At 44.2% G+C, this 288,358-nt stretch overlaps 2 protein-coding genes, 1 non-coding gene and 1 pseudogene across 10 annotated transcripts; 1 reads left to right on the forward strand and 3 right to left on the reverse strand.

The window, feature by feature from the left end:
- Positions 1 to 7,526: 7,526 nt before the first annotated feature.
- On the reverse strand, positions 7,527 to 121,515 carry ARHGEF6 (Rac/Cdc42 guanine nucleotide exchange factor 6). Of its 7 annotated transcripts, XM_047765791.1 has the most exons (24): positions 121,413 to 121,515; positions 120,555 to 120,983; positions 119,316 to 119,399; positions 88,029 to 88,113; positions 85,716 to 85,840; positions 84,219 to 84,420; positions 72,158 to 72,228; positions 61,280 to 61,374; positions 57,275 to 57,370; positions 55,418 to 55,540; positions 32,179 to 32,317; positions 28,964 to 29,023; positions 26,909 to 27,055; positions 23,437 to 23,523; positions 22,559 to 22,637; positions 21,166 to 21,311; positions 19,954 to 20,091; positions 18,886 to 18,960; positions 18,394 to 18,414; positions 16,509 to 16,602; positions 15,333 to 15,422; positions 12,977 to 13,076; positions 11,428 to 11,482; positions 7,527 to 9,922 (listed from the first exon to the last, which is right to left on the reverse strand). In XM_047765791.1, the coding sequence occupies exons 2-24, from the start codon at positions 120,717 to 120,719 to the stop codon at positions 9,782 to 9,784; spliced, it is 2,418 nt and encodes an 805-aa protein (XP_047621747.1). In that variant the 5' UTR covers positions 120,720 to 120,983; positions 121,413 to 121,515; the 3' UTR covers positions 7,527 to 9,781. The 7 variants fall into 7 exon arrangements, with proteins under 7 accessions (XP_047621747.1, XP_047621749.1, XP_047621748.1 ...); XM_047765793.1 differs by lacking the exons at positions 18,886 to 18,960; positions 121,413 to 121,515 and having other exon boundaries at positions 19,966 to 20,091; positions 120,555 to 121,015; XM_047765792.1 differs by lacking the exons at positions 18,886 to 18,960; positions 121,413 to 121,515 and having other exon boundaries at positions 120,555 to 121,015.
- Positions 121,516 to 173,883: 52,368 nt separating this feature from the next.
- On the reverse strand, positions 173,884 to 179,372 carry RBMX (RNA binding motif protein X-linked). Of its 2 annotated transcripts, none has more exons than XM_047764506.1 (9): positions 179,206 to 179,372; positions 177,967 to 178,095; positions 177,660 to 177,766; positions 177,022 to 177,190; positions 176,368 to 176,520; positions 175,954 to 176,068; positions 175,733 to 175,858; positions 175,526 to 175,608; positions 173,884 to 174,897 (listed from the first exon to the last, which is right to left on the reverse strand). In XM_047764506.1, the coding sequence occupies exons 2-9, from the start codon at positions 178,073 to 178,075 to the stop codon at positions 174,587 to 174,589; spliced, it is 1,173 nt and encodes a 390-aa protein (XP_047620462.1). In that variant the 5' UTR covers positions 178,076 to 178,095; positions 179,206 to 179,372; the 3' UTR covers positions 173,884 to 174,586. The 2 variants fall into 2 exon arrangements, with proteins under 2 accessions (XP_047620462.1, XP_047620461.1); XM_047764505.1 differs by having other exon boundaries at positions 179,210 to 179,351.
- Positions 177,846 to 177,917, reverse strand: LOC125119005 (small nucleolar RNA SNORD61). Its single transcript, XR_007132969.1, has one exon. It is a non-coding gene; the product is annotated as a small nucleolar RNA SNORD61 (small nucleolar RNA).
- Positions 179,373 to 202,059: 22,687 nt separating the features above from the next.
- LOC125118128 (transmembrane 9 superfamily member 2-like) lies at positions 202,060 to 267,071 on the forward strand (annotated as a pseudogene).
- The last annotated feature ends 21,287 nt before the right edge of the window (positions 267,072 to 288,358 follow it).

Genomic DNA, 288,358 nt, shown 5'->3' on the forward strand with positions numbered 1-288,358 from the left:
GGTAAAAATAGCTAATCTCTTTTTTAAATGTATTTTGCAAAAGTGAACATGGAAGCTGGTTAGACAATCGATGATGCTGGTTCTATACTTCGCTGAAACATCTTCAGAGTTGTTCCAGTAAATGATGAGGATTGGGGGCCATGCCTGATCTACCTATAATATGCTGATCAGAAATGATCTAATTTCATTCCATTTTTATCAACTTGGCACTTTGCATTCCAGCTAAGGGGTAGCAGAGAGGAATGCTTAAAATAATCAGTGATTTTTACTTCCAGAAAATAAAGCATAAAACCTGACTGTCTCTGTGCCTTGATAGGAAGCAAATGTCCATGAGATGCGAACAGGGCGACCTGGCAAGCTGTCCGCACAGGGCGCCCTAGTCAAAGGGAAACAAGAGACTCCTGGGCTCCAGAAGGAACACATTTTGTGCTGAACCTGACTATGTCCACAGGGCCTGATCCCCTGTGTTAGAAGCTGCACTGCCTTAGGCCTTTAGACCGGCTTGAAGCACTTTGAGTGGCAAACATGGAGCATGATTTAAGATTTTTTTAATTAATCTTTAAAATTGAAGTATAGGTGATTTACAGTGTTGTGCCAGTTTGGGGTATACAGCCAAGGGATTCAGTTACATACATATATATATATATATAATTTTTTTCATCTTTTTTTTTCTTTTTCAGATTCTTGTCCATTATGGTTTATTACAGGATACTGAATGTAGCTCCCTATGGAACATTTTTATCATGTTCTTTTTCTCTGTGAAGCACATCTTCATTTAAAAAGAAACAAAACCAGAAATCATCGGGAGTACCTGTTGTGGCTCAGCAGGTTACGAACCTGACTCGTATCCATTAAGATGTGGGTTTGATCCCTGGCCCTGCTCAGGGGGTTAGGGATCCGGCGTTGCCGGGATCTGTGGTGTAGGTCGCAGATGTGGCTCAGATCTGGCGTTGCTGTGGCTGGGGCGTAGGCCGGCAGCTGCAGCCCCGATTTGACCCCTAGCCTTGCAACTTCCATATGCTGCGGGTGCGGCCCTAAAAAGCAAAAACCAAACCAAAACCAAACCAGAAATCCTCATTGTCATTCAGTGGTGAAGGCTGGAGTCAGACAGGGATGGTCTAATCTAGGCTCCACGGTTTTACCAGCTTCATAACCACAGGCGGGGCCTTTCATCTCCTCTGGGCCTCAGTGTCCTCATCTATAAAGTGGGGGTGCTGAGAATGCCTGCCTCGCAGCGTTTATGAGGATCTGATGAGCCCATTCACAGAAAGCCCCCAGCAGATCTGCTCTCGGAACCATCATCCTATAAAGAGCGTCAAGGCAGCTCTCCACGTGGCCCCCAGCACACCAGCCTGCGCCCAGGGGTGTGGGCTGATAGGATGGCATCTGAAAATGGCTGAAACCTCTGAGACCAAGGAGCATGCCTGGCAGCCCAGGGACACATGAAAGGCCTTGACCATGGAGTGGCCCAAAAATCACACCCAACTTGAAGCAAAGTGAAAGTAAAGAAAAAAAAATTGGCAAGATTAGAACATATACCGAACACTAGAGTAGATTCGTGTGTAGCAAAGACTCTCTGGCTCTTGCTCTCTCTTTTTCTTTTTTCTTTTTAGCCTCACCCAGGGCATGCACAAGTCCCCCGGGCCAGGGATGGAATCCTCACCACATCAGTGACAACGCCAGATCCTTAACCTACTGAGACACCAGGGAACTCCAAAGACTCTTTCTTATACTTTCTTCTTTTTTAAAAATTGAAGAATAGTTGATTTACAATGTTGTGTTAAGTATAGTTTCATTGTCAAAAACAATTAAACATTGGAGGCTGGGGGTTGCCAAATTTTTCAGTAGCTACTGAAAAGATAAAAAGCCAAAAAACAATAAAGGTTTCTTTCTTTTTTTCTTTTTTCTTTTCTTTTTTTTTTTTTTTCTTTTATGGCCACCTGCGGCATATGGAATTGGAGCTGAAGCTGCAGGCCTACACCACAGCCACAGCAACGCCACATCCAAGCCATGTCTGTGACCTACACCACAGCTCATGGCAATGCTGCATCCTTGACCCACTGAGCGAGGCCAGGGATCAAACCCCCATCCTCATGGATCCTAGTCGGGTTTGTTAACTGCTGGACCACGAAAGGAACTCCCAAGAAGGTTTCTTTAAAAAACAAACTAACCATGACCATTGATTCCCAATCTAAAGGGCCTCAGCATACAGACTAACCACTTCCATACCACGTGCCTCTGAGTAACCCCAACAGGCGATTCAGCATCTCTCAAGGAAAACTAGTTCAGGCATTCCCCTTGTGGCTAAGCAGATTAAGAATCTGACATAGTCTCCAGGAGGACACAGGTTCGATTCCCAGCCTCAGCGTTCCAGCGTTGCAGCATAGGTTGCAGATATGGCTCAGATCCGGCATTGCTGTGGCTATGGTGTAGCCTGGTGGCTGCAGCTCTGATTGGACCCTGGCCTGGGAACTTGCACATGCCACAGGTTTGGCCTTAAAAAGAAAAAAATGAATTAAATAAGATGCAGATTTTAAATTTTTTTAATAAAAAAATGTTTTAAAAAGAAAACCAGGAGTTCCTGTCATGGCGCAGTGGAAACAAATCCAACTAGAAACCATGAGGTGGCAGGTTCGATCCCTGGCCTCGCTCAGTGGGTTAAGGATCCAGGGTTGCCGTGAGCTGTGATGTAGGTTGCAGACGCGGCTCGGATCCGGCGTTGCTGTGGCTGTGGTGTAGGCCGGCGGCTACAGCTCCGATTCGACCCCTAGCCTGCGAACCTCCATATGCCGCAGGTGCGGCCCTGAAAAGATAAAAAGCCAAAAAACAATAAAGAAAACGAGTTCAAATATCATTGCTTTCCCTTCTCCATTCCTGGAGTTCCTTTGAGTCACCCACCACATTTTTCCTGCCAATGTTAACCCCACTTACAGTCCAATAATATTTGGCCACAAACGCTACTCTTATCTTCTGTACATCTCTGACTAAACCTCTGACATCCACCAGGAAACCTTTAACGTATCTTAGATCTGATTCACATTCCTTGTTACTAGGAGTTAAAGATTTGGGGTTTCTATCCATCCACCCATCCATGCGACAGTGATTGCGACAATAGGTTCGGTGTTATGCACGTGAGGCATGGGATCTGGTGCTGCCCTCAATCAGCTCACAGAATTCTGCGGAGCAGGTGTGCAAACATCTAAAGGCCAGTGTCAATGCAGCGGCGGCGGCAGTGAGGTTAAGGACCAGTGTTATCGGAAATACACAGGAAGGACATGGAACCCAGAGAAAGGGCCGAAGACAGGGGTCGGTAAAGGTGACACAGACGGAGTCTTCGGGGGTGTTAGGGGAGGAGGGGCCCCAGGAGGAAAGGAGAGGCAGAGGGGGAGGGCGGAACGCACAAAGGCACAGAGGCGTGAAGACTTATAAAGGTTCCGGGGCGGGCAAGAGGCCTTGCGGGAGAAGAAAATCTTGGTGTGCCAGCCAAATGGCACAGGCTGAAGCCCGGGCTAGGAAGAGCCTTTGTGCTCATCGGGCAGAGATAAACTGCCCGAATCTGCTTGCTCTCCAGCGTGGCTGAGGTGGCCCGCAGTGCCAGGAGGCGACGTCACAGACTGGACCCCACTGGGCTTCTCCTTACGGCACCGAGGCAAGTCTCCACCCAGGCAGCAGGGGCCTCAAATTATTTGGAACATTGGTTCATTTAACAAATATTGATAGAATGGGATGCGATGGGCTCGACCCCGCCCTGCACCACGTCTTGAACTGACCCCTGAATGAAAGGGGTCGATCCTGCCTTTTAACCTTTAGGGTGCAAAAAGCACAATCCAAGGGCCGCGTGATGACCAACCGTTCAGAAGGGGGCTGTTGGATTCCCCGAGGAGGCAATGCTCGAGCTTTTTTTTTTTTTTTTTTAATTTATTGAAAAATTATTTCCAACTTACAGAAAAGTTGCAAAAATAAGACTAGTACAAATAAAAAATGGTTTCTGAATCATTTGAGAGTAAGTCGTGTAGACCACGGCCTCCACCCCGAAATACTTGAGTGTGTACTTCCTACGAAGAAAGAGATTCTTGTTTAGAACCACCGGACAGTTATCAACTTCAGTAAACTGCACACTGATAATGATGTTGCATTTGGATTCCAACCCCCTTTACAGCATTGTCCCCGCCAGCACAGGATGCAGAGTCAAGGGTTGGTATTGCATTTAGTTGTCACATCTCTGTACCCGCCTTTAATCTGGAACATTTCCACACCCTTTCTTTGTCTTTAATGACGTTGACCTTTTAGACTAACATAGGAACCATCTTTCCCCATAAAAAAAAAAAAAAGTGTTCCTTCTTTTGATGTTTCCTCATGGTTAAACTCAGATTATGCCTTCCTAGATGGAAAATTACTTAAAGGGTGTCCTTCTCAGGGTGTCCTATCTGGAGGCACAGGATGACCACGGGCCTCTCGTGGTTGATGTGAATTTTGATCACCCAGTTCAAGTGCTGTCCGGTCTCTATAGCTACTGTTTTCCACCTGGCAACTAGTAAGCCCTCTTTGAGGAAACACTTTTAAGACTATGCAAGTAGCTTGCTGATCATCAGAGTTTCCCCTTACCTTGAGCATCCAACAATAATTTCTGCCTGAATCAGTCTTTACTATGATGGCTGCAAAATGCTGATTTTCCAACTCCAGAGTTCTCTCCACATTGACCAGTCAACACTCAGCATGGTACTGTCAACAAGAGCCTGCCTTTTCTCCCCACTTACTGATAATATTTATCAGTATGGACGCATCGATGTCTACTTTTTCCAATGTTTTCTAATCCATTACAGTCTTTCTTTTGGTGCTCAGATGTTCCCTTATTTGGCCGGTCAGAGCCTCTTCACGTTGGCACCTGTGTCTTTGTAACATGCCCCTATCGTATTTCCGAGCATTACTTTCTGGCAGAACAAGATGTTCTGGCTTCACCCTGTACTTTTCCTGCCTCGGCCACAGAGGCAACCCTTTCTCCAAGGAGCCCTGGTTCCTTTCAGTGCAGAGTATAGTGTTTAGAAGCCAAGTTCTAGGCACTAGCTGTGTTCATGGCTATTAGATGTACAAGCACAGACATACTAAAGCTGTCAGCGTTAGCAAATAAAAATGCAGGATACCCCGTTACACTTGGATTTCAGTTAAACACTGAAAAACTTAGTATAAATATATCCCATGCAGTATTTGGGGCATGACCCAGACCCAAAACATTTGACTGTAGAGCTGAAATTCCTATCTAACTGGGCGTCTTGGGTTTTATCTGGCCATCCTAATACATGCAAACATACATATTACATCCATATAATATACACATACACATGCATGGACCCACATGTATAGGCATTTGAGAAATCCTGAGTCCACATAGATATTTTAGCTGACTCTAAATGCAAAGGCAAGAATGCGCTTGGTGGACGGGGATGAGAAAGGGACACTAGGCAGGACAAATGGCATATTATGGGACTGAAGAGAAATTCAAGGAGCTCAAACTTTACCGAGTGTGGTAGGGAGTAGCAAGAGGTTAACTTTTGAAACCGGTGCATGGCATAGTCAGATCTTTTAGATAATTATTCTACCAGCCCCAAAGAGGCGAGACTCCAAAAGGCAAAGACAAGAATTAGTTTGAGGGAGCAACGACAAGAGCCGAAAATAGGCAATGGGGGATGGAGAGGAATTGGGGGCTACAACAGAGATAAAAATGGTAAGACTTGATGACTAGGTGTATAAAGGGCGAAGGGATACATTTATACAGGGTTGAAGGAGAGGAGCAAATGCAAGATAATGCCTGTTTTTCTGGCTGGGCTGCTGTGTGCTGGGCTAGGACACATGGGGAGAGCAGATCTGGCATGAGGAATGAGGAGACCAGCTCTGGACATGCTGAGTTTGAGGGGCAGTAGGACCTCCAAGCTGAGATGACCAGAAGGTAGCTGCGCCCATGGGTCTGGGGCTCAGGAGAAAGGTCAGGATGGGAAAATACGGACAAGGGCGTCATCGGCACTTTGATGAATGAAGTTACAGGCGCAGGCAAGGTTGTCCAGGAAGGGGCTATAGCGAAGAAGAGGAGAGGAGTGCAAGGACCAGCAAAATTCAGGGGGCAGGCAGGAGGCAGATCCAGCAAAGGAGACTGTGGGATGGTCAGAAAGGTTGAATGAAGGCCAGGGAAGTTGGGGTCATGAAAGCCAAGGAAGAGACTTATCAAGGGTCAGATACTGCAGAGAGGTCACCATAGTATAGGAAAGTGCTCCCTGGCTTTGGCGATAAGAGCTCATCAGTGATCTCAAGAGAGTAGATGGCCGAGGTAGAAGCCGACGTACCAAGTGCCAAGTCCAGGGGAGGAGATGCGGTAGAAAGAGCATGGATCCGACAGGCAGACACGTCGGGGTTTCAAATCCCCGCTCCACACCTATTAGCATATTATTTAATCACTATACCTCTGTCCACTGCAAGACGGGGATAACAATAGTGAATACCCCAAAGGGTTTCTGCAGGGGTGACAGGAGCTTAACCATGTAAAACAGTACAGAGCCTAGCGCATGGGAGGTGCCATGTTATCGCTATTGCTTCAGCGTGGGAAATATAAACCACTTAAGCCATCTCAAGCAGAAAGGTAATAGTAGGTGCCTACGAAATTGCTGGCTACAGAAGCAGAAGTCAGGGGCCCTCGGTTAGGCGAATGGTTTCAAGGTCATAGCACAGTAGCTGTGATCCAAATCTAGTTTCAGAAGATGCTGCTGCCACTAGAGTCCCTCACCCACCAAGCTGTGAGTGGATCCACTGGAATGCAGGGTACAGAAGCCACAGACATATCCTTGGAACTCCCTGCCAGCCACCAAGCCCCGGGAAGTTAGCCTCTGCCTAACTGAAGCCTTTCAAACATTGTGCAAAGGCATCACATGCACAGAACTGAAAATGTATCCGAACCTACATTGTATCCAGAATCCCAGCAGCAAGAGAGTCTGGGACAGGTTATTATTATTATTTTAGCCTTTGAAGGGATGGAGGGCAGAGGTAGATGCTGAGTAACAACAGATACTACCCAGTGCATCTACCTTGAGGGGAGCAAATGTTTTCACCCTGACCACTGACCCCAGCATTCTAACTGCAGTCCAAATACAGCACATCACCGAGTGACAAAATCCTCCAAAATGTAAAGAGAGATGGGAACAAGACCAAAGATCAAGGGCAAAGCTTGAACGGGGAAGTGAATCTCTCTCTCTCTAATATTGGAAGGAAAATGGTGAGAAGAGGTACAGACAGTGGGGGCGGGGGGAGAGAGATGGAGGAGTTGGCGGTCTGTCTCGTGGCATCTATTAGCTCTGTCAAGTGAGCAACAAATATCATCTGCTCTGAGTCAAAATAGGGAGAAGCTGGCTCAGGGGCCTGATGAGAGTGAATACTTGAGCAACAGGAGAGGCAGCAGACACAGCATGACGAATCTTTCTGCATATCAGCTAGCCAAAAAAAAAAAAGGAAAGAGAAAAAGAAGAAACACAGGACTTATTTTATAAAGCATTGTTATTCTTATTTATTGAAAATGTCGATTTTAAAAGTCTTCAAAATAAAAACAAGTTAGAAAATTCGAGCTCGTGTAAGAAGGGACACGACAGAAGAGGAACTGAAAGGCCTCGAAGGGCAGCAGTTTAGCTACAGGATAACAGGGACCCACGTGTAGAGTATTGTAAACAACACAACTATGGAGACACTGCTGTCAGGTTATCATGGCTTCACGTCCTTTATAGGATTGTGGCGTGTGAGCACGGACACAACCCCGCACAAGCGACATTACCCAGAGGGCCTCTCGTCCGAAGGGCCAAGTCCCCAGACATGCACAGGTACACGTCACTTGAAGATAAAGACCTTTCGATGTTGTAAGCAATCCTATATACCTTATCAACTACAGTGTAATCCTAAAAATGTTTCCTATGAATATAGTTTGCACATAATCGCAAGCCACTGACTAACCACAGGCAGGGCAGATGCTACCATCTATGTTGCTGTTATTGTCGTTTTTAATTTGGAGGCGAAGGATGACACCTCTAAACGGCTGGGCTTCAGAACAGAACGACAGCACCCCTCACAACCTTCTTCGGTCCTCAGCTTCCAAAGACGGCTGTGCGTGGTTGGCTCGTCTCGGGCTGCAGGACCAGTCCATTTCTCGTGGACACGGTGATTTCTGCCAGGCAGCAAGTGGTCCACAGCCCGTACCATGGAGCTATGGGAACTGAGGAGCCTTCCCGACCCCCGTACTAGAAAGGAAAAGGGCTTAGCGAGCTGGGGGTTTCAAGCTTCCAGTCTGGTCTCTAAACAACATTTGCCAAACCTACATTGATAGGCACCCATCAAATGTATCTGGGAGACAGGTCCGCTCAGTCCATTGTTCTTGGCCTCTCTTTCCAGTCATTTCTCCCACCTGGCCAAACTTCCACCTGTCTTCAGGAGAGACAGGTGTGGCTTGCACTGCTCTGTCTTAGAGCCCCAGGCCCGCTTTCAATCGTGCTGAATCTGGATGTGTGTTGTCCATCGTGACCCTCTTCTAAGCCCAGTTTATCACAGTTCTCGTTTCTGAGATACTTACAAAGGCGAGGGTTTGAGTCGCTGAGCACCTGGAGTAAACCGGTTCCGTATGATCAGCTTCACTAGTAACCGCTGCACAGCTACTAGCGAGGCCCTTTCTTTCCAGCTACACAAACTGGACCAACAGCACATGTCTGCCAATGACGCTTAGAGTCCGGCTCCAAGAGGCTGATGAATAGTACGGCTTCTCACAGCCCATCCAGGAGGGCCATCAAGTGAATTCATGCTGTCTGTTAGGGCACGGGCAGCTCCTCAGTGTAGACCGTTGTGAAGGATGAGAAGTCGCAATTTGCATATGCGATGTAGAGAAAAGTAACTGCTCACAGTCTATTTTTCAAAAGCAAAGCACACACAGACCAGTTTACACACCGCTTGGTGTGGATGGCTAAAAGCGCTGGGGAGATAGAAAACTTACACACAAGGCAGAAGGCTGGGGGCAAAAGCTATCATGCACCGGGAAGAGATGAGCTATTCAGCCACTGAAGGGGAGGACTGTCCAGAGAGCTGCTGCTAATGGATCTGGCGCCGACCTGGGCCACCAGAGCTTCTGCCCCACGGAGTTCAAATGTAAACCAACACGGAAGGAGGAAGGGCGCTATAGTTTTCTTGGTCTTACAGACAACACAGAATAGCCATTTTTTAAAAAAAGTGTGCATTAAAGGATGACATGGGATGCTCGGGGAAGGGCAGCTGGACCGCTGGGCAAATGGGTTAGTCTTTCAGCCTACCCTAGTTTCAGGAAGTGTTGCTCTCAGCCCATGAGGTACTGATGGGCTTCCAGGTACAGGAAAGCACGAGGGGAAAAGTCAGGTTCACGTTTAATAAGCCAGGGCCGGCCGCACTGGGATAGCAGCCAGCCCAACAAGAGCGACCCGGGGATGATGGCTGGAAAAGAGGCACTGTGAATGGAAGGCCATCTGAGGACCCTGGGAGTCATCTGCCTACGTCAGCCCTCCTTTTCTGACCGAGTGGGAAAGCCTCCGGGGAGACTTGGCTTTTACTCCTGTCGAAAAAAATAACCAACCAACCAACCAATAACCAAACAACAACACTCAACCAGAGAGAGAGAAAGAGAGAGAGACTAAGATACAAAATAAAAACCAAAGAAGTGAGCGAGCTGAGTCGGGTCACTCAGCTGGACATCTGCCGCCGCCGCCAAGGCACTCTGCCAGCCGCACGGTGATGGTTAGGGAAGAAGGGAGGCTTTGCTGCTGGACTCGGCCCGAATACACTCATCGGTTTGCTTCAGCAGCCTCCGGACCAGCTTTTCTAGGTCTCTTCTTGATTTCAACTCCTCTTCCAGGCATTGTTTCATTCTTTTATTCTCCTACAATGGGAAAAGGCTGGTTGGTTACCAGGCAAAGGGACCCCATCTCAGGGCTCCTCCGGCTCAGCCTCCTGCTCAGCCTTCACAAGCAACTACACGCTCCTTCCTCAAACTCCGCTCCCTCAGCTTCCAGGACAAGGCAGCCTCTGGATTCCCCTACTTCTCCGTGGCCAGTCCCTGAAACACAAGCATCATGTAGGGCTCTGGCCCTGGCCCTCTTCTAATTCAACACTCTCTTTACCTACTGTCTTCTCTCTTTCAACTCACGTATCTCCGAAGCAGCCTCTCTATCTTTCTGGTACGGACCTCCTCTCGGCTCATGTGCACTGGGTCCCCGGTCCCCAGTGCTGACCTGATATTTCCACCTACATGTGTTACGAGGACCTCAAACTCACTGTGTCCTAAAGCGAAGTCAGTATCTCCCCTCATCACCCAAACTTCTTTTCCTCCTGATTTCCGTGAAGGCCACTGTCATATCAAACTGGATACCCAGGAAAGAAGCTTCCTCTTCAATCCCTGGCCTTTTTTTTTTTTTTTTTTTTTTGCCACTCCCTCAGCGCGTGGAAGTTCTTGGGCTGGAGCTGGAACCCAAGCCACAGTAGCGACCTGAGCCACTGCAGTGATAATGCCAGATACTTAACCAGTTGAGCCAGAAATTCCCCCTGGCTCGCTCTTTTCCTTTCTCTCCTTTCTTTCCTTCTTTCCTTCTTTCTTTTTCTTTCTTCCTTCCTTCCTTCCTTCCTTCCTTCTTTCTTTCGTCTCTCTCTCTCTCTTTCTTTCCTTCTTTCTCCTGCTTTTTAGGGCAGCATGTGCCAAATATGTAAGTTTCCAGGCTAGGGGTCTAATCGGAGCTACAGCTGCCAGCCTAGGCCACAGCCACAGCAACGCCAGATCCGAGCCGCGTCTGTGACCTACACCACAGCTCACGGCAATGCCAGATCCTTAACCCACTGAGCGAGACCAGGGATTGAACCCGAACCCGCGTCCTCATGGATGCCAGTCGGGTTCGTTAATCACTGAGCCACAACGAGAACTCCTGACTTATCTTTTCTTATATTCTGTTTGCAAATGTCCAGGAACATGAAAGTTGTCATTAAGTTTGGGGCCCTACTGTAAACCCCTCAAAAAATATATGAGGAAGCCTCAGAAATTGAAACCCAGGGCCATGTGGTAAAATTCACAAAACCTGGATGACACAAGGGAACTACAAATCCCCACCTCGCCACCTTGTTCTGGTCCTTTCCTGAAGGTGTCGACCAGTGAGAAAAAAACTTTCGGGAGTTCCCGTCGTGGCGCAGTGGTTAACAAATCCTACTAGGAACCATGAGGTTACAGGTTCGATCCCTGGCCTCACTCAATGGGTTAAGGATCTGGCATTGCTGTGGCTGTGGTGTAGGCCGGTGGCTTCAGCTCCGATTAGACGCCTAACTTGGGAACCTCCAAATGCCATGGGTGCAGCCCTAGAAAAGACAAAAAAAAAAAAAAAGACTTTCGGATTTCATTACCTGTTTCAGCTCTTTGACCTCATCTTTCAAGGCATAAACAGTATCGACGAGGCTCCTAGAACACAAAGGCAAAGCTCAGAGAGAAACAGCCGGCACTACAGTATTGTTAAGTGATACTTCAGAAGAAAAGCAGCTTTATAGAAACACGGATCCTGCAAAGCGGTGGGCTTTCTGGCTGATGGGAGAGACGCTGCTGTGGATGCTCCCTAGGTTCCTCACTTGTGCCGCACACGCGTGTTCAAGCACTCTCCCCATCCTCACACCTTGTCTATGCCTCCCTCCTCCTCTGCGGCTCACTTCCCGGCTTGGGCGGGTACCAAAAAAGAGATTAGTATATTGCATACCCACAACTTGCAGAATATTGTACATCAACTCTACTTTAATAGAAAAAAAGAATTAAGGGGAAAAAATCAAGAAAAGAAAGGGAGTGGGGCTCCTTCTAAGATTTTGCTTTCTCTCTTGTGGGCAAGAAGGACCACCACCTGTAAGGAGAGGTGTCATCAGACCCTGCCTCTCGTGCAATGTCTGCGCTATGGCATTGCCTTTCTTGCCTATCTGACCCTACACCACCGTACAGGACACAAATTCAGGATGTTCTGGAACATTCCATATATTCAGAAAAAGGATAAAGTGCCTTGGCTGAGTTGTGGAAGAGTCCTTTCCTCTCTGGATCTCCCCCTGGAAGAGGACTTTGGAGATCTGGGTTCCAGTTCTGATCCCACAACTTCCTGGTTCTCTAGCTTTGGGCAACCAGTTCCCTTCGCATCCTCTCTTGGTCTTATTTTCTTCGCATACAAGTTGGTGGTAATGCTACAGTCCCTGAAAACCTCACAGAGTTGCTGTGGGGATTCATATAGCTATAATCGTAGTAATTACAACCACCATCCTATGTTAAGTGATTATCTTTGTACTTCTTACTCCATTTAAGCTCACAACCACCCTGAAAGTATTACTATCATACCCATCATATAGATGGGGAAACTGAGGCACAGAGGGGGCAGGAACTTGCCCCAGGTCACACCAACAAGGAGCAGAACCTGCAGTTGAACCAGTTGTTCTTCTCTTGAGCCCAAGTGCTTTACCATTTGGCCGTAGCACTTCAAACACCAGATGGAAAAATACATTGACGACGCCAAGCACCGTGAAATATGCTGTCCTAGGCAAATTTAGCCTTGACTTCAGAAATGAGTCAAGTTTAAACCAATGAATTGTTTGTCTACTTTGTGTTTATTTTATGAGCCATACGGTACTTAGCCTGATTTTTCCCCCACTGGGTCACCCTCACCACTGTGCAAAGGGAGGCCAGGGACACGATTTCCTTAAACGTCAGTTTCCTCATCTCTAAAAGGGGGGAAACTAATTGTTTATCTCACTAGCTTTCGGAAGGAGTTCAAATGAGTCAGGCATGTGGAAGTCCAGGGTCTGAGTTAATAAATGTGAGGGGCATCCCTGGGCTCCCAGTTGCACGATCAGCAAAGAGGGCCAGGCTCCCAGAACCTTCTTTCCAGCCCCCAGACCCATCAGGAACCGCTTCATCTGCTCTACTCACTTCTCTTCGATGATGGTCTGGCCGTTGCTTCTGGTTTCTTCGATGATGAGTTTCTCCTCCTCGGGCAGTAAGACTTGGGGAACGGAGTCTTTGCGAGAACCTACAGACAAGGTTGGCAGGAGGCAGGAGAGGGGAGAGTTACGAGGGGAGAGGACTTGTTGCTGTCAGGCCCTTTCTCCTATTGTTTTTGTGGGGTCTCCTGTGGCTGCCAGGCACCTGGCTCTTTCGGACGTGAGACCTGCAAAGCAGCCAAATCCCTGGAGTCAATCCTGGGGGCGGGGGGCACATTCTTGTTTAGAAACCTAACGTGAAAGGGCCACCAGGAGCCCCATCCTTGACCCAAGACTCTGTCCTTGCCTGGTTTGCCTGGGAATGAAGAAGGGACACAGCAGCTATGGGACCTGACCAGACAGCTCTCCTACACCTCCAACCTCTCCCTCCCTTCTGGTTCCTTCCTTTCAGAGCTGGAGACCCCAAGGCCCCAATCTTCTGTCTCCCTGGCCTCGCTCCCTTCTTCTTCTTCTTTTTTGTTTTTAATTGCAGGGTAGTTACTTTACAACACTGCATTAGTTTCAAGTGCACAGCAAAATGATCGGTTTCCTCTCTTCTAAGCCGGGTTCCCTCAAGGTATGACCCTTCAGTGCCTTCCCTCCATCACCTCCCCTTTCCCGAGGGGATGTGTCTGCCTCCCGCAGGGCCCAGTACTTCGTAGGTGCTTAATAAGTGGAGAGCGGCCCGGCTGACTGCCCCACCGACTGGAGGCAGCGAGAAACAACTGCGGTCAGTTCTAGGGAAGCAGGACTTCTGGCTGGACAGGGGTGACAGGGCTTGGTCACCACGACGCTACACACTTTCCACGCACAGGAGGGGCGCTGGGGTGGGGAGGGAGGGACAAATATGTGACTCTTGAGGCCAGAACACCCTGGCCACACCTCCGAGCAGATCTCCTGTTGAGCTTGGTGTAAAGAAAGGAGGCGGGGGGCAGGGGCGGGGGGGGGGGAATAGCTCAAATTTTGTATAAGGGCCATGGCTCCTGGTGTCTCTTTGCTCCCCCCCCACCCCACCCCCCGGTCCCAGTTTTCTTTTCTTTTTTCTTTTCTTTTTTTTTTTTTTTTTGGCATTTTAGGGTCGCAGGTGCGGCCTATGGAGGTTCCCAGGCTAGGGGTCCAATCGGAGCTACAGCCGCTGGTCCACACCACAGCCACAGCAGCGCCAGAACCCGAGCCGTGTCTGCGACCTACACCACAGCTCATGGCAACGCCGGATCCTTAACCCACTGAGCGAGGCCAGGGATCGAACCCGCAACCTCATGGTTCTTGGGTGGATTCATGAACCACTGAGCCACGATGGGAACTCCCCGTCCTAGTTTTCAAGATAAAATCTGCTCTCACTTTCCTTTCCTTTCCTGGCCCCTCAAATGCTGTCGTCAGAGCTGGGCCCAAAGCCGCAGCCAGGTGTGGTCTGAGAAGCAGGTGTGACGGTCCCCGCTTCAGAGGCCAGTGTGTCCAGCCTCACATGCAATGCTTTCCCCAGGACGGCCTTGGAGGCCTGCTCCTCTGACAGCACCGCTCAGGGCCGCCCACCCCAGGAAGCCTCCCGACGCTCAAGCCAGGGGCAAAACTCATTTCTCACCCAGATGCAAAGCCCTCACCCAGGGTGTCCGAATACCTACAGTAATGGAGGATAAGAATAATAAGAATACAAGCCATGCGACCTGGCTTTTACGACAGCACAAGGATGAATCAGAAACGATGACCTCGCTTTCGGTTTGTAGCCTGAAAGTTCTGGGGGGGAAATACCCTCACCCAATAGCTCCCTGATAAAGTGTATACACGCTCAACAGGCCCCGAGAAGCAGCCACTTTGCCAGATTTTCAGAGCCACTCTGAAACTTGAGTTTGGTGAAGCGCTGTGAGCTTAAATATGCAGCTGATCAAAGATAGTATTTTGACTTCCTTTCCAAATCTGCCCTATAAGACGAGATTAGCATCAGTTCACAGACACAGGAACTCTCTGGGCTCTTTAATTCCTGACTAGTGTTGCTGAAGGTATCTGCGTACTTCAAAGGAGAATGGCTTTAAAAAAAAATTTTTTTTTCATTGCTACCACCTCCAACTTTTTTACTCTTGCATCTCTTTCTCTCTGGGGCAAAAGAAGCAGTGGGTAAACAAACCGCCCGGCTGCTAAAAGCAGCTTATCTGAAAGATGCAGCCCTATACCGCTCCTCTGCTGCATGCAAGTCACCTGCTTTATACGCCCTGCGGCCCATCTGGGTGGCTTTTCTCTTTTTCTAAGAGGCAGCGAGCAGTAGAAAAGAGCCATTGCTCATTAGAGAAAGCGCGGCGGGGGGAACCTACTTGAGCCGTGGCCTGGTTGAAAGTTCGCGCTGGTACAATAGGCTTCGATCACTTTCAGAATCTGAGCGTCCTCCTCCAGGGCAGCCGTACCTGTGCAATGTAACGAATCGTGACTCTTCATAGACATATGTGTCTCTGGACCCTTAAAAGGATGCATGCACCCTGGTGTCGGGAAGCGGCTTCTCTGAACAACAGCGTTCATGGAAGGCTGGAGAAAAAGCTGTCCCGCTGGCATATGGAGCAAGACTAGCAGTATCCCCAAGGAGCTCTGGGGGCCAGCATCACTTAGGGCCCGGAAGCTGCCCAGGACTCTAAACTGGGGCATCCTGTCAATGACAGCACTAGGCTGGGCGCTGGCCTCCATGCTCATCCGATACACCACACCCTTCCTTTCCTTCAAGTGTCAGGGCTCACCTCCTCTCGGAAGCTTCCCACCGTTAACCCCACCCCAACCAGCCAGCAGAGGCACTCATTCTCCCTCCCCCCACCTGCCCCTCCAACTTGTTCTAGAAATGTCGGGATGGCAGAACCCTGCTAACATGCTGGCGTGCACACCCAGGAGTGGGGGTTGGGGCATGCAGAAGCTAGAGTCCAGCCAAGATGGATCCAGACTGTATTTCCGACTGATACAGCCCCAGCCGTGACCCGCCTACACTGACGCCTTCGAGTGTGTCCCAAAGCACGTTGTTCCCAACCACCGAGGCAAATCCGTGCGTATGGACTGGCTGGCCGCCCCTGCAGTCTGCCTCTCCAGCCAGCCCTGGTTCTGCATGCCACCAGGCTGATTCCTTGGCTCACTGAGGACATCGCTGACCATTAAACTCCCAGAAGGATCTCAGCCTTCAGGGCTAATGAGGCAATCTCAGTAAAGACAAATATCTCAGGCATCAGAAACTAAGAGGGGGAAAAAAATGTATCCATAGAAAATGGGTTGCTTCAGTGGTTCTAAACCCGGTAGGACCAAATATTCCACACAAAAACCATGCAGATGGTATCTACCTAAGGTGACATGAAATAGGGCAGGAGGCAGCTTATTCCAAAATCTTAGAGGTGGCCAACCCTTTCCATGCGTTTTTCTCTACGTAAAAGATGATGCTGAGAACAAACTGTGCCAACCCTCTGCTTTCAAAAAATTCCTCATCTGTAACCGATTTTCTACAAGCACAAAACACATACTTTTCCGGATGACATATTCCTCCTCCGATGGCTTTCTTTCGGTCTTTCTTTTATGAAGAAACTTCTTCATCGTTTTGGGGCTTTTACTAGACTCCTGCAAGGACAGAGGTTTCTTTATGAGTGAAAATTCCCCCCCCACCACCAAAAAAAAAAAAATTAAAAAGAGGAAATGAACTTAAATAGAATGGCTCTCTCTTATACTGACAGTCTCACTTAGGAGTGTATCAAAATTTAATACTATACCCATTAAAAATAGCTCAAAGAAACTCTAAAAGGTTAACTAAAACCCCGGGCAATGCCATCATCCCCCCAATTGCCGTAGAGATGGGAATAAGAATGGCGAGTGCAATGGAATACTACTCAGCCATAAAAAAGAATGAAATCATGCCATTTGCAGCAACATGGAGGCAACTAGAGATTCTCATACTAAGTGAAGTAAGTCAGAGAGGGAAAGGCAAATACCATATGATATCACTTATACATGGAATCTAAAATACGGCACAGATGAACCTACCTACAGGACAGAAACAGACTCACAGACGTGGAGAACAGACTTGTGGTTGCCAAGGGGGAGGGGGAGGGGGAGGGCATGGGATGGACGGGGAGTTTGGGTTTGGTCAATGTGAACTATGATATTTAGAATGGATAAGCAAGGAGGTCCTACTGTACGGCACAGGGAACTATAATCCAGTCTCTTGGGATAGACTATGATAGGAGATATCATGAGAAAAAGAATATACGTGTGTGTGTGTGTGTGTGTGTGTGTGTGTGTGTGTGTGTGTGTGTGTGAGACTGGGTCACTATGCTGTACAGCAGAAATGGGCACAACATTGTAAATCAACTATACACTGTACTTATTTAAAAACTTTAAAAAAAAAAAGATGAAGTAAAAAAAAAAGAAAAACCAAAGCAGATGTGGCAGCTCCTCCAGTTTCAAGGGAATTAAATAGCCATTGTAACTATTAATGAGGGATCCACCACTTTTCAAGCTTTTCAAAGTGCTTCAAAACTATTTAAATAAAATTTCCCTAGCAACAGTCCCACAAGGAAGAATATCAGTTTCCATTTGTAAGATAGGAAAATTAAGGCCCAGAGACTTAAGTAAATTCCCTGCAGTCAGAGAGAAGAGCCAAGTGAAGGATTTCCTCGTAAATAATTTGGGGTAAGGAGTAAGGTACCTATAGCCCAACTTAAATACACATTTATAAAGTCATATTTTTAATTAGTAGATAAAAGAGATATGAACCATTGGATTTGCCTTTGCCCTATGAATTGCCGGCAGGTCTAAAAAAGCACTCATTAAATATCCAAGCAAACGGTGACCATCTTTTTCCCAATCTCCACGCAATGAATATACAGGATGCATGGATAACAATTACTACCCCCACATTAAATGCAACAAAGAATTTAATTTCTTCCACTTAACCTCAGTGAGCCACGGAGACTTGAAAACAGAGACATGAAAAAGTCACACGTGACAAAAATGACAGGAAAAATAGAATTCGTTTTTTGGGTTTTTTTTGTTTTTTTGTTTTTTTTTTTGTTTTTTGGCCAAGTCCATGGCATGTGGAAGGAAGTTCCTGGGCCAGGGATTGAACCCATGCCACAGCTGCAGCAACACCGGATCCTTAACTCACTGTGCCACAAGGGAACTTCCAGAAATAGCATTAAAAAAAAAAAAGGGCATTTTAAAGGCATGATGACATTTTCATAGGTATTTCACAAAAGCCTGCTTTTTGAAGAAAATACTTACATGTCAGAATTGTGTCTTCATATTTTAGCCACCAATTACAACAAGGGACAAAACAAGCATAAAGAAAAGCTTCATTCATCAAAGGTTATAGCACAGCATTACTATATGCCAAAGATATCATTCTACCCTTACCTTCAAGATATAAGACATCCTCTAAAGTGAATATGTAAAGAAAGAGAAGATGAGCGTGAGAGGTCGATGGTTATAATGACCAAATCCACTTATCAATAATTCTAAAACAACATTTGAAATGTTAGTGTTATCATAAATTACACAGCGAGAACATCATCACGTTTCCCACATTAGTTTCAGATGCAATATCGTCATGCAGAAGCCCAAGGAAAACAGTCCTGCGCAGAATAACGAACACTGAAAATACCCGAAAAACACACTCCATCATAAGAATATATTAATAACTCTCTTTTCCCAGAGGAAACAAAGTGATCATGCCTTAGTTTTAATGGATTAGTTCTGTGAAGGATTAGGCCACCTTAACTCTTTAGAGCTCCCCTGAATCTGAATGTCGTAACTGACAGGGACTTAGATAACTGAATGACGTGATCCAGGAAGCAGAGATGAAAACTGGATGATTGCAGGCATCGTTGGTCAATTTCCAAAACGAACCTGCAGGGCTGTTTCTTGGTCAAAGTCTGAATAATACAGATTCAGCTCGAGGATCCTTTCTCCTCTCGTGTCGGGCTGAAAGGATCAAGAAATCCTCCAGTATCCAAATATTGTTCTACTTTTATTGCATCAAGAATTGGAGGCAACAATTCAGCAAAACAAGAGCATGGTGTTTTGAATTACATCACACACAAAACTGAGCTAAGTCGGTGTCACTTATCAAAACACACATTTGATACAAAAACATATGCTGCCTTCGCAACACAATTCTGAGATGGGTCTCGAAACTGTCATAAACGGAAATCTTCCCTCGGGAAGAGCGATTTAAAGAGCAGTCACTGGTAAATGTGAATTTGAAAGCTGAAACAATGAGAAATGTGCTAGGGGAAAAAAAAAAACCCCTCCATTTGGATGGAAAAGGTAGCACTCCACACAATTGTGTGACTGACATTTCCTGACTGCAACTTTGAGAGGGAAAAAAAAAAAAAAACCACCTTGAAAACCCATTCTACCCAAATATCAAATGCCCTCTCGGGCTGTCGCTGAGAAGCCTCTCTTTAAAAGACACTCCTTTCATTGAATTCTGTTTCCTTGCCAACTGCAGCAAATAGTTCAGGCTTTCATAGTTCAGACCCAGGGCTTGGTCCCATCTGATTGGTGCTGATTTGGTTTAATAGATCAAAAGGATTCACAAGGCAAAATTAGGTCTGCTTGGTTAGCAATTCAACTTTCATGAAGTGGCTTTTGTTAGAGATGGACGTACATCAGTCCCAATTTACAGAATTATCGTTATCATCACAAAGGCAAACCAGAGGCACTTCAGGAGGAGATGGAGGAAACGCAGGCAGGGCACATGAACCCTGTGGATATTCAAGAAATATTTGTAGATGGACAAGGGGGATGTGGAAAATGAAAGAAATAAAAAAAAAAATCCCTGAGTCGAGCCCGTCAAGATTGAGAGGCATGTATCACCTATCATCAGTTCTAGCACATTCCCACAGAACTATTTGCAATAATGGATGAAATCATCTTGTCAGAAGCATCTTATACCATATGTAGCAAAATTACCTCTTTATATACCTCTTTATAACCTAGTGCTGCTGACGGTCTAAGTGGGGGTGCAGGTCGTAGACAGCTTAAACTCCACGGTTTTATAATTTGAGGAGGCTCCAAGGGTCCCCGGGGCTGTCCAGTAGAGCTAAAAGACTGGGAAAACGGCTGATGAGATGGTGGCAATCTGCCAGCGGAACCCGACCCTTTGCCACACAGTGAGAGCACGACAGTTCCATGGGATCAGCAAAGCCAGCCGCGGAAAGGAAAAAGACGGGAGACCAAGTCTCCAGTTGGAAAACTGGCATTTTCCTCTCAAGATAACGGGGCCTCGGAGGCACAGCACCAAAGCGACACAACGCCCCATGACCCTGTCCTCCCTCTCTCCTGAAATTTCATTCAAGTCAGGTGTTTCTGTCCCGGTAAGGGGGGAAGTAGAGCAACAGTCAACATGTCATGCGTTTAGTCAAGTGTTTGGCACTCCATTGGTTGCTTACATAGGTTATTTCATCAGAAAAACCTAAGACAAACCTTAGCAAAGCAAAGCGACTAGCCAGCAACTGGCAAAGCCAAGATGTGAACCCAGATCTGATGCCCAAGATTCGAACCCTTGTTCTCCCTACAACACACAGCGCTCACAACTGGAATTTGGGCATCACAGGTTTGAGCTGTCACAGGCAACACGGCATTATCTTCGATCTCAGTCGGCAAGTACAGTCAAATCTCATCACCTCAAATCCCGTGAGTTCTAAGGACCTGATCAACAGGAAGACGACAGCCCTCAAAGTTGACCCTTAGGGGTTGCCGAGGGAACGTGAGAGCATAAGTGAGATTACGTGGAGACGTGCTTAGGCACTTACAACGGTAAGCTCTTTCTTTGGACTTAGCACCTTAGTAACCATAACGGTTGCTAATTCAAATGAATCTTTGTGTATCATTAGAACATCTTAGCAGGACGTCTGGTTAGAAGAACTTTGCCGGCAGTTAGCCGGAGTACCTTAGGACTGTCAAGCAAAACTGCACGGCTCTACGTCAAACTCTGTGTTCATGCGGATGGGCCTCTCTCCATAACAAGAAATCAGAAGTAATGAGATTTGACTGTAGTTCAAACCCTAGAAATACAGACTGTCCAGAGGCTAAGGGCATGCTCACCCCTTCCCGTACGTCCTCAGCGGGCAGGGCTGGACAAGAGACTCAATAATCCCCGGACAGGACAAACGGACTACTTACGGAATGGGCGCTACAAGACGATGACGATGTTTTAGACAACGAACTGCAAGAAGCAGGTCCCCTGATCAGCCTGTAGAGATGCTCCAGCCAATCCTGGAAGTCCTGGTTGTTGCCGCAGTGAACCACAATCCTCTCCACTACGTTACCTGCCGCACCCGATGAAGAGCATTTGGAAACAAAAGGCGAGGAGGACCTTAAGCTTGACTCACTCATAAACACACTTCATGCCAGCACAACTCGGTGGTTTATGTTCATACCTATGGGCTAACCCTGTTGGGACGTCTATATCAGGAACACATATGCTGCGCTAATAAAGAAATACTCGTATCTGATTTACAAAAGTCATCCTTGGGTGTTCCTGTCGTGGCTCAGTGGAAACGAACCTAACTAGTATCCATGAGGATGTGGGGTTGATTCCTGGCCCCGCTCAGTGGGTTAAGGATCCAGCATTGCCGTGAGCTGTGATGTGGCGGAGATCCCGCACTGCTGTGGCTGTGGTGTAGACCGGCACCTACAGCATCTGGGAACGTCCATATACCACATGTGTGGCCTAAAAAGCGAAAAAATAAAAAATGAAAGTCCTCGATTTCTACTGCTTACAGAGTCTCGGAAGGAGTATAAATCTTTGCTGTAAACAAACTTACGACCTCAAAATTTAAGCCCAGGGTCCATGTGGTTCATAGTCGAAGATGGGGACCTTGTACTGCTCTATCCCATATCAAGGTTGAAGCAAGATGCAACCGTAGTTGGTTGGAGTGGTCACAGTGCTTAGGCCAACACCCAATCTTGGGCTCCCTTTCGGGAAGAAGGAGCGAGGCCTGGGACCAGCATCTCAGCGTCAACCATCAGGCCGAATCAGTGCAAAAATCTCAACCGTTGCATGAATATCAACCAGGTTTGGCAAAAGGGACAAAAGGCCAAAATGTCAGGGAGCATCGTCGAGGTGCGGCATTGTGCTCATTTTATGAAGACAATTTTCGTGACTTTTCGCCACTTTTTAGAAACCCGATCAAATCTTGCTCATTCATAGGCTGATGATACAACTGCTGATAAAAGGCCATGTCTTCGGCTCCTCTACCACCAGGGGATCGAGGACAGAAGGGGGAGACAATTGTATTTACATCGGTCCATCCTGTTACTTCGTAGCTCTAACCAGTAGCTCTTTATGCCGGAGAAGACTGAAAGCAATGGCAAAGCCGAGGCTTCTGAATGACCAGGAGGGGTCCCTGCCAATCGCCGTAGCCTAATGATTCCAGGAAATGGAATGTACTTTGCCAGGCGCATGTAAACCTTGCTCCTGGACTACGTAACGGAAAATAATAGCGTTCATTTTTTTAAACCCCACTCCATTCCAAAAAGGATTCCAAGTAGCTACAGGGAGAAAATCACCCACCTGTGATTTCAAACGTGCAGTCATTGCCTTCCGTTTCATCTAACCTGGTCACCACCATGCCTGCGACTGGTATTTTTCCCTGCCGGCAAAAGAACATTCCCATTAATTCTGTGCTTAGACATGTCTCTGCTTGTTTCTGTCAGATTTTTCTCACCCTCCTAGGAATCACCGCTGAATTATGGCGCGACATATCGCTCTGGTCTGGCAACAGATAAGGTGTTGCCCTGCTTTAAATTTTAATCAGACAAAAGAGCAAGGGGGAAACGTGGGATGTGTTTGGCAAACACGCCCTAAACCATAAGGTCAGGATTTAATCACAGTTTCCTTTTCGAACACATTTGCGGGAGAATCAGTAAACAAAGCAGAAACTATGAAAATTGGTAATTGCTAGGCCAAGATCGGACAGACAACAGTAACTTAATAATAGCCCGTGTCTGGGGAGCAGACCGAAGGAAGCTGAATTTCCTAAGGACTTGAACGACTTGCCTCGCAGACACCTGAGTCACGTGACGTGACTGTAATCAGACCATCACGGGGCAGGTCCCAGCTTTCTATTTTCTCAGCAATAATGGTACATTATGGGCCTATAAAATGCCGCTGCTAACTTATCTAGTTGCGGGCTTAGATTTCTAGTTATACATTCATACCTGGCTCATAACCAGAGCAGTGGACATCCAGGATAAACTCATTGCGGTAACACAAAAGATCTCTGCTCGAAGGAACATCTGCTCTTCTAAACTGGTTAATTACGATGAGGGGTCAGAACATTCTGCCTCCTCTGGCTGGAGCTCTGAATGCCGCAGTGGAAATACTGCATCTGGATGGTAACCTGTTTTCATTACAGGTCTTGCTATTTGCTTTATATGAAATCTACTAACCTGATAGATAAAGCCACTCATCCGAGGACTTGCAGACAACATTATCAAGACACTTGAAAATAACATGAGGTACCGCTCCTCTTTTTCCTGAAGTGGAATGAAAAAGATTAAATGGAGAATAGAAACTGCACATTCTGTTTATTAAGAATTTCCGGAAGCATTTTTTATAATCTTATAGAAGGCAATGAAACACAAAGAGTGATTTCTTTTAAAAGATACTCTATTGCAAAGTACAAATTTAATTTTACTTTAAAAAGGATATAAATCTACAATTTATCTGTCTCCTTCCTATACCTAACAGTTAAATACAAATAACCATGCCTCTTTCCTAAACACGGAAGCCAACAAAGTCACACAGTTGATGCCTTCCTGCCCGAGCTGCAGCGAGAGCACAATGCAGGTCTTGAGGTTCCCAAAGTGGAAATGATTTTACTTTGAAAAGCAGCTAAATAAAGGGGTTTTTCAGGTGCTTGGAAGTTTATCATGTTCTGACATGTATGTTAAAGGCTTCATAAAATTACCGCTAGGCACTTCCATCGTGGCTCAGCAGAAACGAATCTGACTAGCATCCATGAGGACGCAGGTTTGATCCCTGGGCTTGTTCCGTGGGTTAAGGATCCGGCGTTGCCATGAGCCGTGGTGTAGGTCGCAGACAAGGCTCGGATCCCAGGGTGCTGTGGCTGTGGTGGCAGCTCTGATTCGACCCCTAGCTGGGGAACCTCCATATGCCGCGGGTGCGGACCTAAAAAGCTAAATAAATAAATAAACAAATAAATAAATAAATAAAATTACTGCGAATCAGTGACTACACAATAATTATTATACCCGTGTAAAACAAAGAAATAAATAATTTTGAAAATGCCACTAAAGGAAAGTTTGCACACAAGGGCTCCTCCGAATCTGTAAACAGATCTGCAAGTCCTGTGCTTGTGCCTCCAGCTTCCTCCGCTACAGGTGTCCTTGCCCCTCTCCATCCTCCCACCTGAGGACAGCAGCCTCTGCGGGCAGAGGCTGATTTTTCTAACAAGTATTCTGCGCTCTCTCACGTCTTTCTCTTGTTGGGTCTCCTACGGGCAGCTCATCTCCTCTCCCTGCTGCCAGCTGCCTCTCCTGTGGAACTCGCTTTCCCTGCTGCCTTTACCAAAGGCACAGCTCCTGTCTGTTACACAGGCTCTCACTTGCCCCGGTGGCTCCTTAGACATAACATCCCATATAACATCCCATTTCGTGACATTTTGTCGCCCAATTACTTGCTGCCTTCATTTTCTCCCCATTAACCCCTCCTTAACTGCACCCCTGCCGCTCTCGCCAAGTCATCCATCACTGCCTTCCAGTGAAATCCAATGGCTTCTTCCCCGTCTCCACACTCGCAGGCTGCCCACTTTGAAATGCTCCTCCCGGAATTTCTGGGACATCACAGCTCCCCTCGTTCTCCTCTATCTTCTGCTTTGGCTTCTTTTACTCCTGTGCACTGAGTCCCAAGAGGCTGCTTATCCCAAAGGTACGAAAGAATGTTAGACTCACCGCATTAACCTTCCCCAGGGTATCTACCTTTGAAATGACACGGTTCATGTTTTTCCCAATTTTTTAATCGAGGCATACTCGATTTACAACGTTGTGTCCCTTTCGGGTGTACAGCAAAGTGACTCAGTTATACATAAACACACACCCGTGCTTTTTCCAGACTCTTTTCCATCACAGGTTATTACAAGAGATTGAGGCTTTGCAGCGTCTCTGGGATGTACCCTGGTGCGTATCTGTTCATCTCAAACTCCTAATGGACCCCTTTCTCGCCCCTTTCCCCTTTGGTAACCGCATTAACCCGAAGTCATGAATCTCTGACAGAGACTTGTCAGGGAGCAGAGGAAGACATTTGGGGAGGGAGAAGGCAGTTGTAGTTACCCCATAAATCACCCCATAAATCACCCAGGTGATGTAATCAACCCTCTTCCCCTACCCCGCCCCCTTCCTCAAAGATATAATCCATCTTCAGGCCTCTGTGCTTCTCCCTGGATACGTCCTTCCCAGGAAGGGACAACTGTCAGGACCTCTGCACCTCGGTCTCTCACTCTGACCCACCCACATTTCTACGCTGCTTCAGCAGCTGCCCACAAAGGAGCTCCACCTGGATCCCTACTGTCACTCGAAAGTTACCAGGTCTAAAACGACATTCGGAGTTCCCATCATGGCTCAGCAGTTAATGAACCCGACTAGCATCCATGAGGTTGCGGGTTCGATCCCTGGCCTTGCTCAGTGGGTTAAGGATCTGGCATGGCCGTGAGCCATGGTGTAGGTCGCAGACGCGGCTCAGATCCCGCGTGGCTGTGGCTCTGGCGTAGGCTGGCAGCTGCAGCTCTGACTGGACCCCTAGCCTGGGAACCTGCATATGCCATGGGCGTGGCCCTAAAAAGACAAAAAACAAACAAACAAAAAACCCAGTAAATTATCTGGAGTTCCCGTCATGGTGCAGTGGAAACAAATCCAACTAGGAACCATGAGGTGGCGGGTTCGATCCCTGGCCTCGCTCAGTGGGTTAAGGATCCAGTGCTGCCATGATCTGTGGTGTAGGTCTCAGACATGGCTTGGATCCTGCATTGCTGTGGCTGTGCCATAGGCCGGCAGCTACAGCTCCAATTTGACCCCTAGCCTGGGAACCTCCTTTTTTCAGCTCTAATGGAAAAAAGAAATGTCATTATAAAAATAAAATAAAACGACATTCGTCATCTCCTCTAGGTTTCAGCTCACCCCCTCCCATACAGGCCTCAGATTTGCCCCTTACGCTTCATTGTCCCTACCACCACCTTCCTGGGGGGGACTGAGCACTTGCCAACCCAGTTGGCTGTCTCTAGCCCCATCCCCTCCAGCCCAAGTGTCAGAACCACCCCCTTCGTTGTGCTTCTCCACCACTCAGGCCTCGCATGGTCCCTATGCCTCCATCTGATCTACTCTCGTCGGACATCGAGGTTCTTCACAACCTGCCTGCATCTAAGCCAATCGGTTTGCTCTTGCACTCGGCCCAGGATGCTGCCTCTGCTCCTAATAAACTGGCTTCCTCGGTGCCTGCATTCCTGCCCTCTCCTGAGATAAGAATGAGCTCTACTCCCCAAACCACCCCCCTTTCTCTTCATCACCCTCCCCGTCCCCCTGCCCGCCAAGTCCTATCTTGCTCTCTCCCTTCTCTCAACTTCCATGGAATCTATTGTTGGGATCGCACCATCTGTCACTGACTATTTTGATTTGTTTTCTAGCGGCAGCTTGTGTTTTAACACATCTTTGAGTTCTTTGAAGGCGGAGATCATGGCTGGGTTTTCCTCCTGACTCCCGCCCATGGCACGGAGCAGAGGGTTGGGCAAACAACAGGTGCTCAGCTTCCGATATGAGAGTTTGAGCATTTGACCTTGACGGAGGAAGAAATAAAGGAAGACAACTATAAAAGCTGGAGGACATGGCGTTGAGATGTGAAGCATCTTACCTCACATGTTCCATACTGCACCATGACTTGTGACATAAAAATCACATTTCCCAAGGTTTTAATATCCTCTCCTTCCCAGGCCTGAATAGGTTCAGAAAGTATCTGCAACTCCAGCTGTTTTCTCTTTCTGAGATCTTGGCACTGCCCCTACAGAACCAAAGCGGAACACCATGGAATAAGGAATTGTTCTGAAACAGACCTAAAACAAGGCTAAAGTTAAGATGCAGCTTTGGACTCAGCTTTCTACTGGAGTCCCATCACCAGATCCATTCATGACAGTCAGATGGATCCACTACCTTAAATCTCCGGCCTTGGGCCCCCAAACATTTTGTAAGGAAGAGCTACCTCTAATTTTGTCAAAACATCAAGATAAAACGGTAGACGGGGATTGCCTCTCCCTGCCCGCAAGAGGAGCAGAATTCCATCAAACAGGACCCGGAGCTTCAGATCTGCTGCTTGGTGTCCTGCTCCGTCTGGTCTACTTTTGCATAAAGCGTGCTTTTAGTTACAAAGCAATTTTATTTTTCTAACACATATTCAGTTTCAAACCGAGTAACATCTTAATTTTAAAAATGACTCCAGGGGTTATCCGGAAAGAGAAAATTAAATTCCTTATTGATCTAATAATGAAACATAAGCACTGCCCTGTACTTTGTTTTGGGATCAGCAGTCAATTGCTATGAAAAAATTGTAAATTAATTTTTATCCCTAAAAGGACTGAGAACGGGATACAGCTGAATTTCACAAATACAAACTGAAAATACAAGCCAAGAAAAAAAAATACGTGTGGTATGAATACTCTATATATGTATGAAAATATGCACTGTATATATATATATATATATATCACTGCTTGAGTTTGAGAAAATGTGAAGTTATCCTAAAATAATTTAACAGTGTTCATGCCAAATTCAATATGAAAATAAGCATATGGTTAGTCATGTTACTGTTTCCAACTGACTGTCAGCGTGTTTGGCGGTGTGTTTACTATAAAATCCCTGCTGCCCCTTTCAGCTAAATGGAAACCTGAAGAAATACATTAATTGTACGCATATTTTTGAAGCACGAGAATAAGTACAACCAACAAAGCAAGTTTCACGACACTTAAAAGGATTAGAATAAAATATCATTTTTCAAGAGACATTTTATAGTCAGTTTACATAGGAAAAAAGAAACGGGACACGAAAAACAATGATAAATGCTATGGATTTCAGGGGGCTGTCCTCTTAGTTTGAACCACGTAAAACTGCCAATATTTCAACTATTGTTTACCTCCAACACCAATTTTAACCTGATACGTTACATTCTGATCTTCAGATTGCTGTTGAACGGTGGCCACATCAGGTACAGATCTTTCAACAGCAATAAAAGCAAGGTGATGATGAAGGTGGCATCAGAATCTTAGGGCCGGAATCAGTAAGTAACCACCCATCCCCGTCACTTGGAATGCTGCAGACACGTCTAGAAGGAACCTCCACTCAATCACCCACCTCAGATAACGTTTCCTTTCCTCCTAAAATGCCACCAAGCGGTTTTGCACCGGTGGGTTCCAGAGGACATTAGCCATCGTGTTCAAGATATAAGATTAAGGGATCTCTGATAGCAGTCTATATAAAGCAATTGTATTTTAGTAGGGTTTTTTCCTTTCAGATATGATAAAGGATTCCTTTTTCATTTGCAAAGAACAGACTCACACCTTCGGGCACAAGTAGATGAATCCAGTATTGATGCCAATCAGTGAAGGGCGAGTTGCACAGACATAGGGTGAGCAACACGGGGGTAAAGACAAAGAGACAAAAGGAAACCCCCCACCTACACAGCCATGCTTAATGTGGCAGACACTTCGAATGTGACTGCTTTATACCCTCAGCCTGGCAACCTTTCACAGGTGAGCATGATGTTTGGAAGACAACATTCAATGAAACCATCAGTCACTAGAGCTTATTATTTCCACTCTAAAGACCTTTGCAGAAGGAAAGAAACATTACACACAAGTCACTCTTTTAGGAACAAAGCATAAAAAATGGAGAATTATAATTTTAGAGCATCACCTACCATGAGCGTTTTGAATGCTATGATTGCTTTCAGAATATCCTGATGATCTGGATGCGTATCCTATTAAAGGAATACATTTTAAAACAATATTAAAGGAGAACAGATCAGCAGTTGCCAGGGGTTAGGGGTAGGAGGAGGGTGAGGCTGCAAAGAGATAGAAAGAGGACATTTTGAGGGACGATGTAACTGTTCTATATCGCAATGGTGGCAGTGGTAACTCGAATCTACACACTTGTTAAAAAGTCATAGAACTGTACCCCAAAAGGAAAAAAAGTCCATTTCATTATGTGCTCATTTCAAGATTAAAAAATAGAACAGAATTTGAGCATTTGGAATCGCAGCATCTATAATGATTAAGTGATGAAGAAATTAAGGCAGCTGGGAACACTTTTTTTTTCTTTTTCCTTTTTTTTTAATATAATGATTTTTTTTTCCGTTATAGCTAGTTTACAATGCTCTGTCAATTTTCTATCGTACGGCAAGGTGACCCAGTCTGGGAACCCTTTATATATTTGGTAATAACATCCTAGGTATAGTTATTAGGCAAGAGTTCCCATTTCCCTTTTTGCTGTTATACTGTAGATAATAAATAATAATTATTTGGGGGGCATCATTAGGTCCTCTTGTTAGTAAATGACAAGAGGTAGGGAATTGTAGAAACAGAGTGATGGGTAGAGAAAAATCAATCCACTCTCATTTCTTAAAATGCCTCCATTTTTTTTTTTTTTTAAAGCAGATTCCACACGGCAGATGGGAAAAAATTCCAAGCTTCATACCATGTGCCCCTTCTTCAGCAAGCTTATTATGTTTGGCCTGCAATTCCATGGTGCTCACAACCCCGACAAGCGAACAGGTTCAAAACCAGCTTTGAGGGATCCATAGCTCCATAACTGTTTATGAAGGGCCAGTCAAGCTTCCTGGGGGAGATGCAGAGCTAACCTTTGGCATTCAGCTGGAGTCAGGCGAAGACAGAGTCTGCTGTTCAACCAGCCTTGGGTGATAAAATACAGAGCTGAGTAGATTAGGGGTCTGACCCAAGCCAAGAACAGCATTGCTTAAGGAAAAGAAAGCTTGTGTTCCTCTGTAGTTAAATTGATCCTTCCTCAAATCAACCGATGATGGAGAAGTTCAAGTTCGCCCCCAGCAAGAGCCAGCAGCCATGCTCATTGGCCAGAAAGCTGGCTAAGGTGTGTCATCAGATGGCCAACTAAGGGTGTGTGTTATCTGAGGGAGGGAACCCGCCAGAGGCCCGAGGCTGGGGACCAGCCGCACGTGGCGGGGGGAGTGGAAAGGGGCTCGAAGGAGGACGGCCCAGGCCGGGGATCTGAGGAGTAGGAGCACCCCCCCCTACCCCCCCGCAAGCGAAGTGTATGCTCCTATTTCAGCCCCGAGCGGTTACAGAACCTGAGGCCCCTAGTTTCTGGATTTTTGTGATCACCAAAAAGGAGGGGCAAACCTCAAACGGTTGAGCGAACTGGTTTAGCTTTTGGAAAGCCATCCAGAGGGCAACGCCTTCCCGGGCCCTAACCGAAATTTCATTCCGACAGCGTTTACTCACGAGCCCCCACTGCCTCCAGCTTTCCGGCAGGTCAAATAACCTGAGAATGTGGTTTCACTCAGAGTACACGCCTTCGATCCTTACAAATGCTGACAAGACCGGCAGCGTGCAACCTTTTTCTTTAAAGATAATCAAACCCCTTGAAACCTCAAAACCTTTCCCCAGACACAGGAAGAACAAGTAGGGTAAAGGCGGCCTCACCCAGCGGGCCCTCCTTCCCCACCCACACCTCCACCCCCACCCCCCCAAGCTCCATTGCACAGGAACGGCTCCAGCAGCCACCCTCATTAATTGGCTTTTAATAAGACGGCCGGGCGCTCGATGCCAAAATGTTCGATTAGCAGGCCTCGGTGACCATCTGCATATTTAGAAAAGGTGACAGCTGGGTTCCTGGCTGTTGCAAGGAGACTATAAGCTCAGGAACAAAACGTCAGGGGGCTTTGACGCAGCTGTCTGGAGGCCTAAAGGGAGAAACAGTTGAAGCCGTTCATTCATTTTCAAGGAACTACTAGAATCTTCCATCATAATTCGGAGTCAGAAATCGGACGGAGCGCAGTGCTCTAGGGAGAAACACTCTTGTCTATGATGAAAATGTCCTTTACATTTGCTGATGCTCTTTTGCTCTGTTTTATCCCCCGCAAGAAAGCTGGTTCACGGAGCAAAGCAACAGAAGATGTTTCGGCGGAAGATCTCTCTGTAGAGCCACCATCTACAGGTGAGAGGGCCGAAGAAAACCTAGGCCAACAAGCCAGCAGAGACTGCAGAAAAGCAGCAGGACCGGGGCTGCGAGGAGACGGGGGCGGGGGGGAGAATGGACTGAATATTGATTTATTGATTTATTGATTTTTGTCTTTTGTCCTGTGTAGGGCCGCAACCTCGGCACATGGAGGTTCCCAGGCTAGGGGTCCAACTGGAGGTCCAACTGCCGGCCTCCACCACAGCCCAGCTACGCTAGACCTGAGCCTCATCTGCGACCTACAGCACAGCTCAGGGCAACGCCAGATGCTTAACCCACGGAGCGAGGCCAGGGATCGAACCCGCAACCTCATGGTTCCTCGTCAGATTCGTTTCCGCCGTACCACGACGGGAACTCCGTGAGCATGGTCTGACGATTTAACAGTAAAAGATGGCTGGCTTTCAGTTAGACGTGAAGTTCTGGCGGTGCAGCATGATTCTCATTCATACCGCTGTACTGTATACTCCAAAGTCGCTAAAAGCGTAGAAATGTTCTCACCGTAAAAACAAAGGGTAAGCACGTGAGCTGATGGATGTGCTAATTAATTAGCATGACTGACGCCATCATCTCACGATGGTACACATATGAAACCACTGCACTGTACACCTTAAAAAGAGTCACGTTGTCCGACCTAAGTGTATCTGATTTTTACTGGTCAATCATACCTCAAGAGAGCTGGAAAAAATAAAAGTAAAACAAAATCTCCAGAGGGAAAAAAGAAAAAGAATGCCCCCTTCTTATTTTGCCACATAAAGAGGAAAATGAAAAGCTCAGGAAGACAGCAGGCTGCGGCCAGTACAATTTGAAACCAAGGCCTGCTCTGAACTCCTCGCCAAGCTAGTCGGGAGGCGGACTGCTGTTTCCTGTAGAGTGGAGGCCCATCCTTCGTACGCAAGCTTTAAACAGCGCGCCTCCTCTTACCTCCATGTGCCGTTCCAGCTCTTGCAAGAGAGTAACATACTTTTCCAGGCGCATGAACGGTTTGCTGAGGCTCGTTGTTAGAATGAGGATACCTGGGCTGGATGCACCTTGATTTTCCATAAATCGTTCCAGATCATCACTAGCGGAAGAACAGATATCGTGTTGTTACTGCTTAGGATCCCATGTAAAGCGTTAGCCACTGAACATTATTTGTACTGCATTTCACAGAATATAAAAGCAAATAGGTCCTGTATCACCAGCCCACATGCTGTGCGATGCATTCCAACGCAGTTCAATCAGCCCTGCACGCAGCACTGGGCCATGGTGGTGTCTGGCACGTAGGGAGACACACACACCACACACCCCTGGCCTCATTTCTGCATCCAACGATTGTTTACAGAGCATGAACGAAGTGAGGAGCTGTGTTCTCTGCTGGAGATACCACCGTGAAGAAAACAAAAATCCCTGCCCTTAAGAGGCCTGCACCCAGAGGCATGGAGCGTCACATCTATCAGATGACCTCGATGTCAGGTTTGACAAAAATCTTTTCTTAGTCACTTCAAACATGGCCAGCGAGATGCCAAGAGTTACTACTCACCAACTGCTCCCTTCCCCCCGGACACCCCCTTATGATGCTCCAGAATCTAGTCCTATTCTGAGAGCAGCATGTTTGCGTGACTAACCACAAAGGCACTTCACCTGGGATCTGAAAACAGTGCCACCCGTGCGCCGCCCCCCCCCCCGAAAAAGACTGTATTCACATCTTAAGAGGCACGTCCTGCAAATGTCCAAGTCTAAGCTTGGGTTTTCTCTGCCCCTCAGAACCCTCTGGAATGTCTCCTTTCCACCAATGGGATAACGAGCCCTGGGGCTGCGAGATCATTTTCCTTTACGCTCATGCAAAGTGGAATTAAAGCGGTAAGGTTGCCTTATGACTTGACCCCTCTCCCTCCTTGCTTGCGCACGCACGTCTATCCAATCCGTCACAAGCCTTCTTGTTTCTGTTGCTTCCTCTCCGTTCCCACTACCACTGACTCAGTTCAGGTCTTCATCTCACCCCATCTGTAGCGCATCTATAGCTATATCCTTTCTGCATCTCATCCCACTGCAACGGCCCCACAGACCTCCTGGCTTCTGAACCACCACTTTAATCCTGTTGCTTTCCTACTCAAGAACTTCCAGTTGCCTGCAAGATCCAGTCTCTTTAGACTCTCACGGGCCCCACCAATCTTATCACCCTCCCATAGGAACCCTCGACCACCAAGCCACGTACATACGCTCCCCGGACTACATCTTACGCAACAGGTCCCAACTGTGGCCTGTGGCCGTAAATTGTGTTCATAGAAACTTGCTAGCAGTGGTAACATTCTAGGTGGGTTGGAGATGGGGTGGTGTGCAGGTTACCCCCACTAAAGACACTCTCCCTCTCCTTGGGCTTTTTTTTTTTTCCTTTGAGGGCCGCACCCGAAGCATGTGGAAGTTCCCAGGGTAGAGGGCAAGTCAGAGCTGCAGCTGCTGGCCTAGACCACAGCCACAGCAACACCAGAGTGAGCAGCGACTTCGACCTACGCTGCAGCTCACGGCAATGCCGGATCCTTAACCCACTGAGCATGGCCAGGGATCGAACCCACAACCTCAGGGATACTAGTCGGGTTCTTAACGCACTGAGCCACAAGGGGAACTCCCTCTCCTTGGGCTTTTGTGAGCAAGAGAGAAAAGGATGGCGTTTCGGCTATTGTACCGGAACTTGAGTCACGCAGAATCACAGGGATGCCAGAGGGAAAGGGGGCCAGGAATGGCCACCTTCTCGGAAGCTAGATCTCACCTGAGTGAGACGTGTAGCAATCAATGCTGACTGTTTTATCGGTTTCTGCAGTCTTGCTCCAGAAGCAGGTGAGGGGAGGGAAGTACCCTTGATTTGAAATCATCAAACACATTTGGTGACCCTGGCTCAGTTACCAACCTCAGCTGACTCATCTGTAAATCAGAGATAAAACCTACTTCCTACTCAAATTTCAAAGCTTAAATATTGGGAGAACTTCTATAAGAAATAGTGCTTTGGATCAAACTAGGTGAAGTAAGTCAGATGGAGAAAGACAAATACCGTATTATATCACGTATATTTGGAATCTAAAAAAAGGATACAAATGAACGTATGTACAAAACAGAAATAGGAGTTCCCATGTGGCTCAGCAGGTTAAGTTTCCAGCATTGTCACTGCAGTGACTCGGGTCACTGCTGTGGCTCGAGTTCAATCCCTGGTGTGGGAACTCTCAAATGCCAAGGGTGTGGCCAAAAAACAAACACACAAACAAGCAAACCAGTAATAGACTCACAAACTTGGTTACCAAGGGGGAAAGGGCTGGGAAGGGATAAATTAGGAGTTTGGGATTAACAGATGCAAACCACTACGTATAAAATAAACAAGGACCTACTGTATAGCACAGGGAACTACATTCAATATCTTGTAATAACCTATAATGGGGAAAAAAATCTAAAAAAGATGTACGCATAGTAAACCAACTGTAATGAAAAAATAAAAATCACTTTAAAAAGAGGTATATATAGATGTATGTATATTAGTTATCATGTAGACTTAATTCGCTTTTGCTGAATACTTGAAATTAACACAGTGTTGTAAGTCAACTATACTCCAATCAAAATTTTAAAAAAAGGAGTTCCCGTCGTGGCGCAGTGGTTAACGAATCTGACTAGGAACCATGAGGTTGCGGGTTCGGTCCCTGCCCTTGCTCAGTGGGTTAACGATCCGGCGTTGCCGTGAGCTGTGGTGTAGGTTGCAGACGCAGCTCGGATCCCGAGTTGCTGTGGCTCTGGCGTAGGCCGGTGGCTACAGCTCCGATTCAACCCCTAGCCTGGGAACCTCCGTATGCCGCGGGAGTGGCCCAAGAAATAGCAACAACAACAACAAAAATTTTTTAAAAAGAAAAAGAAAGAGTGGCTACCGTAAGTGACTAGGGGAACAGCTAGGTTAGTCTGCCTCAGGGTCAGATTTGGCTTAGACTTAAAAAAAAATCACCACATATAAAATATAATTAGGAAAATAACTTGAAGTTGGAGAGTGCATTTGAGTAGAAACGTAATTTTGAGAAAATCACTTTCCTAATTTCTTTTCAATTTGGTAAAACAAGTCTTATTTTTCCTTTCCATGACTAAATGACTGCCCGCATTTTCAATGCTCTACTCTAATTGACACAAGGGTGACAATTAAAAGCAAATGCTAATGTGCACTTTATTCCTTTCCCTGCAGCTCTCTACCTTCTAGGCTTGTTGGATGTTACAAAAGAAATTTTTAAATGTTTTCCATATAACACGAGATCACTGTCTCAGAAGAAAACCCTGGCTATTGGGGGAAAAAAATAACATTTTTTACTAGTGCAACCAAAAAAAAGAAATCTGTCTTACAAAGCCACTGCCCATTAGGATAAATAGATCCTAAAAGACACATTTTACTTAGCCGAATAAATTTAATGCGTACATTAACATTGTTATACACAAATATAATACACAAACGTGCATCATTATACCAAAACACAACCTGTCTTTAAAATGCAGCTTTTGTAAACCAGCTATAATGAAAAAAATAAAGAGCATTATAAAGCCAAAAAATTTAAAAAAATAAAATGCAGCTTTTAATTTTTCTACAGCCTGCTTAAAATGCCTTCCAAGCTTAAGGCGTTCTGTATGTGTGATGCGAGTGGAAAAGGAATCTGAAAGAGAACGGTTGTACGTACAAGTATAACTGAATGGCTTTGTCGTACAGCAGAAATGACCACAACCTTGTAAATCAACTCGACCTCAATAAAACCAAAAATAATAATAACCCTACGGGGCTGACCCATCTCACATAACACTGTTTCTGTAGCATCTCTGCACAGATTTCTATTCTAAACGATGAAAACTCTACCTAGAGCAGCTAGAAAAGGGTCAGCTGTTTCCCCCTTCTTTGCCTTACTCTCCCCACCAGCCTTTCGCGGGAATCACTGGGGTGGGGGGTGGGGGAGCCGGGTTGGGTGGGTCTCTATTATCCCTTTTTTCACTGAGCCAGTCCCAGAGACTCGGCTGCCTGCTTCTCTTGTGTCGCGACCACTTTTTGCTTGTGATCAGTCTCGCGTCTCTCCCTGGCTCCTCAAGGCCAGAGCAGAACCCAGTCTCAGAATTATTCCCGGGCTCTTTGTCCGGGAAGCAAGGCCACAGCTCTCGATTTTTCTCAGAGCCTTCATGGCGGACAACAATGGAGACCAGAGCGAGACTAAACCTACCAAGAGGCAAAGCACACGTGGTGTCTGCGGTGGCCACTGCGATCCAGCGGCAGCGAGGGCCTGCGCTAGACCTGTCTGGGGGCTCTCTCCTCCTCTCCCGGCTCTGTCTTTTCACTCCCGTCCCTCGCCCTGGTGAAAAGAAGGGATGCCACACCGAAGCACGGGACAGAAGTGGGTATTTCTGTACGGGTGAGGTTCCTCCCAGGAAGAAACAGCTACAGTAGTAGCAAAGCAGAAGGGGACAGAGAGGGGAAATCCCAAAAGACCTCGCCCCGGAGCGCGCAAAGGACTGGGGCACTCATTCAAATATATGTAAATGTGGGGAACATAGCAAGGTGGGGGGCTGCTTCTAGCTCCAAATTCAAATAATGTGTGACTGCATTTTTCACAAGGCACCAACGCGCACAATCATACGGTTTCAGGGCTGCGCGTGGTCTCATTGCCAAGCATCGCCGGCATGTCTGGTGCGATACTGCCACCTGCAGGCCGAAGTAGAAACGTTCACCTGACTGGCCCGCTCTGACTCTCAGTGGTTTTCCTGCTGCTAAGCATCTACAGCTTTAGCACAAGTCCACCGATGTCTCTATTTCAGCTGAAACCTTCATATAAAACAGAGTTGTAATCTGAACTTTATGCAAATGTCATTCACCTATGCTTTGCCTCTAAGATATGAGCATAAACTACCAAAAGATACATAGAAAATAGCTGAGATTATACCAGAAGCACCTCTGAGGATGACTCCAAGTATTTTAATTTAATTTCCATTCCTTGCATGCAAATAAACCACTAGGATAAAAAGTCAGTTCTATGGGACTCCGGTGAGTCTTCCATCCTTTCAAGGGATATTATAAAATTCTCAAAGAAAAATCACTAACTGTGCATGAAATAAATAAACAACAAGTCCCTACTGTATAGCATAGGGAACTATACTCAGTATTCTGCAATAACCTATATGGGAAAAGAATCTGAAAATAAAAATGTAAATATATATATTTATCCTTTTTCTATATAGGTAAATATTTATATAATTTATGTTGTGTATTTATATATAAATCTATATTTTATATATGAAAATGTATCTTACATATTTTAAATAGCGATTTAAAATATATAAAATAAATATTAAATATACAATATATATTACATAAAATAGTGATAATTGTATATAATAATAAATATGTAATAAATCTAAGTATTTATATATTATATATGTATATATAGTTATTTATAAATATATTTTTTTATATATTTGAATCATTTTGCTGAATCACTTTTCTGTACACTTGAGACACTGTAAATAACTACATTTCAATCTTAAAAAAAGCCTCTAAGGAGTTCCTGTCGTGGCTCAGCAGAAACGAATCAGACTAGCATTCATGAGGACACAGGTTCCATCCCTGGCCTCATTCAGTGAGTTAAGGGTCTAGCGTTGCTGTGAGCTGTGGTGTAGGTCACAGATGCAGCTCGGATCTGACATTGCTATGGCTGTGGCATAGGCTGGCAGCTACAGCTCCGATTGGAGCCCTATTCTGGGAACCTCCATATGCCGTGGATGTGGCCCTAAAAAGACAAAATAAATAAATAAATACGTTTTAAAAATCACTAGCCAAAATCAAGCCAACAGAGTATAGTAACTCCCCCCCAAGTTGAGAATCTTTCAATTAACTGTGTATCAAGCTTTTTTTCCTTTTTATGGCTGCACCTGCATATGGACGTTCCCAGCTAGGGGTAGAACTGGAGCTGCAGCTGCAGGCCTACACCACAGCCACGGCAACGTGGGATCCTTAACCCACTGAGCGAGGCCAGCGATTGAACCCACATCCTCAAGGAGACTAAGTTGGGTCCTTAACCCACTGAGTCACAATGGGAACTCCCCGTGTAACAAACTTTAAATCAAAATGTTTGAAGGAATCTCTACTGTTATTTATCAATGAAACTCCTAGCATGGGTAAATGCAGCGTCAGTAGCATCTTAAGCACGCAGAATTACCCCACTACAGAAGTCTGCCAGCCGAGGTACACTATCTTTCTGGTGTTTACCCAGAATCGCTGTCCTCAGCTCAGAAGAAAAAGAACGTGTGCTGGTATAAATGGCAAGCTAACATACGAGGGTCTCTTTTTACTGGTATGGAGAAATTTACCCGTCTCCACACAGGACGTTTATATGCCCATCACAGGAAAAACGGCCCTCACGCATTTTTTTTCTTTAGTGACGATAAGTGGTAAAGTATGAAAACATTCCTGGGGTACCAAAAACAAGTTCAGGGGCTCTGGTTCCCTCGGGGGAGGGAAACAGGAGCAGGAAACACTGGAAAGTATACACAGGACTCCGACGGCAGCTACAGTTCGTCTCTGAAGCTGAATGGTGGGTACGTGGGTGGACTTCATCTCTGTTCTTTGTGTGCTTGAAATATTGCATAATTTGTTCTTGTCTCACAAAGAGTGAGTAGCTGGTAGAAGATGAATAACGTAGAAACGGGAAGCAGCGGCAACTACCACTCGCTAGAGGCCGGGTACCTCGTACACATCATTTCACGGATTCCTCACAGCCATCCTGCAAGGTGGGTGGTCTCATCCTCATTTTACAAGTGAGGAAACGAAGGCTAAAATTTAAGCGAATCACCCTGGCTAACGTGGCTTCTACGTGGCGGAACTGTCCCCTGAGAAGATATAAAAGCTGTAAAACGTTTAGGCTGAGATGGAGGCGCGGCATGAGGGGGTGATGGCCTGAGCTGCTCTGTGGACCCGTTCCCCAGGGGAACGCGACCAGGACCTATACAACTACAGTTTAAAGTCTCTAGAAGGTGTCCCAGTGGCATCTGGTAAGTGAAGAAAACATTTATTTAAGAAAATATTCTAGGAGTTCCCCTTGTGGTGCAGTGGAAACGATCTGACTGGGAACCATGAGGCTGCGGGTTCGATCCCTGGCCTCGTTCAGTGGGTTAAGGATCCGGCGTTGCCGTGAGCCGGGGTGTAGGTCACAGACGCAGCTCGGATCTGGCGTGGCTGTGGCTGTGGCTGTGGTGTAGGCCGGTGACTGCAGCTCCAATTCGACGCCTAGCCTGGGCACCTCCGTATGCTACAGGTGCGGCCCTCAAGACAAAAGACAAAAAAAGAAAATACTCTAAAGCTCAGTAAGAACAGAGAGAGCTTGTGGTATCTGAGCCTGACCTGCTGTCTCCCTCCCTCCTTCTCTTCCCAGCTCAGCTCGACAGAAGCTCCACTCCAGGCTACTGTGGATGAGACGTGGGGTCTCCCCCTCCCCTCAGCTCCCAACGCAAGGACGCTGTGTCTCACCAGCACATCCAATGGAGGCTTCCTCCTCCTCCTCCACTCACTGTCCCCCCACAACTCCACACACACACAGACAAGGCCCTACCCTAGGAGTGGCCAGCTGAAACTTCTGGAGTCAAGTCACCCTCAGCCCAGCTCACCTGTAGGGCAGAGGTTCTGCGCTGGGAGAGGTAAACAGAAAGACCAGAAGCTCCTGCCCTGCGCAGACCCAGAGTAGTGGCTCAGAGATTTGGCCCAGGGGGAGAGAGAGGTAGAAGAGAGGAACCGAGAGCTCCGAAGCTTTCCTCAAAGGAATTGATTGGTTTTAGCTGACAAACAGCATGGGGACATTCAAGCCTAAGGGCTCTTGCCAGAACAGTGGAGGGTTTGGTGGTAAGCAATACGAGGAGACAGGTCCTCTTAATTCAGAACAAGCTACACCCCAGGCCAGCTAGGTGGCCAGAAAGAACCTGGGAAAGAGACAGCGAGGAAGTGCTGAGAAGGGCCAGAACACCCCTCAAAGACTGGTCTCAAAAAACTGCCCCTAGAATAGAGAGCCCAGGAATAAGCCCACACACTCACGGTCAATTCGCCTTTGACAAAGGAGGCAAGAATATACAAGGGCGCCAAGACAGTCTCTTCAGCCAGCGGTGCTGGGAAAGCTGGACGGCGGCACATAAATCAGTGAAGTGAGAACACTCACACCACACACGAAAATAAATTCAGAATGGCTTAAAGACTTAAAAAGACGACAAGACCTCATACAGCTCCTGGAAGAGAACATAGACAACACAGTCTCTGATATAAATCGTACCAAAGTTTTCCTTAGGTCCGTCTCCAAGGCAACAGAAACAAAAGCAAAAATAACAAAAGAGACCTAATCAAACTTAGAATTTTTGCGCAGCAAAATGAAGAGACAACCTACAGACTGGGGGAAAATACTTGCAAATGATGCGACCAACAAGGGCTCGATTTCTAAAATGCGTAAACGGCTTGTACAGCTCAAGATCAAAAAATGGGCAAAAGACTTAAACAGACATTTCTCCAAAGAAGACATACAGATGGCCAAATGGGCACATGAAAAGACACTCAACATTGGTACTTATTAGAGAAATGCAAATCAGAACCGCACTGAGATATAACATCACACCAGTCAGATTGACCATTGTTAAAAGGTGTACAAACAATAAGTGCTGGAGAGGGTGAGGAGAAAAGGGAACCCTCCTGCAGTGTCAGTGGGAAGGTAAGCCGATGCGGTCAACTATGGAAAAGAGTATAGGGGTTCCTTACAACGCTAAAAATAGAGTTACTATATAATCCAGCAATCCCACTCCTGGGCATATATCCAGAAAAGACAAAAAATCTAATTTGAAAAGATACATGCACCCCAATGTTCATAGCAGCACTATTCACAATAGCCAAGACATGGAAGCAATCTAAATGTCCATCGACAGGAGTTCCCGTTGTGGCGCAGCAGAAATGAATCAGACTAGCAACCATGAGCTTGCAGGTTCAATCCCTGGCCTCGATCGGTGGGTTAAGGATCTGGCGTTGGCGTGAGCTGTGGGGTAGGTCACAGATGTGGCTTGGATCTGGCATTGCTGTGGCCGTGGCATAGGCTGGAAGCTGTAGCTCTGATTAGACCCCTAGCCTGGGAACCTCCATATGCCGAGGGTGTAGCCCTAAGAAGAACAAAAAATTGTCCATCAACAGAAGAATGGATAAAGAAGATGTGGTACATATATGTGACAGAATACTACTCAGCGGCCATAAACAAGAATGAAATATTGCCATTTCCAGCAACATGGATGGACTTAGAGATTATTATACTGAGTGAATTAAGTCTGATGGAGAAGCATTATATGGTATCATTTACATGTGGAAACCAAAAAATAAAATAAATTAACTTATTTACAAAACAGAAACAGACTCCCAGACATAGGAAATAAACTTAGAGTTACCAAAGGGAAAAGGTAGGTGAATGGATAAATTAAGAGTTTGGGATTAACAGATATACACACCACTCTATATGAAATAGATAAACAACAATGATTTACTATAGAGCACAGGGAATTATATTCAATATCTTCTAATAAACTATGTTGGAAAATAACCTGAATATATATATATATACATATATATATATAATTGAACCACTTTGCTGTATACCTGTAACTAACACAATATTGAAAATCAACTATACAATAAAAAAACTATCCCTGCCTCAACTTAATTGGATCAGATGGCAGAGAAATTTATGCTCCAAGGAATTACCAAAAAAAAAAAAAGTGCAATCATCTGGAAATGAGTGGAGCCTAACTGCTGGGTATGATACTAAAGGGAGACAGACAGCTTCACAGAGAAATCAGGTAGAGACACAATCAAAAAGAGTCTTTCTAAAACCACTGTCATTTCATGGTGGCTGTGTGCACGACTGAGGCTGTGCCCTCTGAAGAGTGACTTTAGAGGTTGCCCAGTATGGAGGAAGTAGACTTGACTAAAATAGTCTCAAGCTACTGAACAAACAAATAAGCAAAGAACAACAAAAACAAAACCCAGAGAGAGAAAGGGAATCAGTATCCAGAGTTGCTAAACCTAAAATTGCATCAGTATCTAGTTTTCAATGAAAAATTATGTGATACACAAAGAAATGAGATGTGTGGCCCATACACCAGGGGAGGAAAGAGACAACAGAAATTGCCCATGAGTGTGACAAAATGTCAAAATTAACAAAAACTTCAAAGTCATCACTATAAATGTTTTCAAAGAACAAAAGGAAACCATGCCTAGTAAAGGAAGCTATGATGACAACGTCTCATCAAACACATAATATCAGTAAAAAGAGAATATGATAAAGGACCATATGGAAATTCTGGAGTTAAAAAGTCCAATTACTAAAATTTTTAAGTTCACTAGAGGTGCTCAATGGTAAATCTGAACTGGTAGAAGAATCAGTGAACTTAAGATAGATTGATGGACATAATGGAATCTGAGAAAACAAAGGGAAAAAACGAATAAAGAAAAGTAAACAGAGCCTCAGAGTAATGTGTGCTGAGAGTACCAAAAGGAGAGGAAAGACAGAATGAAGAAAAAATACATATTTGAAAAAATAATGGCTTCTGAAACTTGAATAAAACATTAATCTACACATCCAAGATGCTCAATGAATTCCAAGCTGGATCAGTTCAAGAGATCCATGTACAGACAAATTATACTAAAGATGATGAGAGACAAAGACAAAATCTTTTTTTTTCTTTCTTTTTTTTTTTTTGTCCTTTTAGGGCCACACCTGTGGCATATGGCTGTTCCCAGGCTAGGGGTCTTATTGGAGCTACAGCTGCTGGCCTACGCCACAGCCACAGCCACAGCAACACCAGATCTGAGCCTTGTCTGCGATCTATACCACAGCTCACCACAATTCGGAATCCTTAACCCACTGAGTGAGGCCAGGGATCGAACCCACAACCTCATGGTTCCTCGTCAGATTCGTTCCTGCTGCACCACGACGGAAACTCCCAAAGACAAAATCTTGAAAAGACCAAGAGAAAAGCAATTCACCACGGGCTAGGGAGCCTGGATAAGATTAACAGTTAATTTCTCATCAGAATTAATGGTGGCCAAAGGCAATGAGATAACACACTCAAAGTAATGAAAGTAAACTGCCAACCAAAAATTATATATACATATTCAAACTATCTTTCAAAAATGGAGGAATGAAAGAAAACATTCCAATAGAAACAAAAAACAGAGAATTCTTTGCCAGAAGACTCACCTTACAAGAAATACTAAAGCTCCAGGGTAATATCAAGTAAATCCAGATGTAAATTCAAAATCCACATATAAAAACATAGAGCACTGGTAAAGGTAATCATGTAACTATGAAAAACTGTAGCAGAGACCCAGAGTTCCTGTTTTAACTGAAATTAAAAATCGTATACAGCAATATTATGGAACTATACTGTTAGGCCTCTAACATATAGAAATATAATCAATTTTACGACAACAGCACAACACAGGTGGGTGGAAGCAAAGCTCTACTGAAATAAGTATATGATAGCAGAAAGTAACTCAAATTCAAAGGAAAAAATAAAGCTAAACAAGGGTAAATAAGAGTGTTAATATAGCAAATGCTATAAATGTATCCTCACTTTCCTTTCTTCCCTCAGCTTCATTAACAGTCCAAAAAGGATAGTAATAATAATTAAAGCAATGTATTATTGGGTTTTAAACATACAGCATGTATAACAACAGTAGCACAAAAAGGGCAGTGGAAATAGAGGTAGACTAGGACTAACATTTTTATATCTCACTAGAATTAAGCTACTGTAAATACATAGTAGATTCGGACAAGTTAAGATATATATGGAAAGTCTCAAAGCAAACACGAAAGAAAAAAAAATTTTTTTTAATCATTAAAGGACATCTGGTTTCAGCTCTAACATCCAAAGAGTTTAGAAGTCATCATTACCATCCTCAAAACACGAAAAACCACTGAACAAACTGAAAATCAATGACTTTTTTTAGGTCCACTAAGACTTGAGATCACTGGGAAAACGACCACCTCAAAATCTAGAAAGACAGTCAAAGACAAAGAATTAGAACTGAGATCAGCTTCCCTGAGGAGAAGCCACTGGAGTCAGTAACTGGTAGGACCACTCGAATGGTATTGCAAGAGTCTGAGAGTGGACTGGCTTAATGGTTAAAAACTCCCAGGACCCTAGTCTTGCCGAGCCCAACACTTGTGGGGTTTGCATCCAGGAACCCAAGCAGGTTCTCATGGAGAAGATCAAAGAAAAACTCCCTTGTGTTTGGGGGAAGTGGAGAGAAAAGTAACCATTTTGAAATGCTCCCAGAACATTCTAACAAAGGATTGCTCTCCAAGAGAAACTATGTTGCCAGAGCTTTATCTGACCTGGCAAAGGGGTGAGAGGCCAGTTCCAGCCCTTCCTCGCGCTCTCTCTCTTTTTTTTTTTGTCTCTTTTTACAGCCACACCTGCAGCATATGGAGGTTCCCAGGCTAGGGGTCGAATCCAAGCTGCAGCTACCGGCCTACACCACAGCCACAGTAACATAGGATCCAAGCCGCATCTGTGACCTACACCACAGCTCACAGCAACGCTGGATCCTTAACCCACTGAGTGAGCCCAGGGATTGAACCCACGTCCTCATGGACACTATGTCGAGTTCTAATCCCACTGAGCCACAATGGGAACCCCAGCCCTTGCTCATCTTCCTGTCATATGTGAGAGGAAGAAAAGAATTCTAAGAAACGCTTCTAAAGATTAAAGCTCAGGGACACTGGTCCACTACATAAGTGAAACTTATTCATAACATTATAGAATGCATCCCCCCCACTACACTTCACTCCCCATCACCATGGCTCCAGTATAATAACAGTAGATTACAGCTGAGCGAGCTGCAAGACACAGACTCTGTTTATGAAGGAATTCTTAGCAAACTCAAAGAGACAGAGAGAGGGAAAAAAAAAACAAAGGAGAGACTGAAGCCCCTAGTACTCACAAAATGCACAACCAACAAAGGAAAAAATAGACAACTGGGACTATATCAAACTACAAAGACTTTGCACACACAAAGGAAACCATCAATAAAATGCATGGCAGTCTATGGAATAGAAGGTATTCTCAAGTCATTTTATCTGATAAGGGGCTATATTCAAAGTATATAAAGAACTCATACAACTTAACCCCCCCCAAAAAGGCCAAACGATCTGATTAAAAATGGGCAGAAGAACTGAACAGCCATTTTCGCAAAGAAAACATACAAATGACCAACCGGAGAAAGCTGCTCAACATCACTAATCATCAGGGAAATGCAAACCAAAACCATAATGAGGGACCACCTCACACTGGTCAGAATACCCATCATCGAAAATCTACAAATGATACATGCTGGAGAGGGTGTGAAATACTACCTCACACCTGTTAGGATGGCTATTATCAAAAGGACAAGCGATGACAAGTGTTAGTGAGAATGTGGAGAAAAGAGAACTCTCCCACACTGTTGGTAGGAATGTAAATTGATGCAGCCACTATGAAAACCAGTATGGCAGTTCCTCAAAAATTAAAAATATGTCTACCATATGGCCCAGAAATTTCACTCCTCGGCATATATCCCCAAAACCTCAAAAACACTCATTAGAAAAGACACATCACTTCAATGTGCATGGGAGCACTATTTACAATAGCCAAGGGATGAAAACAACATAAGTGTCCATGGACAGATGAATGGATAAAGAAGCAGTGCTATACACACACACAAATATTAATCAGAGCCAGGAGAAAGAAAGAAATTCTACCACTTGCAATGGCATGGATGGACCTTGAGGGCATTATGCTAGGTGAAACAAACCAGAGAAAAATAAATACTGCATGGTACCACTTATATGTGGAATCTAAACAAAGTCAAACTCAGAGAGACGTCACAGATAAGAGAATCACCGTGAGACTATTAGGAGGTTTCTCAGTAGAATCTTTGCAGATTAGAAGGGAGTGGAATAATATGTTCAAAGTACTAAAAGAATAAAATTGCCAACCAAGAATATAATGTCTGGCAAAATTATCCATAAACAAAGTTCAGAAAACTAAATACAGAACTACCATATGATCCAGCAATTCCACTCCTGGGCATCTATCCAGACAAAACTTTCATTCAAAAAGATATGTGCACAACAAGATGATTGTTGTACACCTATAAATGTAATAAAATTCATTAAGTAATAAAAAATAAAAATAAGAAAAAAAGATACATGCACCTCTATGTTAATAGCAGCACTAATCACAATAGCCAAGACATGGAAACAACCTAAATGTCCATCGACAGATGAATGGATTAAGAAGATGGGGTACATATATACAATGGAATACTACTCAGCCATAAAAAGAACAAAAGAATGCCATTCACAGCAACATGGATGCAACGAGAGAGTCCCATACTGCATGAAGTAAGTCAGAAAGAGAAAGACAAATACCACATGATATTACATGTGGAATCTAAAATATGGCACAAATGAACCTATCTACAAAACAGAAACGGACCCACAGACATAGAGAACAGACATGTGGTTGCCAAGGGGGAGAGGGGAGGGAGTGGGATGGACTAGGAGTTTGGGTTTAGTAGATGCAGACTATTCCATTTAGAATGGATAAGCAATGAAGTCCTGCTGCATAGCACTGGGAACTATATCCATTCACTTGTGATAGAACACGATGGAAGATAATATGAGACAACAGTATATTATATATATAAATATATATATATGACTAGGTTTGCTGTATAACAGAAACTGACAGAACATTGTAAATCAATAATAAAAAATTAAATTGAAAATTAAAACTATTCAAAACAAGAAAACAAACAAGCTAGCTAAAAAAATGGGCAAAATATTTGAACATCTGCCTTACAATAGAAGCCATATAGATAGAAACTAAGAACACGAGAATATGCTCAGGTTCATTAATTATTAAGAAAATGCAAAGACATGAGAGAGATGCTTCGTAGAATGGCTAATGAGACTGACCACACCATAAGCAAGGAGGTCCTACTGTGCAGCACAAGGAACTATATCCAATCTCTTGGGATAGAACATGATGGAAGATAGCGTGAAAAAAAAGAATGTATATCCTATGTGTGACCAGGTCACTATGCCGTACAGCAGAAATTGGCACCACACTGTAAATCAAGTGTACCTTAATTTTAAAAATAAAATAAATTTTTTAAAAAGACTCCCAAATAAACCAAAGCGGGAGGAGTATATCACTGTGACCTGCCTTACAGGAACTTCTAAAGAGTCCTTCAAGTTGAAATAAAAGGACCCTAAACAGCAACACGATAGCATTCTTAAGAATAAAGCTCACTGGTAAAGTTACATATATAAACAAACACAGGATACTCTAATATTGCTGGCCATGCACATAAATTGCTTTCATTCTGGCCTAGAAATTAAGAGATGAAACTACGTATCACGTATCTTGTGACATTAATAACAAAGTAGAGGAGAAATGAAAGCGTAGAGCTGTGTTAACTGAAGTTTTCATCAGCTTAAAGAAGACTGTTGTAACTATTCACGTTTTATTTAAGCCCTATGGTAACCACAAAGAAAATACCTATAGAATATACATAAATGAAAACAAGAGGAGTTCCTGTCGTGGCTCAGTGGTTAGTGAACCTGACTAGCATCCATGAGGACGTGGGTTCAATCCCTGGCCTCCCTCAGTGGGTTAAGGATTAGGCCTTGCTGTGAGCTGTGGTGTAGGTCGCAGACGCAGCTCTAATTCGACCTCTGACCCAGGAACTTCCATATGCTGCAGGTGCAGCCATACAAAGGAAAAAAATGATACAAATGAATTCATTTACAAAACAGAAACAGACTCCCAGACTTCAAAAAACAAACCTATGGTTACCAAAGGAAAAAGGGGGGGGGGGCTAAATTAGGAGTTTGGAGTTAACACCTGCACACACATATAAAAAAGACAACTAGGAGTTCCCGTCGTGGCTCAGTGGAAACGAATCTGACTAGGAACCATGAGGTTTGATCCCTGGCTTCGCTCAGTGGGTTGAGGGTCCGACGCTGTCACGAGCTGTGGTGTAGGCAGACGCAGCTCGGATCTGGTGTTGCGGTGGCTGTGGTGTAGGCCGGCAGCTGTAGCTTCGACTAGATCCCCAGCCTGGGAACCTCCATATGCCGCAAGTGTGGCCCTAAAAAGCAAAATAAATAAATAAATAAATAAATAAATCACAAGGACCTACTGTATAGCACAGGGAACTCTATTCAGTATTCTGTGATAACTTATATGGGAAAAGAATCTAAAAAAGAATGAAAATATGTATCACAGATTCACTTTGCTGCACACCTGAAACTAATACAACTTTGTAAATCAACTAGCCTCCTGAGTTGATTACCTTAAAAATATGACACAAATGTACCTATCTAGATAGAGGGACAGACTTGTGGTTGCCTAGGGGGTGAGGGAGAGATGGACTGGAAGTTTGGGCTTAGTAGATTCAGAATATTACATATGGAAGGGATACACAACAAGGTCCTACTTTATAGCACAGGGAACTATATTCAGTATCCTGAGATAAATCATAATGGAAAAGAATGTAAAAAGAATACACACACACACACACACACATCTGATTCTCTTTGCTATACAGCAGAAATTAACACAATATTATAAATCAACTATATTTTAATTTTTAAAAAGGACCTAAATATATGCTGTCTACAAAAGTCTCATTTTATTTTTAAAGACACACACACAGGCTGAAAGTGAAGGGATGGGAAAAGACATTCTATAAAAATGGTAACCAAAAAAAGCACATGGGTGGCCCCACTTATACTAGACAAAATAAACTTTATATCAAAAACTGTCAAAAGAGACAAAAAAGGACAAAGAAGTATCATAATAAAAGGATCAACTCATCAAGAAGATATAACAATTAAAAAATATATATACACAACCAACATCAGAGCACCCAAATACATAAAGCGAATATTGACAGAACTGAAGGAAGAAATAGACAGCCACACAATAATAGTAGAGAATTTTAATACCACACTATCAATAATGCATAGAACTTACAGATGGAAGACAATGACTTGAAAAATGCTTATAGCTCAAATGGACCTAGCAAACATACACCTATCATTCCATCCAACAAAGCAAATGATGAATATAGATGCAAAATCCTCAACAAAATACTAGCAAACCAAATCCAATAGCACATTAAAAGGATCATGACCAAGTGGGCAACATCCCTAGGATGCAAGGATGGTTTGACACACAAAAATCAATTAATGTGATACATCACACAAAGGACAAAAGATAAAAAAATCACCTGATCTTCTCAACAGATACAGAAAAAACACTTGACAAAAATTCAACATCCTTTCATGATTAAAAAAAAAAAAACCGGAGTTCCCGTCGTGGCGCAGTGGTTAACGAATCCGACTAGGAACCATGAGGTTGCGGGTTCGGTCCCTGCCCTTGCTCAGTGGGTTAACGATCCGGCGTTGCCGTGAGCTGTGGTGTAGGTTGCAGATGTGGCTCAGATCCCGAGTTGCTGTGCCTGTGGTGTAGGCTGGTGGCTACAGCTCCGATTAGACCCCTAGCCTGGGAACCTCCACATGCCACAGGTGCGGCCCTGAAAAGACACAAGTAAAAAATAAAAGACAAAAAGTGGAGGTGAAATAAAACCTTCTCAGGAGTTCCCGTGGTGGCTCAGTGATAATGAACCTGACTAGTATCCATACGGATGCAGGTTTGATCCTTGGCCCCACTCAGTGGGTTAAGGATCTGGTGTTGCTGTGAGCTGTGGTGTATGTTGCAGATGCTGCTCAGATCCCGTGTTGCTGTTGCTGTGGTGCAGGCTGGCAGCTGCAGCTCCAATTCAACCCCTAGACTGGGAATTTCCATATGCTTCAGGTGCAGCCCTAAAAAGACCAAAAAAAAAAAAAAAAAAAAACCCACACAAGACTCAGTTACATACTGTCTATAAGACACAGATTATGAGTAAAGGGATGGAGGAGTTCCCTCATTGGGCATCAGGTTAAGGATCCAGCATTTTCACTGCTGTGGCTCCAGTTGCCACTGTGACACAGGTTCAGTTCCTTCCTGGCCCAGAAACTTCTGCATGCTGCAGGCACAGCCAAAATAATAATAATAATAAGTAAAGGGATGAAAAAAAGACATATTAACAGTAATCAAAAGATAGCTGGAGTAGCAATCTTAATTTCAGAAAAAGCTGACATCAGAACAAGGGAAATTAACAGAGATAAAGAGGGAAAATTATGTAGATAAAAGGACCAATTCTCCAACAAGACAAAGCAGTCCTTAAAGTGAATGCACCTAACAGCAGAACATCAAACTATATGAAGCAAAGAGTGATAAAAGTATAAGGAGAAATAGACAGATCCAGTATTGTGGCTAGAGACTTCAACATCCCTCTACAGTAATCAAAAAATCCAGCAGGTCATGGGAGTTCCCGCTTTGGCACAGTGGGTTAAGAAATCTGACTGCAGTGGCTCAGGTTGGTGCAGAGGTGCAGGTTCAATCCCGTGCCCCACACAGTGGGTTAAAGGATCTGGCATTGCTGAAGCTGTGGCATGTGTCACAGCTGCGGCTCAGATTCAATCCCTGGCCTGGGAACTTCCATGTGCTCTGAGTGTGGCCATAAAAACAAAATTAGTTAGGATGTAGTTGAACTAACAGCACCATCAGTCTAGTAGATCTAATTGACATTTATCAAATACTTCATTAAAAATCAGCAAAATATAAATTCTTCTCAAGTTCCATGGAACATTCACCAAGATAGATCCTGTTCTGGGACATAAAATAATGTAACAAATTTATAAGAATAAAAATCAACAAATGGTTCTGGGACAATTGGATATCCACATGCAAATGAATGAAGTTGGACCCCTACCTCACACCACATGTAAAAATTAACTCACAAAGGATTAGAGAGCTAAATTTAGGCCAGCCACTATAAAATTGCAAGAGAGGCTAAATGTTGATTAGGCAACATTTTTTAGATATAACACCAAAAATATAGGCAAAATAGGAAAAAATACATATACTGGACATCGTCAAAATTAAACCTAAAACTTTTGTGCTTCAAAAGACACCATCAGGCAAGTGAAAAGACAGCTCACAAAATAGACTTTTTTTGCAAATCTTACATCTGAGAAGAATATATAAGAATATATAAAGACACGTTGCCACTCACCAATGTAAAGACGAATAACCCACCCAAAAAATGGGCGAAGGATTTGAGTAGATATATTTCCAAAAAAGATAGAAAGCTAGCCAGCAAGCACAGGAAAAGATGTTCCGGATCATTAGCCCTTAGAGAAATAAAGAATGACTACTACTGGGTGAGGGGTTTCTTCTTAGGGTGATGAAAATGTTCTAGAACTAAATAGTGGTGATGGCTGCACAGCCTAATATATTAAGAACCACTGACTTGTACACTTTAAAATGATGAATTTCTGGCATATGAGTAATCTCTCAATAAGAAGACAAGTAAACCAATTTCACAAAGAATCTGGACAGACATTTCCCCAAATGAAGATACACCAATTGCCAATAAGCACATGAAGAGATGCTCGCCATCATTAGTCATTGAAGAAATGCGAATCAATAGCACAATGAGATACCACCTCATCTGTTCTAGATGGCTATAATCCAAAAAACTGAGGAAAAAAGCTTGGTGAGGATGTGGAGAAAACGGAGCCCTCATACGCTGCTGACAGGAATATAAGTTGGTGCAGCCACTTTGGAAAAGAGTCTCACAATTCCTCTAAAAGAATAAAACTGTTACCATATGACCCAGCAATTCCACTCTGAAGTATCTACCACAGAGAAATGAAAACACAAAGACTTGTACACGAATCTTCACGGCAGCACAGTTCACAGTCCACATGTCCACAAACCGGTGAATGGAAGAACAATATGAGGTGTCCATACAATGGAAGATTTTTCATTATATGGAAATTTTAAAAAACAATTAAAGAAAGCAATGTACTGATAAGTGTTACAACATGGATGAACCTTGAAAACATTATGCTAAGTGAAAGAAGCCAGACACAAAAGGCTGTATGTTGTGGGGCTCCATTTAAATGAAATGTTCAGATTAAGCAAAACCATAGTGACATAAAGTATTTTAGTGGTTGCCTTGGGCTGGCAATGGGGAGTGACTGCTAATGGTATGGGTTTGTTTAGGGAACGATGAAAATGTTCTAAAATTGATCATGGTGATGATGGCACAGCTCTGAATATACAAAAAAAAATTTAACTGTGCACTTTGAACAGGTGAATTGTATGGTATGTGAATTATATCTCAATAAAGCTGCTATATAAGAAAGAAAATGGTGGCATTCCCTGGTGGCTCAGTGGGTTAAGCATCTAGCGTTGTCCCTGCTGTGGCTCTGGTTACAGGTGTTGCTTGGGTCGATCCTGGCCTGGGAACTTCTGTATGCCTCCAGCATAGCAGGAAAGACAGAAATAAAGAGAAGAGAAGAGAAGAGAAGAGAAGAGAAGAGAAGAGAAGAGAAGAGAAGAGAAGGAAGGAAGGAAGGAGAAAGAGAGAGAGAAAGAAAGAAAGAAAGAAAGAAAGAAAGAAAGAAAGAAAGAAAGAAAGAAAGAAAGAAAGAAAGAAAGAAAGAAAGAAAGAAAGAAAGAAAGAAAAAGAAAAAGAAAGAAAGAAAGAAAGAAAGAAAGAAAGAAAGAAAGAAAGAAAGAAAGAAAGAAAGAAAGAAAGAAAGAAAGAAAGAAGGAAGGAAAGAGGAAGCAAGGAAGGGGGGAAATGGTAATATTTTGTTTCTTAAGCTTAGATTATTCTCTTTGTAGGTGAAATATATATCTTAATAAAAACATGTTTTAGAAGTCTGACAGACCTGGATTCTAATCCTGGCTCAACCACTCAAGAGTTTATGAGTACTTGGGCAGAATACTTAACTTTCCAATGTCTTATCTGAAAGCAGAGACAGTAATAATAGTAAGCCCCTCATAGGCTTTTTACAGCATGTGCCTGGCACATTGTCAGTGCTATTATTAGCTACTGTGAGCTCTAGGCAGCTGAGCCACTGGCCTAAATAATCCACAATCACGGCTTCTCTTTCTTTCAACTCCAACTTCCATACTTGCTCTTACACAAGAGTTCATGGCCTTAATCAGGGAAATAAAAATGACCTTCAAGTAGGACCCACTGAATTCTATCTTCAAAATGCCCTTACATATCAGCTCTATAAAGCCAAGGAAGTGCCTAACAAACCAGGACAAAACCAAAGTTCCCATCCCTTCTGAGGGTTGGTGTCAACTAGTGTTCCAGCCTGATTCAGGGAGTTCAAGTCTGAGCCATATTAAGAAAAGAGTAATCTTTTCAGTCCTGAGCCAAGCTCCGAACCCATGTGTGCTCTGGATCTAGTCTCCAAGTTCCGTCGTAAGAGTCCCTGTGTTGTTCTTCTACTGTCCCGACTCAGATTTCTAGCGCACGGCGTCGAAGTCAAAACTATGTCTTTAAGCCTATGCTACTGTATTCCGGCACCTGTGAATGTCAAGGATGAATCACCAGAGGGTCGAGGAAGGGTTAGGGTTCCGTAAGAGAGATGTGAACTTATCTGGGTCCTGTCCTCCATGAATCCGAAACAATTTATATCCTTGTATAGTTACCACCAGAGACTTTGTTTCAAGTACCTGACACAGTTCACAGGGTGAGCTTCCTTCTGTCTTTCCCTGTTGATACCCACCTTCGAGCCACATTACTGCTGGAGACCTTCTCTCCCAGACAAAGAAGAGTGAAAAAGGAAAGAACCCAGGCAGTTTAGCTCTGGCAGCCACTCAGACAAAACATTTACTGGGTCAGGGGAAGCCTAAACCATTGGCTCTAAAGAGAATTTTACTGCAAGAAAGCTTGCCCTGACGCTTCCCTCAGCCACACTAAGTTGATACCAGTTCAAAGTCCCACAATATCCTTTTAATTACCCTTTTCTAGGAGTTCCCATTGTGGATCATTGGTAACAAGCCCTGCCAGTATCCATGAGGATGTGGGTTCGATCCCTGGCCTCGCTCAGGGGGTTAAGGATCTGGTGTTGCCATGAGCTGTGGTGTAGGTCGCAGATGCGGCTCGGATCTGGCGTTGCTGCGGCTGTGGTGTAGGCCAGTGGCTACAGCTCCAATTCAACTCCTAGCCCAGGAACCTCCATACACCAAGGGTGGGCCCTAAAAGGACTAAATAAATAAATAATAAAAATTAATTTGAGACGTATCATAGGCCTAAGTACAAAAGCTCAATCAGTAGAAAAAAATAGGTATATAGCTTCACAACTTTGAAATAGATAAAATTCTTTAACAAAAGTACAAAAAGCAGTAAAGAAAGCATCAATGGAAAAAACCAACAGGTTAAAAGTCACTGAAAATTATAAACATCTATTCTTCAAAGCACATGGTCGAGAAAATAAACTGTCCCAGAGTGAGTGAAAATATTCTCAATACATACAACTAACAAAGGACTGGCAAGAGGATTCCAACAAATCAATAATAAAAAGACAAACAACCAAAAAGACAAAAAAAAATTTACCCTTTTCTAATACAACATGTTAACGATGTTTGATTTCACATCTATTTCCCTATACCCCATGAGGAGAGGGACCTTCTCTTCCTCGTTCACTATTGTATCCTCATCAACTTCTACAGGACTTTGCACATAGTAGGCGCTCAATAAATTATTTGTGGCACTGATGGATGATGACTCCATATAACAACGAATCAATTCCTGGGATGAACGGGGATAATCAAGAGTTCAGCTAGAGGAGTTCACATCGTGGCTCAGTGGTTAACCGATCCGACTAGGAACCATGAGGTTGCGGGTTCGATCCCTGGCCTCGCTCCGTGGGTTAAGGACCTGGCGTTGCCATGAGCCCTGGTGTAGGTCACAGATGCGGCTCGGATCCCACATTGCTGTGGCTCTGGCGTAGGCCGGCGGCTACAGCTCCGATCAGACCCCTAGCCTGGGAACCTCCATATGCCGTGGGTATGGCCCTAGAAAAGGCAAAAAGACAAAAAGACAAAAAAAAAAGAGTTCGGCTAGAGACCTTGGATTTCCCAATGAGGTGGTCCTAGGAAAGGACAGCATAGCGAAACAACTTTGGGGGAAATAATAATTTACCTGTGCTGGGTGAGTACATTTACAGCTGAAGGATGATTTGCACAGTAGGCCAGATACATAGATTTAAAATGAGGCATGAGGTTCAGGAGACAACCACCTACTTTGTGTTGGTTTTCTGGAAATCTGTAAGCAAAACAGGTGAAACACAGAATGCAAAATAAGAAAGAGGATAAAGGAAGATGATTCCAATCATACCTGGCAAAATGCAAACCTTTTGAATTCTTTTTCCAAAGTAAAAAAGAAACTTCTATATTACAACCATTTTATCTATAAAATGCAAGTTCTTGACCACCGCTTTATTTATTTTTTTAGGATTCTTTATTTTTTTCTATTATCATGGATTCACAATGGTCTGTCATTTTGACCACTGCTTTAAATTCTAGCCACCAAACATAGCTCCAAAATATAGGGTCAAATACTTATTTGGAATTAGTAGGAGTTTTTTAAGATGCTTATTCAAATCACAAAACTCAAATTTAGCTGGGCACACTAAAAATACTCTTGGTTAATTCGAATGAAGTTTGAGTACAGAGAAAACTAATTGAATCCGAAGTAGTATTCAGTAGTCTCGGTGGCCTGGTGGTCACTAAGCAAGGTGGTATCCAGGAGTTCCCGTTGTGGCTCAGTAGTGAACGAATCCAACTAGGAACCATGAGGTTGAGGGTTCGATCCCTGGCCTTGCTCAGTGGGTTAAGGATCCAGCGTTGCCGTGAGCTGTGGTGTAGGTCACAGACGCGGCTCGGATCTGGCGTGGCTGTGGCTATGGTGTAGGCCAGCAACTACAGCTCCAATTTGACCCCTAGCCTGGGAACCTCCACATGCCGCGGGTGCGGCCATAAAAAGACCCAAAAAAAAGAGCAAGGTGGCATCCAGATGCTTGAAATGATAAGCCACCCATTTTCATTTGCAGAGAAAAAAACAACATCAACAAAACAAAAATCAGAAAAGCACGAGGAAGGAAAAGAAATTACTTGGAATTCCACCATTGAGGTATATCTATTATCACAATGTTGACAATATGCCTTGGACTCTCTTCTACATGTTTCTCTAAAAAATGGGAAGCAAAGATCACATATCTCCATAGTAATCTGCTCTTCTCACTTAGTGACCATCTTCCCATTCCCATGATCTGGACTTGGAGTGGCTCCTCAAGTCTCTTTAGCGGGACCCCTGACCATCTTCCTCCCAGGACAACCACCTGTGCCTCCTAAAGCTCAAGAAACAGGCCATCGCCCCGATTTCCCTACAGATGGTGAAAGTCACCAACTGCTCCCGGACCCACTGCTTGGAAAATCAGTCTTGCTCCCGAAATGTATCTGCCTAATGATCATGACAGTTCATTCCGCAGCATGAAGTTGAACACTTGCAGCAATCCAGCCACCCGTCGATGACGTGCCAGCTCACCTAAGCACATACGCTTCCCTTCCCCACTTTCTATGTGTTTCAACTGCTAACAGCCATGATACCGGGCATGATTAAAAGAGAAGCAGCAGCTTGTGAAACTGAATGATTAATCCGAATGACTCTTCCAAGGCATTTGCAATGTATGAAAGAAAAACATCAAATCGATGAGAAAGGCATCATCCATCGTCAATTTAGACCTTATTTGTCGATAGGATTTTTAAAATAAATTCAGAAATAATTTGCTTGCTGTAGAGCCTTGATATTCGACTCGTGGTGTGACAGTGTGAATACCACCTCCTAGGACATTTTCTCTGTACTGGGACAGTTTATCAAAGTTGTAATCAATGCATCAACGACTATAAAGTGCCCCTATCTAAGAGAACAGTTAAAAGGAAAACAAAACACAAAAAACACAACGTCGCTGGCTCGCCTAATGGGCTCTGAGACACTTACTTCGAACATTCCTCCAAGGCTTGGCAGAGTGTCTGTTGGAAGGTGCATATTTCCTCGAAGTTTCCCAATAAAGACGTAAACTCCACGCTACTCAGGCTGAAAAATATACACATGCAGGTTCAGCGAATAAACCTTGAGGGGGGCTCTAGTTATCTATCTCTGGTTAGTTAGTTGATAGTTTGCCAGTAACTGGCAAATGGAACCAGGGAAGCAAACCCTGTATTTTCACTTTTGCTTTTAAATATATACCAACTCTGTGGCCTTAAGCAGCAGAGCTTCTTTCCTCGATTTCCATTTTTCCGTAACCAGAGTAATGATCCTAGAGAGAATGGGTGTTTAAAAGGGACATTTAGGTATATTACAAAGCAACGAGTAAATGAAGAGCAAGTGCTTAACCTCTAAGTATCGACAGAGAACAGACTGGGGGTTGCCAGAGGTGGGGGAGCGGAGGGTGGGATGGGGGAAAGGGGTCAAAGGGTTCAAACTCCCAGTTACAAAATAAGCCAGTCATGGGCAGGTAACATCCAGCACGGTGACCCCAGTTAATCGCACGGAACTGTATCTTTGAAAATTGCTGGAGTTCCCGTCGTGGCTCAGTGGTTAACAAATCCGACTCGGAACCATGAGGTTGCGGGTTCGATCCCTGGCCTAGATCAGTGGGTTAAGGATCTGGCGTTGCCGTGAGCTAAGGTATAGGTGGCAGACATGGCTCGGATCCTGCGTTGCTGTGGCTGTGGTGTAGGCAGCCAGCTGCAGCTCTGATTTGACTCCTAGCCTGGGAACCTCCATATGCCATGGAAGTGGCCCCAAAAATGGCAAAAAGACAAAAAAAAAAAAAGACAATTGCTAAGAGAGTAGATTTTGAGTTCTCATCACAAGAAAAAAAAAACTGTAACTATGTTTGCTGATAATATTAACTAGACTTATTATCGTGACCATTTCACAATATATACAAATTCGGAATCCTTACCCTGTACCCTGGAAACTAATATGTCCATTATAACATAATAAAAAAATCTCAAGATCTAAATGGCTAAAATACATCATAGCTGGGAATAAGTATAAAAACCTTTTGAGTACGCTCCTCTAGAGGCTGGGAAAGTAATTGAAAGCTATTACATGTGCCATAAAATGCAGAGAGAAAAACAGCAAAATCCAGCTTCTCTTCAAATGCACATAAATCAGAGTTCCCTGATGGCTCAGTGGGTTAAGGATTCAACGTTGTCACTGCTGTGGCTCAGGTTTGTCCCCTGGCCCAGGAATTTCTGCATGCTGTGGATGTGGCGGGGGAAAAAAATACTATAAATCAACTAACAGAAATCTTGAGAGGAAGTAGGAGGGAAGCTTCTTTGTCTTTGGACTGGAATGGCTAACTGAGTAATTTTACCCAAGGCCCCTATATTAAGAATTTTCTCATCCTTTCTTCGCCTACTAACGAGAGCCCACACTAATTCAGCACCTAACACTTAGGTAAGCACTGTAAGAATAACACTTCATTTTATTTATTTTTTTAAGGAGTTTCACCTCCAATTTTATTTAGGTGACAATTACCTAGCGGTAAATTGGATTTTCCACAACTCGTTTTAACCTCATGACAACCTCATGAGGCAAGTCCTACTGTTTCCATTTTACCTCAAGGGAAACCCGGGCACAGAGAGGTTAAGCAAATTAGCCAAAGTCACAAAACCAGTGAACGGTGAAGCCAGAATTTGAACCAAAACATTCTCGCTCCAGAGTCCATGCTCTTAACCGTGTTTTGAGGAAACCCTTTTCTGGAGATGTCTGCCACGTGTGCTTTCTCCTTCACATAATCCCCGGGGACGCTTGCTGACCAAGAAAAGGACACTGCCCGTCACCCCTAGAGCATGAAAAGCTCCCAGTTCCTCTGCTCCGAAGCCTCCTGAGCCACGAGCTGGAAACCCCTCTCTCCGGGTGTCCAAAGCCAAACCTTTAGCCGGCTTTCCTGGCTGCTGCTGTCCCTTCGGAATCAAGCAATAAACAGTCTGGTTTGCTTACATCACTTGGGTCCACGAGACAGAGCCAGCGGAAACTGCCTAAACCTGCCTCTTGAATTTCTTTGGGATCAGGCCAGTTCTAACCCACGTCTCTCACCTCCTCTGCCTTGGCTCTTTCCCTTTCTTTTGACTCTTTCTTTTTTCTTTTTCTTTTCTTTCTTTTTTTTTTTTTTTTGCGCTTTTTAGGGCGGCACCTGCAGCATATGGAGATTCCCAGGCTAGGGGTCTAATTGGAGCTGTAGCCACCGGCCTACGCCACAGCCACAGCCACGCGGGATCCGACAGTTCACGGCAATGCCAGATCCTTAACCCACTGAGCGAGGCCAGGGATCGAACCCGCGTCCTCTTGGTTACTACTCGGGTGGGTTACCGCTGAGCCACAACGGGGACTCCTCCTTTGACTATTTCATGATCGCTCATCAGTCGCTCTTTCATTTGGAATGCGACCGTCTCCCCTCCCAGGGTGACCACTTCAGTTCCCTCTCCTCCTCTGCCTGTCACCTCCAGAAGGCGAAACTATATTTCACTCGGTGGCGGGAGACACAGTGGGTTCAGCCTGGCCACTTTCTGGCCGTGTGATGGGTAGGGCCGCAAACCTCTCTAGACTTCAGTTTTCTTATTTATTCAGTGGGGATCGTCATTTCTTCCAGGGCACTAGACCCAGTGATTCAGCGAAGGTCCATTCAGCACTAAGAACTGTGACTCACAGATCGCTCCAGGTTTTACATAATAAAAACAAAAGTCACTTTGTTGTGCATCATGTAAACTCAAAACATAAGAATACAAAACCCTTTCATACTGAAGATTCCCATAGTGCCATGAAAATAACCGAGTGGGAAATTTAGCAAGACGTTACGCCTAAGCAAGCAGGATTTAGAAAAAGGGAGAAGGGAGTTCCCGTCGTGGCGCAGTGGTTAACGAATCCGACCAAGAACCATGAGGTTTCGGGTTCGGTCCCTGCCCTCGCTCAGTGGGTTAAGGATCCGGCGTTGCCGTGAGCTGTGGTGTAGGTTGCAGACGCGGCTCGGATCCCGCGTTGCTGTGGCCCTGGCGTAGGCCGGTGGCTACAGCTTCGATTCAACCCCTAGCCTGGGAACCTCCATATGCCGCGGGAGCGGCCCAAGAAATAGCAACAACAACAACAACAACAACAACAACAACAACAAGACAAAAAAAAAGAAAAAAAGAAAAAGGGAGAAAAGAGTGAAATACATCAAACTTGTTTGGGCCTGAAGCCAACAGTTTAGGCCACTGTTCAGCAAAAGTAAGCTCTTACGAAGGTAAAAGAGGAGGCTTCTGTCTTTCATTGTATGCACTGACTGCTAAATTTTCCATCTGACTTATAGATCAGTGTCTCCAATAAAGTTTAATCCATTAAAATAAGAACACGAACAAGAGCAATTAGCCGTTAGTTGTTAAATACGCCAGGCCCCTGAGCACACACAGAGAAATGAATGGTCAATAGTTTTCCTTTGTGAAAACTAAGTTTTCAATTCAGGCCTTGAGATTTCTAAGACCAGAATAAGGTTTGAACATTTTATGTTGTCGTCCTTGTTTGTGTTTCGTTCTTGCTTGTTTTTGAAAGCCACACCCGCAGCCCGGGGGAACTTCCAGATGCTGCAGGTGTGGCCCCAAAAAGAAAAAATACATTTAAAAAACACCCAAACAGACCAAAAAACCCCCCAAACACCAGCAAGTCCTTTTTCTGGATGGTAAAACCAGATGCATCACTTTAAAAACACACAAAAAAATTGTGACAAACAGAAATGCAGACCGTCTCATTCCCTCCACGTCCCGGAGAGAAAGCCAAGCTCTCCAAAAGCAACGTCTTGCATTATTTCTGTTGCCTTGACCATACTCTTGGCAACCTGTGATCTGCGGAAATTCTTCTAAAAGGCAAAATCAATTATTCAGCAACATAAGAGTAATGACTTCATATGCGGACATTATCTTGCTTCACTTGGCGAGGGGTTTAAAATATAAATCTTACTTGTTATTGGACTGCAGGGGTCTTAGGTAAGTAACAAGGAGAGACTGAAGTTCTTTAGCATAATCTTTTTCAGTGTCCAAGATATTCTGTAACACCTATGGAGAAACAAAAGTCAAGGTATTGTAATTGTCAGAAAAGTCCAAGGTAAAATAGACTTTTAGATCTTTTAACCAAATTATTAGAAAAAAAGAAAAGAAAAGAAATCCTAGCTACTCAGGCTAGCACTGTAAGCAAGGAGGGGACAAAAATCTAAATGCAGCTTGTTCCATTCTGGCAGACTCGTAATTGTATGACGGAGTTCCTGCTGTGGTGCAGTGGGTTAAGAAGCTGACTGCAGTGGCTTGGGTTGCTACAAAGGCACTGGCTCAATCCCCAGCCCAGCACGGTGGGGTAAAGGATCCCAGCTGTGGTGTAAGTCACAGCTGCAGCTCGGATTCAATCCCTGTCCTAGGAACTTCCATATGCCATAGGTGTTGCCATAAAAATAAAAATAATAATAATAATAGTAACTATATTACAACTGGTTATATTGCATAATTCACATAACACATTTTGCCGATTTACCCATAACTGGAGGGGTCCTGCCATTTACGCAGTACCGCGCAGAATGCTTTCATGTGCTTCACATCATTTTATCCTCAGGCAAGTTCTCAGCTAACAAAAGATCATCGTTCCCATTTTATGGATGAGAAAATTGAGGCCAGCTACCTCAAGACACAGGGATTCAATATCTGGATAATTTCACAATAACTGAGGTCAAACATCAAAAAAGATTTTTTTTTAAGTTACATTTTTCAGAAGACCACTAGGTGACAAAATCTGAGGACACTGAATTTTTAAGCAGGGTTAAATGTGATTTTTTAAATCAAGGTACAAGGTGCTACTATGAACGTTTCAAAGAGAAAAGGGAGCTGAAATGCAAGAAATATAACAAGAGAAATGATGCTTGCCAATATCATTCGTCACAGTCACATGAAAATCCTACAGGCAAAACGACCTACGCACAGGTCCACAGTTCCTCTTGCCCCACCAGGCCCATTTCCCAACCTGTTCCGGAGGCAGCTGCAACCTTCATCGCAAGCTCCTAGAGATCAGCGAGCTAACATTTGGGTGTATTTTCTCTCCTATCTCCTTATCCATCCGACACAAATGGACTGACTGCCTCCACTGTGCCAAGGGGCCTCGTGCTCTGTCTGCCGATGGAGACATTAAACCCGGGCTCACGAGACGATGCCAGGCACTCTTAGCCACAAGAAGGCCCTTGGCGACCAGCGCACCAGGCAGATACTCACGAGGCAGTGCATGCTGAGCTGCTTTGGGAAGGTGGCGTGGGTGGACGGGGCAAGCGGAGGCCCCGGCAGCCGTGGGCTTTGGGGGACACAGCCAGAGGGTGGTGGTCCGGGCTCTGCTACCGACGGACAGGTGGCTTCAGTTTTCAAGGCTTCGCTTGCCTCATCTCAGATTGTGACATTTCACCTACCTCAGGGACCATTGTGAAGAGGGAGTGAGACAGTGTACAGGTAGGCGCTGGGCGAGTCCCACCAATTTAAGGGGTGAGAAGTTTTCTCAACGGCGGCACGACTGACATTTCAGAGCAGGTAACGCTGCTGGGGGAGGGGTGCCCTGGGCACTGCAGGACCCCTGGCAGCATCCCCCGCCTCCGCCCGCCAGATGTCTGTGGCATGCCACACCCCTCAGCCCAGGGTGACAGCCAAAAATGTGTCCAGCCATTGTTAAAGGTCACCTGAAGGGCAGTGTCACCTCTAGGGGACAAGGGCACAGGCCACAAGGTGGCTTTAAAAGCCAGGGCTTAGGTCGGAGCCCCGCCTCCCAGCCACCTGTGCAGACTTGCAGTTTCTCTACTCCTCTCTAAAGGTCTAGTGGAAATCTAGGGGCCCAGAAGAACCAGGGCTCTGTGACACAATCCAGTGATGGGATAGAAATGTTCCCCCCAGAGAAAGTCCAAGCACAACAGAGGAAATTATAAACCATCTTGAGATAAATAAAAAAGAAATCACGGGAGTTCCTACTGTGGCTCAGTGGGTTACGAACCCGACCAGTATCCATGAGGACAAGGGTTCAATCCCTGGCCTCGTTCGGTGGGTTGGGGATCCGGCGTTGCCGTGAGCTGTGGTGTAGATCACAGACGTGGCTCAGGTCCCACGTTGCTGTGGCTGTGGTGTAGGCCAGCAGCTGTGGCTCCAATTCGACCCCTAACCTGGGAACCTCCATATGTCACAGGTGTGGCCTTAAAAAGACAAAAAAAAGAAAACACAACATAAAACACTTAGGAGATGAGATACGGTTAAAGCAGTGTTTGGAGCTATAAATGCCTGTATCAAAAAAAGAAGAAAGGACTTCTGGTTTCCAGTCCAGCATTTAAGGCATTTGGAAGCCATTAATTCCATCTTAACAAGTAAATAACTGATCACGCCGGCGGGGGGGGGGGGGATACTTTTTTAGATGTGGCAGGGAATTGAGGTCACAGGGGAAAGTACTACACCCCAAACTGGACACAGGCAGGCAGACAGAGAATCAAAACTTGCTGGACCAGAAAACCCTGAACAGAAGCCTCCCCAGAAATCAGGAGCAGGGTAGGAAAACCTGAACTGCCATCAGTGAATCTCTGTGTGTACTTTCTAATTCCAAAACTCATGAAACAGCTTCAGTAACAGGATAGTTCAGTACGGGGGTGAGGTGGATATATAGACCAATGGAACAGAATCGAGAGTCCAGAAATGGACCCATGGTGAACTGATTTTTGACAAGAGTGCCAAAAACTTCCAATAAAGAAGAGTCTTTTCAAAAAACGGTGCTGGGACCACTGGATAACCACATGCAAGAAAGAATTCACACTCCTACCTCACACGTGTGCAAAAGTTACCTCAAAATGGATACAAAAGGGAAAACTACAAAAACCTTAGAGGAAAACATAGGTGGACATCTTCATGACCTTGGATTTGGCGATGGATTCTTGGATGGCAGCAAAGGCACAAGCAACAAGAGGAAAAACAGATAAACCAAAATCCATGAAAATTGAAAACTTTTGTGTGTTAAAGGACATTATCAAGAAAGTGAAGAGAGGAGTTCCCTTGTGGCACAGTGGGTTAAGGATCCTGTGTTGTCACTGCAGTGGCTCAGGTTGCTGCTGTGGCATGGGTTCAATTCCTGGCCCAGGAATGTTCAATTCCACATTCTACAGGTGCAGCCAAAAAAAAAAAAAAAAAGAGAGAGAAAGAGAGAAAAAAAACAACCCACAGAATGGGGAAAATATTTACAAATCATGTAACTGATAAGGGTCTACTATCTGGAATATATACAACTTACAACTCAATAATAGAATAATCAACTCAACAATAAAAATAATCAATTGAAAGTTGGTAGTGAGGTTCCCTGGTGGTCTAGTGGTTAGGATTCAGTGCTTTCACCACTGTGGCTTGGGTTCGATCCCTGGTCTGGGAATTGAGATCCCACATCTAGCTGCTGCACACCGTAGCCAAAAAAAAAAAAAAGTTGGCAAAGGATTTGAACAGACATTTCTCCAAAGAAGACGGGAATTCTCACTATGGTACAGCAGGTCAAGGATCTGGCATTGTCACAGCTTTGGCCTAGATCCCTGACCAGGGAACTTCCATATGCCATGGGTGTGGCCATCAGAAAAAAACACACAGGGAGTTCCCATTGTGGCACAGCAGAAACAAACCTGACTAGTATCCATGAGGATATGGGTTTCGATCCCTGGCCTCGCTCAGTGGGTTAAGGACCCATCATTGCCATGAGCCGTGGTGTAGGTCACAGGCATGGCTCTGATCCTGCATTGCTGTGGCTGTGGTGTAGGCCGGCAGCTGTAGCTCCTATTAGACCCCTAGCCTGGGGACTTGCATGTGCCGTGGGTGTGGCCCTAAAAGGAAAAAAAAACCAAAAACCCACAAATGGCCAATAAGCACATAGAAAGACATTCAACATAATTAACCACTAGGGAAGTGCTAATCAAAGTCGCACTACTTCTTCACTTTCTGGAAGGTGACTATAACCAAAAGAAAAAAACAGTAACGAGTGTTGGTGACGATATGGAGAAACTGGACCCCTCATATACTGTTGGTGGGAATGCCAAAAATTGTAGCTGCTGTGGCAAACAGTTTGGCAGCGCCTCAAAAAGTTAAACATAGACTTACCATATGACCCAGTAATTCCACTCTTAGAAAAATGAAAACATATGTCCCTGCAAAAAATTTGCACGCCTTTTCACGGCAGCATTATCAATAACAAACAAGCGGAAATAAATCAAAGGTCCACCAACTGATGGATGGATAAGCAAAACCTGGTATAGTTAAAACTATGAAGACTCTTTGGTCATAAAAAGGAATGAAGTTCTGATACGGTCTTCAACATGGGTGAAAATAGTATGCTAAGAAAGAAACCAGACACCAAGGAACAAATATTGTATGACTCAGTTTACATGAAATGTCCAGAAGAGGGAAAACCCGTAGAGGCAGAAAGCAGATTCGTGGTTTTCAAGGGCTGGAGGGAACGACTCCCGGTGGGTACGGGGTTTCTGCGGGGCCGATGACAAATGTTATAAACCAAGATGGCAGTGACCCTCGCACAACTCTGTTCCTTTACTAAAAATCTGTGGATTGTACCCTTTAAAATGGTGAATTTTGTGCTGAGTTCTATGCCAAGATAGCTGTTACTTTTTAAAAGTCAAAGCACAAATTTCTCACCTGTTAATAGCCTTTTTTCTGTCTTTCCTCTGACACCCAGTCCTTATCCAGCAGGGTGTCCCTCCAAACTCAAATTTTTCCATCATTTTAGCTTTCTGCCCAGCTGGGCTGTTGATCACGATTGTGCATTAAGTAATCACTTCCACTCACGCTCAGCACTGGGCTTCATTTTTTTTTTTTTTTTTTTTTTAGTTCTTAGAAATGGAGAGAGCAGCCCTTAGAATTCTACAAAGAGGTAAAAGTCACAGGCAGATTTCTTTTTGAGCAATATTTATTCGTCTGCCTATAGTATTTGTACTGGAGGAAAAAGAGGATGGTGGCGTGCCTTCCCACTTCTGTTCAGGAGAGAATGAAGTCATCTCATCCTCTCCTTTGTTCACATTTTTCAAACAAGCCCATCGCACACCCTCGCCCTCCTTTCAGGCCCTGCTGTCTAGAACGGCCATCCTACCCAAATCATAATGGCCATTGGAAAAAGAAAAGAAAAAGAAAGTGAAAACAGAAAACCAAACAAAAACCAGTCATGGCCCGAGGGAACTTTTAAATTAGAAAATGCACAGATATTATTTACATCATCAACTGTGATTCTGAAGACCAATGAAACATCATTGCCTTAATTCCATGGTTTGCTACCATTCCCCCTCCTCCTCCCGCATCGAAACAGTCTTAGCATTTATTTCGTCTTCCCCTAAAATGCTATCATCTGGACTTCCTCTCAGAGAAATCACTAAGATTTTCCAAGAAAGGTGCCAACTGCCTCACCCCAGCGGGTTCACTCGCTAGACAAAGCCACACACTTTCTACGGGTTCCATCGTTAGAAACCACTGGCATGGGACAGACAGAGGCAGCAGGCGTGTCAGCTTTGCGTGAGGTCTGGAGAGCTAAACTCATATTGCTGCAACTTTTGAGGGTACAGCTGAATGCTGACCTGACAAGCTAAACTGACAGAGGTGATGAATGAGTCCTTCATTAAAGGATGCAAAATTTGTCTGAATGATACTCGACTAACTGGCACTGCCCTTGCCGTGGTCTGATTGGTAGAAACGGCGCCCAGGGTGGATGCCTGGGATTCTTTCCCAAATTCACTTGCCCTTTTATTGCTTCCCTCCAATCTCGGAAGACCAACGGATGAACTTCTGAGACTGGTTCTTTCTTTTTCAGGCCACAGGGCATCTACTGTAAAGGGGTGAAAAAGGGAAGCAGACAGAGAAGGCTATGTGTTCCCAAACAGAAGGCCTCAGTGGTGAGTCAGAAGGCAAGGAGCTTGGCAGGCCAATCAACTTCAGAGCAGTACAGTTTGATCGAGATGAAATCCACTCAAACTTACTAAAATAGACCGTGTCCAGACTGCCGCCCTGACGCCTTCACAAGGACAGCCGAGGACCCTTTCCCTTAATTAACCTTTGACTAAATGCGGAATAAAACAGATGGTGAGAGGCCCTAGAAAAAGAGGCGGAGGCCTTTTGTGCCTCCATCCTGGGCTATCGATTTTCCAATAAAAGGTAGTTCTTACACTTCCTGGAAAGGCTTTAGAGTGAGTTCAAATTTCTAACGCCATTTTCCAAAGGGAACAAGTCACAGAAGTAGGAAGAACTTATTTCATGAGGCTAAAATGCATCAACAAAGGCTGCAGATGGAGAGAGATCTGACCCATGATAAAGGAGGGCGACAACGGCCTCCGGAAACCCACAATCTAAACAAAAACATTATAGGAATCCTGAGATAATCATGACACCTGCACAAATGAGTTCACGCTGCCTAACTCCTGTGCGGTGGGAAAAGGCAGTGTTACTGGATGTATGTCAGGTTTGACTCAGCTGCCGGTAGAGCCGCCTGTTTGTTTACATTCAAGTGCACAGATCGATTTTGCTCCTCCAGGTCCTTGACTTTTACAAAACAAGCAGCTCGGTGCCCTGTTATCCAGAGTCCGCAAAACAACAGATTGGCTCTGAAAACTCTCGTCCCCTCCCTTACCTCAGATGGAAGATATGCATGGATAAGGCAGACCAGGAAATGGATAGGTCGAAAGAATAAATGGATAGAGGTGGAAGGTAGTTCGGGCTGGTGCTTTAAAAAACGGAGGGTGCACAGAAGTTTTTTAGGGCAGTGCAATTACTCCGGATACCATAATGGCAGAAACATGTCACTGTGCATTTGTCCAAACCCACAGAATGAACCACACCGAGAGTGAATGGTAATGCAAACCCTGGACTTTGGGTGATGTGTCGATGCAGGTTCATCAGTTGTCACAAACAGTCCACTCTGGTGGGAGATGCTGATAGTGGGGGAGGCTATGCATGAGTGTAAATCAATGACACGTTAATAAAAAATGTTTCTGAAATGCTGTTTCCTGGGACCTATGGCCGAAGATCCTGATGTAACAAAGTCAGGTGCGGGGTCCAGACCTCTTGCGGCCCCAGGGGCTTCAGATGTCCCCAGACACATTTGGAGCAACTCATCTTCAGACACTTTATCACGTGACATCACTGTCTGCTGTGTGGCTCACGGTACCATGTCTGTCCCATCTTCCCAATGAAAGTGCTGCATGCAAATGAAGCCTGACAACTGAACCTCATAGATTCTTCTTTCTTTGCTTCTTTTTTTTTTTCAGTTTTATTGAGGTCTTACTGATAAATAAAAATTGTATATATTCGAGGTATACAACCTGACATTGTGATATATGTATACATTGTGAAATGATCACAATCGGGCTTTTTTTTAAAAAAAAAAAAAAGCTGTATATTCATAGGCTAAATACACACAGACACACACACACTACACATCTACCTGAAAGAAAGTTTGGCATGAGACTCACCAAGACATTAGTCATGCTTATCCCCAGGTGGTGAAATTACAGCTGATATTTTCTTCTCTATACTTTTCCTATATTGTGTGATTTTTTTAAATAGTCATTTATATAATCTCATGTAATGAGCAAAAATTTATTTCCATTTTAAAAAATGAAGTAAAAATCAGTCGCTAATGCTCTCATAGAACTAGCACCAGAAAATGTCTACAATTAATGACTCTTAGAGGGAAGAGAAGTTAACAGAAGATGAGATGAAGACACCTTATATGTGGGTGAACTGATTTTCCAGGTCTCCAAATACCATTGGTGAGCTAGAATTGTTTTGATTTGTCTAAGGTATTCAACAGAGGTGGGGAGGGCAAGCAGATCACGCGAAACATGTTCTGAGTTAGTTGCTGCTAAAAATTTGCCTAAAAAGGAGTTCCCGTCGTGGCTCATCAGAAACGAATCTGACTAGTATCCATGAGGGCTCATCAGAAACGAATCTGACTAGTATCCATGAGGACGCAGGTTCGATCCCTGGCCTCGATCAGTGGATTAAGGATCCAGCATTGCCCTGAGCTGTGGTGTAGGTCGCAGACACGTGGCTCGGATCCCGCGTTTGCTGTGGCTGTGGTGTAGGCCGGCAGCTGCAGCTTTGATTCAACCCCTCACCTGGGAACTTTCATATGCCGCAGGTATGGCCCTAAAAAGACAAAAATAAAATAAAATAAAAATAAATAAAGATAAAAATTTGCCTAAATACTCAAGAGAAATGTAGATTTTAAAAAAAAACCAACAACCAATCCAGATCCCTTCACATGCATATCTAGTTATAAAGCCGTGTCCAGCTGGTCTCAGTAGTTCAGCAACAGTCACACCACAGCTCTGCGGCTCCTTCATAGGCCATCACGGGTTCCCCAAGACCTTCTATTTTCTGATTAAGTTTGAGGTTCAAGACAAAAATCTATCAAAATGTAAATATATATATATATATATATATATATATATATATATGTATAAACCATCTCGTGTGTGTGTGTGTGTGTGTGTGTGTGTGTGTGTGTGTGTGTGTGTGTGTATGAGAGAGAGAGAGAGAGTCAGGTATGTATTTGACCCAACAATGTAACTTCTAGGAATCCGCCTTACTCATCTTTACATACTCTGCCAAAGTTACACATATAGGACGTTCAAGGCAGCATCAGAATCATTTACAATAGTGAGGAACTGGAAATAATGTACATGAACTGCATCAGGAGGAAAGTGGTGGGATCAGCAGAGGGTAGCATCAGCATCAGCAGAGAGAGAGCCAAAGCCGAGCAATGGTTTGCTCCAGATCCACAGAGAGAAGCAGCTACAGTAACATTTTCTTTTTTTTTTTTAGGGCCACACCTGAGGCATATGGAGGTTCCCGGGCTAGGGGTCCAATCGGAGCTGCAGCTGCCGGCCTACAACACGGCCACAGCAACGTGGGATCCGAGCTGCCTCTGTGACCTACACCACAGCTCATGGTAATGCCGGATCCTTAACCCACTGAGTGAGGCCAGGGATCGAACGTACGTCCTCATGGATGCGAGTCAGATTTGATAACCACTGAGCCCCAACGGGAACTCCTACAGTAACATTTTCATCCACCATTTGCCTGCACCCTTCCTCTTTCGCTAAATATTAAGCCACCTGGGGGTCACCGGGAAGCCAAAAGAAGTGGTCAGGACCAGAGGTGGGGGTGGGCGAAAGGGGACTCGGATGACAGCAGCCAGAAGGTACAAACGTGCGGTTATAAATAAATAAGCACTAGGGATGGAATGTACAACATCACAGAGATAACTGACACCGCTGTATGTTCTTTATGACAGCTATTAAGAGAGTAAATCTAAGGAGTTCTTCTCACAAGGAACGTTTTTCACTTCTTTAATTTTGTATCTATATGAGATGATGGTCATTAAACTTGTGGTCATCTTTTCCTGATGTATGTACACCCTATACAGTGCTATATGTCAGCTATATCTCCATAAAACTGTAAGGAATAAAAAGGGAAAAGAAGGTAAATAAACAATTAAAAATGATAAAACATGGGAGTTCCCTTGTGGCAACACAGGTTAAGGATCCAGCATTGTCACTGCAGTGGCTTGGGTCGCTACCGTGGTGCAGGTTCCATCCCTGGCCCTGGAACGACCACACACCGTAGATACGGCCAAAAAAAAAAGATAAAACACTAAGTGAAAACTCAGGACACAAACTGTGTATATAATATGATTGCAACTATGTAAAGATATATAGTTATATATGTGTAGGCGGGGAAAAATGCATCAAAAAGTTAGCAGTAAAAAAAGGAAAGTGGCCAGGGACGAACGGAGAAGGGGCCCTGACTCTGTTGGGTGCCATAGTTTAAACCCGGAAATGTAAGAGGAAAAAATGGTGACAAAATTGTCCTGTATGATCATTGCCCATGTGTTACCTATGAAGCTCCTACTTGATTTTTCATACAAACCCCAGATCATATCATCTCTATGGAGCACATTCGCTGAAGAATGAAATTCACTTTTTTGAAACAAATGCACAGAGAGATCTTGAAACTGTTTATCCATGCACACGATGAAAGGAGCACACAGCACGAATGCAAGGAGAACAGTGGGTGAAAAGTGAAGCTGAATTCTAGCCGTGATGGGGGGAAGACGACAAGGCTACCAGACGGGGGGACTTCTAGGTGATGATGACTTGACCTTTTCATTAGCGACTGGGCCAAGCCTAGAAAGGAGGCATGAAGGAAAGCAGAGAGGAGATGAGGAAAAGGATATGATCTCTTTTTCAAACGGGAACTTATCTTGAGTATTGCACATGCCCTATTTATAGCTAATGTATTTTGACATATCTGTGTGCAAGCCAGAGCCGTTTCATTCCTCGCTCTGGGCCAAAGGGCGGTCTTCCCTTTGGGCTCTCCTCAAGAACAAGGCTGATAACATTTCAGAGGATATCCTAACGGGTTGATTGATTCTGAAATAAAACCACAGTATGCAGTCACTTAAAACTTACTGCAGTAGAGGAACTTGGGAATTCACCTCCTAACTATTTGCTCGGGCTGTATCTGACTGCTGAATTTCCCCATCCTGTCTACACATTAGCCAATTTCTCTTTTGCTGCGGTTTAGTAAGCCTTGGCTCTGAATCTCTGTGCTACCCTTGAATTTTTCAGTACAGTGGACGTCGGTAAGAAGCCTACAAGTAGAAGAGGCCCGGTGTGAGACAGCTGCCATTAGACCCTTGCAATGCAACTTTATCCATTCTCCTACGGGTGTCACCTCAACGCATCAGGGGTTCTCCATATAGAGAGTCAAGAAAATGTCTGTTCATCAGCTGAACACTCACCACGGTATAATAATTCTTGGTAAGAGGAGCAGTTTCAAATCCTTTGACAGCCTTGGGGGAGAGAGGTCTCTCTGTGAAAAAGACATTTAAATTATGTTAATATCACACACGTCTAAGATGAACATTTTATAACGTAGGTCAATGAACATCCTATAAATATTGTCAAGTGGAAGGATCAATGGAAATGAACATTTCTAAGCAAGTAAAACTATAATCTTACTAAACTATAGATGGTCAAGCTAGAGTTTCTTGTCCAGGGGCCTCGATTTCTGCAGGGGAGAATAAGCCAAGGAGTTAATGTCTAGCCTCTTAATGACAGGGTCAAGACAAGAACTCCAGTTCCTGGGGGTTTGTTTGTTTGTTTGTTTGTTTGTTTGTTTGTTTGTTTGTTTGTTTTTGCTTTTTTAGGGCCGCACTCGAGGCACGTGGAGGTTCTCAGGCAAGGAGTCTAATCAGAGCTATAGCTGCCGGCCTACACCACAGCCACAGCAACGCAGGATCCGAGGCATGTCTGCGACCTACACCACAGCTCACGGCGACGCCGGATCCTTAACCCACTGAGCGAGGCAGGGGATCGAACCTGCAGCCTCATGGTTCCTAGTCGGATTTGTTAACCACTGAGCCATGACAGGAACTCCCAGTTCCTGCTTCTTGACTCCAATCTGCCTCTACACTCAATGTATTCAAAACAGATGAGCAAAGCCAACACTGATCAAATATATATATATATATGTGTATGTATAACTTGAAACATATATTTATATATAAAAAAATATATATACACATTTGTAACTTGCAACGTACTATACAAGTATAATATAATATAGATAATAGCAGCCATTGTTTCTTGGGGTTGTCTACTGTGCCAAAAACAAAATAATAAGAATCTTTAATACACCTTAACAGAAAATTCCTTCATTTTAATATCATTACCTTGTGCTGTAAAATACTGCCTTTCTTCTACCAAGTTAGTGTTATCTATTAAACTCATGACTAAGAGACATTCTAAGACATTTTTCTTTAATAAAGAAATCACCCGATCTAAAATATGGCTCAAATGAACCTATCTATGAAACAGAAACTGACTCACAAACAAGAACAGACTTGTGTTTGCCAGGGGTGGGGTGTGGGGGGGTGGACCTAGAGTTTGGGGTTAGCAGATGCGCGTTATTACATATAGAATGGATAAACACCAAGCTTCTATGCACAGCCCAGGGAACTATATCCAATCCCCTGGGATAGACCATGATGGAAAATAATATTTAAAAAAAAAAAAAAAAAGAATGGGGGAATTCCCGTTGCGGCACAGTGGAAACAACCCAACTAGCAACCACGAGGATTCCGGTTCGATCCTTGGCCTCACTCAGTGGGTTAAGGATCTAGCGTCGCCACAAGCTGTGGCATAAGGTGTAGGTTGAGGATGCAGCTCAGATTTGATGTTGCTGTGGTTGTGGCACAGTCCAGCAGCTGCAGCTCAGATTCTACCCCTAGCCTGGGGAACTTCCATATGCTGCAGGTGTGGCTCTAAAAAAAAAAACAAAAAAAAAGAGTATGTGTGTATATATAAATTTATATAATATATATTATATAATATATATGCCACTTTGCTATACAACAGAAATTAACACATTATAAACCAACACAAATTTTTTAAAAAGAAACCACTTAATACAAATACAAGACAGTGATCATAAATGTTTAACAGTGTCACTACATACTACCGTCCCTACCCTCATTTTCTCCTTCATTTTGTTTTATATTCCATTTTTACCTGCTTTATTGTATCCTGCTTTAAACTCTTTCTTTAACCTCTTTTCCAGTATGGTGGAGTATAAATAACCAAATAATATCATCAGGCCTTGATTTTTTTCTTTTTTAAAATAATACTTTCTAGTTTTATTTTTATTTATGTATTGTCTTTTTAGGGCCGCACCTGTGGCATGTGGAGGTTCCCAGGCTAGGGGTCGAATCGGAGCTGTGGCTGACACCACAGCCACAGTAACACAGGATCCAAGCCTCGTATGCAACCTACACCATAGCTCACGGCAACGCCAGATCCTTAACCCACTGACCAAGGCCAGGGATTAAACCCTAGTCCTCGCGGATACTAGTCGGGTTTGTTAACCACTAAACCACGATGGGAACTCCTCTAGTTTTAAGTTTATTACATTTTTACCCTAAAAAAATGAAAATATAGGAAAGTAAAACCAACCATTAGCCCATCACCCAGACCTAAGCATCATCCAGAGTAACATTCTGAAGTGTGTCTTCCCATTCCCTTCCTACATGTGTTTATGGACACACAGAGATCTTTCTACTGCAACTACAGTTTTGGAATTCTCCTATTCCAACATTACTTCATGAATGTTTTCCCATGTAACCTTTATTTCTAATTATTATAATATTTAAAAGATCCCTTATGTGTATTTGGCATTTAACAGCTTTTTTTTTTCTTTTTTTGCTTTTGTTTTTGCTGTTTTTGTTTTGTTTTTGTTTTGGGTATTTATTTTAATATATTTTTAATTGAAGCACAGTTGATTTACCATGTTGCGTTAGTTTCAGGTGTACGGCAAAGTGATTTGGTTATACATACATATAGATCCATTCTTTTTCAGAGTCTTTTCCCTAATAGATTATAAAATATTAAATATAGTTTCCTGTGCTGTACAGTCGGTCCTTGTTGGTTATATCTTTTATACGTAGTAGTTAACAGCTTTTAAGACATTCTATCTGATCTTTACAACAAACTCTGTGAGGTAGGGATGATCTCATTTTGCAAAGATGATCACTATGGATCAAGAAAGTAGGAGTTCCCGTCGTGGCTCAGTGGTGAACGAATCCGACGAGGAACCATGAGGGTGCGGATTCGATCCCTGGCCTTGCTCAGTGGGCTAAGGATCCAGCGTTGCCGTGAGCTGTGGTGTAGGTTGCAGACGCGGCTCGGATCCCGTGTGGCTGTGGCTGTGGTGCAGGCCGGTGGCTACAGCTCCGATTCGACCCCTAGCCTGGGAACCTCCATATGCCGTGGGAGCGGCCCTAGGAAAGGGCAAAAAGACAAAAAAAAAAAGCAAAATCAGCTGCCTAAGGGCTTGAATTTGGGAAATGGCAGAGCCAAGACCGAAGCCCAGTTGTGCCTTGACAAGAGCCTGTGCTCCTAACCAGCAGGACATCCAGAGGTGAAGGTACCGAAGGGCCCAGTCAATGTCATGAGCAGTGGTTCTCACCAGGGTTCAGAGGGGCCATCAGTTTGATCTGAGAAGGTCAGAGAAGACTTGTTGGGCAGGGGGTACTGGATCTGTCCGTGAGGGGCGGGGCTGGAATTCAAACAGGCTGAAAAGGGAGTTCCCGTGTGGCTCAGTGGGTTAAGGATCCAGCGTGGTCACTGCAGTGGCTCGAGTCGCTGCTGTGGTGTGGGTTTAATCCCTGGCCCAGGAACTTCTACATGCCATGGGCACAGTCAAAAAAGAAAAACCAAAACAGGATGAAAAGACAGTAGAGCATTTTTCTAGGCAAAGAAGGTCCCAACAGCATAGATGTAGAAATGGCAACGCTCAAGGCAGGACTGTTCCTGTGAGAGTGAACTGCCCAGCTGGGCCCGGCTGGGTAAAGTGGAAATAAAACACATAGGCAGCAATGAGGGTCAATTATGTCACTTGTCAATGACCAAAAAAAAAAAAAAAAAAAGTGGAGCATGACCAGTTTGGAGAAACTTCATGCCACTTCAAGATCTGCCTGGATCCACCAGGCTTTCCTGGGTAAACCTGAAAAATGCAGAGACACCCAGCCTACCACGTGAGGTTGTAAGGGGCAGAGCCAGTCTATCATGGTCTTGCGCTCGTAGGCATATTCAAAATGGACAGTTACCAAATCCTTTTCGTTTTTGTTAGGCAAGTCTTCTACAATGTAGCCATAATGCTTCTATGTAGAACTCAGTTGTTTTGTGCAATTATGATGTGAACCATCTTGATAAAAATGAAACTTTCTAGAGAAAGCAGAAAGATGTGGCCAGCTTTCCAAAGCAAGGCCAAAAGGAAGGGTAAAACAGTAAGGGAGAGCCTGCCAAAGCACAGAAGAGGAGAGGCCACAGGAATCAGTGGCCGTAACCGAAAACACAAATTTAGAAAAAGGCGGCTGCTGTGATGATTCCTGGGTGGCTGAACATGATGCAAAAAGGAGTGGGGGCTTTGATAAGACCAATAAAATTGTTAACAACAAGGATTTACTGCATCGCATCAGGAACTATATTCGGTATCTTGTAATAAACTATAATTGAAAAGAATCAAAACAGAACATACATATATACATATGTATGTATGACTGAATCACTTTGCCGTACGCTTGAGACAAATACGATGAGGTCAATCAATTACACTTTACTAAATAAGTCTTACAGTGAAAAAAATTTTTAAATAAAATAAAATCGTCAACCCTCTAGCAAGACTGACGGAGGAAAAAAGAAGACAGGTATTACCAATAACAGAAGTGAAATTGGGGACATCATTACAGACTTCAGGGACAGCAGCAAGATTAATAAAGAAATACTACAGGAGTTCCCATCGTGGCTCAGTGGTTAACGAATCCGACTAGGAACCATGAGGTTGTGGGTTCGATCCCTGGCCTTGCTCGGTGGGTTACGGATCCAGCATTGCCGGGAGCTGTGGCGTGGGCTGCAGACACGGCTCGGATCCCGAGTTGCTGCGGCTCTAGTGTAGGCCTGCTGCTGCAGCTCCGATTGGACCCCTGGCCTGGGAACCTCCATATGCCGCAGGTGCGGCCCTAGAAAGGACAAAAAAAAGAAAGAAAGAAAGAAAGAAATACTATGAACAACTCAGAAACACAGAAATTTGATAACTAGGTGTGAAATGACGCAATTCTTCAGAAAGCCAAAACTGCCACCATTCACCAGGATATGAAATACACCATTTGAAGAGCCTATTATAACTAGTCCAGAAACTGAATTTATAAATTCAAAACTCTGGCAAAAGCAATCTCCAGGCCCACATGGCTTCAACGGAGAGGTCTACCAAATGTTTAAGGAAGAAGCCACACCAATTCTTCCCAATCTCTCATAGAAAACGAAAGACAAGGGATGGCTTTCCAATTCCCTTTATAAAGTTGCCATTACACTGACACCAAAACCAAAGACAGGAGAAAAAAGAGAACTGCAGACCCATAACCCTCATGAATTTCCAAGCCCAAAAACCTTAACCAAGTATTCAGCAAATAGAATTCTGCAATATTTTAAAATAATTGTATTTGATGGAATTCATCCCAGGGATGCAGGTTTGGTTAAACATTCCAAAATCAATCAACGAAACCCACGACCGTCGCAGTCGAAAAGAAAAATCACACGATAAAATGTCAATCGCTGCAGAAAAAGGACATGACAAAATTGGCCACCCATTCAAGAAACAAAATGCCCAGAAAAGATAGAAATAAAGAACTTCCGCAATTCAATAAAGAGCATCTACAAAAAACCCTCCAGTATCTTACCTCACGGTGGAAAACCTAAGGCTGAACGCTTTCCCGCAAGACCACGAACAAGGCAAGATGCCTGCGCTCGCCACTCACAGCAGCCAGCGGAGTGCGAGAAGGTCTAGCAATCACGGCCCCAAAGACAGGAAATCTTTCTTTTCACCTCCCCCTTCGCTACCTAGAGAATGTAGATCCAGGGCCTGTTCCCGGAATAGGGCGACCAGCAAAGACACCTGCAAAGAACCCGGGCTGGGTGCGGTGGGGGGAGCGGGGCCCGGAGAGCAGAGTCCACTCTGTTTTCCATTGTGTCTGCAGGGCCCAGCAAACATTCATTTAGCAAACATTTGCTTTTCCATCTCTGTGTCAATGGCCCTCCTCCCCTGTGAGGTCCCAAACCACGACCCCCAACATCCTCTTTTATCTTTAGCGGAGGATGGAACTTAAGGTGAAGGTTTTGTCCATTTTGTTGCGTGACTCAGTTCGGGGTTTCTTCCCTGTACACACTTACTAAACTTGGGTATGATTTTGCTCCTGTTAACCTCTCTCCTGTCAATTTAATTCTTAGACCAGCCAGAAGAATCTAGAAGGCTACGTCCTTCCCGACCTGACCTGATTGGAACTACCATGAAAACGTAAACCTTTTAGGTGGTGTTTCTAAGGCGATGAAAAACAATTGATGGATTCGGTTCAATCCGTGAAAAATGAATCAGTCAAGGTAGGGAAGAATTCAAATGGGTCCTTTAGCATAATCGAACTCATAATCGAACTCATAATCTGCGAGAACAAGCATCTCGCAGGTGGAGCCATAAGAAGTCTCCTAATTCTGCTATAAATATCCCTTTCCAGGTAACTCCTGATTCTTTCCCCTCCCTGGATGAGGTACCGATCCCTATGCCCGTTGGCGGTGATAGGTCAAAAAGAAGTCTAGTGACAACTCGTTTCCTCTGGACAGGAAGCATCTATGGGAGACAGCCAGGGGATTAAAACAGGAAGTCTAAATATAAAGCCCAATCCTAGTTTTGGATGATAATGAGCAGGAAGAGTCATTTCTTAATCTGCCTTAATACAAATTGAATTAGCCATCTAACTAATCCCCTCATTTGACATCTATATTTGCCTGCTAATAAGAAGTTTTAGAAGGATTTAATGACCCCTTAACTAAATCAGTTGCAGAAAACAGAACTTGCTTAAAATATCTGCTCAATCATACTAGCCTCAATATTTTCTTGGCATGGAAATTTTGCCAGGAAAATTTTAATGCAGAGTCCTGACAAAACCCTTAGCCTTTCTGGGCAATAGAGACAAAAATAAAAAAAGAGATGTAATTTACTATGTTACCGACGTAGTTGACAGAAATGATTGTGATGGATAAATAACATGTTAATTGACACAAGTGACCACGGATTTCTAAGAAAAGGACTGCAAATTATAAACGGCTAACTTTCTTATTTACAAGGTCTCTGACTAAAATGAAATAAAGGAGGAAGGGCCCTTAATATAGCTCCTGCGGTATATATAATGACTAAGTTGTTCCATACGTGTATTTTTGTGAAGTAAGATCTTTGAAAAAAGAATGTTTTTGCTGCAAATAGGGTTTATTTTTCTCACGTAACAAGAAATTGAGAAGTGGCCGGCAAGACCGATAACAAGGGCTTCCAAATGCCAGTAGTGGCCAGGTTCCATTATCCTTGGCCAGAGGCTTTTATAAGATCCCGGTCACAAAAACCTATGCTAACGTCTGCCTTAAGCTCCTGTCGAGGCGAGGGGTGTGTGCGCGTGCGTGCGTGTGTAAAACATACTCCAATACTGGAGTTCTTCCCTTTCTACACTATTAGAGGGGGGGTCCTGTAAGTCCTCGGAAATCAGCCTCCTCCTCTAGTCTGGAGGAAGCTGTCCCCAGGGCTTTGGCCGGAATTATCAAAGCTACGGTGGAATCGGAAACTTCAGAGGCCACGCCCCCAGGGCAAGCTTTCCAGAGCAGGACGGGGCTCCTGTCCGTGACAGGCTCCGGAGAAGAAAACGGCACAGGTCCCCAGAGGCACAGCCATCCTCGGGGTGAGGGCTGGATGGGGCTGGGGTTGCTGCATTTTATTGCTAAGACAATCCTTAAGAATCTGGAGGAGGAGCCCGAAGGGCACCCCAGGCTATGGTGAAAGAGTCGGTCAGAATTACTGACTGTTCCAGTGACCTCAGAGTTCCCCATTAGTTCCCAACGGTAAGCAGATGGAGATCAGAGAAGTGCTTTAGTCCCACGCCTGATGCAATCTCATAAAGGAACCAGATGTTGTATCGCAGAGGGGTTTAAAACTCCAAATGGAAGGTTTCGTTTCTCTGAGATAAGAATGTAATCTCTAAGTCTTTTTCTTTTCTTTCTTTCTTTTTTTTTTTTTTTTTGGTTGCGCCTGCAGCATACAGAAGTTCCCAGGCCAGGGATGGAAACCCACGGCACAGCAGTGACTCGAGCCACGGCAGGGACAACACTGGATCCTTAACCCACTGAGCCACAAGAGTACTATTATAAGTCATTGTTTAAAATTCTTAAAGATAAATTTTCTTGTCTAAGCTTACACATCCCTATGGGACTTCATGGAAAGAAATTCAGAAATTGAGATGCATTTTCTAGATCAAACGTAAGAGAGCACAACATTGAATGTATAACGTCCCGAAGCATCCTAGTAGGTTTTTTGGTTTGTTTGTCTTTTCTAGGGCCGCACCCAGCATGTGGAGGTTCCCAGGCTAGGGGTCTAATTGGAGCTGTAGCCACCGGTCTACACCAGAGCCATAGCAATGCAGGATCCGGGCCGCATCTGTGACCTACACCACAGCTCATGGCCATGCCGGATCCTGAACCCACTGAGCAAGGCCAGGGATTGAACCTGCAACCTCATGGTTCCCAGTCGGATTCCTTAACCACTGAGCCATGACAGGAACCCCTCTTTTCTTTTCTTTTTTTTTTTTTTTTTTTTTCATCCTATTAGGTTTGGCCTGCTCTCTGTTTCATGGAGGTGGCAAGACTGGGGGTGAGAAAGCACTGAAGCCAGCAAAGACTTGATACCTACCTTCCCACCAAGACCTTGGCATTACACCAAGGTAATCTCTTCCTTGTTCCCTAACTCACTCTGCTCGATCCTACCACAGATCCGTCGTGGTTTTCCCTCTCCCTAGCCAGTCACTCCGACTTAGACTGTCTCTGCTCTCTTCTGGGCCTATCCACACAGCCTCCGTGTCTTTGCAGGTTCAGCTCCAGCCCTGTCTCCTCCATGAAACCTCTGCCAACCTCTCCAGCCAGAGTGGCCTCTCTACCCATTGAGGTTCTGCCATCTATTCTACGTTTCATCATGTAGAATATGATGTGTGACATGTGTCGCACTGTCCCTTGTCAGTTTCGGCTCCAGCTCTTATCTGTTTCCTGCTCCAAATCGGTACCGCCAACCTGCTAGAAATCTTCAGAACGATGACTCGCTGGCGCCTCCACTCAGCAAGTGCAAAAGAACACATCATCTTCTGTACCAGTCACCCCCCCAACACACACACACACACACACACACACACACACAATCTCCTCTCCATCCCTTCTCCATTAATGGCAGTCAGCATGTACCCAACACTTCCTGCATCTAAGGCACTAGGGAGACAGAAAGGTATACCAAGATGAATCATTTCCCTTTGCCCGCCCTGTCAGGCTGAGTTGGGTACCCCCCTTCTTCTCACCACGCTCCAGAGCACCCTGTATTTAGAATGGATCCTACTGTACGCTAACGAGGTCTTCCCCTCACTAGACTATGAACACCGGGAGGGCAAGAGGCACGCCTTGGGTTTCTCTGCCTCATCCGTGCCCAGGTCTGAGACTGACAGCCTCGTCCTGGCAAATAACCCTTGGCTGCCTGGCTGGGTGGATGACAGACACCCCATGCCCACATGTAGCTCACCCACGCGCTGGGCCCCAAGACGGCGGTACCCCCACATCTTCCTTCTTCCCCATCCCTGATCGTCAGCGAGGCTTCCAGATTCTATTTTCCCCGTATCCGCTGCATCTGTCCACCCTCTCTTCCTCGCCACCATCACCAAAGTGGCCCACACCACTATCCCGAGTGCGGGGACCTCGGCAGCGGTCGCGACAGGTGTCCCCGCATCCTCATTCGTTCCCCCCACCACTTCCCTGCCATCCAGCCCCAGCACCGCCACTCAAAAGATCTCTCTAAATCCCATGCCATGCCCAGCTTCAAGCTTGTCTTTGGCACCCTTCTTGAGTAGCTCCGGCCCAAGGCCCCGTCCCTTCTCTCAGTCACCTGACCCTCAACCCAATCCACCTCCCGCCCACCCCATGCTTTCCTACTTCCCGGCCCTAACTTCGTAACTCCTAACCTTCTTCTCCTTTCAGAAGCTTCTTTTCATCATTCAAGACCCAATTCAAGTGCGTTTTTTTCCTCTTAGGTTATTGTTAATCAAATCTTTTTCTTTACTCCTCCGACAGCATCCTATATTGAGCTTTGTCTATGTCACCTGTCCTGTCTGCCAAGGATTCTTTAACCCACTGTGCCAGCCCGGGATCAAATCCACGCCTCCACAACGACTCAAGACACTGCATCACGGTGAGAATTACTCGTTACATTTTGAAAGGATCACTCTGGCTACTGAGTTTCAATTCGATTATAGGAGGAAGTTCCCATGTGGTGCAGAGGGTTAAGGATCCGGCATTGCTGCAGCTGTGGCACAGGTTGCAACTGCAGCGCAGGTTTGATCTCTGGCCTGGGAACTTCTGCATGCTGTGGGCACAGCCAATTAAAAAAAAAAAAATGAGGGTGTGCTGTTTGTCCACTTCCACCCACCACTCAACAATGCTTGGGATTTCCAGGCCAGGAAGCAAGCTCTGTTCCTTTTAGTTTTGCAGATGAAGGCACTGAATCAGGGAACAGTGTTAGAGTGAATCTGGAAAATCATCTAAAGATCCTAACAAGCAGATTACACCAAATAAAAGATGTAGCAAGTGGTAAAAAAAATCAGCTGTGAAAATCATCAAACCCAAGGAAATTTCAGGCCAGGCCTATGAAAACACTTCAAGGCTCAACAGAAATTTCTCAATTCCCAGGAATAAAAAATAATAAGAAATCCACATATACAGATATAACTAAACCCTTATTCCTTTGAAGGAGATGCCCCACCTTCGCCCAACACACAATACAGAAAAGCATGCAACTAAATTTCATCTCAAATGCTTTAGGGAAAAGCTCCCAACAGTGATTATCTTAGAGGAGGGGGCAAAGGAGAGAGGAGTTTTCTTATCTACATTATCTAGTGCACGAAGTGTTACCTAATTTACAGTGAGCCTGCAATTTTGTTAAGTAATGGCATTAATGTTGAGGCACTAAAAAAGGAATAAAGACATTGACCAAAGAAAACAATACACTGGAGTTCCCGTCGTGGCTCAGCGGTTAATGAATCCGACTACGGACCCTGAGATTGTGGGTTCGATCCCTGGCCTCGCTCCGTGGGTTTAAGGATCCGGTGAGGAAAAAAAAGGAAAGAAAACAATACACTGAGGAGCTAACTCCGAAAAGGGATGAAGAGGGATGAAGGGGGGTGGGGATTGGGACTGGCATGTGCACCCTGAGGCCTATGGAATGACTGACCAACGGGCACCTGCTGTAGAGCACAGAGAACTCTACCCAACGTTCTGTGATCATCTATATGGGAAAAGAATCTGATAAAGAATGGAACCACCTTGTTGTACAGCAGAAATGAGCACAAGCTTGTCAACAACTATACTTCAATAAAACTTCACAAAATGAAGAGAATTTTCTAAAAAAGAAAGAATAAATATAAGGAGCGCTTGGGGAAATAGCTTTGAAGACTGAAGAGATGTCATAATGCGAATAACTGAATACTATTTTATCTGTATTGCGACATATTTTTATACTGCCAGGGTTTGGGTTCTGGTTTTGGTTTTTGGTAGCAGAGGGAGGACCTACTTTCTTAAATAATAAAAGGCAAGTACACAACCGAAGACACTTCTAGAAAGATTATTACGAGTGAGGAGATTTCTTTCTCTGGGTATCATTATGCAAAAGAGTACACAGCTAGCAGTACGCAACGGGTTAAGGGCAATCTTATTCACAATCAAAGCAGCCAGACAGCTTCCTGCAGTTCTATGATTGTTATTTCTCCAACACATTTAGACTTAGGTCTGCTTGAAGAGCTTAGGGCTAAAAAAGGAAGTTAGCACATGGCCTCGCTTATTGTTGTGTTCTGCCACGGCGATTCTTAGAGGAGCAGGAAGGGCTATGTGCTACGTTACATGAGCTAGAATTAGTAGACAGAAGGGGACACAGTTAAGGTGGGGCAGTTGTCTGAGCTTTGAATTCTTTCGCTTTTTTAGCTTTTGGCTGCTTTGATGTAATCTAAATACAACTTCGTTTCAAAATATCTAATCACAGATTTTCCCCAGTTCTGTTCTAGTCTTATTTTTGACATACACATACAAGGACCAACAATTTCTGTTGACCAATTAAAGCTACAAGATTTGCAGGCAGAATTCCAAGAAAGGACAAGAGTCCCAGGCAAGAAAGCTCTGAAAAGACTGACTTACCACTGGATTTAATTTCTCGGACATAATTACTAGGGAACCAGCCTGTTCTCCCATTTAAAGTGCCTTCCCACCAGCCTCCTTCTTCGACTCTAGTAACATAAATGATGTCCCCTTTACAGACGGACAGTTCGTCTTCATTCGTCTGCTTAAAGTTGAATCTCGCCTTTACTATCAACTGGTGACTTCCATTTTCCGTCATCTCCTAGAGAAACCAAAGCCGTAGCAGGTTAGGCGCTCATCTCAATGAGGAGGGGGCAGACATTCCATGCATTTAGGCAAATAAAGTAGGGTGACCGAGGATCAGACCCAGGTCCATTTCGGTCTTGAGTTTTTACCTTTCATGGATAGGCCTTGCGGGGGCCTTTATTATTTATTAATAATAAAGCCCTCAAAACCATGTGCAAAGTTGCACTCGTGAGAACGTGTGTTTTTTTGGGGGGGAGGTTCATAGCTTTTATTTCCTTCTCCCCATCCATTATCTAAAGATACTTATTTAAATGAGTCCAGGAAAGAAAGTAGAATAATAAACGAGCCCACCTTGCCTCTACCCAACACCCAGACATAGTCTTACATAATTATATGACCAAGATTAGATACTAACCTACTCTCATAAAATCTGCCTCCCACCTCCCAATTACTAAGAATACCTTAAATCGGCTAAGACTTAGTCACAGGCAAAGATCAAATATCCCATGGTTACCTAAATCGAGAGTTCTTAAGCTGTCACGGGGCAGGGGGCTTTGAGAAGCTGAGAGCACCAAGATGCTTTACCCCAAACACGGACCCCCATAAATTCACAGACAGGAGGTTCTGCATAAAAAGCGAGAGGGCCCGAGGGGTATGCAACCCTTCTGAAAGGAATCTGTGATCTCAAAAGGTTAAGTGCTTTCGAAGTAATTAAAGTACTTTGGAAGTAACAGCTCATGATGGCTGAAAGCAAGTGGGTGGCTTTTGACAAGGAAAAAAGGTCTCAAAAGAGCAGGAGACAGGGCGCTTCCTCCCAAATGCGAGCTCCCATTAAGACCAAACGCAGAGAGGACTGAGCCCTCCCCAGACAGGGGCTCAGCAGGGGCGCCAAAGGAACGGGGCGGCGGGAGACAAAACGAAAATGACAGCAGGGATGATGAGAGCGGGTGCTCTCCGGTGACTGCCTGCTAGGTGCCAGGAGCGCCTCGGTTCCCCTGAGAAACCCAGGGAGAGGGGAATTAGCAGCCAAGCTCCCTCAGGAAGTGGTCCTAATGACGGGTATTCGCATGGCATTCTCGGGTGCTCAGTTCCAGAAGGGCCGGGACCTTGGGGCTTCAGCTTAGATTTTCTGACTGTGCCCAACACGCCATCGCCATCGATCTGTCCCGGTGGGTACGAGGTTTCAAATTCGTTTTCTCACAGCGCCCCCAAATAAGCAGAACGGCTATCTGCCCACCTCTGCGGCCGTAACCGAGACCGCCGGCTGATGGGTTTCCAAGCAGGCAGGGAAGATCTGGGGACTACACTTACCACGGGCTTTGACTGCCTTTGCAGCCCTGGAGCTGCGCTAGACACTGCTCCCTGTGGGCTTGTCTGGGAACTATTAGCAGCGCTAAGAGCAGAGGAGCGTCCGCATGGTCTTTCTGAGAGCTGATCTGTGAAAAGAGGAAAAGGCACCGTGAAGAGAACCACGCGTGTCAGAAAAAAAAAACAAACCAAAAAAAACAAAAAGCCCCACATCTCCAGCAGAACGTGATCTTTCAGGGGACCTTATCAGAGGCCATCTGACCAGAATTCTGTTATCATCTCGAACATGCCCGCCGGCTTATTTCACCCCCTCCCCCAGGAAGGAGGCCAACTTCTTTTTCTTGTCTTAACCTTACTGGCCATTGCTCTCCAGTAGAATGAAAAACAGCGACAGAACCACATTTTCTCTTAACCCATTTCCCTACAACTCTTCCCTCTTGCACCAGTTGCAACAGTATATGCCGTTAGCCCGGGTAAGACTATATTGGGTACCAAACAGCTGTTTGTGGCTCTTATTACTTTGAAATATTTCAAATTTCTCGCTTTGTTTTTTGGCCCATAACTGAGGGGTTCTTTTCTTCCTTGCATGGAACAGTATGTGCGGCACATAGAAGGTAAAATCCCCCTTGTGCCTGGGGCGGCGGGGAGGGGGACGTGGGGGGGGGGGCGGAGAATGAGAGAGAATGTGTGTCTGGGAAAGATGCAATCCTGATACCAGAATTATTTTTTCTTAATTAAAAAAAAAAATCAAACTCAAGAGTCTCCTCTTCCTTGAAACCTTGTGAAATTGGATCAGACCCGCACTGCGCCGGGTGTTTTCAGAATGCTGAGAGCCTGCTAAAGGGAGGAGCTGGCTTGCTGACAAATTCAAATGAGGGTTCTTTTCCTCTCCATTTATTTTTAAAAGACATAAACTGCAAAAGTCTAAAGCCCAAACATTCCCTAGGCGACAAGCTCAGTATCCAAGTAAGTTCCTTGGTGCTGTGGGTTTTAACTTTCACCTCCTTGTATTTTATAAATATCTGTGGCAAAGGAAGAGACTGTAAAACTTGCGAGGAGAGTTTGGCAAAGGAACGTATAATTTGTACGGCATAATGTTAGAATTATACGCTCCTCCCTGCTCAGAACTGGAGAGTTGTCATGTGTGTTAAATATAGTCACTTGAATTAGCTGTACTTTCTGCTATACGCCTTGCAATAACTCAAAAGCATTTTCTTCCAAATAGCAAAAGAACAACTTCGGAGAAGTATTTTTACATGTATTGCTATTATATACAGCTCTTTTGACTAAAAACTATAATTACTTGATAGCTTCCTAGATGCTCCAGCCTATTTGGCACTTGGTTATATTGTCTGCTCTTGTTCTCTAATTGTTTCACGTGGGTAAGTCGAGTCTCCCTAAATAGACGGTAATTTTCTCAAGGGCGGGCACCACGTCTCAAGCTTCCTTTGCAGCACCTGGCAATGCTGGGAACACAGCCTGTTGACTCTCCAAGGGTTTGAGTGGCAAGACCCGTGTCGGCACCGTCTAGGGCTCCGGTGTCAAGCAGATCTGGGTCTGAATCCCAGGTCTGGAGCTTAGGCAACCGTGGGCCTGCCTTTCTTCATCTGGAAAAGGGATCTAATAATAATACCTATTCCCGGGGTTGTTTCAAAGCCTGAATAAGACCATCGACGGCTCTTAGGACAGCCTAGCCCATGGTGAAGGGCGCGACGCATTTTAACTGTGGGTATTACCGCACAGGTGCATGTAAGTCACTATATATCACAGAAGGAATCAAGTTATACTTTGTTATCATTTTCTTCGCATTTGCTAGGATTTATATTTAATTCCGCCAGCGTGATGGGTCAAAACATTTAAATAAATGAGGTCCTTTTCACTCACTATGAAGCCGAGCTTTCATTTCCAGGGCAAGGTTACTGCGGGTTCCTTCACATGGACAAAAACATGCAGAAAATGATGAGAAAAAATTTGTCTCTGGTGGGGAAAGGGAAGTAACGGCTACATTTTGTAAACTTTATGAAAAAGGGAACTGGCCTTTTTCCTTTTTATTTTCTGTCTTGTTATATTCAGCTGCCTACTCAATAGCTTCGAATGAAATCGTTTCCCAGTGCTTAGAGGGAGGGCATTCGAATAACACCTAGGAAAGTTGTGTTTAAATCCTAAACTAGGATGAATCAAAGCACTTGGCACCCACTGGGGTTCATTTCGGGGGAGGAGATAGATGTGCAGCAATGAGACAATCCTGGCCAGAGCTGGCCCCCAGGGTAATGGGAAACCCGGGAACCCAAACATGTCACCCGGAGCCCTGCTTACCTTCTGTGGCTTTGTTGACAGCTAAAAGAGTGCTCAGAACCTTGGAGAAATTGACCCCTGCATAAAGGTCATCCGGATCAAAGGCCTATGAGAAAGGAAATTGAAACTGTAAGACAACTCAGCAAACCCAGCCATAAGAAGGCCACTTCCTCCAGCTCTCAGGAGAAAAAAATGTAAAAGCCCAGACCCTAAACCTCTGTACACCTTTGGGAGAAATGAAAGCAGCAGCTGAGCTGCCTGATGACATGTGGCAGGCCATCAGTGAGTCAGAGAGAAGCAGTAATGGGAAATGAGAGCCGCGCTGAGTGTAGGGCCCACCAGGAAATGCAGAGACCCACTCTTGTGACCTGAACACATCAATACGCTCAGCCCCATTACCGGAAACTCTATGCATGGGTTACGGTCACTGCCCAGCACCTACACGAAGTCCTTAACAGCAAGGTCCACGAGCAAGGAGGGGGAGCCTTCTGGCCCGTCTGCCCCTCAACAGTTTACTTCTCTCTGCTGCCCATTCTCCCCATGGCCACCGCCGTCTCCCAGCTCCCTGGCATCCCAACCCTGCACCACCCATACTTTCAGCCCAGGCCTGCCTCTTGCTCCCAGGCTCAGAGCCCAGCTTCTGCGGCTTGACCTTGCCCCCTCAGCTCATCTCCGTGGATCTGAACCTTGGCCTGCCTGAGCCTATAGGTTCTCCCTAGCCTTGGGTGATTTTTCCAAATATGACCTCTGGCCTTCGGTATTACTCAACTGCCAGCAACAGAACATTAAAGAAATACAATATTTCACTGTGCCCGTCCTTGTCGAAACCATCATTCTGATATCCCACTGTCCCTGAGGAAGATATCAATCAGTTGTTGTTTTAAAGACAATTTAGGAGATCCCGTGATGGCCCAGCAGAAATGAATCTGGCTAGTATCCATGAGGATGCAGGTTCAATCCCTGACCTCCCTCAGTGGGTTAGGGATCCTGCATTGCTGTGAGCTGTGGTGTAGGTCGCAGACGCGGCTCAGATCCCACATTGCTGTGGCTGTGGCGTAGGCCAGCGGCTGCAGCTCCAATTCAGCCCCTAGCCTGGGAACCTCCATATGCCTCGGGTGTGGCTCTAAAACAACAAAACATAAATAAATGAAGACAATTTAATTGTTACTTTAAAAATGTATTCAGGGAGTTTCCATTGTGGCTCAGCAGGTTATGAACCCAATTAGTGTCTGTGAGGATGCGGGTTCGATCCCTGGCCTCGCTCAGTGGGTTAAGGATCCGGCATTGCCGTGAGCTGTGGTGTAGGTCACAGACAGGGCTCGGATCCTGCGTTGCTGTGGCTGTGGTGTAGGCCGGCAGCTCTGATTCCACCTCTTGCCTGGGAACTTGCATACGGCTCAGGTGCAGGCCTAAAAAAAAAAAATGTATTCAATATCTTGTAATAACCTGTAATGGAAACAAATCTGAAAAAGTATAGTGATATGTAAAACTGAATCACTATGCCGTACACCTTAAATATTGTACATCAGCTATACTTCAATAAAAAAATAAAAATAGGAGTTCCCGTCGTGGCGCAGTGGTTAACGAATCCGACTAGGAACCATGAGGCTGCGGGTTCGGTCCCTGCCCCTGCTCAGTGGGTTAACGATCCGGCGTTGCCGTGAGCTGTGGTGTAGGTTGCAGACGCGGCTCGGATCCCGCGTTGCTGTGGCTCTGGCGTAGGCCGGTGGCTACAGCTCCGATTCAACCCCTAGCCTGGGAACCTCCATATGCCGCGGGAGCGGCCCAAGAAATAGCAGCAACAACAACAACAACAAAAAGACAAAAAAAAGACAAAAAAAAATAAAAATAAAAATAGTCAATGTATTAAAAGGTATGGCGACTTCTTCTAGTCCCATATATGTATGTTTAAAACTGGACGTATTCTCAAGCATAAGCACAAACTATTAATCTGGAGCCACTGATGCAGATACATAATCATAAGCCCACCTTCTAGACAGAAATACGCCTTCTAGAAGCATTTTGTTCCAGGATGTTTAGAGGTTTGCATCTTTTATTCTCAAATGTGGCGACGGGAATAAAATGCTCATGGGGGGCATGGTTGGTAATGAGCCTGAGACTGCGAAGGATCTGCCTTCCCATTAGGTAGAGACATTTGCCACATTTCTAATCTGCATGTTTTCTGGGAGCCACGTCAAGACCCAATTTTATCTTCTGTGTGTACATATTCTTCAAGACCTACAATCTGTCTCTAAAATGAAAATACATAGCATCCATTTTTTTTTCAAATTTGGGGGGGGCCATGAATATAAACAATATATGCAAATGTGAGCTTACGGTAGTCCGCCTCTTCCAAGATTCACAATTCTGATTCATTTAATCAATGAATGTTTTGCATTCAAACTTAAAACGACTGAAGAACCAAATCACATTTAATGAGACACTAATGTACTTTTAGCAAAGGGGGAAATGCCAGTATTACTGAAGAGTTAAATGACACTACAATCCAAATATGTTTCTGATGCTACAAGACAAAATGTCTCCAGGAATAAATTGATAGGCATTCTGATTCAGTTTGCCAAAGCCTGGCTCTACAAGACGCAACAGACCCTAGAGAAAGCATCCAGTATTCCAGTGCTTCCAGACTTACTGAAGCTCCCTCAGACCTGATCAATGGGAAAGCATTAATGACATATATGTCAGCAAAAAACTCATTTGTTTTTGGCCCATAATTCCTAATGGGACTATGAGCATGCATATGCATGTGGATATGTGTGTTGGGTAGGTGTGGTGGAGATGAGTAGAGTCTCAAATAATAAACAGGAGTTCCCTGGTGGCTCAGTGGGTTAAGGATCTGGTGTGGTCCCTGCTGTGGCTTAGGTCGCTGCTGCGGCGGGTTCCATCCCTGACCCGGGAACTTTTGCATGTTGCAGACATGGCCAAATAATAAAAATAATAATAAAAGAAAATAATAAACAGACAAATATTAGCAGAATATTAATATATTTTGAGAGCAAAAGCTGTGATTAAACCCCCCCCCTTCTTTTGATGTTGCCCCTTATCCAGGCTCAGTGACTGCCTGTATGTGCCGATGCTGGCAGTATTCCCTTGTATTGGTACTGGACTGAATTTGAGAACAAATCAACTGATCAGAAAACGAAACAGGCATCAACAAGAGGCACTGCGTCTGCTTGAGGGAAGTTGCCTGTGCTACACACGGTTCTGTTTTTAGAAAACCTCAATACACTAGAATTTACCCACAGATGCTGTTCTGAAGCACTCGGAACTACATAGGAAGAAGTTGGAAGACGCCTCTAGGGACCAGTAGGGAAGGCAGCACCTGAGGGTGATGTTTTCAGAGCAGAAGGAAGATTAGTTACAACCATGAACACCCGCCACTGCACCACACCCCCAGAAGCCTCACACGGGCACTTGAGATGGGTCACCTACTAAGAGGGAAATGTTACTTGGAGGGAGGGCAGTACTCATCAAGTACTGATGAGTCTTTTACACCCCAGTGGAACTGAGAGCCGTGAGACCACGTTTAGAGAGGATGCCGTGGAGAAAAACGAAGGGCACTGGATTCCAACTGGGAAAAACAAGAGAGACAGCCCCAGCGTGGAGAGGCTGGGAGCCAAGAGAAGTAGAGTCCAAGGCAAGCCACCTGCCTAGGACTAATCCCAATCACCTGCATGTACTAAATGCAGACCCAAGTCCCCTTTGCTACCTGCAAAGCACTGGGATGGTTGAAGGTAATGCAAATATGTACTTTAGTGCTGTGTGTTGGTTTCTCAATACAAAGTGCCGACGGCACTCATCTCCTAGTACGCTGTGCAAGCCTCACTCGCCTGTCGAGTGTCTCTGGTATGAAACTGAGTTCCAGATTAGCTGAACTTTCTTTATAACCGATTCCGGGGCAGAAATTGGCTGGTGAGTCCCACCCAGTTGTATCCATGAAGGTCAGATGAACAGCAGGATTCCCCTCCCTCCATTTACCCCGACTGTGAGGCACACAGGACAGGAAGGACTGCTTCTTAGACTACTGCCCGTGGTGTCAAGGTCCCACACCTGCCATGGGATGAGGCAAGGTTCAAACATAACAACAACGACAAAGAAACACATTTACTCTATTCTAGGTAAGCAAGAGGAGAGACAGGGACTAAAGCTCCTCAAGGGTTGTTGGGGTTTTTTTTAAGTATTTACATATAGCCAGGAGTTCCCGTCGTGGCGCAGTGGTTAACGAATCCGACTAGGAACCATGAGGTTGCGGGTTCGGTCCCTGCCCTCGCTCAGTGGGTTAACGATCCGGCGTTGCCGTGAGCTGTGGGGTAGGTTGCAGACGCGGCTCGGATCCCGCGTTGCTGTGGCTCTGGTGTAGGCCGGAGCCTACAGCTCCGATTGGACCCCTAGCCTGGGAACCTCCATATGCCGCGGGAGCGGCCCAAGAAATAGCAAAAAAGACAAAAAAAAAAGTATTTACATATAGCCAGCCTAAGGGCCAATCGTAGGTGAACAGCTGAAATCAGACAAGGCATTTCATTTTCAAATGTTTCCCCACAATTTTTCCACTTTGGAGATTCACAAAGACTGCAAAACCTCTTTTCCATCCACTAAACACCAGGTGTTAACTCTGAATTGTTGGGGATCTGCCAGTATAAGCCGCACAGAAGTTAATATTTATATGGCTTTACAAATAGATCCTTTTGGAGTAGTTTTCAGTTTCAACATGGATGCTATTTTACGACATTTTCTCTAAACTGACAAAAGCAAGGAAGCACAGAAGAAATCCCCCCCCAGCCACTCGATAATCTTACAGCTACAATTTCCTGATTTACCGAGCCCTTGATAGTGCTCAGTGCAGACACCGTGCTTGGCGTCATCCAAACCACCCCATTCATTGCCCTTGACTCTCCCAGCAAGCCTGTAAGGTGGGCACAATTATTTCCCCCGTTTTAAACATAAGTAAACTGTGGCTCAAGAGTAGTTAAGTCCCCAAGCAAGAAAGTGACGGAGCCAATAAGAATACACAAGAAAGTGCTCTGAGGGGCACTCTAGCCCTGTATGCACACTTGATATATCTCCATGAGACATTAAAAAAAAATGAGAATGAAATCTGCGAGTTTGTACACAGAAAGAAATCCCTTGCTGCTCAACAGGAGCAGTATCTGTACCATCTGCCGCAAGTTTGTTACAACCTCTAAGATGACATGGTTCAACTAATCATGTCAAGGAAAAAAAATCTCCTGGAGTTCCCACTGTGGCTCAGTGGCAATGAACCCAACTAGTATCCATGAGGACGTGGGTTCAATCCCTGGTCCTGCTCAGGAGGTTACAGATCCAGCGTTGCCGTGAGCTGCGGTGTAGGTCACAGACCTGGCTTGGATCTAGCATTGCTGTGGCTGTGGTGTAGGCTGGCAGCTACAGCTCTGATTCAACCCCTAGCCCGGGAACTTCCATATGCCACGGGTGTGGCCCTAAAGGACAAAAAAAAAAAAAAAAAGAAGAAAAGAAAAGAAAAAGAAAAAGAAAAAAGAAAAAAAATCTCCTACATGAGAAGGCTGTCTCTGCAGGGGCTTTGTCTAACTCCTGTACTATCCTTGTCATCTCAAGGTGCATCTCTGACCCAGCAAGCATGTGGTTCTGTTTGCCAGAAGGGAATTAGAGCTGCACAGAGTTACTCCTATTTGCCGATCTGGTTCCATCGTCCAGACACATGAGGTGGGGGTCCAGCCTGTGGTTATAGGATCAAGTTAAAGCATTCGTTGGCACCTGAGTTAACCAGTCCCAGCCCCAGCCACAACCTGGTTAAGAGAAGAAGCCATGCTGCCTATTAGTTCAGAACTGGGTAACATCTCTAATGTGCTGTGGCTTCAGTGCCACTCAATCAACTTCATTTAAAGTTAATATAGGGTTTGAGGTGATCACAATAGGCTCCATCACTGCACTATTAAAATCTAATCAACTGCCAGGCCAGGGATTCAGTGGAACGACATGAACACAGCTTATGTTTCAGGTCCACTAAAAAAAAAATCCAAATATTTTAGGAACATATCCATCTCCTCCTTGCTCTTCTTGTTCTTCTTGAACAAAATCTTAAATTAACTTAGCCCATCTTGAATCACATTCGCTAATCCTCGCAGCTGAGCACGCTGCCTCTGTTAACCCCTGCACTTTGGAGGACATGTCATTCCATAGTGCGACAGAGCAAGCAAATTGGAGTTGCTTAGTCATATTTCACTGGGTGGCACCGCTCCTGGCTCTATGAACACGACCTACTAAAAGCAGTCACAAAGTCAGCAACAAATAATGCCCTCAGCCCAGAAATTGGACTCCATTCGCCCCTGGTATTCCACTGACAAGAATACACTGGACGGCGTTTGTACCCCGCCCGGTTTTAAATAATAACAACAGTTCTTATTAGATGTGGAGCGAGCTTAAGAGGGCAAACCCTGCTCTCCACTCCTCTCTTCCTTCCTTCCTTTCTCTCCATTTCAGCAACTCAGGGAACAAGGTCGCTGCAGTAACACCGCTGTACTGAAAAGAGCCCTGCTGTGCCGGTCGGAAGACCTGGACTCCAATCCCAGGTGTGTCACCCTCGAGCAGTGGTGAGGACCCAAGGAAAGCAATATGACTTTTCTGGGGGCTCTGTTTCCCATCTGGAAAGTGAGAAATGTCTTTGACCAAAGAAGCACAGTGAAAGGCCTGCTGGTCCATCATCTGAAGCCCCAGCAGCAGCTCCCAAGGGCTGAACCTTAGCTGGGTCCTAAGGTCCAGAACCTGGTCTTCAATTCTCAAGGCTCTTGAAAATGGACTCTGACCAACCACGCTCACAAAAGGCCAATGCATCAACCAAAATGCCCATTTTCTAATTTTTACTAAAAAAAAAAAAATGAACCATTGAGAGGATTGGATACTCCATTTTACAGGCAGCTCACTCTCTCCCAATAGAGAAATCTACATGGTAAAACCAAATTAGAATGAGTAATTTGTTGGATAACACAGAATCAAAGCAAAGGGATTCTGGGGTATTGCAGCCTAACATAATTATTACCTGTTTAGAGCTGATTTTTTTTTTCAAAATGTCACTTTTTAAAATGGCTTATTTATAAATTCTGGCTTTATCTTGCTGCCATTGCCTCTTGGGACTCAGACTGTGATTGTGGATAGCTTCCACCACCTATGTCCTCTTGTCTCTGTAGATTTATATAGAGTCATCTTGTTTTGGCCATGCCTGTGGCATGCAGAAGGTCCCAGGTCAGGGATCGAACCCGCGCCACTGCAGCGCCAACCCAGGATCCTTAACACACCGAGTCACCAGGGGACTCCTGAGTCACATTATAAATATAGTTCGGGCTTCCAAATTTTTTTTCTTTTACAGCCACACCCGTGGCATGTGGAGGTTCCCAGGCTAGGGGTGCCGGCCTACACCACAGCCACGGCAATACCAGGTCTGAGCCACATGTGCAACCTATGCCGCAACTCACAGCAACGCCGGATCCTTAACCCACTGAGCGAGGCCAGGGATTGAATTTGCATCCTCTTGGAGACAACATTGGGTCCTTAACCCCTGAGCCATAATGGGGACTCCTCGGGCTTCTAGATTACTTGGATCTCCTAACATATCCAGGGCCAGGAAGCTGAGGTCCACAGAGCTCCCGTAACAGGAGCAAGGATCTCAGAGTAACCCATCGCTGCTCACACCTCACGGCCAAGTCCCCAAATCCACTTCCAGATGGCTTCCTCAGCGTCACCAACCATCGACAGATCCCACGTTAGGATCGCGGTTCTTCCTTGTGAGCACGCCTCTAAGGGAAAAACCACTTTCTCCCCAACTCAGATTTATCTTCAGTTGAGCAAGCGTTCGGACAAGAGGCGAAGGAACGAGGAATACTACCAGCATCTTGATGCGGATGGGCCCGGAGTTAGAAAGTGAAAAGAGCCAACAACTGGCTTTGGATAATCTCACCGAAAAGAGAGCAGACGCGACAGAAAGGGGAAGGTGAACCCTCTCCTGTCCAAAGCGCTTGCCAAGTCCAGGATGGGAAGCAGGAGGCCAACACCAGCTGCTGCTGCTCCGCCAGCCAGTCGCTCCTGTCACCAGAGCCAGTCTGGCTGCCAGTTTTGAGGGGTGGGGGCCGACGGGTGATGCCCCAGCTGCTGGAGCGTCTGTGCGTCAGAGCTGGGGGCGTCTTTCCCCAGCCCCTCCCCACCCATGCGGAGAAGGGAGCCCGTGTCTTAGTCTTGCAAATTGGAACAAGGAACACTTTTTTCCCGGAGACTTAGGGTCACCCCTGCCATTTAGTCTCCATGACATCCATAGTTCAGCCACAGTAGTTATGAAACAAGCTGCTGTGGGCCGGCCAGAGAGCAGAGGCTCCTCCTAAAATCTTGTTTCTATGGGGAAATGCTTTCGATGTTCCTAACAATAAGTTAAAAACGAACTTTTGGAAAATCATCCGTTTTCCTACTGAAGAATTCCTGAGCTTGGGGTCCCAAATCAACGGTCTTATCCTTTTATACTTCTTCTGTGTTCTTTCACATAAAGGACAGATGAAAAAGAAGGAATCAAAAAAAAGATGAATCTAAAAATAAAAATAGGAGTTCCCACTGTAGGGCAATGGGTTAAGAATCTGATTGCAGTGGAGTTCCCATCGTGGCGCAGTGGTTAACGAATCCAACCAGGAACCATGAGGTTGCGGGTTCAATCCCTGGCCTTGCTCAGTGGGTTAAGGAGCCGGCGTTGCCGTGAGCTGTGGCGTAGGTCGCAGACGCGGCTCGGATCCCGCATTGCTGTGGCTCTGGTGTAGGCCAGTGGCTACAGCTCCGATTAGACCCCTAGTCTGGGAATCTCCATATGCCACGGGAGTGGCCTAAGAAATGGCCAAAAGACAAAAAAAAAAAAAAAAAAGAATCTGATTGCGGCAGCATGGGTTGCTGCAGAGGCCAGGGTTCAATCCCCAGCTGGGGCAGTGAGTTAAAGATCTGACATTGCTGCAGCTATGGTGCAGGTTGAAGCTGCAGCTCAGATTTGGTCCCTAGCCCAGGAACTTCCATATGCTGCAGGTGTGGCCAGAAAAAGAATTTTAAAAATAAAATAGAATAAATACCCTAGCCTCTCCAGGTACTAGTTATTTCAGACCTCCCCATGATCAATCAAGCAAATGTATGAAGGTTATAAGAAGAGGCTCAGGAATTGCAAGAGCCACCAGCTCTTGCCTGTTAAACCATTCAGGTAGTTAGGGAGGGGGGGTGCCCTGTGAAGACAGGGCCCCCGCAGCCCCTGCTTTCCTAGGAGCCTACGATGATTTAGGGTCAGAGCCCAAGAACCTGGCAGAAGCAGCTTCTTGGCTATGAATTCCATGCACAGGAGCGATGGGTGAGAAATGAGCCCCACAAACAGATTAGAGAGGGAGGAGGCCAATGCAAACGGGGGCCACTGCGGGTGCTTTGAGCAGCAGCTCCTCATCTGTTGCCTTCCAGAAAGCCCTCCCTCCACCAGCTCACCCTCAGTCCGGCAAGATGCACACAGACGGTCCCAATTGGCCACCACTGTAATACTCTGTTCTGTGCGGTTAAGATTAGCCCTGGCTTTCCCACTGCAAGACCAACTCTTTGGTATCCAGAGCACCCCACCGCCCCGACCCAGGACTCAGCACATAAGAGACATGTGACAAACAATCTTTCATTGGTGGAGCCACAGGATGTACCGTCAGAGAAACCTTAGTACAAATTCCATCTAGAGTGGAAGCCCCATGAGGCCAGGTCTTTAAAAAGTTTTTCACGACTGGATCCTTAGTGTCTGAAAGAGTGCCTGTCACACAGCAGGCAGTCGATCAATGTTTGATGAATTAATGCAAGTCGAGACGCTCTCGCCAGTTGGTGATGAATCACCATCGAGGAAAAGGTATTGCCAAAATGACAGTAAAGTCAAAAGGAAATATCGCTAAGGAAGAAAATAAATCAACTTCCGTGTGACTTTTCAGGAAACATCTGTTATCTGCAATACATACACCTGTTACTGGTCCGAAAAAAAGGGAACCTGGTGACTGTGAGGTGACCAAAGACACTTTCAACTCCATGGTGGCAGATTTCGTTGACTCACCTGCCAATGCGACTGCTCACCTGTCCCGGGTACAACAGGTTCCCTTCGATCTCCTCGTAGAGCACCAGGACCTAAGCAGGCCAGAGATGGGAAGCCCCAAGGACTGTGAGATGTTCCTGGGTGGCTGGGCTGGGCTCTCTTTTTTTTTTGGAACCGTTTACTGTAAAATAGCTGAAATGACAGCCACTACGAGCCACATTCGCTTGTTCGTCCCTTGTACGACAACAGGCTCCGCGTCACAGCAGAGCACCGTGGGACATGGCAAAATATGGCAAGGTAACCCAGGGGAAGCAAGCAGAGGTGACAGGCCACGCGAAAGACCACAAATCCTATGCCCGCAGCCCCTCTGACGGCAGCTAATCCGGGCGGGAAGGGTGTTGTGCCAAAGGTCCTCCCACTTCCTTTCTCTTTCAAGGTCACCTTCAACAATTCCTTTGGCCAAGACCTTTGGCACGCGGCTCATGTCTCTCTGTGAGGCACTCTTTCAAAAGTATGCCCTTGGCAGAGGTGCCCAATCAGTGCCTAACAGACAGAAATCAACCAATAAATGAGTGAATACATGAATGAATGAAGGGTCTTCCATCTGACCCCAAATAAGATTTGTTGCTAGGAAACCATCCAAACACGGTCAGGTGGGCGTCCGGGAGCTCAGGGCTCCAGGCCATTAGGAATGATGCTTAACGTCCACATCTCTCAGCCTCATGTAACCCATGCAGCCTGCGAGGTCAAGTCCACACGCTTCAAGCCTGGTCCTATCTCAAGCGGGGCCCACCCCCAGCAACCCCATCATTTTTCACCATCATCTCCGTGTACACCCCGGAATCCTTTCCTTTCTTCACTGTGCCCCTCTCTGCTACGTGTGCCTCTCGTATGAAAAAGGTCCCTCGACAGTCCCCAGGGCCCTAGCTGTCCCTCAGGGCCCACCATCCAGCAGTCTCCCCCACGGGGGCTTCCCTTACCTCGGCATCGCAGTACACAGTGGCTTCCTCCTTCTCTCAACTCTGTATGATGCTCGAGATTCTGGAAGCTCTGTATGCTGCTCTAGATTCTGCCCACCTGGAAACACCTCCACTATTTCCCACACACACGCCGCCTTTTCTTTCTTTTTTTTTTTTTTTTTTTGTCTTTTTGCTGTTTCTTTGGGCCACTCCTGCGGCATATGGAGGTTCCCAGGCTAGGGGTCCAATCGGAGCTGCAGCCACCGGCCTACGCCAGAGCCACAGCAACGTGGGATCCGAGCCGCGTCTGCAACCTACACCACAGCTCACGGCAACGCCGGATCGTTAACCCACTGAGCAAGGCCAGGGATCAAACCCGCAACCTCATGGTTCCTAGTCGGATTCGTTAACCACTGCGCCACGACGGGAACTCCGCGCCGCCTTTTCCCACAATGCACTGCACTCACCATACAGACGGTGAACAAGCCCTTGCTGACTACGGTCTGTCCTTGCAGCCTAAGATGTAAGCAGGAATTTCTTCCACCAGAAACATCTGTCCTTTGGGCCTGCCTTCCCTGGAAGGCATGGGGAAAACGTTCCTCTGGTAGAACGTGATAAATCGGGGCTCACAGTGTTTCCACCACTTGGGAAAAGAGAAATTTTTCTTTTGGAGGAATAGGACTGAGAGAAGCAAAGAAGGCTGACCAAGCATTTACCCCACCAACAGGAAGGGAAGTTACTGCCTGGGATCACTGCGGAGCAGCAAAGTGACAGAGTCCTGGATGTGCAAATCTCACACCTTGAAAGACCAGTGACATCAAGAGAGTTTGGGTAACAAAAGAAGTAAGAAGTGACCGGAGGACTGGAAAAGCAGAGGTGATCTTCCACGTGACAGTGTGGGACCTCAGCTCGCATATCTTTTTTCTTTTTTTTTAACTTTTAAAAACACGAAACAGATGCACCAACTTGGCATACAGAAACCTGGTAATGATGCTGCATGAGGAGAGACCCAGCTTTCTTTTTAGCCTTATTTTCAGCCACTAAAGAGTCATTTCTATGACGAAAAGTCAACACTTTTCATAGACTGTTAGATAGTTACTTCGTCTAAAATAAAATTTTAAGAGTTCCCATTGCGGCTCAGGGGGTTAAGCACCTGGTGTTGCCACAACCTGAGGCGTAGGTCGCAGATTTGGCTCAGATCCCGCATTGCCGTGCCTGCGTGCAGTATAGTCCTGAAGCTGCATCTCCAATTCAGCCCCTAGCCTGGGAACTTCCATATGCTGCAGGTGCAGCCGTAAAAACAAAAATAAAACAAAATAACTTTTTAAAAATTCATCCGTTCATTACCCATTCAACAAATATTTACTGAACACCTGGTATATGCCAGGTACTAATACAGAAATTTGGTTTAAGATAGGAAATTAAAAGGATTCTATACAAAATCCAGCAAATAAAGACGTCATCTGCAGGTACCCCAACTGTCAAACGTTGATTGGTTTTCATTCTGTTCTCTTTCCTTGAAGGTGATTTTTTTGGGGTCCCCAATCAAGATAAACCCATTCCCAAATATCAGCATATCTTCAAAGAATGCAAACGGGTTACATTACAGGACAAATGCTTGTTTACTCGATCCCAAAAGACATTTCTCCCGAAAGCAGTGGCTAAACTTCTTTTAATAGGAAAATACTACATCCTCTTGGCTTGCGTACATTCCTCAGAAATTATTGGTAAGTAGGCCCAGTTTGCTGGAAGAACGCACAAATCACGAGATGGAGTGGATGTTTCTCAGAGTTGAGGCCTGCTTCGCAGGTCCAGCTCTTCATGAAAGATGTTAAGAGCTTGACCCCTTAAAGATGCCGCTTAAAGTAACATCCACGCTTCCAAAGGGTGGAGAAACCCATCTGTTACTGACCAGAGTGAGACAGGTCCTTACGACAATAACCCTAAGCCTAACCCTAAGCCTTAATACTGTGCAAACTGCGGCACTGCATCTCACCTTAATTTAAGTCCTTCTCTTCCCTCCTGCCCTATTCAATCCCTGAATTGACATGTCCGATCTCTGTAATAATATTCAAGTCCCCAAGAAAGGATAAAGCTGGGATTTTACCCTATTTCTCTAAGTAGAACTAAATTAGGAAGGTAAATCCTCTGCCAAGAAGTCAAATAAAAGTGACATGTGACCCTGTGTCGGCTGGAATGATGTGCATCTCTGAACCCACACACCCCTCGGTGCAGTCAGGTTCAGTGTGCCAGGGGATGACAAGGCCTGGAGCTAACTGGACAGATGTCTGGTGTCACAAGTCTTTCTTCCAGACGATAACAGTGGACGTGGCAATGCCAACCCCGAAATGCAGATATGGGGCAGCTTCTAGACTGAGTGGACATACACCGCCTCTAAAATGTGAGTGAGGAGTTCCCAGGGGGCTCGGTGGCTAAGGATCGGGTGTCATCACTGCTGTGGCGTGGGTTTGATCCCCGGCCTGGGCACTTTCCACAAGTAAATAAATTAAAATATTAGTAAGCAAAGGCCCTAAGCAACTGTGAGGAGCCCTTGCTCGTCTTCATTTGCAATTCACAGGCCAGACCTAGTATTTCCTTTTGGTACTAACCCCCACGTTATCACCGTTATCACCCATGGCTGTGCTGGCAACATCTTCACCCCTCGGACTGATCCCTGGGGGCCCCTCAATGACAGCACATGATCAAATTAGAATAGGACTGGGAGTTCCCATGGTGGCTCAGGGGGTTAAGAACCCAACTAGTGTCCGTGAGGATGAGGGTTCGCTCCCTGGCCTCAGCTGCTGCTCTGATTCGACCCCTAGCCCAGGAACTTCCACATGCCGCAGGCACGGCCCTAAAAAAGAGGCAAAAAAATAGGCTAGGGCTGGAGTAGGGGAGAGCTTGCCAAGATTGTGCTCTGTTGCCCCCAGAAACAGCCTGGATTGGGATCAACATAAAGACCAAATTAGAGCGAGTTAGATTTAAAACAAGATAACTTTGGCACCTTCCATCAGGAAGATTCAATTGATCAACTTTTTGGTTGTTGTTGCCTTTTTTAGGGCCACACCTGCAGCATGCGGAAGGTCCCAGGCTAGGGGTCGAATCGAATCGGAGCTGCAGCTGCCGGCCCACGCCACAGCCACCGCAACGCAGGATCCTTAACCCTCTAAGCGAGGCCAGGGATCGAACCTGAGTCCTCATGGACACTAGTTGGGTTCATTTCTGCTGAGCCCCAACAGGAACTCTTGACCAACTTGTCTAACAAAATGCCTTTCTTTTAGTATGATCAGCGCACATTCAGCTCAACTCAGAAACTACGTTTCCTTTTTGAGTATCACATACTTTAAAAAAGTGGGTTTTTTGCTTTTTCGGTTGTTTTTTTAATAGAGGCAATTGATTTTTAATTTCCTTCCTCAACTATGCCCAATTCAACTGGTTTATTATTTATTTCCTGGGGGCAAAGGAAAAAACTTTTGTCAGTCATCAACAATTAAAAAAAAAAAATGTTGAACTGGTTTTTTTAACTATTTCATGCAACGAAAACAAGAAGCATTTTGCTCCACGGTGGATCATCGAACGTCAAGCTATTGTAATTACAAAACAAGTACTGTTCTTTTTCAATCTTTCATTTTCGATTTTTTTCTTTTTTTCCCACTTTTTTCTTTTTTTCTTTTGGTTTGATAAACAAACACTGTTTCAAAAGACACACATTAAACGATTTCTTCCGGGTAAACATGAGAAACTGAAGAGATCCTTTTTCCACATTCTTCTCAGTTTATGCATAGACTAGGAAAGAGTGAAAAGCTTTCCTGACCCTAGAATTCCAACAGGAATCCGTCCAAACCGTTTCTATTATTAGCACACAAAATGGTAGCTAAAGAAGTTACTGTGGTTGACAACTGAATAATTCATAGCCTCGGAAGAATTCAGTTGCTTTGTCTTCTCCAGTTCCTCTTTAGAACTGGATACCCAAACACGCTTCTAGTCCTGAGTTGTTGCAAAGGAAACCATATACAAATCCTTCTCGGCCGTTACAAATTGGCCACGCTGGGCATGACAACGTGAGCGACAGCAAGACAACAGCTGGAGACGTAACAGGAACGTTTACAACCCGTTTATGAAACTCTTCAGATTACCCACATCTTCCACATGTATCGTCAGAAATTATGGTCCAAGGTTCCAGGCTCTATCCCATGGATAGCATTGGGCTGTAATAGCGCTGAAGTTTAAACTGTCTTTACTGGGCAGGATTCCAAATAAAACATGAAAACAAGATGCATGTGACCTAAAAATAATTTTAAACACATTGCAACACTCCCAATCGAAATTCAAATTATTTTTTTTCTTTTTTTCTTTTTTTCCACCTTTTTTTTTTGCACGTCCAGAAAAAGGGGAAAAAACCTTCAATGAGTGAGTAAAAGACGTTAGTAATATTGACAGCATGAATTTCTGCTGTTCGACGTGAGAACAGAGCTCAGGCTGGCTAGCGCTCTTCATCAAAAATTCCCAGAAATGTTCCACTTTATTTTGTCTTTGGAAGAGCCATGTTGAGGATTAGAAAACATATGGGGATTTTAACCTTCGACTTTATTTTTTAAAAACATTTTTCCAAAAATAAGCGATCTCTGCCAAATAAAGCACAGGACTGAGAAACAAGATGGCTGGATTTTTTTCTTCCCTGGTTTAAGTTTCATCCCCGTCTAAATTCTCCATGTAACTACTATACAACCTCAGAAGCCCTGGGGAAGCCGGCACTCCACAGAGCCCACAGTTTACCCTTTCCTGCATCCAAGGTCCTTCTAGAAAGCATGAGTCACTTCTTAAACAGAATCTGCTTCATGCAACTGTTAAAGAAAAGTGAATTTTTCTGATAATGCATGATTATCATTTGAGAACACTAGTCTACTGGGATGTATTAAAATTCCAATTAGGAACTAGCTTTTATTGAGAGTTTACTCAGTGCCAGGCACTGGTGCTAAGTGCTTTATTTGCCTTCGCTCACCTTTTTTTTTTTTTTTTTTTTTTCCTTTTAGGGCCACACCTGAGGCATATGGAGGTTCCCAGGCTAGGGGTCCAATCGGAGCTGTGGCTGCCGGCCTACGCCACAGGCGCAGCAATGCAGGATCCTTAACCCACTGAGCAAAGCCAGGGATCAAACCCACGTCCTCATGGATACTAGTCGGGTTCATTAACTGCTGAGCCAGAACAGGAATTCCTGCCTTCGGTCATTTAATGCGAAGAGGTGGTAGCATATATCCAATAAGCATATACTTAATAATAATCAAGTAGTATATACCTGATACTACTTACCACTGCCACCAAGGACATTAGCCTTAATAAGTGGCGACCTTGGGTCAGTTCAAGTCCAAAACTCTGGCCCTTAGCCAGGGCACGATCCTACTGCTTCTCAAGAACAAAGGTTCCCTGACCAGGACTCAGGCCCAGACCAAAGCAGAGAAAGTCACAAATTCTGGCCACTAGACCACACAGCCTGACCCCACCCCAAAAGGGCCCAGATGGCTATGTTTGGCAGTCTGCTTTTTATAGTTTTTGGCTCCTGCTGACTTCATTGCTTCCACGGGACACATAGCTATTCGCTCTCTGCCGTGGCCCGCACGCCTCCTCTAGAGCAAGTGCCCTTCTCCCTTTATCACAGCTTTCTATTTGGATGCTGTTTTCCAGTTTACAAAGTGCTCCCACATACCTTATCTCATCTAATCCAATTTGCGATTTCTAATCAGTTTTGGGATGAGCAACCAGATTACCCATAATTCCAACAGGCTTCAATAAATAATAATTAGGCTCCGAGTGAGGGCCTGAGGCGGCCTCCTAGGAATCGAGCGCACAAGTCCAAGTACAAAGATGGGGCATCGCCTTGGCAGCCCCGCTCTTCCCCGCTCCTCCAGTCATTCTATTACCCATTCATTTAATAAACACTGACGGAGCACCTGCCGGGTGCCACGTTCTGTACTGGCTGCTGGCGTTATAAGGATGATCAAGCTCTGGTTCCTGCCTTTGAGAAGCTCCCAGACGAGCAGGGAGAGGAAGGCATCCAGACGGCCGTGGTGAGAGCTGCAGGGCAGCATAAAGGTAGCTGGGTACAAGGGATTGTGAGAAAATGGATGCTAGCTGCCCAATCCAGCGGAGATTTTCCAGAAGAACTGAGGCTAAGGAGGAAGCTAGGTGGACGACACGAGAGGTTGCTGGACAGCAGAACTCTTGATAAGCCAGGGAAATGGTTCTCCACTTGGGCTGCCCATTAAAATCACTCGGGGAGCTTTCAAACCAAATAACCAGACCCAGCCACTTGGAAAACGTTGGGGCAGGATTTACTCAAGCAAACATATACATGCCCTGTGGCCCAGCAGTTCCACGCCTGTGTATAAACCCAACAGAAGTGTGGTTCATGCACAAGGATATTCAGAGCAGCATTGTTCACAGCAACCCCAAACTGGAAACAACTCACACGTCCATCAACAGGTGAATGCATACACAAAAGAGGGGACATCCACACGATGGAAAACCACAGGCAATAAAAAAGAAAGCACGACTAGACCCCACAGAAACACCAGAGACTTGTACAAATATTACCCTCACACAGAAGGTTACATGCTGTACACTTCCACTCATATTAAGCACCAAAGAAAAAAAACGAAGCTACTGTCTTAGAGGTCAGCGCAGTGGTGCCCACTGGTGAGGGGTAGGAAGGGGCAGAAGGCGGGTGGCTTTTGAATGCTGATAATGATGTGTTTCTTAATCGGTGTGCTGATTTATGGATGTGGGCAATCTACAAGGATGCATCAAACTCTATACTTGGGATCTGTGCAGTTTCCCGAATTCATGCTATAGGTCAATATATATTCAAACATTAAAAAGGGGGGGGGGATAGTTCCCTTCGTGGCGCAGCGGTTAACAAATCCGACTAGGATCCATGAGGATGCGGGTTTGATCCCTGGACTTGCTCAGTGGGTCAAGGATCTGGCATGGCTGTGGCTGTGGTGTAGGCCGGCAGCTGTAGCTCCCATTGGACCCCTAGCCTGGGAACCTCCATATGCTGCGGGTGCAGCTCTAAAAAGCAAAAAAAAAAAAAAAAAAGAAGAAGAAGAAGAAGAAATACCAAGGCCTGGGTCTCAGTACAGACCAATTAACCCAAAAGCTCAGTGCGCAAGACCCCAACATTTGTATCTTTTATTTTTTTGTCTTTTTAGGGCAACGCCAGATCCTTAACCCACTGAGGGAGGCCAGCGATTGAACCCGAATCTTCATGGGTCCTAGTCGGGTTCATTACTGCTGAGCCACAACAGGAACTCCCCAACATTTGTATTTTAAAAAACACCCTACGTGGTTCTAATGTACAGCCAAGTGGGAAAAACCAAGCTTAGGTGTTCCTGTATTTGTCAATAGCTTCTTTGGGGAGTTCCTGTCATGGCACAGCAGAAACGAATCCAATTAGGAACCATGAGGTTGTGGGTTCGATCCCTGGCCTCGCTCAGTGGGTTAAGGATCCGGCGTTGCTGTAAGCTGTGGGGTAGGTCGAAGATGCGGCTTGGATCCTGCGTTGCTGTGGCTGTGGTGTAGCCCAGCAGCTGTCGCTCCGATTGGACCCCTAGCCTGGGACCCTCCATATGCTGTGGGTGTTGCCCTAAAAGACAAAACGACAAAAAAAAATAGCTTCTTTGTGGGGGACAGCCTGGCAGGTGGCAAAGGGAACAAGTTCTGAAGAAAGGTACATCAGCGATGACATTCTGGCTCTGTTTTGCATTTGTCGGGATCACCCCCCAGACCTCAGTTTCCACCACAGAGTAATGGGCACAATATCAGGATTGTTGTGAGGAGTAAATAAAATAATACACTCAAAGCACCTAGCACAGTATTTTCCTCCTTCTTGTCTAAGTTCCTAAGTCTCATCCCAGTGATGGGCAGATTGCTGTACAGGAACAAAACTCACGCTCTCCAATTTCCCCTCCTGAATGAGCTTCTTTGTAGGGACTGGAGTAATTCTATACTCGGGCTAGTGATGTCCAACGAATTTGGGACATTTCTGGGCCCTGGTGGCTCACTCCCTTCAGCACCTGCTATCCACGGAGATGGACGGAGAGGAGGCAGACAGTGGGGACAGATGAGCCACGGACCCCCTTCTGGAAAGTTTCGTTCCTGTCCTCACCTCGAAGAACAGTGCCAGCCATGTGAGTTGGCAAAAAGAATAGAAAAAAAGAGTATCTGGGAAGACATACCATCTAGGAACTGTGCCCAGTGAAACACTTTTGTATAAAATGTCATGTTTTAGTAAAAACAAACAAGCAAAACAGAATCCTGGGCTTAGATCAGAAGATTCTGGTGAGAGTGTCAAAGATCACACCAGTCAGCTGTACGCCTTCAGTTAACTAAACTTTTCTGTTTCTCTGGCAAACGAAAGCAAAGCCATCTCTCCTCCATCCTTTACAAGGGCACAGTGAGTTTCAGATAAGATAAGCAGAAAGAAGCCAGCTCCAAAATTAAGCAGCAAAGAAATGCAAGATGAGAATTCTAGGCTGGAGATTGACTTTGTTCCAAACTCCAATCACCAACCACCGCCCTGGCCCCCCCCCACCAAGACTGAGAACTCCGATATTAACCGCTCCAAGCGCACCCAGACACTCCATCAGCCTGAAGCTCACTTATGTAAGAAGAGACTGCAGCACTGCCTGGCATGTGGCAGAATACTTTGCTTAAGAGAAATCCTTGGAAATGCCTCAGCTCAAGTACAAGGGCAGGCCCAGGCCTTAGGTTTTGGAGACAGGCTCTCTCAGTAAGGGAACACCAGAACCGTGGCTGGAGCAAATGATGTCATCGCAGCTCCTCTTACCATGGTCAATGTCAAAATTAAGATAGGAAGTTCAAGGACAAATTGTGGGGTTCCCAGGTAAATATAAGTTAGAAAAGCAGTTGGGACCTTAGAATCGTGCTTTAAAAATTGTATCCTATTCTGTAATGGGTTTTGGTTTACGTGAAGGTTTTCTTGACAAAAATATACACAGTTGGGATAGAAAAATATATTCCCTTTTACTCTATTTTTACTCCCACTACACATTAAGAACATTTTTTAAAAATCGTATGTCACCCCATATCCAAAACCAATACAAACCAGAAATAAAAACATAAGATTTTTGAAGAGACAGATAAACTTAAGGGCTCTCCACTCTAGAGCCAAGGAACGAAATCGCTCAAATACCTGTTGGGTTCCTAAATGACTGGAAAATGAAAACTCGAAATTAATCACAGGCACGTTGGAACACCTTGTAGACACACAAGCCTTGCCCCATCCACAGACCATTCCTGCGACAGACCTGTGTCCTCAACGCCGAAAATATCCCCAAATAGACAGATGCCGGGGGCTGGGGGGGGGGGCATCAAATTAGTAGCAAAAAATAGTACCGTTGAGTCCTGCCCTGGTTCCGGGGGAAAGAAGGAATCCGGTCGAAGGCAAACCTCGGGCCAGAGCCGGACAACTCGCCCCTAAGTTTGGCGCGTCCCCTCTCCGCGCCCTCGGCCCCCGCCCCCGCTCCCGGCACCCGGGAGCTCAGAGCACCGCGAGGCCCTGGCGGAGGGCAGCCCCCGCGGCTGGGGCCGGGAGCCGCGGCCCCGGGGAAGAAGGGCGGCTGCTCTCCAACGGGGGTCCTTCGGCCCCACCCCAGGCCCTCGCGCGCTCCCCTTCCCCTGACCCCTCGCTCCCGGGCGGGTCACCTGGCTCGGCCGCTGCCCGCTGGTCCTCCGGCTGCTCGCTCACTCCAGTCGCGCCGCCGCTGCCTCCTGGAAGCGGCTCGCCCTCCCGAGTCACGGGGCCGGCGAGCGGGCGGCCGAGCCCGTGCCAAGGCTGCGGGAACCGTTCGACCCTGCCGGAGCTGGGACCCTGCCCCGAGCGCGGCCGCCACCAGGGCGAAACTGGAGAGCTGGGCTCGGCTCGGCCAGCGGGGAGGGGCGGCTGCAACTTTGCTCCTGGACGCGGTCGAGGAGGGGGCGCCCGTCTCCAAACTCCGTGCAGCGCCCGCAACCTCTCCAGTCCAGGGATTTTTTTTTTTTTTTTAACCTAAAGGGAAGCCAGATTCTTGCCCTCAAGTTCTTGTTTCCAGCGCGGCTGGGCCGCTCGGCGGGCGGAGGAGCGCGGGGCCGAGAGCGGGGTGCGAGAGACGCGCCCCGCTGGCTGCGCTGGCGGCGAGCCGGCCGAGGGCGCGCGGGGCGGCGGCTGCCCGGGGAACCTGCCTCCGCGGCTGCTCCGGACCCCACTCTCGGTACCGCGCCGGCTCCCTCCAGCCGGGAGCCGGCGCCTGGCAGGGAGAGCGGCCTGGAGGGACCCGGCCAGCAGCGGGAAAGCAGTGACCCGGACCTGGATCGCCGAAGTAGGAACTGGAAGTGACAGCGGCGCAGGGCAGAGCCGCAGCAGCAGCCGCCGCCGCCGCCGCCGCCGCCGCCGCCCGGGTAGCGGTGGCAGCAGCAGAAGCGGCGGAGCAGCGGCTGCGGCCACACTGCGCATGCTGAGGCCGCCGGCTTCGGCCCGGAGCCCAAGGCTGCCGCCGCCCGGCCTGCCGCCGGCCGCGGCCAGAGCCTCGGGCGGGAATCCCGGTCTCACAGAGAAGCCCTGCCCGGTAGCCCGCTTCCGCCTCCGGCCCCGGACGCGGCTCGGACCCCCCGAGCTCTAGGGTGAGCCGCGGAGACACCCCAGCAAGGAAGCGCTCCCCAGCGGCCCTGCACACCCCTCCCCTCTCCGAACTCTCCTGGCTGCCCTGCCCGCGCTGTCTGATAAAAGGCCCCCCATCACATAATCCCTTTGAGGGAGAATGAGACGGCTCGTGGCAGATGGGAAATATATTTCCGACCTTACTTGCAGTCCAGTTTTTACAGAAATACAACGCAGCCGGTAGACTAGGATGGCCGGTCACGGGTGTCATTTGATGTAACTCATGGAAATTCCAGTAGGAGTGGCAGATTGGTTCAACGGGGAAAAAAAAAAAAAAAAAAGACCAAAAACTTACCCAAATCCTCTTTAGTCCTCCCACTAGCTCAAATTGAGCAGCTAAATACACAAAGCTTTCCCCAGCGGAAACGGATGGAAATGATCCAGTTAAAAACCGTGTCCAACAGTGAGGCTCTACCAGCTCTTACTCCGGTCTCTTCATTTTACAGATGAAGAGCTCTAGGGGGCTGTGGCTTCTCTAAGAGAAGGTGGCGGGTTCGGGGCCTGAAGGAAGGTCCGCTGATACCCACAGCAGTTACTGCCTGGCCTTGTGCCGCGGCGCTGCTCCAGGGAGGCTTTGCTCTCCTAGAGCTGGAATTCTCTTTCGGTAGATTTAGCCTTGACTCATGATCATTAGTAGAAATGCCTTCCTTCCAGAATTGCTTCCCTGCAGAGCAGCCCCTGGGAAATGGCAAATCGTCCATCCCCCAGGCCCCACTTTGGGGAGGGCACCCATGCTGTTCCAATGACAAGGCAGATGGAGTGACTCAGGGAGACAGGAGGCAGTGAGCGGATGGGGGCAAAGAAAAAGCCACACCGATACCAGCTGGTGAGAGAGAGAAGGAGGGAGGAAAGGAAGGAGAAAAAGAAAGAGGGAAGCACAAACAGCCTCACGTTCACTCGATGAAATCTTTCATGAACAAAACATCTTTGTGCAAAGTAGGTTTGGCCCCGGAGCAGAATAGGAGATGGCAGGGTATCTGGAGCTGGGACAGACCCATCATTCATGGGGCTGTAGCCAGGACAACACGGCCAGAGAGGTACCACCCAGGCCACTCTCAAATGAGCACGAGAACAGTATCTGTCCCTGACTCCTGCCAAGTTCCAAGGCAGGACAAAGACAAAAGTACCTTTCCTAGAATAGCGTTGTCAAGGGACGGCCTGATCACATTAGCAACACTCTACCTAGACACGAGGATTTTTCTATATGTTCTGGAAGATTTTCACTTGAGGCCTGAACATCCTCCCTACCCTCTCCATTCTGTAAATAAATAAAAAAGATACATTTGGTTCCCAGTAAAGGAAATACAAATGAACTACAAAGGGGTGAGAAACGTCTAAACTCACTAGGAATCATGAAATTCAAGTCAGAGCACTAAATTAAATACCATTTTCACCCAACATTTTAGCAAACATTAAAGATAAATAATACGCAGGAGTTCTCATGTAGATCAGTGGCTTGGGTCACTGCCGTGGCACGGGTTCAATCCCCAGCCCAGGAACTTCTACATGCTGTGAGTGCGGCCCCCCAGAAAGATAAATAATATCCGGGGCCACCAGGGATATGAGGAAGAAGGCACTTTCTACACTATTAGTGGGACTATAACTTCGTATAGCATTTTGAAGGGGAAATTCAGAGTATCAAATTTTGACACAGTAATCCCATTTCTGTGAAGAAAGATGCTTCGAGAATAACTACTATTGGAGTTCCCATCATGGCTCAGAGGAAACGAATCTGACTAGGATCCACGAGGCTCAGGTTTGATCCTTGGCCTTGCTCAGTGGGTCAAGGCTCCGGTGTTGCTGTGAGCTGTGGTGTAGGTCACAGATGATTCGACCCCTAGCCTGGGAACCTCCATACGCCACCGGTACAGCCCTAAAAAGACAAAAAAAAAAGTCTAATCACTGCTGTACACAAACCTCTATATACATATACACCATGACCCACTGGTATTTATCCCAGGACTGCAAGATTGATTTAACATATGAAAATTAATCAATGTAATACAACATACCTTAACAGATAGCATTTGGCACCCTTTCAAGACAAAAACACTCAAAAAACTAGGAATAGAAGTGAATTCCTGGAATTCATTGTGGCTCAGCAGTAACGAATCTGACTAGTATCCCTGAGGATGTGGGTTCAATCCCTGGCCTCGCTCAGTGGGTCGGGTATCCATCATTGCAGTGGGATCTATGGTGTGGGTTGCAGACGTGGCTCGGATCCGGTGTTGCTGTGGCTGTGGCGTAGGCCCACATTCACCCCTTCATCTGGGAACCTTCATATGCCACGGGTGCAGCCCTAAAACAAAATAAAACAAAACAAAAAAAGAAGTGAACTCCTTCAACCTGATAAAGAGCATCTATGAAAACTCACAACAAGGTAAGGAATGATGAAAAACTGAAAGCTTCCCCCTAAGATCAAAAACAAGACTAGGGTGTCATTCTCATCACTTCTCTTCAGCACTGTTCTAAAGGTTCTAGCCAGGCAGATGAGCCAAGGACATGAAATAAAAGGCATCCAGATTGGAAGGGAAGAAGTAAGAGAAGAAGTGCCCAGATGACATGATCTCGTACAAGAAAACCACAAGGAATCCAGCAAACTATCAGGCCTAATGAACAAGTTAAACAAGGCTGAAGGACACAAGATCAATAGACAGAAATCAATGGTATTGCTACGCACTGGTAATGAACCACCCAGATATGAAATTAAGAAAACAATTCTATTTGTAATAGTTTCAAAAGGAATAAAATACTTTGGATAAACTCAACTAAGGAGGTCCAAGGCATGTTCCCTGAAAATTACAAAACAATGTGGAATGAAATTTTAAAGACCTAAATCAATGGAAAGACATCCTGTGTTTATGGATCAGAAGACTTAATATGGTTCAGATGGCAGTACTCCCCAAAGCAATATACAGACTGAACACAATCCTTATTAAAATTCCAGCTGGCTTTTTTGCAGAAATGGACAGGCTGATCCTAAAATCCATATGGGCACACAAGAGATCAAGAGTAGCCAAAACTATTTTGAAAACGAAGAACAAAGTTGGCGGACGCATGCTTTCTGATCTGAAAGCTTACTACACAGCTACATTAATCAAGTCAATGAGAGAAAGAAAAGGCTTTTCAACAAATGGTGTTGAGATAATTGGATATCCACGTGTGAAAGAATGAATCCAGACCCCTATCTCACACCCCGAACACAAAGTAACTCAAAATGGTCAAAGAACTAAATGTAAGGGCTAAACCTTGAACATTCTTAGAGGAAAACAGGAGTAGAGCTTCACGACCTTGCGTTAGGCAATGGTTTCTTACACGTAGTTACCCAAAACACAAGCAATTTGATGAAATTTGACTTCATCAGCATTTAAAAACTTTTGTGTTTCGGGAGTTCCCGTTGTGGCGCAGTGGAAACGAATCCAACTAGGAACCAGGAGGTTGCGGGTTTGAGCCCTGGCCTCGCTCAGTGGGTTAAGGATCCCGTATTGCCGTGAGCTGTGGTGTAGGTTGCAGATGCGACTCAGATCTGGCATTGCTGCGGCTCCGGCGTAGGCTGGCAGCAACAGCTCCGATTCGACCCCTAGCCTGGGAACCTTCATATGTCGAGGGTGCAGCCCTAAAAAGACAAAAGACAAAAAAACTTCTGTGTTTCAAAACATACTGTCATCAAAATACCCATGGCACTTTTCACAGAACTAGAATTTTAAAATCTGATGGAAACACAAAAGACTCCAAATAGCCAAAACAATCTTGACAAAGAAGGACAGAGCTGGAGAAATCATGTGCCCTGACTACAGACTATACTACAAAGCTACAGTAGTACAAACAGTATGGTACTGGCACAAAAACAGACAGATTGATCAATGGAACAAGAGAGAAAGTCCAGAAATAAACCCATGAACCTACAGCCAATTAATCTACAACAAAGGAGGCAAGAATATACCTTTTGGAGAAAAGACAGTATCTTCAATAAGTGGTACTGGGAAAACTGAAGAGCTGCATGTAAAACAATGAAATACCATTCTCTAATACTACACAAAAATAAATTCCAAAGTTCCTGTTATGGCTCAGCAGTAATGAACCTGACTAGTATCCATGAGGATGCAGGTTCAATCCCTGGCCTTGCTCAGTGGGTTAAGGATCTGGTATTGCCATGAGCTGTGGTGTAGGTCACAGATGCACCTCGGATCTGGCATTGCTGTGGCTGTGGCAATGGCATAGGCCAGAAGCTGCAGCTCCGATTCTACCCCTAGCCCTGGAACTTCCATATGCTGCAGATGTGGCCCTAAAAAAGCAATAAATAAATAAATAAACTCAAAATTAGTTAAAGACCTAAAGGCAAGACCGGATACTATAAAAATTTCTATAGGAAAACACAGGCTGAACATTCTGACATAAAGTAATATTTGGTGTGGAGGGTCTGCCTTCTAAAGCAAAAGAAATAAAAGCAAAAATGAACAAATGGTGCCTAAATTATACTTTAGAGCTTTTGCACAGCAAAGAAAACCAGCAACAAAACTGAGACAACATACTGAATGGGAGTAAATATCTGCAAATGATATGATCAATAAAGGGCACAATATCTGACACATATAAACAGCTCATATAACTCAACACCAAAAAAATAAAAATAAAAACCCAAACACCCCAATTAAAAAATGGGCAGAAGCAAGAAACACATGAAAAGATGTTCAACATCACTCATGATTAGAGGAATGCAAATCAAAACCACTATGAGGTACCACCTTCCACCAGCCAGAATGGCCATCATCCAAAAGTTTACAAACAATAAGTGCTGGAGAGGGTGTGGGGAAAAAGGAACCCTCGTACACTGTTGGTGGGATTGTAAATTGGTGCAACCACTGTGGAAAGCAGTATGGAGATTCCTCAGAAAACTAAACATAGAACTACCATTTGGAGTTCCCGTCATGGCGCAGTGGTTAACGAATCTGACTAGGAACCATGAGGTTGCGGGTTCGGTCCCTGGCCTTGCTCAGTGGGTTAACGATCCGGTGTTGCTGTGAGCTGTGGTGTAGGTTGCAGACGCGGCTGGGATCCCGCGTTGCTGTGGCTCTGGCGTAGGCCAGTGGCTACAGCTCTGATTCGACCCCTAGCCTGGGAACCTCCATATGCTGCGGGAGCGGCCCAAAGAAATAGCAAAAAGACAAAAAAAAAAAAAAAAGAACTACCATTTGATCCAGCAACCCCACTCCTGGGCATCTACCCAGAGAAAACCACGACTCGCAAAGACACTTGTACTCCAATGTTCACTGCAGCACTATTTACAATAGCCAAGACATGGAAATAACCTAAATGTCCATCGACAGAGGAGTGGATCCAGAAGATGTGGTACATATACACAATGGAATATTACTCAGCCATCAAAAAGAACAAAATACTGGCATTCGTAGCAATATGGATGGACCTAGAAACTATCATGCTAAGTGAAGTCAGTTATACAATGAGACACCAACATCCAAAGCTTTCACTGACATGTGGAATCTGAAAAAAAGGACAGACGAAACTTCTTTGCAGAACAGATGCCGACTCACAGACATTGAAAAAACTTATGGTCTCCGGAGGAGACAGTTTGTGGGTGGGGGGATGTACTTGGGCTGTGAGATGGAAATCCTGTGAAATCAGATTGTTATGATCATTATACAACTACAGATGTGATAAATTCATTTGAGTAATAAAAAAATGGAAAAAATTCCACATATAAGTGATAACATACAGTATTTGTTTTTCTCTGACTTATTTTACTAAGCACAGTACCCTCCAAGTCCATCCATGTTGTTGTAAATAGCAAAATTTCATTATTTTCATGGATGAGTAATATTCCATTGTATATATAAGTATATATATATAATAAATACATTTCATATCTTCTTTAAAAAAAAGGGGGGGGGGGAAAAGAACTGAATAGACATTTTTCCAAAGAGGAAATGCAGATGGCCAACAGGCACGTGAAAACATACTTAACATCACTAATCATCAGGGAAATTTGAATCAAAACCACAATGAGATCGCACCTAACACCTGTCGGAACGGCTATCATCAAACAGAACATAGGGAGTTCCCATAATGGCTCAGTGGAAACGAAACTTACTAGCATCCATGACGTTGTGGGCTCGATCCCTGGCCTCACTCAGTGGGTTAAGGATTCAGCGTTGCCGTGAGCTGTGGTGTAGGTCAAAGACGTGGCTCAGATCTGGCATTGCTGTGGCTCTGGCATAGGCCGGTGGCTACAGCTCCGATTAGACCCCTAGCCTGGGAACCTCCATATGCCGCGGGAGCGGCCCTAGAAAAGGCAAAAAGATAAAAAGAAAAAAAAGAAAAAAAAAGAAAAGAAAAAAGATATTATCAAAGTTTGGGAGGTACTTCAGAGACACTTTTGTTTCCCAGCTGTCTCCACAGACTCCCCTGAGCAGTTGCTAGCTATGTGAGCCCCGGAGGCCCTGGGACACTACAGCCACATGAGAACACAAAGATGAAGGTCGCTTGGAGAAGTCCACTGGCCATCTGCAGGGTCAGAAGGCAGTAGCTTTTGTGTGTGTGTGTGTGTGTGTGCGAGGCATGAGGAAGTTCCCAGTCCAGAGATCAAACCTGTGCCACAGCAGTAACAATGCCAGATCCCCAACCCGCCACCAGGGAGTTCTCAGAAGCCAGCGGCTCTTTAATGCAGACACCACGCCCCACAGAAAACACTCAAATTGTCAGTGCACTGCTGCATCTCAGGCTTCATTTTTCTACATTTCCAAACTGACCATTCCAAGCTGGCACTCTTTCTTTATAGAAACAATAGTGTGTTCTTGGCCATTATCAAGCCCTGCTCTTCTTGCTTTTTGTGCATTAACCGTTTTATAGCATCAACAAAACTTTACTAAGCGTGCCTTATACTAGGCACTGTGCTCAGTACTTTAGGCTTGAGAGATACTCTATCTAAAAGTGACAAGAGGGAGTTCCCTTGTGGTGCAGTAGGTTAAGGACCTGGTGGTGTCACTGCTGCAGCTTGGGTGGCTGCTGTGGCTCAGGTTCCATCCCTGGCCCAGGAACTTCCACATGCTGAGGGCGTGGCAAAAAAAAAAAAAAAAAAAAAAAACAGAGCGGGAGTCCAATGGTGGTTATCGGGGGCGAAGGGCGGGAGGATAGAAACCAACGTTGGCTAAGGGTACGAACTTGCAAGGAGTGGCAAATACACCACAGAGAGCTAATGCCCATGACAGTGAACACAGATGACAGTCATACTGTCCTCACAGGATGCGATAAACTGCAATCATACTCCAATCCATAACAATGGCATTCATAATCTAACACCTAAATGTATCAAAGTAACACATCGGGAGTTCCCGTCGTGGCGCAGTGGTTAACGAATCCGACTAGGAACCATGAGGTTGCGGGTTCGGTCCCTGCCCTTGCTCAGTGGGTTGACGATCCGGCGTTGCCGTGAGCTGTGGTGTAGGTTGCAGACGCGGCTCGGATCCCATGTTGCTGTAGCTCTGGCGTAGGCCAGTGGCTGCAGCTCCAATTTGACCCCTAGCCTGGGAACCTCCATATGCCGTGGGACCAGCCCTAGAAAAGGCAAAAAGACAAAACAAACAAACAACAAAAAAAAAACAATCCTAGGCAGAAGTTCCCCGGTAGCCCACCGGGTTAAGGATCAGGTATTGTCACTGCTTTGGCTGGGGTCACTGCTATGGCACAGGTTTGATCCCTGGCCTGGGACCTTCAGCATGATGCAGGCAAGATAAATAAATAAAACAATCCCCAATTCTTGCATGAGATATTATGAATGTCTCCATTATACAGATGTAGAACCTGGAGCAGAGAGAGGCCAAATAACTAGTCACACAATCAGTAATTGACCAAGGCAAGATTCTGACCCAGGTCTGTCTGTCAAGCCAGAAAAGGTACGTGCTGAATGATGATGCGAGGTGTTGCCTTCCCACAATATTCATGTGATGTTCAGGCCAGCCGAATTACCAGAAAGAGATGAAAATATGCCTGGTGCCTTTCATGTAAGAAATGAAAATTACGTTATACTTTTTTTAAGAAAGATTTGTAGCCAAAGTGGATAAAAATATTTTAAGCATGGGTGCTTCAAGGAGTAAGCATGAGTTATCAGAAAAATCCACTCCTGTGAAACCACTCATTCTCCAACAATGCCAGCCCCAGGAGGTGTTTCTGCATCATTGAATGTACTTAGAACTGCAAAGAAGCTCAGTACCCCTTGTGGCAGCTTCAGAGTGCAGAAATCATTGGCAACCTCACCTTGCTTTTATTTGACAGATAAAAAAAGCTCAAAAGCCATACACACCCATGTGCCCATGCTGTGTGCACACACACAAACACACACACACACACACACTCAGCTAAAATTGGGCAACAGGGAACCCTGCAATAAAATATTCTGAGACAAGCCTGATGCTATGGCTAACTTTAGGGAAAATTCTGCAGGAAGCAAAGTTTCTCTGGGGCAAAAGTACTTGCACTGCTACCCCTGACAGCTGACACTCGGAAAAGACTTACTACGCACCACGCACTCTTCCAGGGCCATGAATTCATTGAACTCTCACTCGGATCCTATGAGCTGGGTGCACTATGGTTGCCGTTTTACAGGTGGGGAGGCTGAGGCATAAAGGCGTAGTTCAGTTACATGGCCAAGGTCACAAAGCTACTAGTGAGAGAAAACAGATTTGAACCCAAGCAATCGGACATCAGCGTCTGGGCTCAAACCATTGCTAATACTTCTCCACAAATACTGCTACACTTCTCATCTACACTTCTTATGTCCCTGGTCCTGTGCTGAGCACTCTGCATACCTCACCTCATAGACCTTTGGAGCTTGGGGCTCTTAGCTCTACATTTTTTTTTCTTTTTAGGGCTGCACCCACAGCATATGGAAGTTCCCAGGCTCGAAGTCAAATCAGAGCTGCAGCTGCTGGCTTACACCACAGCCACAGCCACGCGGGATCCGAGCCGCGTCTGGGACCTACACCACAGCTCTGGGCAACGCCGGATCCTTAACCCACTAAGCGAGGCCAGGGATCGAACCTGCATGCTCATGGATCCTAGTCGGGTTCATTATCACTGAACCACAACAGAAGCTCTGAAAGGTACCATATTTTGGAGTTCCTGTCGTGGAGCAGTGGGAACAAATCCGACTAGGAACCCGAGCTTTCAGGTTTGGGTTAAGGATCCGGCGTTGCCCAGAGCTGTGGTGAAGGTTGCAGACGCGGCTTGGATCCTACGTTGCTGTGGCTCTGGCGTAGGCTGGCAGGTGTAGCTCTGATTAGATCCCTAGCCTGGGAACCTCCATATGCCACAAACAAAAAACAACAAAAAAAGAAAGAATGAAAGGTACCATATTTAGAATGTTGATATTGTTTTGTTTGGGAGTCGGTTTCTGGAAAAGACGAACCAGCAAGCTGCGACCTGGGACCACCGAGCTTAACCGCAAGCTTCCTGTTGGCTGTTTTACTACAGCACTTTCCACTACAACCGAGGGAAAGATGATGATATGATGCCAGGGAAGGCAACCTGAGTGGCCTTACCTCTACCTGAAGGGCGGCACATCCTTTCAGGAAGTCACTGATGTTGTTGGTGCAGTCAGCTTCGGTTTGGGGCTCCAGACAGTACTAGAGAAACAGAGTCAAATGTCACTCGGAGACTGTCACCCTAGGAGGGGCATGTCGTATGCATCACTGGCTGAGAACTAGAGAAGGCACACTTGTTAAGGCAGGGCCAGCGTCGCTGTCAATCCAGGAAGAGAAATTTACCACTGAAGGAAGTGATGCAAAAATCTAAACGGTCGGTCTTATTTCAAATGTCACCAAGCCCTTAGTCCCCAGCCATGTCTACTCGCAAACGTTTTCTCATGCTTTCTGCCAAATTGTCGTGAGAGCAAGTCGGAGGGGCCCAGTTTTTTGATCCCGGTTCCTGCTCTCAGCCTAGTACCTCCCTCCATCATCCTTGTGATAATTTCTTAAAAATTATTTCTCTCCTTTGCTGCTCTCTACTTTAGATCACATTTCTTGACATCGCCTCACCATGTTATCACTGTTTTTCAAGTTTAAGAAATTAAAAGTAAATTGATTTGCTCAGTAAAAGTACAGAGAGGCTCCAGGAAGCAGGAGAACTGTATTCACGGTCACATTTCCCTTAAGAAAATAATTGTGAGGCTCCACCTTTAAACTTAATTAAAGTGCCCCCTTTTTAAATGATCCATCCTCATGAGCCTGATATTCGCAACACTGGATTTTTTTTTTAAGAGCGTACGGTTAGTTTCACTTTGAAGACATGCTGCATTCAAAACATATTTGGTTTCTATTGTCTTAACAAACCTGCTATGTGACATTTTTGGATTATTTCTCTTGGTTGCTAAGTCACCTCTCTTTCAATGGATATTTTTTCTTTCTTTGAGAAGACAATCTGCACTGATTTTTGACCTCCTATCAATAAGCACCACCACCATCTGGTATAAATCACCCCATTATTCCACGGACTCCGAGGTAGCCCAAGTTCAAACCATGTCCTTGGTACACAGGGAGGTATAACAGGCATGTCTATGGCAGAGCAAGCTGGTGACACGGGTGTTCCCCTTGTCCCCTGGCCCCAGGGGTGCAACAGGTTCTCACTGTACTAATATTCGGTGGCCAGTGACTAAAGGCTAACACGTCATTTTCGGACTTTTGGCCAACGAGGGAAGGGCTGAGGCTTAGAAAGAGATTAAAGCAGGCGCATCCCATGACCCGGGCAATGGAAAATCTCCAGATACTGCAAATCGCCCTTACCTTCTCTACAGAGCCGGGCCTGAGTCTGTTGATCAGCTTGCAAAGCACTACCCCATTTTTCAGCGAGGACTTCAAGAACTCCTCTGGATCACAGATGGTCTTTTTGGGGGAATCTAATACTCCCAAGGAGATAAGCCATGTCACGATTCGCTCTTCTGGATTCATTACTGAGGACCGTATGCTCCGAACAGCTCTCTGGGGCAGCTGCAAGGACTAAAGCCACATCCGCGATTGCATCTGCTGTTGTCTTCCTTTTTATGACTTCTCTTCTGGTGCTTGCAGAGCAAAGCTCTAAAACAACTTTTCTCAGACGAGGGTGGAAGCCACTCCAATTATGGGATCTTATAAACCGCAGAGATCACACTCAGAGATGTGGAAATAGAATGGGAAAAAACAATCCTGGATGACACTGGGCTTCGTTTTCAAAATCTGCGAAACAACTTCATTAGGATTAAAAAAGAAGAAGAAGAAGGATACACACACACACACACACACACATGCACCCCCCCCCCAAAAAAAAAAAGCTCAACGGTTCAAGAAGCTGTAAGGGAAGGAAGTGAAGAGGATGCTGGGCAGGAGGAGAGAGGAGGAAGCCAGAGCCCTGGGAACAGAGAGGTGAGCCGGCACTTCAGGGGACCTTGGAAATGAGATACTCATGGTCCAGTCTGGGAAAAACGCAGTCAATAAATAGTCTAGCCCCAGTGAAAATCTGGCTTCTGTCAAGAGGAAGATGCCAACTGGCTCTTAGGTCAGACAGATCTGAGCCTCGTGGGGAGCTTGCTGGCACAACACAGCTCAGGGAAGGTAGGCTGGGAAAAGTCTTCCAAGAGGTGGCCGGATGTCCCCATACCGTCTCACCGAGATGATGTGTCACGGTCCTTCCTTGCAAAACACGTTGAGTTGCTCGGTGACACCATGCCAAGCAAATGAAGACTGTGCCTGCTGTCAGCCATCTCTGTGTATACGCACAGGCTAGAAGAATGGCATTTTACTTTGCAGCCAAAAAGCTATGTTTAGGGAAATAGGCTAAGGATAGCATCTGACATCCTGTTTACTTGCATTCTTGAATGATTCTTTTTCTGGACCCGGTTCCACTACACAATCCAGCTGCAGTACCCTTAGCAAAGGCTCAGACACAGTCACATAAGCAAGTAAAAAGCACTTGAAAACAGAACTTTTGAGAACAAAAGAACCCTTGTCCTCTGTCTATACTACAGTCTGGAAGGTTGGTGCTTCCCCAGCAAGAAACATTTTGCATTAAAAATGCTGCTCTATGGAGTTCCTGTTGTGGCTCAGCAGGTTAAGAACCCAACATAATGCCCGTGAGGATGCAGGTTCAATTCCTGGTCAAGCTGCGGCATAGATCTCAGACACGGCTCAGATCCTGCATGGCCGTGGCTGTAGTGTAGGCTGGCAGCTGCAGCTCCAATTCAACCCCCAGCCTGGGACCTTCCATATACCACAGGTGCAGCCCTAAAAACAAACAAAAAAATTGCTGCTCTGAAAAAACAGCTGGTCTATATATAACAAGAGGTCTTCACTATTCTCAATCATTTTCACAATAGGCTGAAATAGCCATATTATTGGGAAATTTATGATAAGGCCAACTTTCATAGTATAGCCTGATATCAGCAAATGCATGGTACTCACCATCACCACCCCCTCTTCACGCATGGGATCCTGCTAAGCTTCAGAATCCTTCATTAAAATTTATTGTTATTATTTTTTGGCCAGGCCTGTGGCATGTGGAAGTTCCCAGGCCAGGGAGCGAACCCACGCCACAGCAGTGACCACAGCCACTGCAGTGATAACACCAGATCCTTAACCTGCTGAGCCACAAGGGAACTCCAGGATCCTTTTTTCAAAACATTTACTTTATTAAAGTATGGTTGATTTACAATGTTAATTTCTGCTGGATAGCAAAGGGATTCAGTTATACATATATATCTATTCCTTTTCAGATTCTTTTCCATTATAGTTATTACAAAATACCAAAATAGTTCCCTGTGCCATGCAGTAGGACCTAGTTGTTTATCCATCCTAAATGTAAGAATTTGCATCTGCTAATCCTGAACTCCTAATTCCTCCCCCACTCCCCTCACCCTCAGCAACCATAAGTATGCTCTTTATGTGAGTCTGTTTCTGTTTCATAGATAAGTTGATGTGTGTCCTATTTTAGACCCTACACATAAGCAACATCATATGGTATTTGTCCTTCTCTGTCTGAGTCACTTCGTTTAATAGGATAATCTCTAGGTCCATCCATATTGCTGCAAATGGCATTACTTTGTTCTTTTTTATGGCTGAGTAATATTCCATCTTTATTCATTCATCTGTTGATCAACATTTGGGTTGTTTCCATGTCTTGGCTATTTTTAAAATGCTACTATGAAAAAAAAATAAATTAAAAACAATAAAAGTGCTACTATGAACAATGGGGTGCATGTATCTTTTTGAGTTAGAATGTTTGTCTTTTCTGACAGACTCATAGACATGGAGAAGAGACTTGTGGTTGCCAAGGGGTGGAAGTGGGACGGACTGGGAGTTTGGGGACAGTAGATGCAAACTATTACAATTAGAATGGATAAGCGATAATATTGGTCCTGCTTATAGCACAGGGAACTATATCCAATCACTTGTGATAGAACATGATAGATGATAACATGAGAAAAAGAATGTATGTATACATATAACCGGGTCACTCTGCTGTACAGCAGAATTTGACAGAACATTGTAAATCAACTGTAATTAAAAAAATTTTTAATGTAAAATAAAGTAAAATTTTAAAAAAATAATGTTCGTCTTTTCTGGATATGTGCCCAGGACTGGGGTTGCTGGACCATATGGTAGTTCTATTTCCGGTTGTTTTAAGGAAACTCCATACTGTCCGCCGTAGTGGCTGCAATGATTACATTCCTACCAACAGTATGGGAGGGTCCCTTCTCTACACTCTCACCAGCATTTAGTGTTTGTAAGAATTTTTGATGATGGCCATTCCGACTGTGTGAGTAAGTTTTGATTAGTTTTGATTTGCAATTCTCTAATAGTTAGTGATATTGAGCATCCTTTCATGTGCCTGTTGCCCATCTGTATGTCTAACTTGAAGAAAAGCCTATTTAGGTCTCTGCCCATTTTTGGATTGGGTTGTTTGTTTTTTTGATATTGAGTTGCATGAGCTCTTTGTATATTTTGGAAATTAATCCTTTGTTGGTAGCTTCATTTGCAAATATTTTCTCCCAGTCCATAGGTTGCCTTTTTTTTTTTTTTTTTTGTCTTTTTAGAGCTGCACCCATGGCATATGGAGGTTCCCGGGCTAGGGGTTGAATCAGAGCTGTAGCCACCAGCCTACACCACGGCCACAGCAAAGCCAGATCCAAGCCACATCTGCGACCTACACCACAGCTCACAGCCTCGCCAGATCCTTGACCCACTGAGCAAGGCCAGGGATCGAACCTGCATCCTCATGGATGCTAGTCAGATTCGTTTCCACTGAGCCACGACAGGAACCCCCGAGGTTGTCTTTTTGTTTTGTTTACGGTTTCCTTTGCTCTGCAAAAGCTTTTCAGTTGAATGAGGCCCCATTTATCTATTTTCGTTTTTATTTCAAAGCTTCCCCTTCTTCCCCGGCTGTGACAGTTACCAGACTTGACTACAATCACTTGTTGATCTGACTCCTCCGCCAGAACACACCCTCCTCGAGCAGGGGTCTTATCTGCCTTGCTGAGCACTATCCCCAGCAGAGCGCCTGCTACACGGATGTTTTAATAGTTTAAAGATTTTTTCCTTGCTAATGATTTTTTATACTTGTATTGAGAAATAGCTGACATAATAAACTTCACACATGTAAGATGTATAATTTAATCCGTTGTGACATATGTACATTACCCCATGATCCACTCATACACACACACAACTGAGATAAGCCTTCCTATCACCCCCTAAAAGTGCCCTTTCAACTCTGTCTTCCCTCTAAATCCCAGACAGATAATCAGTAATCCCTTTTCAATCCCTGTAGATTAGTTTGCATTTTCTAGGATCCTATAAAGATGCAAGCATACAGGATGAAACTTTCTTTTCTCTGGCTTCTTGCACTTAACAGCACCACGTTGAGATTCATTTATGTTGCTGTGTCTATCACTAGTTTTATAACCAAAAAATTTTGTAATGATAACTTTCAAAATTATTTGGATTTCCCTGGTGGCCTAGCGGTTAAGGATATGGTATCATCATTGCTGTGGTTCAGGTTCTATCCCTAGCCTGGGAACTTTCCCATGCCACGAGTGCAGTCAAAAAAAGGTCTTTAAATGTTTGACCTCCAAGTGTTTGATTTGGTATAATTATATTTATGAGAGAAATAAGTATAGTCAATCAAAAGTTTTAATTGACTTTTGACCCATGACCAAATCTATGTAATGCAAATAAACCAAAATCCATGTGTTGGTCAATGAAATTCTTAAATCTGACCTGCTGAAACACATTTTGATATGTTATTTGTTTTGTTTTGTTTTTGTCTTTGTGCCTTTTCTAGGGCCGCTCCCACAGCATATGGAGGTTCCCAGGCCAGGGGTCCAATCAGAGCTGTAGCCACTGGCTTACACCACAGCCACAGCAACGCCAGATCTGAGCCACGTCTTCGACCTACACCCCAGCTCACGGCAACGCCGGATTGTTAACCCACTGAGCAAGGCCAGGGAACAAACCCACAACCTCATGGTTCCTAGTCAGATTCATTAACCACTGCGCCACGACGGGAACTCCTTTGATATGTTATTTGAAGAGTTTTCACAATTGCTCATGAAAATTATACTCTATAGACAAACAAATCTGGCACTTTTTGATGAAGAACAAAATCTGGGTAATTTCAGAAACCCAGCCCAGTGCAAAATAGGCTTGAGCCCACTGAGGTCTCCACGTGAAAATCTGCCTCATTTTTGACACTGGCTATAGCAAATTGCTGTAAGCAATAAAGTAAAAGCAGAAAAGCAAGGCCACCTCCTCCGGGCAGAAGAAACAGTTCTACCGGTAGAAAGATTAGAAGTTAGGGTTAGTCTGGTCAAATGTCAAGAAAGCAAGGAATCCCCGGACGGTTGTAAGCACACAAGTGAAATGACTAAGCATGGACCCCTGGCTGGCCAGGGAAGCCAGCGAAGTGGAAAGGAGTTGGTGAACTAGGGGAACAGAACTGGGGCGACGGTGGTTGAAAGACTGGAGGTCACAGCGACACAAAGCACAGACCTCATACAAGAGTCTAAAAGAAATGAAATGAAATGAAATGAATAAATAAACTATGCCCAAGTTACCTTGTCAAGACTGGAAGAAGAGGAAGGCAGAAATAAAGGTGGAATAAATGTATCCTGGACTCTCATGAAATGGCACCAATGGCTCATTTAATTCAAGCAGAAGCCTAAGTTTTTTCTTCCATTTATTATTGGAGTCAATCCTTTTTTTTTTTTTTTTTTTTTTGCCACACCCATGGCATTTGGAAGTTCCCCAGCCAGGCATCAAACCCGCACCACAGCTGTAACCAGAGCCACAGGAGTGAAAGTGCCAGAAACTCCTCAAACCACTGAGCCACAAAGGCACCCCTAGAGTCAATCCACTTTGATGAGCAGCATTAGCTGCTCTCCTTCGGCTATACAGACAAGTAGCCACAGAAATCTATGAATTGTTTTATCTAAGCATACAATATACTATCAAATAAGAAACAGACTATAATAACCTTAAAAAGCAGACACTGAACTTTCTGAAAAGATGTTTTGTCAGTTTTTACGAACAGGACTGTCATTTCGAATTTCCATAATCTTTGTATTGTATTCCAGTAACATTGCCAAGATTTGTTAAAAAGTGTCCTGTGGAGTTCCCGTCATAGCTCAGTGGAAACGAATCTGACTAGCATCCATGAGGACGCAGGTTCCATCCCTGGCCTCGCTCAGTGGATTAAAGATCCCGAGTTGACGGGAGTTCCCGTCGTGGCGCAGTGGTTAACGAATCCGACTAGGAACCATGAGGTTGCGGGTTCGGTCCCTGCCCTTGCTCAGTGGGTTAACGATCCGGCGTTGCCGTGAGCTGTGGTGTAGGTTGCAGACGCGGCTCGGATCCTGCGTTGCGGTGGCTCTGGCGTGGGCCGGTGGCTACAGCTCCGATTCAGCCCCTAGCCTGGGAACCTCCATAAGCCGCGGGAGCTGCCGAAGAAATGGCAACAACGACAACAAAAGACAAAAAAAAAAAAAAAAGGATCCCGAGTTGCTGTGATCTGCAGCGTAGGTCGCAGATACGGCTCGGATCTGGCGTTGCTGTGGCTGTGGTGTAGGCCAGTAGCTACAGCTCCGATTTGACCCTAGCCTGGGGAACCTCCGTATGCAGCAGGTATGGCCCTAAAAAGACAGAAAATATATATATATACAGATATCACCAAAAGTGAAACATAAGTTACAAGCAAATTTTTAAAAAAGAGCAAAGGTCTCTAGCTCTAGCTCACATCCTTAGCACCACACACCCTGGGCCCTGAAACTGCCTCTTCACTGGCTTTCCCGTCTCCATCCTCTTGTCCTAATGAACTTTCTGGCAGAGCACAGTTCGCTTGATTTTCCAAAAACGCCTCTTTAATACCGTAACACTCCTACTCAGACACTCTCAAAGGCTCTCCAGCGTGTAAAGCGGCGATTTACAAATGACAATGTACAAAGAGAATTATACCTCTTGTGAGGGAGGGAGGAATGAGAGTGAAACTTGAGCCAAAATCGCTAATACTACATTAAAAATAAAAGACCTGGAGTTGTCTTGGGCAAAGTGGGCTAAAGATCCAGCACTGTTACTGCAGTGGCTCAGGTCGCTGCTGTGGCTTGGGTTCAGTGTTTGGCCCAGGGGTTTCCACATGCCACAGATGCAGCCAGAAAACATAAAAACGCAAAGACCTGTAGGAAATAAGGCAAGTGTTCACCTTTGTTAAAAACTGTGACTGTTACACTGTAACCTATTGCATTATTTTCTTTACTCTTGTGTGTTTAGAATATTCATAATTGATTTTGTATTTTAAATCTACAGAACACTATAAAGCAACTATAATGGAAAAAATGAAAATCATTAAAAAAAATCTACTGGGGCACTTGTTAAAAAGGTTTCAAGGCTCAATTCCCCATTACCCTAGTTCAGAAGCCCCACAAGGGGACGAAGGAATCTGTATTATTAAAGTACCCCCTTGGAGTTCCCTTGTGGCGCAGTGGATTGAGGATCCGGTATTGTCACTGCAGCGGCTAGGATCATTGCCATGGCACAGGTTCCATCCCTGGCCTGGGAACTTCCAAATCCTTTGGGTGCAGCCAAAAAAAAAGTATCTCCTTGGTTCTGATGCAGGTGGACCAAGAACACACTTAGAGCAACAAGTTGCTTTGTAACCTTTTGTTTCACCAAAATTTCTGCCAATACCTGGGTCTTTTCAATATGCATACAAGCAATTCAACATCATGGTCACTCAGTTCCTTGACCTCCTATATCTGTAATTGATATAGTACCTCTCCGCCCCTCTTTATGCTGTGAAAATGTATCTGGGGCCTTTAAATATATTTTCCTTCGTCGGTTGGCACGATATGAAGTTTCATGAGTAGATGGTGGTAGGCGGACCTGACAGGAAGAAGGGGTTTTACTTCCTGTTTCCTGTGCACTCGCTCCACCGGCTCCTGCCGCGCTCCCAGCATTCCTAGCAGTCACCTGCTGCAGCTACTGGCTTCCTCAGCACACGGTGGGGAGCAGCTGTCCCTGGCACCGCCCTTGGGTGGTTCTGCAGCAAAGTGTCTCTAGTGAGATACCAACCCTGTGAAGGGGAAATACCCTGGGGGGTCACGTGTTCAGCAAGTTCCAGAGGGTGGCTGTCCAACAGGCTCCCCTGACTCAGCACCACAGCAACTTCTCTACCAAGGTCTGGGTATCAGCTGTGCAGGGAAAGAGCTTATCACGGCATTATGGGTAATGACTATTATCTGCTGTTTTTCTATTGTCTCTCATCATGCAGTGTATCTGCTCTTCCTATATTCTTTTAGAATTCCTTTAACTTCTCACCAGCCAATCTCTTATTACTCCAAATTCCTCTTCCCATTAATCTTTTTTTTTCTTTTTAGGGCCACACCTGTGGCATAAAGGAGTTTCTGGGCTAGGGGTCGAATAGGAACTGCAGCCACAAGCTTATACCACAGCCGCAGCAAACCAGATCCAAGCTGCATCTGTGATCTACACCACAGCTCATGGCCATGCCGGATCCTTAACCCCCTCTGGAGCAAAGCCAGGGATCGGGCCTTCATCCTCACGGACACTAGCCAGGTTCTTAACCCACGAAGCCACAACCGGAACTCCAAGTTAATAATTCTTGATGTTAAACTTTGCCTCTTAAAATCCCCCTGTGCTGTCTCTGTCCTGATTGGGCCGAGGCGAACATGCCTCATCATCTTCAATGAACACACCACCGCTCCTCGCAAGGTCATCCCTTGCACTTTGGCATCACACAAACATCTCTGCCTCCTGAATGGTGAATTCAAACATTACATTTTCTAACCACAACCTACAGTCTTTCCAGCTTGTTTATTTAGTTACTCCCACTACAGTTAGTCCGTAACCTCATAAGGATCTTCAAAGCATGGTTTTCCAAATGATGATACAAATTTACATTCCCACAAGCAAGTATGATTTCCCACTGCTCTGCATCACAGCTAATATTCGATATTACAGACTCTTAATTTTTTTTTACTTTGATGTGTATGAAATGTACTTTTCTATGATTGCTAATAAAGTTGAACATTTTTTCTTTCTTTTTATTTTATTTTATTTTTCTGCTTTTTAGGGCCACACCTGCAGCAAATGGAGATTTCCAGGCTAGGGGTCGAATTGGAGCTACAGCTGCCGGCCTACACCACAGCCACAGCAAAGCCAGATCCGAGCCAAGTCTGCAACTACACCACAGCTCATGGCAACACTGGATCCTTATCCCACTGAGTGAGGCCAGGGATCGAACCTGCATCCTCACGGATCTTAGTCAGATTCATTTCCACTGTGCCACAACGGGAACACCAGCATTTTTTCCTATGTTGATGGGCCACACATATTTCCTCTTCTCTGACCTCTTTGCCTATTTCTATTGCCCTCCTTATATAGGTTGTTTGCCTTTTTGTTGATGATTTATAAAAGTTTGTCCTACCTTCTGGACACGAAACCAATGTCAGTTATATGTGTTTACAAGTATCTTCTTGTACTCCTGTCTTTCGTTCTATGGTGTGTTTTAGGGAACAGAGGTTCTTGATTTTTTTAAATAATTTACTTTATCTCACTCTCATGTGAAATAAATGTAGACTTTGGCAATCCAAGGCTAGCATGCAGCTTCCTAGTCATCAGAGACCCAGGATTCTCCGATCCAGTTACTTTGCCATCCTTAGCTGCCCACCTCATAGTTCAGAATGACTGTGTGAACTTGGATTTGGCAATGGCTTCTTAGATAATCACACCAAGGCCACAAGCCACAAAAGAAAAGAATGGACAAATTGGTCTTTCTCAAAACTAAAAATTTTTGGAGTTCCCGTGGTGGTGCAGTGGTTAACGAATCTGACTGGGAACCATGAGGTTGCAGGTTCGATCCCTGGCCTCGCTCAGTGGGTTAACAATCCGGCGTTGCCGTGAGCTGTGGTGTAGGTCGCAGACGCGGCTCGGATCCTGCACTGCTGTGGCTCTGGCATAGGCCAGCGGCCATAGCTGCGATTCAACCGCTAGCCTGGGAACCTCCATATGCCGCAGGAGTGGCCCAAGAAATGGCAAAAAGACAGAAAAAAAAAAAAACAGAAAAACTAAAAATTTTTGTGCTTCAAAGGATACTATCAGAATTCCCATTGCAGCTTAGCTGTAATGAACCCGACTAGTATCCTTGAAGATGCAGGTTCAATCCTTGGCCTTGCTCAGTGGGTTAAGGATCCAGCGTTGCTGTGGTATAGGTCTCAGTGTGGCTGCAGCTGCAACTGGACCCCTAGCCTGGGAACTTCCATATGCCACAAGTACGGCCTTAAAAAGCCAAAAAAAAAAAAAGGGACACGAGAAAATATTTGCAAATCATACATCTGATTAGGGACTATATATATTTTTTGAAAAATCTTATAACCCAATAACAAAGACAACTAAAATTGTCAAGTTACCTGAATAGGCACTTTTCCAAAGAAAATAAACAAAATAGCTAATAAGCACAAGGAAAAACGCTCAACATCTTTAGCCTTCAGGGAAATGCAAATCAAAACCAAAGCGCGAGGAGTTCCCTGGTGGCCTAGTGGGTTAAGGATCCGGCATTGTCTCTGCGGTGGCTCAGGTCACTGCTATGACGTATGTTCCATCCCTGGCCTGGGAACTTCCACATGCCACAGGCGAGGCAAAAAAAAAATAACAAGTAAATTATGTACTATCTGAATTATGTCTCGGTAAAGCTGGATTTTTTGGGGGGGTTGTTTGTTTGTTTGTTTGTTTGTCATAGGGAATTTCCTGGGCTAGGGAACTCCAAAGCTGTTATTTTTTTTAAGGCAATTGTGATAAGTAGAAAACAAACAAAAAAGAAGTCTTCAGCTCTAGCCATCAGGTCTGAGTTGCAGCCACCAGGAAGGAGGCCAGGGGACTAAACTGACACTCTTCCCTCCCCATTCAGGGTTTATTAGGAAAAATTTATAACATACTGAAAACCTGAAGGAATGGTATGATGATCGCCTTTGTCTTCACCATCCAGACTTAATAATTGGTGACATTCTGCCTTATTTCACTTGCCTATATAGGTGCAGTGACTTTTTTTTAATTTGATTATTTTTTATTTATTATTATTTTTTTTTTTTTGGCCTTTTTAGGGCCACACCTGCGGCATATGGAGGTTCCCAGGCTAGGGGTCCAATTGAAGCTGTGGCTGCCAACCTACATCACAGCTCACAGCGACGCTGGATCCTTAACCCACTGAGTGAGGCCAGGGATCGAACCCACAACCTCATGGTTCCTAGTCGGATTCGTTTCTGCTGTGCCACGATGGGAACTCCTGATTACTTTTTAAAACATTTTTATGGCCACACCTGTGGCATATGGAAGTTCCCCAGGCCAGGGGTTGAATCCGAGCCACAGCTGCTGCACCACCAGATCCTTTAACCCAATGCACAGAGCAAGGGAGCGAAGCCACCCCTCTGCAGCAGCCCAAGCAGCTGCAGTTGGATTCTTAACCCACTGCACCCCAACAGGAACTACTGAAAAATAAACTATTAAAAAAATTTCAGGAATACTCTTGTGGCACAGTGGGTTAAAGATCCAGCATTGTCACTACAGCAGCTTGAGTCACTGCTGTGGCCCAGGTTCGATCCCTAGCCCGGGGAACTTCCATAATGCCATGGGCAGACCTCTTATCATTTCCCCCGGAAATACTTCAGTGAGCTGCTCCTCAAATTAAGGACATTTTCACCATAACCAAATATCTACTATCACAGCTAAGAAAATTAACAAGAATGCAGTAATGCCATCCAATTTTCAGTTCATATTAAGACTTCCTCATGTGTCCATACAAACGTCTTTCAGAGATGTTTTTTTCAAAGTAGCATCTGATCAAGTTGCCCCTCCTTGTGTCATAGAACTGAATTTGCTTCTAGGCAAAAATCTGGGTGACCGTAGGGTTCTTCCCCATTTGTGTCCCTTGTCTCGGGGATCAAAGTCCTGTCCTGCCTACTGTCTCAGTTTCTGGGAAGAGTTGTTTCACATATTTTGACTAGTTTTCTAGTTGTTTATAGTTCAAGGACAAGTCCATACCCCATAATCCTTCATGGGTAGAAGCAGATGTCGCCCTAGTCTATTTTTAATTATGTCTTCTATGTGAGGCAACACATGAGACATAGTACAGTGTGTTCTTATTCATTTATAAGGGCTCTTTAGATATTAAGGGTATTAACCTTTTGATATATATGTGAGGTTTTTTGTTTGTTTTCTGGGCTTTTTTTTTTTTTTTTGGCTGTGCACACAGCAGTGACAATGCCGGATGCTTAATCTACTGGAAGGCCCAATGTCTATGTTTTAAATTGTTTCCTACTTAGTATTTGTCTTTTAAATTTTATTAATTTCTTAGCAATTACTATAAAGAAGTTTTAAATTTTGTATGTAATTAAATATACCAATTATTCCCTTTATGGTGTATAACTTTTATATCATGCCTAAAGTCCTTCTTCAAGGTCATTTTAGAAATGTATTGCAAGGAAATAAGGACAAGTTTGGAAGACGATAAAATCACAATCCACAGAACAAAAACAAAAATTAAGAAAGTTCCTGTTGTGCTGCAGTGGAAACAAACCTGACTAGTATTCATGAGGACTCGGGTTCGATCCCTGGCCTTATTCAGTGGATTAAGGATCTGGTGTTGCCCTGAGCTGTGATGTAGGTCACAGACATGGCTCAGATCTGGCGTTGCTGTAGCTGTGGTGTAGGCTGGCAGCTGCAGCTCCGATTTGACCCCTAGCCTGGGAACCTCCATATGCCGCAGGTGCAGTCCTAAAAAGCAAAAAAGCAAAAAAAAAAAAATTAATAAATTAGGTCTTGGAGTTCTCTCCTGGTGAAACAGGTTGAGAATCTGGCATTGTCACTTCAGCAGCTTGGGTAGCTGCTATGGCAAGGGTTCAATCCCTGGCCAGGGTTCAATCCCTGGCCCTGGAACTTTTTTTTGGGTGCAGCCAAAAAAAAAAATTAGTTCTCATCAAAATTAAGAACTTTTGCTCTTTGAAAGCCCATTTCAAAGCTACAGACTGGGAGAATATATCTGATAAAGATCTATTATCTAGAATACATTTTTAAAACTCTCAAAACTCAACAGTAAATAAAATTATTTAAGTAAATAAAAATGTAAAAAAATAAAACATCCAATAGAAAACGGGCAAAAGACATGAACAAATTGTTTATAAAACAGAATATGTGGATGGCAAATAAACACATGAAAACATGTTCAATATCATTAGACACTAGGGAAATGTAAATTAAAACCAGAGTTTGAGGGAGTTCCCATTGTGGCTCAGTGGTTAACGAATCTGACTAGCATCCATGAGGACGCAGGTTTGATCCCTGGCCTCCATCAGTGGGTTAAAGATCCAGCGCTGCTATGAGCTGTGGTGTAGGCCGGCATCTACAGCTCCGATTGGACCCCTAGCCTGTGACCCTCCATATGCTACGAGTGCAGCCCTCAAAAAGAAAAAAAAAAAAAAAAAGAAAGAGTTTGAGGGAGTTCCTGTTGTGGCTCGGTGGTAATGAACCCAACTAGAATCCATGAGGACGCAAGTTCGATCCCTGGCCCTGCTCAGTGGGTTAAAGATCCGGCGCTGCTGTCGATTGCAGACATGGCTCAGATTTGGCACTGCTGTGGCTGTGGCGTAGGCCGGCAGCTGCAGCTCCAATTCTACCCCTAGCCTGGGAACCTCCATATGCCCCAAGTACGGCCCTAAAAATCCAAAAAAAAAAAAAACAAAAAAAAACAAACCAGAGTTTGATCTCACTACACATATCAGAAGAGCTAAAATAAAAGACAGTGACACCACCAAATGCTGCTGTGGATGCAGAGAAACTGGATCACTCCTATACTGCTGGTGGGAATGTCAAGTGTTACAGCCACACTGGAAAAGTAGTTTGCAATTTCTTAAAAACTAAACATGCCCTTGCCATATAATCCAGCAATTACACCCTGGGGCATTTATTCCAGAAAAAAATGAAAGTACAAAAACCTATACATGAATGTTCATACTTTATTTGCAGCAGCCCAACCTGAAAACAAACCAAACGTCCTTCCTTCAAAGGGCAAATGGAGAAACAAACTGTGATCCATTCATATCACAGACTACTCCTCAGCAATACAAGGGAACACACCATTAGAACGCGCAACAACCTGGACGGATCTCAAGAAAACGATGCTGAGTAAAAGAAAAGCCAATCCCCAAAATTGACATACTGTATAATTTTATTTAACATTTTGAAATGACAGGTGCACACAGGTCTCACAGTGCCAGAGGTGCAACATACATGAAAAAAACTTGCTGCAGAGAAATAATGCAAAGATATACAGGATTATATACTCTGCTTTCCCAAGGGGAAGTGGATTCTCTTTCTGGAGGGTAACTCAGTCTTAGAGATATTTTGCTGATAATCTGGCCTTGAGTGATACATTGGAAGTCATTTCTTTCAGCATTGTTTTTACTCCTTAGATTTTTGCCAGGACCCCTTGGACACTCAATATTGGGAAATCTGTCAAGGAAAGAAAATTCAGCTCTCTCTCCCTCTCTCTGACATCGTTGTATGTGTGCATGGTTGACTGTTCCTTGCCCTGTTTCTCACAAGACTTTCAAGATCAAGCAATTCCTGGCCCAAAAAAAACAAAAGCAGAATTTAAGTTTTAAATCTGCAAGCTTGCCTTCTTTCCCCCCCCCTTTTTTTTTGTCTTTTTGCCATTTCTTGGGCCGCTCCCGTGGCATATGGAGGTTCCCAGGCTAGGGGTCGAATCGGAGTTGCAGCTGCCAGCCTACGCCAGAGCCACAGCAACATGGGATCTGAGCCAAGTCTGCGACCTACACCACAGCTCACGGCAACGCCGGATCCTTAACCCACTGAGCAAGGGCAGGGATCGAACCCGCAACCTCATGGTTCCTAGTCAGATTCGTTAACCACTGCCCCACGACGGGAACTCCTCTTTTTTTTTTTTTTTTCCGCTTTTCAGGGCTGCCCCCAAGGCATATGTGGAGGTTCTCAGGCTAGGGGTCGAATGGGAGCTGCAGCTGCCAGCCACAGCCACAGCCACAGCAAAGTGGGATCCAAGCCTCATCTGTGATCTATACTATAGCTCACAGCAACGCCCAATTCTTAACCCACTGAGCGAGGCCAGGGATCAAACCTGCATCCTCATGGATACTAGTTGGACTCTTAATCCGCTGAGCCACACTGGGAACTCCCAAGAATTTGGTTTTTGGAAGTTCTCTTGTGGTGCAGCAGGTTAAGGATCCAGCGTTGACACTGCAGAGGCTTGTGTCACTGCTGTTGTTCGAGTTCAATTCCTGGCCCGGGAGCTTCTACATGCCATGGGTGCAGAAGAAAAAATTCAGTTTTTGGCGTGTCATCACAACTGAAAAGTCTATTGGTCATCCAAGTACAAGTGCCCTTGAAAACACTGAAGGAAGTTAGAAATTATTTAACAAAAACTAAAAAATGACGTTTAAGGAAAATATATTAATGAGGCTAAACGAATTGTAGAGTGTCTTAAAATTGAGACCAACCTCTCCAGTATAGAAAGACTATAAAAAGGGAAAAGACAATGCCCTTTAACTGTATTCCTATGGTGAGCTCATTTATGATCAATTTCAACTTGTTTTTCTATATTGTATATAAAAACATATTTAACAGAAAGATCTACAATAATTAAATAATATCAGGGCTGTATTAGTTTCCTGGAGCTGCTATAACAAGTTATCACCAGAGTTCCCGTTGTGGTGCAGTGGTTAACGAATCCGACTAGGAACCATGAGGTTGTGGGTTCAATCCCTGCCCTTGCTCAGTGGGTTAAGGATCCAGCGTTGCCATGAGCTGTGGTGTAGGTTGCAGTCTCGGCTCGGATCCCTCATTGCTGTGGCTCTGGCGTAGGCCAGTGGCTACAGCTCCGATTCGACCCCTAGCCTGGGAACCTCCATATGCCATGAGAGCGGCCCTAGAAAAGGCAAAAAGACAAAAAACAAAAAACAACAAAACAGTTATCACCAAACTTGGTGGCTTAAAACAGCAAAATCTATTCTTTGACATTTCTGGAGGCCAGAAGTCTGAAATCAAATAGGGCCATGCTCTCTTCAGAGATTCTAGGAAAGAAGCCGATCCTTGCTCCTTCTAGCTTCTGGTGGCTACCAGCATTCCCTGGCTTATAGCCACATCACTCCAGTCTGTGCCTCTGTCTTCACATCTCCATCTACCTTTTTTTTTTTTTTGACAGCACCTGCAGCATGTGGAAGTTCCTAGGCCAGGAATCGAACCCACACCACAGCAGCAACCTGAGCTGCTGCAGTGACAACACAGGATCTTTAACCCACTGCACTGCAAGAGAACTCCACCCACCTGCCTCTCTTTTACAAAGACATTTGTGATGACACTTAGGGCTCACCTGGATAATCCAGGATAAACTGAAGGGCCTTAATCATACCTGCAAAGATCCTCTTTCCGAATAAAATTACACGTACAGGTTCCAGGAATTAGGTCCTGATTATTCAGCCTAGTACAATGGTCTTTTCAGTGTTCCAAATAATGTATTATTGAATAATAGTATAAATATAAATTATAAATATAGTTTATATTTAAATAAATAATAAAATACATAATTTATATATACCTATGTATAAATCATTACTACAATAAATACAATATAGAAATATAAAATAGTCATACAAATAAACAAATGCATCTGTGAAAACTTTACAATTGAAATGACTGATGAAGTAATGTCAGAAATGTGCTCTTGACAGTCGCTGATGTATGAGAAACTAAAATCTGGAACTAAAAAGCTGGTTAGTAAAATCTAGTAAGCCTCTTGGTGAAATGCGTCATACATTTGCAGCATTAATTCACTGGGTGCATTTCTGAGTACTTCTAGAGCTCTCAGGACGTATTTGTCAATAATGCTGACCAGTACAGAATGCAGTTTCCCAGATTAAAATTTATTAAGAACTACTTCCTGTCTACACTGTCAAAAGAAAAGTGTCATATATAGGGAACATTTCTATAGAGAGAGAGCAAATCAAAATTAAAACTGTAGTAAAGATTTGTTTCCATCAAAGCATGGTGGAAAACTCTTGAATAATAAATTGTTACACCCCGATGGCTTTGAGCTCCTAATTGTTGGAATTAAATCTTGGAGTTGTCTGTACTTTTGAGTTCCATATTTGATTTGTATAATTTATACAGAGTGACTTTATAGTTTTGTAATTGTTCTTACTGGAAAATAAATAGTATACTAACTTTTTTTTTTTTTACTTGAGGAAGAGATAGGGCTTCTTGTTTGTTTTATTATTCGTTTTGTTTTATTTTCACAAAGGAATAATACGGCCAAGCATTTGTTCCGCTCGAAACAGATTTCTTCGTTTGGCTTCTGTGCCACCAGAGTCCTCCTCCAGCCTCACGGGTTTCTGTTTGTCTCTTTTGCTGGGGCCTCTCCTCCTCCTGTGAGTTAAATATTGGATCACTCCAGGGTGCAGCCCTGGCACACCTCTTTTCTATCTACACTCGCTCCCTGGGGATTTCATCCAGGGTCATGGCTGTAAAACCCCAGCACAGTCTCCCTTAAACTCTAGACTCATATAATTCAACTGCTCACTCACCATCGCCACTTGATTGTGGTGCCAGTCTGTAAATATGCTAAAAAAAACCCCTGTGTAGTACACTTTAAGCGGGCTCACTCTATGGTATAGGAATTATAGAGCAATAAACCTGTTGTGTGTATATATATATATATATATATATATATACATATTTTTGTCCTTTTTTTAGGGCCGCACCGTGGCATATGGAGGTTCCCAGGCTAGGGGTCTGATTGGAACTGTAGCTGCTGGCCTACACCACAGCAACACAGGATCCGAGCCTCGTCTGCGACTTACACCACAGCTCACGGCAACACAGGATCCTTAACCCACTGAGCGAGGCCAGGGATCGAACTTGCAATCTCATGGTTCCTAGTCGGATTCATTTCTGCTGCGCCACGATGGGAACTCTAAAGCTGTTGTATATTTTTAAAGAAGAAGAAAAAGATGGTTTAATACATCTCTCCAAACTAGAAGACTATTTTTAAAAATAAAAATGAAGGGGAGGATTCCCACTGTGGCTCAGTGGTAACAAACCCGACTAGTATCCATGAGGACGAGGTTTGATCCCTGGCCTCGCTCAGTGGGTTAAGGATCTGCCGTTGTCATGAGCTACAGTGTAGGTTGAAGACGCAGCTCGGATCCCGCATTCCTGTGGCTGTGGTGTAGACTGGCAGCTGTAGCTGCAATTCGGCCCTTAGCCTGGGAACTTCCATATGCCTCGGGTACAGCCCTAAAAAGACAAAAAAATAGAAAATAAATAATAAAGAAGGGATTTTACCCACAAGGTACCAAGACACAACCTTATTGTTTAAGGCTGCAATTAAATAAAGACTGGTGTTGACTCAGAAATAGGGGAACAAATCAATATGAAAAAAATAGGGCGCCCAGAAACTAACCCATGTTCATGTGAGAATTTGGTATATGATAGACATAATATTTAAAATCAATAGAGGAGTTCCTGTCGTGGCTCAGCACAAACGAATCTGACTAGTATCCATGAGGACACAGGTTTGATCCCTGGCCTCGCTCAGTGGGTTAAGGATCCAGCGCCGCCGTGAGCTGTGGTGTAAGTGAAAGATGCACCTTGGATCTGGCGTGCAGGTGGCTGTAGCGTAGGCCGGTGACTACAGCTCCAATTTGACACCTAGCCCGAGAATCTCCATATGCCAGGAGTGCAGCCCTAAAAAGACAAATAAATAATAAATAAAATCAATAGAACCCATACAAAACCATAATTCAAAAAGATACATGCACTCCAATGTTTATTACTGCACTATTTACAGCAGCCAAGACATGGAAGCAACCTAAATTTCCATCAACAGAGAAATGGATAAAGAAAATGTGATACATGTGTGCAATGCAATACTATTTACCCATAAAAAAAGAGTGAAGTAGTGCCATTTGTAGTAACATGGATGGACCTAGAAATTATCATATTAAGTGAAGTAAATCAGAGAAATACAAGTACTATATGATATCACTTATATGTGGATGTGACGCAAAACAACGTATCTTCAAAACAGAAACAGACTCAGAGATATTGAGGACAGACTTGTGGTTGCTGGGGTGGGGGGTAGGGGAAAAAAGGATTGGCAGTTTGGGATTAGCAGAGGCAAATTTATAAAAGGATGGATAAACCACAAGAAAGATCCTGCTGTATAGCACAGGGAACTATTTTCATTATCTTGTGATAAACCCTAATGGAAAAGAATATGAAAAAGAATATATATGTACAACTGAGTCACTTTGCTGCACAGTAGAGATTAAGACAACATTGTAAATCAACTACACTTCAATAAAACTTTTAAATACAACATAAAAACAAAATCAATAGGGAAAAATTGACACCTCAATAAATGATGTCGAGACAACTGGTTATCCATTTGGAAAAGAGGTAGGTCACCAATTCATACCACAAAAATAAATTTCAGAAGAGATGGAGTAAATCCTTATTTATAAAATCACACTAAAACCAACAAGGACCTACTGTATAGCACGGGGAACTATACTCAATATTTTGTAACAACCTATATGGGAAAAGAACGTATAAGGGAAAAGAATCTATAAGGGAACTAGACCCAAAATTTTTTAATAATCCATAAAGGATAACAACTGAATTGCTGTGCTGTGCACTTGAAACTAACATGATATTGTAAATCAACTACACTTCAGTTTAAAAATCAATTAAAAAACAAACTAAAAGCATATTAGGAGAAAATATAAGAGGATATATGTTGGGCCTTGGGGTAAGGAACAGCTCCTTACAAGGATACCCCCCCAAAAAAAACCCAAACCATAAACGTAGGCTTGCTCATACTGACTCCTAGAATTGGGCAGACTTACTGTAGTAGCCACTGGTGTTTGCCCCTTGGTGAGCAGTGTACCCCGTCTTCCAGCTCCTGGGAATGTTGTAGCTGACAACTTACCATTGCAACCTTCTCCTTGGACTTGCTCTTAGCTCTTGGGGACTACCTTGCTCCATTAGCTTTTTAATGCTACAATTTTGGTGGCTTCAAACAACACAGATTTGCTATCTTATAGTTCTGTAGGTCAGAGGTCCAACATGGGTCTCCCTGGACTAAAGTCGAGGTATCAGCAGGGCTGTGCTCCTTTTTAGATGCTAAGGGAGAATTCATTTCCTTGCCTTTTCCAGCTTTTAGAGATCGCCTGCTGCTATGGCCTGAATGTTTGTGTCCTACTCCCCAAATTCACCTATTGAAATCTTTTGGGAGGTTCTTAGGTCATGAGGGCAGACCCCTCATAAATGGGATTAGTGTTTTATAAAAGAGGCGTCAGAGAGCTCCCTAGTTCCTTCCACCATGTGGGGACATAGTGTGGAGGCAGCAGCTATGCACCAGGAAGACGGCCCTCGCCCAGCTATGCTGGCACCTTGGTCATGGACTTTCCAGCCTCCAGAACTGTGTGGAATAATTTTCTGTTGTTCTTAAACTGTCAATCTATGGTATGGCCCTGGCTTTTGGCCCCCTTTTGCCACTTCTTTGGGCCACGCCCAAGGCATGCATTAGTTTCCCGGCCAGGAATCGAATCCTTGCCACAGCAGTGACCTGAGCCACAGCAGTGACAATGCTGATTCCCTAACCACTAGGCCACCAGGGAACTCCCCCCACCTTTCTCCCTCTTGAAAGCCAGCAACAACAGGTCAAGTCTTCACACCACATCTCTGACCCATTCATATGCCCCCCTCTTCCATTTTTTAAGAACTCATGTAATTAGGAGTTCCCACTGTGGCATAACGGGATCCATGCGTCTCTGCATCACCAGGAAGCAGGTTCGATCCCAGCCCGGCACAGTGGGTTAAAGGAGCCAGTGTTGCCAAAGCTGCAGTGTAGGTTGCAGCTGCAGCTCAGATCTAATCCCTGGCCCGGGAACTCAACATGCAAAAAAAAAAAAAACACCACCAACCAAAAAACCAACTCATGTGATTAGATTGAGCTCATCTGGATAATCCAGGATAATCTCCCCATCTGAAGGTTCATACTCTCAATCACATCTGCAAGGTACTTTTCACCGTGTAAGGTAACATTCACGAGTTTCAGGGATTGGTACATGGGGATCCTGAAGTGGCGGAGCACTGTTTTGCCTAAATTGGAGAAATATGATAAAACGAAATTTCTCCAAACCCAGAAATCCCTTCCACAATGGTAGCAGAGAAAGAAAAACACTTTTGATACTGAATAAGCATTAAACCAGAATGCGATATGGATTACAAATAATCCACAATCTACTAAGGGATTGGCAGGACTGAAAGCGATCTCACCCTTTTGTATGGCAGTCAGATCCGCCCTACTATATACATGTTTTCTAGATAAACGATTATTTCTTCTCCAGTAAGAGGACCTGACAGCACCATTTGTGACAGTTAATCCCAACTTCACCTGGCCATTGGGGTGACCATCCGTGTTAGCTAATGGGCTTTTATTAAGTTAAAAAACAAACTTCTCAGGGGGAAACAGGAGGGGAAGGGATGAATTAGGAATCGGGGATTAACGTATACACACTACTGTATATAAAACAGATAAACAACCAGGACCTGCTGAATAGCACAGGGAACTCAACTCAGTATTGTGTAAAAACCCTAGGGGAAAAGCATCCGACCAAAAAAAGATACCTGTAGGTATAACTGAATCACTCTGCTGTACACCCAAAAACAACACGACCTTGTAAATCAACTCTATTTCAGTTGAAAAAGAACTTCTCATATCTTTACAGCAAGTTGTCATTTTGCAACTTGGAGCGAGGTACCCGCGGAAGTGAGGCTCCTTCTCTTCCACTGAAATTAGGCCATAAGACGGCTCCCAGGTCTTTCAGAGAGAACTTCCTGGGCCACAAGCTGACAAAAGTCTATATAGTCTTCACAAGGATTTATATACGTTTTGAACAACGAGAAAGTATTGACAGTTACAGGCTTTCTAAAGCAAATGCTCGGAGAAAAAAGAAGAGGGGCACCTCCTACCTTGTCAACAGGGAGAATTAACCTTGTTTGGCGTTGGTATTTGAGTCTCCTCCCTGTGTTACCATAAAGCAGTAATTTAGGAGTTCTCATGGTGCTTCAGTGGGTTAAGAACCTGACTAGTATCCGTGAGGATGTGAGTTCGATCCCTGGCCTTGCTCAGTGGGTTAAGGATCTGGCGTTGCTGTGGCTGTGACGTAGACCAGCAGCTGTAGCTCCAATTCGACCCCTAGCCTGGGAACCTCCATGTGCAACAAGTGCGGCCATTAAAAAAAAAAAAAAAAAAAAAAGACAAAAATAAAAAAATGAATTGTGGTCGAATAAGAGAATTACTGAATTTTTTACAAATCAGGACATACTGCCCTGGGGAAATACTCTTTGAATATATCATCCCTATAGTAAGCTCCTAAATCAGATTCTTGATTCACAAAAAACCCTCTTTCCTCATATACATTAATTTTGCAAATTATGATGATGCCTTTATTGCTTTTGTTTTGAAATGATTAACTATTGAGTATTATGTTGTAGTTCCTTATGAGTTCCTCCCCAATCCAAGCCTAGGGATTAGCTTAATTCAGAAACCTGATCATTTAGAAAAAATCTTTTGGCTGCACCCATGTCATGTGGAATCTCCCAGGCAGGAATCAAACCCACGCCACAGCAGTGACCCAACTCGCTATGACAATGCCAGATCCCCAGCCTGATGCTCCACAAGAAAACACCTAAATTTTTAAGAGTTTTCTTTTTTTTTCTTTTTTCTTTTGTCTTTTTGTCATTTCTTGGGCCGCTCCTGCAGCATATGGAGGTTCCCAGGCTAGGGATCCAATCGGAGCTGTAGCTGCCGGCCTACGCCAGAGCCACAGCAACATGGGATCTGAGCCAAGTCTGCGACCTACACCACAGCTCACGGCAACGCCGGATCCTTAACCCACTGAGCAAGGGCAGGGATCGAACCCGCAACCTCATGGTTCCTAGTCGGATTCGTTAACCACTGCGCCACGACAGGAACTCTGAGTTTTCTTTTTTTTCCTTTCTTTTTTTTTTTTTGCTTTTTACGGCCACATCTGCAGCATATGAAAGTTCCTGGGCTGGGGGTCAAACTGGTGCTGCAGCTGCCGACCTACACCACAGCCACGGCACCACAGGAACCAAGCCCTGTCTTCGACCTACACCACAGCTCACAGCAACGCCAGATCCCCGACCCACTGGGGGAGGCCAGGGATGGAACCCTCATCCTCAGGGATACGAATAGCGTTGGTAACTTGCTGAGCCACAAGGAGAACTCCCTAAGCCTTTTCCTTTTAAGACCACTAAATGTTTCCTGGGTTTCAGTTGATTACACAGGTAACATCACACATTTACATGATAATTTGGGCCCGTCATTAATTGTCCCATCTTTCCAAATAATTTTTCCAGATGTGAAATGCAGAAACTCATGTCAATCAGCTAGTATCAAAGTCTCATTATGAGCCACCAGTTCAGGAGTACAGATGGAAGTGCTAGTGTTTAATGCATACGGTTCTGATGTTTTAAGTCTTTAGGGCAAACTCATGGGTCATGTTTCACATTGGTCAAAATCAATACTTACATTATTATAATAGTCAACCGAATCACGATAAATAATAGGCATCCTCCTTTGTTTATACTGGGATGGCAGAGAACCGACCTGCCAAAGGTAATCAGACCTGTCTCCTGCTGTTTCTGTCTGTAGATGACAGCTTTCTGTTTGTTTTGTTGTTGTTGTTTGTTTTTTGCTTTTTAGGGCCATACCCGAGGCATATGGAAGTTTCCAGGCTAGGGGTCAAATTGGAACTGCAGCTGCTGGCCTACGCCAGAGCCACAGCAACGTGGGATCCCCGCTGCATCTGTGACCTACACCACAGCCCATGGCAACACCAGATCCCCCAGCGAGGCCTCGAACCCCCATCCTCATGGATACGAGCCAGCTTCGTTTCCGCTGAGGCACAACAGGAACGTCTCCATCTGTTTGTTAATTAAATGTTTCTCTTTACTACATCAACCTTCCCATCAAACCAATTAACAAAACATTTTTGTGTTAAGTTTAAAACTCAAGTACCTAGATGCATACTAACTCCTTTTACTCCGTTATAATCAAAAATCACTAATAAAGGTGATCCTGCTTGCATTCTTCCAATAGTTAGATCGTTGGATTATAAATTTAGATCACGTCCAAACTGAAAGCACAATCCAGAGTTGATTGGAAACATGTGGTTGTGGGAACTATTGGAGTGCAGCAAAAAAAATGTAGTGTCACATTCATTTTCTTAGTAAATGTGATTCTTGAAGTAGGACAGCCATGCAGCTTATGAGAACAGCAATCAAGTGTCTAGAATGTCTCTTTTCATGAGTTCAGTATCAATATCTGTTACTACAGAAAAGTCCTATGTGGGACTTGCCACTGTGGCTCACCGGGATCAGCAGTGCCAGGACGAAGGTTCGATCCCTGGCCATCACGGTGGGTCAAGGATCCAACATTAACACAGGTGCGGTGTAGGTCGCACCTGTGGCTCAGATCTGATCCCGGGCCCAGGAAAAGTCCTTTGTGGGAACCACAGGGCAGTCTTCCTGCGACGTGGGCTTCACCTGGAAAGCATGAATCCAGCTAAGTCTCTCCCTTACTTTGACAGCCCTATGGGTGATGAGTACACTTGAAAGTGTTGCTTTAAACTGGGTGACAGCCTGATTTCTTCTAGGATAACTTTTGCAGATGACGTTTCCCCATGAAAAGTTTCCCATTGAGGAAGGCGGCAAACTTCCTCCGGTGGGTCCTTCTAGGTCCTAGGACCTCAAGGCTCAGGGTTTCCAGGCAAAAGAGAAGCCTTTTTACCATTTTAAGTATTGAGCGTGATTTGAGAGGATTCAGTTAAATCAGGCCCAGGACCTGGTCTCAGACCCAAATTCGTAGACCTGCCAAACTCAATCCAAAAGGAGAGATGCCCTGCTTGCTTGCAGGAGTCACCCTAATTTTTAGGGCCGCACCCGTAGCATATGGAAGTTCCCAGGCTACGGGTCAAATCGGAGCTGGAGCTACAGGCCTACACCATAGCAAAGCCAGATCCAAGCCACGTCTGCGACCTACACGACAACTCATGGAAATGCCGGATCTTAACCCACTGAGCAAGGCCAGGGATTGAACCCATGCCCTCATGGACCCTCGTCGGATTTGTTGCCGCTGAGCCACGACGGGAACTCCCAGGCCATTTTCACCTGGTAGGCTGCTGAATCCTAGCCAAGGAGTTGGATTCACTTGCTCTTACAGGAACCTGCAAACATGCGCATAATTCCAGAACAGCAGTAGAAATAAAATGACTTCCTCTAGCCTAGTCAGTGTGCTCTAATATTTCCAAAATGGGAATGGTGTATATTAAGAGAGGCTTCACCACTGCCTGAACAAGAGCCTTTGAAGTGGGAACCACTTCTGGCCATCCAAATGTCACACATACCATTATGAGACAAACTCTCGGACCTCTTACAAGCATTAGTTCTATGAAGTCAGCTGCCACCACATGCCTGGTAAGATTGGTTAGGGGGCTTTTCCTATGCTTACCTTGGGGGTGGGCTCTAAAGAATTTGGCTGACAAAGAGCACATCTCTTTAATATGTTTTTGCCTTTAAAAGCAATCCCTTTTTTAGGAGTTCCCTGGTGGCCTAGCAGTGAAGGACTCAGGTTGTCAGGGAATCGTATTAAAAATTGAAAAAAAATTAAATATAAAGTGAGGAGTTCCCGTGATGGCTCAGCGGAAATGAACCTGACTAGTGTCCATGAGGACGCAGGTTCCATCCCTGGCCTCGCTTAGTGGGTTAAGAACCCGGCGTTGCCATGAGCTGTGGTATAGTTCTCAGACGTGGCTTGGATCCTGCATTGCTGTAGCTCTGGTGTAGGCCGGCAGCTGTAGCTCTGATTCGACCCCTAGCCTGGAAACCTCCATATGCCTTGGTTGAGGCCACGAAAAGCAAAAATTAAATAAGTAAATGATGAAATCTCTCTTATGAAAAAAATAAATTAAAAAGAAGAAAGAACAAGTCTTCTGGAGTTCTCTTGTGGCTCATCGGGTTAAAGGTCTGCACGTTGTCACTGCAGCACTTGGGTCACTGCTGCGGCGAGGGTTCGATCTCTGGCCTGGGAACTTTCACATGTCTTGGGCACAGCCAAAAAGAACAAGCCTTTTATGTTTGGAGGTTGCCATGTTTTAACAGAACAGCTTTTGCAGCTTTCTTAACAAAATGAACTACTGGTACATGAGCAGACAGTTGTAAAACCCCTAACAAACCGGCTATCAGTTTCTCATGAGATTTTTTTTTAGTTCGTAATAAAGTAAAAATCCTCCATTTTTTTGTGGGGGCTCGTGCCCATGGCATGTGGAAGTTCCCAGGTCAGGGACTGAACTCACACCACAGTAGTGATCCAAGCCACCTCAGTAACAACGCCGGATCCTTAACTGTTAGGCCACCAGGGAACTCCCCAAATTCTCCATTTTTTAAATTGCCCTGGAGTTCCCATCATGGCTCAGTGGAAACGAATCTGACTAGGAACTGTGAGGTTGCAGGTTTGATCCCTGGCCTCGCTCAGTGGGTTAAGGATCTGGTGTTGCAATGAGCTGTGGTATAGGTCGCAGATGCCGCTCAGATCCTGCTCAGATCCTGCACTGCTGTGGCTGTGGTGTAGGCCAGCAGCTTCAGCTCTGATTCAGCCCCTAGCCTGGAAACCTCCATATGTCACGGGTTTGGCTCTTAAAAAAAAAAATGCAAAAGTGCCGTGTTCCATGACAGACAGACATAAATGTGTTATTAGTAGATATATTATATGTTTATTTTAAGTTTGGAGCCAAGAATTGTAGCTCTAGTAACTGGTATTAACTTGTCTGCCTGTGGCTTAATTCCAGAGAAAACATGAGCATCCAAGGCTGTATGATGTCACCACGGCACTGGAGGACTTAAGTGGGTCACGCTTACCTGCAGCACATTGTCCATCGGTAAATATTATTAAATCTGCATTTTTAACAAGAATGGCACATAAATCAGGTCAGAGTTTTCAAATATTGGACTCCTCAAAACGGAGGGAGGGCTGTTGTCAATTTCAGGTGTTCAAAAGCCTCTTCAGAGTCTAAGGACAAAACCGGAAGGTCTGGAGGAGCTTCACGCACTTGTTTCACTAGAGGTTTATCCCCTCTGCAAAAATCCACTATCTACAACATTGTACTGGCCTCAAAACTATCTAAGGTTTTTTTTTGTTTTTTTGTTTTTTTTTTTTAGTAACTATTCCATCTGCAAAATGGGCTGCCTCCTAGACTGTCACCCTCTGGCCTACAGCTGACAACAGAGGTCCTGTTTTACGGCACATAAGCAATAGTGCCATTTGTCTAGTGAGGCCTTATGCCTTTGTGAAGCAAAGAATTGCAAAAAGCCAAAGTATCAATCAGTTTAACATTGATCGCTGACCATCTACATTTTGAAAATCATAAATTCTTCTAGTGGAAGAAACTTCTCTAAGTTTTCCTGTAAATGGATAGAAAAAAAAACTGTAGGGGAGTCTCAAAACCCTTGAAAAAATATTTGCTATAAATACAGAACTCTTTCATAAGTAATAAAAATTAGATTCATCCACTAGAGAAAGAGAAAGGAAGGAAGGAAGGGGAGAAAGAAAGAAAGAAAGAGAGAGAAGGAAAGAAAGAAGGAAAGGAAGGAAGGAAGGAAGGAAGGAAGGAAGGAAGGAAGGAAGGAAGGAAGGAAGGACCCAGACACCTACGGTCAATTAATCTTCAACAAAGGAAGCAAGAACCTAAAATGGGGAAAAGACAGTCTTTTCAGCAAGCATTGCTGGGAACCCTGGACAGCCACATGTAAATCAATGAAACTAGAACACACCCTCACATCATGCACAAAAATAAACTCAAAATGGCTTAAAGGCTTAAACATAAGACAAGACACCATCAGACTCCCAGAAGAGAACAGAGGCAAAACATTCTCTGACATCAACCATACAAATGTTTTCTTAGGTTAGTCTCCCAAGGCAACAGACACAAAAGCAAAAATAAACCAATGGGACCTAATCAAACTGACAAGATCTGCACAGCAAAGGAAACCATAAAAAAAACAAAAAGACAACCTACAGAATGGGAGAAAATAGTTTCAAATGATGCAACGGACAAGGGCTTAATCTCTAAAATATACAAACACTTATACAACTCAACAGTAAAAAAAAAAGACCAACAACCCAATTGAAAACTGTGCAAAAGACCTGGATAGACATTTCTCCAAAGAAGATATACAGATGGCCAACAGACACATAAAAAATGCTCAACATCACTAATTATTAGAGAAGTGCAAATCAAAACTACTATGAGGTACCACCTCACACCAGTCAGAATGGCCAAATTAATAAGTCCACAAATAACAAATGCTGGAGAGGGTGCAGAGAAAAGGGAACCCTCCTGCACTGTTGGTGGGAATGTAAATTGGTACAACCACTATGGAGAACAGTATGGAGGTACCTCAGAAAACTAAATTTAGAACTACCATATGACCCAGCAATCCCACTCTTGGGCATCTATCCGGACAAAACTTTCCTTGAAAAAGACACATGCACCCACATGTTCATTGCAGCACTATTCACAATAGCCAGCAACCTAAATGTCCATCAACAGATGAATGGATTAAGAAGAAGTGGTATATATACACAATGGAATACTACTCAGCCATAAAAAAGAATGAAGTAATGCCATTTGCAGCACCATGGATGGAACTAGAGACTCTCATACTGAGTGAAGTAAGTCAGAAAGACAAATACCATATGATATCACTTATATCTGGAATTCAATATACAGCACAAATGAACCTTTTCACAGAAAAGAAACTCATGGACTTGGAGAAAAAACTTGTGGTTGCCAAGGGGGAGGGGGAGGGAGTGGGATGGACTGGGGGTTTGGGGTTAATAGATGCAAGCTATTGCATTTGGAGTGGATAAGCAATGAGATCCTGCTGTATAGCATGGGGAACTATACCCAGTCACTTGTGATGAAACATGATAGAGAATAATGTGAGAAAAAGAATATATATATATATATATATGTATATATATCACTGGGTCACTTTGCTGTACAGTAGAAATTGACAGAACACTGTAAATCAACTGTAATGGAAAAAATAAAAATCATAAAATTCAAAAAAGAGAGAAGGAAAGAAATGAGAGAGAGAGAAATGGAGAAAGAAAGAGAAAAAAGTGAGAAAGGAAGAGAAAAAGAGAGGGAGAAAGGGACAAAGAAAGGAAAGAAAGGAAGGAAGGGGAAAAGAAGGAGAAGAACTTTGGAGGGAGGAGGGATGTGAGCTGGGGTTGATGGTAGGAGATGCTGTTCCCAAACTAGGCTTCCTAGTGGCAATGGGGGTGATAGGCTTCTGGAATATGTGAGGACAGGTGGTAGCACTTAAGCATCAGAAGTAAGGTGGGTATAAGTACTGGAATGGGCAGCAAGATTAGAATGTCACCAAAGCTGCCTGACTCACAGGTACCTAATGAGATGATTAGATAGGAGACTGTGTTCCTAAGAGGAAGACAGAACAAAAACTAACACAGGTACTATGTCCTCTCTCTCTCTCTCTCTCTCTATATATATATATATATATATACACACACATATACATATATACACACAGATATATATATATATATATACATATATATTTTTAAAGATAAAAATTAAATAAGCAGGAGTTTGACGTTGCTATAGCATCGGGTTTTTTTTTTTTTTTTGGCTGCTCCCAGGGCATGTTGAAGTTCCAGGGATTGAACCTGCACCACAGCAGCAACTCAAGCCACTGCTGAGACAACACTGGCTCCTCAACCCACTGAGCCACAAGGAAACTCCTTGAGGTTGCTATAGACTGAATGTTTGTGTTGCTCTCCAAATTCATATGTTGAAACCTAATCCCCAGCGTGCGGGGTTTTGGCGGTGGGGCCTTGGGGAGATGATGAGGTCCTGAGGGTGGCGCTATCATGAATGAGATCCCATCCAAGATCCCCACCCCTTCTTCCATTTGAAGTTACAATGAAAAGACGGCTGTCTGAGAACCAGGAAATGGGTTCTCCTCAGATAACAAATCTGCCATCACGTTGATCTTGGACTTCCCAGCCTCCAGAACTGTGAGAAATAAATGTCTATTGTTAATAAGCCTCTGGTGATGGTATAGCACCCCCAACGGACTAAGACAGAGGTTGGCCGTCCCAGTGGAAATTCACAACTCCTTTCCCAACTTCCAAAATTAAGCCAGTTCTCAGATCCCAGAACCTGTAAAATGAAGGTGAGGCCCGGTTCTCATGAGGAACAAGGCTACAATATGGCAAGTACGTCCAGCGGTCAATCTCCCCAGACCTTCTCCAGAAAGATCTATGACCATTTGCTCAGATAGTGGGGGAAAGGGAAATACACCTTCACAGTCTACTGGAACTGGGAAATAAGTAGACACTGATACCCAGGAGGCCAAAGAGCTCCTGGGGCTGCCCTGGTAGAGAGGGCTGTATGAGGGCCAGCTCACAATACGGAGGCGAAGAGCACTGGCTCGGATGAGTCTCAGCGCAGGTCCAGAAGTCATCTCCATAGTGAAAACAGTAATGAACATATGAGCAGTTAGCAGAAACCTTACAGCAGTTCTTGATCTGTAGGGTAAAAGCTGTAATAATAGGAACGGCCCCTCGGAAGCCCCTGAAGCTCTTCCCCACCCCCACCAAACCCCTCCAATGGTCAAGATGGTAAATTACAACAAAACAAACACATCCCTGGGTGGGCATGGGAGGGGTGGCAAAGATTAGGGTCACTCTCAAAACATTACATGATGTAAGAGTCATGATCCCCATCATGTCCCCGTTTAATCAGTCTGGCACCTGCTCGGTAATAATCCCAATTACACTGACCGAGCTGGAGGTGGTATCTTTTTGTTTTTGTTTGGTTTTTTAGGGCCCCACCCAGGGCCTATGGAGGTTACCAGGCCAGGCGATGAATCAGAGCTTCAGCTGCTGGCCTACATCACAGCCATGAGCCACATCGCAACCTACACCACAGCTCACAGCAACGCCGGATCCTTAACCACATAGGGATCGAACCTGTGTCCTCACAGATACTAGTCAGATTCGTTTCTGCCGAGCCACGACAGGCACGCTCCGTGCTAGCTTCACTAGAGCAGATTAACACAGCCTCTGGTAAGTGGTAGTGGCTACAGATTTGGGCAGATAGATTCTTTTCGCGTGCATCAGGAAGGAAAATCAAAACCAGGGTCCTTTTCCATGGGACAGACACCACCGATATTCCCAGCCTTACCCCAGGGTTATGTTATTTCTCCGGCTCTCTCTCATAATAAAGCACAAAGGAACCTAACCCACCTGGTACCTCATACATCACATCGGTCCTCCCTCCTGACGGCATCACATTAACTGGACCTGATGAGCAAGAAGCAAAAGTACTTTGGAGGCCCTGATAAGACACATCCACTAGAAAGTCTGCCATAAACCCTACAACGATTTAGAGGGCAGTCATATGAATGAAGTTTTTCGAGACGTAGTGTCTGGGGAAGCTGGGATATTTTCTCCAAAGTGTTGGACAAACTGTTGTACTGTGAACCTCCGACCTCTAAAAAAATGTCCAGGGAGTTCCCGTTGTGGCATAGAGGAAACGGATCTGACAAAGAACCATGTGGTGGTGGGTTCGATCTCTGGCCTCGCCCAGTGGGTTAAGGATCCGGCGCTGCCGTGAGCTGCGGTGTAGGTCACAGACACGATTCAGATCGTGCATTGCTGTGGCTGTGGTGTAGGCCGGCGGCTACAGCTCCGATTCGACCCCTAGCCTGGGAGCTTCCATATGCTGTGAGTGTGGCCCTAAAAGCAAAAAAATAAAAAATAAAAAAAATGTTTAAATACAATACATTTAGATATGTCCAAAGTTGGGCCCCTTGGAGTCTGGAAGCAACACGTTCTGAGCTTGGGAATATGGCACTGGTTTGTTTAGGGAGTGACATGGAGGGCAAGGAAGGGCTTGTAGCAAGTCCAAGCTGTACTATACGCAATCCTGCCACTTGGGTCACATGATCCAGAAAGTTCCATGATACTAGAGGTATCTGTGATTGAAAAAAAAAAAAAAAAAAAAAAGGCCTCATGGAGTCTCTGACAAGGCCAAACGGGAACAGTGCAGTGAAGGCCCTTGGGGTTCCAGAGCAAGGCCACACCATCTGGAAGCAGAGAACCATATACCATTTGCAAAGGAGCTCCAAGCATGCCACTAGGCCCTAGGAGAGAGAGACTGAGTACCTGAACTTGGGGACATCAAGAGACCATGTTCCCAGAACTGCCCGTCATGAGCTGGGTTCTGTCAGGTCACCCAGTCATAAGACTGGGCAGAGACAGCAGCAATCCGTTCTAAGACAAAGTGGTACCTCCAGCAGGAAGCTGTAGGAACAGGTGGGCCAGACACTTACGTCACCCACCACAGTGGCACGGGGCCTCTCCCTCAAACCACACTCGGCCACATTGAAAGGGAAGCATCCCTTGTGACCAGCTGATGCACAAGGCAAGTGCTCAGACGTGGTTCCAGGACGGCTGGGCTCAGTGTTCGGGCACAAACCGAAAAGGCGCAGCTGCTTCCCTCCGGCCCCACGCGAGGATGCTCCTGATGGACAGTGGGCGGAGCTTTTGGTGCTGCACGTGATCATCCACTTTGTGTGAAAGGAGTGGCTTGGAGGTGTGATATGTGATACATATTGGTTCATGGGCAACAGTGAACGGCTTGGTTGGTCGGTCAGGGGCTTGGCAGGGACAGATGGAAAGATCGGGGTCAAGGGGGTCTGAGGAAGAGGCACGTGGGTGGCTTATGGAAATGGGCACAAAGTGAAGGGTTTTGCCTTTTTTGTTTTGGAGGGGTTTTGTTTATTTGTTTCTTCAGTTTTTTGGCCGTGTCCACAGAATGTGGAAGTTCCTGGGCCAGGGATCGAACCCGTGCCCCAGCAGTGACCTGAGCCGCAGCAGTGAAAACACTAGATCCTTAACCAGCTGAGCCATCAGGGAACTCCTGAGGTTTTTGTCTTTTTACATTAACACCCACCAGAGAGCATCTGCTGCAGAAGCAGCATAAACGACCAAGGAGACAGGATGACCTGGCCAGCAGACATCAGCCAGTCTGTCCTCTGCCACCCCAGTCCTTGAACAATGGACTAGACAGAGTGGCAGTGATGGAGGCTAGGAATGGGCCCATGGGCATGGGCTTCGCGGATCTGCATATTGCCGTGGTCAACGATCTAAACTTGCAGCAACAGAGACCAACACCAAGTCCCCAACATGACACTGTCTCTTGCAGCTATCAACCAGTCACCTGCTGCCAGAATGATTACATTTGACCCCTTCCCTTTGCAAAGGTCAACCATTCATTCCGACACATATGTGCCAAGTACGGACTTGCCTTTACCGGCTCCCAAAGCCTCTGGCAGCACCACTATCAGAGCATCTGACCTACCGACACATGCCAAAGTCCTAGTGCCCAGCTCATAACTGGGCATGTCACTCCTCCCATGGAGACAAGCAAGTGAGGGGCATGGAGAAGCCGGGAGTGTTACTGCAACTGGGGTTGGCAGGGGGAGGGTACGTTCCGTACCCCCTTGCCTTGGCTGGGGTTCCCCAGAAGCAGATGCTGAGATGTACATGCAGAGACCTTAAGGAAGTGCTCCCAGGGGGACCTGGAATGGAGGAAGCGGGAGGGGAAAGGGGAAGGCGTTAAACAAATGTGCACCTTCCGGCAACATCTTGCGGAGGAGCACACTGAATGTAAATTCTGCCTCAGAGTGCGTCCCCATCCGAGGCAAAGGAACTACATTTTCAGACCCCCACAGCAGTCGGCTGCCCGGGAACAACCGTCCACAGCTCGCAGGAGGGGAGGAATGGGGTTGTGTAAGGCTGACGAAACTCACGGGCAGTGGCCGCTCTCCATGGGTGCAAAGCAGCGCCACTGACCCCAACGCAGGTGCAGGCCTTTAGAAGCAGACATACAGGAGTTCCCGTCGTGGCTCAGTGGAAACAAATCTGACTAGCATCCAGAGGACAAAGGTTCGATCCCTGGCCTCGCTCGGTGGGTTGAGGATCCGGTATTGCCATGAGCTGTGCTGTAGGTCGAAGATGCCGCTCAGATCCCAAGTTGCTGTAGCTGTGGTGTAGGCCAGCAGCGGTGGCTCTGATTCAACCCTTAGCCTGGGAACTTCAATATGCCGAGGGTGTGGCCCTAAAAAGACAAAAAAAGAAGAAGAAGAAGCAAACTTACACAAAAACCAGGGGAGTTGTGCTCACAAATCCCTGAGGGGATTAAACAGATTGGAGGTAGATGAAAAACACTGCTGTTTTCCTTTTCGCACTCGTTACTCTCAGTACTAGCCACCAAATATATGCGGGGTCCTCCCCCACCAGCCAATTCTTTGACCCCAGCTTGAGCGTCCTACAATTTAACTCAGCTCTGACACCATCTACCTGAAGACAGCGTCAGCTCCAACAGGTTTAGGGCTCAGTCCCAGATTGTCCCCACATCAGATGCCCATCACAAATCCAGGTTGTCACCTGGGCTTCTGACCCAAAGGCTGTAAATCAGAGGGTCCCAAGACTCCCTACTAGGGTGTATTAATTTGCTAGAGTGGCCCAGAGAACTCAGGAAGACAATTTACAGCTGACCCTTGAACAACACGGGTTTGAACTTCAAGTGTCTACTTACGGGTGGATTTTCTTCAGTAATAAACATTCCGATTAGTACAGGATCTGCCCTTGGTTAATCTGAGACGTGAAACCTCAGATACAGAGGAACTGCCCATAGGAAGTAGATTTTCAACTGCTCCCAGGGACCCTGCCTCTAACCCTCAAATTGTTCCAGGGCCACCTGTACTTCCTTTTGTGGCAGGAAGGAGGCCCCTTCCAGAATCTGAGCATGGGCTCTTGTCCAACACTCAGAGAAGAATTGTCCAAAGAGACATATGTACTGAAAAAGCGAGACTTTATGGAGAGAAGCAGGGTGAGGGAACCCAGCACTGTTCTGCCACATGGCTGGCAGTCTCAGGTTTTGTGGAGGTGGGGGTTAGTTTCCCCGCTTGTCTCCAGCCGATCGTCTTGCTTGGCCCATATTTGGTCTGACTTGGGGTCCTTCCTGGAGGCAAAAAGCACCTCTCGGCCAAGACGCCAAGATTCCAGCACCAAGGATTCTGGGAGGTTGGTTGTCTCCTCCCTCCCAGTGGCCCCTCCCACATCCTCCTGCTTAGTCTTCAGGGCTGCACCCCGTTCCTTATCAGGGTCTCCTGTTAGACAGCTCGTGCAAGGGGCTATTATTGTGGCTGGTCAAGGTGGGCGGTTTCAGTCAGTGGTCCCCTAACACCATTACCGGTTTATTTAAAAAGGATACAAATATATCAGAAAAGAATATAAAAGGAGAACAACGTGAGAAAAAGAATGTATATAAATGTTTGACTGGGTCACTCTGCTAGACAACAGAAATTGACACAATATTGTAAAGCAACTATAATAAAAAAATTTTTTTAATGGAGAAAAAAATGGGAGTTACCGCCATGGCACAGTGGTTAACGAATCCAACTAGGAACCATGAGGTTGCGGGTTCGGTCCCTGCCCTTGCTCAGTGGGTTAACGATCCGGCATTGCCGTGAGCTGTGGTGTAGGTTGCAGACGCGTTGCTGTGGCTCTGGCATAGGCCGGTGGCTACAGCTCCGATTCGACCCCTAGCCTGAGAATCTCCATATGCCGCAGGAGCGGCCCTAGAAATGGCAAAAAAAAAGAAGAAGGAAAAAAATGGGCAAAAAAAAAAAGTTACAACTTACAACTGAGGAATATCCAAATGCGAGAGATGCCCTGGGCAAGGTCTGTGGGAAGGAATGCAGAGCTCCCAAGCCCTCTCCAGGCTACCATTCTCCCAGCACCTCCACATGTTCACCAACTGGGAAGCTCTCTGAACCCATTCTTTTGGGTTTTTATGGAGGTTGCCTTCCTTAGGCATGAACCATTAAATCATTGGTCATTGGTGATTCATTCAGCTTCTAGCCCCCTCCTTTCCCTTTATACATTCTTATCTCAGGGTTGGTTCCCCTTGCATCCAGCCCCATCCTTAGGGGCTTTCGAAAAGTCATCTTGTTAACATAAAGTCAGAGGTGGTTCAAAGGGTCCTGTTGTGAATAAGAAAAGATACCTTAATCTCTGATCATTTAGGAAATTCCAAGAATTTTAGGAGCTCTGAGCCAGTAAGGGTGAGAAAGACCACCATTACGTTCCTATATTTCTTACTGAATAACACAATATCCCTCGTGGGGGTCTGGGGAGACAACAACGGTAACCACTACACACCTCTAACATTCATCAGCTTTTTAAAAATACACCTTTATTATGGGAGTTTCCCTTGTGGTGCAGCAGAAATGAATCCAACTAGGAACCAAGAGGTGGTGAGTTCCAATCTCCTGGCCTTCCTGAGTGGGTTAAGGATCTGGCACTGCCAGGAGCTGTAGTGTAGGTTGCAGGCGTGGCTCAGATCCTGCATTGCTGTGGCTATGGTGTAGGCTGGCAGCTATAGCTCCGATTGGACCCCTAACCTGGGAACTCCATATGCCATGAGTGCAGCCCTAATAAAAAAAGAGAAAGAACGCTATGTAAGCCAAGACATGGAAGCAACCTAAATGTCCATCGACAGATGGATTAAGAAGATGTGGTACATGTATACAATGGAATACTATTCACCCATAAAAACGAATGAAATAACATTTGCAGCAACATGGAGGCAACTAGAGATTCTCATACTAAGTGAAGTAAGTTAGACAGAGAAAGACAAATACCATATGATATCATTTATATGTGACATCTAAAATATGGCACAGATGAACCTATCCACAAAATAGGAACAGACTCACAGACATAGAAAACAGACTTGTGGCTGCCAAGGGGGAAGGGGGAGGGAGTGGGATGGACTGGGAGTATGGGTTTAGTAGATGCAAACTATTGCATTTAGAATGGATAAGCAAGGAGGTCCTACTGTATGTACAGCACAGGGAACTATATCTTGGGATAGACTATGATGCAAGAAAATATAAGAGAGGGAATATGTATATATATACATATGTATGACTAGGTCACTTTGCTTGCTGTATAGCAGAAATTGGCACAACATTGTAAATCAACTATAAAAAAATTTAAAAAGAATGCTATGTAAATGAAATCATATATCATGTAACATTTGAGACTGAATTTTTTTGGCCATGCCCTCGGCATGCAGAAGTTCTCAGGCCAGGGATTGAACCCGTGTCACATCAGTGACAATACCAGATCCTTAACTAGTAGGCCATCAGGGAACTCCCAGGATTGACTTTTCACTTAGTATAATTTATCTAATTTGTGGCATGAATCAAGTTCATTCTTCTTTATTGCATATTATTCTATGCTGTGCAGGTAACACATTTTGTTTAACCATTCATCCACTGAGCTGCATCTGGGTTATTGCCAGCTTGGGGCTACTATGAATTAAGCTGCTTTATACATTCGTACACAGGTTTTTCCGTGAATTTAAGTCTTCATTTTCTGGGACAAGTGGCCAAGCGTGTACTTGCTGCATCCTATGGTCAGTGTAAGCACAGTTTTTAAAGAAACTACTAAAATATTTTCCAGAGCGGCTATGCCATTTTCCATCACCACCAATAATGTATGAGTGATCTAATTTTGGTACATCCTCACCAGTATTTGGTGTTATCACAATTTACTTTAGCCAACCCGGTAGGTGCATAGTGATATCTCTCTGCAATCTTAATCTGTATTTTTCTTTTTCTTTTGTGTGTGTGTCTTTTTAGGGTCACCTCCGCGGAATACGGAGGTTCCCAGGCTAGGGGTCGAATCGGAGCTACAGGTGCCAGCCTACACCACAGCCATAGCAACACAGGATCCGAGCCGTGTCTGCGACCTAGACCTACACCACAACTCATGCAACACTGGATCCTTAACCCACTGAGCGAGGCCAGGGATTGAACCCGCAACCTCATGGTTCCTAGTCGGATTCGTTAACCACTGCGCCACGACGGGAACTCCTTACCTAATTTCTAATTCAATTGGTTTTCTACTTTTGAATTTTGAGAGTTTTCTTTTTTCTTTTTTTTTCTTTTTTTTTTTTTTGTTGTTGTTGTTGTTGCTATTTCTTGGGCCGCTCCCGCGGCATATGGAGGTTCCCAGACTAGGGGTTGAATCGGAGCTGTAGCCACCGGCCTACGCCAGAGCCAAAGCAACGCGGGATCCGAGCCGCGTCTGCAACCTACACCACAGCTCACGGCAACGCCGGATCGTTAACCCACTGAGCAAGGGCAGGGACCGAACCCGCAACCTCATGGTTCCTAGTCGGATTCGTTAACCACTGCGCCAGGACGGGAACTCCTGAGAGTTCTTTATAAATACTAGATACAAGGCCTTCGTCAGATAAGTGGTTTGAAAATATCCTCCCCCTTGGAGTTCCCATCATGGCTCAGTGGAAACGAATCTGACTAGTATCCATGAGGACATAGCTCCATATGCCGCAGGTGCTGCCCTAAAAAGCAAAATAAATAAATAAATAAATAAAAATAATAATAAAAACAGAAAGAAAGAAAAGAAAAGATTTTCTCCCAGTGTTCAACTGGGCTTACTACCCATTTAACAGTCCTTTTGCAAAGCAAAACTTTTTTGTTGATGTTTGGCTGCACCTGCGGCATGTGGCAGTTTCCAGGGCTAGGGACCAAAACTTTGCCACAGCAAAGTCTCTGCAGTGACAATACTGGATCCTTAACCTGATGCACCACGAGTGACCTCCTAAACCTCTTTATTTGATGATTTGATGAGGTTCAATGTTTCCATTGTTTCCTTTAAGGATTGTGCTTTGTTTTGGTCTTTTTGTTAGTTTGGGAGGGGGGGTTACGTCTTTTTTATTTTATGGCTGCACCCGCAGTATATGAAAGTTCTTGGGTCAGGGATCAAATCTGCATCTCTGCAGTGACCTGAGATGCTGCAGTTGGACTTTTTTTTGTTTTGTTTTGTTTTTTTTGCCCCTTTCTAGGGCCGCCGCTGCGGCATATGGAGGTTCCCAGGCTAGGGGTCCAACAGGAGCTGTAGCCACTGGCCTACACCAGAGCCACAGCAACGCCAGATCCAAGCCACGTCTGCAACCTACAGCACAGCTCACGGCAACGCCGGATCCTTAACTCACTGAGCAAGGCCAGGGATCGAATCCCCAACCTCATGGCTCCTAGTCGGATTCGTTAACCACTGAGCCACGAGACAGGAACTCCTGCAGTTGTATTCTTAACCCACTGCACCAGAGCGGGAATGCCCACATCCTTGTTTAACTCTTGACATTGGTATTTATGTCTTTTCTCTTTTTATCTTTGTCAATCTGACTAGAGGTTTATCAATTTTATTGATTTTTTTTTCGAGAATCACTTTTTGTTTCTATCGAATTTCTCTATTTTTTGTCCTTATATAATGATTTTAAATTTTTTCCATTATCGCTGGCTTATAGTGTTCTGTCCATTTTCTGCTGTACAGCAAGGTGACCCAGTTTGGTTTTCCAGTTTTTAATTTCAGTGATTTCTGTTATTATTTCCTTCCTTCTGCTTTCTTTGCTTTCATTTTGCTTTTTGTCTTCTAGTTGCTTGAAGAAAGGAACTTATATTATTGATTTGAGACTTTTCCTCTTGTCTAAGGTAAAAGGCATTTCGGGTTATAAATTTCTCTTTCGTGGGACTGTGAAATGGTAGCCACTTTGGAAAACAGTTTTGTGTCGATTCAAAACGGTAACCAATGAGGTACCGTATGACCCAGCAATTTCACTCTGAGGTCTATACCCAGGAAAACTGAAAGCATGTTCACACAAAAACCTGCACAAGGGTGTTCACAGCGGCATTATTTATGACAACCAAAAAGTGTAAACTACTCGAGTGTCCACCAAATAATATTATTTGATGAAAAACAGCTCTGATTTATGCTACATGGATGAATGTTGAAAATATATTGAAAGAAGCCAGTCACATAAGGCTACATGTTGTATGACTCCATTTACATGCAGGTAAAAAATAGGCAAATACACAGAAACAGAAAGTACATTAGTTATTTCTAGGGCCTGGGAGCAGGGAGGAATGGGAAGTAACTACAAATAGGTATGGGCTTTCTTTTTGGGGCAATGAAAGTACTCTTAAATTAGACAGTGGTAATGGTTGCATAACTCTGTGAATCCACTAAAAACCACTGAATTCCACACTTTAAAAGGGTATATTCTATCTCAATGAAGCTACTATATCAAAAACAAAAAAATATTTCCCTTTCAGCACGGCTTTAGCTGAGTCCCACATATTTCTGATATATTGTATTTTTGTCTCCATTCAATTCTGTGTACTTTTCGAAAATTTCCTTTGAGAATTTCTCTTTGATCCATGGATTATTTAGCAAAGCTAAAGTTTTATTTCTAAGAGTCCACTGATTTTCCTGTTGCATTTCTGTTATTGATTTCTAGCTTGGTTCCATTACAGTTAGAGAACATACCCTTTTTTGTGGTAGGCAGAATAATGCTCCCCCCAAAATAGGTCCCTGTTCGATCTTCAGAATCTCTAAATATGTTACGTTACATGGAGAGGAGGAGTTCAAGTTGCAGATGGAATTAAAGTTGCTAATCAGTTGACATAAAGTAGGGAGATTGTCCTGGATTACTCATGTGGGCCCAGTCTAATCACATGAATCCTTAAAAACGGAAGAAGGAGGCAGAAGAGGGCTACAAACCTAAGAATTTGACAGCCTCTAGAGGCTGGGACCATCCCTCAGTTTACAGCCTATAAGTAAACATGGACCTCGGTCCTGTGATCACAAGGAAGTGAAATCTGCCAACAAAGCAAATGAGCAAAGGAACAGATGCTCTGCTCAAGCCTAGAGAGAGGAATGCAGCCATTCTAACACCTTAATTCTACCCTGATGAGACTTGGACTCTAGCTCTCCGTGTTGCAGTCAGGCAATGTCCCAAGGCAGACAACTGGAGTGAACAGGTGGCTTCCCTCATGTGTCTCCCTTTTCTCAGGGCTATACTCCTGGAATACTCACTGAGCGAGGCATGAAAATAGTTGTCTCCTTTTATTGGGTCCCATTTTACAGATGTGGATGGTGAGAAAGCAGGTTCAGTACCAATTACTCCGTCATGGTCAGAAGTGGAAGTTGCTTTTTTTAAACTTTTCTGTGTGTTACACTGCAACTTTTTAAAATTGGTTGTTGTTGTTTCTTTCTTTTTTTTTTTTTTTCTTTTTAGGGCCCCACCTGCGACATATGGAGGCTCCCAGGCTAGGGGTCGAATCAGAGCTGCAGCTGCCAGCCTACACCACAGCCACAACAACTTCGGATCCAACCCACCATCTGCGACCTACACCACACAGCTCACGGCAACGCTGGATCCTTAACCCACTGATCGAAGCAAGGGATCGAACCTGCAACCTCATGGTTCCTAGTCGGATTTGTTTCCGCTGCACCACAAAGGGAACTCCTAAAATTGTTTTTTAAAAGCTAAGGGAAGATAACTACAATACACAGGTAGTTTACTCCTTAGGAATGAAGATTTAGGTTATAGCACCAAGCAAAATATCATTAACTGAGGTAAAAGGGCATGTAAAATGGATCTTCTAGAAAGAATAAATACCAATTATGGCCTTGTGACCAGTTACCTAAGTAAGGGTTGTAGATGCCACCTGAATTTTGTCCCTGAATGTATCATGCTCTTGTTTCCTCCCAATACTTCATAGAGCATGCTGGGGGATAAATTTAACATTTTTAGTCCATTTATGTAAGAGAACATAGAGATAAGATCCCAGAAATTTTCCACTTGGAGTTGAATGCTATTATTCACACGAGTTTGAGTTGTCTTTCCTTGGGGTGGCCACGGAGCAGCACACTTTGGGATGTATGCAAAATAGTTCAGTGTGTGAGGCAGAGACATTTTCGGAAGGAGGGGGAGCAAAGTCTATTCATTCATTCAACACATCTCTGTTGAAGTCTTATACTCCGCCAGGCTTTACATCAATCAACAGGTAAAGTTCCCTGACCTCAAGGAGGTTATAGTCTAACAAGGGAAGACAGAAAATAGATAACGGATATAATAGGTAAATAATATAGTGTGTAAGAAAGCACTAAAAACTCTGGGGGGGGGGGAATAAGAGCAGGGTAAGGGAGTTCAGGCATGTTGAGCATGGGCTGAGATGCAATGGGCAGACTGTAGCACCAAATAGGACCGTCAAGGTTGGCTTCACGGGGAGTGGATCAGAAGCCAAGGCTGACACGACTGGGATCTCTGCTTAGAGTCACCTAAGGCTCATATCAAGATGCCGGCTGAGCTGGGCTATTCTCTTAAGTTTCTGGGGAACAATGAGCTTCCTAGCTCATTTGGGTTGATGGTAGACTTTAGCTCCTTTGCTTTGCTGGCTGTCAGCCTGAAGCTGTTTTCAGCTTCTAGAGGGCTGCCCTTAGTCCTTGTGATGAGCCCCCTCCATCTTCAAGCAAGTAATGGCACAGGAAATCCTTCTCATGTTTGAAATCTCTCTGACTTCTTATTTTGCTACCAGCCAGAGAAAAATCTCTGCTTTCAAAGAGCACATACGATTACATTGGGCCTCCTCAGATAAGCTCCCTTTTGGTTAACTCAAAGCCAAATGATTAATAACCTTAATTATATCTGCAAAATCCCTTTTACCATGCAACATAACAATTATGCCTATGACATGTCATATTGAGGTCTTGGGGATTAGGAGGTAAATGTAGGGGGTTATTTGGAATCTTGCATAGGAGAGAAACAAAAATAAGTAGAAAATCTGAATAGACCTATATCTACCCAAGAAATTAAATTTGCAATTAAAAAAAAAATCTTGGTGTTCCTGTCGTGGCTCTGTGGTTAACGAATCCAACTGGGACCATTAGGTTGAGGGTTTAATCCCTGGCCTCACCTAGTGGGTTAAGGATCTGGCGTTGCTGTGAGCTGTGGTGTAGGTCGCAGATGTGGCTCGTATCTCGTGTTGCTGTGGCTCTGGCGTAGGCCGGTGGCTATGGCTCCAATTGGACCCCTAGCCTGGGAACCTCCATGTGCCGTAGGTGTGCCCTAGAAAAGACAAAAAAATCTTCCCACAAAGAAAATCCCAGGCTCAGATGGCTTCATTAGTAAGTTCTATCAAGACATTTAAGGAAGGAGTTCATTTCGCGGCTCAGTGGTTAACGAACCCAACTAGGATCCATGAGGATGTGGCTTCGATCCCTGGCCTTGCTCAGTGCTCAGCAGGTTAAGGATCTGGCGTTGCCGTGAGCTGTGGTGTAGGTTCACAGACGCGGCCCGGATCCCACGTTGCTGTGAGTCTGGCATAAGGGGTGGTTACAGCTCCGATTGGACCCCTGTCCTGTGAACTTCCATATGCCTCAGGTGTGGCCCTTTAAAAAAAAAAAAAAAAAAGATATTTAAGGAAAAGACACTACCAATCCTGCACACTTCCACAAAACGGAGGAGGAAACATTTCCCAATTCACTTTATGAGACTAGCTTTACCCTTCACACCAGTTACCAATTTACTGCTTCTCAGCTCCAAATTCACTCTTGCTGCTTATTCTAGGAAACTGAATCTGAGCCTTTAAATCTTTTTCCTTTGCCAACTGACAAATAAACGTAACATAAACTAAAAGACCTGTTTGCTCTATACCACGGCTCTCAATTTTTCTGGCCACCAGATGTGTGGTTACCGCCTTACACTGACCTATCCTCTGCCAGCCGCTGGGTGGACTGCAATTCAGTTCCATCTACCTGGAGTTGGTGGCAAATTCCACAAGTTAAGAGTTCAGTCCTACAAGATCGCCTCCATTTGAGAAGCCAATCACGAGTCTGGGCCTCTGGTATTTGTCACTGAACCAGGGGTTTCCACCACCCCCTTCTCTGGTCCGTAATTTGCTAGACCAGCTCACAGAACTCAGGAAACTGCTTTACTATTCCCCACTTACTACAAAAGGCTTTGTGACTCAGGAAGCGCCAGATGGGAGAGGTGCACAGGGTGGGTTGCCGAGCTTCCCTGCCCTCTCTGGGCTCACCGCCCCCTCAGCAACCCCACACTTGCACCAAACGCGAAGCTCTCCCCAACACCCCTTCCGTTCCCTTAAGAAGGCGTCAGGAGAGGCGGGATGAGATCGTTGGCCACGCCTCTCCCCTCCCCTCCCTGAGGTCAGGGGTGGAGCTGAAAGTCCCAGTCCTCCGATCGCAGCGGCGGTTCCCCGGGCAACCAGCCCCACACCCTTGGGGACTTTCCAAAAGTCGTCTTTTTGAAAGGGGCTAGTCCTGAACAACAAAAGACAATCTTTTCGCTGTCATCACTCTGGAACTACTTCCGAAACTGGGGGCAAAAAACAAGCATTACAACGAAATACTTTTCACCTTTATTTTTATTTTTTTGCTTTTTAGGTCCGCACCCGTGGCATACGGAAGTTCCCAGCTTAGGGAATCGGAGCTGTGGCTACAGGCCTACAGCATAGCAAAGCCAGATCCAAGCCACGTCTGCTACCTACACTGCAGCTCACGGCATCACCCGATCCTTAACCCACAGAGCGAGGCCAGGGATGGAGCCCGCATCCTCATGGATGCTAGTTGGGTTCGTTACCACTGAGCCACGACGGGAAGTCTTTTTCACCTTTATTACTCTGGAGCAGTTTGAGGTGCTGGGGATGAAGACCCCAAAACGTATTTCTTGCATCTTAACATCACATTAGGTTTGGTTAGTCAAGGACGCTGGAGAGACGCTGCCAGAAGAAAAAAGGTTTTGCCTCCAGGTTGAGGTAAGCTTGCTTGGCAGGTTCCTGGGCCTCTCCTGCACAGGCAGCGGCTTCCGCGGAACCCTCCCCCGGAGCAGTTTTGCAGCCGAGTACCTCTGCTGTGACACCTATCAACAGCCTTCCACAGTACCCTGAAGGCCAGACTTCTCTACCTTTCAACAACGCAAAGCACTGCCTCTCCACAAAGCCTAGATTTCAGTTCCTGCTGTGATGGAGTGGATTAAGGACCGGGCTAGCTGCATCTGTGGTTTTAGCTGCAGATGGGCTCCAATCCCAGCCGAGGAACTTTCATAGGTCACGGGTGCAGCTGAAGGAAAAAAAAGAAGTCTATAGACTTCAGCCCTGGGGGGGGAGGGGGTCTTCCTTGAGTATTCCATCATGGCCCTAGGAGTATTGTATTTCGTTATATTACTTTTTTTTTTTTTTTGGCCTTTTTTCCACCTGGTCGCAGCTGCAGCATGTTAAGTTCCCAGGCTGGGGTCGAATTGGAGCTGCAGGTGCCGGCCTACACCACAGCCCATGGCAACGCTGGATCCTTAACCCACAAGCTAGGTAGGCCAGGGATGGAACCTGCAACCTCATGGATACCAGTCAGGTTTGTCACCGCAGAGCCACAAAGGGAACTCCGTTGTACCTATTATCCTATCATTGATACCTGGTTCTCTCCTGGGGAATCCCTCATTATTCCATATTAGTTCTTTATATCAAACCTTCCCTGTTCAGTCTAGTTTCTCTTTCCTGATCGGACCCAAATATTGAATTGGCCTGGAGATAGACCCTGGAGAGTGGCAACTCCAAACCTACAAAAACAGGATTTGGGGCTTGGTTTGTTCACGGCCTTTGGGCTTGAAGGCAGTGCTTCTAGAGAATGAGAAAAGTAGTTTGCCAGCAACCCCCAGCAGGCAGGGGGCATCACAGCGAATTGAGACGTGCCAAGTGAAGCAGTGCTCAGGAGGCTCAAGTTGCTGCTGCACCTGTTCACCATGCCGGCAGCGACCAGAAAAATGGGTGTTGAGTGGACTTTTCTGAGTTTACCCGAGTGCTTACAAAGAAACAAAACCACAAACCTCAAGTCCATTAATTCTCAGTTCAAATCATTGAGAATCAAAGAGCTTCCATGACAATCCTAAAAAATACCTTTATTCTCATCACAGGGCTAATATTCCTGAAAACCAATCATACAGGATATACTGATAAAATGAAAAGGTGGATTCAGTTTCAAGTTTCTCAAGTGAAAAGGGATTGATATGCAATGGGACCCGGAAACTTGTAATGGAGACATGGGTCTGGAGCCAGCTGAACCTGACAATCTTAAGCCCCTAAGCCATTCTGAACTGCCCTTACCAGTTGAAGCAGCTTGTCCTGCAGTATCTCTAGGTATAAGCCTTCCTCTGCTTAGAATCCTGTGATAACCTTACCTGGGGCAGATTCCTTGAAAGGATTCTCCCTTCTACACCCACCTCCAACCACTAAACCCATAATCAGGGTCAAACCTCAAGATGCTCCAGGTGGGCAAACATACACAACAACCCAGGAAGAATCATTCATTTACAGACCAAACTGGGAGTGGACATGTGAAACATAGGGGTTCCACACCACTAAATACCATGGACTAGATGTATATTTGAAAAAGAGTAAAATTTTTTTTTTTTTAGGGCCATACCGGTGGAATATGGGGGTTCCCAGGCTAGGGGTCCAATCAGAGCTATAGCTGCTGGCCTACACCACAGCCACAGCCACGGGGCATCCGAGCCATGTCTACGACCTACATCACAGCTCAGGGCAATGCCAGATCTTCGACCCACTGAGGCCAGGGATGGAACCTGAAGCCTCATGGTTCCTAGTCGGATTCTTTTCTGCTGTGCTATGACGGGAACTCTGAGTAAATCTTTAATATACGGTGATGAAATTGTAATAAACAAAAAAGATATAACACCATACCATTTATTTAAAAATATATGCATATAAAACAATACATTCAACAAGAACATATACAAATGAAAGAATATACATTAATTAAATGCATTAGAATGATTGCCACTGGCGGGCAGGTGAATGAGTGGGAATAGAAGTAAAAAGTGAAAACGGGATTCTCTGACAGAGCAGGTTATGGGTTAAGGACCCAGTGTTGTCACGGCAGCAGCTTGGGTCACTGCCATGGCACAGATTTCAATCCCTAGCCTGGACATTTCCACAGGCCTCGGGTGTGGCCAAAAAAGTGAAAATAAAACGAGGGTCCTGTGTGGACTAATCATGATAATGTTAACAAAAAATTGAGCATGAATCAGGAGAAAAAGAATTAACACTGACTTATAAGGTGCTGGCTTCCAATTCCAGCTCTGAAGATGACAGATAATGTAGTAGATAAACTAGTAGATTTCATTATCTACTAGTTATGCCAAATTTATCATGTGCTAATGCTAAAAAAATATTATTCCCCATTTTACAGATGAAAAAACAAGTACAGAGAGGTTAGGTAACTTGCCTAAGGTCACACAGCTGGTAATGCTGTAGCTGAAACTTTTAACTCAGTTCAGATAAAACTGAGAACAGCACAAGAGAGACTGGAGAGCCTGAGTCTGGGGTGGGGCTGGAAGTTGGGCCAGTGGCCTAAAATGGAAGAGGAGCAGGCACCACAGACAAAAGGGAGGCCAGAGGAAAACTTTCTAATCCTGTCTTTTCCTTCCCACCTCCAATGTGCTCTATGGAAGATCCCTGTCCATCTATCTCATCACCATGACAAGACTGAGAGCAGAGCCAAGGGCTACACAAATGGGGGCATGTTACGTGCGCACAGGCACACAAGCAGAGCCACCTCCCACACGCATGAACACACACACACCCTGAAACCCCAAGCCCTATGTCTAGAGTTAGACAATAAACACCCTCAAGGCAGGAATTAGGGCAAGATCTCCTTAAGGAATGTGGTCATCCCAAGAGGAAAAACTCAAAGGCAATGCCATCAGGAGTTCCCAGCAAACAGCCCCCACAGTGCAGCTATTAAGTTGAAAAGCCTCCAGAACTTACAGGTATGTAAGCTCATTCATGAGCACCAAACCAAAAAAAATCTCCACTCATTCGAGAAAAGCCTCTGACATGGAAGTTTGATGTAGAAAGATTGAAATAAACAACATCAGGGAGGGGAAAAAAAAAACCAAACACTCTGCAGCAATTAAAAGGAAAAAAAAGGAGTTCCCGTGGTGGCACAGTGGTTAACGAATCCGACTAGGAACCATGAGGTTGCGGGTTCGGTCCCTGCCCTTGCTCAGTGGGTTAAGGATCCGGCGTCGCCGTGAGCTGTGGTGTAGGTTGCAGACACGGTTCGGATCCCGCGTTGCTATGGCTGTGGCATAGGCCGGTGGCTACAGCTCCGATTCGACCCCTAGCCTGGGAACCTCCATATGCTGCGGGAGCGGCCCAAGAAATAGCAAAAAGACAAAAAAAAAAAAAAAAAAAAAACCACCTTTAGCAGAGTTCCCTGGTGGCCTAGCGGTTTAAGAATTCAGAGTTGTCACTGCTGTGGCTTGAGTTCAATCCCTGGCCCAGGAACTTTGCCAAAAAGGGTACCGCCCCAAAAAATCCTTTAAAAAATTACAAAGACACTGAGGTAATTCAATGGAATTCAATTGCTTAGCAACAAAAGACACTAGAATAAATATAAGCCTATATATAAAAAAATAAACGCTTACCTCACCATAAAAAATATCAATTTAAAATGAACCATTAAACTAACAAGCTAAAAAACTATCAAACTTTGTAGAAAAAAGGAAAATATCTTGACCCCAAATTCGATTGACCTATCACTGGAAACCATAAAATGTTTGATTATATTTCATTTCCTCATCAAGAAAAATAGGCATGACACAGACTAGGAGAAAATATTTAGAACATTCATACGTGATCTTAGAGATTTTGAGGTCTGTGGTGCAGCAGGTTAGGGATCTAGTCCTGTCATTGCAGTGGACTCAAGTCACCACTGATGTATGGATTCGATCCCGGGCCTGGGAATGTTTGTATGCTGTAGGCGAAGCCTGAGGTTTTTTTATATTGAAAAGTCCAGTTTAATGTAACAATGCTAGTATCTTATTTTTGACAAATATGCCATTCTAATATAAGGTAATGAAGTTTGGGCAAAGTGATGAAGGATAAACAGGAACTCTATGCTATCTATCTTTCCAACTTCTCTAGATGGATTTAAGTTTTTCTGAAAAATTGGTCGGGAACTGAGGTTATACTTAAGGCTTCCTCTGCCATCCTAATGCTCAGCCAACATGGCTCTTCGGTGTGAACGCTGTTCAGCTGGCTATGTAACTCAATTGCAATACCCGTTTTAAAAAGACACTAAGAAAGCTGAGGCCCACCTCACAAAGGTAAACTAAGTCCGCCCACACTTGCCAAGGAGACCAGACATACACCAATCTCAATCCTCCAAAATTCAGCTTTAGTTAGCCGACTTCCTCCAGAAAACAGGACCCGCAGGCAAGGATGCCTCATTCCTGTTGCCTCTTGTAGTGTAAAACCACTGCCTGGAATCCCTGAGGAAGTGTTTCACTGAGGTGCTCCACTCGCACCCCATCGATTGCTTTCCCTTGAATAAAGGACAAATGTCACTAAATTAGTTTTATCAAGTGCAAATGAACATGAGTCAGATGTACATAGAACAGCAGATAAAGCAGAAAGTTACCAATAGAGCAGCATACTAATAATGGGCTGGTTTAATGGTATCCCTGAGGGGCTTGGTCTGAAGTGGGATTCACCGCCAAATCCAATTAACCAACCAGACCTGCTTCTCCCAGGAGTTAGCAGGAAATATTAAAAGCACTATAGCACATCTTTGGTATTTCGGCTTCTAGTTCTTTGGTGTTATGGCTCCACTTTCAGAGTAAGGATTAAATGAAATCATCTGAATTACCTTGATGCCTGCCTGAAGCCGCCTCCCCCAAATAAAGGAAGCCTGTCTGTCACAGGCTACCTCAGTGACTGTGTTCCCTGGCAGCTGCAAGTCTTAACAGTGCCTGAGAATTAGGAGTTTGGGGTGGGGGGGGAGAGAACATGTGCTGATCAGTTTTTTACTTATTTTTTTGTCTTTTTGCCATTTCTTGGGCCGCTCCTGCAGCATATGGAGGTTCCCAGGCTAGGGGTCTAATCAGAGCTGCAGCCACCGGCCTACACCAGAGCCACAGCAACGCGGGATCCGAGCCTCGTCTGCAACCTACACCACAGCTCACGGCGACGCCGGATCCTTAACCCACTGAGCAAGGGCAGGGACCGAACCCGCAACCTCATGGTTCCTAGTCAGATTCGTTAACCACTGCGCCACGACGGGAACTCCTGTTTTTTTTTTGTTTTTTTTTGCTTTTCAGGGCTGCCCCCAAGGTATATGGAGGTTCTCCTGATCATTGTTTAAAAGCCTAAATCATTTACTCAATACCAAAAAAGGATAAAAGAACCCAGGGCCACAAAAAAAATGCATGTTAAGTTTTATTAAGGTTCAAATACAAAACATTCCAAAAAGAGAAAAACCATCTTTTATTCCTAAGTTCTAGATTCAACTACCAGTTAAACAAGGAAAACACAATTATTCTGTTTCTTTTACAACCAGTATAAAGCCAGAAAAAATCAAGACAGATTCTTTTTCCAACAGGAGCAGAATCAAGTCTGCTGGGTCAGTAAACTATTTGCCAAACAGCTGTCTGGTCGTTACACCTTCTTGAATTTAGTATTACCATTAAGCTCTACGTTCTATACTACCTTCCAGATAAGTAAATAAATCTCAAGAACCAAAAAAGGTCCTCAAGATGCATAAACCCAAGTGATTTAGATTACAGAATGATTGAGGAAGACAGCTACTAAGTGCAATGGCTACTTAAATTTGGTCAACACCCTCCTGGTCTCTGATTAGAAGAGCCATTCAAAGAAGGGTTACATTTTCTGGATTATTTTCCACGATCGCAAATGTTATGTTAAACAGGATAGTACTGATACTTACTAAGCAAAAACTCTCAAAAGGTGAGTTAGTTTCTTCTAACCCAACAACTCAAAATCTGTTTCCTTTAAGAACATTAGCTTTGACGCTATTGGCTCTAATTTCCAACAGAATAAAACTATCAAATAGTATCTTGATTTGTTTCCAAGACATAGGAGGTGGGGTGGGGGGTAAGGTAGGCTTACAAAACACTATTTTTTAAGAAGCAAAAAGCCAAATAGCCCAATCGTTTCCAGTTTTTTGTCCTTAAAATTGTGCTTTTTATCGTTTTAGCTGTTTCCAGTTACTTTTTAGTTTCCAGATATTAGTCTTCCCTTTAGTTTCAAGACTAAATCTCACTTCCTGACTAACTAACACCAAGAAACATTTTACCTGCTGAAAAAAATCAGACACTTATACTGGATAAAATTACCTCTTATGCCTTTCATCTTTCTAATCCAACTTTCTGACAACCAGGCGTAGTTAGGAAGTTCGAAATTGCAGTCAGTTATCTCCACGACTTTAGCTAAAGAAAAGTCAAAGCTGTAAGATCTACACACACCACCATCTCTAAGAACTTCCTGACTACCTCCACTTACCACTTTCGTTAACTGCGCCCCTTCCTCCACCTGGCCAATTCCTTATTTCAAGAAACTGCCACTCCCTAGTTAAGAGTGCTAACCAACATGGATGCCTTCCTTAGAGCCACAGGAACCCCTGAAAGGCAAAATTCTACTGTCTGCACCAAACCAATTCTGCTGAGGGCTGCTTATGCAACTGTTGTGCCTTAAGGACAATCAGCATTCTTCTGCTTCAACAACTCTGTAAAATGAAAAGCATGCTATCAGGCACAAGAAATCAACTGTTTTAAACTGGAAATCATTCCCCCCCCCTTACATATTTTTTACGTAATTTTTGTGGTTTTAACTGGCAACAAAATATTTGCTCGAAGTTGCAAGCTCAAAAAAGCAACCATAAAACCCCATTACAATTCCTCTAAGCATCACTATGGTAATAAAGACTATAAATATTATCAGCATTTCACCAATAAAATTGTTAAAGTAGGGACTCCGTGGCAGCTGCATCCATTCACCATACAGGAAAAAAGTTTAAACTTCACACAAGAGAAAAGTCTGCTCACACACCAAATGCTAATTATACAGCTCCAGCCCAGGAGTGGCTTATGAAGGTGGCATTAGCAAACCGTATGCATTCAGATACAGCTAAGAGCATTGTGAGATTAAGTGCAAGTTCTGGTGCCAGGGATTGAACTTGCACCACAGCATTAAAAACACCAGATCCTCAACCTGCTGAGCCACCAGGGAATCCCTACAAGCACTTTATACATCTTATCCTCACAAACCAAGAGCTCAATTACTATCCCCCTACCACAACTTGCCAACATCAAGATATCCAAGGCGACAAAGGAGCAAAGCTCTATTAGCTTTCAGACCTGTAAAAGGCACTGCTTCCGAAACTTACCTTAGCATTGCATTTCTCTTGCTGCCCGCTTTATCTAGTGTGAATAAATCAGCACTCCATGACCATCATGACCAAAATTCTCAACCTGTAAAAATTAAATAGGTAACTAGTTATCTCTCTTAAGGAAATCCTTCAAAACTTGCCTACACCTGCCCTCTTTTCCAGAAAGACAAGGCAAGTTCAGACTTGCAGCTTAACGTTATTTCATGTTCTACTATTTCTCTTAAGTGGTGGAAGATTTCATTGGCTTGGGATGGACTGGAATGGCTTAAATGGTTAAGTTGCATGGCTTATGGATTCCCATTCTGTTCCAATGGTGCACTGCCATGTTAAATCCATAAGTTGAACGGACAAAACTTATTTGAAGGAATAAGTGCAGTGTAAGGATTTTTAGTTGGAGGTCTTCAAGTTTACTATATTCAAGAGCATCTTTTTCAACTTCATGGCTGGACCTGGGTCATGCTGCCTCAGGTTTTGCTTTTTAAAGACCACTTGCAATAGATTTTCTCCATACAGTGTAGGTTCATAGAACTAAAAACAAGTCAGGCATCCAACTAAATGTCAAGTTTGCAATGGCTTACAGGGGTAGAGAGAGGGGGACCCCAAACTTAAGCCATTTCCTACATTGACTAAAAGACTAATTTGAAAAATGTTAAAACATATGAAGCATGTTTAAAGGTCTTCATCAAAAATAGATTTAAAAAAAAAAAAAAAAAAAACACCCCCTCCCAAGCCCCAGATCGCCATTGGTAAACAACAGCTTTATTAAGGCCTTTAAGTGTCACACATGCTTTAAAAAAAAAAAAAAAAAATCCAAGTGTTGAATTTGGAGGACTTCTAATACGCTATCGAACACTTTGTTTTCCAAAGTTTTTTAAAATCTAGAAAGCATTTCCATTGCCATGAGGTACAGTGTGTTTCACTGTACTATGAGGAAGGTAAGTGTTCAATTTCGACTTAGACGGAAAAACTAGTTTGCTTTGCTTACCATCTTTGCTGTTTCACAGGCATTTGATGCTTTAAATCTGATGTGGAATGCTGATAGATTCACATTTTAGAAGTCATAAGCCTTTGAGAAGTTGGAGATAACTTCATTGCTTATCTATTTTCTCCTTTGCAATCAAGCTGTTCCTTAAAAGTGAGACACTACAGAGTTGCAAAAATTTGAAACAGTAAGAGCAAGCATCGTTTGCAGCTTCATGGTTGGTTTTGGCCAAACTTTTTATTTAGTATTCTGTAGTTGCTTAACACACACTTAAATGGTCTTATCGGGGGAGGGGGAAAGGGGTTTTCCTTGTAGATTCCCAAGGAAATGTCAGAAAGACAAAATATGGCCATTATCCATTTGCTTTTTTTGAGTGTTTACTGGGCGAATAGCACTTTCCTTACATATAAGCATCTGATCTCAGGTTTTTCATACTGAGAACATTGAGATTTCAGTTTGAAGACATTCTGAAATCCTAAGAGTAGCATAACCCCGACCACCCTCTAACAGCTAGCTTGTTTGAATAGGCAGGAGGACGACTCATCGCTCCATTTTAGGTGGCTAGACAGTTTGTGGAAGATCTTAGAATTGCTTGCCTCATCATTTACTGGGAAAAATCTTAGAGGAAGTGGCCTTTACGGACACTTTTACTTGGAAAATTACAACACTAGCACACATGTCAAGTCTTAACACATTTAACATTTGCTTATTGAAAGCAATGTCATAAAATCAAATAAGATTAAACATTTTACTTTTCTCCTCACAAGAACATAAAAATTGTGGAAGGGGAACTTAACAGGAAATTTTAAAAAGGTAACACAATTTTTCCTTTTAGTAGTCCTTGGGTAGTTATGACAGAATAGGTTCCACTTTTGTTTGTTTCTTTGAACAGGGATTTTGGTCCAAAGTTTTGTTTGTTTTTTAATATCTGCTTCTGCCTCCCCCTCTATCAGATCGGCTTCCTCCACGGCCACCACCTCTTGGTGCTCCGCGGCTTGAACTGCTGTAGGAATCTCGTGGAGGAGGGTACCCCCTTTCCATAGAAGGGGGAAGCCCTCTTTCTTGTCTGCCAACCCGATCACGACCACTTGAGTAGAGATCACTTCGGCTGCTTGAGTAACTGTCTCGACTTCCACCATATCCGTCACGTGAGCTGCTGTAATCATCATAGCGACTGCTTCCACCATAAGATGGCGGGGGCCCTCGTGTAGGTGGAGCACTACGTGAGTTACCTGCAGGGTCAATGGTCAGGTAATATGGCAACACTATAAACTGTATATAGACAACATTTAAATTTGAATTTACAGAATTCTTGTATTAAACGTTTACTTTCTCAACTGGGAGGTTTTAAACTCTGCCATTGCTGGCCATTAACAGGGATTTGCTCATCTGCTGAGATACGGAAATGGATGGGTTTTAATGTTTGTTTGAAAAGACTGAAGACGGTGTGTATTTCAAGAGGATATTCCAGCTTGTTATTTTATAGTAGACACTCAGCCACTTTCCAGTGATAAGTTGCAATTTTGAACTGTAGACTTTCCTTCATATTGCAATGGTAAACATTTGATCTTGTTAATAAAAAATTTTTAAATTGTATTTTCTCTGTTGGGGGAAAACACATAAGGCTGCCAATTTAAGCAAGCAAAATCCCCTCCAAAGCAAGCAAACAGCCTCAAAAAAAAACTTAGAAAAAACAAAAGCCCCTCACAAGACTAGGAAAAGCCCAGCTGATTAAGTTACCCCCTTAAAAGCAAGCAAACAACCCTTTAAAAGCAAGCACCACACAGCCTAATAAACTGGCTCATGAACCTAAAAAACTCAAGCTGGTGATATTCCAGAGACCCTCAACCAAAATCTTACCATAACTCTCATATGAGTCTCTGTAGGAACCTCCGCTTGGATGATCTGAATAGTCACGATCACGACCATAGCCATCTCTATCACTAAATTAAAGAGAAAAACAGTCAAGTCCCAGAACATCAATTTCTAGTTTTTAAAAGGAAAAAAAAAAAGCAAAAAACAAAAAAAACCCAAGCCAAGCCACGACAGCAACAGCAAGCCACTTACCTATAGCCTCTTGATGGATAGTCATCACGTGAACTGGAATGACCGTAATCACGGTAAGTATAATCTCTTGGTGGTGGTGCGTAATCTCTTGTATCACGAGAACTTGGGTAATCTCTGCTTGAATAGCTATAAAAACAGAAGTAACTTGGTTCATACTTTAGATGAGCTCTCCTTCTACCTCAGTTATCAATGAAACAAAAACGACTCTATTTTTCTGTTACCTGTCTTTAGTAGAATATCCATCATCTCTTGGGGACAAATAAACATCTCGACGAGAGGGCAGGGGTTCCCTTCGAGGTGGGCCTCCATAACTATCTCTTCCACGTGATACAGGAGCTTAAGGAAAAACAACCACTTTAAAAAACATACCCAGAAAAAAGTCAAAATGTGAATTTGCATTCAGGCAATGAAAAGTGGTGATATCAATTCAACCACGTATGACAATATGGAGCTAAATTAGATTTTCCTCTCTAAAATTTCTTATTCACATCTAAAATCTTTTCCACGCTCTACATTCAACTGCATATACCGTACCTAAAACACCTGGAGTCAGTTTTAAGGAACATTTTGGGGATTCACCTCACAAGCCTTTACATCATGGTGGCAAGAGAGATTGTCATAAATGAAACATTTACCTCTTCCTCCCATTCCACTGCTACTGCGAACTGGTCCTGAAGGGGCAGATCTTTTAGGAGGAGGACCCCCACTTCGTGGTGGTGGTCCTCTTTTTACTGGAAGTGGTCCCCTGGAAGAACTCATGTTAAAATTCATGGAATAGCCACCATCATCTACATTGAAACAGAAAAGAAAAACATGGTAATACAAGAATCAAGGAAAAGCTACGGAAGTTTTGCTTTATCAGCAATATGACCATTATTCCTGTCTAGTTGGGCACTCCTTCGCTTTCAAGTGTCTAAGACGAGCATCTGTATCTATCTACATACTAGAAAAGCAGAACTGAAGGGTAATTTTAGTGAAAGAAAAATTACAAATCGTTTCATTTTCCTATGACCAACACCACTAATGCCTATCAAAAACTTTCTGCAAGTATTTTCTCCAACAGGATGAACTCCCTGGATAAGGAAAAGCCAACTTAATTATCGGATGACATTGTAATTTGAGTTGCCTTCTATGTTTTCCCTAAGTCATAATCACTTTTGGTAGATGAACAAGTGTTCTCAATTTCAAAAGAGCTGGGGTCTGTAAACAAGGACTTAACCAAAGCACACACTGGTGATGGTCTGCAGTTCCTAACATATACCGAGCCTGAAGGAAAACCAAGTCATTACCCATGTGCCCTCCACGTGAGGGAGGTCCCCTGGTTCCTCCACTTCCTCTTCCGCCTCTAAGGCCTCTCGGAGGGCCTCTGCTTCTTGGAGGTGGAGGTGGTCCGCGTCTACCACTTTCAAATGATGGTTTAGTGGCTTGTTCTACTTTGATAGCTTTCCCATCTAAGGACTAAATAGTATCAAAAACAATTGTATCAGTATTTAAAAACAATCTGCAGACCCACTGTGCACTGTGACACCAACATCCTTCGAAATGTTTTACTCATAAACTTAGCACTTAAATGCTTACTCTATAAGGTGCTGAGGATTTTAACTAAAGCCTAACATGAATCCACTGCATTGCGCACTGCTTAAACAATGCCAATTTCCAACTCGTTTATCAGGACAAATAACCAAAAAGCCAAATTATCAGTTTCTGGATCCCAGATAAAGTATGACGTAATATTCTAGATGACAAAGACTCCTAAAAGTACCTAAAATCTTCAACTTTGACTACAAAAATTGGTTCAAAAATTACAAAGAGCTGTGACCAGCAGGTTCTGGAAAACACAAAAAATACAACAGCTGCCCTAGACCAGACTTAGACAACAGTGTGCTATTTTTGTGTATTAGGAAACCTAGTATTGCACAAATCTCACCTTTCCGTTCATGTCTCTGGCTGCATCCTTAGCATCTGCTGGGCTTTCAAAGGTGACAAAAGCAAATCCTCTAGACTTATTAGTTTCACGATCTTTCATCAAGAGAACTAAAAAGTAGTTTTCAAGGGGAAAAGAAGTGTTACTCTAGTTCGAACGGGAAAATAAAACTGTAAGTCTGTAAAAAGAAAGCTCAGAACTTCTTAGAGGACAAAGTACATTATCATTTCATATGATCAATGCAATCGAAATCATCATAGCTCTCTCTTTTTTTTAACAATAGGCCTACATATAGTCTCAGATAACTCACCTTCCACTATTCGTCCATATTTGCCAAATACTGCCTCAAGGGCCTTCTCATTTGTTTCAGTATTGAGGCCACCAATGAAGAGCTTCCCAGGGCGATCTGCTTCAACCATTTTTCTCCCCTGGTCTAAGTCTGTTGGGGGGAAAAAGTGTTACCCTCCTTGGGAAAAGTTCCAGTTTACCTGACAAAAGTATTGGAGCTCATTTTTTTCTTTACTATAAACCATTCCTTAATAAGGTTAAGACACGGAAAGCGATCTCTTTCCTTTGCTAAGCCTCAGCAGGAAACCAATTTAAGTAGTTTGGTGACAGCAGTTTAGTTAAACTTGTTCAAAGAGCCAACGTTAACTTATGCCTCCATCCTTAATCCACCTTGGCAATTTTAATTAGATTAACTACTCCAAACTTACAAAAGTAAATTTTACTTTTAATACTAGATATGTTGCCCTCTAAAGATTCAATTATCACATGCCAATTACCCTTGTTTTAAAACCCTTTAGACTCGGTCAAGGTCACAAGCCAAACGCAGGTCCGTGAGACCAAGCCCTCTCCTCCCAAGAGCTTTGCCTCTCTTAGTAAATCTAAGCGGCAATTTAAAAAAGTTTTAACCAAGTTATGGCTCTTCCCCACAAGCCTCTGCCCCGCTGACAAGGTTACCGGCTTTTTTTCTTAAAGAAAGCATCCATATCATCTACTAAGTAACGGAACGTGGAGGCGCGCGCTGTGACACTCAACACTCCATGACTGCAGCAGAACCCAATTAAAACCCGTCATTAAAAACCGCGTGGAAAACACAAAATGGCGACACTTGGATTCAGCCCAGAAGCGCCGCCGGTCAAGGGAGTAACTTGTACCACCACGGCGGCTAAGAATATTCACAGGGCTTCCTCTCCCAGGCCGCCAATGAACGAGGACCCCGCGTAAAAGTGCACGTGCCCGCCCCGAGCGCCAGCGCCATCCCAATGCAGGTAGCGACCGCGGAGGCGCGGTCCCTCCCCGTCCCGCGCCAGCCCAGACCTCCGCCACCTCCCCCTCCCGCAGGCGACAGCCAAACTTTCCAGAGAGGCTCTCGGCGAAGCGGCCCCCTGGCGTCCGTTTTCCTCCGACACTCCCAGCTTTCTCTAAATAGGTCGGCACCTCTGGGTTCTTAAAATGGCGCCCGCCACCCCCATCTCCAGGGAGATAATCCCAAGTTCTAACGCGGCAAGAGTCGACGGAAAATGGCCTAAAGAAAAGAACTGACCTACCGGAGGGGTAACAACGGTCCCAGGCTCCTGCGATAGCGGATTCCTAGCAGCTCGGGACGCGGGAGGGCGGCCGGTCTCGAAGACGGAAGGGAGAAGCGGCTCGCACTACTGCGCAACGAGGGCGAACAAAGGAGACAGCAAACTTTATACTGCCCGGGAACGAGGCTCAAGGACCCGGATGGAGGCGGAGCTTAGAATTTGAAACGCGAAGGGAGGGGGAGCTGTTCCCAGCCCCCTCATTGGTTAGCTCTGCTGTCATTCACTCTTCGCTCCTCCCCTTTTCCCGGGCCCTCCGCTCTCGGGCCAGCCCTAGCGTCTAACCGTTTTCCCAGCCCCCAACCGGTGCTCCACAAACCCGCGTTTTTGCTTTCCGCTAAAATGGTTTTTGGGCTGCATGTAATAAAGAACTGAAATCTATTGCGTGTTCTGGTGGGCTGGGCACGGTACTAGACTTTACACCCATTGACTCAATTCTCAAAACAAGGTAATGAGGGTAGAACTATGCCAGTTTTGCAGAAATGGAAAACAAAGAAGTTTCGATAATAAAATCCATTTTCTTCAAATATCTTTGACAAGAATTTTTAGTGAATGGGGAAAATTCTGATAAATGTCAAGTGGGGAAAAGAAAACTGTACAAAACAGCAGACAATCTCCTTACATAGAACAATTACTGAGCATCTACTAAATGGCAGGCAAGCTCGGCTTGGCCGTGAAGATACAACCCAGAACAAGCCGGACAAGGGCAACGCGCCTCATGGTAAGGCGGCCAGATTTAGTAAATAAAAATACAGGACGCTCAGGTAAGTTTGAGTTTCAGATAACAAATACTTTTTTCGGTATAAGTAGGTTTCAATATCATATACAAGAAAACTTATTCGCTGTTGATCTGAAATTCAAATTTAACTGAGCATCTCGTATTTTATCTGCCGATCCTACTCGTGGAGAGGATTGCCAAATTTTTTAATTTTCCAATTTCTTTAAAAACCAAAGAAGAAACGTAAATACAGTTAACCAATGAAATAATTGCATGTTGCGATTAGCGCCAGGGAGGAAGTAAACCAGGTGCTCTGATGCACAAGGTTTAGAAGACCAAATTCGATTTAGCCTGGGAGGAAGGTCTATCTGAAGAGATTACTTTGAAGATTAGATCTGAAGAAAGAAACCTGCCCTGGGAAAGCTGGGGTGGAGGGGAGCGAAGCTTTTCAGAAAAAGAGAGGCACAAAGTGGAGGCAAAGAGCTTGCATGTATCAAGGGACAGAAAGGGAACCAGGGTGACTGGAATTTAAGGGGCTTAAAAAGAGGAAGACAAGGTAGGCAGACCATTCGAAGCCATTAAAGGATTACAGGGACACTGATGGGGCTGTTCAAACAGACCAGGAGAAGGAGGGCAGTGACCTGAATTAGGGTTGTGGCACTGGATGGGGGGGGGGCAATTGCTAGGTGGATAGGGCAGATTGCATGGACAGGATTGGGGTTTGCTAATGAATCAGATGGGAAAGCACTGGGGTGGAATTGAAGAAACAGGCTAAGTCATTAAGGATGACTAAGTATCTAGTATTAGTAGGTGGTGGCCATTTACTAAAATGGCTGCGAAGGAGCAAGTTTGGGAATGTGGGGCCGGGTGGGTAGAGAAAGCTGATGCTCAGAGCAGAGATTAGGGCTAAATGTGTTGCTTTAGAAATAGTAATAAAACCCCGGATGCAGACTATTGCTCATGGAATGGATTTACAATGAGATTCTGCTGTGTAGCACTGCGAACTATGTCTAGATACTTACAACGCAGCACGACAATGGGAGAAAAAAATACGTATACATATATGTGTAACTGGGTCCCCATGCTGTACAGTGGGGAAGAACAAAGTATTTGGGGGAAAATAACAAAAAATAAATTAAAAAAAATAGTACTAAAACTCATTAGAATGAATGAGACCACCAAAGAAGAGAATGCAAAGGGGAAAGGAAAAGGCCCCAAATCACACATTAACTATTAAAAAATAGTTAATAGGTGGCAGGGGTTTCCTGGTGGTCTAGTGGTTAGGGCTTGGCCCTTTTAACACTGTGGCCTGGGTTCAGTCCCTGGTCTGGAAACTGAGATCCCACATCAAGCTGCTGCACTCCACAGCAAAAAACCAAACCAAAACAAAACCACTAGAAGGAAATATGCTCAGATGTTACCAGTTCAACTTGGAGGAGAGGTAGAATTTAGGGACAATTGTTACTTTTCTTCTTCATAGTCAGTTCCCTTGCCTTGGTGACCGGCAGGTGGTAGGTAGTTCACAATGTTTGGGTTATGGGTAAAAGCTCCAAAGAGCTTTGGAATCAGCTCCGAAAATTATTAACATTAATGGAGGAAAGAGTACTCAGTAGGGTAAGAAAATTCTTGTTTTTCTTTTCCCAGCCAACTAATAACAAGTAAAACAAAAGTCATGTCCACTTGCCTTCAGAAAGAGTTGTGTAAATTATTGGCTCTGGCGATAGTTGGGAATTGGCCAGGTTGGCAAAAACCACTTAAATGCCTGGCTCAACAAGCAGTCTGCAACAACTCCCCTCCCCCCACAGAACTAGGAGAATCCCCTCCCCTTGCGCCTGCAGGCACTCTTATTTTCTGTCTGATAGCCAGATTGGACCTTCCCTAGGCTCTGGGTCTAAGCCAGGCCTCCCTCAGTCTAGGGGCAGAGCAGGGCTGACTCTCCTGTCCCCCTGGGTCCCAAAAAGGAAACGTGCCTCCCCTGTGAAACAGATAGATCCCTCTGGTCTTTGCAGTTCATGCGCCTCATGGGGGGTGGGAGGGTAGAGTGCTCTACACAAGGGGACAGCCCTTCCAAGGGCCTGACCAGAGAGGGAGGGGGGTGGGGAATGGCTAGTTGAGGAAACTAGGAGACGGACTGGTTCTGGCTGTAGCTTAGCATCTACAGGTGAGACAGAGGACCGAGGAAGTCGCTTGGGAGAGAGGCGGAGGGCCTAGTGACTTAGACCAGAGGGCACAGGAGAGCGGGGAGCCTCTTTAAGGGGTGAGCAAGGAAATCTGATTGATCTGAAAGGGGTCACTGTGGCTGCAGTCGGGAGCCTGCAGTGGGGAAGGGAGGGGCAGGAAGCAGGTAGAGCTGATGGCATCCAGGAGAGGGGATGTGGCCAAGCTGAGTGTGAGGGACTTGGGCCACCAGGCAGTCGAATAAGCCAGTCTCATACTGCCCAAAACTAATCTCTGAATCCCATCCTTTCCTTCTCATGGACCTTCGAGATTTTCCCCTTTACGTCTTTCTATTTACTCCTTTGCATTATCATTAAATATAGTTATAATTTTCTTTTTACTCTTATTTTTCCCTTGACCCATTGTTGGTCTCCGGATGCCATCTCTGGGACTGATGGTCTAAGTCAGGCGATGTTATGTCGCCACAAGGTATCCTTGGATTATAATTGGTGCTAAATAAAGGAATAGATGGTGGCTGAATGAATTGCAAGCAGTTTTTATATACTCCACGTTTTTTGTTGTTGTTCCTGTTTTTTTTCCCTCACCACAATAATGACCTGAGCCACAGCAGAGACAAGACCAGATCCTTAACCTACTGAGCCCTCCCTGGTTATTCCTATGGGATGGGTGCATAGTAAATACTTAATGAATACTGGTGGGAGAGCTCCTGCTGTGGCGCAGTGGGTTAATGATCAGGCTTGTCTCTGGAGGTGCTGGTTCAATGCCAGGTGCAGTGGCTTAAGGATCCAGCCTTGCTGCAGCTGTGGCAACTAGGATTCAAAGAGGGGGGAAGAAAAAGAATACCAGTGACCTTGTCTTAAATCCCCATCTACCTGAAAAGGGCTCACATTTTTTTTTAACTAAACCAAAAGCAATAAAACAAAAAAAAAAACATTCTTTCATTTTAAAAGCCTCAACCCATTAAATGATTAAAAAATAACTTTCCAAGTCATCAAGCTAAGGATCACTCTGAGTAAATTGAAGCTCTCCTGTCAGCCTTGCATTTTTACAGGAAGGGCAGATCTAAGTAAGGTCACTCTGCAGCCAGTTATGCCTGTTTTCCTAACTACAGAAAGCTATCCTGCCACATATTCTAAAAATGTCTGTTATCTGGTATGAAGCAAGGAGGAAGGGAGGGAAAAATTGTATGTGATTAAATATTGGGAGGTTTTCCAAGCCACTGTCCAGAAGATAGCTACAACAGGCAAAGAAAAAAACTTTTTAAGGAATGCATGGCTCTGATATCTACATAGGAAGTAGCAGAATGAGTGAAGATATAATTCTACTGTATCTTTCTCTACAATGAAGGAGGTGACTTTTTTTTTTTTTTTTTTTGCTTCCCAGGGCTGCACCTGCAGCACATGGAGATTCCCAGGCTAGGGGTCTAATTGGAGCTACCGCTGCTGGCCTACACAAGAGCCTCAGCAACGCCAGATCTGAGCCACGTCTGCGACCTACACCGCAGCTCATGGCAACACCGGATCCTTAATCCACTGAGCGAGGCCAGGGATCGAACCCGCATCCTCATGGTTCCTAGTCAGATTCATTTCTGCTGCGCCAAGTCGGGAACTCCAGAACTTTGATTTATTTGTTTGGCTGTGCCCTCGGCATGTGGATGTTGCTGGGCCAGGAATTGAACCTGAGCCACAACTGTGACAACAGCCAGATCCTTAACCCACTGAGCCACCAGAGAAGTGTTTTGTTTGGGGGGGGGGCACCCTGTGGCATATGGAGCTCCCAGGCGAGGGATCACATGTGAGATGCGATTGTGACTTATGCTGCAGCTGTGGCAATGCCGGATCCTTAACCCACTGTGCTGGGCCTGGGGATCAAACCTGTGTCCTACCACTCCAGAGACTTGAATGATCCCATTATGCCACAGCGGGGATTCCCATAATTTATTTTTTATTACTTACAGTTGATGTTCAATATTATGTTACAGGTATACAATATAGTGATTGACAATTTTTTAAAGTTATACTTCATTTATAGTTATAAAATATTGGCTCTATTCCCTGTGTTGAATAATATATCCTTATAGCTTATTTTATTTTGTTTTAATTTATTTATTTTTTTTGTCTTTTTGCCTTTTCTAGGGCAGCTCCCACGGCATATGGAGGTTCCCAGGCTAGGGGTCGAATCGGAGCTGCAGCCACCGGCCTATGCCACAGCCACAGCAACGCGGGATCCGAGCTGTGTCTGCAACCTACACCACAGCTCATGGCAACGCGGGATCGTTAACCCACTGAGCAAGGGCAGGGACCAAACCCGCAACCTCATGGTTCCTAGTCGGATTCGTTAACCACTGCGCCACGACGGGAACTCCCGCTTTTTTTTTTTTTTTTTCATTTTTTTTATTACTCAAATGAACTTATCAAATCATTATAGCTTATTTTATACACAACAGTTTGCGCTTCTTATCCCCTACTCCAGTTATACTGCCCTGCCCCCCCTCAAGCCAGCATCTTAAATACCGTATTCGCCCAAGGACAAAGAGACAGAGGAGGAGCCATTTCTGGGAGGCTAGCAAGCAAAGCACAGGAAACAAGAATATGGTTGTGGTGCAAATTGAAATTGCTGAGTTCTCCACTGGTAAGAGTTTCTAGAGGTAAGACCAGCCTCCCCTTCCTGGCACAGAGGAAGATGCTTTTACAAATGGAGATTTCCCTTCTAAATGTAAATGTCTCTTACAAAAGGGTAACTTCTGGATTTTTTTTCTTTTATTATTATTATTATTATTAAAATATAGTTGATTTACAATGTGTCCTCAAGTTCTGTTGTACAACAAAGTGACCCAATCACACACATTTCCCTGTGCTGGACGGTAGGGTCCCATCGATAACGTCTTGATTTTTGAAATTTTCTCCTGTGGTCTGCTCTTTCTTAAAAACAATCAGCTCGCAATAATCTTTATGCCAAAGAGGGCTATTTTGACTTTGACATGGCCAACTCTTCTCCCCTTTACCGTTTACTGCGATTGAAATCAGGAGCCACGGTATGGCCTTGAGCAGGGGAGTGACACATCTATCTTACCCCAGAACAGGATCACACTGAAAAAATATGCACAACCTAAAAATTGAGAATTACGTTTTCTTTGGCGGAATGTCTGAGGGCTTAAGTCCAGAAGACAGCCTCTCAGATTGCTCTGAGGGACCGCTCCGAAGAGGTAAGGGAGGGACCAGGAATTTTGCAACAAAAACCCAGGTAGTTGGAACATCAAAAGATTGCTGTTAATTAAAGAAAACCAGACATCTCTAGTTAATGAATTTCGTGCTCTTCGATGTATAGGAAGATGCAAGAGTCTGGGTTCTTTGAAATCATTCCTTTGATGTGCACGTTAGCTATCAAGGGCCAGTAACCAGTCCTTTCCCACCCTGAATCTCCGCAGGGTGCACATTTGGGGGTGGCTGCAGCGGCAGAGGGCTTGGCAGCAGGCAGCCAGTGTGTCTCCATCCTGAATTCCCTCAAGGCTCTCTGTCTGGGTGGCAGTAGTGGCTGATGGCTTGGTGGCTGATATGGCAGGCAACATTTTTCATTCATGGGAGCAAGGGTCAGGGAGACCAATTGGAAAGCTATCGTGGGTGTTCCTCTCGTGGCTCAGTGGTCATGAACCCTACTAGTTAATATCCATGAGGATGCCGGTTCGATCCCTGGCCTCACTCACCTCAGTATGTTAAGGATCTGGCATTGCCATGAGCTGTGGTGTAAGTCGCAGACGCAGCTCAGATCCCGCGTGGCTGTGGCTGTGGCTGGCTCGGGTTCGACCCCTAGCCTGGGAGTGGCCCTAAAAAGACAAAAAAAAAAAAAAAAGCTATCATAATAATGCCTAGATGGTGCAGGTGGTGAGAAGTTGTCTGATTCTGGTTACATTCTGAAGGTAGAACCAAAGGGACTTCCTGGCACAAAATCTAGATGGCAGGAATGAAAAGATTGGTTCGTTTGACTATAGAGCATTCTTACCTTCTCAAACTGCTTTGATGGCTCACTCATTCGTTTTTTTCAAACTGCAAACCAAATCTGTTCAACAAGTCTTCTCAAAAGCCTTTGTTATTTCCATAACTTTTTAAAAATAAAAACCTAAATGTAGATGGAAAAAAACAATGGAAAACAAGGGTCTTCATCAACTGTAATCATGTGCATTATTTGTAAATATATATTATACATTATAAATTACATGTAACATGTAATTATAACAAAAACTTTACCTTTTTTTTTGGCCCCACCCGAGGCATATGAAAGTTCCCAGGCCAGGGATGGAATCTGAGCAGCAGCTGTGACCTATGCCCCAGCTGCAGCAATGCTGGATCCTTAACCCACTTCACCACAGTGGAAACTCCAAAAAACTTTACTTTTGAAGGTTTTTTTTTTTTTTCTTTTTGTCTGCACCTGCAGCCTGTGGAAGTTTCCAGGGCCAGGGATCGAACCCACACCACAGCAGTGACAACGCCACATCTTTAACCCGCTGAGCCACAGGAGACCTCTCCACAAAAACTTTATTTTGACAAAGGTGTTATTTAAAAATTTTCTTGGAGTTCCCGTAGTGGCGCAGTGGTTAATGAATCCGACTAGGAATCATGAGGTTGCGGGTTCGGTCCCTGCCCTTGCTCAGTGCGTTAACGATCCGGCATTGCCGTGAGCTGTGGTGTAGGTCGCAGACGTGGCTCGGATCCTGCGTTGCTGTGGCTCTGGCGTAGGCTGGCAGCTACAGCTCCGATTAGACCCCTAGCCTGGGAACCTCCATATGCCTCGGGAGCGGCCCAAGAGCAAAAAAAAAAAAAACGATAAAAATTTTCTTGTCAATCTTTAGAGTTTCTTCAGGCTCATAGCTAGACTCTTGTTTTTTCATTCCATCCTCACTCCTTAGGTAATCTCATCCATTCCTAGGGTGTCCACCTCAATAATATCCCTATGACCCCAGGATTTATATTTCTGTGCCAAATCTCTTGGGCTCCTCAGTTTGCATATCTAACTTCCCAGATGACGTCACTACTCAGCTGCCTCCAATTCATGAGCTCGTTCCCTTGCCAAATATTCATTGGGTACCTACTCTCTGTTGGTCACTATGGTAGGGACTGGTATATAATAATGGCAATTAAAATGCACTTGGATCAGCAATGGGATCCTGCTGTGTAGCACTGGGAACTATGTCTGGTCCCTTATATTTTTTATTTATTTATTTTATTCTATTTTTTTGTCTTTTTGCCATTTCTTGGGCCGCTCCCACAGCATATGGAGGTTCCCAGGTTAGGAGTCTAATCTGAGCTGTAGCCGCATCTGCAACCTACACCACAGCTCATGGCAACGTCGGATCCTTAACCCACTGAGCAAGGCCAGGGATCAAACCTGCAACCTCATGGTTCCCAGTCAGATTCGTTAAACACTGTGCCACAATGGGAACTCCTGTCTGGTCCCTTATGATGGAGCATGATAATGGGAGAAAAAAGAATGTGTACATGAATGTGTGGCTGGGTCACCATGCTGTACAGTAGAAAATGGACAGAACACTGTAAACCAGCTATAATGGAAAAAATAAAAATCATTATATAAAAAAATAAATAAAATAAAATGCACTTGGTCCCTGCCCTCATGACGTTAACCATTCTATTACACTCTAGTGGGGGAGTGGGAGAAAATAAACAAGAAAACAAACAAAAAATAGTGAAAATCACTATGAATAAAATAAGTTGCAGTAACTTTTTTTTTTAGAAATGTGTGCGCAGGGGGTGGGGGGATGCACTAAGGGTTTGGGATGGAAATGCTATAAAATTTGGTTGTGATGATTGTTATACAACTATAAAATAATAAAATTCATTCAGTAACTTTAAAAAAATAAAAATAAAATAAATGTGTGTGCAAGGGGAGGAGACCTATTTGCAATACCCAGGGAAGACCTCTCTGGAGGTAGTGTCATGAAAGCTGAGAGTACAAGGATGAGAAGCAACTGCCCATGGGAAGAACATTCTAGATAGTAGCAATAGCATGTGCAAAAGGCTAAATAAATAAGTAAAATAAAATAAAAATCGTGGGAGTTCCCGTCATGGCTCAGTGGTTAAAGAATTTGACTAGTAACCATGAGGTTGCAGGTTCAATATCTGGACTTGCTCAGTGGGTTAAGGATCCAGCGTTGCCATGAGCTGTGGTGTAGGTTGCAGATGCCGCTCGGATCCCGTGTTGCTGTGGCTGTGGTTGGTGTAGGCCTGTGGCTACAGCTCCGATTAGACCCCTAGCCTGGGAACCTCCGTATGCTGTGAAAGCGGCCCAATAAAATGGCAAAGACAAAAAATAAAATAAAATAAAATAAAATAAAATAAAATAAAATAAAATAAAATAAAATAAAATAAAATAAAATAAAATAAAATAAAAATCATTATCATAGACCTCAAATGAGACTTCAATGTTGCCCAGTAATTTTACTACCTATTTTTGGTCAATTCATTTTTGACCTGCCTTCTGCAACCATTTTTAAAAATCTTCTGGAGTTCTGCTGTGGCTTAATGGGATCTCGGTGTCTCTGCAGTGCCGGGATGCCGGTTCAATCCTGGCCTGGCACAGTGGGGTTAAGGGATCCATTGTTGCCTCAGCTGCGACGTAGATTGCAACTGAGGCCTGGGGAACTCCTTATGCTGCGGAGCGGCCAAAAACAGAAAAAAAAAAAATCTTCTGTACTCTTCTCTAACACCTACTCCAGCACCACCTCCCTCCTGCCCCCACATTTTCAATATTTGATCACAATTTTTTTCTCTCTCTCTTTTTTTTTTTTGTCTTTCTAGGGCCACATCCACAGCATATGGAGGTTCCCAGGCTAGGGGTCCAATTGGAGCTGTAGCCGCCAGTCTACACCACAGCTCACAGCAACGCTGGAACCTTAATCCACTGAGCAAGGCCAGGAATCGAACTCGCAACCTCATGGATGCTAGTCGGGTTCGTTAACCACTGAGCCATGACAGGAACTCCAACACAATTTTTTTTTTTTTGGTCTTTTTAGGGCTGCACATACAGCATATGGTATGGAGTTTCCCAGGCTATGGGTTGCATTGGAGCTGTAGCTGCTGGCCTACACCATAGCCACAGCAACACAGGATCTGAGCAGTGTCTGTGACCTACACCACAGCTCACCAGCTCACGGCAATGCCGATTCCTTAACCCACTGAGTGAGGCCAGGGCTCGAACCTGTGTCCTCATGGATGCTAGTCAGTTTCATTTCTGCTGAGCCAGGACGGGAAATCCCACAATTCTTATTTCATAGAGAAAATAGAAGCCATTAGATAGGACCTCCCTTATCTTCTGACAACCGAACTTACATATGTAACCGTCTCTGCACCCACCCCACCTTCCTTTCCTCCTGCTACATAGGACGGTGGTTCCCAAAGAGTAAGTTAATTCTGCTGAATAGAACAGCAGCGTAGCCACTTGCTAGACATGCAAATTTGCAGAACCCACCTCCAAATCTACAGAATCACAAAATCTGGTGGAGGAAGCCCGGAGAGATCTGTTTTAACCAGCTCTCCAGGGAATTCCTGATGCACAGTCAAGTCAAAATGCAATGCAAGAGAAGACTAATGCCTTTTCTCATTTAAGGCCATTCCCCTGCTTTCCTGGGAATTTTATGTCATTAAATATTTTTCTTTCCTCCTGTATATTATTCGACCTCTCCTCAATCAGAACTTTCTCACGCACATTAAAACATACTCAAGACTTTCTCGGAGTTCCCGACCTGGCGCGGTGGTTAACGAATCCGACTAGGAACGATGCGGTTGTGGGTTCGATCCCTGGCCTTGCTCAGTGGGTTGAGGATCTGGCGTTGCTGTGAGCTGTGGTATGGATTGCAGACGAAGCTCAGATCCCGCGTTGCTGTGTCTCTGGTGTAGGCCGGCGGCTACAGCTCTGATCAGACCCCTAGCCTGGGAACCCCATGTGCTTCGGGTGTGGCCCGAAAAAGCAAAAAAAAAAAAAAAGTATTGTTGAGGAGTGCCCTCAGGATCAACATCTATCTGGGGTGGAGGGAGTTTGAAGGAAAAACTGTGCAGCTGGAGGAGTTGAACCGAAATGCATTTTTTCCCAAACAGACCTTAACCCATCTCAGGAAAGCTCTGGCTCTGGAATGGCTCCTCAGAATTATCCTAAGTTGACACAACAATTGGGACAAATCTTTATATTCCTGTATTTAACAGTTACTGGATGGGGGCCAGCTCCAGGAGGGAGTAGCAGGTCTTTTTTTTCTCTTTTTTTTTTTTAGTTTTACTGAGATAGAATTGACAAACAGCGTTACGTAAGTTATACAGCTTGACTTTCATATACTGTGAAGTAAGCATCACAATAAAGTCAGTTAACATCCATCTTCGTATACACACAAAAAATGTTTTTCCTTGTGATGGGAACTTTTTAGAAAAAAAAAATCAAATAAAAGGGTTGTCAGAGTTCCCACGCCGGGTTAACCCTCAGCGGGTTAAGAATCTGACTTCAGTGACTCTGGTTGCTGCACATGACACAGGTGTGGCCCCCCCACCCAAATAAGGTAAAGATAATAAACTTTTTAAAAAAGAAGTCATCTAAATCAATAAAATAAAGTAAAATAAAAACGATAATTGGAGTTCCCATTGTGCTTCGGCCAGTTAAGAACCCAACTAGTATGCACGAGGATGCGGGTTCGATCCCTGGCCCCACTCAGTGGGTTAAGTGTCCTTCACTGCCACAAGCTGAGGCTGAGGCGTAGGCCAGTGGCTTCAGTTCTGATTCAGCCCCTAGCCTGGGAACTTCCATATGCCACAGGTGTGGCCCTGAAAAGAAAAAACAAACAAACAACCCCTCTCCAAACAGCAAAAAAACCCCAATAATTAAAAATAGGATTTGTCTTCGGGCACAGTGGGTTAAGGATCTGGCATGCTCATTGCAGTGTCTTGGGTCGCTGCTGTGGGGCAGGTTTGATCCTTAGCCTGGGAACTTCCACACACCCTGGGCATGACCAAAAAAAATTAAAAATAATTTTAAAAGCAGAGAATATATACACACAGCAAAAATAAAATAAAGAATTGTCAAAAAAAGGAGTTATCAATACCAACTGCTCCATTTTATTACCTCTCACTCAATTCTCAACCCATTCTGATCTGCCTTTTATCCTGATCATTTCCCCCAAATAGCGCTCTTTCATGCTTCCAATGACACCTGTGCCACCAAATCAAAAAGATAAGCTGTTTTCTGCTATTTTTCTTGGCCTTTTTTTTGTTCTTGACCACTTTCTCCTTGACACACTCTCTTTCCTTGGCTTCCAAGCTCTTTTATTTTTTCTTTTTTTCTTTTTTTCCTAGGGCCACACCCACGGCATATGGAGGTTCCCAGGCTAGGGGTCTGATCGGAGCTGTAGCTGCCGGCCTACGCCAGAGCCACAGCAACGCGGGATCTGAGCGCGTCTGCAACCTACACCACAGCTCACAGCAACGCCGGATCCTTAACCCACTGAGCGAGGCCAGGGATCGAACCTGTACCCTCATGGTTCCTAGTCAGGTTTGTTTACCACTGAGCCAGGACAGGAACTCCTCTTTTCTTTTGAACGTCACATGCCTCTGGTTTTCCACTTACCTCTCTGCCTGCTCCCCGTCTAGCAACTCTGCAGCGTATCCTTCTCTACTACACCACATGTTTGTTGAATATTTTCAAAGTCTTGCCCTAGGTCTTCTTCTCTTATTCTGTACTCTCCCGGTGGATTTCTTCTATCATCCATAAGCCATCAACTCCCCAGTTTATCTCTCATTCCATGGCTATATAATCAGCTGCATGCTCGATATCTCAATTTGTAACTCTCAGAGTCTCCTCAAGTATATGTCAAGAAAAAGAAAAAACAACCCGCCTCATCTCTTTCTATCCCTTTCGATCCGGCCCTTTTTCAATATGCTATGCCTCAGTGACTGGCTCCATCATCCATCCAGTCGCGCAAGTCAGAAACTGGTGAGTCAGCCATGGCACCTCCGTCTCCCTCAGCCCCCACCCCTAAAATCTAGCAATCACCAAGTCCTAAATATTTAGGAGATAAAGCCCCTGGGGTCCCTGAGATCCATTCAGTGCAGTTACAAGGTCAAAACAATTTGCATAATAATACCAAGGTATTATGTGCCTTTTCCCCTCTTATTCTCTCCTGATCGTGCAGTAGCCCAGAGGCTACAGTCCATGTGGATCGTACAACAGATTGAAGCAAGTATGGGAATCTGGCTATCTTCTATTAAGCCAGATATTAAAGAGATTTGCCAAACTGAAAAACAATACTATTCTTCTTACTATTTTCTTTGGTTTTAGAAAGAAAAAATAGTTTCTTTAAGAACTAATAAACAAATTCAGAACAGTCACAGGATACAAAATCAGTAAAGAAAAATGTGTTGCATTTCTCTACACTGATAATGAACTAGCAGAAAGATAATTTTTTTAAAGTTCCATTTACATTTGCATTCAAAAAGAATAAAATACACTGGAACAAATTTAGCCAAGGAGGTGAAAAATCTCTATGCTGAAAACTATAAGACATTGATGAACGAAGTTGAAGAAGACACAAATGAATGGACAGATATTCTGTGCTCATGGATTGAAAGAAGTAATATTATTAAAATGTTTACGCTACCCCAAACAATCTACAGATTCAACGCAATCTTTATAAAAAAAAATCCAATGGCATTTTTCACAGAAATAGACCAAATAATCCTGAAATTTGCATGAAACCATAAAAAACCCAGAATAGCCAATGCAAACTTGAGAAAGAAGAACAAAGCTGGAGGCATCGTACTTCCTGATTTCAAACTATTTAAAGAGCTATAGTATCCAAGAAAGTATGGCACTGGCATAAAAACAGACATATAGATCAATGGAACAGAATAGAGGACCCAGAAAAAAACCCACAGATATATGGTGAACTAATTTACAGTAAAGAACCAGGAATATACAATAGGAAAAAGTGTCTTCAACAAATGCGTTTGGGAAAACTGGACAGCCACATGCAAAAGAATGAAACTGGACCGCTATCTTATACAATACACAAAAGTTAACTGAAAATAATTAAAGATTTGAACATAAGATCTGAAATCATAAAACCCTTACAAGAAAACATAGGTGGTAAACCCCTTGACATTGGTCTTGATGTTAATTTTTTCAATTCATTGCAAAGGCAACAAAAGCAAAAATCAAGTAGAACTACAACAAACTAAAAGACCTCTGCACAGCAGAGGAAACGATCGACAAAATGAAAATGCAACCTACTGGTTGAGAACACATTTGCAAATCATACAGCTGGTAAGGGGTTAACATCCAAAATATAGAAAGACTCCATATAACTCAATAGAAAACATTCCTATTACAAAACTGGTTGAGGATCTGTATAGACATTTTCCCAAAGAAGACATGCAGATTGCCAACAGGTAATGAAGACGTGTTCAACATTACTAATTTTCAGGGAAATGCAAATCAAAACCACAATGACATACTAATTCATGTCTATTAGAATGGCTATTATCAAAAACTATCAAGAAATAGGAGCTCCCTGGTGGTTCAGTGGGTTAAAGATCTGGCACTGCCACTGCTGTGGCTCAGGTCACTGCTGTGGCGTGGGTTTGATCCCTGGCCTGGAACTTCCAAATACCTGGGTGTGCCCCCACCAAAGAAAAGAAATAACAAGTGTTGGCGTAGATGTGAAAAAAAGGGAACTCTTGAGCACTGTTGGTGGGAATGAAAATTGGTGCAGCCACTGTAGCAAACAGTATGGAGTCTCCTCAAAAAGCTAAAAATGGCACAGTGGAAATGAATCCAACTAGGAATCATGAGGTTGAGGGTTCAATCCCTGGCCTCCCTCAGTGGGTCAAAGATCTGGCGTTGCCGTGAGCTGTGGTGTTAGGTCGAAGACGCAGATCAGATCCTGCACCGCTGTGGCTGTGGCGTGGGCTGGCAGCTGTAGCTCTGATTCGACTCCTAGCCTGGGAACTTCCATATGCCATGGGTGCGGCCCCCAAAAGCAAAAAATAAATAAATAAAATAAAAATGGAGCTACCACATGGTTCAGCAATCCTGCTTCTGGGTATTTATCTGAAGAAAATGAAAACATGGACTGGAAAAGATATATTCCCCTTTCCCCATGCCCACTGCAGCATTATTTACAATAGACAAGATGCTGGATATTAAAGTAATCTAAGTGTCCATCATCGATGTATGAAGGGATAAAGAAAATGTCACACACACACACACACATATATGCACAAAATGGAATATTATTCAGCCACAAAGAAGGAGACCTTGCCATTTGTGACAACATGGATGGGACGTTGAGGGTACTATGTTAAGTGCAATAAGTCAGACAGAGAAAGACAAATACCACATGCTCTCACCTACATGTGGAATTTAAACAAAAGCAAACAACAAAAACCAAGTTCACAGATATAGAGAACAGATTGGTGGTTGCTAGAGGTGGAGGGATGGGAGGTGGGTAAAATGGGTGAAGGGGGTTAAAAGTACAACGTCCCACTATAAAATAAAGAAGCCATGGGGGTGTAGTGTATAACATAGTGACTCTAGTTAATAATACTGTATCATATATTTGCAAGTTGCTGAAAGAATGAATCCTAAAGTTTTCATCACAAAGATGAAGAGTTTGTAAGTATTTATGGTGATGAAAGCTAACTGGGCTAATTGTGGTGATCATTTGGCAATGATCCCTGAAATAAAGGGATATATGTGTCCCCCTCTTTTTTTAAAGATGAAGTCTTTTATTTTTTATTATATTATTATTATTATTATTATTATTTTTTGGCTGCACCTGCGGCATGCGGACATTCCAGAGCCAGGGATTGAACCTGCCACAGCAGAGACCCAGGACACCACAGTGACAACACTGGATACTTAACCTGCTGTGCCACAGGGAAGTCCTATGTGTACCCTTTTGATAACAAGTTGCTGTTGGTGCAGAAAAAAAGATTTAGTCAGCAACTCTACAGTATCAAGGAAAAAATGAATACTTTCCACTCTCATCGTATCACAGAGTATATCAATTAAAAGAATATTCACTCAACTAGAAAACTTACCCCTCAATGTGTTAAACCTGTGAAATCAAGCTATTTCAATAGCTGCCTTGCTCTGTGAAAGTGGTAGGTGTGGATAGAAGGAAAATGATTCAGAGTTAACCATCGACAAAAGGGGAAGGCAGAGAGGGTGAAAGTGGCGAATCACAGGTGCATTTAAGGTATGGCGGGAGTACTTTCCAGGGGCGCTTAAACTAACCACGCGTGGAGTGGGGGGTTCGCAGGGAAGATACGCTGGGAAAGGTAACTTTCCAAGAGCTGAGACATACAAGCAAGACTTCAGCCAAGCAAAAGGTAGGGGGTGGGTGGCAGGGTCAGCAGAGCACGCTAAACCCAGGAACGGCGATGATCAATTCGTTCAGAGGCCAGACAGCATGGCCTCTTCGTTTGACTGCAAGTATTCTCTGGAGCAGAATCAGAGAGTGGCGTGACTGTGGGCGTGGAGTCCCCCTTCGGCCCCGCATCCCCTGCAGTACATGTGGATGCTGGAGAGGCTGATGTGGGGGCCAAGGGTTAGGTCATGCAGGTCTTCAGGAGCAAAAGCAAAGACTGTGTTCAGCCCTTAGGGCAATGAAGAGCCAGTAGATTTTTTTTTTTAATTTTTTATTTTGAGATAATTTTAGATTTACTGAAGTGTTGCAAAAATAGTAGAAAGGTCTCATACTGTTCACTGAACTTCACTTAATATGAACATCTTACATAACCATGGTAGAATGATCAAATTAAGACATCAAGTTTGGTATAATACTATTATTACATGACAGATTTTATTTCATTTATTTTTATTTTTTTGGCATATGCAGTTCCTCAGCCAGGGATCAGATCTGAGCCCCAGTCGTAACCTATGCTGCAGGTTTGGCAATCTGGATCCTTAACCCACGGTGCTGGTTTAGTTCCCTTTTTTTTTTTTAACCGTGCCCAGGGCATGCAGAAATTCCAGGGTAAGGAATTGAACCCGTGCCACAGCAGTGACAAAGCTGAATCCTTAACCACTAGGCCACCAGGGGAGCCTAAACCACTGTGCTGGGATCCAACCTGCCTCCCAGCGCTCCAGACACTGCTGGTCCTGTTGTGCCACAGTGGGAACTCCTGTAGTACAGATTTTATTTGGATTTCACCAGTTTTCTTACTAATGTCCTTTTTTTCCCCAACAGGACCCAATCTGGGACACCACATTGCATTTAATTGTCCAGCAAAAGATTTTAAAGAGGAATGTGCATGATTAGATTTGCACTGTTGGAGTTCCCTGGTGGCTCGGTGGGTTAAGGACCTAGGATTGCCACTGCTGTGGCTCTGGTTACTGCTGTGGTATGAGTTTGATCCCTGGCCTGGGAACTTCTGCGTGCCGTGGGTACGGCCCAAAAAATAAAAAAGATTTGCACTCTTAATTTGAGAGAAACATATTTAGATTTTGGGGAACTGGGAAGGAAAAAGTGAGTCAAGGCAGGAAGCCTAATGGATAAGTTAGTCTGGCCCGAAGATGTCATGTAGCCTCTGGGTCAGACACGCTGGCCTACCACATCAGCTCCCCTCTTTTTTTTTTTTTTTTGTCTTTTTGCCTTTTCTAGGGCCACCCCTGCAGCATATGGAGGTTCCCAGGCCAGGGGTCTAATCAGAGCTCTTGCTGCCGGCTTATGCCAGAGCCACAGCAACGCCAGATCTGAGCCATGGCTGCAACCTACACCACAGCTCACGGCAATGCCAGATCCTTAACCCACTGAGCAAGGCCAGGGATCGAACCTGCAACCTCATGGTTCCTAGTCGGATTTGTTAACCACTGCGCCACGATGGGAACTCCTCCACTACTTCATTTTGGTATGGACATATTGGAGTGAATTGGAAGGAGGATGGACAGTGAAGCTTGGATATTGTTACCTCCAAATGGTTAGAAACATGGGGAAATAATTAACTATTGAAGACCAGTAATTGCATTGGTCTGTTTTATACATTAAAAAAAAAAAAGGCCTTTGTGGTGCAACAGGTTAAAGATCTGGCATTGTTGTTGCTATGGCTTGGGTCACTGCTGTGGTGCAGGTTCATTCCCTGGCCTGGAACCTTCCACATGCCATGGGCACAGCCAAAAAAAAAAAAAGTACTTACACATATATTTTTGCATTTTATTTATTTATTTATTTAGGCTGCTCCTGTGGCATGCAGAAGTTCCCGGACCAGGGATCAAACCTGTACCATAACAGTGACAATGCTGGATCCTTAACCTGCTGAGTCACAGGCAACTCCCTATTTTTATTATTATTATTATTATTACTATTTTTGGACATGGCCTGTAGCAGCCTGATGTAGGATCTCAGTTCCCAGATGAGGGATTGAACCTGGGCTGTATTGGGGAAAGCAGCAAGTCCTAACCAGTAGACCACCTGGGAACTCCCTATTTTATACTTTTTTTTTTGGCTTTTTAGGGCTGAACCCATGGCATATGGCGGTTCCCAGGCTAGGGGTCGAATCGGAGCTGTAGCCACCAGCCTCCACCAGAGACACAGCAACGTGGGATCCGAGCCGCGTCTGCGACCTACACCACAGCTCACGGCAACGCTGGATTCCCTAACCCACTGAGCAAGGCCAGGGATTGAACCTGCAACCTCATGGTTCCTAGTTGGATTCATTAACCACTGCGCCACGATGGGAACTCCTACGTTTTCTTTAATGTGGCCTGAGGCATCTGCTTTTGTGAAGTGCCATTCATTGTGTTTCTCTCCCTTTACAAAACTGTCTGAGTGGCACTTCATATCACAAATTACATGGTTAAATTTCTCTAATCTCTCTATGTGCCATTGTCAAAGATAACTCGTACCTTAGGTCTTTTTTTTTTTTTTTTGTCTTTTTAGGGCTGCATCCACGGCATAAGGGGGTTTCCAGGCCAGGGGTCGAATCAGAGCTATAGTTTCTGGCCTACACCACAGCCACAGCAATGCGGGATCCGAGCTGTGTCTGCGACCTGCACCACAGCTCATGGCAAAGCCAGATCCTTAACCCACTGAGCAAGGCCAGGGATCGAACCCACAACCTCATGGTTCCTAGTTGGATTCGTTAACCACCGAGCCACAATGGGAACTCCAAGTGTTTGTTCTCTATCTTTCCTCCAAAATATAATGGTACAGAAGTGAGAACCCACACCTCCCTGGAGTTTGGGGCATAGCCTACATTAAGAAATTAATTTCTTTGAAATGGAAAGATATCCCATGTTCTTGGATTGGAAGAATTAGTACTGTTAAAATGGCCATACATGGAGTTCTCTGGTGGCCTGGTATTTAAGGATTTGGTGTTGTCACTGCTGCAGTTTGGGTTCACTGCTGTGGCTTGGGTTCTATCCCTGACCCTGGAATTTCCACATGCTGCAGGTGGGGCCAAAAAAAAAAAAAATGGCCATACTACCCAAAATAATCTACAGATTTAATTTGATCCCTATCAAATTACCCATGACATTTTTCATAGAACTAGAACAAATCATCCTAAAATTTACAAGGAACCATAAAAGACTCAGAATTGCCAAAGCAATGCTGAGGAAAAAGAACAAAGACAATACCACAAAGCTATAGTAATAAAAACAGTGTGGTATTGGCACAAAAGCAGACATACAGATCAATGGAATAGAACAGAGAGCCCAGAAATAAACTCATCTACCTAGGGTCAATTAATCTCAGACAAAGGAGGAGAGAATGTACAGTAGAGAGGGAGTTTCTATTGTGGTGCAGTGGAAAAGAATCCATCTAGTATCCATGAAGTGGCAGATTCAATCCCTGGCCTCACTCAGTGGGTAGGGGATCTGGCGTTGCTGTGGCTGTGGTGTAGGTTTGACCCCTAGCCTGAGAACTTCTGCATGCTGCTGGTGTGGCCCTAAAAAGCAAAAAAAAAAAAAAAAAAAAAAAAAGAGTATACCGTGGAGGAAAGACAGTCTCTTCAGTAAGTGGTGTTGGGAAAGCTGGACAACTACATGTAAATCGGTGAAGTCAGAACACATCCTCACACCATATGCAAAAATAAACTCAAAATAGCTCAAAGACTTACACATAAGACACGACATCCTAAAACTCCTAGAGGAGAACACGGGTAAAACATTCTTTGACATAAATCTTACCAATGTTTTCTGAGGTCAGTCTCCCAAGGCAATAGAAATAGAAGCAAAAATAAACAAATGGGACATAATAATATTTAAAAGCTTTTGCACAGCAAAGCAAACTATAAATAAGACAAAAAAACAACCTATAGGGAGTTCCCTGGTGGCTCCGAAGTTGAGGACCTGGCATTGTCACTGAAGTGGCTGGGGTCATTTTTCAAAAATGGAAATAAAAGCCTTATAAATTTTGCATTCCATACCACCACGTGGTCCCGTTTATTTTGCTGCTGCTTTTTTTACATAGCAACCAACCAAGGGGGGCTTATTCTGGAAGTATCAGTCTGAGTCAATATTTGAAAATCAATAGCCTTAAGAAGAAACATATAATCATATCAATTGATGCCCCCGAATTGGATAAAATTCAATATTTAGTCATGATAAAAAGTCTTCAGCATGCTAGGGAGAAAAAGGAACCTCCTTAACCTGATAATGGGCAGCTACAAAAAGCTGATCGCTAATATCACACTGAAAGGTGAAAGACTGAAGGCTTTCCCCCTAAGATGGGGAACAAGGCAAGGATGTCCATTCTCATCATTTCTATTCAGCTTTGTATTAGAACTGCTAGCCAGTGCAACGAGGCAAGAAAAAGAAACAAAACGCATACAAATTAGAAAAGAGGAAGTAAAACTGTCCCTATTTGCATACAACATGGGAAGGTGTACAGGGCAGCCAGAGGTGGCAGGCAGGTCTTACTCTTCTGCAAGAGGTGGTCAAATTGCCTCCTGGTGGGAGGGGAGGCCTTGGTGCTGGGGAAAAGCAGGCCTGCCTAGAGGATGACTCCCCCAAGGCTGCCCTGAGGCTTCTGCATCTTCTGGTAGGGGGGGGAGCGTGAGGAGGCAGAATACAAACTTTTAGAGCCCCCACACCATCGAGAATAACTATGCTGTATCTCCTGGCCCAGCAGGGCCCTGGAGCTGGTGATAATTGCACACTGGTGACACCAGGAGGGCTGGGTCTTGTTGCTGAGAATGGGGATGTAGCTTTCTGTGCAGGTACACTTCTTGAGGTTAACAGATGGGGCCCCCCAAGGAGGGCTCAGGAAAGACCTCAAAGGCACTATTGGAGGTGTGGAGGATGAGGATGGTGATGAGGGCATAAAGGTCACGAACGCGCTGACCACTGCCCTTTCTTGCTTCTCATATCTCTCTGGTGAGGGCATGGAGGGGGTGGGGGCAGGAACCGCGGGTTGGCACATCTCTCCCGTCCTCTCTCTGCAGAAGCCTAGGCAACCCAGTTCCAAGGCAGTTCCTGCTTGCTGGGGTCAAAGTGCAGGCCCTAGACTCCTGGGAGCTGGCAGACCAAACCTTTTATTTTAATTTATACTCCTTCTCACCCAAAGACAGATCAGCGAGAAGTGGTCACCCAGTGGTGAAACACAAAACTTTAGTTCAGACTCTGGTTATTTCCAACACTGGCCATTCTCTTGCTTCCTAGCCCCCTTTTCCTGTTTGTCTTCTCAAAACTGGTGCCCCTTCTAATTGTGTTATCCTGTTCTCCAGGACTCTTGGTCAAGTTCAATCTTTCCACTCACAACTCCCCTAATTCTCATCGTGGGTACATTTTTTCTCCACTCATTTCTCCTACATCATCTTTCCTATCTCTTAGTCCAAGAGTTAACGGGGTAAATTTTGACTTGCTTCTGCTAAGGGCCAGCTGGCTGCCTTTGTTCTGTCTTGAATCGCCCCCTGCCAATCAGCAGAAGATGCACACCTCTTGGAACAAGGGAACTCACAGAGAGAGGCCCTTGGCGGGGCGCACACGTCTCAGCAAAAACAAATGACCTCTTGTTCTCCAAAGCTCTTGAGACACAAGGAGGAAAAATAATAAGCTCTTCTACTATCTTTGTCCTATGATACCTAAATGCTCTAGGTCCAAATACTGGCACTTTGTATTAATAAGTCAGCACAAGCAGCAGAAGGTAAAGGCGACAAGTTTTCTTACGGAGGTCGCAAAATAAGAGCCCTTCCGCTAAGAGAAAGAAAACTTTCAGAGTCTAACTGCAACCTCCTTCCTTGCCCCCTCTTCTTCAGTTTTTTTTTCTCCTTTCTTTCTCCTTCCCCAGACCTGCGCCATCCAACAGAAATATAGCTAGAGCCACATACGTAATTTTAAATGTTCCAGTAGCCACAAAGGGGTGGAATTCATTTTAATGCTTTATTTAACGCAACAGACCCGAAATATTATCCTTTCGACGTGCAATCAATATAAAGATGGAGACGTTTTGCATTCTTTTTACCGTGCAAAGTCTTTGAAACCTGGTGTGCAATTTACACTTACAGAACATCAGTTTCGGACTAGCTGCATTTCAAGCGCCTAATAACCACCGCACAGGGCAGTGAAGCCCAGGAGTTCCCCCTCTTCACCTCTCCGCCCACCCGGGCAGCAAGACTCGAAGATGGCGGGGATGGTAACTCTGCTACTCTGGTACTAAGAGCGGCAAAATCGGGAGGAAGCGAGACTGAGAGGTCGCGAAGTTGAAACCGCTCAGACAGCACCTACCCCTCTGCCCCGCCCTCCTGACTCCGCGAGGCCGCTTTGGCCGCAGCGCGGCCTGCGAGGAACCACCTGAACCGCGGGAAAGTGCGGGCCTGGGGATGCTCGGGAGGGGAAGGGAGGAGGGAGAGTTGGGGGGGCGAGGAGGGAGGAGGGAGGAAGGGGGCTGTGGCGGGGGGCGGGAGGCGTGAAAGGCGCGGCGGGGACCTGCACGCATGCGTACTGCGCGCGCCCTCAAACGCAGCCAGGCCGCCTAGCAACCCGGTTTCCAGCCAGTGTCTCGCCGGAACAAGTGGCCTTCCCTGGAGTTCTGTTCCCACCAGCTGGTCTCGGCTCTTCCCTGTCATTTCCCCTTCTCCCCTCCACTGGTTCCAATTTCGCCCACGGTGTGCGTCCCAAACGCTGAACCGGCTCCTAAAATGAGTACTCGTGGTTTCCGCGTGGGAACCCACCTCTGGGGCCTCTGGCCCGCCCTCCTCGGGCTTAGGTGGCTGCTGGGGCTGGGGCTGCTCCTGGGGCTTCAGGCCGCCCTCTGCGTGGCTTTCTATCTCCCGGGGTTGGCTCCCGTCAACTTCTGCGAGGCGGACCAAGAGACTGCCACCCGCAAGGTGAGGACTAGAGGGAGGAAGTGAGATGTGAGGGGAAGGCTTTGGGTTGGGGTATGGAGAGCACTTCGGGGCCGACCAGTACTGGGAGCGCTCTGGACCCGGAATGCCTAAGCTCCCGCTACGGGTGTGTCTCAGGGTGTGTCTCAGTCTCGTACTTGGCGGGTCCGGATTTCTCTTTTTTCCCTGATCCTCTTTTCCCTCCCTCTCGGCTCCTCCCCCTTCCTCTCTTTTCCTCTCAGCTCCTCCTCCCGCTTCACTGCTCCTCCTTTTACCTTATTCTCTATGCACGTGCCCCGCCGTCTCGGCTTCGCCTTGTCCCCTCCCTCTCGGCTCCGCCCCGTCCTCCGTTTCTCCCTCCCAATTGGCTGCTCCTCTTAGCTCCTCCTTCGTCATAGGTCCTCCTAGTCTCCCTCCCTCTCGGCTCCTTCCTCTCGCGCTTGGTATCCGCTGCCTCTTTACCCCTTCCCCTCCTTATTGTCCCCCTCATGCCTTTCTAGGCTCACGCACTCTCTAAATGTTTCTTAGATACGTCCGCACTACGTTTCCATCACCCCTCACTCCTGTGGTCTCACACTTTGACCTCCTTAATTCTTGTTAATTCACTTTGGTTTCCCCTGCGCAGTCTCTGCAAACAGCAAGTTAATTTGTACCTCTCAGACTTGCGAGAATAAAATGAGACAACGTATGACAAGCACTGACAAAAACACTTGGCACATGGTAAGCTTTCAGTAAGTGGTAACTATTATCATTATTAGTTTTCTTTAGCCAGAGGTTTCTGGTCCAAGTCCTCTTCTGCACGGCCACCAGCCGCGAATAATTTCTTGATTCCCTTCCTTGGCAGCCTTGTTTTTGTCACTGTAAACTCACTCTAAAAAAATTTTTTTTGCTGGTAATCAGTTCAAAAGGTATTAATGAATAGTAAGACATATTTTCTGACCCCAGGTTACCTAGTCGAGTGTGTGTGGGTGTGTTCCGGTAGAAGGTACCGCAGAGGCACTGCAGAATTGAGAACAGTGCCGGGTGTGGTTTGGCTACAGACTTAGCCAACTTGAAACTTGAGGTTTTTAAAGGCCAGTTCTAGGTGCAGCAGATTTGCTCTTAAAACCTGGAGCTTGCCTTTTCCTCTGAGAAGTATTGATCCTGGTGTTTTGAGCCCTCACCTTACCAAACACAAGTAACTAAGAAATGGCATTTAAAAATTATTTTCAGGAGTTCCCGTTGTGGCGCAGTGGTTAACGAATCCGACTAGGAACCATGAGGTTGCGGGTTCGGTCCCTGCCCTTGCTCAGTGGGTTAACGATCCGGCGTTGCCGTGAGCTGTGGTGTAGGTTGCAGACACGGCTCGGATCCCGCGTTGCTGTGGCTCTGGCGTAGGCCGGTGGCTACAGCTCCGATTCAACCCCTAGCCTGGGAACCTCCATATGCCGCGGGAGCGGCCCAAGAAATAGCAACAACAACAACAAAAGACAAAAAAATAAAAATTATTTTCACATCTGCTTTTTCTCTGACTGGTAATACCTGGTCCTGGCTCTTTATTCTTTAGTTCAGCAGGCTTCCTAGCAAAGAAATATAATCTTTAATCATAACAAATGTCTGGAATCTCTGTCAACTCTTTTCATTTTAGGCTGTTACTTGCCTCCCTAAATGTGTACTACTTTTTATTCTGAGATTGCACCTTCTTTCCTTTGGTGAGTCTCTCATTTTTGTTTTACATTCCAAACTTCCCTAATTCAGTAGTGTCCAGCTCCTTGATTTTTTTTTCTGTCTTTTTGCCTTTTCTAGTGCCGCTCCTGTGGCATATGGAGGTTCCCAGGCTAGGGGTTGAATCGGAGCTGTAGCTGCCGGCCTACACCAGAGCCTGTGGTGTAGCGGCATCGGAACTGTGTCTGCAACCTACACCACAGCTCACGGCAACACCGGATCCCTAACCCACTGAGCAAGGCCAGGGATCGAACCCGAAACCTCATGGTTCCTCGTCGGATTTGTTAACCACTGCGCCACGACGGAACTCCAGCTCCTTGATTTTTTAATTATTTTATTTTATTTTATTTTCCCACTGTACAGCAAGGGGATCAAGTTATCCTTACATGTATACATTACAATTACATTTTTTTCCCCCACCCTTTGTTCTGTTGCAACATGAGTCTCTAGACAAAGTTCTCAATGCTACTCAGCAGGATCTCCTTGTAAATCTATTCTAAGTTGTGTCTGATGAGCCCAAGCTCCCGATCCCTCCCACTCCCTTCCCCCTCCCATCAGGCAGCCACAGGTCTTTTCTCCAAGCCCATGATTTTCTTTTCAGCTCCTTGATTTTTTAAAGTTGTACTATTATGAAAGAGATTACACGCATGGTGGGTGGTTAGAAAATGCTGATACACAAAAATAAGAAAAAACATTTCTAACAACTAGAGAATTACCACAGCTGATACCTTAGCATATATTCTGGATTTCTAAAAATACGTATTTATACCTACTTTCAATAGACTTTATTTCTCAGAGCAGTTTTAGGTTTGCAGCAAAACTGAGCAGAAAGTTCCTAAGTAGTCCTGCCCACACGCATACCTAGCCTCCCCCATCATCAACATCCCCCACCAGAGTGGACTCTTTGTTACAATTGGTGGGCATGTGTTGACTCATCCTTATCACCTAAAGTCCTAAAGTCCACAGTTTACATTACGGTTCAATCTTGGTGTTGGACATCCTCTGAGTTTGGACAAATGTATGATGCCGCGTATCCATCATTATATTTCATTCAGAGTAATTTCACTGGCCTAAAAATCCTCTATGTTCTCTGTTGATTCATTCCACCTTCCCTTTAACCCATGGCAACCAGTGATGTATTTATTTTCTCTGTAGTTCTGCCGTCTCCAGAATGTCACATAATGGGACGCATGTATGATGTAGCCTTTTCGGATTGGCATCTTTCATGTAGTAATATGCACTAAAGTCTCTTCCATGTTTTTTCATGGTATTCTAGCTTGTTTATTTTTTAGTGCTGAATAATATTTCATTGTCTGGATGTACCACAGTTCATTTATCTATTCAGCCACTAAAGGACACCATGGTTGCTTCCGAGTTTTGACAATGAAGAATAAAGCTGCTGTAAACATTGTGTGTAGGTTTTTGTGTGGACAGAGGTTTTCAACTCCTTTGGGTAAATACCAAGGAGCAAAATTACTGGATTATATGGTAAGAGTGTGTTTAGTTTTGTGAGGAACTGCCCAACTGTCGTGCAAAGTGGCTGTACCATTTTACACTCCTACCAGCTATGAGAGTCGACATGCATTTTCTTTTACTGAAGTCAAATCAGAGTAAAACATGTTATTTTGTAGCTTGTACTTTTCTGTTAACAACTCCCCATCTTTCCACATCAATATATTGTTTTTTTTTTTTTTGTCTTTTGTCCTTTTAGGGCCGCACCCACGGCATATGGAGGTTCCCAGGCTAGGGGTTGAATCGGAGCTACAGCTGCTGGTCTACACCACAGCTACAGTCATGCCAGATCTGAGCTGTGTCTGCGACGTACACCACAGCTCACGGCAATGCCGGATCCTTAACCCACTGAGTGAGGCCAGGGATTGAACCCGCCATCCTCAGGGTTCCTAGTCGGATTCATTTCCGCTGCGCCACGGCAGGAACTGCCACATCAATATATTGTTATCTCAGTTCACACTCAGATTTCCTCAGCTATCCTCAAAAAATCCAAACCAGAATCCAATCTAGGAGCACAGATTGCATCTGTTTGTTGTATTCTTATGGCTCTTTTAATCAAGCATAGTTCCTCCTTTTCTCTTCATAATACTGACTTATTAAAGGGACCAGTCTATTTTTCCTGTGGAATGTCCCCCCTCCTGGCTTTATCTGTTTCTTGCCTTGTGATAGCATTTAGCTTGGTTTAGTGGTTAAACTTGAACCCTTTGGAAAGTAATTGAAGTATGTGTCAAAGTCTACAAAAATCAAGTCTCTCTTGATCGTAATGATCTCACTTCTTAGAATAACAGGCAGCGGAGTTCCCGTCGTGGCGCAGTGGTTAACGAATCCGACGAGGAACCATGAGGTTGCGGGTTCGGTCCCTGCCCTTGCTCAGTGGGTTAACGATCCGGCGTTGCCGTGAGCTGTGGTGTAGGTCGCAGACGCGGCTCGGATCCCACGTTGCTGTGGCTCTGGTGTAGGCCGGTGGCTGCAGCTCCGATTCGACCCCTAGCCTGGGAACCTCCATATGCCGCGGGAGCGGCCCAAGAAATAGCAACAACAACAACAACAACAACAAAAAAGACAAAAGACAAAAAAAAAAAAGAATAACAGGCAGCGATGCAGGCAGATGAGAGGTTTTCTGTAAAGTCACATCTACCTGGGTTCTTTAGTCACATCAATACCCTTCCCTGGAAGGCACCAATGTTATCAATTTCTTGTGCATCCTTCTTTTTATGACTCTACAGACAAATATATATTTATACTCTTTTTTCCTCCATTTTTCCACACAAATGGTAGCATACCGTTCTCATCTTTGTGTACCTTTATTCATGTAACAATGCAGCTTGGGGAGTGTTTTATATAATTGCATAAAGAACATCCTCGTTTTTTAAAATGGTCACATTTTGCATTCCATCATATGGAAGTGCTATATAGTCTTTTTTTTTGTCGTTTTAGGGCTGCACCTGCGGCACATGGAGGTTCCCAGGCTAGGGGTCTAATTGGAGCTGTAGCCATCGGCCTACACCACAGCTCACGGCAATGCCGGATCCCTAACCCACTGAGTGAGGCCAGGGATTGAACTGGAAACCTCATGGTTCCTAGTCGGATGCGTTTCCACTGACCCATGTCTGGAACTCCATAGCCCTTTATTTATGTATTTACCTTGTTTCCAGTCTCTTGATCTTACCAGCCATTGCTGCACATGAAAATATATTTGTAGAATAAATTCTTAGGAATGGAATTGCTGGGTCAAAGAACAGTTTTTTTTTAAAAAAAAATACTTAATGAATTTTATTACACGTATAGGTGTACAACAATCATCACAACCAAATTTTTCCAGCATTTACATTCCAAACCCTCAGTGCAGCTCCCTACCACCTACCCTGTCTCATTTGGAAACCATAAGTTTTTCAAAGTCTGTGAGTCAGTATCTGTTCTGCAAAGAAGTTCATTGTATCTTTTTTTAGATTCCACATGTGAGTGAAAGCATATGATGTTAGTGTCTCATTGTCTGACTGACTTCACTTAGCATGATAATTTCTTCTTTTTTTTTTTTTGTCTTTTTGCTATTTATTGGGCCACTCCCACGGCATATGGAGGTTCCCAGGCTAGGGGTCGAATCAGAGCTGTAGCTGCCGGCCTACACCAGAGCCACAGCAACACTGGATCCAAGCCGTGTCTGCAACCTACACCACAGCTCACGGCAATGCTGGATTGTTAACCCACTGAGCAAGGGCAGGGACCGAACCCGCAACCTCATGGTTCCTAGTCGGATTCGTTAACCACTACGCCACGACGGGAACTCCAGCATGATAATTTCTATGTCCATCCATGTTGCTGCAAATGCCATTATTTCCTTTTAATGACTGAGTAATATTCCATTGTGTATATGTACCACATCTTCTTTATCCACTCCTTTGTTGATGGACATTTAGGCTGTTTCCATGTCTTGGCTATTGTATATTGTGCTGCAGTGAACATTGGAGTACATGTGTCTTTTCCTTTTTTTATTTTACTTTATTTTTTTTGTCTTTTGTCTTTTGAGGGCTGAACCTGTGGCATATGGAGGTTCCCAGGCTAAGGGTCTAATTGGAGCTGTAGCCTCCGGCCTACACCACAGGCACAGCAACATCAGATCCCAGCCGTGTCTTTGACCCACACCACAGCTCACGGCAACACCGGATCCCCAACCCACTGAGCGAGGCCTGGGATCAAACTGGCAACCTCATGGTTCCTAGTCAGAATAGTTTCCATTGCACCACAATGGGAACTCCTACATGTGTCTTTGCGAGTCGTGGTTTTCTCTGGATAGATGCCCAGGAGTGGGATTCCTGGATCAAATGGTAGTTCTATGTTTAGTTTTCTGAGGAATCTCCATACTGCTTTCCACAGTGGTTGCACCAGTTTACATTTCCACTAACAGTGTAATAGGGCTCCTTTTTCTCCACACCCTCTCCAACACTCATTCTTTGTGGACTTTTGGATGATGGCCATTCTGGGCGCTGTAAGGTGGTACCTCATAGTGGTTTTGATTTGCATTTCTCTAATAATGAGTGGTGTTGAACATCTTTTCATGTGTTTTTTTGGCCATCTGTATGTCTTCTTTGGAGAACTGTCTGTTTAGATCTTCTGCCCATTTTTGGATGGGGTTGTTTGTTTTTTTGGTATGGAGCTGCAGAAATTGTTTATAAATTTTGGAGATTAATTCTTTGTCAGTCGACTCATTTGCAAAGATTTTCTCCCATTCTGTGGGTTGTCTTTTCGTTTTGTTTAGGCTTTCCTTTGCTGTGCAGAAACTGTTAGGTTTAATTAAGTTCCATTTGTTTATTTTTGTTTTTATCGTCATTACTCTAAGAGGTTGTTCTGAGAAGATGTTGCTGTTGTTTATGTCAGAGAGTGTTTGGCCTATGTTTTCCTCTAAGAGTTTTATGGTATCTGGTCTTATATCTAGGTTTTTAATCCATTTGGAGTTTATTTTTGTGTATGGTGTTAGGAAGTGCTGTAATTTCATTCTTTGACATGTGGCTGTCCAGTTTTCTCAGTACCATTTATTGAACAGGCTCTCTTTTCTCCATCGTGTATTCTTGCCTCCTTTGTCATAGATGAGTTGGCTGTAGGTGCATAGATTTAATTCTGGGCTTTCTATCCTGTTCCACTGATCTCTATTTCTGTCTTTGTGCCAGTACCATACAGTTTTGATGACTGTAGCTTTGTAGTGTAGCCTGAAGTCCGGGAGCCTGATTCCTCCAGCTCCATTTTTCTTTTTTAGGATGTCTTTGGCTATTCTGGGTCTTTTGTGCTTCCCAAAGAACAGTTTTGATAGCACCAAATCGCTTTCCATGTATTAACTTACACTCCTACCAGCAATGTGTTAAGAGTGCCTGTTTCTGCACAGCTTGACAACAGTGTGTTACCAAACTTTTGAATCTATGACAATCTGATAGGTGGAAAATTGTGTTACAGTTGTAATTTGCATTGCTTTTATTAATCTTTTTTATGAATCTTTTTATTGAGAATCTTTTCATATAATTAAAAGCCATTTGTATTTTCTTTTCTGCGACCTATTTGTATATCCTTGCTCATTTTTCAATTTTTTTTTTTTTTAGGGCCGCATCCATGGCATATGGAGGTTCCCAGGCTAGGGATCAAATCAGAGCTGTAGTTGCCGGCCTACACCACAGCTCACAGCAGTGCTGGATCCTTAACCTACTGAGTGAGGCCAGGGCATATGGAGGTTCCCAAGCTAGGGGTGAGATTGGAGCTGTAGCTGCTGACCTATACCACAGCCACAGCAATGTGGGATCTGAGCCGCATCTGTGACCTACACCACAGCTCACAAAACACCGGGTCCTTAACCCACTGAGTGAGGCCAGGGCTCGAACCTGCGTCCTCATGGATGCTAGTTACATTCGTTTCCGCTGAGCCAAGACGGGAACTCCCTGTGTGAACTCTTAAATGAGGAAACTAGTTCCTTATCTGTGACATCCTTTTTCCAAACTTATCAGTTGTCTTTTGGCTTTGATTATTGTTTTTTTTTTTTTTTTTTTTTTTTGTCATTTATAAAAATTGGCTTTCAGGGAGTTCCTGTCATGGCTCAGTGGTTAACGAATCTGACTAGGAACATTGAGGTTGCGAGTTTGATCCCTGGCCATGCTCAGTGGGCTAAGGATCCAGTGTTGAGCTGTGGGGTAGGTTGCAGACGCAGCTTGGATCCTGAGTTGCTGTGGCTGTGGTGTAGGCCGGCGGCTACAGCTCCGATTAGACCCCTAGCATGGGAACTTCCATATGCTGTGGGAGCAGCCCAAAAAATGGCAAAAAGACAAAAAAAGGAAAAAAAAAAAGAAAAAAAAGAAAAATTGGCTTTTAGAAATTCCCTGGTAGCACAGCAGGTTAAGGATCTGGCATTGTCACTATTGTGGCCCTGGTTACAGCTGTGGTGCTGGTTTGATCCCTGGCCTGGAACTTCTGAATGCCATGTGTGTGGCCAAAATAAAAAGAAATACATATAGTAAGCTCCAGGGAGTTCCCTGTGGTCTAGTGGCTAGGACTCAGTGCTTTTGCCACTGTGGCCTGGGTTCAGTCCCTGATCTGGGAACTGAAATCCCACATCAAGCTGGTACACGCCGTGGCAATAAATAAATAAATAAATGAATGAATGTACGTACGTACTAAGCTCCAAATATGCATTTTATTTATTTATTTTGTCCTTGCCTGAGGGATGCCAAAGTTCCTAGGCCAGGGATCAAACCCGAGCCACAGCAGCAGCTCAAGCCACAGCAGTGACAATGGCAAATCCTAACTGCTAGGCCATCAGGGAACTCCCAAGTATGCATTTTATTTTATTTTATTTTATTTTTTTGGCCTTTTCTCTATTTAGGGCTGTACCCAGGGCACATGGAGGTTCCCAGGCTAAGGGGCCAATTGGAGCTGTAGCTGCCGGCCTACACCACAGCCACAGCAATGCCAGATCCAAGCTGAGTCTGTGACCTACACCACAGCCCACGGCAGCGCCAGATCCTTAACCCACTGATGGAGGCCAGGGATTGAACCTGCATCCTCATAGATCCTAGTCAGATTCGTTTCTGCTGAGCCATGTTGGGAACTCCTAGTTCAAATCTTGTACACTGTCATCTTGGGGACTCTGGATGAGAACTATTATCTTTAATTGTCTGCTGTCCTTTAGAAACTTTTGCCTATTCACCTTTATAAAACTATAACTGACATGTGTTGCTGTTGCTAAATTTCTGGTTAGAGTTCACTGAGTGCAGATACGATTCTCTTGTTTTACAGAGTTATAGTAAGGTTATTTATATTTGTTCCCAAACATGAGAATTTTGTATGTCCTCTTCTTAAAAAAACAAAAAAAACAAAAAACAACTAACCATATGCTAAAGATGATACCAAATGATTAATTTTTTAAAAAGCAGGGTATGGAATTTTGAAAAAGAGTTAAAGAGATTACCCACCTTCAGTTGTTTTAGTGATTTAAAAAATCATCTGGGGAGTTCCCATTGTGGTGTAGTGGGTTAAGAATCTGACTTCAACGGCTTGGGTTGTTGTGGAGGCTCAGGTTCTATCCCCGGCCTGGTGCAGTGGGTTAAGGATCCAGTGTTGCCGCAGCTGTGGCTCAGACTCAGTCCCTGGCCTGGGAACTTCCATTTGCTGTGGGCGCATCCCCCCAAAAATCCTACCTAGAGCACAGCTAAAATCCAGGGAAGTAAGCAAAGCATCCTTTGAAGAGGAGAGCCAGAACAGATATTGTAACAGCTATACTGCACTAGATATTGAAATATCTGTATCGTAATAGATATCAGAACGTTCATGCACTAATTTCATGTCCTCAGACAGTCTTTTCGACATAATTCAAAAAAATTAAAAAAATTTTATTATTACTGGAGTATAGTTGATTTACAATGTGTCCTCTGTTGTACAACAAAGTGACCCAATCACACACATTTCCCTGTGCTGGACGGTAGGGTCCTATTGCCCATCCATTCCAGATATAACAGTTTACATCCCCCAAACCCCCCAAATGCCCATCCATCCCCCTTCCCCCCCACCCAGCAGCCCCAAGTCTGCTCTTCTTGGCCATGATCTATTTCTGTTTTTTGTTTGTTTGTTACTTTTAGATAGGATCATCTGTTCCATGTTTTAGATTCCTCGAATAAGGGATATATGGTCTTTGTCTTTTTCCTTCTGGCTCACTTCACTTAGTATGAGAGTCTCCAGATCCAGCCTTGTTGCTGCAAATGGCATTAGTTTGTCTTTTTTTATGGCTGAAAGACATAGTTTGTTTTTTCAACTTGAGTATAGTTGATTTACAATATTATATTCAATGCAGGTGTACAACAAAGTGATTCAATGTTTTTATAAATTATGCTTAAAGTTATTATATATATTTTATTTATTTATTTATTTATTTATTTATTTATTTATTTATTTATTTGTCTTTTTGCCATTTCTTGGGCCGCTCCCACAGCACATGGAGGTCTGAGGCTAGGAGTCGAAATGGAGCTGTAGTTGCTGGCCTATACCACAGCTGCAGCAACGCGGGATCCGAGCCACATCTGCAGCCTACCCCACAGCTCATGGCAATGCCAGATCCTTAACCCACTGAGCGAGGCCAGGGATTGGACCTGCAACCTCATGGTTCCTAGTCGGATTCGTTTCCAATGCTCCGCAATGGGAACTCAATATTTGTTTATTTTTAGATTCCACATGTTAGGGATATCGCATAGTATTTTTTTCTTTCTCTGACTTATTTCACTTAGTATACCCCCCCTTTTTTTGACCATGCCAAGGGCATGCAGGAGTTCCCGGGCCAGGTATTGAACCTGAGCCACAGCAGTAACAACGCTGGATCCTTAACCTGCTGAGCCACCAGGGAAGTCCTTTTTACAGTCTTTTTAACATAGTTTTAACAAACCTGGTCATTTATCCCACAGATTGAAGGCTTGCCCTATCTATAGCAGATTTGGGGTGTGGGAGGGAATAAGGGAGCAGAGGCATAATGACAGCTGACTACCAAAAAGATAGAGACACATAATCTTTACAAACAAGTTTATGTCCTTGTTTGGTGGGGTAAGGGGGTGTGGGTCGCAGGGGTAGAAGTGATCATCTCTAGCCATTTGGTTTTGGGGCAAATAGCTTATCTCATTTGATACTGAAGATGTCACAGAGTCAAAGCAGTGCAATGATTGATTGATGTTCAAACTGTCCCTGAGTCATCAAGGAAGGTTAAATTGTCATCATCATGTTCTATTTAAGAAACAGTGAAGAAAGAGTGAAGTGTACTTTAGAATAATTCTTATTAAAATGGTTAAAATAATGCAAGAACAGCACTTATGTAGGTAGCTTTAATTATTTCAAGTTCTTAACTTGAATTCTATGGACACTAGGGGCCCTATTAAGCCTCTTTTTTTTTTTTTTTTTTTTTAAGATCTAACTATTTCATTTACTCATTTATTTATTTTGCTTTTTTAGGTCTGCACCTCTGGCATATGGAAGTTTCCAGGCTAGGGGTCAAATTGGAGCTGCTGCTGCTGGCTTACACCACAGCCACAGCAATGTGGGATGCGAGCTGCATCTGCAACCTGCACCACAGCTCACGGCAACGCTGGATCCTTAACCCACTGAGTGAGGCCAGGGATTGAACCTGCATCCTCATGGATACTAGCCGGGTTCATTACTGCTGAGCATGATGGGAACTCCCTCGATGAAACCTCTTAAGGCCAAAGATTGAATTTGGCAAATAAGAGTGCTTTTTCTGGGGAGAGGGGCCATGGTTTTCATCATATTCTCAAAGGGTTCTATAATTTTAAAAAGTTAAGAATGGCTGAGGTGCCTGAAAAATTCATGTAATTCAGAGACCCTGATGATGCCAGATAAATGAAATGTTATGAATTTATAGCTATACTGTGTTAAAAATTTATGACTATACTGTGTTGTAGATTTATAACACTGCACTAAGTTATAAATTTATAACTGTACAGTTATAAATTGATTGGATAACCAGTGACCTTTCAGTTACTTCATTATGTATTTTGCAAGTGCTACCTTATTTTAGTTTGTATTATTAATGAATTTTTTTTTCCTTCTTGTAGTCATCTGTAGCACTATTTGTAAATAGTTTGGACTCAGTGGAACCTGCTGTCTTATGAATATAATATGTAAGTTACAAGTATTATAATTATATCGGATATAGTTGATAAAGTGTGATTAATTTATGTCCCAGTTATGATATAATTGTGTTAAAATGTGCCTTAAGTTTTTAACGTTAATGAGCAAAAGCCTTGGATATACTAAGAAATGTGGTGGTAATTTTATAATAAAAGTAACAGGAAAAATGATTAGAATATATGAGACAAATGTTTAAAACATTAGGAAGTTGCCATACTTGATTTTTCTTCCTAAAAATGGCAAATTATAAATTTACTACACTTTGAACCTTAAAAAAAGTCTTTGTGGAGTTGTATCTTATTTGTGAAACAGAGAAGTGCATACTAAAGGTTTTAATGGATAAAGGCGCTTAGTTTAGCAGTGAGCAGTTATTATAATCGAGATTAACTGTGATGAATCATTTGAGAATAACAACAAATGATATGCTTCTTAGAAAAAGGGATTGTAGTTCCTCTTGATACTACTTTATTTCCACTAATTACGCAGAATAAAGTCTGGTCTGATTTTCATTAAAATACCAGCTGTAAATGTAGGGTGTTGGTATGAATATGTAATATATTATACAGACCTGCCTTTTATTTTAGCTTCTACTTAAGCCATTTTATATGTATTTATTTGTTTGTGTATTTTGGCTGCGCCTGTGGCATACAGAATTTCCTGGGCCAGGGACTGAACTTGTGACGCAGCAGCAATCTGAGCTACTGCAGTGGCAATGCCCCATCCTTAATCCACTGTCCCACAATGAAACTCCTTAAGTCATTTTATATTCAAATTTACTTAAAGGTAGTTGTAATTCTTTTTACCTAGTAATCATTTAATTTGTGAACACGTGGGAATGTGTTAGGGAGGGAATTTTGTTTCTTGTTTCCCTTTGATCAGAACTAATAATTACAGTTTCTCAGTGTCTCAGGTTGGAATCAGTATAGACTTTAAGCTGTTATTTGCTTATTTGTGCTTATATGTAATTTGAAGTTTAACTGTGAAAATACTGTTGATTTCTTTTCCTCTTCTTTTTTTTTTTTGGCTTCGCCCGCAGCATATAAAAATTCCCAGGCCAATGGTCAAACCTATGCCACAGCAGTGACCCAAGTCACTGACAATGCTGGATCCTCAACCCACTGCGACACTGGAGAACTCCTGTTGGTTTCTTATTAAGATTGTGATTACCTACATTATAAAAGTCAAGATCAGGAGTTCCTGTCTTGGTGCAGCGGAAACGAATCTGACTAGGAACCATGAGGTTGTGGGTTTGATCCCTGGCCTTGCTCAGTGGGTTAAGGCTCTGGCATTGCTTTGAGCTGTGGGGTAGGTCACAGACTCAGCTCGGATCCCACGTGGCTGTGGCTGTGGCTGTGACTGTGGTTGTGGCTGGCAGTTGTAGCTCCGATTGGACCCCTAGCCTGGGAACTTCCATATGCCGCAGTCGTGGCCCTAAAAGGACAAAAGACAAAAAAACAAAAAACAAAACAACAACCAAAAAAACCCGCAAAAGTCAAGAGCAGTACCAAGAACATTTAAAATAATGAGTTCATAATTATCAGAGGTTAAATGATTTAAAAAGAAACATATAATGAAGTATATAAATCATAATTAGACATATCCTGGGTCATATTTTTAGAGTTATCTACCATTAGGGGTGGAGAGACTAGATAAATTACAAGGACTGATTTCTTTGCTAATTTTTTTTACCGTACTTCAGCCTCTCATTTTTTATTTTTTACTTTTTATTTATTTATTTATTTATTTATTTATTTTGTCTTTTTGCCTTTTCTAGGGCCACACCCGTGGCACATGGAGGTTCCCAGGTTAGGGGTTGAATCGGAGCTGTAGCCACCGGCCTACGCCACAGCCACAGCAAACCCAGATCCGAGCCGTGTCTTTGACCTACACCACAGCACATGGCAACGCTGAATCCTTAACCCACTGAGCGAGGCCAGGGATCGAACCTGCAACCTCATCGTTCCTAGTCGGATTCATTAACCACTGAGCCATGACAGGAACTCCAACCTCTCATTTTTTTTTTGTCTTTTTGCCATTTCTTGGGCCGCTCCCACGGCATATGGAGTTTCCCAGGCTAGAGGTCTAATCGGAGCTGTAGCTGCCAGCCTACGCCAGAGCCACAGCAACGCAGGATCCGAGCCACGTCTGCGACCTACACCACAGCTCACGGCAACGCCAGATCCTTAACCCACTGAGCAAGGGCAGGGATCGAACCCGCAACCTCATGGTTCCTAGTCGGATTCGTTAACCACTGCGCCACGATGGGAACTCCGGTTTATTATTTTTTTTTATGACGGCTGCATTTGCTACATATGAAAGTTCCTGGGCCAGGGGTCGAATCCAAGCCAGGGCTGCAACCTACACCCCAGCTGTGGCAAAACTGGATCCTTTAACCCACTGCGCCTGGCTGGAGATAGAACCGGAGCCGCCACAGCGACCCAAGCTGCCGCAGTTGGATTCTTAATCCAGTGCACCACAGTGGAAACTCCTCATTGTTTAATCTTTTTTTTTTTTTTTTTTGGTCTTTTGTCTTTTCAGGTCAGTACCCACGGCATATGGAGGTTCCCAGGCTAAGCACGGCATATGGAGGTTCCCAGCCACAGCCACGCCAGATCTGAGCCGCGTCTGCGACCCACACCACAGCTCACAGCAAAGCCGGATCCTTAACCCAATGAGCGAGGCTAGGGATTGAACTGGCAACCTCATGGTTCCTAGTCAGATTCGTTTCCATTGCGCCAGGACAGGAACTCCCTTCATTGTTTATTCTTGCTCGTTGTTTTCTGAGTAACAGCACTGGCACTTCACCTTCATAATCTCCCATAACTAGACTTTGTAAACAAGCGATTTCATATTAAAAGTATTAAATATTTTATTATCACTTTTCTTGGTAACAGCCTTATTGAGAGATAATTCACCACATAATTCACCCATTCATAAGCATGCAATCAGTGCTTTTCTTTTTCCCGGGCCCGGGCCAGGGATCGAACCTGAGACACAGCAGCAACCCAAGCCACAGCAGTGACAATGCCGAGTCTTTAACCACTAGGCTACCAGGGAACTCCAAATGCTTTTTAGTATATTCATAGAGTTAGTTTTGTAACCATCACTACAACCAATTTTATTCTCACTTTTTTTTTGTTTGTTTTGTTTTTTTTGGCTGCCCCCATGGCATGTGGAAGTTTCTGGGCCACGGATCTATCCCAAACCACAGCAGTGACATGAGCCTCAGCAGTGACAATGCCTGACCCCTAACCTACTGGGCCACCAGGGAATTCCTGTTATCACTTTTAAGCGAAGGGTTCTATATCAGGGTAGTTTTTAGAAAGCTGCAGTGGCTTTTACATGCCACCTTATATAATACTGAAGAAGACAAATTCTTCTGTTCAGTGGGGAAAGCAGTGTGTGTGTGTGTGTGTGTGTGCGCGCGCGCGCGCACACGCTTGTGTGTATCTAGTGTAATCATTTGTATTGAAATGTCTAGGAGATGGTGCTGAGAATGATAGCATGCTGAAGTCTTGGACTAAAAGTCTTTTCTGTACGATGACGTGCTTATTTGGTGACATTTGATTTAAAAAATTTAGTCAAATCACTTAATATTTTTAATTTTCTTTCTTAACAGTTTTAACAAGACAGAAACATGTTCAAAAGTTTGTGTAAAATCTTATGATACAGCAAGTGAAGATCGAAAGAAAAGGCTGGATTTTTTGAAGAAAGGAACACAGCTGAATTATCAACATCACTGGTAAGTTTGGCATCTGAACCCACATGGCGTCATTCTTCAGTTCCTTTCAGAAGTAGTTTTGGGAGTTCCCGTCGTGGCTCAGTGGTTAGCACATCTGATTAGGAACCATGAGGTTGCGGGTTCGATCCCTGGCCTTGCTCAGTGGGATAAGGATCTGGCATTGCCGTGAGCTGTGGTGTAGGTCGCAGACGCGGCTTGGATCCTGCGTTGCTGTGGCTGTGGTGTAGGCCGGTGGCTACAGCTCTGATTTGACCCCTAGCCTGGGAACCTCCATGTGCCGCAGGAGAGGCCCTAGAAAAGGCCAAAAGACCAAAAAAAAAAAAAAAAAAAAAGAAGAAGTAGTTTTAATACCTCCCTGACATTGAATACTGTTTTTTGGGACTTGACTTAGATTAAAAATCTGAATTTACATAAGTTCCCTGGCGGCTCAGCATGTTGAGGATCTGGCAATGTCACTGATGTGGCTCGGGTCACTGCTGTGGTGTGTGTTTGATCCCTGGCCTGGGAACTTCCTCATGCTGTGGGTGCACCTCCCCAAAACACTGAACTTACATACATGTAAGATGATGTTAACATTGCTTGATGTGAAATTCTTGTTAAATCTGTTACTGAAAAATATTTATATTTAGAGAGTTCCCTTTGTGGCTCAGTGGTTAATGAACCCAACTAGGATCCATGAGGATGCGGGTTCGATCCCTGACCTCGCTCAGTGGGTTAAGGATCTGGCATTGCCATGAGCTGTGGTGTAGGTCGCAGACGTGGTCGGATCCTGTGTTGCTATGGCTGTGGTGTAGGCTGGCGTCTATAGCTCTGATTTGACTCCTAGCCTGGGAACCTCCATATGCCACTGGTGAGGCCCTAAAAAGACCAAAAAAAAAAAAGGGTCTTAGGTCGGCCGTGGAGGCTAATGGAGAGGCTGAATGGGCATGAAAGGGCTCAACCAAGGCAGCACTGCTTTTAATCTGTCTTTTTTTTTTTTTTTTTTTTGGTCTTTTAAGGGCCACACCTGAGGCCTATGGAGGTTCCCAGTTTAGGGGTCAAATTGGAGCTATAGCTGCCGGCCTATGCCACAGCCTCAGCAATGCCAGATCTGAGCCATGTATGTGACCTACACCAGAGCTCATGATAGTGCTGGATCCTTAACCCACTGAGCAAGGCCAGGGATTGAACCCACAACCTCGTGGTTCCTACTCGGATTCGTTTCTGCTGCACCACAACGGGAACTCCTATAATCTGTCTTAAACGTGGAAGCTCAATGTGTATCAATGATGGGGATGAAAGAGTTCCCTGGTGGCTCAGTGGGTTAAGGATCTGGCATTGTCACTGCTGTGGCTCGGGTTCAATCCCTGACCTGGGCACTTCCGTTTGCCTCGGTTCTGCCAAAACACAACAAAACAACAAACAAAAAAATCCCCAATGGAGATGAAAGGGAAGGGTGAGAGAGTAGCATAGGATGACTGCCAGGTTTCTGGCTTGGTTGTCTAATTGATGGTACCCCTTCATTGTTTGTTTCTTTCCAGGGAAAGGGGCAGTGCTTCTTGAATTTCAGTCATTTATATACCACCTTGGTGATTTTTACCACCTCTGAGGCACCTTTATTATTTTTATCCATAATTTAACTTAGGGAGTTCCCATTGTGGCTCAGTGGGTTATGGACCTAACTAGTATCCATGAGCATATGGGTTTGATCCCTGGCCCTGCTCAATGAGTTAAGAATCAGGCACTGCTGGGAGCTGTGGTCACAGATGTGGCTCAGATCTGCCGTTGCTGTGGCTGTGGTGTAGCCTGGCAGCTGCAGCTTCAATTTGACCCCTAGCCTGAGAACCTCCGTATGCCAAGGGTATGACCCAAAAAAGACAAAAAAAAAAAAAAAAGGGAGTTCCCGTGGTGGCGCAGTGGTTAATGAATCCGACTAGGAACCATGAGGTTACGGGTTCGGTCCCTGCCCTTGCTCAGTGGGTTAACGATCCGGCGTTGCCGTGAGCTGTGGTGTAGGTTGCAGACGCGGCTCGGATCCTGCGTTGCTGTGGCTCTGGCGTAGGCCGGTGGCTACAGCTCCGATTCGACCCCTAGCCTGGGAACCTCCATATGCCGCAGGAGCTGCCCAAGAAATAGCAAAAAGACAAAAAAAACCCCAAAAAACCCCCAAAAAACAAAAACAGAAAGACAAAAAAACATAATTTAACTTAAATTTATTTAGTTTTGTCTTTTTTTTTTTGCCTTTTCTAGGGCCGCTCCTGCGGCATACGGAGGTTCCCAGGCTAGGGGTTGAATCGGAGCTGTAGCCACAGGCCTACACCAACCACAGCCACGGCAACATGGGATCCGAGCTGCGTCTGCGACCTACACCACAGCTCATGGCAACGCCGGATCCCTAACCCACTGAGCAAGGCCAGGGACCAAACCTGCAACCTCATGGTTCCTAGTTGGATTCATTAACCACTGCACCACAACGGGAACTCCTTAAACTTATTTAAAAGGACGTTACAGAAATCACAAGTTTAGTGTACCACTTAGGTATTTTATTCATCAATTTTCAATAGATTAAAAAGCAGAGTACAAATTGTTTAACCTACTGCCTAAAATTATCTCATATATCCCCAGTGGTATGTATTCTTCACAGTGGGAAACATTTACATGGGGATATGGAGGAAAAGCAGCAAACAATTGCTTAGTTGATAATTCTTTTAAAGTAAGGAAAAGGAGGAGTTCCCGTCGTGCCTCAGTGGTTAGTGAATCCGACTAGGAACCATGAGGTTGCAGTTTTGATCCCTGGCCTTGCTCAGTGGGTTAGGGAATCCAGCGTTGCCGTGAGCTGTGGTGTAGGTTACAGACGTGGCTCGGATCCCGCGTTGCTGTGGCTCTGGTGTAGGCTGGCAGCTACAGCTCCGATTCGACTCCTAGCCTGGGAATCTCCATTTGCCATGGGAACAGCTCAAGAAAAGGCAAAGAGACAAAAATAAATAAAGTAAGGAAAAGGAGTTACGGAAAAGGAGAATATTGGGTTAACAGTCTGTTTGACACTATATGAAAATCTAAGGAGTTCCCTGGTGGTGCAGTAGGTTAAGGATCTGGCATTGTCACTGTTGTGGCTTAGTTCACTGCTGTGGCACAGGTTTGATCCCTGGCCCTGGAATTTCCACATGTCATGGGCACAGCCAAAAAAAGAGAGTCTATATGGAACGGTTCTTTGGGACCATTTAAAGACCACATCTTTGAAGATCAATTCTGTAAAGAATAAATGGACCAATAGGATGAAAGTGCCCCTGTGGGCCCGAGTAGCAGTAACTTTTATTAACATTTGTGAGTTGCCAATCTAAGATTACCAGGATTAAGTAAAACCAGCAGTTGTCTTTTGGCATCCCTTTTATATATAGAGGAATACTTTGTGTATTTTCTCATTTTTAAAAAATTATTTATTTATTTTTTGTCTTTTTAAGGCCACACCCGTGGCATATGGAGGTTCCCAGGCTAGGGAACACCACAGCCACAGCAACACCAGATCTGAGCCACGTCTGTGACCTACACCACAGCTCATAGCAACACCAGATCCTTAACCCACTGAGCGAGGCCCGGGATCAAACCCACAACCTCATGGTTTCCTAGTCGGATTTGTTTCTGCTGCACCACGATGGGAACTCCCTTTTCTCATTTATTTTAAAGGGTATTTATTTTTAGATTCCCTCCCATTGCAAAGTTAAAGCTGTAGGGGAGTTGTTTTTCCTGTTTAAGGATCTGGCGTTGCCTTGAGCTGTGGTGTAGGTGGAATATGCGGCTGGGATCTGGCATTACTGTGGCTGTGGTGTAGGCCGGCAGCTGCAGCTCCGATTGGTATCCTAGCGTGGGAACCTTCATGTGCCACGGGAGCGGCCCTAAAAAAAAAAAGTAGAATTCGGCCAGCTTCCCTGTAGGTCTCCACACGTCCCTCCTTGTGCACAACACTCCCCCTTCCCCTAAAATAACCACTGTCCTAACTTTTACCCTAATCACTTGTTTGAGTTTCTTTCACAGTCTTATCCCTCACATCTATGTCCCTAGATGCTATAGTTTAGATTTGACTATTTTATATATATATTTTCAATATTCTATTGTAAGCATTTTTAAACACACAGAAAGGTGCGTAAATTATAGAGTGAACAGTCATATGTTCATTGGCTAGATTCTCCAATTAGCATTTTTCTGTATTTGATTAATCACACATCCATTTGTCCATTCCTGTATCATTCATTCACACAATGGTGCATTTTCCCCTGTCCCTGATGTCCTGCCAGTTGGCAGATGGATCCAGTGGCTTGATCTGATTCAGGTTTGACCTTTCCGATGAGATAAGGTACTGATGTGTTCTTTCATCAGGAAGTACATGACGTCTCTTTTTAAAAAGTATATTTATTATTTAGAGCAGTTTTAGGGTCAGAGAAAAATTGAGCAGCAGGTACAGAGACTTCCCGTGTACCTTCTGCCCCCACACACACAAAGCCTCCCCCATGGTCGACGTCATCACCAGAATGTGGTACGTTTGTCAGAGTTGATGAACCTTCATTGATACACCATTATCTCCCAAAGCCCACAGTTTGCATTAGGTTCACTCTTGGTGGTGTGCACTTAATGGATTTGGACCAGTGTCTAATGACATGTATCCACTCTTAGAGTATGGTACAGAGTAATTTCACTGCCCTAAAAATCTGCGTTCTGCCTACTCATCCTCCCCACACCTGATGCCTTTGGTTTCTCGCTTTTATTATGATAACTGGATTCATTAATTCATTAGAATGTGCTCAGGCTGAAGCACCAGGCGGCGCAGAATGAGCTTTGGTCAAACCGGAAGCGAACCCCTTTTCCCTTGCAGTGTCCATCCTGCGCCCTCTACTGGCAAAGCTTCGTTCAGTGCCCGCTTGCAAAGGAAAACTTGAAAATATTTAAAGGGGCCAGATAATTTTCACAGAGGTCAAGGACCATGAATTTGAGGAAGAGAGGCAAGAAATCAAGAATTGGCACACGTGACACACATGTGCTGATCAATACTCTGATGAAAGAACATGCTCACCTGTCTCCAGAAACCTTTGTGCAGCTCGGCTTGGGTACCCTTTTCCTGCATCACAGCCTGGGAATTCTCTCTGGGAGGGAAGCTTCTGGCTTCCCCCTCTCTGGGTGATCACTCCCTTCATGTTCTTCATTGTCCAAAATCTGAAAAACTGTCGTTTCATATTTTTTACCTATGTGAAAAAGACGTTTAAGGTGCAAGAGTAAATCTGGGCTCGTTATTCTGCCGTGTCTGGAGGAGGAAGTCAAACCCTCCTGCCTTCTTTTTGCAGACATTTACTTGGTGTCACTTGCCTGTCCTTGCATTGTTCACTTTTGAGAGTCTCTTTCTTTTAGCTGTGTCTCTTCCTGTGTACAGTATGTTGTTGAGTTTTGCTTTGCGGCATCCTCTGAAAAATCTTTTCCTCTTAATAGGCAAGTTATGCCCGTTTGTTTATTGATGTGACATTTGCTTTCAGTTCTGTTATGTTTTGTGTACTGTTTTGATATTCCATATTTTACTGATTCTAAAACTCATGTTTCCCCATATTTTAACATTTGCGAAATCAAGGTGTGTCTTGGAGTCGAGGGCATGTTAAAGTTTAATTGGCAGTGTTTTTTCTTTTATTTAGCGGCACATAAAAGAATGTTTTACAATCTATATTTTAGATTCCATAAAATATAATATTTACTTGAAGGTCTTTATGTGCTCTACATTTTTACTCTTGTAGAAGTACATTGTTACTGTACTTCTAATATTTAGGAAGGTTTGTATTTCTGTTAGAGTCCTTTATTTATTTATTTTTGGCTGTGACTGAGGCATGCGGAAGTTCCTGGGCCAGGGATCGAACCCCCAACACAGCAGTGACCTGAGCCGCAGCAGTGACAGTGCTGGATCCTTAACCCACCAGGCCACCAGGAAACTCCTGGTGACTTATTGGTTACCTCTTTCTTTAGAGAGTGTTATGCAGTTTCATGACTTTGTGTCTGGTTATGAATTTTTGTTTTGTTTTGGGGTTTTTTTTTTTTTTTTGGCTGTACCCAGTATATGGAAGTTCCTGGGCCAGGGATCAAATTCCAATTGAAGCTTTGACCTACAGCACAACTGCCAGCAACGCCCGATCCTTAACCTGCTTCACCACAGTGGGAATTCCCTGTTTTGCTTTGTTTTTAATTCTGTGTGTAATTCCTTGAGTTTCCTGGATTGGTGCCTTTTATCGGTACTCTAATTCTCAGCAGTTGTCAGATATTTTTTTTTTAGCGAGTTTTATTTATCGCATAGAAGCTATGTTAGTTTCAGGTATACAGTGTAATTATTTGGCTTTTGTATTTGTTGCAAAATGGTCATCACCATCAGTCTAGGTGAGGTACACTCCCAAGTAGTTACAGTGTGTTTTTTCTCTTGTGATGAGGTCTTCTGAGGCTAAGAGATGTTGAGTGGTTTTCCTCATCCGCTGCTGACCCGAGGTCCGACTTCAGGTCAGCGGGGTCTTGCTCTGACCTCTTTCCATCATCAGCCAAAGCACATCCTGTCAGGCCTCCTTTGCTGGGCCAGTGAGACGAGGCAACGGCAGGCAGGAGTTAAGTTTCATGTTTTGCATCCCAGCTCTGCCTCTTGTAACTCTGAGATCTGGGGCATGTTGCATATTCTCTTTGAGTCTATACCTTCTCCTCTGTAAACAGGGTTAACAGGAGCATCTTCAAAGGCTGCCTTGGCAATTAAGACAGCTCACCCCTCCATGCCCAGCACAGTGGCTGCTGCTCTCAATGAACACACAATGCCTCTGTCAGATATTTTCTTTTCAGATTCCAGGTAAAGCTATGTTAACTGTTATTTTTCTCCTTTATGTCTCTTAACTTCCCTCTTGAGTTTCCTTTTTTTGTCTTTTTAGGGCCGCACTCACGGCATATGGAGGTTCCCAGGCTAGGGGTTGAACTGGAGCTGGAGCTGCCAGCCTACACCACAGCCACAGCAACATGGGATCTGAGCCATGTCTGCAGTTTATACCACAGCTCACAGCAACGCTGGATCCTTAACCCCCTGAGCGTGGCCAGGGATCGAACCTGTGTCCTCATGGATACTAGTCATATTCATTTCTGACGGCCACAATGAGAACTCACCCCCCCCCCCCTTTTTGTATCTGTTCTATGTTCTTCTGGTCTATCTTCTAGTCTATAAATTCTCTTTTCACTTGTTTCTTAAGAGAAGAGAAGAGAATTTCAGCAATCATCTCATTTCTATAATTTTTCTTCAAATATGCTAGGTCATTGTTTTATACTTTTTCATGCACCTGCTTTCGCACTTACATTTGGTTAATTTAATCTGCCTCTGTTCATTCCTGGGCCTGAAATCTTTATAAGTTTGTTTCTGCTGATTTTTGCTCTTGATTCCTTTTTTCCTTGTATGCTGCATTATTCTGATGACATCTTCATTGCTCTCAAAAATTGTTTGTGAACTTTCTTTGAGTCCTAGGATCAAAGTACTTTCCTCCAGAGAGGATTTTCATTTACTTTCACAAGGCATCTTTGGGAAATACCAGTTGGGGACCTCCTTAAAGCAGATTCATAACTCAAACTTTTTGGGGTCACTTAGATGATATGACCAGCCTGTGAATCTATGTTATGGCTGATATACGGCCACCCTTTTTTTTTTTTTGCTTTTTAGGGCTGGACCCATGGCACATGAAAGTTTCCAGGCCAGGGGTTGAATCGGAGCTACAGTTGCTGGCCTATGCCACAGCTACAGTCACAGCAACTCAGAATCCCAGCTGCGTCTGCGACCTGCACCACAGCTCCCAGCAACGCCGGCTCCCCAATCCACTGAGTGAGGCCAGGGGTCAAACCCGAATCCTCATGGCCACGAGTCAGGTTCATTACCACTGAGCCACAACAGGAACTCCCATGTGGTCACAACTTTTTAAGGGCAGTTTTATTTCTCTCTACCCACCCCTGCCTTGTTCTGTTTAGCTTCAAGGCCATTTTCCCAATAGTCTGTTAGGACTGTAGGAGCAGGTTCACTTGTGGTTCACCTGTGGTTCACCTTTATCCTGAGGGTGTTGCTTTTGAAAGGAGTGGGTGGTTTCAGCTTAATGAACATAGGGTCTCATAGTAGCCTCCTCGCCTGGGAGGGCTCTCCGTGACTTCCCTCCTCTCCATTTCATGAAGTTCGAGTTTGCCCAGATCAGTGGGTGTCCTCAGGGCAGCAGCAGCACCAGGGCTCCCTTACCCAGCTGGCCTTGGGCATCCTGCCTTCCCTTAGATTTCGACGTGGCAGTTCCTTACTTTTTTCTCACCTCGTGTTGCTTTTATTTTTTAAAATTTAAAGACTTGATGTTTTGAGAGCAAGCTTAGGTTCACAGCAAAACTGAGAGCAGGGTACAGAGATTTTTCCATATACTCCCGGCCCCGCACAGGCACAGTCTCCTCCATTCTCAGCGTCCTCCACCACAGTGGGACATTTGTTACAACTGATGGGCCTACATCGATGCGTCACATCATAATCACCCAAAGTCCATAGTTTATATTAGGTTTCACCCTTAGTGTGGACGTTCTATGCTCATGTTGCTTTTAAGGAGGTATTTGTGATATTTATCATTCGTAGTTTTCAGCAGGAGATTTGGCCCAAATAAGCTTGGGATTGGAAATCTATTTAAAGTATTTTTTTTATATATATTTTTTTATATTTAAAGTATTAATGCATGACTTTAACATTTAGTAGGAAGGAAACTTTTCGTGATTTCCTTATTCTGAGCCAGGTTCTAGGTCTTTCCATATCATTTCTCACTTAATCCTCTTAAATATTTTATGAATTTTTTTTGATGGCCCATCCTTTTCTTCAGTTCTCTCCTTTTTTAATTTTTTAAAATTAAAATTCTTTATTGAAATATAGTTGCTTTACAGTGTTGTGTTAGACATTTTTATGAATTAAATGATGGTAGTCCTGTTTTACAGCTAAGAAAACCAAGGTCCAGAAAGACTGAAATACAAAAGATTGTATACATACCAAAGATGTACATGGCAAAATCTGAATTCCATCCCAGTGGTTTTTTTTTTTTTTTCTGTCTTGTTGTCCTTCTAGGGCCACATCTGTAGCATATGGAGGTTCCCAGGCTAGGGGTTGAATTGGAGCTACAGCTGCCGGCCTACACCACAGCCACAGCAACGCAGGATCTGAGCCGCGTCTGTGACCCACAACACAGCTCACGGCAACGCCGGATCCTTAACCCACTGAGCGAGGCCAGGGATTGAACCCGCAATCTCATGGTTCCTAGTCAGATTCATTTCCGCTGCGCCACGACGGGAACTTATGTTCTTTTTGCACCATACCAGACTAGCTGTTGCATTTTTTGAGCATCTACGGGATATTAGTTCTGAGGACGTTTGAGAAGTGCCTGGTACACAGTGGATGTTCAAAAATATTTGTGGTCTGAGTAAATGAATCACTGAGCCAGAAAAAGTTCCTAGCCTTGTGATCTACTGGAGAACACAATTTACTAGGGGATGTAAACATGTGAATACATCGAGTACAGTTTGCTGTGGTAAGTGGCATAAATGTGAGCTGAGTGCTATGAGAGCACAGAATAAAGAATTCTTTTTTAGTAATTTATCAGATTATAAGTAGAGGCTGTAGGGAGTTCCCTCATGGCTCAGTGGGTTAAGGATCCGGCGTCGTCACTGCTGTGGCTCAGGTTGCTGCTGTGGTGCAGGTTTGATTCCTGGCCTGGAATCTTCTGCATGCTGTGGGTGCTGCCAAAAAAAAGAAAAAAAAAGGTAGAGACTGTGGCAGTAGATGAATCTGGAAAGACAAGCAGGATTCAGATCCTGAAGGACCTTGTGACCATGTTATCGCTCAGCTTGGGTGCTTACTTTATGCCTGATGGCGGATGAACTGCTCGGCAGGGGTTGATTTAATCCTCACAGCACCCCGTTAGCATTTTTGCAGTATAGGTACGAAAAGCAAGACGTTAAACAAATTGGATTGTGATGATCATTGTACAGCTATAAATGTAATAAACTCATTGAGTAATAAAAAAAAAAAGACGTTAAGCAACTTGGCCAAGGTCACACAGGCTTGTAGCAGAAGCCCTATTACCTGAGCTTTCAACCCAGGCAGTTTGACTGTGGAGTCCACTTCCTTGACCCCTATGCTTTTGTTTTGTTCTCTTTTGCTTCTAGTAGTATATATCCTGGACACACTTCCACTACTAGCTACCAGATCTGCTACTACCGCTACCAGATCTACTAGCTGCATTTGATTTCTCTGTATGGCTTTAGCATTCTTTCATTTAACTGTGTTGATAGACGTTTTTCGTTGTTTCTAGGTTTTTGCAATTACGGACATGCTGCGGTGAGCAGTACTTACTCTTTACTCCAAGCTGATTCTGATACACCCCACAGGGTCGCTTTTACCCTTTGATTTATCATCAATGGACGAAAATTTCCTTCAGGGCCCTCTCAATTCTGAGATTCGAAGAATCCCGATTCTTTTTTTATTTTTTTTTGGCCATGCCTGAGGCATGCAGATGTTCCTTGGTCAGGGATCAAACTTGTGCCACAGCAGTAACCAGAGCCACAGCAGTGACAATGCCAGATCCTTAACCTGATGAGCTGCCAGGGAACTCCAAAAAGTCACTTTTTTTTTTTGTCTTTTTAGGTCCGCACCCGTGGCATATGGAAGCTCCTGGGCTAGGGGTCAAATTAGAGCTACAGCTGCTGGCCTACACTACAGCCATGGCAACTCAGGATCCGAGCCGTGTCTGCCACCTACACCAGAGCTCATGGCAACACTGGACCCTTAACCCACTGAGTGAGGCCAGGAGTCGAGTCTGTGTCTTCATGGATGCTAGTCAGATTTCGTTTCTGCTGCACCACGGTAGGAACTCCAAACAGTCACAATTCTTAGTTTATGAGTGCTACCTGTGTAGATTACTCAGTGTGGTAATTGACAAGGCTCATTTGTACTCATTTTCTGAAGATCGAAGGCCTGGGTGACATCATGGCTAATATTTATCAAAGGCTTCCTGTGCCAAGCACTGCACTAAAATGTTATTCTATTTAATCCTCTCAGCTATCAAGTATGAGCAATCCTATCATTGTCCCCATTTTTAAAAAGAGGAAATGGGCTCAAAAAGGTTAAATGACTCGTCTTTGGTTGTATAGCTAGTAAATGGCTGTCTGATTGCAAAAGGGCTGCCATAACAAAGTACTGGGAAATGAGTGTCTTGAAACAACAGGAATTGATTGTCTCTGGGTTCTGGAGGCTAGAAGGCCAAGATCAAGGTGTGGGCAGCAGTGCTGGTTCCTTCCAAGGGCTCCGAGGGAGAATCTGTTCCGTGGCTCTCTCCCAGCTTCTGGTGGTTGCCAGCAATCCTCGGCCCTCTTTGGCTTGTGGATGCATCACGCCGGCCTCTGCCTTTGTCCTCGCATGGCTTTCTCCCTGTGTGTGTGTCTCTTCACATGGCTTTTCCTCTGTTTTTTCTTTTTAGGGCTGCTCCTGCAGCAGTTTTTTCTTGCTTCATTATTTTTACCGTAAATAAAGCCCAAACTCTTGATATGCTTAAACTTTAAATACTGATAGCATTTTATTAGTTTCTTTATATTACTTCATAGTTTTGTGATTAAAAACCCAGAGATGCACGCATTTATGAATTTTACAATTTTGCAGTATGATTCCTCTGTAACAACTATTTAAGGCTGTCGGGTTAACGAACATCTTAATTTTAGGCCAGATACACAGGGCTGCAGTTATTTATTTATTTTTGGCCATGCCCTCGGCGTGTGGAAGTTCTCAGGCGAAGTATCGAACCTGCGCCACAGTAGCCACCCAAGCTGCTGTAGTGACGACGCCAAATCCTTAACCCACTGTGCCGCAAGAGAACTCCAGGGCTGCCGTTTTAATCTTATAAAAACACATTTACACCTCAATATGTTTGCTTGATAGTTTGATTTTTTTTAGAACAGATGTATCCCATTTTCATTCCATAATCAGATTTTATACTTTTTAGTTTCTAGGAAAAGTTCGAACTTCTTTAAGATTTCTTTATTTTTTGCAGTTTGAATTCAACAGAAGTAATACTTTCTACCTCTTCGACCACACTGATATTACCGTTACATATCCTGGGGAAAGTGAAACAAATTGGGCTATTGCAAGTTTGGTTACTGCTTGACTTGATCTCAAAAGGTAATTACAGAATCTTTTAAATTAATTAATTAATGAATTAATTTAATTTTTAAGTGATTTTAATTTTTTCCATTATAGTTGATTTGCAGTGTTCCATCCATTTCTACTGTACAGCAAAGTGAGCCAGTCATACATGTATGTACACATGCTTTTTCTCACACCCTCTGTCCTGTTCCATCGCAAGTGACTAGGTAGAGTTCCCTGTGCTGTACAGCAGGATCTCATTGCTTCTCCACTCCTTATGCAATAGTTTGCATCTACTAACCCCGGACTCCCAGTCCATCCCACTCCCTCCCCCTCCCCCTAGGCAACCACAAGTCTGTTTTCCAGGTCCATGACTTTCTTTTCTGTGGAAAGGTGCATTTGTGCCATATATTAGATTCCAGATATAGGGGATGTCATCTGGTATTTGTCTTTCTCTTTCTGACTTACTTCATTTAGGCTACATGTGTGATATATAACCTTAGACATAAAGTTTGAAAAATCAAATAGGCCATTTTATTCCCTTTTATGTAGTAAGCATCTAAGTAACATGTAGTGTGAGCAAGAATTGACAGATCTGGAAGAGAGCAGACTTTTTTTCCCTCTTTTTAGGGCTAGGTAGGGCTCGAATCAGAGCTGCAGCTGCTGGCCTATGCCACATCCACAGCAACGCCAGATCCAAGCTGGCCCTGCGACCTACACCACAGCTCACGACAACGCCGGATCCTTAACCCACTGAGTGAGGCCAGGGATCAAACCCACGTCCTCATGGTTAGTAGTTGGGTTCGTTACTGCTGAGCCACAGTGGGAACTCCTGGAAGAGGACAGACTTGTTGAGGGTATCCTGACTCTCTTCTTCCCTCCCTCCTTCCTTTCTTCTTTCTTTCAGGTTGCACCCTCGGTGTATGGAAGTTCCCAGCCAGGGATTGAATCTGAGCTGCAGCTGTGACCTACACCACAGGTGCAGCAATGCTGGGTCCTTTAACCCACTGTGTGGGGCTGGGGATCAAACCCATGCCTCCCAAGTGACCCAAGCTGCTGCAGCCAGATTCTGAACCCACTGCACAACAGTGGGAACTCATCTTTAGTGGCTGCCGTGTTGTAAAGAGGTTAGATTAAGATCTGTGTTTCTTCAGAGGACAATTCTAGTACCAATGGGGTCTAGTAGGCAGGTATCAGCGGGAATAAGGAGGAGTCTGCTAGCGATTAAAGCTAAGAGTCAAATGGGCCATCTCAAGAATTAGTGAGTAGTTAATGTCTGGACATTTGTAGAAAGAGCCTAGATGACCCAGCTCTTAGAGATTTCATAATTAGGCGCCCAGCATAGAATCAGGTCCCTTGTAAGCGAGTTCTTAATGGCTTGTGAAGCGTAATCCTGCATCGTATCAGAGACCGGACAGGTGACTTTTGATGTTACAACTTTAAGATTCTTTGAAACTTTAGGATAAGATTAGTACTCTTCAGTTAAAACAGATAGAGAGGAGTTCGGGCTGTGGTGCAATGGGATTGGCAGTGTCTCTGCAGCACCAGGATGCAGGTTCGATCCTCAGCCTGGCACAGTAGGTTAAAGGATCTGGTGTTGCTGTGCTCGTGGTGCAGGTTGCAGCGGTGGCTCGAATCTGATCCTTTACCTGGGAACTCCATGTGCCATATGCCCTGGGATGGCCAAAAAAGAAAAAAAAAGATAGAGAGGGGACTGTATCATACAATGTATCAAATCATACTCCATATGGGCAAACTGTTATAAAACCTGAAATATTAGGATGGAGGAAGTTGTCCTTTGAAACCTATGTGAGGTATATTAAAGGAGATGCTTGTGGTAGAGTATCGGAACACAGAACAAGGAATTAGATAATTTGGATTTTAGTCTCATCTCTGATGGTTCCATTTTTGGAAGTCAACCCTAAATCCATAGAGATGATTCAGGCTTCATTGTTTTTAAACCTGCTGGCCTATTTTACTTTAGCCAAGGGTGTCTCATCTGTCACAGCTGATGGCCAAAAGGAAAGAAGAGTTGGAGAACGTACTGGGCTAAGCTTTTGACCATGGGTGGGTTAATTTGACCTCTCATAAATTTAATTTCCTCATCTGCAAAAGGAGAGGGCTGAATTAGGATTTTTAAATATAGATCGTGATGCATCAAATCCAGTTTCTATTGATGTGTATTTTTCTGGGAAAAGGTTAATATGTTTCATTACAAGAATACACCCCAAAAGATGAAGAACACTGGTTCTTTCTAAATCTGATTTATCTTGGTAAAAAGGTATTTGTGGAGTTCCCGCTGTGGTGCAGTGGGTTAAGGATCTGGTATTGCCCCAGCTGTGGTTTAGGTTGCAGCTGCAGCTCAGATTGGATCTCTGGCTCAGGAACTTCCATATGCTGTGGGTGTGGAAAAAAATTTCTTTTAGAATCAGTGGCTATGTTAAAAAATTTGCAGATTATGTATTTCACAAGGAGTTGCAGACAGGAAATAAAAGAAGGGTAAACAGAGCTGCTAAGAGAGGCCAAGGAACAATAACCATTGTCACGGGCAATTACCCATGCTTTTTTCGTGTTGTCACTTCTGATCCCTGGGAACAGAATTTTAGGTTGATAGACTGTGAAGTCTGACTCAGGATGGCTGCTCATGTTGAATGTCATTTGGTAGAAAGGTAGTAAACACAAAATATGATACAGGAAACTCATATCATCAGCTATATGAAAATCAAATTTAATGCTTATGATCATATCTCATAGTCTCAGATTTGGATAGAGTAAAAAAGCCAAGAGAATAGAGTAACTTTCTAGAGCTGTCTTTATTCTACCTTGTCCATAGTAACAGCTGACATATGCATGCAAGAAAACGTTCATCTGATGGCAGTAAAACTCGTTTATTGGGGCCTCCTGAGAACAAGGTCTGTGTTACAAGTTATCTTTTTCAGAATTAGGCAGTCTGCTCAAGGTCCTAGACAGGAATTAGGCCTAATGGTTTTCTAGGTCTAGAGTCTTGTGCTTTTCTGTTAATTTCCCTGATGGTTGCCATGCTGATCATCTCTTTTCGCTTAAAATATCTGCCACATTTGGCTTTTGGTTACCACACTTGCCAGGTTTTCTCCCATCTCCCTGATTGCTCATCAGTCTTCTCATTTCTCCAACCTCTTATTTTTGTTTTGTTTTATTTTATTTTATTTTTTTGACCATGCCTCAAGGCATGGGAAAGTTCCTGGGCCTGGGATGGAACCCAAGCCACAGCTGGAACCAGAGCCACAGTAGTGATAACACCAGATCCTTAACCTGCTGAGCCACGAGGGAACTCCTCTTCGACCTCTTAATGTCGGAGGGCCACAGGATTCAGTCTTTGAGCTTGTCTCGTGTCATCAGATACCAAAAAGACTCTTTGACCTCTAGGCTCATATATGTAGCTGTCTACGTGACACATCCACTTGTGTGACTAATAGGTTCTTAAATCAAGTGTTTTGGGCAGTATGTTAAGTCTTATGTGAATGTTAGGGACATTTGGAAACAAAAGTATTTTATTTTATTTTATTTTATTTTATTTGACCCCTAGCCTGGGAACCTCCATATGCCGTAGGCGCAGCCCTAAAAAGACAGAAACAAAATTATTTTATTTTATTGCTTTTTAGGGCCATACTCGTGGCATATAGAAGTTCCTGGGCTAGGGGCTGAGTTGAAACTGCAGCTGCCAGCCTGTACCACAGCCACCACAATACCAGATCTGAGCCATATCTGCAACCTAAATTGCAGCTCACAGCAATGCTGGATCCTTCACCCACTGAGTGAGGCCAGGGATTGAACCTGCATCCTCATGGATACTAGTTGGGTTCTTAAACTGCTGTGTGTCACAACTGGAACTCCCTATATATCTATTCTTTTTCAGTCTTTTTCAGATTATTTTCCCTTATAGGTTATTACTATATATAGGGGTCGAATCGGAGCTACAGCTGCTGGCCTATGCCACAGCCACAGCAATGCAGGATCTGAGCTGCGTCTGTGACCTACACCACAGCTCATGGCAATGCCAGATCCTTAACCCACTGAGGGAGGCCAGGGATCGAACCTGCATCCTCATGGTTCCTAGTTGGATTTGTTTCCCCTGAGCCACGACAGAAAAATCTGAAAATATATATATTTTTCAAATGATTTACTTAAAATTAAAGTACAGTTGATTCACCATGTTGTGCCAATTACAAAATATTGAGTATAAGAAAAAAAATAGAGTTCTCGTCGTGGCTCAGTGGTTAGCGAAGCCGACTAGCATCCATGAGCATGCGGGTTCGAACCCTGGCCTCGCTCAGTGGGTTAAGGATCTGGTGTTGCCGCGAGCTGTGCTGTTGTAGGTCAAAGATGTGGCTCAGATCCTGCGTGGCTGTGGCTGTGTGTAGGCCGGCAGTTGCAGCTCCGATTGGACCCCTAGCCTGGGAACCTCCGTATGCCACAGGTGCGGCCCTAAAAAGACAAAAAAAAAAAAAAAATATTGAGTATAGTTCCCTGTGCTGTATGGTAGGTCTTTGTTGGTTATCCGTTTTCTATGTAGTGATGTGTCTCTGTTAATCCTAAACTAATTATCCCTCCCCCGCCTTTCCCCTTTGGTATCCGTAAGTTTGTATATTTTTGGTAGATAGATAGATAGATTTACTATTGACGTTCTGGTGAGTAATCTGTCAGCTCTTTGAGGCCCATGTTTTTCAAAGGGTTTTCTGGAAACGATTTCCTCGTATTTCATTTGTTTTCGTTTTGTGTTTTAGAAGGTGTGAAAAAAGGATCTACGATGAGTTGCTTTTGATAGTACTCGGTTAAACAACGTGAAAACGATGGCTTTAGGAGTATTGACTGTGTTAAAAAGCATCGTGAATTTCCAGAAGGTGACTGTAACATGCAATATTTCATAGACCAGGGCGGGAGAACTCACAAGGATGCCACGTTCTGTGGAAGAGACCAGGAAAACACTGTGCGGTGCGAACGTGTACAACTTTCAGAGTTCCTGCTGTGGTGCAGTGGGATCAGAGGTGTCTGCAGCACTGGGACACAGGTTCGATCCCTGGCCCTGCACAGTGGCTTAAAGATCTGGCATTGCTGCAGCTGTGGTGTAGGTCGCACCTGTGAATCCGATCTGATCCTTGGCCTGGGAACTCCATATACTGCAAGGCGGCCAAAAAAGAAAAAATAAAGTGTACAACTTTGTACAAATGGGATATTACACTTAATGCTATTTTCACTTAGTGTGTATGTCCTGGATATCTTTCCATGTCAATAGAGTCATAGCCGCCTTTTATTGACTTGCATAGTGTATTTAATTGACTGTAATTGACTTATTTAGTGTCATATTGATTAAAAACAACCCAAACGTCTAACTTTTAATTATTATAAACAATGCTTTGATGAGCATCCTTACTTTTTAATTGTGTGATTATCTCCTACAGTTAAATTCCTAGTAGTAGGATTATTTAATTTACAGGGTGTACACATTTATTTTATTTTATTTTATTTTCCCACTGTACAGCAAGGGGATCAAGTTAGCCTTACATGCATACATTTTTTTTCCCCCACCCTTTGTTCTGTTGCAACATGAGTATCTAGACATAGTTCTCAATGCTGCTCAGCAGGATCTCCTTGTAAATCTATTCTAAGTTGAATCTGATAAGCCCAAGCTCCCGATCCCTCTCACTCCCTCCCTCTCCCATCAGGCAGCCACAAGTCTATTTTCCAAGTCCATGATTTTCTTTTCTGTGGAGATGTTCATTTGTGCTGGATATTAGATTCCAGTTATAAGTGACATCATATGGTATTTGTCTTTGTCTTTCTGGCTCATTTCACTCAGGATGAGAGTCTCTAGTTCCATCCATGTTGCTGCAAATGGCATTATGTCATTCTTTTTTATGGCTGAGTAGTATTCCATTGCGTATATATACGGGTGTACACATTTTGATAACACTTCACCACATTCTTTGGTAGGAGAGCTGCTAGGCCCAAAGATCTCTTTCCTCACACACTCAGCAGTACTAGGTTTTTGTCGATCTTTAAAAAATTTTGCTTCAGAATTTTAATTCTGTGAATATAGCAAAGAGAGATAGATTCATACTAGGCCAACTCCTAAGGGTCCAATATATAAACTGGAATAGCAATTTTTTAATTTATATGGAGACTATAAATGCCTAGTGGACCACACCATTCATGTCAGCTGGTTAGCACACCTGCCTATAATAAAGATATATGAGAAAGCAAATATTAATAGGGTAGAATAAATAGAAAGTTTCTTGGTGAGTACAGGACCACAGATCGAAAGGAAGAGGAGCATTAAAAGACGATATTCATGGCGCTTTTGTGCTGCGATTGCCCCTGGACCAGGTGTTCCTCATTGGTTAAGTGCTCTTAGCCTCGGATAGTAGCAGAAGTGCTTCTCCAAAAGACGAACTTTGGGACTTGCCTTTCACAGGGACAACTTTTAATGAGTATGTAGATATATGTATTTCTCCTTGTAGTTTTTTTAAGACTATGGATTTTTTTTTTTCCGCCTTGTTTGTGGCATATGGAAGTTCCTGGGCCAGGGATCACACCTGAGCCACAGCAGCGACAAAGCCAAGTCTTTAATCGCTAGGCCACCAGGGAACTCCTTATGTATCATATTTTTGATTGAGCTTTGATTATACCTGATTTTGTAGAAGGCTTATTTCTTACAGCTTTAGATATGCTTTCCTGAGACAAAACCTTAATCGCCTTATTTGGGCTTAGGTCTCAAATCTCTTCGAACACTTAGAAATTGTGCTTGGTTTGTGTCATTTCTATAGCTGGCCTGACAGCCATTATAACATGATTCTTTCTAATCTCTGAAAGCAATTCCAGTTTGGGGATGCCTTGCTTTTGTCCCTGTGTATCACCTGTAGTGGTTATCTCCATTTTATAAATGAGGATTCTGAAGCCCAGCAAGCTGAAGTAATTTTCTCAGGATCATAGCTAGCAGGAGGTGGAAGCGATATTCAAACTCAGATCTGTTTGGCCCCAAACTCATAGTTTTTCCACTATTCCATTCTGGCTTTCTATATTCAAGGTCTATTATATCTTCTACCTACAGAGTTACTGTAAAGAAAATGAGAAACGTTTATGTTAGAAATGTGTGTGTGTACTTTGAATCATCCAGCTAGAGGTCAGGATTACTTGATCCTACATCCCGCAGTTTATCCAAAGTACAATTGGTGAAAACAGGCAATTTACTAGTCCAGTAAGTATAGTCCAGTCTTCTAATCTCTGGATGAAACACAGAAGTGTAATCTGGGGAAGGGAATGAAATACACCCTGAAGAAATTAAAATAACCTTTGCCTAGCAATTGCAAATACTGTTCAGAGGCTGAGCTATTATCAGAAGTTGATTGAAGAGCTGAAGCCCTTACACATTTTGATCACTTATCAGTTGGCTATTAAAATTTTAAGTGTAGGATGGTAGCTGGACTTATCATGGTGATTGTTTTGAAATGTAGAAATATTGAATCACTGTGTTGGGTAACAGGAATCAACATAGTGTTTTAGGTCGATTATACTCCACAAACAAACAAACAAACAAACAAACCCATAGAAAAAGAGATGGGATTTGTGGTCAAGGGAGGCAGGGGGGTGGGGGACGGGGAATCGGATGAAGGCAGTCAGAGGCACAAACTTCCAGTTATAAGATGTACTAGGAATGTAATGTACATCATGATAAATATAATTAACACTGTACATTATATATGAAAGTTGTTGGGAGTAAATCCTAAGAGTTCTCATCATAAGGAAAACATATTTAAATTTTTTTTTTTTTGGTCTTTTTGCCTTTTCTAGGGCCGATCCCTCGGCATATGGAGGTTCCCAGGCTAGGGATCGAATCGGAGCTGTAGCCGCCGGCCTACGCCGGAGCCCTAGCAACTAGCAACGCGGGATCTGCGCCGCATCTGTGAACTACACCACAGCTCACGGCAACGCCGGGTCCTTAACCCACTGAGCAAGGGCAGGGGTTGAACCCACAACCTCATGGTTCCTAGTTGGATTCGTTAACTGCGCCACGACGGGAACTCCTTAAATGTTTTTTAATGCTTTATCTATATGAGATGATGGATGTTCACTAAACTTATTGTAGTCATCATTTTATGATGTGTGTAAGTCAAACCATTATGCTGTAGGGGTTCCCTGGTGGATCAGCAGGTTAAGGACCCAGCATGGTCACTACCATGGCTTAGATCAGTGCTGTGGCATGCGTTCAGTCCCTGACCTTAGAACTTCTGGATGTCACTGTGGGCTCGACCAAAAAGAAAAAATATCATTAGGCTGTACACTGTAAACTTTTATAGTGCTGTTCATCAATTATACCTCAATTACGTTGGAAGAAAAAAATAATAAAATAAAAAAAATTGAGTGTAGGAACACTTATGTTTACAGTAAAAGCTGAGGAAAGCACATCTAAATTGAAGTTTAAATTTGTGCCAGGAGCCTGCATGGTATGGCATTAGTGGTCTGTCTGTCTGGAAGCAACTGTGGCATTCAAAAGAGCTGAAGTGCAAGTTCAGATGCAGCTATAGCGAATGGGGGTTTTAGGGAATTGCCTTATTTGGGGTTGGGTCTCGACTCCTTGTTCTATAACATTCCTTAATCCTGGGAGCTATTCCAGAAGAGGGATTTTCCTTTTCCACTGAAATTCATTTAGGGTGCTTAGAAGGCCCTTGGCTTCCAGACATGGTACAATGGAAAGAACCAGACATACCTGAGGCTTGAATGCCGCCACTGACTTTCTTTCACTGGCTATCTGAACTTGGGTAGGTTACACTGAGTCTATACTTCCTGATCTGTAAAGTGGGCATAAAATAGTTACCTCATATGATTACTATCAGAATAAGTGAAGATAATGCAAGGAGTTCCCATCGTGGCTCAGTGGTTAACGAATCCGACTAGGAACCATGAGGTTGCGGGTTCGGTCCCTGCCCTTGCTCAGTGGGTTAACGATCCGGCGTTGTCGTGAGCTGTGGTGTAGGTCGCAGACGCAGCTGGGATCCCGCGTTGCTGTGGCTCTGGCGTAGGCCGGTGGCTACAGCTCCGATTCGACCCCTAGCCTGGGAACCTCCACATGCCGCGCCCAAGAAATGGCAGAAAGACGGGAAAAAAAAAGAAAAAGTGAGATAACGTAAAATATTTAGCACAGTGCCTGGTAGAAGGCGCATGATGTTTCCTTTTCCTTCTTTCAGATACAGGAGCACGTGATTACACATATCTTACGCAAGAGTGGCCCATGTGTGCAGAGAGTGGACTTAGTAAACAGTGGGAACGCACTAAGCTGCAATATTCTTTATCTGAACGCTAGACAGTTGCTGTTAGAGTTGTGGGGAGGGTGCCAGGAAGAGTGGCGACGTATGTCTCTGATGGTGCTGTTTCTTTTTTCTTGTCCAATTGGTCTCCTTGTTATATTTTTTTTCTTTTTTAAAAGTTTTCTGGAAGTGTAGTTGATTGACGTTGTTGTGATCTTTTCTGCCGTACAGTGAAGTGATTTAGTCCTACATAGACACACATCCATCCTCTCTCACATTCTTTTCCCACCTGGATAGACCATCACAGAATCTCGGGTAGAGCTCCCTGTGCTAGACAGCAGGTCCCCGTGGACCACCCCGTCCATGTACCCCCGTGTGCATACCATGCTCTTTCTTTATTTTCTGTCTTGTGTTGAAAAAAAATTTTTTTTCCCCAGTGATAATCGTACACATCAACATTTCCCAAAGTGCATTCCTAAGAATACTAGTCAAATAAGTTTGGAAGATGCTACTCTTCTACTGACTCCTTTCTCAGCTTCACAAAGCGCATTGTAGGAGTTCCTGTCGTGGCTCAGTGGAAACAAATTTGACTAGTAACCATGAGGACGCAGGTTTGATCCCTGACCTCGCTCAGTGGGTTAAGGATCTGGTGGTGCTGTGAGCTGCAGTGTAGGTCAGATCTGGTGTTGCTGTGGCTGGGGCGTAGGCCGGCAGCTATAGCTCTGATTAGACCCCTAGCCTGGGAACCTCCATATGCAGCAGGTGTGGCCCTAAAAAAAAGACAAAAAAATAAAATATTTTTTAAAAAGCACATTGTGTTTAAAAGTCTCCTAATAAACCTTTCATTGCATCCAACTCAGCATTTTATCGTTGTATTTGGCTGTGGAGTGCTATTCTGGAGTAACATTTTCCCACTGCACATTCCATTTTGGGTATCTCATGGCTGTGGTGTCTTAGTTACAAGATCCTGTCGAACCCACAATATAGCTAGAACTTTCCGTGGACTCAGGAGAAACAAAACTTTTCAACATGTATCCATGTGCATGCGTTGGTAACTGTAACTATAAAATAAACTACATTGTGGCTTGTGAAGGGTTTTTGTCTGCCAGCTGGGTACCTCATCATCATTTATTGAACTGCTTCAGTGGGAGTGACAGAATTTGAAAATAACTCTTTTCATCCTTATTTAAATAATTGTCTCAGGTCCGTATTATAAAGGACGTTCGAATTGTTGATGTCTGAGTGTTGGGAAAACCGCTCACAGGGACGATGTAGCACCCGACAGATTCCTTGCTAATTGCCAGTGGGAAAATAGAAGAACAAGTAAGTAGATACGTAAATTAATAAAGGTGAGTTCATACTGACCTCTGGGACTGCAGTGGTCGTGCTAGTCCTCTTCCCTTGCTGATTTGTAACTTCTTTCTCTGACGTTGAGAACCCTGGCTCCGATCATCCCCAAGATACCGGCTTCTTCGGTCGGCCCTAGCCACGCGTAAAGTACTGTCAACTGCTAACCCATAGCCCTGTGAGAAATGAATTCATTAGCCAGCAGGCTGTGTTTGTATAGCACTTTTTGAAAAAAGAAATGTATATATTTTTGGCCTCTGTGTAGTGGCTTGATGTGGCATTTCAGTTCTCAGACCAGGGATTGAACCCGGGCCACTGTGGTGAAAGCACTAAATCCTAACTACTAGACCACCAGGGAACTCCCTGATAAAGAAATAGCTTACATTCTTTTTTCTTGAACTGAGTCTTTGAAATCTGGTGTGTGTTTTACTCTTACAGCTCATCTCACGTAGGACTGGCCACATGTCAAGTGCTGAATAACCATGTGTGACCCGCCATTGCCATCTTGGCAGAGATCTAGGTCACCACATTTTTGGGGACTGCCCCTTTGGTCTGTGCTTCTATATGTTTTTTGCTTTTTGTTGCTTCTCATTCTCAATACAGAAAATCCCACTAGTATTCTCAATACAGTTCATCCCACATGAACTGATCCCAGGTGCTTAGCTGGGTAAGACTACACTCTCCTGCCCTCCTGCAGGCTGTAGGAAGCATTCCACAAGACAGTCTCGGGAATGCTTGTAGGGGAGGCGTAGGGGAGATTCTGACGCAGCCATGGGGCAGGCAGGGGGACATGGCTGGGGCACACGTCAAACTACTTAGAGAAGTCAGCGCCAGGCAGCAACTGTGGCACCTCAGCCACCTGGGTTGCGAGCCCCAGCCTCCTGGCTGCCTCTCCCGCCTTAGTGCGGCCACCTGCAAACTGCTGTTTGGATGCAGAACCTGAGCTCATTGGCCGAGTCGTTGGCCTGAGCCCCTGGTCAGGCAGCTGCTGGCCGCAGAAAGGTTCAGAGGAAATACAGCAATTTGTAGTTATAAAAGTTTTAGTGATTCTGCTTTTTAATTGAACATCTTGAATACTTTATGTTTTCAGAAAATGATCCATGTTCCCAGATGGGTATGAAGTTGAGTTTATCTATGGAGTTCCTGTCGTGGCGCAGTGGTTAACGAATCCGACTAGGAACCATGAGGTTGCGGGTTCGGTCCCTGCCCTTGCTCAGTGGGTTAACGATCCAGCGTTGCTGTGAGCTGTGGTGTAGGTTGCAGATGTGGCTGGGATCCTGCGTTGCTGTCTCTGGCATAGGTCGGTATCTACAGCTACGATTCGACCCCTAGCCTGGGAACCTCCATATGCCGTGGGAGCGGCCCAAGAAATAGCAACAACAACAACAACAAAAGGCAAAAGACAAAAAAAAAAGAGTTTATCTAACAATTTGTTCAGAGGTTATTGAAGGACGGGTCCAGAAACATTGACATTCGCGTGCAGACCTTTTATTCTTCTGTTTATAAACAAATATTTATTGAGGGCTTCTTATGTGTTTAGCATGAGAATTTTTGTAAAGCAGCTAGTTTACTTTTCATAGTAGTCCTCTGAAGGCAGGTACTATTTTATTTTTATTTTATTTTATTTTATTATTATTATTTTTTCTTTTTCAGCCATGCCCGTGGTGTGTGGAAGTTCCCGGGCCAGGGAGCAAATCTGAGCTGCAGCTGTGCCCTGTGCCACAGCTGCGACAATGTTGGATTCTTAACCTAGTGTGCCGGGCCAGGGATGGAACCTGAGCTGTCTCAGAGACAAAGCCGGATCCTTGGCCCTCTGCACCGCAGTGGGAAATATTTTAAATCTCCATTTTATAGACTATAACATCGAGACTTACAGAGGTAAAGACATTTGCCCAAGGTCACAGATGTAAAGGATTATAAATCTAGATTAGCTTGTCTATAGAATCCAGGCTCCTGGCACAGCCTGTTGAATACATGTTGTGAGTTAGAATGTGAAGGAATTATGGTGGGTGAATTGGCCAAGAAGGCTTTCTGAGAGAGAGGCCTTGAGCTGGTCCTTGAAGGATGCTGAAGATGATTTTGGGTGGAAGGGGCAGAGTTGTGCAAGGCATTGTGGGAAGGCCCACGGAGTGAGTTAAAAGACCTGGGATTCAGGAATTTGGAGAGGAGCTAGAGGAAGAGCTTTCCAGGTAAGAATGTACATGGTGTATGTGGGGAACAGTGAATAGATTTGTCTGATTGAAACAAGTTTTTTTTCGTTTGTTTATTTATTGAACCACAGACAGTAAATGCACTCCAGGTGCCAGGTGTACAGCCCTGGGCTGTATAAAGGCTAGAAAGATTCAGTCTAACACCCCAGACTTTACTTGTCCCTATAGTATTGGTAGAAAGGTTAGAAAGATAGATTTGGGCCAGCTCTTGAATGGCCTCGGATGCCAGGCTAAGGTGTTTCTATTCACCATCTTTTCCTTTAGAAACTTACTGTTTTTATACCACCAACCAAAGGTTTTTTGGTTTCTCTCAGATCACATTAGCCTTAGCTAGGTATGTGTTATATAAGCTTTAATTGCAGGGTAGCTTGGGGCCCCTCACCACATTTATAGCTTTTTTTTTTTTCCAAATGAATTGCTGATTTTTAGGCACCATAGACCAATAACTAAATTGAGAATCAGGACGTGTTAGTGCTGGTTTGCTTCGAACTTATACTGTGACCTTGAGCAAATTCATTGTCCTTTCTGGACCTCGGTTGCACCATAATAAAAGTGAGAGAATAGAGCTGGGTTAGTTGTTCTCAATGCTGTCAGATTGATGTCCTCTTTTTTTTTTAATTTAAATTTTATTTTTATTTTTTTATTTAATTTTTTGAGCCATACCCACCACATGTGGACGTTCCCAGGCCAGGGATCAAACCCATACCATAGCAGTGACCTGAGCTGCTATAGCAACAATGCCAGAGCCTTAACCTGCTGTGCCACAAGAGAACTCCTTGATGTCCTCTTTTAATAACAAATGTTTTGGAGTTCCCGTTGTGGCGCAGTGGTTAACGAATCCGACTAGGAACCATGAGGTTGCGGGTTCGGTCCCTGCCCTTGCTCGGTGGGTTGACGATCCGGCGTTGCCGTGAGCTGTGCTGTAGGTTGCAGACGCGGCTCGGATCCCGCGTTGCTGTGGCTCTGGTGTAGGCTAGTGGCTACAGCTCCGATTCAACCCCTAGCCTGGGAACCTCCATATGCCGCGGGAGCGGCCCAAGAAATAGCAAAAAGACAAAAAAAAAACAAATGTTTTATAAGTCACTCTTTAAGTGTAAAATTATATTAATAGATACCAGATCATTAAACCTGTCTTGCACACATAGTTTCAGTAAACATAAATATAATACCCAAACTCTAATATAAAGGAGAAATAAAAGGAAATTAACTTTTAATAAAATACTGTGTATTTCAGCATATATTTCAGTCATTGTCATGTACCTCTGTGTATGATCATTGTAAACGTGATATCTATGAATGTAGATAGGTATAAGAATATTGTATATTGGTGGCCCAAATACCACATCTTTCCAAATGATGCCATGATTTTCCGAAATGTTGATCAGGTTTTGTTTTGTTTTGTTTTGTTTTTGTTTTTTGTTTTGCTTTTTAGGACCACACCTGCGGCATATGGAGGTTCCCAGGCTAGGGGTCGAATGGAAGCTGAGGCTGCTGGCCTCCACCACAGCTCACGGCAACGCCCAGATCCTTAACCCACTGAGCAAGGCCAGGGATCGAACCTGCAACCTCATGGTTCCTCGTCAGATTCGTTTCCGATGCGCCATGACGGGAACTCCAGTGTTGATCAATTTGGATGAAGTTTCAAGGCAAATATAGTACCATTTTCCCTCAATGCAATGGTAATTGCATTCCTGGGGTGTGGGGGGGAAATCAATGTGTATCAAAACCATGTAAAAATACTTTATCTGTAAAATGAAGTTAGAATATAGGTGCAGATAATCATAATTTTTCACTCACATGAATGTTGGATGGGGCTTTTGGAAGTTCTTTTCAGTTCTTTTTGTGGCTCTCCCAGTGCATGGCGGGATGTCTGGCGTGCTACCTAGAACCAGTAAGCATCTGCACACTTTTTCGTTATGCCCTCTAGAGGGTGCTGTTCTCCCTGTTGAAAACAACTAGACTAGCTGATGCTCTAGTTGCCTGCCAGCTTGATTCTTTGCTTCCCTGAATATGTTTTTACTTAATGAAACCCATCATGTACTGTGTCTTGAATCAAGAACTCTCGTCCATATTTCTCCTACCTTTGCTTCTTGTGACTTCATTATAAACACCATTAAAGACCTACTTTGTATGATTTTATGAGAATTGCTATGTTTTTATAAAAGATTTTGAAACTCTGGGATATAAAGGTGCAGAATAATTTGTTAACTTTAAATGGATTTAAAAAATTTGTTCCACCTTTTTGTTATCCTTTTTGCACTTCCCATTTGGTCCCAAATGTGCCTTTGGATTTTAAAATAATTTCTTATTTTCTTAGGAAGAAGTAATATGTGTTGTGGATTGTTATTTCCAGCAGATGGCAATGTTTGGTGCAAAAACTGCCTGATTTAGCAACTGCAGATTTCCTAGGCTCTCTTTGTACGTAGAAACCAAACTTCATAGTGCATACTTCAAAGTAGTTCTCCTTTTTTCTTTACATTTAATGCTTTCTTCCAGTGTTATTGAGATATAGTTGATATATAGCACTGTATAGGTTTCAAGTGTACCTCGTAATGATTTGACTTACATACATCATGAAATGCTGACCATAATAAATTTAGTGAACACCCATCATCTCCCATAGATACAAAATTAAAGAAATAGAAAAAAATTTCTTGTAATGGGAGCTCTTAGTGTTTACACACTTCATAGCTTTCATAGGAACATACAGCCGTGTGAATTGGGTTTATCATGTTGTGCATTATATCCCTAGTTCTTACTTATAACTGGAAGTTTGTATTTTTTGACCACCTTCATCGAATTTCTTCTCTCCCCATTCTCCACCTCTGATAACCACAGATTTGATCTCTTTTTTCCTATGAATTTGTTTGTTTTTGAAGTATAGTTGATCTTCAACACTATGTTAGTTCCTGGCACACAACATAGTGATTCGATATTTCTATTCATTTTAAAATGATCACCACGATGTCTAGCTACCATCTGTCACCATACAAAGATGTTACATAATCATTGACGGTATGCCTCACCCCGTACATTTCATACTCGTGATTCATTTATTTTGCAACTGGAAGTTTGTACCTCTTAATTTCTCTCACTTAATTTCACTCCTTTTTAAAAGGCTTGATATCAGGTAACTGGCTTAAGGCAATGGATGGTTTGGTGAAGAAATGCATGTAATTCAAATTTGGACAAATTAAGTCCCAGTTTGCTATAGGAACAATATTTTAATGAAATGGCTAAGGTAAATCCTTTCATCCTTTCATGCAATGACTATTTATCCCTGGATTTATCAGTTCTATAAATTCGGATTTTCTTCAGGTTTAAAAAATTTATTCCCAAACAGCTTCTTAGTACAGGAAAATTGCTAGAATAACACAAAGGACTCCCGTAGTCCCTTTAACCAGACACCCTTCATCTACTCCATCGTGCCCTCTTCTGTGTGTGTCCATTATCATTAGCCTTTCTCTGAATCTTTTGAGAGCTAGATGCTGTCTGATCACCCCTAAAGCCTCCAGAGTGACTTTTCCCTAAAATAAGGTCACTCTCCTACATAACCTAGTGTGCAACTGTGCTAAGCAGCAATCAACATTGGCATTGCATTGCCGGCTCATCCACATCCATCCATTCGAATTTCACCAGCTGGCCAACAGTGTCCCTTTTCCCTCTCTGGTTCATGGTCATATCCAGGAGTCCACATTTAGTTTAGTTTTTGGTCTGTTCTGGTCTGGACCAGTTCTTTAGTCTTTCCTTGTGTTTCATAGTCTTGAAAAATTTGAGGAGTTCCCGTCGTGGCGCAGTGGTTAACGAATCCGACTAGGAACCATGAGGTTGCGGATTCGATCCCTGGCCTTGCTCAGTGGGTGAAGGATCCGGCGTTGCCGTGAGCTGTGGTGTAGGTCGCAGACGCAGCTCGGATTGTGCGTTGCTGGGACTCTGGCGTAGACCGGCAGCTACAGCTCTGATTCGACCCCTAGCCTGGGAACCTCCATATGCCGTGGGTGCGGCCCTAGAAAGGCAAAAAGACCAAAAAAAAAAAAAAATTTGAAGAGCAGAGACCTTACATTCTGTAGGATGACCATCAACCTGCATCTATCTGAGGGTTCTTCATGAACAGGCTCAAGCCATGTATTCTTGGCAGGAATACCACAAAATATCACATCAGTAGGCACATAGTGTCCACCTGACCTTTCATTCATAGCGTTGACCATGATTATCCAGGTCATCAGGTGTCAACTAAAATCCATTGTTGAACTAAAATTCATTTTAATGAAAATCTATCAGTTTTATTCAAAGCAGTGTACATTGGCTTTCTTCATAGCCACGCCCAAATTTCAGGAAAAAATACCTAAAGATACCCAATTTTAAATAATAAGTTGTTTCATGGAGTTTCCTGGAGGCCTAGCTGAGTAAGGATCAGGTGTTGTCACTGCTGTGGCTCAAGTTTGATTCCCAGCCCAGGAACTTCTGCTTGCAATGGGTGAAGGCAAAAAAAAAAAAAAAAGGTAGTAAGTCGGAGTTCGTTTCTGCTGAGCGGTAACAAAACTGACTAGTATCCATGAGAATGTGGGTTTGATCCCTGGCCTTGCTCAATCAGTGGGTTAAGGATCTGGCATTGCCGCCTACAGTGGTGTAGGTCACAGACCTGGTTCGAATATGGCGTTGCTGTGGCTGTGTCATAGGCTGGCAGCTGCAGCTCTGATTCGACCCCTAGTCTGGGAACTTCCATATGCTGCTAAAAAACAAAAACCAAAAAACAAGCAATAAGTCCTTTCAAACATAACTTGGTCAGTCTGTGCCAGTGTAAGAGCATACCATTAATTTGAAGGGTAGTAATATTAATAATTAATGGTTATTAGTTAATAATGCTTATTAATCATTACTAATTAATTGTTATTAATGGTTAACAATATTAGTTTGCTAAGAGCATGCCATTAATTTAAGGGGTAATAATATTAATGGTTGAAATGTTTACTGGGGATTATCATTTAAGATATTCATTTATTGGGGATATTTAATTAATTAATTAATTTATTTTTTGTCTTTTTTTTTTTGCTATTTCTTTGGGCCGCTCCCGCGGCATATGGAGGTTCCCAGGCTAGGGGTCGAATTGGAGCTGTAGCCGCCGGCCTACGCCGGAGCCACAGCAACGTGGGATCCGAGCCGTGTCTGCAACCTACACCACAGCTCACGGCAACGCCGGATCCTTAACCCACTGAGCGAGGCCAGGGACCCAACCCGCAACCTCATGGTTCCTAGTCGGATTCATTAACCACTGCGCCACGATGGGAACTCCTATTTTTTTATTTAATGTGCCCAAAGCATATAGAAGTTCCCGAGCCAGGGATCGAATCCGAACCACAGCAGTGACACCAGGGAACTCCTATTGGGGATATTTTATAAGAAAGCAATTGAAAGGTTACGTCTGATCATGCATCAGAGAAACAGCTGGTGGTTATATTTTCTTATGTTTTATTCACTAGTGAGAAGTACAATACTAAAATCTTTTATAAACTTGTTGGTAAAGCATTTCAAAATAGCATACAAAAATGTAAAATATTAGAATATTTGATAAGAAATAATGACTGAAATTGAATATGGTTTTCTAATGCAACAAAATACACTAATAATAAACCTATTTGCCGGAGGTGGATTTGGTGAGTTGCAGTGAAGCAAGTTGTCTTTTAGTTCAATTTATTTATTTATTTAGTTTTACATTTCATTGGTGTTGACTTACAATGTTGTGTTAGTTTCAAGTGTCCAGCAAAGTGATTCAGTTATGCATATACATACATCCGTTCTTTTTCAGATTCTTTTCCCGTATAGTTTATTACAGACTGTTGAGTTCCGTGTGCTATATGGTAGGTCCTTGTACCTCATCCATCCCAATATGTAGTAGCAAGTATAGGTCCATCCCAACCTCCTAATTCATCCCCCTCCAGTGTTTTCCCTTTGAAAACCACAAATTTGGTTTTGAAATCTTGGAATAGTTCAATTTAAACAATAATATTGATAATACTTGTGTGTGGTGAAGACTTCACACCGTATGGAAAATGTGTAAGTGAAGTTCTCTCTCCCCTTCCTAAGCCCGCCCCCCAATTTCTAGTCTCTCCCTCCCAAAGTATAACCATTATTTTTTCTTTCAGAAAAATGTTTGCCTCTCCAAAACGTATATATATTTGGGGGTGGAGAATAGAATCTTGCTGTACATACTTGTCTTCCTATATACTTTTCACCTCTTTTTTCACTTAATGCTGTTTCATAGACAAGCATCACTTATAGATGCATTTCATTCTTTTTAATGGTTACATAGTATTTCTTAGCATGGATTACCATAGTTTGGTCATGTGCTTTTATGTTTTTGTTTTTAGGAAAACAAACATATCAAGTGGGATTCTAGATGGGATTACATTTTGGAGTCTATGCCTCATACCCACATCCAGTGGCTTAGGTGAGCACTTTATGAAATAAAGAATAAGCAGCTTCATGGAGTTCCTGTTGTGGCTCAGTGGTTAATGAATCTGACCAGCGTCAATGAGGATGCAGTTTCGATCCCTCGCCATGCTCAGTGGGTTAAGGATCAAGTGTTGCTGTGAGCTGTGGTGGAGGTCGCAGATGGAGCTTGCATCCTTTGTTGCTGTGGGTGTGAACTTCCATAGGTCTTGGGTGTGGCCTTAAAAGGCAAAAAAAAAAAAAAAAAAGAATAAGTAGCTTCAGGGCAGGAAATATATATATATACACACACACACACATATATACATATATATTTTAAAAATTATTTTGTCACCAGTGATGTTCTTTTTCTTCCAGTTTTATTGAGATGTAATTGACATACAGCTATGAAGTGATGACCACAGTAGGTTTAATGAACATCCATCATCTATATAGACACAGAATTAAAGAAATTAAACATAAGTTTTCAGAGTTCCCCGTATGGCATGGCTCAGCTGTAACCAGCCCAACTAGTATCCATGCGGACAAGGGCTCGATCCCTGGCCTTGTTCAGTGGGTTAAGGATCTAGCGTTGGGGCGCAGATCCCACGTTGCTGTGGCTGTGGCGTAGGCCTGCAGCTGTGGCTCTGATTCGACCTCTAGCCTGGGAACCTCCATATGCCGTGGGCACAGCCCTAAAAAGACAAAAAAAGTCACCTTGTGATGAACTCTTAGGATTGAGTGTCTTATCGATCTTGGCATGTAATGTAGTGTAGCAAGTATAGCAGTGTAATTACATTAACCATGTTGTACATTACACCCCTAGAACTTATTTATCTTTTTTTTTTTTGGTCTTTTTAGGGCGGTACCCACTGCATATGGAGGTTTCCAGGCTAGGCGTCCAATTGGAGCTGAAGCCAGTGGCCTACACCACAGCCACCGAAATGCGGGATCTGAGCCACGCCTGCGACTTACACCACAGCTCATGGCAATGCCAGATCCTTGACCCACTGAGTGAGGCCAGGGATCGAACCTGTGTCCTCATGGATGCTAGTCGGGTTCATTAACCACCAAGCCACGATGGGGACTCCAAGAACTTATTTATCGTATAACTTCCTTCATCCTAATCCCCCTCCACCCCCTATCAGAGGTGATCTTGGGTGACATTTTTTTCTTCTCTGTGGCTAACTTTTCCTTTTGTTCACCTCTGCATGTACACAAAGAAAAAGAAAAAGGCAAATGTATTCTAAATACACTAATATTTATGCTGAAGGGCAGGAAGAACCCAAGATGTCATAGGGATGTGATGTCTGCATGTAGAGAACAGTGCCTGGTGGGAAGAGACGGGGTAGGGCTGTGGCAGTGGACACTGCAAAAGGTGGAAGGCAAACAGGAGAGAAGCTTTCCTTCGTGGGGTCCAAAAGTCTGAGCAAACGAGAGTGTAGGAAAAGCAGTAGCTGGCCGGGGTAGAGGAAGGTCAGGAAATGCTGAAAGACTGGGAAGAGGGCAGAGAAAGATGGAGAGATTACATGTGAGGAAGCGGAATGGTTTGAGTGGCCATTTATTTATTTATTTTGGGGGGGGCGGGCGAAGGACACAGAAAACAGGCTCTTCCTTGCCCTTTATGACAGGCACACGGGGTCACCGACACCCAGCCCCACGTGTCGTAACGAGCACTCATTTGATCAAGGCAGGTCATAGAGGACTGTGTCGAGGCCACGTCTGTGCGTGAGGGGCCACTCATTCTCCAGGCATATGCTTTTGCCTCCCTCTTAGGAGGCCAGGCACTGGTGGAGGCTCCGGGACACGGTGGCGAATAGAGCAGACAGGCTGCTACTCGCAGGAAGCTTACGTTCCGGGGAGTTCACAGTGAGAGGATGTGATTCCTGAGGAATCTCCAGGAGGCTCAAACCACAGAGAGAGAAGTCCATCTTGACTGTGGAAGGAGCGAATGATTTCCCCGTGACCTTGAGGGATGGAGCAGTTGAGGCCGTGACGCCTGGGGTGTCATGACGTGCTGAGGATGAGAGTCGAATGTTCAGTTAGTAACTCAGGAGATTAATCAGAGAAGCTGATGAAAAACAGGTGAACCTGTATGTGTGTGTGTGTGTGTGTGTGTGTGTATACACGTATACGCATGTATATATAGTCTTCTGTTCCCTGTTATCCTCAGACCCTGGCAAAGTCTTTGTTTTGGGCGGAAGAAGACTGATGAAAGATGTGATGCTCTGAGTATGGTCTTCTGAGGTGATGGTTTTCCTTCTATTGCCATTGCCTTTAAAATGAGAATAGTGGGAGTTCCCGTCATGGCGCAGTGGAAACGAACCCGACTAGGAACCATGAGGTTGCGGGTTCGATCCCTGGCCTCCCTCAGTGGGTTAAGGACCTGGTGTTGCCGTGAGCTGTGGTGTAGGTCGCATTCGTGGCTTGGATCTGGCGTTGCTGTGGCTGGGGCGTAGGCCGGTGGCTATAGCTCTGATTTGACCCCTAGCCTGGGAGCCTCCATATGCTGCAGGTGCGGCCCTAAAAAGACAAAAACAAATAAATAAATAAATAAAATGAGAATAGCGCCTCCTCCTATTTCTGTGCTAATTCCCCCTTCTTCTCTACCTCCATCTCCTCTTCCTTCTCCTCTGCCTCATCATTATTATTATCATGGTGTAGTTTTTCTGGAAAATCTTCTGTGTGAGCAATAGTTCAGGTCCCATTTTGTCACACTTCCCCAGAACTCTCTTTGGATAAAATTTATTTAGGTGGTGTCTTCAAAGGGGTTGTGAAAGGGAAGGGCATTCAGACAGATTGTGGGGCTAATCTCTAGCAGTATCACATGTTTATAATGTAACAATACATGTAGTTTACTTTCTGTCACAAGTTAATTTACTTAATGACATTTAACAGACATTTTAGGTATCTTCATACTGGCATTTTTCTAAAACAGTTCTGGCCTTTTCATAGATTCTGGTGAAACTTTTTCTGTTTGTTTGTTTCCTTTTCTTTTTTAGAGCCGCACTCTTGGCATATGGAGGTTCCCAGGCTAGGGGTTGAATCAGAGCTGTAGCCGCCAGCCTACACCACAGCCACAGCAATGCACGATCGGAATCGTGTCTGTGACTTACACCACAGCTCATGGCAACGCCAGATCCTTAACCTACTGAGCAAGAGCAGGGATCAAACCCACATCTTCATGGATGCTAGTCAGGTTCATTACCACTGAGCCACAACGGGAACTCCCTGGTGAAACTTTTATGATGTGCTGGTTCGGCTGGGTAGTGGGATGGTAGACCGTCTTGATTTTGATTTGGGCATAGTTTTAAAGATTCAATTTGGGAAAACGTATGTAAGAGCTGGTAGGTGAGAGTCCCATGAGGGTCTTACTCTAAAGCTTGATAAAGACTTGGTAAACTTAAAAGCCTTTGGACTGGAGTTCCCATCGTGGCTCAGTGGTTAACGAACCCAACTAGTAATCCATGAGGTTTCGGGTTTGATCCCTGGCCTCCCTCAGTGGGTTAAGGATCCAGTGTTGCTGTGAGCTGCAGTGTAGGATCCAGTGTTGCTGTGGCCGTGGTGTAGGCCGGCAGCTACAGCTCTGATTTGACCCCTAGCCTGGGAACCTCCATGTGCTGCAGGAGCAGCCCTAAAAAACAAACAAACAAACAAACAAACAAAAACCCTTTGGTCCATCACCTAAAAAGTCAGTCAGCCATCAATTTGACCTTGATTCCTGAACTTCTGTTCTCAGTTTCATGTTCTGGAACTAAGTTTGTGTTTCTGGTCTATTCATTTACCCTTGTTTTGTTTTCCTTCCTTTCCTTTCCTTTTCCTTTTTCCTCTCCTCTCCTTTTTGTTCTTTTTTCCCATGTGGGTTATTACAGAATATTGAGTGGATTTCCCTGGGCTACAGCAGGGATTCTATTCTATACGTAGTAGTGTGTATATGCCAATCCCATGCCCCCAATTTATCCCTCTCCCCCACTCTTTCCCCTTTGGTTGTCGTAAGTTTGATTTCAAAATCTGTGCGTTTGTTTCTGTTCTGTGGAAAGGTTCATTTGTGCCATATCTTAGATTCCACATCTAAATGATATCATACGGTATTTGTCTTTCTCTTTCTGACTTATTTCACTTGGTATGAGAATCTCTAGGTCCATCCATGTTGCTGCAAATGGCTGTGATAGAGGTTTAAGTTCATTTAATATGTTGACGTGTTCAGCCTTTGATCCAAGTTTAACCTTAGAAAACGGATCAACGTAATGATAATTCAAATGTCTTTCTTTTTACTGTTCAAATAAGGAACCAGAGATTTAACGTCTCTTTTTCCTTCTTTACATTTTCTAGTATAATGAATTCCTTTGTTATCATTCTCTTCTTATCTGGAATGGTGGCTATGATGATATTAAGGACTCTTCATAGAGATATTATCAGATATAATCAGATGAGTTATTCTGTAAGTAAAAATGTATATGTTTGATTCAGAAAATATTTGAGTGCCTGCTCTGCTCAGTTCTCAATGTTATCTTTCTATTTAGAGTATAACACCTTGAATACAATACACTTTTTTCTGGAATACAAGGCACTTTTGGTGTCTGGTAATTTTTCATATGCTGAATATTGTTGTGTAGAGTGTTGTGTAGATTCCTTAAAAGTATAGGTAAGTTTATTATAGAGTTATTTGCTATCAACTCTTTGGTTATATTCCTTTTCATGTTTCTGAACTTTCAAAATACCATTTTTTAAGATTTTCATTGGAGTTCTCTTGTGGCACAGTGAATTAAGGAGTGGCGTTGTCTCTGCAGTGACTTGGCTGCTCTGGCGCAGGTTCAGTCCCTGGACAGGGAACTTCCATATGCCGTGGATGTGGCAAAATAATAGTAGTAGTAGTAATAATAATAATAATAATAATAATAATTAGGAGTTTCATTAGTTTGGAGCGTGAGGTAAATGTATGAAACTTTGCAAAATACTACAATTTAGGGTAAATTTAGTTTTGTCTAATTTATACTGTTTTTTGACTCTTGTAATCATTTGTGTATTGATGAATTTTTAATTTCTATAGAATTGGTTGAATTTTTTCTCTATGTTAAATCATTTTTTTAAGGTCACACCCACGGCATATGGAAGTTCCCAGGGTAGGGGTCAAATTGGAACTGCAGCTGCCAGTCAGTGTCACAGCCACTGTAACACCGGATCTGAGCCACATCTGTGACCTATACCGCAGCACCTGATCCTTAACCCACTGAGCGAGGCCAGGGATCTAACCTGGATCCTCATGAATGCTAGTTGGATTCTTAACCCCCTAGGCCACAACAGGAACTCCCTTTATGTTAAATCATTTTTCTTTCTTCATGAAATCAAGCCAGTTTATATAATTAACACACTCCCTCCAATGCAAAACTTAGAGTAATCATTTACCTTCTAGAGACCTATCCAAAGTGAGCCACTGGTTTTTGGTTAGTTCATCTTTAGAGGAAAATTCATTTTTTTGTCTTTTTAGGGCTGCACCCATGGCATATGGAGGTTCTCAGGCTTGGGGTCCAATCAGAGCTGTAGCCACCGGCCTACACCACAACCACAGCAACTCGGGATCCGAGCTGTCTTTTCAACCTACACCACAGCTCATGGGAACACTGGATCCTTAACCCACTGAGTGAGGCCAGGGATCGAATCTGAGTCCTCATGGATACTAGTTGGGTTTGTTACCACTGAGCCATGATGGGAACTCCCCAAATTGACTTGTTAGGTATTTCAGATGTCAATGATAATTTCAAAATTCAGTTCTTAAGGTTATGTTTTCCTGAAACCAAGTCTCACTTTGATGAGTTTTTTTTTTTTTTCCTTCACCTTGAGTAAAAGGAAACAGAAGGAAATTTTTTTTTTTAATGTTGCATTCGCGACATATGGAAGGTACCTAGGCAGGGATTGAATCTGAGCTGCAGCTGTGACCTACACTGTAGCTGTGGCAATGCTGGGTCTTTTAACCTAAGCAGGGGATCAAACTTGCTCCTCTGCAGGGACCCGAGCTGCTGCAGTTGGATTCTTAACCCACTGCACCACGGCAGGAACTCCCAAAAGGAAATGTTTATGGGAAAAATGATTTGCTCTTTGTGGAATGACTAGTAGAGTAGGGAGTGGAGAGATGTATTGTTTAGTTTTTATTTAAACAGTGAGATTAAAGGCTAAATCTAATTAATGATTTAAACAGTGAAATTAGAGACTAAACTGAAAACATATCATTTGCCTTATATTGAAAATCAGACCTTTTCATTAAGGAGAAAATGTTAAAAATTAGCTAAGTGGATAACATCTGAGAATTTCCTTGTATGCTGTTTTATAAAAATGTCTTAATAAGGTTGTCTTTACTATAAAGTCCTGTGTGCTTTTGAGGCTATTATTATTATTATTTTTGTCTTTTTGCCATTTCTTGGGCCGCTCCAGCGCATATGAAGGTTCCCAGGCTAGGGGTCGAAACGCAGCTGTAGCCGCCGGCCTACGCCAGAGCCACAGCAACGCAGGATCCGAGCCGCGTCTGTGACCTACACCACAGCTCATGGCAACGCCGGATCCTTAACCCACTGAGCGAGGCCAGGGATCGAACCCTCGACCTCATGGTTCCTAGTCAGATGCATTTCCACTGCGCCACGATGGGAACTCCCTGATATTTCTTTTTTGTGCCTTTAGTTCTGGCCTGTCTTGGTTTCCCTTCCCCTGCCAATCGAAGTCTTTAATGACCTGTGCTGTTTTGTCATGGGTCCTTTTGGGAACCTCTGCTGGATACATGTCTGCTAAAATGTATAAGAGCAAGCATTACAACTCTTTATTTTGCTGGTAAGTTGCTGTGTTTAATGTAGCAATGAAAAAGCTATAAAATTCGAAATTCAAAAATTGCATGGGGAATTTTAGGTGAGCTGTCAAAATGTAATTGTGTCTTGGTTACTATAAAGTCTTTGTAAAGTGGACTAAATCAAGTTGCTCCAGTAACTATTTGGTCCTTTACTTCCTCAGCATCTAGAGGTGTTAAGTGGAAGATAAATTTTTTGCTGACGGCACTGCTGTGTCCTGGGTTAGTATCTCATGTTCTCTTTTCTCTATGCAATTATACTCTTTCTTATACTTTTGGAAAAGTCATTGTCCATGAGAATGAAGAGTAGAAACAAGATGAATGACCACTGTATTTTCTGTGGCTGCAGCATATTCTTTTTCTGGGGCAGCTGCATTATTTTCATCTTTTGGTACCTCTTAACCCTGGTACGAGGAGATGGCAGTGGGGCCGTGGTATTCAATTTTGATCTTTGTTTTGAAGCAGATTTCACAAATGCTCATCTCAGTTATGCATCTTGCCTTGTGTGTCATGTTAGAGTGGTGGCAGTTTTTTTTTTTCTTTTTCTTTTTATGGCCGCGCCTGCAGCTTATGGTAATTCCCCAGCTAGGGGTCGAATTGGAGCTTCAGCTGAGGCCTGCACCACAGCTGCAGCAGCCTGGGATCCCAGCAGCCTCTGCAACCTTTGCTGCAGCTTGCAGCATCGTGGGATCCTTCTTCGTGAGGCCAGAGATTGAACCAACCCATATCCTCACGGATACTACCCAGGTTCTTAATCTGCTGAGCCATGCTGGGCACTGCCATGGTGGCAGTCTCTGCACCACGTTGTTATTCTGCGTGTCCCTGCCTTCAGTGACTGTTTCTTCCTGTCTCACCTAGCTACTGCAGTGTCATTAGTAACTACTGTCCCAAGGCAGAGTCAGGGTCAGGGTGGGAGTGGGGTGGGGCTGCGCAGTGGCTCCTCCGGTCCTTTAGTTATAGAGATGCAGAGTCACCATGTTCAAGGTCACACAGGAAGTCAGTAATGGAGCCCAGGCCATCTGTAACCCAACGCACCCCTTGCATCCCACCCAGTGCTCTTCCCATGATACCCTGCAGATAAAGTGCTGCCTTAGGGTTTTATCTCCAAATTCTTCTTAGTCTGCACGGGCTGCTATAACAAAGTACCGTAGACTAGGTGGCTTAAACAAGAGGCTAGGTGGCTTAAACTAGGTGGCTTAAACTGTGAGAGACCATCTCACAGTTCCAGGGGCTGGGAAGCCCAAGGTCGGAGCATCAGCAGGGTCTGGTCCTGGCGAGAGCCCTCTTCCCAGTTGCTGACGGCCACCGTCTTGCTGTGTCCTCACACGGCAGAGGAAAGGAGAGCGCATGCGCACTCTCTGGTGTGTTTCTTAGAAGGACACTGATGCCATCCCCAACGCCCTACCCTCACGACCTCATCTAAACCTAATCATGGAGTCCCTGGTGACTCAGCCTGTTAAGGATCCGGCATTGTCACTGCTGTGGCTCTGTTTACTTCTGTGGCACAGGTTCTAACCCTGGCTTGGGAACTTCCCCATGCCATGGGGCACCCCCCCCCCAAAAAAAAAACACCTAATTACCCCCTAAAGGCCCCGTTTCCAAATACCATCACATTAGAAAGATTAAGCCTTCAACATATGAATTTAAGGGGACACAATTCAGTCCATAGCATGTTTCATTAAAACAAAATCTTTCCCGGAGTTCCTGTTGTGGCTCAGTGGTTAACGAATCCGACTAAGAACCATGAGGTTGTGGGTTTGATCCCTGGCCTTGCTCGGTGGGTTAAGGATCCGGCATTGCCGTGAGCTGTGGTGTAGGTCACAGACACGGCTCGGATCCCGAGTTGCTGTGGCTCTGGTGTAGGCCGGTGGCTGCGGCTCCGATTCGACCCCTAGCCTGGGAACCTCCATATGCCGCAGGTGTGGCCCTAGAAAAGGCAAAAAAAAAAAAAAAGACAAAACCCCCCCCCACAAGTTCTTTCCCTGATATGTTCTGAAGGGCAGGTTTTTTTTTTTTTTTTTTTTTTAAAGGAGAAAGCATTGGATGATGTCTTAATTGTTATGTGATCCTAGAAGTGTGTCGCGATAGTGGAAGTCTTGTAATGAACGTTATACATGGTAAATTCAGTTACATTATGTACTAATTTGTGACAAAATGAGAGCGAATGCTCTGTGCCTGTATAATGCCATGCAAATGCAATGCAGTGATAGAGGATCGAGTCCCCAGGCTCGTCATCTTTTATCTCCATGCGGCTCGTTTCGTCTAAACTCAAGGGCAAAGGGTGATATCATTGAAAGGACTGAACATTACAAGTTTGCACATCAAACACATGTACCACAGAATCTTTAGCTTATTGAAACTAAGGACAAGGCGTTCCCCTCCCCTGACCACCTCGAATAGAGCCATCTGCCTTTTCTATAGCTCTTTTCAGGGGAACTAGAATGGGTGGTCTTTCCCGAGGTGAATGCTGTAATACATTTTTGTGGGAAAGCAATGTCCTTGACAGTATTTCAGATGTTTGTTGCTTCAAGTTCAAGACTCAGATGAATCCGAAATGGAATAACTTGGGCAACAAAGGACCATGTGCAAACGTCGTTATGCTGGATTGTAATAGAAGGGCTACTGCGTGCAAGAACTCATGAGTAACCATCTACTCTCCTCTCCACTATTGAGTTACTCATTCGACATATTTATTGTGTTTTTTGTTTTGTTTTTGCTTCTTCCTATATTTAATGCATTATGCTAGGCACGGGAGAGGAAATAAATGTAAATCTCCCCTGAAACTGCCTTCGTGGCTTAAGATGAATAATAATGGCCCATTTTTCATCAGACAGATGTTCCATCTTATTGTAAAAAGAAGTTACGTCATTGAAATAGAAAATGTAAAAGAATTAGAATATGCTCTGTCACCAAGCTTGATGAGCCAAATTGAACAATTAATGTCTGAAAAGCATTGGCATTGGCAATGCACTGTGAGTTGTTTTTATCGTGTTTTCTATGGGATCAATTTTGTAGAATGTTTTACACAGAAAAATTTAAAAATTAAAGTAGTAGTCCGTGACACCACGGCTCAGGGCTACACGGACTATGAAATGATACAGTGTCAAATGACAGTTTTGTGAAAATAATTCAGAAACATTTGTTGTGAGCCACACAGGAAGTCCAGTTTTTTTTTTTTTCTTTTAATTTGAAAAGCCACCGTTAACAGCCTGTCTCCTGGGTGGGTTGCTGGGTGGTTGGGGGACAGGAGCGTGAAGGAGACTATTTTATACGTACTTTTCACTGTCTCTCTATGTTTCTTTTTTACTTTTCACATTATATACCTTATGCATGTTTTACCTATTTTTATTCTATTTTATTTTATTTTTGCTTTTTTTAGGGCTGCACCTGTGGCATATGGAGGTTCCCGGGCTAGGGGTCAAATTAGAGCTAAATCTGCCGACCTGCTCCACAGCCACAGCGATGCTGGATGCTTAACCCACTGAGGGGAGCCAGGGATTGAACCTCGTGGATACTAGTCTGGTTCTTTACTGCTGAGCCACAAGAGGAACTCCTACCTATTTTTAAATAATTTCATTATAAACAACAGTAAGAACAACTCATAACCACATGTTGAAGTGGAGAGGTAGCATTAGAGGCTGTCGGCACAGGCTTTAGAGTCTCTCTCACACACACACACACACACACACACACACACACACACACACACACACGCACACACACACACACCCTACAATCTTTACACATTGGGGTTCATTTCCCAGTTCTGCCTCTTTCTAATTAATGAGGCCTTGAGCAGGTTGTGAATAATGCTGCAGTGAACATGGGAGTGCAGCTATCCTTCTGAGATCCTCTTTTCCTCTCCTTTGGATGTATATACCCAGAAGTGGGATTGCTGAATCATGTGGTAATTTTATGTAAACTTTTTTTTGGAAGCTCCATACTGTTTTCCATAGTGCCTGTACCAATTTAGAGTCCCACTAGCAGTGCACAAAGGTTCCTTCTTCTCCACATTCTTGCCAACACTTGTTATCTGCTGTCTTTTTGGTGATGGACATTCTCATAGGTGTGAGGCGATATCTCATTGCAGTTTTGATTTGCATGTCCCTGATGACTAGTGATATAGAGGACCTTTTCATGGTCTGTCCTTTCTCCATTGAGTATTCTTGGCTCTCTTGTCAAATATTAGTTGACCATAGATGCAGGGCTTTATTTCTGGGCTCTTGATCCTGTTCTATAGGTCTGTATCTAGTTTTATATCAGCCCCATACTATTTTGATTACTGTAGCTTTGTAGTGTAGTTTGAAATCAGGACACGTGACACCTCCAGCTTTATTTTTCTATCTCAAGATTGCTTTGGCTATTTGGGGTCTTTTTTAGTTCCATGTAAATTTTAGGGTAGCTTTTTCTATCTCTGAAAAATATCATTGGGATTTCTCAGCTGCTAATCTACTGATCTAATTTCTGTCTCTATGGACTTGCCTATTCTGGACATTGCATATAAATGGAATCATAAAAAAATATGACCTCTTGTGTCTGATGTCTTTCACTTAGAATAATGTTTTCAGAGTTCATCCATGTTATAGCGTGTATCACTACTTAGTTCCTTTTATGATTGAGCAATATTCCATCGTATGAATATACCACTTTTTATCTATTTATTGGTTGATGGACATTTGGGCTGTATTCACCTTTTGGATAATATGAATAATGTTGCTGTGAACATTTGTATGTGATGTTTTGAGTGAACGTATGCTTCCATTTCTACTGGCTAGATACTAGGTGTATACCTGGGAATGGAATGGCTGGGTCATACGATCGCTGTGCTTACTATTTTGAGAGACTGCCTGCCTGTTTTCAAAAGTTGTTGTACCATTTTACATTCCCACCAGCAATGTAGGAGGGGTCTAGTTTCTCCACAGGCTTGCCAGCACTTGACATCATCTCTGTTTTTGATTATTTATCATCCTAATTGTTACAAAGTGGTATTTTATTGCATATTTAATTTCATATTTAATTTACATGTTTTAATGAGTAACGATATTGAGCATCTTTTCATGTGCTTATTGGTTATTTGCCTATCTTCTTTAGAAATATGTCTATTCAAATCCTTTGCCCATTTCTAAATTGGACTATTTTTCTTTTTATTGCTGAGTTGTAAGAAATATAAGAGTTCCTCATATATTCTGGTTACTAGATGCTTATCAGATATATGATTTATAAATATTTTCTTCCATTCTGTGACTTGTTATCTCAGTTTCTTGGTGGTATTCTTTGAAGTGCAAAAGTTTAATTTTTTTTTTTTTGATCTTTTTAGGGCCGCACCCGAAGCATATGGAGGTTCCCAGGCTAGGAGTCGAGTTAGAGTTGTAGATGCCGGCCTATGCCACAGCCACAGCAATGCCAGATCTGAGCCATGTCTGCCACCTACACCACAGCTCATGGCAATGCCAGATCCTTAACCCACTGAGCAAGAACAGGGATCGAACCTGCGTCTTCATGGATACTAGTCTGAGTCATTTCCACTGAGCCAGGACAGGAACTCCTCATTTCTGTATCCTTCTCACTGTGTAACTGGGTGTCTTATATGAAGTATTAAATGTCTTATAAGGAGTAAGTGCTCAGTAAATGATTAAATCGTGTCAGTAATTTAAAATGCAAAACAGATTCAGTTTCCTAGTTCCCTTAGTAGAACTGAATGCAGTTTAAAAGCCATAAACCAGACAAGATACACAGAACATATTTCTCTCAAGTGGTTTAGAGGCTCTCGTAGGTAGATGAGAGAATCCTAAGGTCCTGGGATTCTTGTGTCTCGGAGTGTGCTAAGTGCAGAGAGAATTTCAGTGCCTCATGGTATGTAAATGGACAATGTAAAAATGGATTTGAATCTAAGTGGAGAAGTGGTTAAGCTAATGAGCATATGCTCCCTAAGAGAAACCAAAGAAAGTAAAATTATTAAATGATGTCCTTCTCCTGCATGGAACCCCAAAAGTGGTAGGTGCGAAAGGGAAGAGTCAGCACAGGTCGATGGGCGTGTACCCAGCCTTTATAATTGGAAGAAGAAAGTATGAATTCCAGCAGTCCATATTAGCTAAATGACTGTGGATAAGTCCTGTAACCTTTCTGATTGTCCATTTCCTTGCCTGGAATGCTTGTGTAAGCGAGTCGTTTAGAGAAGTAACTGAACTAATGGAGTGTGACATTGTTTTGTAGGCTACAGAGCATATTTGGTCACGTTTTTCTTCTGTGGTCCTATGTTCTGGGTCTGTCATCTGCCATAGTATTTCCTGTGTGTAATTTATTTGTTTATCTCCGTCCCCCACTAGGCAGCTCTTTTGGAGCAGGGATTTTGGTTTTATTTATCTTGGAACACCAGGACCTAACGCATAGGTACTCAATAAATGTTTGATGAATGTGTGAATAAATGTTTTGAGTAGAAGATGAACCCAGGTGACCTCTTAAGTTTTCTTTTAGTTTTGCTGTTTAAGATTCCATGAAAAGGCCTAGAAATAATTAGAGATTGACAAAGGAAGAAATATTTGGAATATAAAAACATGAAATTGAAGGACAGTTACAGAATCGTTAAATACATATTAACATTCTAGAGTGTACTTTCAAAAGGGAAATTGTTGAGACGGGTTAATTGAGTTTATGTACAAGAGGGGAGGTTATGATTTGCCAAGTGAGAAGTAATGTTTCTGGCCATGGAGTGATAACAGCTGAAATGATCCTCTCAAAAGCTAGGAAATATGGCAGAGGAATATCGTGGCTAAACAAATTCATTAGAGCAGAAAGTTATTAAAAAACATTTTAAGAGGTATGGTTAAATCATGGGAAACTAGACTCCCTTATTGAGATGCCAGAAGCTGATGAGACGTAAGGTGGAGGTTTTGTTGTTTTGCATATGTTGTTTGAAAACAGTCAAAGCTATATTTCCAATAGGAGCAAATTATGAGCCTTTGAAGAGCAGAATAGATATGCCTACTGGAAAAGGTGTTAACAGACAGAAGAGGCCATAAACACAGGGGAAAGGGTGAAGTGGAAGGAGTAAAATGAAAGAACAAATGGCTGAAGTTGGTTTAGAAAGGACCAAATTGGACTTCCCGTCATGGCTCACAGAAACAAATCCATAAGGACGAAGGTTCGATCCCTGGCCTTGCTCTGTGGGTTAAGGATCCGGCGTAGCCGTGAACTGTGGTGCCGGTCGCAGATGCAGCTCGGATCTGGCGTTGCAGTGGCTGTGGCGTAGACCGGCAGCTGCAGCTCCTATTCAACCCCTAGCCTGGGAACTTCCATATGCCACGGGTGCGGCCCTAAAAAGAAGAAAAGAAAAAAAGAAAAGAATAAAAAGGAAAAAGAGCATAGATGGCAAACATGAAAGCAACTTTAAAATTGTAGAATGTGGAGTTCCCGTCGTGGCACAGCGGAAACGAATCCGACTAGGGACCATGAGGTTGCGGGTTCGATCCCTGGCCTCACCCAGTGGGTTAAGGATCCGGCGTTGCCATGAGTTGCGGTGTGGGTCGCAGACGCGGCTTGGATCTGGCATTGCTGTGGCTGTGGCGAAGGCCGGCGGCTACAGCTCCGATTAGACTCCTAGCCTGGGAACCTCCATATGCCGCGGGTGTGGCCCTAAAAAGACAAAAGACAAAAAAAAAAAAAACCCACTAAAATTCTAGAATGGGAATGGACCTTGAAAGAATTTACAACTGAAGAACAAAAGCAGAACTTCTCTAAATAGTAGACCTCAAAACCTAACCTGGTGCGTCCTGAAGTGGCTGGTAGCATATTCCCAGTCTCCGATTTTTGACACAGTGTTCAGGGGAGGAGAAGGTGGATGCGGTTGGTTGGATTGGTTCCTGCTGTAGAGGCTGTATTACGGCGCAGTGGAATGGAGAAAGCTTGCTCTTAGGAGAAAATCACATCCATCTGAGTAAGAATCCCTGCTCTACCTCTTATCCACTAGCTGTTCAGTCCTCAGCAAATTACCGAATGTCCCTAAAAGACATTCAGAAAGAACTCTTGTCTGTTCACGTAACTTCTGTTTTTCATGTACCTGGCTTGGCTGATCATCTAATTTTCCTTTTTGTTCACCTGTTCATTTCTTATTTATTTATTTAGTTTTGCTTTTTTTGGGGAGCCGCACCCGTGGCATATGGAAGTTCCCAGGCTAGGGGTCATCAGAGCTGTAGCTTCCGGCCTCCTCTACAGCCACAGCAACACTGGATCCTTTATCCATTGAGTGAGGCTGGGGATTGAAGTCACATCCTCAGACACTATGCTGGGTTCTCAACCCACTGAGCCACAACAGAAACTCCCCTCTTGTCATGTATTTTTTTTGTCTATCTTTTTGTCCTTTTAGGGCCACACCTGCGACATATGGAGGTTCCCAGGCTAGGAGTCTAATCGGAGCTGTAGCCACTGGCCTACGCCAGAGCCCCAGCACACAAGATCCCAGCCATGTCCGTGACCTACACCACAGCTCACGGCCACGCTGGACCCTTAACCCACTGAGCGAGGCCAGGGATCAAACCCACAACCTCATGGCTTCTAGTCGGATTTGTTTCTGCTGCGCCACGACGGGAACTTCCATATTTTTAATTACAAAGGACTCTTTTCTCAAAATCCTTTACAATTGCCTCTTCTTGTCTCCTGGTTCCAGTGTCTCCTCTAATTTCCCTGAGGATCATAGATTTTTCTTTGGTAAAGTTTTCTTCTGAATTTCAGGTGTCTTCTCTAAGGGACTGCCCCCCGTCTTCTGTTAGGGTCCAGAAGGGGGGTTCTTTGGCTCTGCGGAGTTAGGGGGGGAATCTGCCGCTCTATCAGTATCTTAGGCTGACTTTCAACCAGACCTGGTTTTCGCCTCTGCTTCACCCCTACTTAAGACCCACCTGGCACTACAAATTCCTGGGCCTTTTGGAGCTCTGTGGCAAAAACCGATTTGCTTCTCGGCTTTCCTTACTGACAACTTCGCATACAGGTTCCCATTTCTACTAATTCAGTTACTATTTGTCTGCTCTCTGGTTTCCAAAATTTGCTGTCTTCTCTCCTGTATCCCCCATTCATGTGTATTTGTGCCTTTAAACAATTTCTTTAGGGAGTTTCCATCGTGGCTCAGTGGGTTAAGTACCCGACTGGTATCCATGAGGATGTGGGTTTGATCCCTGGCCTTGCTCAGTGGGTTAAGGATCTGGTGTTGCCGTGAGCTGCAGCGTAGGTTGCAGATGTGGTTCGGATCTTGTGTTGCTGTGCCTGTGGCATGGGCCAGAAGCTGTGGCTTCGATTCCACCCCTAGCCTGGAAGTCAGATAAGCAACAGGAGTATATAGTCAAAGGAAGAAAGTCAAGATAGCATCCAAGAAATGGGGCCATTCAGTTTATAGATTTGAAGTTAGCATATTCCATGTATAGGGAAAAGGAGCAGTATACCGAAGAGACTAAATGAGGTCACCCTGCAAAAGGGTTGTGTAAAGATATAGCAGGAGTTTGCAGGGGAGAAATTAAACAAGACAAAACAGGAGCTGGAGTTCCCCAGGGAACAGAAAAAAGAATAATTTCTGAAAACTATTGACAGATTTTCAGAGACAAATGATTGTCTAGTTATATGAGACAAATTATTAAATTTTAAGAGAGAACTTTTTGACATCATATATTATTTCATGTTGGAATCGTTACTGGTAAATTTTGTTCAGTCTCTCCCTTGAAATTTATAAGAAAGGATGAACAGGAGTTCCATAGTGGGTCAGCGGGTTAAGGTTCCAGCATTGTCATTGCAGTGGCACAGGATTGATCCCTGGCCTAGGAACTTCCGGGATCGGCCACAGGCAGTGGGCGTGGCCAAAGAAAAACAAAGAAGGGATGAACATTTTTATTGTTTAGCTCTCGAGGCCTTGGGCTGTGGCTCGTCTCTCAAGTACGTGCTGTACGTGTAAAACACACCTGGTTTTCAGACACTTAGAACAGCAACAGCAAGAAAAGGACTATAAGAGAGCTGATTAATACTATGGCGATTACAAATTTATTTATTTATTTATTTATTTTTGTCTTTTTTTTTTGCCATTTCTTGGGCCGCTCCTGCGGCATATGGAGGTTCCCAGGCTAGGGGTCGAATCGGAGCTGTAGCCACCGGCCTACGCCAGGGCCACAGCAACGCGGGATCCGAGCCGCGTCTGCAACCTACACCACAGCTCACGGCAACGCCAGATCGTTAACCCACTGAGCAAGGGCAGGGACCGAACCCGAAACCTCATGGTTCCTAGTCGGATTCGTTAACCACTGCGCCACGACGGGAACTCCATCGATTACAAATTTAAATGATAATATGTGGACATGTTAGATCATTAGATCTAGTAAAATATATTAGTAAATTAATTTCACTTTTTCTTACTTTTGAAAATGCTCCTACTAAAAAGCTTAACACTGCATTTGTGGTTTGTGTTATAGTATTTGCATCACACAGCACTGGTCTAGCCTCTGCCCATGTAACTGCCTTTGGAAGTGTTCAGATTCAAGATGCTGTATTGTGATGATATCTGAATAAATTTACTTCAAGTTTATTTCTTTCTGATTTTCTCTTGATTTATTTTCGAGCAGGTTAGGTATCCAGTTCGCACAAACCAGATTCCACGTCAGATTCCTCAACAGATTTTCTCTAGAAAATGACTTTTGGCATTATAATCAGTGGCATTTTCCCTTTTGGCTGTATTTTTATTCAACTCTTTTTCCTCTGAACAGTGTTTGGTGAGTATTATATCTTCGTAATCTCAAGAATATTAATTGTTAATAAACCAGTTTTCCTCTGTGCTAAGGTTAAATTCTGGTATGGCAAAACTTCATTGCTACCATGTTTTATCCAAGAAATAAATGGCAATCTGACTCGAGGGAATTTCCTAGGGAACTAAGACCTAATGCACCAAATTTTAAAGCCACTTTTTGATGGAATGTCTATAAAGGTTTCCTTTTTTTTTTTTTTTGTCTTTTTGCTATTTCTTTGGGCCGCTCCCGCGGCATATGGAGGTTCCCAGGTAGGGGTCCAATCGGAGCCGTAGCCACCGGCCTACGCCAGAGCCACAGCAACGCGGGATCCGAGCCTCGTCTGCAACCTACACCACAGCTCACGGCAACGCCGGATCCTTAACCCACTGAGCAAGGGCAGGGACCGAACCCGCAACCTCATGGTTCCTAGTCGGATTCGTTAACCACTGCGCCACGATGGGAACTCCAAGGTTTCCTTTTTTAAAAAAATTAATAGCCTCTTGGGAGTTCTTGTTGTGGCTCAGCAGGTTACAAACCTGACTAGTATCCATGAGGATGTGGGTTTGATCCCTGGCCTCACTCAGTGGGTTAAAGGATTTGGCATTGCCGTGAGCTGTGGTGTAGGTTGAAGATGCGGCTCGGATCTGGCATTCATTGCTGTGGCTGTGGTGTAGACCCACAGCTGCAGCTCCGATTCAACCCCTAGCCTGGGAACTTCCATATGCTGCGGGTTCAGCCATAAAAAAGAAAGGAAGGAAGGAAGGAGGAAAGAAAGGAAGAAAGAAATGCGTCGTGTGAAGTAAGAATCAGTGCTCTCTGATTAAAGTGCCTCGGCTTTAGTGCCCCTGCCTTGTGACAGCTATTTCAGTTGCTTCAAGTGCCTTTTTTCTTACTTCCTGATTCTTGATGGCATTTTGGTTTCGAGAGCTGGCCAAGTAGGCTGTTACTGTGGAGGGATTTTGGGAGTTGGGGCAAAGGCACCAAAAATACAATAGAATGCAGTCATCAAATGTGTGTGCTTATAACAATTTTGTCCCAAAGGGATCCTCTAGACAAAACTTTTAAGTCCTCAGAAGTTAGGCTTAGTCACACACATTGATTGCTCACCTTTTAAACAGCTTTCTGTAAAAGCTGTTTGAAGATAAACAATAAAAATCTGTTACCTTGTCAGCAACTAAAAAACATGCTGCAAAATAGATTATAGTAACCAAACTTTCCATACGATTTTGATAGGAAAGTAATTTTAAAGCGAAAACTGAAAGATTCTTTAGACAAATTAATTTTTGTTTCAATTAGAAACCACATGCTTGTTGTGTACAACTTTGTATATACTTTTTAACCATAGAAATGATTCTTGGCAACCTCTGTCCTTTGTCCTCGCACCCACGTGAGACTTGAGACTTGAGATTTTATTTTATTTTTTAATGATTTTTATTTTTTCCATTATAGCTGGTTTACAGTGTTCTGTCCGTTTTCTACTGTACAGCATGGTGACCCAGCCACACACTCATGTATACGTTCTCTTTCTCACACCATCCTCCACCAGGCTCCATCACAAGTGACTGGATATAGTTTCCTGTGCTACACAGCAGGATCTCATTGCCTATCCAGTCCAAAGGCAATAGTCTGCATCTATTAACCCGGAACCCCCAGTCCATCCCACTCCCTCCCCCTTGGCAGCCACAAGTCTGTTCTCCAAGTCCATGAGTTTCTTTTCTGTGGAAGGTTCATTTGTGCTGTATATTAGATTCCAGATATAAGTGATATCATCTGGTATTTGTCTTTCTCTTTCTGACTCACTTCACTTAACATGAGAGTCTCTAGTTCCATCCATGTTGCTGCAAATGGCATTATTTTTCTCTTTTTGATGGCGGAGTAGTATTCCATTGCACATATATACCACATCTTCTTAATCCATTCATCCGTTGATGGACATTTAGGTTGTTTCCATGTCTTGGCTATTGTGAATAGTGCTGCAGTGAACATACAGGTGCATGTGTCTTTTTTAAGGGAAATTTTGTCTGGATATATGCCCAAGAATGGGCTTGCTGGATCATATGGCAGTTCTATATTTAGTTTTCTGGGAGTTCCCATCGTGGCACAGGTGGTTAACGAATCCGACTAGGAACCATGAGGTTGCGGGTTTGATCCCTGGCCTTGCTCAGTGGGTTGAGGATCTGGCTTTGCTGTGACCTGTGGTGTAGGTTGCAGACGCGGCTTGGAGCCCCAATTGCTGTGGCTCTGGCGTAGGCCGGTGGCTACAGCTCCGATTCGACCCCTAGCCTGGGAATCTCCATATGCTGAGGGAGCGGCCCTAGAAAAGGCAAAAAGACAAAAGAAAAAAAAATATATGTATATATATTTAGTTTTCTGAGGAATCTCCATAGTATTCTTTCTCTTTCTTTCTTTCTTTCTTTCTTTCTTTCTTTCTTTCTTTCTTTCTTTCTTTTTTTCTTTTAATTACTCAAATGAATTTATCACATCTGTAGTTGTATAATGCTCATAACAATCTGATTTCACAGGATTTCCATCTCACAGCCAAGCATATCCCCCTACCCCCCAAACTGTCTCCTCCGGAGACCATAAGTTTTTCAATGTCTGTGAGTCAGCATTTGTTCTGCAAAGAAGTTCAGTCTGTCCTTTTTTCAGATTCCATTTGTCAGTGAAAGCATTGGATGTTGGTGTCTCATTGTATGGCTGACTTCACTTAGCATGATAGTTTCTAGGTCCATCCAGCATGATAGTTTCTAGGTCCATCCATATTGCTAAGAATGCCGGTATTTTGTTCTTTTTGATGGCTGAGTAATATTCCATTGTGTATATGTACCACATCTTCTGGATCCACTCCTCTGTCGATGGACATTTAGGTTGTTTCCATGTCTTGGCTATTGCACATAGTGCTGCAGTGAACATCGGAGTACATGTGTCTTTGCGAGTCGTGGTTTTCTCTGGATAGATGCCCAGGAGTGGGATTGCTGGATCCAATGGTAGTTCTATGTTTAGTTTTCTGAGGAATCTCCATACTGCTTTCCACAGTGGTTGCACCAATATACCATCCCACCAACAGTGTACTAGGCTTCCTTTTTCCACACACCCTCTCCAGCACTTATTGTTTGTAGACTTTTGGATGATGGCCATTCTGGCTGGTGTAAGGTGGTACCTCAGAGTGGTTTCGATTTGGATTTCTCTAATCATGAGTGACGCTGAACATCTTTTCATGTGTTTCTCGGCCATCTGCATGTCTTCTTTGGAGAACTGTCTGTTTAGATCTTCTGCCCATTTTTTGATAGGCTTGTTTGTTTTTTTGGTATGGAGCTGCAGAAGTCTCCATACTATTCTCCATAGTGGTTGTACCAGCTTACATTCCCACCAACAGTGCAGGAGGGTTCCCTTTTCTCCACACCCCCTCCAGCATTTATTATTTGTTGACTTGTTAATGATGGCCATGCTGACAGGAGTGAGGTGGTACCTCATAGTAGTTTTGATTTGCATTTCTCTAATAATTAGTGATGTTGAGCATTTTTTCATGTGCTGGTTGGCCATCTGTATATCTTCTTTGGAGAAATGTCTATTCAGGTCTTTTGCATATTTTTTCAATTGGATTGTTGGTTTTTTTTTTTTTGGAAAACTTCTTTATTTTATTTTATCTCAATTTATTTTATTTGCTTTTTAGGGCCACACCTGTGACATATGGAAGTTCCCTGGCTAGGGGTCGAGTCAGAGCTACAGCTGCTGGCCTACGCCACAGCTACAGCAACACCAGATCCGAGCTGCATCTGTGACCTACACTACAGCTCACGGATCCTTAACCCACTAAGTGAGGCCAGGGATTGAACCCACATCCTCATGGATACTAGTCAGGCTCATTACTGTTGAGCCACAATGGGAACTCCGGGATTGTTGTTTTTTTTTTGCCGTTGATTTGTATAAGTTGTTTACGTATTTTAGAGATTAAGCCCCTGTCAGTTGCCTTGTTTGAAACTTTTTTCTCCCATTGTATAGGTTGTCTTTTTTTTTTTTTTTATGATTTCCTTTGCTGTGAAAAAGCTTGTTAGTTTGATTAGGTCCCGTTGGTTTATTTTTGCTTTTATTTCTGTTGCCTTTGGAGACTGACCTAAGAAAACATTTGTATGGTTGATGTCAGGGAATGTTTTGCCTCTGTTCTCTTCTAGGAGTTTGGTAGTTAGACCTAAGATTTTAAAATGGGGTCTTGATTGGTTCACCAGTCTCGTCTTCTCTTTAGGATACTTCTAAAAATATGTATTTCTTAACCCAATTTGATTCAGCTCAGCTCTATAATAGTGAAAGAAATGACTTCATTCCTTCAAAGTTTGACCTAAATGTAATCCATACACAGAAATTTTAAGAGATGCATGTTTGAAGGTATATTTAATAGAATTATGTGTGCTGTGCTGCAAAGACCTGTTTGGGGAGTTTACCTGTCCACAGTCCTCCAAAAGCAAAAACGGCGTTTGATTCTGTGGTTTTCTGTTGTATGATGTAATCGCTGGTTTTTATGACATTTACAACCTTCCATTTCTAAAGAGAGAGCATATTTTTTAAGTGTCTATAGAGAAAATTGAGGGGTCTCAAGTGAAAACTAAATTATAGGAGCAGAGGAATATAGGAACAGAGAGGGCAGGCGGCAGATAAAACATTAAGGGAAGAGAATGTCCAGTATAAACAAGAGCATCCAGCGTTTGGGCTTAGCGCCTTACTCTTCAATTTCACAGGGCTTTTCTGCCCTCACAGTGTTTTATCACTCTCAGGAGGGAACCCACGTGTTCCTGTGGGTTATCTGGTGCTTTGACACTGATTCTGATGAGAGAGGATATGGCCAAACTCCGAAGCTGCGTAGGTAAGGGAATACATATTATATGATAGTACATGGATTTGATGGGACCACACAGACAGATGAAGTTTTGGAATGAACAATTCAAGGTCTGAGAAGTGTGTGACAGTTGATTGTATAGAACTGGATGGATCTTTGTGCGTATTGCTGAGTTAAAGCTTATTTTATTTTTTTTGCTTTTTAGGGCTGCACCTGTAGCATATGGAGGTTCCCAGGATAGGGGTGGTATCAAGCTACAGCCGCCAGCCTACACCACAGCCACAGCAATGCGGGATCCGAGCCGCATCTTCAACCTACACTACAGCTCATGGCAACGCAGGGTCCTTAACCCACTGAGCGAGGCCAGGGATCGAACCTGCATCCTCATGGATACTAGTTGGATTCATTTCCACTGTGCCACGATGGGAACTCCCAAGTTAAACCTTATTTTAAAGCTGTTGTTTTTATTTTCAGATCTCATCAGATGTACTTCATGTTTGGTCTCCTTTTCTTAGTCTTTTTAATTCTCCTAATGACTTGTTCAGAAGCTACCGTTTTGCTACGTTCCTTTCATTTGTGTGCTGAAGAACAGACCTAAGAAACTAGTGCATCTGAAGCTTTCTAAACTTGTGTTATTGGAATTAGAAGTCTGTGTTGAGAAAGGGATTGAAATAAATGTTAACTACAGGGTTTCTACTACTTGGGATCGGTTTTATATTGCGTTTTCCTAATGACACATTTTGATTTTGAGGGAGCTATCACGTTAATACTAGTTTGATGGAAAAATTTAAACAAAATGATTTCTCTCTGGCTAGTTACTATAATTGCTGCGTAATATTCAGTTAACATAGAGAAATAGAGGGAACTGATTTGACACAGTAGACATATAAAGATCTGGTTCGATGATGTTTTCTTTTTACCAATTACAATTTTCTTGCAGCTTAGGCCAGGAGTGCATTTTATGGGTTTGAGATGGATGCTAAAGGCCTTTTTTCTTACTGTCATTTTGCTGCCTTTTGGTTACCATGGACATAAATAGGTCTTTTTACCGCATGCCACCCTCCAGTTATTTTCCTGATGTCATTTTGGATAATGAAGCTGGTAATGAACATCTTTTCTTAAATCATTCCTAAATCCCTCCGATTTGGGTGGTTCAGCATGACTCTCTAAAGGTGACAATAGAGAGTTTAGAGAATGATTATTATATACATGATGTCTTAGAGCATTTTCTTCTTCTTCTTCTTATTTATTTATTTATTTATTTATTTATTTATTTATTGTCTTTTTAGGGCTGTACCTCCGGCATATGGAGGTTCCCAGGCTGGGAGTCTAATCGGAGCTGTAGCCGCCGGCCTACACCACAGCCACGGCAATGTGGGATCTGAGCTGCGTCTGTGACTCACACCACAGCTCACGGCAACGCCAGATCCTTAACCCACTGAGCAAGGCCAGGGATCAAACCTGCATCCTCATGGATGCTACTCAGATTCGTTAACCACCAAGCCACGATGGGAACTCCAGCATTTTCTTCTTGAGCTATAGAAGTAAAGGTAAGAAATATATAATTCTATATATTATACTTAGTTCTACTCCTTCATTCTATGGTACATTTTGTCATAAAAATCTGCAGTAATTAGTAACGAAACATCCATTAACAGGCATAGAATGTGTATATTTTTATTTCTCAGAAAATGTTTTGGGGGGCCCCCAAGACCACCAACATGTTTGGTGACTCACTAGCAGGTCTCACAGGACTCAGCATATAGATGTATTCTTGACTTGGGTTTTTTTTTTTTTTTTTTTCCCTAGGGCTGCACTTGTGGCATATGGAGGGTCCCAGGCTAGGGGTCCAGTCGGAGCTGTAGCGGCCGGCTTACGGCACAGCCACAGCAATGCGGGATCTGAGCTGCTTCTGCAGCCTACACCACAACAAGCTCATGGCAGCATGGGATCCTTAACCTACTGAGTGAGGCCAGGGATTGAACCTGAGTCCTCATGGTTACTAGTCAGATTCGTTACCGATGAGCCACAAGAGAAACTCCATTGCCTTGGGTTTGTTCCAGCAAGAGGATACACAACAGGGTCAGCAAGGGAAAAAAGCGCAGGTGGAGCCTAGGAAAAAAAATCCATGTACAGTCATCCTCTGCTTTCTCTCTCCCAGGAGGAGACACACAGAGCACTTGCTCCTTTCTCCAGCGGTAAAAAATGCAAGAATATATGTACAATATTTCTGCCCTGGGAAGCCCATCAGAGACTCAGCTCCCAAGGTGTTCATTGGGCACTGCTCATAGGCACCCTCTGCCTAGCAACTAAGACATTCCAGACTCTCAAAAGGAAAGCGAGTGTTCACCATAAATCGCATTGTTTGCACCATCTAGCAAACCAGTCTGACCCATCAGGGCCTGATTAAGGGCCAAATTCCCAGATATAAGCCAGGGGCCAACCTTGCAAGCAGACCCTTCTAAAGACAGCAGCCTCAACCCGCTAGGTTAAATTAAGTCTTTTCTGCACTGTTTATCTTCTCGGTCCTTGACCACAGCGCCTTTCTGGTAAAATTATTATCAGGAAGAGCCCATGGGGCAGGGTGAGGCTAACCTGATTATGGACCTCGGTCATGCCTCCATAGGTCCTGAATTTAGCCAGTTAAAACAAATCCCATTAACCAGAGAGGTCTAGCTTAAACACACAAACTCAGAGAAGAAGAGATCAGCTTTGCGGGTTACCGGAGGCAGGGGTTAGGGGGCGGATAATTGGATGAAGGTGGCCAAAAGGTACGAACTCCCAGTTATAAGCTAAGTACTAGGGATGTACTTACAATATGATAAATATATGAAAGTTGTTGAGAGTAAATCCTAAGAGTTCTCAGCACAAGGGAGAAAAATAGATTTTTCTCTTTCTTTAGTTTTGTATCTAGATGAGATGATGGAGGCTTACTAAATTTATTGTGATCATCATCTCATGATGTATGTAAATCAAATGATTATGCTTTACACCTTAAACTTAGGCAGGGCTGTGTGCCAATTATATCTCAGTAAAAACCTCAATAAAACCAGAAGGGAAAAAAGATGTATCTTAAATCTCTACACTAACCTTTACCTGGCCCGAGGCTTCAATTCAGGCCCGGCACAACTCTGGCCAGGAAATTGAAGCTGACTTGAAAGCCTTCCAAGGCTGAGACAGCATCTGGAGAGAAAGGATGCACCCATTAGACGTACCATCCCCGAGGGCACACGTGGTCCCCCTGGAAACAAAGAATTTATAATTGTTAGGGCATCCCGAGCAGGATGTACATTAGTCAGACGGTACATGTTATATTAAATTTCTCATAAAACTTCCTCTTTTATTTTAGTTTATTTAATCCATCATCCTTTGGAGCCGATTTTATGTTGCTTGTTATTGCCATAATTGCTAACCCATGGATAGTTAGAATTTCTTCTAAAAAGTTGGGTTTTTTTTTCTACTTGGTTTTGCAGGATTATCATTGGTGGTGGAGAGGCTTTTTTACCAGCAGTTTTACAGCTGTTTACCTTTTTATGTATGCAATTTATTACTTCTTTTACCAAACTTCAAATCACAGGCACAATGGTCACGGTTTCGATTTTCTTCCTTTTCACAGGTAAACACAGAAGTACTTTGTGTGTTTCAGATTTTCTAAAGCGACTTGGAGATAGCCATAATGTCATAAGCATCAATTAACAATTAATGGAAGGAAGAGGGAACAAAATCATGGTGTTCATTGTTGTGCTTTGGGGATAAAAGGTTGGAAAATCTGGGGAACTGGAGGGACCTTATGTATTTAGCTGCAAGACTGTCCCTTGTGGATGTTTTAAAACAGTAGGGATGTGTTCAAAAGCACAGCAGGGTTATGTGTAATCACCTTTGAGTAGCTTCCAAGCATGAAACATGAACTGACTTGAATAACTTTTAAATTAGTAAAATTAGATTGTCAATATAAGCAATTATATGTGAGGCACAAGATGTATACTTCTCAGGATTACTCATTTGGGATTGTGATTTGGGTTCAGATGGCATGGAAAGCTTTGTTTAGATTAATGCTTGAAGCAGGTGAAAAAATGGAATGGTTTATAAAACGATCCCCTTGGACAAATAACGAAGTCAGAGAGCTCTATGCCCTTTCCAATGTGAGGGAAGCAGTGCTTCACCTCTCCCTGCCTCACTTTCAAGTTCGGGTTTTAACTCAAGTCATATTTCTTGTGAACATCAGTTTGAAATATTTCAAGTATTTTCTCTGATTTTAACTCTCAGGTTCAACATATGTGCAAAAATTAACCACGGAAGTTTATCAGAAGTCAAAGCCTTAAGATACATGTAACAAACTGATTATGCGACAAACTGGGCATCTTGGTGGTGGCTCCTTTCTGTCCTTTTTATGCATTGCTGCTCTCAACATCTCAGTAAAGAGAAGACCACACAGGCCTCCTCTCAGCTGTCAGCCACCCGAAGTTCCCTTTAAAACGGAAGGCTTGGAGTTCCCATTGTGGCTCAGTGGTTAACCAACCCAGCTATCAGCCATGAGGATGCAGGCTCGATCCCTGGCCTTGGTCAGTGGGTTAAGGATTCAGCATTGCCGTGAGCTGTGGTGTAGGTCGCAGATGTGGCTCGGATCCCGTGTTGCTGTGGCTGTGGTGTAGGCCGGCAGCTGTAGCTCCGATTTGACCCCTAGCCTGGGAACCTCCATAGGCCTTGAGTTTGGCCCTAGAAAATCAAAAGACAAAAAAAAAAAAAAAAGAAAGAAAGAAAGAAAAAAGAAAACCAAAGGCTTGAGAGCATCTCAGCATTCTAGTTCAACCAGGCTCCTCATGTTGGTTTTTGAGGTGTTTTTTTTTTTTAACTTTTTCCTGAAATGTGGATGCAGAAAAGTGCACACATCATAAGTGTACAGCTTGATGAGTTGTTACAAAGTGAACACCTTTCTGTAACTGACACCCACGTTAATAGACAGTACATGATCCACACGCCCAAAGCCACTGTTGGCCCTCTTTCCACTCGCCTTCCCCCCAAAGCAACTGCTATCCTGACTTTTAGCAGCCCCGATTCACTTGACCTGGTTTTGAATGGAATGTAAATGGAATCCTACGGGATGCACTTTTTTGGGTCTGGCTTCTATGGGGTCTGGTTTCTTTTGCTCAGGGTTGTTGGTGTGCTTCTTCGCTTTCGCTGTGTGTACAGCTCATCTCTGCCCCAGTGACTTACTGGCTTTTCTTTCGGTGTCATGGGCACTTGGATGGATTGAGCACAGTGAGTTCAGGCTGATGTTTTCTTCATTACGGAATGTTTTGACTCAGGCTGCCTTTTTCTGGGGGTCTTATAACAACTTTCAAAAGTTAGCTATCATCCTGAGTGGTCACGTGGCTGACAAAAATGTGCCCAGTGGTAAGCTCCACCCCTTGCATCGCTCCTGTCTCCACACCACCCTGCATGTGGACTCTGCAGCTTCTTGGTCATCTGTTGCCAAATCCAGTAGCTTTTCCCTCGTCTTCGACCTCCTTGGTTTCTTAGCTTAACGTTATGCAGTGCCTGTTCTGTGAAGTTCTCGTGGTGTGACTGGCATTGTTCTTGTACCATGCTGTGACGTCTTTTGCTTCGCTTCCTCTTCTTGTCACTTAACTCTAGCCTTTATCGAGGACTCAGCCTTCAGCATTTCAGTCCTTTCTTTTTACACTTTAATTTTTAGAGCTTATCTAGTCCCAGGGCTTCGCTTAGCTCCTCAGGGCTGAAAGCTTCCAAGACTTTTTATCTCTCATTCAATTCTGAACGAATGACTTTGCCAGTCAGAGTATTATTTTTTGTCTTTTTAGGGCCGCACTTTCAGCATATGGAGGTTCCCAGGCCAGGAGTCGAATTGGAGCTGCGCCTGCTGGCCTACGCCACAGCCAAAGCAATGCCAGATCTGGGCCATGTCTGCGACCCACACCACAGCTCATGGCAGTGCTGGATCCCTGACCCACTGAGTGAGGCCAGGAATCGAACCCACGCCCTCATGGATAGTAGTCAAGTTTGTTACTGCTGAGCTACGACGGAAATTCCCTAGAGTATTCTTGATAGAATTTTTTTTTTCTTTCATCATTTTGAATGTATCGTGCCACCCCCTTCTAGCCTGCAAAGTTTCTGCTGAAAGCTCTACAGATAGTCTTAGGTAGTTCCTTTGTGTATGACAAGTTATTTTTCTTTTACTGCTTTGAAATTTTTCCTCTTGTCTTTTATTTCGACATTTTAAATATGATGTGTCTTGATGTGGGTCTCTTTGGCTTCATTTTATTTGGAACTTTCTAGGCTTCTTGAAGCTGGACATTTGTTCCTTTTCCCAGGTTAGGGAAGTTTCCAGCCATTATTTTTTCAAATAATTTTTCCATCCCTTTTTCTCTCTCTTCTCTTTTTGGGACTCCTATAATATGAATGTTGGTCCACTTGATGATGTCTCATAAATCCCTCAAGCTATCTTCAGTTTTTTCATTCTTTTTCCATTTTGCTCTGATAAGGTAAGTTCTTCTGCCCTGTCTTTGAGTTTACTGATCCTTTCTTCTGTTTCATCTAGTCTACTATTTAACCCCTATAGTGTATTTTTCGGTTCAGTTATTGTATTTTTCAGCTCCGTGACTTATGTTTGATACTTTCTTATATTTTGTCTCTCTTTGTTGAAGTTCTCACTGTGCTCATCCATTCTTGTCCCAAGTTCTGTGAGCATCTTGATGACCATTACTTTGAATTCTTTATCAGGGAAATTAACTCTCTTTCATTAAGGTTATTTTTTTGGAGATTTTCTCTTGTTCTTTCATTTGGCACGTATTCCTCTGTTTTGTTATTTTGCTTGACAATTTTGGATTCTGTGCATTAGATGAAATAGCTGCCTCTTCCAATCTTGAAGGGTTGGCCTCGTGTGGGAGATAAACCTTATTGTTTAAACCTGCCCTAGCTCTTGGTTGTCTCTGAAACCTTTGTGATTATCCAAGCACTTTATTTTATTAGTAGCTCCTAGTAGTTGAGGGTGTACCAAGACCTTTCAGTGTCTCAAAGGGGAGGATCTCAGTCACACCTAGATTCAAACTGATTGGAAGCCAGACCCTCAGGCAGCAGGTTTTTCTTCTTCTTTTTCTTAGGGCTACACCTGTGGTATATGGAGGTTCCCAGGTTAGTGGTATAATCAGAGGTATAGCTGCCAGCCTACACCACAACCACAGCAACTCAGGATCTGAGCCTCCTCTGCGACTTACACCACAGCTCACGGCAGTGCCAGATCCTTAATCCACTGAGCAAAGCCAGGGATCGAACCCGCATCCTCACAAGGATACTAGTTGGATTGTTTCTGCTGGGCCACGGTGGGAAATCCCAACAGCAGTTTTTAAAGAATACGAATATATACAGTCCTGTAGAACTGCAAGCGTAAGCCCCCCCTGGCTGGCAGAGTCAGGTGATCTGGACTCCAGATGAGTGTTTAAGTTCCTTTCTGGGAGACACTGGCGAGAGGTAGCAAGTTAGAGGGAGAGCACAAAGCTGGTGCTCCTCAGCTTACTTTCCCCGAAAGCAGCTCCATAGCTTCTGGATGTGTGCCACACCTAGCACCTTGCCCCTAAGGCTGAAGATGAGGCCTAGCAAGTTGGCCTCCTTCACAAAGCACCTGGGGAGGTATTTCAGTCTGCTTTGTTTGTAGTGCCCTGGGGGCAAGAACTGTCTTTCTTATTGTTACAGATCCGGGGGCTGCAGGAACACCAGCCCCGCCCCGGCCACCAGAGCTAGGCCATCAAGGGGTATCCCTGTGAGGCAGCTGCAAAAGCTAGAGCACTAAATGTCAAAATAGAGGCACCAGGCTCATATAAGAGTTCCCTTCCAAGTGATGCTGGCAATCTCGAGTGCAGCACAGGGAGAGCATAAGGAGAGTTCCTGCCCTCCAAAGTATCAGGGAAAGTTTATAGTCGGTCCCAGGATGTGTACTTAATTAGAAGCCTGCCCCTCAGGCTGAAGTTACAGTGATAAGCTAATAGGAGCTCCTGGCTCTGTTGCCTCTTGCTGTGCACTGGCAGCGGTAGCTGTTTAAGAACTTTTTCCATTGGTTACAGTCCTGTGGGACCTGGGAGGATGAGCCCCGTTGCCCACTTGAGCCAGGCAAGGCAGAGGTGTCCCCTGGCAGCAGCTGCAACATTCAGGGCACCAGATGTGTGTAGAAGCTCCCCTCTGGGCCATACTGGCACTCTGGAATATGCGAGAGCCCAAAGGTGGCACCCACTGACGGGAGCAGGGCAAATGGGAAATGCAAAGATGGCACCCAGTGAAAAAAGAAATAACTGGCAAAAAGAAGAAGAAGAAAAAAAAAGAAAGACTGTGTCTCACTCAGTCTTTCCTACTCACTTCGATGTGGTTCCCTCTCGCTTGCCCAATGTAAAGAGGTCGCTTTGCCAGGTTCTTTTCAGAGGAGTTCGTTCATTCCCTCTATTACTGTAGACTTGGGGTGTCTATGGGAGGAGGTGAGTTCAGGATCCTGTGTCACCATCTTGAATCAGAGAGAATTATTTTCCATGTGAGGGGGGAGAGAGAGAGGAAAAGAAGGCTCCATATCTATTTTAAAATGAAATCATCGGTATGAGAAATCTTCAAAGTAAAACCTGGTTATTGTTCGTATCAGGAAAGAATTAGTAAAATCATGAAGTGTGCTTTTGACATCTATTTTCCGAAACTGTTCTTTAAGAAGCCCTCTCTGCAGAAGACTCTTAAATGGCATCTCTTTACATTTCATAATTATATTTTGAGGCTCACAGCAGGAAGCCAGGCTTATTGCGTCTGTTCATGGTGTTTCGCTTTTGAGGAAGACATCCTTAATTAATTAGTCTTGAGAATATAGATATACACCCAAGTACAGTTATTAATTGCTGATGACTCTTTCTTGCTGTAGACAAATGTTTCTGAGGGTGACTTTTTTTAAAATGACCATTTTAAAATTAGCAATATCCACTCCCGTAAAAGATGCTGAGGAGTTTCATGCTTATTGAGACTAATTGTGCATTCATCCCGAACTCTTCCTGTGGTCACCGCATTCCTCTTTGGTACTTGAATTCATCCCGTGCATCAGAGTGGAGTTTAGGGCTTCATAGCTGTCACCCTCCAGTATGGAGTATGTTGCTGTGTATCCTTTATATTTCCCATTTTTTATGGCTGTTTAATCGATTGAGCAGATTATATTTGTTTCTTCATTGTTAAACTTTCCCTCCCTATTATGGATTATTTCCTTAGGATAATCTGTGACGTAAGATGACATGGTCGAAGAGCATAAATATTTTCATGACTGTGCTTTTCTGCCATCATCCGCGTGTATCAGTGTCCCTACAGCCTTGGTTGACATTGAGTGTTATTTTTAAAGAAACAACAGCACCCCCGCTGACAAAGCGATTTTTTTTTTTGTTGTTAACACAGTATGTCTAAAATGGCACCTCATTTGTTTTCTTCTCATTTTTTGAGCCCAAGGAAGTGATGTGCATTGTGGCTGGTGTTCGTCTACCCAATTTTCAGTTGGTAGAACACTAACAGGTGTGTAAATAACATTTTGACATAGGACTCAAGGAACAGGGAGAGAAAGGATAAGTCACAATATACCAATAATGTCATTAATGTCATACTAGGAGGGGGACTTTGTACTGAGAGGCAAAGATCAATTTCAGTTAAAGTTGGATAACTTGCCCCAATTCCTAACTAGTTTTAGTATAGCTAGTTTAACCAGCTGTTAAGGAACCAGCTACGAAAGAAAAGGCAGTGTGTGCACGACCAAGTAGGCTCTGAGCTCTTCTAATTTGATCCTTTACTCAGATCTCTAATGGATGCTCATGGTTGGCGCTATTATGGATACTTGATTTTTTTTTTTTTTTGTCTTTTTGCCATTTCTTGGGCTGCTCCCGTGGCATATGGAGGTTCCCAGGCTAGGGGTCCAATCGGAGCTGTAGCCGCCGGCCTACGCCCGAGCCACAGCAACTTGGGATCCGAGCTGCGTCTGCGACCTACACCACAGCTCACGACAACGCCGGATCCTTGACCCACTGAGCAAGGGCAGGGACCGAACCCGCAGCCTCATGGTTCCCAGTCGGATTCGTTAACCACTGCGCCACGACGGGAACTCCATACCTGATCTTTTTTTTGGCTGCGCCTTCAGCATGTGGAAGTTCCTGGACCAGGGATCAAAGTGACCCAAGCTGCTGCAGTGATGCCAGATCCTTAACCTGCTGTGCCACAAGGGAACTCCTGGATACTTGATCTTGATTTGAGGATAGTGGTTTTTTAATTTACATCAAGCTTTGTTTACAATATCCACAAATGGGTTGAAGTCTTAAGAAAATTAACTGAAATAAGTATCTCTAGTTTGATGTCATAGTCGTTAAGGTCACAATAACCAATGAAGAACTAATGCTTAGAGTTCTCTTGTGGTGCAGTGGGTTAAGGATCTGGTGTTGTCACTGCAGCAGCTTGGGTCACAGCTGTAGCGCAGGTTTGATCCCTGATCCCACAACTTCCACATGCCTCAAGTGCGGCCAAAAAATTATTTTGAATTTAAATTAATTTTTTTCATTTTTAAGAAATTGAAGTGTCGTTGATTTACAGTGTTGTGTTTCTGGAGATGTTTTTGATTGTCATGACTGGGAGGATGCGAATGACATCTAGTGGGCAGAGGCCAGGGACACCGCTCAACATCTGGCAATGTACAGACCAGTCCTGAACAACAGAGAGTAAGCTGGTCCAAAATGTTAATAGCGCTGATGTTAAGAAACCTGGTCGAGAGCGAACTGTTTTTGAACCTCATTTTTACTTGGAAGTTAATGCTATTTTCTTTTTTTTTCTTTCTCACATAGACAGTTTATGAACAGTTGGCTCTCATTTTTCACTATCATCATAATAGCTATAATTTATGAAGTACCATGTGCCAAAGCTTTGCTAAAGACCTATGCATATTACTTACAAGTCCCATGGCGACATTGCAGGTTAAGTCTCGCTGCCCCCATTTTACAGACGGGGACGTGGCCACTCCCTGCTTCCTCTCAGAAACCTTCATCTTCTTCTAGGCTGCGCCATGAGGGAAGTACTCGGTTCACAGCAGACCGTTAGCTAATGCTATTTTCAAAATATAGTTTTGATCATCTCAAGACAACACATTTAGAATCTGAGACTCTGAACCACCAATCACTGTGCAGTGATTGAGGCCAGTGTGATACAAAGAGCTTTGAAGACCCCGAAGAAGTGTCAGCCAAGTGCAGAGTGCTTTTCTGTTGGCTTTCTCTTTAAGTGTCTGTGCTTTGACTATATTTTAATTCATTAAAAGAAGCAAATGAAGTTCAGTATATTTCAAGAGTGTCTGCTGTGTAATATTTTATCACTAAATTAAAATGAAGAACCCATGTTCTCATAGAGTGCAAGATGAAATGTCCTGTACTGGGGGTTCCCGTCGTGGCTCAGCGGTTAGCGAACCCAACTAGCACCCATAAGGACGAGGGTTGAATCCCCGGCCTCACTCAGTGGGTTAAGGATCCAGCGTTGCTGTGAGCTGTGGTGTAGGTCGAAGATGTGGCTCAGATCCCGCATCGCTGTGGCTGGTGACTACAGCTCCGATTCGACCCCTAGCCTGGGAACCTCCATATGCCGAGGGTGAGGCCCTAGAAAAGACAAAAAAACAAAAACAAAAACAAACAAAAACAGATAAAGATGTATTAGTGCTAATTCTTTCCTGGGCTATGTGCTATAGGAAATACACAGACGTAAGATGTGATAGCATTTGTTTTTGACTGAGATGACTATGTGCCAACTATTTACATACATTTATTTCACATTAGTTTTCACCTAATTGTCTAATTATCACGGAGTGTAGATCATATCACTCCCATTACATGGTTGAGAATACTGAGGCCCAGAGAGATTAAGTGACTTGTTCAGGGTCACTCAGCTAGTAAATGTTGGAGCTGTGTGATTCATTCAAACCCGGGATCTATCTGATTCCAAAGTTCATTCTTTTAAATACAACTTCCTACGTTCTCCTTAAAAAAAGAAATACTTTCTGGGAGTTCCTGTCGTGGCTCAGTGGTTAGCGAATCTGACTAGCATCCATGAGGACTCAGGTTCAATCCCTGGCCTTGCTCAGTGGCTGAAGGATCAGGTGTTGCTATGAGCTGAGGTGTAGGCCGGCGGCTACAGCTCCGATTAGACCCCTAGCCTGGGAACCTCCATATGCCGAGAGTGTGGCCCTAAAAAGACAAAAAAAAAAAAAAAAGTACCTCTTTCCAGTTTTTCCATATGCTTCTATGATTCTAGGATGGAAAGAATCAAGGCCAGTGTAATCTCGGGGATAATCCCATGACCTCTTCAGTTCCAGCTCATTTTGATTTCAGTTTATATTTATGGACCAAAGTGCCCGGTGCTGTAAGAATGAACAGAACAATGTATTTTGTATTCTCAAGGATATTGAAAACCTCGGGGTCTTATTATTTTTCCCGGTGCAAGTGGTTATAGACCTTGTCTAACTCAGCCCTGTGGTAACCAGTATTCTTTTTTTTTTTTTTTTTATCTTTAAGGTCTTGTACTTCTTACTGACTCCAAGTTTTATTTATTTTTTATATTTTTATTTTTTTATTAAAGTAGAGTTGATTTACAGTGTTGTGTCAATTTCTGGGGTATAGCATGGGGACCTAGTCATATATATATATTATATATATATATATATTATATATATATATATTATATATATATATATATTCTTTTTCTCATACTGTCCTTCCATCATGTCCTATTTAGCTTTGAGCATCATACTAAACAATTTCAAAGGAAGGCGAGTATTCTTTTTCCCCAGAGATAAGCAAAAGCTGCATTCTCTGGCGTATTCTTGTTTTGTACATTTTGTGTTCGCTGGCTTCTCATACCTGGGCTGATTTCTTATCCCCACCTCCAAGCTTTTCCTGTCCAGCTGTTGCTAGTTCTTTGAAGTATTTCTGGTCATCTCAGCCTGTATTGATATCAACACCCTAGAACAATCAAGGCAGAATTGGCTTTGAGCCCCCACCGCTTACTGGCTGTGTGTTGTCAGGCAAGTCTCTTTACCTCTAGGAGCCTCCCTTTCCTTGTAGAAAATAATAGCATCTACCTCCGAGGGACCGCACATGTGAAACGCGTAACCCAGAGCCAGGCATATCATAAGCATTTAGTAAGTAATAGCTATTATCATTATCGTCATCTTCGTCATCATCCTTTTTATGAACACATTTGTTCCTCCTCCCTCACTTGCTTAGGCTCCCATTTGCCTACGGGATCAAACCCAAAGTTCTTGGCATTTGTTATCTGGCTGCCACCTCCTTTTGCGGTCTTGTCTTCTATGTGCTCTCTTTACTGTTCCCTTGATTTTCAATCACTCATCCTTAGTGTTCTAACCCCTCTGCCATGGTTCTCACCGTTCCTTAAAGCTGCCAGGGTTTTAATTGTTCCAGGCCTTTATGGGTACTTTCCCCTCTGTCTGGAACAGCTGTCTCCCATCCTCAAATGCCTCTGAATCCAGCTTCGTAGCACCTTCTCTATGACGCTGTCTCCAAATTCCTGCCCTTCATTCATTCATCCATTCACTCAAGAAGTATATTTTGAACATCTCCTGTATATCATGCACTGCCCTAGGGGCTGGGACTTTAGCATTGAACAAAACTTTATTTAAAGAGATAAAAATCCCCTGGAGTTCCCGTTCTGGCTCAGTGGAAACGAATCTGAATAGCATCCATGAGGATTCAGGTTTGATCCCTGTCCTTGCTCAGTGGGTTAAGGATCCGGCATTGCCGTGAGCTGTGGTGTAGGTCGCAGATGCAACTCAAATCCTGTGTTGCTGTGGCTGTGGTGTAGGCCAGAGGCTGCAGCTCTGATTGGACCCCTGGCCTGGGAACCTCCATATGCCGCAGGTGTGGCCCTAAAAAGACAAAAGACAAAAAAAAAAAAAGATGTTTTCCTACGTACGCAAACACCAAAAGAAAAAAATTCAACAAGTTAGCAACGGAGGGGGCAGAGCAGTTGAATTCTGTATCATAGTAAGTATGTAGTTGAGGAAAAGAAGCATTTAAATACCTACGTAAATAAAACATTTGCACTTCAAAAAAAAAATTCCAAGTTGAAATTTGCAGGTCTTGGTCACTGACCAGATGTGAATACGAAGGAGGAAGGGGTTGAGGGTCCTTCTGTATAAATAGTGATGTGTCCTGTAGCCACCAACCGAGGTCATTCCTCGCAAGAGCCCCTTTTCTATCCTTTGCATTATGTGGCAAGTGCCAGGCCCAGAGAAAGTGCTACTGGACACTGACTCAGATGTGGCGGAAGAGAGTCAAAGTCCCCAAGCCCCTTTCCTCCAAAAAAGCTTTCTCTTTATTCCTCTGTGCGCTGGCTTTGTTTTTTTTTGTTGTTGTTGTTGATGTGTTTTTTCCTTTTCTAGGGCCACACCCGCAGCATATGGAAATTCCCAGGCTAGGGGTCGAATCGGAGCTGTAGCCGCCGGTCTACACCACAGCCACAGCAACACGGGATCCGAGCCACATCTGTGACCTACACCACAGCTCATGGTAACTCTGGATACTTACTTAATCCACTGAGTGAGGCCAGGAATCAAACCTGCATTCTCACAGACATTATGTTGGGTTCTTAACCCCTTGAGTCACAGTGGGAACTCCTTTTACTTTTTTGGCCGCACCCATGGTATGAGGAAGTTCCAGGGCTAGGGATGGAACCCATGTTGCTGCAGTAACCAGAGCCACTGCAGTGACAACACTAGATCCTAAACCCACTAAGCCACAAGGGAACTCCTTCTTTTTCAAGTGTGCATGACTACCTTGGGAAAGCCCAGGAGGAAATGTGTACTGGATGCCACTCCTCGGATCAGTCTGTGAATTCTTTTTATTATAGAATTGCGACTAGGGAAAAGACAGAGGGAAAACCAGGCTTTTTTTTTTTTTTTTGTCTTGGAGTGCCTCATTCAAGATCTTGTGGTTGAATTGTCTTTTTGTTATGACCTAATGAAAAAAGGTTATCATGTTTAGAATGAAACTAGGTCACTTCTAGTATTGATTTAGTCCTTTTTCTGTCCTGAGGCAAAAGTACGTAAAGACACCAAAGTGATCATTTTCTCCTTTTTTTCCCCCATCTCCTTTTTGTACCCTCAAGTTGTAGTATGAGCAGTTGAGCTATAGAAGAAAAAATTAATTTCTCCAGGTCCTTTCAACTTGTATGGTTCAATGGCCCTTAGAAAAGAAATGTCAGCGTCCCCGTCATGCTCCCATTTGACCCCTAGCTGGGAAACTTCCATATGCCGCAGGTGCGACCCTGAAAAGACAAAAAAAAAAAAAAAAGTTGAGAATTCGTAGACATCTTAATAGTTTATGGGAATAATATGCAGCAAATTGAAGTCAGGAGTGTTGTTTAATTAATTAATTTATTTTTTGTCTTTTTGCCATTTCTTGGGCCGCGCCCGAGGCATATGGAGGTTCCCAGGCTAGGGGTCGAATCGGAGCTGTAGCCACCGGCCTACACCCCAGCCACAGCAACTCGGGATCCGAGCCACGTCTGCGACCTACACCACAGCTCACGGCAAAACGCCGGATCGTTAACCCACTGAGCAAGGCCAGGGATCGAACCCGCAACCTCATGGTTCCTAGTCGGATTCGTTAACCACTGCGCCACGACGGGGACTCCAGGAGTGTTTTAGATTCACAGACATGTCTTAGCTACACACCTGTCATCTTCAGAAAATGAATTCAAAGTAGGAAGAGGTATTATCCCCATTTTCCAGCTGTGAAAACTGAGGCCTGGGAAGACTGTCACTTGTGCAAGATCAACAAGTAATCAACAAAGGAGATTTGTTGGTCCCTCCGGAGCCCATGGTCTTAATCACTATACCATACAGACTCCTGACAAGGAGCTTGGGGTGTGGGGAGTGGCATGATGGGGTTTAGGATGGAAAGTTATTCTAAATTTAGAAATTGGCAAAAAAAAAAAAGAAGAAAAAAAAGGGGTAACAAAGCCTGCCTAAGCTTTCTGTGACCTTATTATAGAGTAAGATGTTTTCTTAGGAGACTGAATTGAGATTATGGGATTGGAAGTCATATTAGAGTTTTCTTCAATTAGGTCATTGAACCTTAATGTCATCTGAAAATTTATTTTTATAGTATGAACACCAATGGGATTCTATGTTAAAGAAAAATTTGTTCAAGAGTTCCCGTCGTGGCTCAGAGGGTTAAGAACCCTGATATAGTATCCATGAGGATGAGGGTTCAATCCCTGGCCTTGATCAGTGGGTTAAGGATCCGGTTTTGCCGCAAGCTGTGGCATAGGTCCCAGGTGTGGCTTGGATTTGGTGTTGCCGTGGCTGCGGCGTAGACCTCAGCTGCAGCTCTGAATCGACCCTAGCCTGGGAACTTCCATAAGCCGCATGG

This window comes from Phacochoerus africanus, chromosome X, assembly GCF_016906955.1.
Source record: "Phacochoerus africanus isolate WHEZ1 chromosome X, ROS_Pafr_v1, whole genome shotgun sequence".
NCBI classification, from domain to species: domain Eukaryota; kingdom Metazoa; phylum Chordata; class Mammalia; order Artiodactyla; family Suidae; genus Phacochoerus; species Phacochoerus africanus.

Bases quoted from the DNA above. Each gene is read 5' to 3' on its own strand.
- ARHGEF6 (XM_047765791.1), bottom strand. From the start codon at position 120,719: ATGAATCCAGAAGAGCGAATCGTGACATGGCTTATCTCCTTGGGAGTA. The intron at 23,524-26,908 runs GTAAGATGCTTC...ATTCCACTTCAG, and splicing joins TGCAGTATGGAACATGTGAG to GAAAAAGAGGAGCGGTACCT. The intron at 18,415-18,885 runs GTTCGTTTTGGA...TATTCACTTTAG, and splicing joins ACCAAGAAACAGCCCTGCAG to AGGATGTCTTATATCTTGAA.
- RBMX (XM_047764506.1), bottom strand. From the start codon at position 178,075: ATGGTTGAAGCAGATCGCCCTGGGAAGCTCTTCATTGGTGGCCTCAAT. The intron at 176,069-176,367 runs GTAAATGTTTCA...TTTTTCCTTAAG, and splicing joins CAGTGGAATGGGAGGAAGAG to CTCCTGTATCACGTGGAAGA. The intron at 175,859-175,953 runs GTAACAGAAAAA...CTGTTTTTATAG, and splicing joins GGATATTCTACTAAAGACAG to CTATTCAAGCAGAGATTACC.